Below are 288,358 nucleotides of genomic sequence, written 5' to 3' on the forward strand. Positions count from 1 at the left end.
ACTTTCAAGGAGGCAGAACATAACTCCCCTACTTAAGTATGGGCTATACGTTGTGACTCCTTTCCAAAGAGTACGGTGTGGAAAGAGGGAAAAAAGAGCGCTCCCAGCTGACCTCAGTATTATTAAAATGCTCTGAGCTCAAACCTGACCTTGCGTGTAGACTATTACAGGGTAAACAACTAAATTTTATTTACATTTAACTAGGAGATTGAACTGACAAATAATTGCTTTTCTTCCTGTTTGGAGACTTAAACGTTTTCTTTTTTAGTGTGTGAGTGACCCTCCTGTTCCTTAGGAAGAATTTATTTACTTGCATATTATTATTATTGTCTTTAGAAACCTGTTCTTCCCCAGAGCAACTGATTTTGCTTTGGGCACTAGGTAAAGGTCTAGAGAAGGGCAATAAAATGTAAAATTCTTTGGCTTGAAAGTCAATATGATTCAATTCTGTTCAAGCCAATGGACATTTAGAAACTCCCACTATATGCAAGCATGTGCTGGGTCTCAAGCCATCTGCTTTAATCCTGCTTTCTGCCCTTGGAAATCAGCTTGTCTTTACTGGACCCGCATTGGCATGCTAATATCTGACAGTTGGCCTGGACTTTATAAAAAGCATGCAATTTTACAAGGGACTCCTTCCGAACACAGAGTGCCTTTGTCCAAAGGAGTGGATCTGTAATGTTTGAGCCAGAGACACAGGCATAGAGAAGAGTCATTTCTGGGCAGGGAAATCCTTTGCACCACCTGCAAATATAATCACATGGCTGTCTACCTGCCTCGATTGAAGACTGGCTTTGGTAGGCTGCATTGTAGGTCTAACCTGGGATGGCCCCTCATATTCTTCCAATTTCTCTTTGTTCAATGGAGAGTAAAGAGAATCTGACTAGGAAGAAGGAAACTTCTAGAACAGGCTCTACTTCTAGCTGTCTGTGACACTGGGCTCCATTTTTTTTTAAGCTAAGAAAAGAGAGTTTAGAGGAGCTTATCTTGGGTCCTTCTGAGCCTTACATTTTCTGATCATATGAGCTGGATCAGGTAAGTCTTTGCTGAGGTTGGTGTCTGCCTCAGGGAGGGAGCAGTTCTCAAAGTTGTTTAGTGGTTCACTTTTTCCCTTGTTATTTCAATGGTTTTGAAGAAAAATTCCCTGAAGTTGGGACAAGAGTCCTGAGTTGTCTTTCTTATTTTGCCTCTGTGGTTTTTGGCAAGTGACTGATTTCAACCTTGCATATTGGAATGGTTTACATCCCTACATTGTCATCTGCAAGGAAAGCCTGGTATTGTAGGGAAAGGAGTGTGGGCTCTGTGGTCATTCTGACCTGGGATTGAATCCTACCTTTATCACTTAACTAGACGTGTGACCTCAGAAAAGTGACTTAACTCCCCTAAAAAGCCAACTTTCTAATTAATAAAAAATGACAGTAATAATCCTTCTCAAGGAAGATGTGGCAGTTAAACAGAACAACATGTGAAAATGACTGTCACTTAGTAGGTGCTCAATAAGTGATAGTTTCCTCCCTCCCTCCCCCCCTTCCTTCCTTCCTTCCTTTTTTCCATAATGATGGAAGTTTTACATTTTCGTCAGTATTTTTGCAATTGACATTTGGTCTATCTAGCGATTACATGTGCCCTCCTGAGTAGGGCATATTCTTGTCTAAATTAACAGAAGATGATAGTATCCTAATATACGGTAGATGCTCACGGGTGGGAGACCTAGTGTGGAAGTTCTGATTGTTTTCCAGTTAGCAAACACAGAAGACCACTAGTTAGGCTCTTTCCCTTTCTTCTTCACTCCCTGAGAACTGGTTGAGGCTGATAAAGCTTAAGGACTGACAAATCAGAGTTTTAAACTCATAGACCTCAGGGCCAGGTAGGTTGTGAATGAGTGGAATGGGCTGGGTGTGGAAAAAAAGGCAATAGTACTATAAAATCCATAGGAAATGGCACCTTTACTTTGGTGTGAGGTTGCTATAGAGAGTGGTGAGGACTGTGGTGAGGTGGAGAAAGCATCTCCCATTTAAAGGGGGCAGTCACTGCTCAGTATTAGTAATTATGGCTATGAGGGAATATGGGTTCTTTAGCTCCAGATCTTGCCAGTTTTCAAGGGAACGGAAATACAAATATATGAATTCTCTTGATGTTTAATTCTTGGCAATTAAGCCAAATTTTAATATTTGTGGGACAACCATAAAAGACTATGCCAACAGGTTATGGCCTCTGAGTTGAAAGGATCATGGAATTGTGGGGTTAACTGTGAGGGGAAGAAGATATTAGCAATCTCAGAGAGAAAGACTAGAGAGAGGGGGAGAGAAAGTTAGAGAAACAGGACAAAGGAGCTATCTGAATCTCCAGCTTCCTGTGAACTCTGGAACAGATTGGAATGTAGAACCTGAATCCAAAGTAAAGGACTAATTTATGTGTGTATACTTGACCTACTTAAAATAAGACCATCTGAAGCAAGAAGAGCCTCACATAGTGATATATATACTCTTGGGTTTACAAATGTATTTCAGCTATCAAAGTTGTCTCTCTTACTTTTGCAAACAACAGATCACTTAAATTTTGCACGAAAGGTATAATGCATCTATGTAAATAAGAGAGCAAAGGAATTTTCTAAATGTTTTTATTTTTTCAGCACAAATATTTCTGCACCTCTCAGACTCCTTTTGCTGGAAAAAGGAGAGTTAGTGATACATTTGGTAATGACATCTAAAAAATGTACTTTGGTGTATAGAGGTAATGATGTACTTTTTAGGTATGTTAATAATAAATTAAGGCTATAATTGTTGCCATAGTCACGAGAAAATAATGAGTAGATTAGTCTCAGCCAAAAAAAAAAATTGGTTTTGGAAGTGGAAAGCTGGGGATATCAACATTGAAAAAAATTAGCTTCATACATTCTACTATATGCAATTTTTTATTAATAATCTTCAATTATAGAATGTAATAACTTGCACAGTACCTGACATATAGTAGGCATTCAGCAAATGTTTATTAAATTTTACTGCTTTTTAACACAGTAATTTTATTCAGTAATAATTTCTATAACTTGATAAAAATAGAAATTTTTCAGAGATTTTTTTTGGGGGGTGAGAAAAGAATATACTTTCTTTTCCCTAGAAAGTATGTTCTTCTAGAGAAAATAGCAGCAGCAGGAGAGAGAGAGAAAAGTAAGTGTGTATAAGTTCTAAAAAGTGATTCCAACTAGAATTATTCAGAGATGAACACTTTGACCCTGTCTGTATTTACAGTCCCTACTGACAAATGCTGCTAATATCCTCAGCCTTATCCTTTTTCTCTATTTATTTTGGTTTTACAGAGATTAGGTCTCAAGTCACGGGAATCTCCATGTCCTTCAGCTGCTAAACTTTTCCTTCCTTCTTTTTCTCTTGCCTGGCTCAGAAGGACATGCCAGATGGTATAAGTGTTTCCTTTCCAGAGCTGAAGAAAGGATCTGGGCTGTAGAGTCAATCAATAGACAAAGCCTTGATCTCAATGGTTTCTTGGCTCTCAGCTCACCTATTCTCAGGTAGCCTAAAGGCCTCTTGACAAACAGGTTCTGATTAGCTGTTTGAGGTCCAGGTGCTTTGCACAAGCTCCTTTCTCCCACTGGGATATTATTAGCACATAACCAGGCTAGAAAGGTTGTGGGAAGCTTTGGAGGTAGGAGGGTAGGATCCAGAAAGGATTGCAATAAGGAAAAGGGAATTCCCTTTGGTGAACTCCAGAGTCCAAAGGTAGCCCTGAGCTGACTCTAGTTAGGGACCAAGGGTAGACTTGCTTGTTTAGTTCTTTGGACCTTTTATAGGCTCCCCATCTGGGACCAGGATGTGTATCAGGAAGGAAAACAACCTCAGGTGTGTCCTCTTATTTCTTTCAGCTTCCATCTAAACTTCAGCTTCCAGGCATCGCACTGTGGTTTTGGGTTGACTCTTGGGCTCCTCGGGTTTTTTATCCATTTTCTTTGATTCCTCATTAGGGTTGCTATCATCGGCCTTCTCCTCCTTCACTACTTTAGTTTCTATCATTTCCTTCTGCTGGTTCTTGTTTGTAAAAGGGAAGGCCTTCACATACCTGTAGGCATAAACACAAAATTAAAGTGAGAGACTTCTACGTAACACATAGAACAACAGATAATGTTTTGTGATGGCCCATATTGGCATAGTACCTTGGGTACTTTTATTTCAGAGAGATGCTAACACATGCACCCTCAAATACTTTAACCATCCCCACCTGGATGGATTCATTTAGATAGGACGGTAAGTTTGCAGGCAAAACTTTAGGCTGGCCTTAACACCCTCTCGTCAAAAACAAAGAATTGAAAACCAAATAAAGCATATCCGTTTTTCCCTAGATGTCAATCTTTTCTTTTTATTTCTTGATATTCGAAGGGACAGCCATTGACCTGTATCTAAAGGCTGGATAACATACAAGTGCTGAAATAAAGGCAAGGTTGGGCAGTAGGGAGGACAGGTGAGGTGAGGGAAAACATTTACAGTATAAGAGGATTACCATCTCCATCTGGACGAAGGAAATGTCGATAAAAACCCTGGATAAACACAAGATATGGATGTGACAAAGATGACGAGACTAACCATGTGCCAACAATCCCACCTTTTGATGTAGCAAACCGCGAGGCCAGCTGCAGCAGCAAAGAAGAGGAGTGCAAGCACCAGCAGGGTCGTGGGAACACCTGGGGGAGACAGAGACCGCGCCTTGTTCCTCCATGTAGACATTACTGTGCACCGCTCTTCTAATGACTCATCCTTACACGTGATGGAGACCACAGAGCAGAAGAGCCTTCTCTGTGACCACACAGGGGCCACTTACGGCGTTGGGCCCACATGAGCTTCTTTGCTTCCTGCCTATAGAATCCTTGGCCTTGCCTCATGCTCTCCCTACTCTATAAGTTGCAATATGACAGAGTCCATTTCCTCTCTGTGGCCTTGAGGTGACAAGTTTGGAGCAAATCAAGTGTAAGACCCTTTAAATAGGAAAACGAACTTGCTAATCATAGGCATTTAAGGTGTGTATATGTACTTTAAAAACTTCTGCATATGAGTAGATAGTAATTTATTCTGAAAAGTCTTTGCGTTTTAAAAGTGAAGCTATTTTAGACTCATGATTTTTAGTTTAATCATTAAGGTTCTTTAGAGACCTCAAGTTCTAGGACTTTATGAAATTTGAATTTGCATTAAGCTTTTATTTGTATTTGTCAGGTCCTGAGTGCCCAATCTGGATACAGGCTAGTTTCTATGTATTGTCTGCTACACACACACACACACACACACACACACACACACACACACACACACACTCAAACACATACACATAATGCAGACAGAAAGTTTTTACCTCCAAACCCAACAGGTTCATTCTTGAATGCCGCTTTATTTTCAATATACGATTCAGTTTCTGTAGCTATGGTGCTCGTTTCCATAAAAGCTTCCGTTATACAAATGAATTTTCTTTTCCGTGGAATAGAAGTGGAAGCCAGAGCAGGAGCCACAGTGGGTGTAATAGACTCAGGTCCATCAGTAGACAACGCTGAGTGTGTACTCTCACTGACAATCATTTCTGTTGTGTATGTTGCAGTTTCCGTGTTGAATATGGGATCATCGGTGGTGATAATTTCTGGAAAGCATGAGTTAACCCAGGTATCTGTCCGGGGAGGGAAAAGTGAAATAAGAAAGAAGTATTGCAATAGCCTCCTAATGGGTCTGCCTGTCTCTAGTCTTACTCTCCTCTGATCTCTTTATACTGCAGCTGGAATGGTCTTACAAAAATGTAAAGATAATCATATCACTTCCTCCTTTAGAATCCTTCCCTGACTGCCTGTACTGCACAGCCTATAAGGCCTTCCATGATCTGGCCCCTGCTGACACGGCCAGCCTCACCTGATCGGTCTTTCTCTCGTTCCCCCGCCATGCTAGAATTCCTTCAGTTCTTTGACATGCTTTCTCTAACATCCAAAACTTTGACCTGAATGCTTTCTTCACTTGTAAGACTCTTTGCCCCTCTTTATTAACTCCTCCTTGTCCCTCAGGTCTCAGACTGAATATCTCTTTCTTAGGCAGACTTGAAGACCAGATTGGATCCCTAGACATACATTCTTGTACCTCCTTGTACTTCCCTTGTCATGATTCTCACTACACTGCTCCCCACTGGACTGTGAGCTCCCTGGAAGCAGGATTCCTGTCTGTCTTGGTCATCATGGTATGTGCAATGTGGCGGGCACATAGTACATGCTCAATACTTGATGTCTAAAGGAAGGAAGGAAAAGTGAAATGAAGAAAGGAGTAGATGGGGAGACCAAATATACACACATGACACCACTTGAGGACAGAGATCTACTAAAACCAGATTTCTCTGTGCTCATTAAAAAAAAAATTGTTTTTAAAGGAGGTGGGAGACCGGAGGGATGTAGGTTTGCTCTCCGATCTGTTGAATGCGGTAGAGAGGAAACTAATATTTGTTGAACATCTTGCTCTGAGTCAACCATGGCACTTCCTTAAACAATTTTATAAAACCCTCATTTATACAGGAAGAAACTGAAATTCAGAGAAATTGAATAACTTGCCTAAAATCACATAGCCAGTAAATGGCAGAGCCATGCAATATATTACAATATGCATTTGCATCTCTTTTAAATCTCTAGTTATTTGTGATAGTGGGTAGCATCAGCTGGAATGTTAGCCATGAAGAAGAAGTTATTCTATTATTTTTGAAAATTAAGTAAAAGTTACCAACCAAGGCCATGGTAAACATGATAAAACATTTTGACACCACATGCATTCAGTCAATATTTTATACTATTCATTTCATTTTGAAAAGACCTCTATTCAAATAGGCATCATCCTTGAACTCTGCCCTAGACTTTGGAAGGCAGCTATGCTCACCACTATACCACCAATGCCGCACTGGATTTTTAGCTACGTTTCCCGTTCTTAAGCAGGTGCTATATACTTCCTTCAAAAAAATGAACATTTTTTTTTAGTATCAGGGGAAAAGTATACTGAACACGATATACTGTGCTGGGAACTGAGAATACAGAGACAAATAAGGGATGATTCCTGTTTCCAAGAGGACAGAAGTATTTTGATGAGGCTAGGGGGCGATAACTGGGAATTCACAGAGGAGATGGCATAAGCAGTATGTGGAGGGTTAATGCGCTCATTCAACAAATATTTATTGAGCTCCAACTCTGTGCCAGGTGCTGTGCTAGATGCTAGGGATGTGGTGCAAATAAGACCAAGTCCTTGCTCGTAAGGGCTTATGTGTTATTGGAAAGAAGGATAGAGATAATAATAAAAAAAAAAGCCAGAAATTTCAGAGGATGATAAATGTTGAGAAGATAATTAGACAGGATAAGGATCAAACTGGAAGGGGCAGGAATGGGGACAGATACTTTGGATAAGGTGATAAGAGTAAGTCTCTTTGGGGAGGTGATACTTAAGCTGAAACCTGAATGATGGAAAGTAGCAAGTCATTGAAGATCTAGGGCAAAAGCATTCCAAGTAAAGAGAACAGGAAGTTCAAGAGCCTGAATTTGAATAATCTCAGCATGTTTGATGACTAGAAGGCTGGTATGGCTGGAATAGAGCTCCAGGTCATCTAGTATGGAAGAGGGAATAGGATATCCCAGTCAATAAGAACAGCGTGACCCAAGAATCCAGAAGTTTGAAAGTATAGGTATGTCAGAAAATGACAAGGAGCACAATGTGGCTGGCGTGTAGGGTGTACGCATGATGGGGAGCAGGAAAAACTGCAAGTAGGAGATGAGACTGGGAAGATAGGTCAGAGCCAGTATATCAAGAGTCATAATTGCCATGGTAAAGAATTTGGAATTTATTCTGTAGGAGAAGGAATTTTCAACTGGGGGCAGCAGACCTTCCAACTGACATACAGAAGTTCTCATATGTGCCCAGTTTTATGTGCACAAGTCTTCATAGTTCACATCAGATTCTCTGATAGGAAGCCACCCAAGGCTGTGCAGAAGAGGAGGGACGTAATCATCAGAGGAGGTGTGTGGAGGATGAAATAGAGATGGGAGAAAGGGCAACCAGGAGCCAAGAAGGAGACTATTGCACAGAAATGGGAGAACACGGAACTGTCTGGAATTCTAAAACTTATATCTTAGAGATCTTCTAGAGAAAAGTGGTTCTCAACTCTGGCTGCAGGTTAGAATCATCTGGGGAACTTTAAAAAAATACTCGTGTGAAGGACCCACCCTGGGCCTGGTATATTACTGACGTGTGGTCATCACCAGGTGACGTGGAAGTGGCAGGGCCCAAGGTTTAAATCCTGGCTCTGTCCCTTACTGACTGTTGCCACAGCAAATCACCCTCTAAGCATCAGCTACTTCTCTTGGAAAGTGGAAGTGGTACACTTGTATCATTTCACTGAGGATTAACGAGACAGTACATGTGTAGGGCCTAGCAGAATCTATGGCATAATCTGTAATATCTGTAAGAATTAGTTTCCTTTGCCTCTCTGTTCATTAAGTGTAGCCAGGAAGGCCGCCGTGTGAGGGAGCAACGGCAATCTGATCCCGTGGTCCCTTACTGGTCGGGGGCACAATGTGTCTCACCTGGAAGCGTTAGGACCTGGCTCTCCTTCCCTCCAAACTACAAATATAATTTCTCTAGAATGTGCTGAATGCTTTGATAGATATTAAACACACAGTGTGGTTGGTGTCCAAGAGGAAAGATAGGAGTCAGGGGTATAGAAAGGCTGCCTGAAGAAGACGGTACTTGAGACTTGAATAAAGAATACAAGTTAGCTAGGTGATGAAGAGGACGGGCATTGTGGCAGAGGGAACAACATGAAACAGGTGGTGCACGCCGAGCATTAGAAACACTTTGGTCTGATTCCCAAAGCTCACAAAGATAGCAGTAAGAAAGACAATTAGGATAAGGTTTGGGGTCAGGTTTAGGGTTACTGGGATCCTCAGAGCTCACAAGATAGCAATAAGAAAGAAAGTTACAAAAACAAAGAAGCATAGGGTAAGCCTAGGTTAGTGTGACGATGAGGGCTAGGGTAACTCTGTTCCTCACAAAGATGGCAAACAGAAGCAGGTGAACCTGATTTATTTCAAAATGATAACATAACCACACAGGGTAGCAAATTTTCTCAAGTCACTTTTGTACACAATTCTCTGACAGTACATCCTTAGAGGGATGTCTTCTGAGGACTAAAAGAAATGCAAAGGAATTGCAAATTCCATTCAGTAGGTTTATTATTCCTAATAATGCTGTTTTTATAATTTTGAAATTATTGTAGGATAAGAAAATATATTATTTATTGGGAACAAGAATTTTCCATATAAGAGAAAAAACATGCAAGTATAGAACACAGTAAACAAAGAAAAAACTTGAACTGATGAGTTGGAAATATCAATGCAAATGCAATATATGTATGTATATTTTTTCCTAGCTGCCCACTAAAAAGGACTGAGAAGCATTGAAAATGAGAGTAGTAATAAGAACAACTTGCATGCAGATCTTGGTTTCGAATCAACATTCTCTACTAAAAAGAACCAAGGCCCTTTGGAGAAATAAATGGCTGATTCCATGTGTGGGATAAAGAAAGTACAAAGTGAGCCTGGGACATGTTATCATGCCAGAAAGCAATGACTTGCTCAAATACTAATGGGATGAAAACAAAAGTCAACTAGAAGGGGCTCCCACTCGCCAAATTTCGGACAATTTGAGCATCAAAAAGAATAATAATTGTAAAATTGATTATAACATATTGAACACAGAGTAAGTAAAATGCTACATGTCCATGGTAGTATAAAGGGGAGGGAGGACATGTGTGTGTGTGTGCGTGTGTGTGTACGTGTGTGTGTGAGAGAGAGAGAGACAGAGAGACAGAGAGAGAGAGAGATTCTTCTTTACCAAAGAATGCCAGCTAACAAATGTAGAAGGAAGAATAGATGTAGAAAATTATCATTTTGCAGTCCTGCATATAATAATTGATTCCAGCTAGGATCATCAATGTCTGCTTGAACTATCAGGTAAAAGACGATTGGGGGGTCAGACTATTTACATGGTGCCAAAATGTCACACTATAGGTTACCTCCTCATTGCAAAGGGGAAAACACATCTGAGTTCATTAGAGAGGTCTGGCAGTCACCGTCTTATTCAAATGATCAAAGTTAGCATGTAATAGGGGGACATACTTACATTAAGGGCCTTTTGTTGGGATATGATCTAAAGTACACAATATCGTCTATCCAGTATTTTTGCCAAACCTAGCGAACATGAATCTACAGCTAACTTTAAGTATATAGGAAGCGCAGGGAATGGAAATACAAGTGAGATGAAACCACGAGGAAGCATGCAAATCCAAGTCATCTCCCCTGACTCCTTTTCATTTAGTCCATAGGGCTGGGTGTCCTATCATTGCACTGACAGCTGGCAGGAAGGCCAGGAAGTTAAAAGGCCAGGCCATTTGACCGGCATGGACTAGCCGTCAGATGAGCAAGCATGCCAACCACCAATTCCACAGTCAAAAGTGATAGGCGGCAGAGGCAAGGGGAGGAGGATGGTGAAAAAAATATGGGAAGAAGCTTATGTTCCAGTCTTCACTCGGCCTCTAGCTGACTGTAAGACTTTGAATAAGGCAAACCTCCATTCTGAGCTACAGTCATTTCATCCATGAAGTGAGCAAAGTGGACGAAGTCTCTTTCACGGCCCTTCCTGGGCCAAGGCTCCCTGGTTCACAGAACCTCTTGGACCTCATGCTGCCTTTGGGCAACAGAACACTGCGGGTGCACTTTTATCTCTCGGATCTTAGAGAATGACCACTGACCCATCTGACCTTCAGAAGGTCAAATTTATGAGTATGTGTGAAGAGTAATAAATCAGACAGAGGTTCTTATGATAAAGTGAGAACAAGTGTTTAGTCAAAGAAAAACTTTCTGAGAAGTTACTTAGGTAAAGCACTTGGGCTAAGGCCTCCAAGGTCTCCCAAGAAGGTTAAAGGGCTGACTGTGAGCAAATCAGTTCTATTTTCTAGCTTTAATTCCTTCCTTCATAAAATGAAAATTGGGTCTTGTTCTTAAAAACATCTAATATAACATCTGAATTTCCACTCCTGTAAAGGAATGTGGGATAAAGGAAAGAGTTAGATCTATGTGTGAATCTTCATAGTAAGGAGACCTTAGACGAACGTACTTATGTCCTCTGCAAAATAGGGATGATAAAGCACACCTCCTATGGAGATTGTCAAGGTTCAGCGAGATAACTTAGTACCTTGCTTTGTCCATAGTGGATGTTTCCCTCCCTTCGTCCTGTTTAACTTGTAGGATGAAGGCGGGGTGGGTAATGGAGCCTACAGGGATACCCTCTCCCTATGTTGCCAATCTGTCATATTTTCTCTAACTTTTTGCTTTGAGAGGGACACCTCTACCCTGGTCAAAGAGGCAGTCTTGGGAGGATTCAGTGGCCATCACCATGATTGCTTCTGCTACTGCTCAGGGTTACTCTTCTCAGAATGGTTATAGAGCTATTGAAATCCAGACAAAACATGCCACGTGGAGAGGCTGCAGATCTGACTCACCAGATGAGTTGTGACAATAGGCCCTGTGCCGCTGGTTGAGTGAACTTCTCCAAATCAGGACGCCCACTCCGTTCTTCCCACACTTGGGGTTCTGGATAATCCGAGGGATGACCACGAACTGATTTTTAACCCATCCATAGCTGTAACAGAATACACATGACCTGAGTGGATGCATTGATCTCTGTTGCTGAACAAGAGCACAGAGCCAAAAGAGCTCCCACAGTGTTTGTGAATCCAGCTGTTTCTCACCTGCAGGTCTCAAAGCCAGATTTCCATGCTGCTTCAACCTGCTCTTTGCTGGCCAGAGTTAGTCCTACGCGCCTACAGGCCTCCTGGGCTTCTGTGAAATTCAGCTGCGGGTGTGTCCTTTTGTTCACAAGAGTGACCCCCATGATTCTGCATGGTCCTGAGATGGAAAGCTCTGCAAAGGAATCACATAGGCCCTCAATGTACTGCTGTCCTTGCCCCTAGCCCTCAGGCTCTCCTTCCTAGTAGAGCATCATTGCCTCAACGCAGCAGCTGGGATTGAGGTTTAGAAATAATAGGACACAGACCAGACATTTTCCACAAGGACATCCTGCTGGGTTAGGAAGGTGCTTGCCCGGATCCATGCTGTACCTCTCACCAGGTCCGAGTCCATCGTCCCTCACTGCACTCAGGTTCCTTGTTCATTACGTGGAGGCTTTGGCTACCAGTTCCCGGGCTGCAGTCTAGGGGATGCAGCTTCTGCAAACCTTTATGGAGTCTATAAAATGAAGGGTCTGAGACTTTGAGAAAGATAGAATCCAGGGCTCTGGTTAACAGAATAGTGAACAATACTCCAATGTCTGTTGGGGACAGCACTATTTCTGAGATGGGCTGAAAAATGTTGCACTTGGTATAATAGAAAGTGAACCTTCTCTGACCATTGGGGGGCAGGCTTACTCAGAAGTTCCTGGAGGAGTCAGATAGTAAAACTTGCATGGCAGAGAAACTAAATAAAGGAAGTAGACTTTTAAAGTCAGACCTGGATTTGAGTCTAGCCTGTGTCGCTTGCTGGCTCTGTGGATTTAGGCTGGTTACTTCATCTCTTGGAGCCTCAGTTTCCATATTTAGAAAGTTGAAAGAATAACAGTATCTATTGTATAGGGTGGTGAAAGTTAAATGAGTTAATTCAAATAAAAATGCTTAGCATAGTGCCTGCCACATAGTAGGCACTCAATAAATCATAACATAGTATCATTATGTTACCTTCAAAGCACTTTGGTTTTAGTCTGCTAATGACTGATCTCCCTAGGGAAGCTGAGGCAGTTGCAGAGTTAAGATGTAAATAATATCTTACTCAAAATCTAACAAACCTGAGAATTCTTTTGATCCCTTCTCTCTGGGTTCTGGGATTTATAGACCTGTATGAAATTGCAAAGTTGCATTGCATTTTGGTACTTTGTTCCAATTGGGCTTCATCCACAAAAGTCCAAAGGGCATTTCAATCTCCCACGTAATTGCTTGAACACAGATCTGTGCACTGTCAAATGCTTTGACCACTGTCTAAGGTGGTATCTAAATTTAAAGGAAGTTTCTTCTTGCAAACATGGAAGGAGCATTTCTAAGTCCCCCATGTGACCTTGCTGTGGAGCAGGGGGCTGGGGGGAAGGGAAATGTATGGTATTTGTGGATAGCCTTGTTTGCTTCCAGACCCTGCTCTCACCAAAAGAGAGACCAGAGAGCCAACACCCAATATGAGTGTTTGTGACAGAACAGCCTCTTATGACTGTGGGCACTAACACTAATACCTACACCAACGCTGATATTAATACTAATGTCAATGTTAATTCCAACTTCTATCACCTGTAGATGCCACTCTGTGCCAAACCCTGTCTCTTTTGACAGAAAATTGAGGTTCAGGGAGATTAAGTAACTTTCCTGAGCCCAAGGATATACAGCAACTAGGTGGCAGTTTGGGGGCACAAACCCAAATATGATTGATACTAAAACCTCAGTTCTTAACTAGGACGCTGTTCTGCTTCCCACTGTGCAGTGTGGGGGGAAGATGAACACACACACAAACACACATATACACACACACACCACTAGAGCTGAACTCTCAGAATACACCATTTGTCCTGGAATTTGGCCCATTTCACTCATAAGCTTGTTTACGGCTGCTTCTTTGGGAATACCTGTAGAGAAGGTATATTAATTACACTGTAATGTGGTCTTGATACTCTCATCATACATCATTTTTACTCTAAATATTATTGTTAAGAGTAATGATAGACCTATTCTTGGCAATAGACCTAGCTTTGGATATTTCTTCTATTGTTAATTGGCTGTGGGACCTTGGGCAAGTTAGCATTCTCAGCTGTAAAAGGGGGATGGTTATATATTCTTTACAGAATTTTTGTCAGAATTTTAAAATTATATAACTTGTACCTAGTGGAGGCTGGGTCCACAGTAGACAGTCAACAAATATTCATAGATTTTATGCTTTCCTATTTAAGGGCAAAAACAGGGAGCTGGAATCCAAGTGATATTTGAGTAACCCCTTCCTCAAACATTCTTAGGAAACAACAAGCATAGTAGAAACAGTATATGCCTAGGAATCAGAGCTGAATTCAAACCCAAGCTTTATTATTTACTGCCCTCATGACATTAGGCAAGTTGCTTGGCCTCACTGAGCCTGTTCCTTCATCTATAAAGTGTCTTCTTAAGAAATATATGTATATATTTCTTATATATATTTTATATACTATATATAGTACATAAAAATAGGCCCTCAAAAATGCTAGCGCCCATCCTCATCCATCCACCTTCATCAACCACCTTTTCCCTAATCATGGCTCTGTATAACTTTCAGTTGTTTCCAAAATTTCAATTCCCTTAGGAAAATTTTGCCATTATTGAGGATGGTCCAAAGACTGTGCTGAGTCAATGTCAAAGAACAATTTCCATAATAGTTTGAGGATTAATGGCAGTATTTTTGGGGAAAAGTGAATAGTCTCCCCAGGGAGATGTCAAAGAGGGCCAAACTTATTTGAAAGTAACAGTTCTGGTATTTGAAAAAAAAATCAACCATATTAACTCTAACCTCCCTCATAAAATGGAGTATGACAATATCGGAATCAACTCTGGATGCCTGTTCCGGACATATTTTATACCTCAGGGCATCTTCCAACAGAGGAACACATAATTTTCCTTTTAAAGTGCTCATATTTTCATTTGCCCAGAGCTGCAATGAGTGATTTGTGGTTACAATTTTGTTTTGCCTACAGTGCAGAATGAGGTTACCATTTAGGCAGCTCCAAAGCCCAGGAATCATTTCAAGTCATTCCTTTGGTAGGGAGCTGATGACTAATTTTCAAACCTACATTTTCACAGATTTTTTTCAGTTAATTTGCTATTTACTGCATATTAAAAACATAAGCATTCCATGATAGTATAGTAAAATTAAAAATAATGATACTGACACTTCCAAAAATATAAAACAGGCCAATATTCTGTGAAAGTTAACCATTTTCCCCAGGCTAGGTGATTGCTTAAAATTTTTCACAATCACGCTTTGCTTCTTCAATGAAACACTTTTTAAAACAAGTGATTTCTCCTCAATGTTTTGTTTCAAAATATTCTCATTAAAAATATCCCATAACCAAAAATAAAAGTCAAGATAACATAAAGGTAAATGAGAATCACTTTGGTGAAGTTGACAACACGGTGAAAACATTTCTGGCAGAGCAATACTACCAATGAGACCTTCTGTCGACACTGAGTGCCATCCCACCCCAGAAATTCAGTCAAGAACTTAGTAGTCTTAGGACAATCTGCAAGATCTTGCCTTGCCTCAGCTTGGCAATCTGGTAAGAAACCTACCTTCTGTGCGGAGAGAGCCTTGGACCAGGAGCCTTGTGGTCCAGACGGAGGCAAGAAGCAACACCAGGCTGAAGTACTTGGCCATTGCGCCAGCCCCTTCAGAGCCAGAGGAGCACCTCAGATGGGCACCAGCAGTATCAGAGGCAGACGATCACCAGTCTGGATGGAGACTTCTGGAAGTAAGTGGGGGCCCACACGGCTCCACTTCATAACTGAGACATCCGGATTTCCCTGCTTTCAAGCTTCTGACTTGTCAAGGTCACTAGGGGAAATGAGTGACGTCCCTTGAATGCCCAGGCTGTACTTTGTGGATGGCTTTCTGGAAAATTTAGCTAATGCTGACTCAGAAAACACACAAACGAGGAAGGCAGATAGCACAGGGTGAACTGCTGAAGGTTTCCCCAATTCCCATATTCCCTGCCACCACCTCCCTCCCCCGCCAGCTCAGTGCTTACGAGGTGAGGTTCCTTGTTGACCGTGGAGCCCGCTCATTTATATACTCTTAGGAATGCCTCTGTCTCTAAAGGAAACTGAGCATGGATTGTGCTGCCTTTCCTCCCACTATCAGTGGGTTTTTTTTTTTTATTTCCGACTGCATATCCTTGTGATCTGTGGGGGAATGAGGCCGAGGCTCATGAAAATGAATGATTATTTAAATACCAAGGACAGAGTCCTCATGCTTCCCTTCAGGATTTCTTTATATGTTTGAAATTTCTACCCCGCTACAGGTGATTCCTGCTTCAAAGAAACCAGACACTTTAAAATTCATGCAAAACATGACTAGGGGGCCAATTTACAAAATCAGTCATTTAATACTTTACAATGGTGGCCACCACAGGGGTCCTTTATATAATAACTCTCTCTTTGATAACTTCTCATATTCTGATAGGTGAAAATTCAATTTAGACTTCCTCTTTTTTGTTTGATGAATGTGAGATTTATCTGCACTGTGCACAAGCCGTCTGCACTCTCTGTTTCCCCTGCTAGAGTTTCAGTGGTTTATCTTCCATGGCAATTATGGAATTCTGGCTTGAGAGTAATGCCTTGGGCAAAGGGTTATTAGTTTTCTCCAAAAGGAATGTCATTTATAGGAATAGTGTATGGATAACTAGTTCTTTCCCATACAAAAGTTATTGGTCATAAAGTTAGATATTGGTGTGGAAGACAGCAATAATGAGAGGAGAATCTGCTCTGCACAAACATAGAGAGCTTCTAAGGGACCAGGGGAATATTCCTTAAATAGCTGTAGCTTAGACCTCACTACTTGGGCGAGCACAAGACCTAGGCTACGGGGACCTCAGAAATATACATGACTCCTCTATCACCATGGAGCCAGAGAGACAGGAAAGCAGCAATTGTGTTCTCTTCATCATTATCCTTAAAGCTAGCATCACACCTGAAAGACAGTTAGCCTTCAAGCATTTGATAAAGTATTACAAAAAGGAAGAAGGAAGGAAGACAGGAAGGGACAAAAAGAACCAGAAAGGGTCTCCCTACTGAAAGTCAACCACACCATGTAACATGACAGGAGTGATGTCAAAAGTTCCAGGGATTGGGGTAGGGGGTACATCTTGAGGGGAGGCATTTTAGAAATTTTGCCAACCACAGTTACCTACCTTTGATTAGATCATGATTCTGCTTTCTAGGAGAAACTCTCACGTCCCATGTCCACCTTCATTGGATAGAATCTTCCTTGGCCACATTTGTGGTGGGAATTAGGGAGTACGGGCTCCTTGGGGGTAGCACAGCTTGTACAATCTGCTTTCTGCTGATATAAGCTTAGGATCCCAAAAGTTGTTTTCTAACTTAACAATCAAAGGAGTTTTTAGTCCTGGCTTGTATCTCTGTACAATAAATACAATTCCCTCACAAACTTAGGTTTCTGATCTATTTGCTTCCATTTGATTCCATGTACGATAATCACACCCCAAATCCTTTCCCAGTCACAATTCTCAAGATGTATTTCTCTTCCTCAGCCCTATGCTGCCCCCTCTCTAATTTAGTGGCGGCTACCCTGCGTTCATTAGAAACCACAGATGAAAGGGCCATATTCTTAATCTGGCCTTTACCATAGGGCTGCTCTGATCTTAATTCAGCTGAGAAGTTTTATTGCTTCTTTTTCACTCAAGCTCTTTTCAGTCTGGTTGGGGTTTAGAAGGAGTCAGGTTTTCTAAGCCTCAATCTAAGAACTCTATATCCTCTTTCCTTTCTGTTTCCCAATAGCCATTTCTTTCCCAAGTACTTCTTTGTCTTGCAATACCTCTCAGAAGGCAGCCAATAAAGGTTCACACACTCCAACGCTCTGATTCTTTCCAGTCACTTCTCCTAGAGCTATAGGCTGCCCATGGACTGTCTTTCAAGTTACCCTGGGTACGATTTTACCAAATATTTTTGTTTTCTTCACAACATAGGTCACCATATTTCTAGTCCCTGATATCCGTGTTCTGGTTTCCTGCCACTTGACTGATAAGCCAGGGTCTCATATTTTGAAAATTTGTTGTTTAAGTACCCTGTTTCTGGTTCTGTATGCATTAGTTGGGGTAGGCTAATGGTTATAACAAACATTCCTGAATTTCAGTGGCTTAATATACTAAAATTTTATTTCTTGCTCATGTCACAGTTGAATTCTGTGAGCGCCCATTCAAAGACTTGGCTTCCACCTGGTGGTCCCACCAACTTCTCGGGCCTCAGGTCCTCAACTGCATGCTCTGAATTTGGCAGGCAGAAGGGGGAATATAGAGGATATAAAGTACTGGGCAGGAGAGTCTATGTAGGAAATTGGATCTGGAAGGTCTGCATTCCCTTGCCCCTAGCTGCAAGAAAAGACTAAAAAATATAACTAGGGACTTCCCTGGTGGCCCAGCGGTTAAGATTTCACCTTCCAATGCAGGGGGTGCAGGTTCGATCCCTGGTCGGGGAGCTAGGATCCCACGTGCCTTGTAGCCAAAAAACCAAATCATGAAACAGAAACAATATTGTAACAAATTCAACAAAAGACTTTAAAAATGGTCCACATTGAAAAAATCTTAAAAAAAAATAAAATCTAGATGTGGAAATCAGACTGGTGAAAACTTAACAGTCTCTATCACAGCAAAATGTATGAATTAAAACAAAAAAACAAGAAACAAACAAACAAAGAAACGTAGGCCAGGAAGATACAGGAAACTAGGATCAGGAATGAGGATGAGAAGGAGAGGAACTGATCCAGCCCCTGGGAGGGAGCCCATAGTGACCCGAGGGCTGGGGACTTCTGGGAGGCACTGTTATCCAAAAGTAGATTCTAATTCAGGGTTGGGCAAGGTTGTGGCCCAGCTCCACAAAATGAGGAGGCATTCAGCTGCTGCCAAAGGTTTGGAAATGTGCTTTTATTTTCAAACTCAGGTATGTGACACTCTATATTTCAAGGCTAGCACACCTGTGTGAGGTTTAACAACGTTAGGAGCTGACAACCAGTGATACACAAATCCAGCATCTCCCTCTCCACTTATGCGGCCAGGCTGTACACAGGGAGCAATACAGAGAGTCCTAGGGCCAAGCAGAAATGTCAGACCTCAGAGGCATTTTGAAGGGAACTTTTATTTCAGATCAATATCACTGTTGGAAATACAGGGCCTGTTTCTGTCTATTTCACTGCTGCTTTGGCAACAGTTCCAATTGCCTCAGGTCATCTTTGCTTTTCTTGAAGAATTACTGGGAGTCCTGTTTCAGGAATGCCCTTGGAAACGTGGGTACTCTTTTGTTCCTTCTCGTCCTCAACCTCCCTTTACTCACAGAGTCGTTTGGCTGAGGGCCTGGTCTGGAAGCATTCTTGCAGGCCTTTCTGTGGAGCAGCTGGAGGGTCAAGAGCTCACTGCAGCTCCTCTCCTGGCCTTTGTCTCAACAGGAAGCAAAGGTGGGAACCCTGTGACCAAGTGGGTGATGGGCCAGCTCCGCCTCGTCCTTCTTCACGGGAGGCTGAGACTGGATGTTGCCAGCCTAGAGTCCTGCACCACAGCTAGCCTCTCTGGAGCGCCATTTGTATCCTGTCTTTGGCTTTGAGGGCCTCAACGTCCTCCAGTGTATCCAGTCGCCCTGGAAGAGGCAGGGCAAACCATCCATCCATGCGGCCAAAGTCCGTCTGCCATGATCTGCACCTCTTTACCTTAATGGCACATCCTTGGTCAACCCTGGCTTGGGCTTCTCTCACAGTGGTTTTCTAGCCACTGGAAAGGATGCCTCCCTTAGAACAACAGGCTGCTTTCACAGTGGGGCCTAACCTAGGTGGGTCTTTCTGAAAGGAGTGGTTGCATCAAGCCTAGCCCTTGAGCTTGGAAATGTTGTTGCTAATCAGGTCACAGAGGAGACTGAAAAATACTGGAATAAGTCGATGCTAATAAAGGTGTTATTTTTTTCGTTGAGTTGTTGGTGGTGATGATGCTGGTGTTGGGAAGTATGCAAAACGTCGGCTGTTCCCAGACTGCTCTCCACCCCCTTGAATGCTCACTTGTTCTTTTGACCAACATTTAATGATACCCTCCCAAGCATCGGCCACCATGCTAGGCACTTACCCAGAGAATGGGTAAGACATGGTTCTTGTCTTTGAGGAAAAATGCTAGGAAAGGCAGACACATAAATAAGTTATTCTGATACACTATAGTAATGGTCATTAGTAGTAGTAATGAAAATGTTTAAAAAGTGCCAGAAAGCACAGAGAAGGGTGTGACCTATAATGTGGGGCATGGTGGGGAGTTGGAGGGAGGCCATTAAAGGTGTAATGGAGGGGATGATTTTTGCACTTGGTCCTGAGGAGTGACCAGAAGAAAAGAGGAGAGCAGCAGAAGAAAAACTAGTGAGAGAAAACAATTTAGTCTGGGAACCAGAAATGGCTTGGAGTGGCTGAAGGGCCACTCAGGGGAGTGGGACTGGAATGTAAGATGTCCAGTTAGGAGGCCTTTGGAAGAATCAACTTAGTGCAGGGGTTGAGAGCACAGCCCCTGGGGCCAGCCTGGCTGGGTGTGACTTCCAGCCCCATGATTTACTAACTGGGTATCCTTGGCAAGTTACTTTGCATGTTTTGTGCTTCAGTTTCCTTATCTGAAAATGGAAAGAGTCACAGTTTTTTTCTTTTTCTTGAGGACTCATTGAGTGAATCCCTATATAATACCTAATACAGTGTTTGGCTCATAGTAAGTTCTATATGAGTGTCAGAAACAAAAACAAATGTCAACAGCAAAACAAAAACAACAGCAAAGCCACCACCATAAAACCCACACAGAAACCAGCGCCCCCCAGAACTGATGAGGCAAGAAGGCAGGTGGCAGCTGTCAAGGTGGAGTGAGAAGTCCAGCTGGAGGTGGGACGCACTCTCAGTTTTCTGCTAAACAATGGGAATGCTCTGAGACCTACACTTTGGTTGGAAACGCCATTGAAACTGGAACACTGCAGTGGAGATGCACACTCGCATGTGGGCACAGCGAAGCTGAAAGTGCATCGTGTCTCCTCTTTCCCCCTGAGAGGCGGGTTAACTGCTCTCAATCAGAGAGAACAAAGAGGGGATAGACTGTGCTCTACAGCAGCTCAGAATTAGCCCTGGAAATGGAGACCAGCAAGTTCGCCATGGAAGCCATGAGTTTTCAGTGTTTCTCAAACATCTTAAGCCCACGTAGAAAGCTCACTGAACAGGTGCCTGGTGGCTGCCCCACACCTAGTGAAAATCTGTGGGTTGGCTTTAACTCTAACACATACCCAGAGCACACGTTTGGAGGGTAGGTGGCTTCATGCATGCGTGTGCTGTGTGTGTGTGCGCTCTGTGTATGTGTACAGAGGAATATATGTTCATTTACATCTTCCCACTTCATTTCAAGCACTGAGCTAAAAAGCAGCCTAAACGTTTTTCTGATAAACCTTTCTGACTTCTGTAAAGAGAAACTCTGATTGCAAAGGGGAGAAGGGAAGGCTGAAGGAGAGTCAGTAAGAATGAGATGGGAAATGGGAAGATATTCATGTGAGACTCCAAATTCCAGGTCTGATCCTTGGGGGCAGAGTTAGCCTTTAGACACGATCCTTCCTGATTCCCGATCAATGGCAGAGAGGAAAATGGGGAGGGGGAGGGGGCTTCGCACTGTAGCCTATAAAGAAGGTGTTTTGTTTCTCCCCAGCCATCTGAGCTGGTGCAGGCAACTGTCCCTTCCGTCGGAGTTCCCTGGTGAAGGCCACTTCTTTGTCCACTGATGCTTTTTGTTGATCCTCCAAGAACATCAGTTACTGTGTGTGAATAGCTCCCATAGGGGTGCCGAGTGTGAAAGAACCCCTGCTTGTTCCCCTGACGGCAGCAGTGGTGTGCCCGTGCCCAGGCCTGACACATCATGCTTGGGGAAAGGGCAGCAGGCTGTGTGCTGGAGCAGGGCACTGGCCGGGTGTCGGGTTTCCTACTGCTCTGTAGGCTGCTCATGCTGGAGTCCTGAGCTCCACCACGAGTCCCTTTGGGCTGCCGAGCAAGTGGATTTCCCAAGGGGCCCGTCGGCCTGCTCCACACAAGAGTTATAGGAACCGTAGAGCCCCAGCACGACAGTCAAGACCAGCATTGCTGCGGCCATCATCCAGACGACTTGCCAGTGCCGACAGAGTTTGGGATACATGACTTGTAGGAAATGAACCAGTTCTTCAAGTTTGCTGTCAAATGAAAAACATAGGTGGAGGGTTTAGTATATTGGGCACATATACGATGCCCAGAACTTCCATCTGGAATACTCTCCATGTTGTCTTGAGCCGTGGTTCTCAAACTCAGCTGTGCATAGTGTTGTTTGGCAGCAATGATTCAAAATACCCCAGGTCTACTGCATAAGAATCTCCAAAGGTATGGTCTAAGAATCTATAGTTAAAAATTTTTCCCCAGGTGATTTTGATGCCACCAGTCTATAGCCTTTATATTGGGAGAGTCTAGGCTAGAACACGCTACTTATTTGTGTGATCATTCATCCATTCGCACATGCCCTCATCTACTCATGAGATGGTCACTGATATCTGAACTCCCCCAAGCCCCAAGATACCAGGTTGGCTGACCCATTCTCCCATGCAACCAGACAGGACCAACAGCTTTTCTGCACTTAGTGGTACCAGTGATCAGTTCCGAGTTCTAACCTGTCCCCCGCCTCCATGTTCAGATGCCTAATTTGTTGTCCTCAGTTCCACATCTGACTGTATCTAGAGTGGAAGGACTGTGATAAACTCCTAGAAGACTCTCAACGTTGAGTAATAAATTACTGGACAAGTAATTCAAGGAACCAGATCAACCTCAAGAGTTCACTTCAAACTGTCCCGGGGCCTCCAGCAACCTCTGGGTGACTTATTCAAGACGTTTTCTCAGCCCTATTAATCTTCATTCCCAAATAACCCCTCCTCCACTTTCTCTGCTCTCTCCACACTTTTCTCTTCCCTCTCATCTCTCTCTTTTCTCTCTTCCCTCCTTTCCTTTCAACCCTCCCCCTCTGTTGTTTGCCTGCTTCACTCCACTTTTCCCTCTTCCTCTTTTCCCCACTGCCTTTCAATTTTTCCACTCTTTTTTGTGGCCCCTTGAAAAGACATTTGGTCAGATGGTCTGCTTTGAAGAGTCCATTCTTAGAGCTCTCTGGAGAAGCCTTGGACACATTCATTAAGCTAGAATTTCTTCCTGTTTCTAATCCCGGATCTAGTTTAAAAAATAACAGTGAGAATACTGAGGATCACCAAATGAAAGAGGTGAGAAAAGGGACATGAGGTCTTTCTGAAGATCCTGAGGCTCACACAGACACTGAAATATGCAGACCATTTGCTGAGAAGCAGAGAGCTCTAATTCAGAGAGCTAATAGCAGATTAGCTATTCTCTCTCTCTGCTATTCTAATAGCAGAGAGCTAGGTGCCTGACAGTGGTACAGAGACTCAACACATACTCTTCCGTAGAAAGGGATCAGATGCTCAGAGTGCCTGCCTTGGATGCTAAAGCACTGGTTGGTTTCTCTTCCATGTTGGACCCACTGATGATTGTTTCAGGAACAATTAAGCAAAGCAAAACAGTGAGTACATGAGCTGAGGTGAAAATCATTGGCCACTTTCACGACTGCTGGGGAGAAAGAATTTGGAAGTGGAAGCTTAGTTTCTTTCAGCCCCATTTAGTTTCTTTAATTTCTATTCAGATACAACTGGATGCTAAGACACAGTCTCTCTTTTGGGCTGTATTTCTGTGTTCCAAAACAATCTGCTGGAGCAGGGAGAATCCCACTCTCACCCCATCCTTAAGTGGGCTGGCAAAGGAGGAGGGCAAGATCTGGCTTCGTGACCCTTAGCTGGTTACCCATTTCCAGCCTACAAAAGCTGTTAGAAATGGAATTAGATTAGAAATAGAATTCCTTTGGAAATCCATTTTTGGTTGTTCTGAGGTCTACCTACTCCTCCATTGGGAAGGGTGAGGTTGCTGCCCCCTCACCTGGGCCTGAAGAGAGGGGCTTCGGAGATGCTGCTTGGCGAGCTCGATATGTTGTAATTTGGGGGCACAGTGAGTAGACTGTGCGTGACTCCCACCTGAGAGATGTGAAGAGTGAGAATCTTGCTGAACTGCTTGGTGGCATCAGAGCAGGGGGCCACGATACGGAAAACCATCCTCCCACCACTAGTGGGTCAAAGGTGCATATTTCACAGTAACTGGATGTAGTCAGGAGAAGGAAGGCTGGCATGGGATGTCATAGACCCTGCCCGGAAATGCTACCTAGAAGCTGAGCGTGGAGGGTATACTTCCAGCTGCCCAAGGACTGAGAGAGGGATTTTAAGTAGCTGGCCAGAAGAGCTGCATTCGACCTCATAAGGGGACCTGCAGTTGAGAGATCCTCAGAAATGGTGTGAACATGTGTGAGCTGGGGGGTAGGAGGGGTGCTTTTCTCTGAAGGTCCCATAAAACACCACACTGAACAAAATCAGGTCAACCTTAAATGCCTGCTAAGGCCTGGAACCCGCTCACAAGAAGACCAGTCAGGTAATACCTTTCCTACCCTTGATCTCCACCCCCTTTCCCAACGTTAGCTCTGGAGAGGTCAGGCGCTGCATTAGCACAGCTGGGGTGGAGGGTGGGAGTGGCAGAGAGCAAGAAGTCAGCTCTGTCTCCACTATAGGCTTCCTTCCTGAAGCAGAGTGGAGCTGGAGGCCAGGGGGTATGGGGAGAAGTTCAGGCTTTTGACTATTTCAGGGAACTGGCCATTTTCATTACTGAAATGAGGTTATTCTTGGGACTTAAACTTGACCAGAGGACTTCTATTTTCTGAGAGTTATTGGAAGAGTAAAGGAGTCTGCCTAATATCATCTTAACCCCAAAAGGCCAGTGTGAACAGACAGTGGGAGAAAAGACAACAGTTCCCTGTTGCATCTTATGAGCCTCACTTGTTCCATGCATTACCTAAATGTCAGAAGACTGTGTTCTGTGTTTTAATATGGTTAAGATATTGGGTGGATTCACCCAAAGTTCACTTAAGCTGATCCTCCAGAAAGTAATATTGACAACAGATTATATTATTACATATTATTATAATAGAGGAGAGATTCAGATAAAAAGACTCTAGTGTTTGATGCTGAATCTCTTAAATAAGGGGCCAGCTGCTGGGGTTAGCTCAGTGTTTTTAAAATGCACTAAGTAGGACATGGAACTTTTAATAACCTTAGACCTTGCTTGTTAATGAGATGCCAAAATTTCGTGGGGGGAATCATGCTTGAGTACAGGTGCCTATAGGCAACTGTGTATGTAAGGGATTTGCGAATGAATGGATTGCCTGGCGCTGAACACAACAGCTCTCGGGGCTAGTCTGGCTTTGGTGACAGGTGAGGAAGGGACCCTGTAACTGTGGGTGGGCAGTTTCTATGATAGCAGTGTCTGTCGTTATAGAGAAGATGATGCCACACTGCTGGGCCTGAACAGGTGAAGCTACACAATGTGCTGAAGGCTGAGGACCCATCTCAGGGCTGTGCTGATGCCTGGTATCCACCACCTGAGGCACAGGCATGTTCATAAGACCAAGAAGTGAATCTGAGAGGGAGCAGAAGTTGGGAAAGAGAACGAGGCCTTTCAGTATCCTCAGCAGGACCAAGAGGACACTCTTGGATGTTGGATGCAAAGGGCGGCCATTGCCACGTGCTGCTGACCAGGAGCTGGACAGAGGGGAAGCCGGGCACAGGCTCACTTCCTCTGGGATTTCATGAAATGGGAGGGACAATCTCCCAAGATCAAATTAGCTAGATAAGGATTCCAGCCCTGTGCTTTGTAAACCAGACTGTTTATATTCCATGTACTCTCTCTGCTTAGTTCTCTTTTGTTCTTTCCCAGTGTTTGGAAGGGTTAGAAGTCCCAGCCTGTGTTTCTGTTTTGAAGGGAGCCAAAGAAAGGGCTGAAGCCCAGGCCTGGGCTTGACTGCATTAGAGGAGAGAAGACAGTCTGGTGGCCTGGAAAACAAGAGCAGAGGACACCCCGGAGGGACAGAAGACCAAGAAGGATAGGAACAAGCCACTTGGAGTAGGGACTGTGCTTTCATTGTGAAAACTGGGCTTCTCTCCCTAGGGGAGGTGGTGTGCCCTTGCACAGGTTTGTTTCCAATAGTGAAGCCCTTTCTCCAGCTCTCCCCTTGAACACTGGGGTTGACTCATGCAGGCTGACACCTCTCACTCTGGTTGAATCTTCCACCAACTAGGCTCTACTGGTCATTCCTATGTGTTTTGAAGCATGTCCATCTCACTTCTAATCCGCATTTTATTACCTTATTCATTGGGTGCATGTGATTTCCAGAGTCTGCCAGCAATGAGGCACAGACACATACCCTGTCCCAAAGGTAGCAGCTGATTAGGTTAATTGATTAAGATGCAGGATCTACATTACCTTTATCTACTGTTACATATATCTTTCATGATTTAGTGGAAAATGCACTTGAAATATAAAGTATATTAAAAGGAAAAATCCAAGTATTTCCAAACCAAAGTGAAAACAATGTCCAGACGACCAAACTTGTTTGATCACCATGGAAAGAACCTGTTGGACACTTCCTCTGCCACAAAGTTGAGTTCATCCCCTACCTCCCTGTGTTCTCTCTGTCCCAGCTCCCCTCTAGGGCTTCAGGCCAACTTCCTTGAACTCGGCTCTTTCATGGGAATGGTTGGGCAATGAGCTAACTGTGGTCCCTCGCATTTTCTCAGCTCCTGAGAACTGCTGGTTGCTGCCGGTCCAGCCCTTGACAACCCCTGACCCCTCAGCTCTTGCAAACATCCTCTTATTAACTATTTGAGCTCTTTGGGATTTCCTTTGCCTCCTCCTCCAACATGAGTGCCCTCTTGGTTTCTGTTGGCTGCTCACTTGGGACCTAGACCCACAACTGCCCTGGACTGGCACCTCCAGGGATGTGCAATGAAATGAATTGGGACCCATTTCAGCAATGGCGAGGGCTCCAACCTGCTTCTCTGCTCCTTTTCCTCTTCCTCAGTTTCTTCTGCCTCTTCAGCTTCCTCAGGGCTCTCGGTCTTCTGTTCTTCTTCCTCCGTCAGGTCTTGAAGCTCCTTGGTCTTCTTTAGCCCTTCCTGGTATCTGGGAGGCAACAACGAACAATTGAGTCTGGAAAGGCCAGGGGCGGAGCATCCTTTCCTGAGTTGCTAGAGGAGGCACTGAGCATCTCTGATGATTACACACTCACTTCCTGTGGTTCCACACAAGAGGAAAAAGCTGGGAAGCTCCACCGCATCCTATGGTGGCTCCTGTCAGGATGATTTCCCCTCACCCCTCGGCCATTCTTCCTGTTTATGTGAAAGTGTGACAAAAGAGACAGGGAAAAAATATGGGTGCAGAGTCTCCTGGCTGGATTCTTCTGCAAACCATTTGGGAGGGCTAAGGACTGTGTGGCCTTGGAGCCCCAGCTCCTCCCCTGTAAAAAGGAGAGGCCGGCACTCATTGCACGGATGTTGGAACATTTTGAGGAAGTGCCAGGTGTATGGTTTGACCTGGGGAAGGTGACACCTGTCACACAGGCTTGTTGGGAAGCTTTGTGAAAGTGAAAGGCACACAGGTTCACAGTAAATGTTCACAAAGCTGATGGAAGCATTCACTCCCCTGCATTCTAAGTACAGAGGACAGGTGTGGGTGAAAAGACGGGCTTTCCAAGAGAAACCCTCTGACTTCCTTCTCCCAGGTTTAATATTACCTTGAACATAATTTTTGCTTGTCCTACAGCTGAGTGTTTAAGGCTAGCACAGTTGGGTTGGGGCAACCCCACCACGGTGCAGGTGGCCACCACACCGAAGCCCACAGGTCCCACGTCACAGGGAAGCTGTATCTCCCTCAGGAGCTACTGGGAAAGAAGCTCAGGATGTGGTACCTGGACAGAGGTACTTCTCTACCTGGCTTAGCTGGGGCCTTGCTCAGTATTCTGCCTCATCAGTGACTAACAACGAGCCAAAAGTGCTATTGAAGCTCAATTAGAGAAGGGGGCAGCTGAAAGGGGACTCCTTTGACAGGAAGAAGGGATGGCTGGGGCAGTTCCAGGAAGTGGGGCTGCAGCTGCTCCTGGGCACTGCTGGCAGTGGCGTGACTGCTCTGGGCATGTGTCAGGAAGCCTCAGGCACCACCAAGAGGAACCCACCCAGGGCCCCTGATTTCCAGATCATTCTGGTGGCTTTCTGCCTAAAAAAGAGGGCAGCCTAGTTATTATCTACCACACACTCTTGCCTCGTTTCCTCCTGTCTTTCCTGTGGAACAGTACTGCTCTTTCCTATGTAGTTCCTTACTCAGGCAAGGAGGTCCCAGGGCCACGGGTTGCTTCCCTAAATCCTCTAAGAGACAGGAAAGGCCCGTGGGAAGGTATCTTTTGAGCAATGCCAGGTGACCTCAGGGCTGCTGAAGGCTGACTCACCCCTTCTTGTATGCTTCTTCCTCCATCCTGGCCTTGGTCTCCTGGCTAAACCCCTCCAGGCAGCTTGGAGTCGGGACGGAAGCAGAGGCCTCACAATCCAGGTCCCCGTTCGTCTTCCCACTAGCAAGAAGAAGGAAGTACAGGGCGTCCTTTCAGGGACAGATGGGACTTCTGAAAACCAAACCATGTCTTTGTTCTGTTCCTGGCCGGAAGTGAGGAAACTCATTCTGGATTGAATTTATTTCAATCTTTCTACCTTAAGATTTTATAAAGGCCTTAGTCCATGAATCCTCCTTGGGCCCCCAGACATCAAGTACTGCACCAGCTTGCCTTTTTCCTCCTGCTCTCTAATCCACTTTTATTCTTATTCCAGGAGAGGCTCTGAGTGGACAGACAGATATTGGGAGCTCCAGGGCACTAAGAGGAGGAAGATGGAGGTGGACCAAACGTTCAGAGTCATCCCATCCCTGTAGTCCATCTTCTGCTTCATTCATGTAAATATCTACCCAGTGCTAAGTCACAGGCACCTTGTAATGTGCTGGGGATATATTAGAAAACAAAAGAAAAGGTCTTTGCCAACCCGGAGCACAGCAGGAGAGAATGCCCAAAAAAGGAAAGAAAAAATATGAAATTAATTACAAATTGTGATAACTTTTATGAGAGAAACAAACTCTGTGCAATGACAGAAAATAATGAGGAGAGAATCTGCTTAGATTGAGTGGCCAGAAAAGGCCTCTCAGAGATGGAGTAACTGAAGCACAGACCTGAAAGATGAGAAGTCAGCCACATCTATAGCAGAGGGAAGATCCTCCCAGGTAGAGGATCCAGGATGTGTGAACACCTCGGGATACAAAAGATGTGGAGATGTTTGAGGAACTGAAGAGGAGCAATGAGGTAAGAATTAACTTCTGGACAAGATTTTTGATGCCTGTGAGGTATCCAGGTGGAGATGTCAAGTTGGTAGTTGGATATACCAAAGTGAGTGAGAGAAGAGCTCTAGGCTGGAGATATTCAGAATATAGATGGTATTTAAAGCCAGGGGAATGGATAAGACTGTCTGGGGACATAGTATGAGGAAAATTGAGAAGAGGACCCAGGACCAAGCCACAGGCATCTCTGTCCTTAGTTCAGGTGGAGGAGGAGCCTGTGGAGGAGCTGAGAAGTAGCAGCCACAGAGGTAAGAGGAGAACCCGGAGAGCATGGAGTCCTGGGAGCTGAGAGAGTGTAAGCAGCTCTTTGCAGGAAACTGCCCTCAGCAGGAAGCCCATTTTCTTGTCACTTTAGCAAAGCTATATTGTAATTAACTTTTTTTTTCCTGTGACGATTTTTTTTTTTGGAATAACATTTTTTACAATGTTGTGTTCGTTTCCGCTGTAGAGCAAAGTGAATCAGCTATACGTATACAAATATCCCCTCCTTTTTGGATTTCCTTCCCATTTAGGTCACCGCAGAGCACTGAGTAGAGTTCCTTGTGCTATACAGTAGGTTCTCATTAGTTATCTATTTTATACATAGTAGTGTATATATGTCAATCTCAATCTCCCAGTTCATCCCACCACCACCCCTTCCCCCCTTGGTGTCCATATGTTTGTTCTCTCAAATAGGTTCATCTGTACCATTTTTCTAGATTCCACATATGTGCATTAATATATGATATTTGTTTTTCTCTTTCGGACTTACTTCACTCTGTATGACAGTCTCTAGGTCCATCCATGTCTCTGAAAATGACACAGTTTTATTCCTTCTTATGGCTGAGTAATGTTCCATCGTATATATGTACCACATCTTCTTTATCCATTCCTCTGTTGATGGACATTTAGGTTGCTTCCATGTCCTGTGTATTGCAAATAGTGCTGCAATGAACACTGGGGTGCATGTATCTTTTGGAATTATGGTTTTCTCTGAGTATATGCCCAGGAGTGGGATTGCTGGGTCATATGGTAGTTCTAGTTTTAGTTTTTTAAGGAACCTCCAGACTGTTCTCCATAGTGGCTGTATCAATTTACATTCTCACCTAGAATGTAGGAGGGTTCCCTTTTCTTCACATCCTCTCCAGCATTTATTGTTTGTAGACTTTTTGATGATGGCCATCCTGTCTGGTCTGAGGTGATACCTCATTGTAGTTTTGATTTGCATTTCCCTAATAATTAGTGATGTTGAGCATCTTTTCATGTGCCTCTTGGCCATCTGTGTGTCTTCTTTGTAGAAATGTCTATTTAGGTCTTCTGCCCATTTTTTGGTTGGGTTGTTTGTTTTTTGATATTGAGCTGCATGAGCTGCTGGTATATTTTGGAGATTAACCCCTTGCCAGTTGCTTCCTTTGCAAATATTTTCTCCCATTCTGAGGATTGTCTTTTCGTCTTGTTTGTAGTTTCCTTTGCTGTGCAAAAGCTTTTAAGTTTCATTAGGTCCCATTTGTTTATTTTTGATTATTTCCCTTACTCTAGGAGGTGGGTCAAAAAAGATCTTGCTGCGATTTATGTCAAAGAGTGTTTTGCCTATGTTTTCCTCTAAGAGTTTTATAGTGTCCAGCCTTACATTTAGGTCTTTAATCCATTTTGAGTTTATTTTTGTGTATGCTGTTAGGGAGTGCTCTAATTTCATTCTTTTACATGTAGCTGTCCAGTTTTCCCAGTGCCACTTATTGAAGGGACTGTCTTTTCTCCATTGTTTATTCTTGCCTCCTTTGTCATTGATTAGGTGACCATAGGTGCATGGGTTTATCTCTGGACTTTCTATCCTGTTCCATTGGTCTATATTTGTTTTTGTGCCAGTAGCATACTGCCTTGATTACTGTAGCTTTGTAGTATAGTCTGAAGTCCAGGAGCCTGATTCCTCCAGCTTCGTTTTTCTTTCTCAAGATTGTTTTCACTATTCGGGGTCTTTTGTGTTTCCATACAAAAGGTAAAATTTTTTGTTTTAATTCTGTGAAAAATATCCTTGGTAATTTGATAGGGATTGCATTGAATCTGTAGATTGCTTTGGGTAGTATAGTCATTTTCACAATATTGATTCTTCCGATCCAAGAACATGGTATATCTCTCCATCTGTTTGTGTCGTCTTTGATTTCTTTCATCAGTAACTTATAGTTTTCTGAGTACAGGTTTCTTACCCCTTTTAAGTCAGGCACCCCCATGCTCTACTCATCTCCAGCTCACGCACACCTTTCAAATCTTTTAATTACATGATACCTTGCCTAACTTGTTGGTTCTTTCCGTAGATCAAAGAGGTAGAAATGAAGAATAAGTAATTAACAGATGACCAGATCTCTTCCCTAGCTTCCCCTTCAGTAATCTCCCAAACAAACCGTGTGACCAAACTGTGTGAACAAGATAACATCTAGAGTGAACGAGCCTACATGCAGTGGGGGGATGGTGACCACTCTGACCCCCATTCCAATGACTAACTGAGATTACTTCCCTCCTTCCCTTTAAAAGTTTCATGGCTGAGCAGAATCTTTGGAGGTGGTTTTTGGGGACACTGAGTCCACCATCTCCCCAGATTGCCAGCATTCTGATTAAAGGCACCGTTCCTTTCTACTATTTGTGAGTAGTGATTTTGTAAGCAGCGCGCAGTGGGACCCCCATTTGATAACAAAAGGAGAGTGTGTCAAGGAGGGAGCATTAAGTGTGTCACGCACACACTTTTGAGAGCCTGAGTCAGATAAGTACAGAAAAGGCAACTATTGGATTGGAAAACATGGAGGGCAAGAGGAGCTTTGGTTACACAGTAGGAGCAAAGACAGATTGGAACGGACTGAGGGAAGAATGGGAGGTGAGAAAGGGGGAGACGTAGACAGGAATTTGAGAAGGACAGGGAATAGAAGACTGTCAGGGGAACAAGTAGCTGAAAAAGTGGGTCAAGGGATGAAAGCACATTTGAATGTGGATAGAAATGATCCAGTAGAGGAGATGAGAGAAAGGGGAGGACCAAAGGAATAAATTCTTTGAAAAAAGAAAGTAGGGACAGACCTTAGAAAGGTGGAGAAACTTCTCCTTGGTCATAACAAAGGGAGGAAGGAAATGAAGATGGTGAGCTGGGAGTTTGGCAAAGGAAGATGAGAGGGATCCTCCTATCTGATAGCTTAAATTTTCTCTATAAAATGGAAGACAAGGTCATCTGCTACAAGTGAGAGGTAGGGAGGTCTAGGAAGGCTTGAAGAGGGAAGAGAAGGTGTAAGAATCATGGGGTGGAGGTGGGGGGACACACGTGCTAGAAGATCACAGTAGGATGGCTGACGGTGCTGGGAGCCCATTTGAGGTATGAAATCATGAGTTTAAAGGAAGTATACTGGTGGCCATGCCTTCTCTATAAATCCTGCAGCTTACCTAGGTGTCTGGAATCCCAATGGGAGTCTTGTCATGGAGGAGCCCTCGAACGAGGCAGAACAGCGAGCAGAGCTTTTCAGCCAGGACTCTGACAGATCACAGCTGCCACCCTCCCCGACCTCTTAGACAGGCTTTATGAGTCTCCTCATTCTCGGCATCAGTCTCCCATGTCTTGGTTTCCCTCAGACCTTGTAAAATTTACATTTCATCAGGCTGGAAACCAAAACCCATTGTGAACAAGAAAGATAATGCTCTAAAAATATCAGCTATTCATAACATTTCTCCTTTTTAAAATTACATTATCCACTCCCTTCCATGCGATCTTTGCCTAATGTGCCGTTTCCTATTTGTCCTAATGACTGGAACAAGAGCAGAAAAACACAGCTACAGCCAAGGGTAGGGAAAGCAATTATTTTATGAAATATGGTAGGGTGTAAAATGTTTACTGTTATTTCCTGACCCTTAGACTGAGTTTATAGTTCCTTAACTATCTTCTCCAACTATCTGGAATTTTCTCCCTATGCATTTTAAAGACTGTTCAAATACCTTTTCCTTTGTGGAACTGTTGCTAATGTTTTCCTCTGTCTCACACCCTCTGGTTAAAGTTGATCTCTCCCTCTCTTTATACCCTCATTGCACCTCTTTTATAGCATAACTTGGAGCTAGGGCACTTTTATGTTTTATACACATGTCCATCCCTCCATATGACTGTGATTGCAGGGAGACAGTCAGTTTGAATGGTGCTTGGTACATAGTAAGTGCCTTTAATTGTTTGCTGAGTTGTATTGACTTCACCGTGGCTCATCTCATCCCTGTCCGTTAATCTTACAAAATGGGCAGGTCCTCTATGTAAATGACTATTGCCTGAGAACTCAGTGCTTGGGTTGAGCTGAAGGAATCCCTATGCATGCCTATAAACGTGGAGCTGAGCACAGCTTGTGCCCACCTAAGGACTTCTGGGCCAGACACTCATGGATCTTGGCATCTATTCCTAGGCCATAATCTTGCATGCTTTCTTTCGGGGATGATTAATTAGAATAAGGCTCATTGTTCTCTCATGTCCACTGGGTCAAAAACATTTGTCATTGTGCTCAGCTCTCAGTAACATGAGGGGCTGTTTAATCGAAATGTGTTGTGTGACCTGCAGATACAGTAGAGTCTATTTTTTCCACATGGTTAACAATATTTGAAAGTGACTCCAATCCTTTCCAATGGACAGATCTTACCTTCTCGGGCTCATCTAGGTCTCTAAGCCACCCCCACTGCCGAGGCTCCCTCAGACAAGCCCAGCCCGGGGGACCTGGGCTACAGTAGCTTCCTTAATCTCTGTTACTCAATCCCAGGTTTCTGGGGTCCACTACCAGTTGATTGAGGGCTAATCCATTCCAGAATACTATCAGCAAAGGGGAGTTCTTTACTGTATATATTTAATGTCATATAAAACCTTGGAGCAATTTATCCTGAGGGCTCCCAAAGTGTAGCAAATGGTTATTTTACAAATTATAGTGAAAATTTGCTCTGTGATACAGCAGTTTAATGGCCCCCCTTATGAAAGCAGCCCTGTGCACCATCCGCATCTACGCTGGCGCTGATCCCTCAGTGAATGGCTCTGTGTACACCCTCTGCTCCCACCCACTCTGCCCTCCACTCCACACCCAGGCAGTCACCAGCTTCTTTCACAATAGCTCACAGGAGCTTTTTCAAAAATTGCTCTTAAATCCACTCTCTTCTCACCAGTCACACTGAGCTTCTTTCTGTTCTTCCAGTTGAGGGTCTATTAAGTGGTTAAGCACATGAATTCTGCTATCTACTAGCTGTGTAACTTCAGGCAAGTGATGATTTCACTGAGTTTCAGTTTCCTCATCTATAAAATAAAGATATTAATAGTATACCTGCCTCATGGTATTATTGTAAGGATTAAATGAGATCATTAATGTAAAGCAATTAGAACAGCATTTGGCAAAAAGTAAGCATGTAATAAATAATAAGTATTGTAAGCATGGGATAAATCATCAGTAGTGTTCCTTGACTACTCCATACTTTCTTGCCTTAGAGCATGGAATGTTGTTAACCTCCTATTCACCTGGTTAACTATATGACCTTCATGTTTCACTTTTAAAGTAAATTCCTAGAGGAAACATTTTCTAAGCCTCTGTCCCCTGACCCCCCATACCAAAACTGGGTTGCGTGATCATTTTCTTGTGTCTTACTCCCTTGGTAACCTGTACTTCCTTCTGATATCACCCATCACATTGTATTACAATAGGCTGTTTCCCATCTGTCTTTCCCATTATACTGCGAGCTCCTTGGGTGCATTCTAGGTGCCTGGCTCTTGGTTATTAATTGTTGAAGGAATGAAAAATGAAAGACTATGAATACATAGCTTTTTCTACTTATGAAACTGTTCTTGAGCCTTGTTCTATTTTAACCTTTAATACTAATTTTAAATATTACTCTCTCTATTTTTCTCTAAATCTACAGGTTCCTAGACCCTTGTTGAGGTGAAGAACAGGTTACTATGAAGTGACCTGCAAGAACAAGGTTCAGAATTCTCTCAAGTCATATTGGGGGTGCGGTCTGCAGTTAGGTATTTGCTTGTGAAGTATCCACAGGCATTATGATCTTCTCATCATCTTTCATGTGCTTAGCCAATTCCCTACCTGCTTAGTCACTGTATGCTTAGGGAAATGTGAGATCATTTAAATACAGCAATCTAGAAAGCAATGCATATTAACACATAATGCATTATTTCTCTTTAACAGTTTGGAAAAGGTGGCTAGAATCAACTGTATTTCTGTTAGAATGGAAGACACGAATTCATTTTCACTCACAGATTGTCTCATTGTCAGCCTCTTGGCAATCGATATTTCCAGTTCCGTAAATTTAGATGAAAATTACTTAGCATCTTTTAGAAATCCAGAGGGAGAAGCTGTTAGTCTGAATCCCTCCTCCTTTGAACATCCCCTCCCCTTTTTGCAGCCATCTTTATAGGCTGGGTATATTCCCAACAGGCAAGTCAACTACAGCATGGGTAATGTATCATGGTGGTCTCTCTGAATAGCCCATAAGAATGAGCAGCAGACAGCTTCTTGCTTGACTTGCCTGAATCCTCACTGTCCCTATCTCTCCTGGTTCTAACCCCCTGGAATGGTGCTGCCACCTTTGATCCTCATTCGTTGCCACTCCTGATTCAGGGCTGCTGCCTGCTGTCCCCCATTTTGCACCTCGCCTGCTCCTACCAAGGAGAGTTCAGGTTCTTGATGACCTCCACTGCCTCAGATGGAAGCTCTCAGCAGGCCTGAGCATTCATTCTACAGAGTCCAGGTCCTGCCCCATCATGAGAGTCTGCTGGGGAGAGAGGGGACATGGATTTTCTCCCTTAACCTGCTCTGCAGGTCGACAGTTAGAAATGGAGCCTTGCTGGGAAAAAGGGGTTGGTGTGTCCAAAGGCAGGACTGGAAGGGAGAATTTCAGTGCGCTTCTCACTCAGGGTATCAGATGACCATTTCTGGAGAAATTCAGAGACCATGGACTAGACACTATGACTTTAGGGACTTGGTAAAATTCTGTAGCCTCGGTTACTTCCACGTGGTTGTTAGTTTGTCACCCCTTTACAATGTCCCTGTGGTGATCAAGAAAACAAAGAAACAAAGAAACAGACAAAAGCACCCTACACAACATGAAGAACTTGTTAGCTTTCCCCGGGGTGAGGTGGCAAAGAGAGGAATTGTGTCGCAAACGTCAAGATTAATGGGGGGAGAGTCACTGAATGACAGGTTGGTGGTTGCATATTCTGAGAGGTGAGGAAAACAGGCTGAGTCTGGGGGTGGGGAGCTGGGAGTTTGTCTGTACTAAAAAAGGGGCCCAACACAGACATTCCTTGCCAGGCCAAGCCAAACTATTCTAACATCAATGAAAAATGAAGGACTAAAGCTGTCTCAAGGCAAGGAAGAAGGAAGAATAGAGGTGTATGTTTTACCAAATGAGGAGAGACACGTGGGGAAAGTTCTGAGAGGTGGCAGCTGTGATCCAGATGTTTTCCAGCAAGCAAATGAAAGAACTGGAAAAGCAAGTTATAAACTCCTCTGAGTATGTAGAAATAGCCTGCCTTGCTTTGGCTGAGGATAAAAAGACTTGCAAATTGCATAGGTGCCTAGAAGAGGTAAGCATAGCAGACACTGTTTGTTGCAAATTCAATACTCACTCTCCCTCCTACTTCCTAAAAGCAACGTGATTTTGCTCATGAATTTACTCTTCTTCATGGAGCCACTTTGGTCAATGGGAAGCTGACACGCTCTTCCCATCTCTAGGGCATAGTTTAAGCCCATGATGACAATCTCATTCCTAAAGCCTGTGATTGGTTTAGAAAGGGAGCGTGTTCCAAATTTGCTAACAAGATAAGAAGGAAGACTGAAAAAAGATTTCTGAGTTCATTCCTAAGAAAGAAACATGGAAAGAGATGGTTCCTTTCTTCCTGTAGATGTTGTCATGTCTGGATGAAATACCTGTAAGTAGTAGCCATTTGCCACAAACCTGCTGATGAAGTCAACATACAAAGTGGGCAGAGAAAAGGAAATTGCAGAGGTTGAGCTGGGGCCTTGCTGTACCACATCTGGAAAAGCCTCATCTGTGGACCTACTATTTAAATCCCTTTGAGCTGGGGCTTTCTTGTATCTGTAGCCCAAAGGATCCCATTGAATAAAGAAGGCTTCTGCCCCTCTGGGCTCTTCTGGGACAGAGGCACACTTGGACTCAGCTGCAGCATCTTCCTGGTCCAGGAATTTTGCAAACTGGGTCTGAAATCTTTGTGGGTCTCAGAGTCCCATTCATTTCCCCTAGAACTTAATTTGCTTTCCATCGCATTTGGGGAGTGAGGTTGGGAGGAAAGGTGAGTTGGGGAAATTTCCTCAGAGATCCCCAAAGTTAAGAGGAAAAGGGACATACTTACTTTTCCAAAAGTGCAGGCAGTGCTGAGGGGACAGGTGGGTTGCCTTTCCCATTGGGTGATTCTGACTGAATGGAAAACAGGAGACAGAGAATTGAGGATCAGCTAGGAAGGAAGAAGCCCGGGCCGACAGGTTTCCAATGATGCTGGGGAAGAGTTGCTGCTGCTCTTCTTTCCTCTTCCCCCTCCCCAAGCTTTCTAATCTGCATCTGAGCTCAGGCACTGGCCCTTCCTCAGGCCTTCTCTGCCCTCCTTTCCTGGGTGTTCTTTCCCTCTGGGGCACAGACAATGTGCACATTTTCCTTCTCCTCTTCCAAGTTTTCTTGAATAAGGGAAAGAGTTTACATATTGAGGCTCCATTCTGGAGGGGAGCCATCAGTTTCTCTCTATTCCCTGTTTACTTACTTGGACTAAATACCAGGGAGGCTCCTACCAAATGCAGGTCCCAAGGCCCCTGGGATGGATTCACACAAGCCCATCACTGCCCTCGAGATACAGTTCCAAGCACAACTCTCAGGAGATCCCTGCCGTTACTAAAAGCTCAAGGCATCAGAAATTTCTTTATAATAAATTCCCCAGGAACACCACATTGTTTTGCTGCAATGGATTCGGTTTAAACAATGGCTTTCAACTCTGCCTGCATGTTAGAATCGCCTGGGGGATATTTTCTTAAAGTACTGATCCAATCCACAATCTTGGGTTGGGGCCTAGGCATTGAATGTTTTAGAAGTACCCTATGTGATTTTAATGGATAGCCCTGATTGCTAACCCCTAGTCTAAAGGAATATATATATTTGGAAGCCACATTATACATTTAGTATAGAATGGGAAATAGTCCCTGTTAAAACCACTAACTAGCTCTCCTAAGAGTTTTAGGTAGGTTTAACCAGATTTACAAAGTTCTGGAATCTAGAAAATATTTTGTTTATAGGAATAGTCTTTGTTTTAAAAAAAAATTGAAGCAGATTTTTTTTTTCTGATTATAAGTAATACATTCTTACTCTAGAAATATAGCGGCACCAAGAAAATTAAAATCACCTGTGATTTTACCATTGCCCAGAGATAACCATTATTAGTAGTTTTACTTACATTCTTTCAGAATTTTCTGTTTACACACAGAAAAACACTCTTTCTTAAACTGCAAAACACAGTTACGCAGTATATACTGGGGTTTTGCTTTTTGTTAATAATAAATTATGGACTTTTTTCATGTCGATAAATAAAGTTTTATATTTGAATCATATATTTAGCAGCTGCATAGAAACCCCTTATTGAGCTTTTCCTAATTTATTAAACCAATCTCTTATTAATGGGAATTCTGCTTATTTCCAATTTTTCAATGTTGTGAACAATGCTGCAATGAATCAAAGCAGGGTAACATTGGGTTTAAGAACTCAGGCTCTGGAATCAGAGGGCCTAGGGTTCAAAGCTCAGCTTACCAAGTACTCCATAATGCAATCTTCAGCTGCTTAAACCCACTGCAGAGTGGAGGGTTCTGGTTTAAGCATGAAAAGACATACGCTTTGCAAGGAACACTCTCTGAGCTGCCAGCACCTTGCTCAAGGACACTGAGTCTTCTCAGGGCAGTATAAGACCTGGGGCCTGGTCTGTACTGAGGCTTCTGAACCCATAGCCCAGAATCTGTGCTTGGAATTTCCTCTCCTTGTTGACCCTACCCCATCCAGGTCACCCCCACAGTTGTGAGCCTGAGGCCCAGGAGGCAAGCACTATCATACTCACCAGGGCTGGTAAGGAGGGGATGGGAGATGAGCTGGGTGACGGGCCAGGCAGGTTCAGGATATTAAACTTGGGCACCACGGCAACGCTGACCCTCCGGCGGGGCATGTTCTGTGGGAAGAGAAGGGATCAGGCCCACTGTCATGGAGGGGGCAGCACCCAAAATTCAGAAAGGCCTGGGAAATGCCTACTAATTCCAAATGCTGTGTTCAATGGATATCCTGGTTTTAGGGTAGTGATGGTGCTGGGGGTTGGTGTAGAGAGAGTGGCCAAAATTAACAATTTTTTTTTATTAGTGATGAGTGATTTCTCAACATGTTCTGATTTTAATTTCTCAGATCCTGAAGAGATGGAACAGAAATGATGCCCAGTCATTGGACAGTGTATGAAACCCTGGATAGTGTATGAAAATGATCTATGGCAATACCAAAGTTTGTGCATCATTTCATGTTCATTAGAAATGGTGCAGTACTGGAAGCCACGAGCAAGGGAAGGTTGGAGGATGAGCTAGCAAGGTTCGGAAGCTGAATGAGAGACTCTGTCCAGAGGTTCTTTTGCACCTGTGGATCCAAGAATGACTGATTTCCTGGCTGACTGTGGAAACTTCTGTCTTTCTTTCCCCAGTATTCCTTGAACATGCATACCTTTCCCAGCGAGAGGGACATGGACCGTGCTGTGCGAGGGACCCCATCTTCTGCAGCAGGAGGGAACAGAGAAGAACCCAGGTTAGTTCTCAGAGTAGGCTCCAGCAGGAAGCAGATAGCAGAAACTAAGCCAAGGTATCTATGGGCCAGAACTGACCCTCAAGGGATGTCCCAAGGGCCTAGGTGCAGAGGTCACTGAATTTGACACTTGACCTTTTGAAACAATCATCTGCAGAGTGGGTTTTTTTTGGGACACAGCCTTCATCCTAACTCCTCTGGGCACTATGAGAATCCCTAGTCTTGTACCTCTGGTCTCCACCTCACACCACCACACGGTCTCTGGGTTATGCCGTGGAGAGTATGTGAAGATTCCTCGTAGCAATACCAGGGCTTATTGGGTCATTTCTTGCTCATTCAAGGAAGGTACATTCACGGAAATTATGAGCAAGGAAGGTGTGGTGTCAATAAAAAATGGAAACGTGTTGACAACAGTAATTTCAATATGTCATCTACAAAATAATTCAGAACAAAAGAAACTAGCACCCCTGGGTTTTCTTCTCCTTAGTACATATATTAAGTGATATGTAAAATATGTAAAATTCATGTAAAATATTTAGCACCACACCTGGATAATACTACCACTAGAAAACACCAGCATGCGTAGAGAAAGGTTTTTGACAGCTCAATTCAGTTTGATTCAGTTTGACCAGTACCATCTAGTCTGTATAGCTGTCTATTCCTCATATTCATGTACTTTAGGTGTTTCTCTTGAAAAGCACATAACTAACACTTTTTCTTAATCTAATCTGAGGTTTTCTATTAACCAACAAGTCTAAGTTGTTTATATTTCTTGTGATTGATATATTTCTACCATCTCATTTTGTAGTTTATGTTTCCTTCATTAATTGAATTTTTTCTAACCTTCCCTCCCCCCAAAATTGGTTTGGAATTTATATATTTTAGTTGTAATCTTTAGTGTGCCCCCTTAAACTTTTAACATGTTACATGACATTAAATTTTAAATGAATCAAGATCTCTATCCTTTTCCTGAATCAACCTTAAAAAAAGATCACTCCTTTGAACTTAAATTATATTGTTTTTCAGTATTTTTTAAATTAATTAATTAATTAAATTTTGTTTTTGGCTGCCTTGGGTCTTCGTTGCTGCGCATGGGCTTTCTCTAGTAGCGGCGAGTGGGGGGCCATTCTTCATTGCGGTGAGTGGGCTTCTCATTGCGGTGGCTTCTCTTGTCACGGAGCATGGGCTCTAGGTGCACGGGCTTCAGTAGCTGTGGCACATGGGCTCAGTAGTTGTGGCTCACGGGCTCTAGAGCACAGGCTCAGTAGTTGTGGCGCACAGGCTTAGTTACTCCGCAGCATGTGGGATCTTCCCCGACCAGGGCTCATACCCATGTCCCCTGCATTGGCAGGCGGATTCTTAACCACTGTGCCACAAGGGAAGTCCCTGTTTTTCAGTATTTTTATTTTACTTTGTTTTTGAAATCCCAAATTATGATGATTGTTGTTTTACACAGTGAATGCTTATTTAGATTTACCCACATGTTTACAAATGTCTTTGATCACCATCCCTTCTTGCTTCTGACTTTCTTTTGATCTCAATTTTATTTTTCCCTAAGCACATCCTTTAGTTGTTCTTTTAGCAAGGATCTGTGAGAGGTAAACTTTCTCAGTTGTTGCCATAAAATGTTTTTACAAAGCCCTCAAGCTTGTATGATAATTTAGTTGGTAGTATTATCTCCAGGTTGACAGTTATTTTCTCTCAGCTCTTTGGACAATACTTCATTGTCTCCTGGTCCTATTATTGGTCTTGGAAATTGCCATTCCTTTGTGAATAATCCGTCTTCTCTCTGGTTATTTTTTTTTTTTTTTAACATCTTTATTGGGGTATAATTGCTTTACAATGGTGTGTTAGTTTCTGCTTTATAACAAAGTGAATCAGTCATACATAAACATATGTTCCCATATGTCTTCCCTGTTGCGCCTCCCTCCCTCCCACCCTCCCCATCTCTGGTTATTTTTAAGAACTGCACTGTGTCCTTGGGGTTCTAAAGTTTCTCTCTGATGTGTTTTTTTTTTTTTTTTTTTTTGCGGTACACGGGCCTCTCACTGTTGTGGCCTCTCCCGCTGTGGAGCACAGGCTCCGGACGCGCAGGCTCAGCGGCCATGGCTCACGGGCCCAGCCGCTCCGCGGCATGTGGGATCTTCCCGGACCGGGGCATGAACCCGTGTCCCCTGTATCGGCAGGCGGACTCTCAACCACTGCGCCACCAGGGAAGCCCTCTCTGATGTGTTTTTATTTCTTTTGCTTGGGAGTCTCTGTACTTCCTAAATGCAAGGATTCATGTCTTTCTTTAGTTCTGGAAAATTCTCAGATCCTGGGAAATTCCTTTGAATATTTTCTCTCCCTTATTCTCTCATTATGGATCTCCTAATAAAAGTATTTCGAAGTTTCTCATTCTATATCCCGTACCACATTTCTTTCATATTTAAATTAATTTATCCCTCTGAACTAAATTTTGGGTGACTTCTTCAAATCTGTCTTCTAGTTGACAAATTTTTTCCTCAACTGTTCCTAATCTGATGTAAACGTTGTACCAATCAGGATAAGCTAGGCTATGCTACAATAATAAACAACCCCAAAGCCTTAGTGGGTTATAACAACTAAGATTTATTTCTTGCTTTTGCTACGTGTCCATTTGCTTATGAGTTGGCAGCAGGCTCTGCTCTGCATCCCCTCACTCAAGACTCAGGCTGATGGAGCTTCTACTATTTTGGAGCAGTGATGGCTGTCATGTCTGGAGAAAGAAACATAAGGCAAATGGCACACTAGTTCTTACGGACCTCAGCTCAAATGCGACACATGTCCCTCCACTGACATTTAATGCCAAATCACATGGCCTCACCTAACTTCAAGGGGATGGAGAAGAAGTGTGCCCATCTGAATGGGCACATTCAGGAGGAGGAGATCTGAATATTGAGGAATAGCTTCAATTCTAATAACTACCACTCCTAAACAACTGAGTTTTTCATTTCCACGCCTCTATTCCTCATTTCTAGGATTCTATTTTATTCTTTTTTTTGATGGTTGTACTCTTCTATTCTCATATTTCTGATTTGTTCTTTTATGCCTTTAATAATTTTACCCATATCTTTAAAAAATGTATCAGATTGTTTTATTATCTGCTATCTTTAGCATATAATCCTGTGGTTTGGGTGTCTGATGATTCTTGCTTGTGGTAGATTGTTTTCCTATTTTATAATTCTATATTGTAAACTCATCTTCTGTGAAGCTTTACTTAGAGGATCCTGTGTCTCCTGGGCGCAGGGTGTGTCTCTCCAGAGCGACTTATGTTTGTTTCCGCGGTGTTCCTAGCAGCACCATTGTGATGTTCTTTTCAGAATCTCTGCATATTGCATCATCACTTTTGTTATGGCATGTACTTTGTGGGCATGCACTTTTCCTATGAGGAAGGAGAAAGTGTTTTTTTCTTACTAGAGCCCAGGGTGAAACAGACAAACTTCCTTGATTTGTTCCATTGTGAGTTGGTGAGTATTCCACAGACGCAGTCCTTGGAAAGTCTTAACTTTCTATGGGAGGCTCAGAGTCAACTCTCTGCCTTGGGTGTCCGAGGCCTCATCTCAGATTGCATGTGAGTGCAAAAGCCCAGAGCCCAGATAGCTGAGGCTGACTCTTATCCTCAAGGAAAGCTGCAGGGTCAGCTTGGTTTCAGTTCTCTTTTCTTTTCTTGTATCTGAGTATTTCAATTTCTTTTCTTGTGGAGTCAGCTATTCTTTTAGACTAATGTTTGCTTCACTTTATCCAGCAGAAATTTCTAAGTATTTGTAGTCAAAGGATTTTCAAGTTTTCCTGTCAGCCAAAACAGCAGAACCAGAAAATATTCTTTGTGTATGAAGAGTTCATACAGTTAATAAAATACCAATGTCACAAGTGGGCAAAGAATTAGAGAATTTACGCAAGTAGAAATACAAATGCCCAAGAAACATTTGAAAAGGTCAAGAAATACAAATTAAAACTATGGGAAGAGATACGATATTGGCCCATCAAAGTCAAAAATATTTTCAAAAAGAAAAGCCAAGAATGTCCACGGCACAATGAATTGAGCATCACCGTTACCCATTAAATGGAAATATCAATGGGTTATTTGGAAATAATTTGCTTTAAGAGCCTTATATGACATATATACACTAATATGTATAAAATAGATAACTAATAAGAACCTGCTGTATAAAGAAAAAAAAACATTAGTGACATAAACTCTGAATCTGTCTGTCATCAGAATTCCCCGTTAAAATGCAAATCCACCTGATAGAGGGAATGATTGTTCTTTATTAATCACAGAAAACTGAGCATATATTAGTTTGTCACCATTAAATATAGAGAGCAAATATACAAGGAATTGAACACAAAACTGGGGCATTTTTTACAGTAGAACGGACAAAGGTAAGATTTCAGGGATATATTTCAGTCAAGGGACAGCATGAGGGTCTCTAAGTGGGAAAAGATGCCTTGAGAACAAACCTCACTTGTTTCCCATTTTTTAAAGGTAAACCTGGAGTACTATGACTAGAGAGAATCTATGAGATATTTATATTGACTCTTGATTAATTTCTTCTAAAAGCTAGGCATTGCAATGACACTACTTTATTGATGATTCTGGTCACAACTCCTGTCAACTGAAGTTTGTGTTTTTTTCCCTCTCTGGATATTTGGTAAAACTGACTTTTCCCCTAAAGCTCCCCAGTGACTATTCAATTCTCTGTTTCAGTTTGTTTAATAAAGATCTTATTTATACAGAAAAAAAAAGAGCCTTCTACATATTCCTTTCCCCTGAGCTAGTATTTACACTTCTGGAAATCTACCTTAAGGAAATAATCCAAAATGCAGGCAATCAGCATGTTTCATATTCAGAAAAAAAAAAATAGATTTTTTTTTCTTCTGAATGTGTATCATCTTTCTTGAAATCAGAGATTTTTTTTTTCACTGTAGTCTTCAGGCACAGACAAAGACTGCATATATGACAAAGAAGTCATATAAAAGCTTAAAGAACAACCACCATCAGGGAATGGTCACAGAGTATCTGATGGGCACATCTGGCCCCTCTGCACCAGCCCAAGCTGAGGTGTAGCTTGGAAAAACAGTGGAGTGGGAACAGATGTGTGAAAACTACCCATTCACCATTCAACACTCCACTACCGGCTCCCATCTGATTGTAAGCACTTTCTCAGGCCCCCAGACTGAACGTGGGACTCTGCCATGTGCGCCCATAAAATCTGCTTACATCTATCACAGCACTGCTTACACTGCCTTGCCCTCACCACAGGCTGGGAACTCCTCTGGGTCGGGGGCTGGGTACACTTCACCTCTGTATTCCAGTATCACGTGGGCACACCGGAGATGCTCAATAAACACCTGTAGAATGAATGGATGAGACTCACGGGCAACTGTGCTCTTTCCATAAATCATGGGTAAGGTGGTTCACAGGAGACCCTGCACCTTGCAGGACAATACTGTAAGAGTGCACGTGTTAGGATTTCTTTGGTGGTAGCTTCTCCAACTTCCAACACTGACAGAGAGAGATTTCTTAGAGGCCCAGATGCATGTGGGTCAGGAGCCTTGCTGCCAAGACAAAAGCAGACGGTCTGGAGCATGTGTACGCTGCCTTTGGACCCTGGGAAGCGTCACTGATATTCCCCAGGAAACTTGTGAAACCTCCTGTTTATAAAGGTTTCTCCATCTGTTATACTTTGTGTACTTTCCCTCCTTCTGCTCTTGGTAACACGGATGTTTGCATTCCAACAGGGATTCCTGTTGCTAAAAGGTCTGTCTTCTCCTGCTAACACCACACCTCATCAGCCAGAGCCCAAACCCTGGCAAGCTCCCAAGGAGAGATACTGGTCCACAGCACCGTCCTCCTCCTCCTGGACTGCGGCAGAGCCTCCTAACGCGTCTCTCCATCCCTCAATGTCCACACTCTCCTAATGCATCGTCCACTCTGAAGTCAGCAATCTTCTAAAAATAAAATCTGACTATGTCAGCTGGTGTAAACCCACCGGTGTCTCCTCACTGCCTGGAGGACAAAGACCCAGATTGTTCACAGGGCTTGGCATGTGGCCCTGGTCTAACAAGTCTTACCTTCAACATGTCATTGTCACGCTCCAACACCCCAAACCACAGCAGACTGTTTGTTTCATAGTCTTCTCAGCCCAACCTCCACGCCTTTGTACATGCTATTTCCTCCACTTGGGGTGTATTTCCCCCTTTAGCCTGGAGAACTCCTACTTTTACTTTAAAACACTGCAACTCTCCTACTGTATAGCACAGGGAACTATATTCAATAGTCTGTGATACAATGTTCACTGCAGCACTATTTACAATAGTCAGGACATGGAAGCAACCTAAATGTCCATCGACAGATGAATAGATGAAGAAGATGTGGCACATATATACAATGGAATATTACTCGGCCATAAAAAGGAACGAAATTGAGTTATTTGTAGTGAGGTAGATGGACCTAGAGTCTGTCATACCGAGTGAGCTAAGTCAGAAAGAGAAAAACAAATACCGTATGCTAACACATATATATGGAATCTAAAAAAAAAACAACAAAAACAGGTCAGGAAGAACCTAGGGGCAGGACAGGAATAAAGACGCAGACGTAGAGAATGGACTTGAGGACACGGGTAGGGGGAAGCGTAAGCTGGGAAGAAGTGAGAGAGTGGCATGGACATATATACACTACCAAATGTAAAACCGGTAGCTAGTGGGAAGCAGCTGCATAGCACAGGGAGATCAGCTTGGTGCTTTGTGACCACCTAGAGGGGTGGGATAGGGAAGGTGGGAAGGAGACGCAAGAGGGAAGAGATATGGGGATATATGTATATGTATAGCTGATTCACTTTGTTATAAAGCAGAAACTAACACACCATTGTAAAGCAATTATACTCCAATAAAGATGTTAAAAAAATTATAAATAAATAAATAACAATGATATTCTCCTGAAAAAAAAAAGTCTGTGATAGACCATAACAGAAAAGAATATGAAAAGGAATGTATATATATGTATAACTGAGTCACTTTGCTGTACAGCAGTAATTAACACAACATTGTAAATCAACTATACTTCAATAAAAAACAAAACGAAACAAAACAAAACCACAGCAACTCAATATCAAGTGGAACCAGATGGCCCTTCCTCTGTGCTTCTATAGCAATCTGTATAGAACTTCTTTTAAAAAGAGTATTTCTTTAAAGCATTTGTCTTGCCCACGAGTCTAAAAGTTATCTCAGCAGTATTTCCTTTACCCAGGTTCTCACTCCACCCCTCTGCCCAGACTCCATCTCTCACCTGCATTACTATAATAGTCGCTTTGTGGGTTTCCCTGTCTCTGGCTTTACCCCAGTAATGTAATTGCCACATCACTGCCAGAGGGAATCTTCTAAACTATATATGATCATGTCATTTCCCTGATTAAAATCTTTGGTTGGATCCCTAATGCTTTCCAGAATAAAGTGCAATTTCCTTAGCATGTGCTGCCCAAAGTGGGGACCCCAAAGCACAAAGGTTGTAAGGTTTGGGGTGTGCCACTCTCACAAAGGAGGTTGAATTCTTGCAGCCTATGGGCTTTGCATTAGTGATCAGTTTCTCTGGTTACTTTTATTAGGAGTTGCTTGGGGGCCATTCATGATTTCTGGTTCCAGGCCCCCAAGCTCACAGGAACAGTGACTGTGAGGCCCTGTGGGCAGCATTGGGCCAGGCAGCAAGCTTTGCTCACCCTAACACAGGTCCTGGGGCTGTCCCATAGGTATGATGCTAGCCTGGATCCATCAGGGACCCAATATTACAGGGCCAAGGTCGGGGGTGGGCAGGAACCCAGTTTCTTACCAGAGGGGCCACAGCTGCGGCTTGAATTCTGATTTGCAAGTTTTTTAAACTCCATGAGCTCTGCATGGTCCTTCTCATACGTCCTCTTCAGGTTCTCCACATACTGCATCATCACTTCTGTTGCTTTCGACATGCGCTTTTCCTGCAGGGAAGAAGAGTGTGAACACACAGGGCATTTGGATGAAAAGCTCATCAGCACTGTTTGCTCTGAGCCAAGCTCTGGGCTGGGGGACTTGAAAGGATACAAGGACCAATCAGACGTGACTCTGCCCTCTAAGAGTTTGCTGTCGGTGATGTGAGTTGAGACAGGGGCTCAGGCACCTGCACTCAGGGATAACAAGGACGAGCCCAGCCACAAAGCCTCAGGAGATGAGAGGGAGCAGAGTCATCTCTGCTTGCAGAGAATTGGTCAGGGGAGGCTTCTTGAGACGGAGTGAAGTGCTGTAGCATCTGGGCACATAGCTATGGGCAGGAGAGACAAAGAGCATTAGCCAGGGAACTCCAAGAGCCAAGGTCCAGAGGCAGGACATCACAAGGCTTCTATCGAGGTGAGGATTTCCCCTCCAGACAGGATCCTTTGCAGAGTGAAAGGGGATGCCATCACGAATTATGCTGGGACAATAAACATATACCAGAATTGTCTGGAAAGCCAGGAAAGCACAGGTCATCCTACTCATGTAGGAATCAGCAAATGGCTGGGTTTGTTCGCAAGAAGAAAAGGTGAGTTAGGGCTGGGTTGTGAAGGACCTTGAATGCTAGACTAAGGAATTTGGACTTATTCTGAAGGAAGAGGGGAGCCATCGAATGTCTTAAAGTAAGGGAGTGTCATAATCAGGTCGCCAGTGGAGACTGGACTGAAGGGTGTGAGACTGGTGGCAGCAAGAGCAACAAGAGAAGAGAGGATGAGTGCCTGAACCAGTCCAGTGGAACCAGAGAAGACAGTGAGGACAGAGACACGGAAGCCACTTGGAGAAGGGTGAAGGCTGGAGTGAGCCGTGCGTGGGCTGAGAAACACTTTCACGAGGGCTGTGCAAAATGGGGAAGAGTCTTCTCTACTGACACCCCGTGGATCCCTCAGAGATCCTTGCCCGCGGCCTGCCTGTCCACAGAGGGACATGCTCAGTGACTGTCCCCTGGACAAAGTCCCCACAGCCCTGAGCTGAGACCAGCCACTTCCCTAAAGCCCTCCCTTGTTGCTGCTCCCAGCTGGAGTGGCTTCCTGGGTGCTGCTGCTGAGTTGGGTGCCCTTTCGCCGGAAGCACATGGGTGGGACAGCCCCGTGGCTTGTCCTTCCTTCATTCTATGAGAACTGCCCAGGGCTGGGCCCCAGGAACACCCCTGTCATGCAAACCACGCAGCAGGACATGGGTCCACAGTGACAGCAACAGTGATAACGACACCCAGGTGCTTTACAAGTGGCACAGTGCCCTGTATGGCAGGTACTGTCAGCATCCGCATTTTACGGTTGGAGAAGCTGGAGCACAGAGGCCCAAGGCCACACAGTGAATCCTTGTGGAGCCAGGATGAGAACTCAGGCGGTCTGACCCCACAACACCATGCTGGATCAGGGTGGCACCCTGAGTGCCTCACGACTTCAAAGTGGCTGCGAGGGAGCCAGACTTGGGCCTGCACCCCAGCTTTGCCCCACGCTAGTGCTATTACCTTTCTGAGACTTCACGTCTTCATCAGGGGATAAGATTACTTACTTTACAGAGTTGCTGGGAGGATTAATGAAACAAAGCAGTTTTTCCTAAAGCACATTTTGCCAAATACTAGTTCCCTGGGAGTTGAATAGGTATTTTGTGGGAACAAGAAGGGGGAAGTGATTCTTTACTCAAATACATTTGAGAAATATGTCGGTAATGTTAAACAGACTTTTTCATTACAGGACTTCTCAAAGCCTTGCTTATGCCAACATACATTAGAAATCTCCAAGAAAGGAAGGTAGTATGCAGCAGTTCTCAAATGTGGGTATCCACAGAAAGCTTTTTCTGGGGAGCACCTCAAGAATATGGTGGGCCTTCAAAAATACACGGAGACGACTACGATTATGGACGTAGGATGTCTGGCACAGAGGAAGCCATCCGTAAGCAGTATCTGTAGTTGCCACTGCTTACATCCCTGCTCCAGTTACTGCAGACAGAGCAGAGCTCACCTGGCGGACGGCCCCCACCATCTCGGCACGGCTGGAGAGGCGGGCAGCCAGGCGGTGCAGGACAGCGATGTCCTCCAGCAGCTTCTGGTAGGTCTCCCGGTGCTCACAGTGGTGCCAGAGTGAAGCTGAGGACTGAGGAGGGAGAAGGAACATCACATGGGGTCCTCACAGACAAAGACTTGACCAGGGCTGTCACAAGACGAGCCCTGGCCCCATCCTGGCCGAGAGGAGGGGCCTCGGCAGGGCCCAGGCGATGGCTACTGCTGGGATTGGAGAAGCCCAACGTGGACACTCTGTAGCTGGCTGGCCTGAAGGAAGGGAATCACTTCTGGGTCTCTGGTCCCCAGGGTGCTCCCTTTGCCATCCCAGGTCATCCAGCCCCCTCCTGAGAGGCTGCCAAGGGCTCAGAGGCCTTAACCACAGCCCTGAGGTAACCAAGCCTTTGGGATCTCGGCCTCAGCTCCGCCCAGCTCTGAGGAAGACTGCCTGGCTCAGGGCCTTGGCCCCATTTCTCACTTCAGGAGACTCTACTTGGTGACTGAGAAAAGCAGGAGACCCGGCACAGCCCTTGGGGAAAGTGTCTCCTGCAAGGATTCCCCAATCAGGCTCCACAATTACCGTAATGGAAGCTTTGAAGTGTTCCAGTTCCTTCTCTGTGTTCTCCTCTGTCAGGTTGCGTTCCCTCTCCGCCTGGTTAATTCTAGATTCTAGGGTGTAGCTGTCATTTCTAAAGGCCAAGGACAGTTGTACAAACACGTTCTGTTGGGAACAAGAGTGTTGGAGAGGTGCTAGGAGGAGTTAGTGCTGGGAGCAAGGCTCCTGGTGGAGTTTTTGCTCAAGGATTTTAAATCAGCTCCTGGAACCAGCCCCCAAAGCAGCCAAGAACAAGTGAAACTCTCCCTTAATGAAGTAAACTGCACAAAAGATGGCGAAATAGTAACCTGAGGTCCATGCCAGGTCCTTCCCAGGACCAGAAGACCAAACACATTTTACTGAAAAAGAATAAGAGAATAACACTTTGCTTTTTCCTGAATGTCAAGAAAATAACATCCTGTATATGGGTTTAGATAAACTCGGGCCAACACAGCTGATTGCGTAAGCAGTTTGGATTCATGCTAGGATTTATGGCATGCGGGTTCTGGAGATTTCACATGAAACCACTGTATTTAAAGAAACCCCACTTGAGATGTAGGCCTGTTGACTCAGAGCAAACTTCAACCAGCATCTTATCTGAATATTCCAAATCCTACGCTGAAAGCAGCTTTTACAAGCTGCCAGGAGATTAAACAAAGCCAAGTATGATCCTGTTAGGAGAAGCTTTCTGGGACAAATATTCCATGCCAAAAATGCGGCCTGCATGAATGAACTTTGAAAGGTGGTGTTGATCAGACATGGAATTCCTGGTCTAATAGGAAACTACTGGGGAGGAGAAATAGACAGATGGACTCTACACAGGAAGGAAGCAATGGCCTTCATTTTTACAGCCCTCATTTACCTTGCCTGTGTCAAGTGGTAGATTTACACCCTTAGGGTGAGTTGATTCTGCCTGAGCATCTGAAGTTCATGTAACATGGCCCACGGGGGGCAGACATCTCCAGACGGAGAACTGAAGACCCTGAACTGCTCGATGATGATGATGATGAGGGCCACATTGAAAGCTACTCCCTGTTGAGTATCTGCTATACGCCAGCACTGGCAGGAGTTTTATGCACCTTAGCTTGTTTAATCCCTCAACAATCCTCTGCCATAAGAACTGTTATGTCCACTTTATGGGTAAAGAGACCGAGAGCAGAGAGGTCATTAACTTGTTCAAGGTGTCACAAGGGAGTAGCAGAGCCAGAATTCAGCCTCAGACGATTTTATTCCAAAGCCTGTGCTCCTCTCACCATGCTGAGTACAGATTGTGTCAGCACACACCTGAGGACAGGAGCGCACCCTTAACCAAAGTGCCCGCGGCCATCACCACCAGCGTCAGTGGGTGGGGATTCTCTGTCTTGCCCAAGCCTCAGTCAAGTTTATCAATAATGCTCAATATTTAGTTCTCTATAACTGGGTTATCCCCTTAATGGCAGTGTGATATAAAGAGCCCTGAAGTCAGTCAGAACACTTGACTCCAAATGCTGATTCTGCTAAGCACTGGGTCTGGGATCTCAGATAACTTATTTAATCCCTCAGTTTCCTCCTTTGTTCTGCTACCTGCTCTACCTGTTTCTCAGAGCTGATGGGGGGGTCAGCTGAAAGGATGGATATGTGTGTGCCAAGGACTGTGAGTTCTACGTCTGTGTGCCAGGTAATTGTTACTATCTGTGCCAGATATTTTACGCAGTCCATCTCCCTGTGCTTATGGGGTCCACCGGGTCTCAGTAAGTGTATGTTCGTTTTCTTGTTATCAAGGGTAAACTGTAAAATCTTCCATCCTCCCAACCCGGAGTGAAGTATTCTGGAATCATCCATGTTCTTGCTCCCCTCCTTCTATCAATTCCAATGTAATTGTCATGGAAACAAACTACTGCTGGTGCCGGAGGTCCTCACTGTCTCACCTCCGATGCATTCTCTTTGACCATGTACCCCTTCGACAGAACGAAATGCAAATTCCTCTGAGCTCACTCACCAGCCCCATTGGGACAGCTTCTCTACAGAGACAAGGAGGCCCCGAGGAGAATCATGGGAGAATCAGGGAAGGTGGGAGAGCTGACAGCATAGCCACCACCTTGGCTGAGCTGGCTTCCTTACGTCTGAAACCCTCAGAAGGAAAGCACCTTCTTCCTCCAGATCAAAGTCTGAAACGTGAAATCTGACCATCTTTTAATAATTTTGAAATAAATTTGATTCAGTTCTGCAGCCTCCCAGCTGCTCTGTGTATCTAAGTCATACTTTTAAAGAAAACAAACAACCGTTGAAGAAATGTGGAACTTCCAGCTACCGTCTCATCCCTGACGAAATTTGACAAAATCTTCCATTAACTGGAGTGGTGGTCGGGGGCTTGGTGGCTCAATAGGGCTGATCACGATGCCCATATTCCCCCCATGGCCACTCATTCTCATGTTTGTATAAAAATGTCAGGAGCAGAGGCTGGAGAAGGAAATGTTCTGAATGAACCCACTCAAGCTCAAGTACTCAATTTCATAAAACACTGGAGTTACTTACCTCAACTTCCTTTTCAGTGAGTGGAGGGGCACTGTGAAAAAGAAAAGACATGCAAATGAACTTTATCCAACCTTTGAAATAAACCAAAAGGTGCCTTTGAACAGCACGCAGACCAGGTGTTTCCAGGAATTAGAGTAAGCAGGGCTGGCGAGATGGAAAAGATGCAGGGTACCCTTTGTGTGAGTTCTGTAACCCGTGAGATATTCGCCAAGATAGTGACTCCTGCAGAGGAAGTATGGTGGAAACTATTAGATCCTGGGGTCAGTGCTCCACCAGTGCCTCTACTAAGTGTGACTTTGGATGAGTTATTTAATCTAAGTTATTTAATCTCATCTGTCAATTGGGAATAATATCTACCTTGCAGGAGTCTTATAAGGAATATATATATGTATGTATAAATGTGTATATATATGTGTCTATATTCACCTATATATGACATTCACACGTGTATGTATGTGTATATATATGTACATATGTGTATATTCATATGACATCCACACTCAGCAGGCACTCAGGAGATGTTTATTATTATGACTAACTCACAGGCATGCTGTGAGGACTTAATAAAAGACTATACAAGCTCTATACTTCATAAGTTGTATACATCTGAACAGCCATTATAATTTTTCTGGGACTGCCCAGGTCTGCAAAGCCTGACCCTCCTCCTGCCTCTGAGGGGTGTGACAAGGGTGCATGTGAGCCAGAGGATAGACGGTAGGGAAGAGTGGCCAGAGCTCTTCTCCACAGCAAGAGCCTCTTCTGATGGCTGGAATCAGAGTTTGGCCGAGAGAGCCCCAGCTGGTGCAGAGGGTGCGGTTCCCACAGCAAGCATCCTCCGCTCTGCACCCTTGCTCGGCTGCTGCTCTGGCTGGTGACTAAAGCAAGCCCTGCTCTGAAACCCGGACGACGTAAATAACGCACCGGGCCCTTTCCTGTGCTGGGGTGGGAGAACGGGGAGGAGTCCTACTGGCGTCACAGGACTTGGCAACCAGCATGCCATCGATAAGGTTCTCAGGAAACACAGCTTCCTCCCTTTGACGGGTGTGGAGGGACCCCGAGAGCAAAGGTAGGGGTCAGCAATCTCTGCAAGGGGTTGGTTCTCACCCCTGACTAGGGACTATGAGAACCTTCCTGTCAGGATGAGGCAACAAGACCCCATGGCCATCAAGTCAGCAGAGTACAGAGCACGAGATAAACAAGTGCAAAGCTGTGTGAGGCTTGCAGTTCTGGCCACAGGCCCACCCGTCAGGCCCTTTCCTCTGGGGGCCAGCCAACACAATCTCAGCTGTCATATAGGACATGCACATCTTGCTTAAATGGGTTATCAAACTCACTGAGCTTGCGTTTGATTCCTGGCTTTGTTTGGATATTATGTGAAAATTACGTTTTCATCGATTATTAACCAAACTTACTTTTCTACCTTGATTACTCACGTTCTGCTTTTTTGCTATAGAACGCATTTTTGAAAAATGTACAAGGCCCTGAGGACCCAGGGAGGTGTGGTTTAGGTAAAGAAGCCACATGACAAGGTCAGCTCCTGAAGCAGAGAGCTATGCCTCATGAACTGGCACAGGCAGGGAGGGGCAGAGCCATTACCCTCCAAAAAGGTGGAGGCCTAGCAGGTGACGTACAAGGAGACCACTCTGGATGTGCCTCAGAATTCAAACTGCCTTAATAGGCCTTAGAATAAAATCAAAGGCCTCTGCGAACTGGCCCCTACCGGATTCTTCCCACTCTTCAGCCACATTCGCCATTCTGCTCTTCAAACACACTTACGTTGTTGTGGCCCCAGGGCCTTTGCATTTACTGTTCTTTCCTTTTTTTCATGCTCTTACATTTGCAATTCAGTAGTTTTTAGTATATTCATAAAATTGTACAACCATCATTACAGTCAATCTTAGAACTTTTTAATCCTCCCAAAAAGGGACCCTATACCAATTAGTGGTCACTCCCCCAATCCCCAGCCCTATACAATGACTAATCTACTTTGTCTCTGTGGATTTCCCTATTGTGGGTATTTCATATAAATGGAATCATACAACACATGACTGATTTCTTTCACTTAGCAAAATGTTTTTGAGGTTCATCCATCTGGTAGCATATATAAGTATTTCATTTTTATGGCTGAATAGTATTCCATTTTATGGATATATCTGATTTTATTTATTTATTAGCTGATGGACATTTGGCTTGTCTCCATTTTTAGCTTTTATGAAAAATGCTTGTTATTGAACATTCACATACAAGTTTTTGTGTGGACATATACTTTTCATTTCTCTTTGTTATATACCTAGGAGTGGAATTGCTGGGCCATACGATAACTGTATGTTTAACTTTTTTTTTTTTTTTTGCAGTACGTGGGCCTCTCACTGCCGTGGCCTTTCCCGCCACGGAGCACAGGCTCCAGACGCGCAGGCCCAGCAGCCATGGCTCACAGGTCTAGCCACTCCGCGGCATGTGGGATCTTCCTGGACCGGGGCACGAACCCGCGCCCCCTGCATCGGCAGGCGGACTCCCAACCACTGCGCCACCAGGGAAGCCCTGTTTAACTTTTTGATGAACTGTTATTCCAAAGTGGCTGTACCATTTTACTGAGAATTTCAATTCCTCCATATCCTCACCAACATTTGTTATTTCCCATCTTTTTTATTAAAACAATTCTAGGGATATAAAATTATATCTCATTTTAATCATTTATGATAAATCATTCATTTAATGAATTTTTCATTTATTATTCATGATAAACCACTTGAATTTGCATTTCCCTAATTACTACTGATGCTGAGCATTCTTTCATGTGCTCATTGACCCCCATATATATTCTTTGAAGAAATGTCTATTTAAATCTTCTGCCCACTTAAAAAAATTAGTTGTCAACACTACTCAGCCATAAAAAAGAATTGAAATTTTGCCATTTGCAGCAACATGGATGGACGTGGAGGGTATTATGCTAAGTGAAATAAGTCAGACAGAGAAAGAAAAATACTGTATGATACCACGTATGTGGAATCTAAAAAAATACAACAAACTAGTGAATATAACAAAAGAAGAAGCCAACTCACAGATATAGAGAAGAAACTAGTGGTTACCAGTTGGGGGGGAGGTGGGGAGGGGCAAGATAGGAGTAGGGGATTAAGAGGTACAAACTATTATGTATAAAATAATCTATAAGGATATATTGTACAACACAGGGAATATAGCCAATATTTTATGATAACTATAAATGGAGTATAATCTTTAAAAATTGTGAACACTCTGTTGTATACCTGTAACATATAATACTGTACATCAACCTCACTTCAATTAAAAAAATTTAAAATTAGTTGTTTTTTTTATTGAGTTATAAGAGTTCTTCGAAGATATATTATAGAAACAAGTCGCTTATCATATATGTGCTTTGCAAATATTTCCTCCCATTCTGGGGGTTGTCTTTTCACTTTCTTGATGGCATTGTTCACCTATGAACCCCACCTGCTTCTCTTTGAGTTCGAACCACCTCACCTGGCCCTTTATTATTCTTTTTGTTTTGGGTGTATTAGTCCTGTCTGAACTATTGGACTTTGACCCTTCTGGGGTCAAAAATCAAGTCTGGTGCTCCTGTGTCCTATCTACAATTGAATACAGGGGCCACCCAATATGTGGTCTTGTGCAACCCATGCCCCAATTTTACCTTCCAGGGAGAGACTTGTGGACCCGCAGTTTGCGAAGCAGCACATCAGAAATATTGGGCATGACATCCAGGCCACTCTTTGACTCTTCTTCCTCAATAGCTGGGGAGAGTTCAGAAGGGGGCCCTGAAAAAAAAAAGTGTTTAATTTATAAAATGTAATACTCTTGGCAATTTGCTTCAGGGGGTAAGGAATAGCTTTAACATTAATTGGAACCTGGTTATATGCCAGGGGCTTTATAATTGTTATTTTATCTTCACAATGACCCAATGAGTTAGACCTTAATCATCCCATTTTTCAGGTGGGTAAACTAAGACTCAGCAAGATTAATAACTTGCTTAAGGTCACAGAACTGGTAAATGGCATAGGCTTCAAATAATTCTATCTGCTCTAAGTTCTATGTTCTTCCCATTGCTCTCCATGGTACCAAGCAGGCTCTTGTGTCTGGGGTCTGAGGTTGGTTTCTGGTAACTGGAAAATTGTTGGCTCTTTGGCTATAAAGTTTGGAAAAGTCCCCTCTCTTTGGCAGGCTTCTCAAGAGGCCTGCTGCCCAACTATTCTTCCTCAGATGAATTCAGAAGTTCTATCATCTGTGTCCTACTTAGAAATCAGCATCTGGTTCCACATCCCCATAGACAGGAGTAGAAACAGGGTTTTTCCAGAGTAAAGCTAAGGTCATTAGATCTTTTACAGATCTCAGAAATAGATGCCTCCTCATCAACAGAACCAATAAATAGCCTTTTTTTTTTTTTAATCTCCTAAACCTGTCGTGGGTTTGTGCTCTGAAGGCAGAAAGAACAAACCAAGTACTCTCTTTCCCACTAATTTTTCTCCTGCTTGAAGACAGCTCTTGCACCTCTCCAAAGCTTCCCTTCTCCAGGTTGTAGCCCGATTTTCCCAACTGTTCACTGCGGCCTCTAGATGCCACCCCCTGACTGCACACATTCTGGTTGTTGCTGTCCCAGAGCCCAGATGTGCTCTAACAAGCTCTTAGCTCAGGAGCACTGTGGCAAATGGTCTTGGCATTGACATTAGTTATTCATTTAGCACTGACTTGCTGTGCCCTACACTATGGGCTCACAGCACATTTAGGATTAAAAGCCTTGAATCTCTTTTACTTGAACCAAATCAGGTATCTTCGTCCCATACAATGGTTATTTTCCATTTGCACGCAGGACTTTTAGTTATCCGTGTTTTGCCGTCTTTCATGGGTTTGACCCAACAGATTTCCAGAACTGTAGTCCAGGCCAGAGATCAGGACTACGGGCAAGGTTGCGGTAGCCATCTAAATGGAGCTAAGATTGGGAGTCATGTGAATTAGAAGCCTCCCCAAGGGAGACCATGCAGAGAGAAGAGGAGGTATAGTTTGGCTCCAGGTAAACAATGTTTAAACACTTTGAGCTTCCCGATAACTGAACAGTGTTCATGAGTTTCCTGGTACTCAAGGAATCCAGCAAAGTCCGGAGGACCATCTGTCAGAGTCAGGGCAGTCAGCGATCCTTCTTTGGATATGAGATTCAACTCATATCAGGTAGCTAGTTCTCTTAGTTACCTGTCACCTCTTGGGTTCTGTCCTGACACTTACTGCTGTCTGACGTTTCCATGTGACAGATGGCAAACCTTGTGGTGCCTCTGGTCACCCTCTACCTTTATGTATTCCCCACTGCACCCAGCAGAGAGATAATGAAGCAGTGGGCTCCTGAGAAATCTATGATTGACATAACCGTATGAGGTCTAATAATCACAGGGAAGTCATACGAGGGGATTTTGCCTAGAAAAGTCCGCTAGGTAGAACCCCACTCCCCAAAAAGGGATGGGTTTCTAGCCCTGCTAAAATGGCTGTCTTAAGAGTGATCCCAGAATTTCCCTGGTGGTGCAGTGGTTAAGAATCCGCCTGCCAATGCAGGGGACATTGGTTCGATCCCTGGTCCGGGAAGATCCCACATGCCGTGGAGCAACTAAGCCCATGTGCCACAACTACTGAGCCTGCGCTCTGGAGCCAGTGAACCACAACTACTGAGCCCTCATGCCACAACTACTGAAGCCCACGTGCCTACAGCCCATGCTCTGCAACAAGAGAAGCCACTGCAATGAGAAGCCCGCGCACCACAACGAAGAGTAGCCCCTACTTGCCACAACTAGAGAGAGCCCACTCGCAGCAACGAAGACCCAACGCAGCCAAAAATAAATAAGTAAATAAAAATTATAAATAAATAAATAAATAGAGTGATCCCAGAACCTGCCACCCTCCTGATCTCAACCAAATTAACAACAATAACAACAACAAAAAATTTAAAGTCAACTAAAAATAGACCAGCAACTCTCAAGTACAGGAAAAGGCAATAATCTTTAAAAATAATGGCCAGAGAAAAACAGAACTTACTAGAAATAAATGTAGAGCTCCCACCCTTGATAATCCTTCCTTCCTCCCTCAAAGAATCAGTACTGAGAGGAAGATGTGAGAGGAAACGTTGTGACAAACTTTTGTAGTCACTTTTGTGACTACAGAGCCGGGAGAAGTGGACCGAGGGGTGGGCAGGCAGCTGCAGAGGCGATTCAGAAAGTTTCTCTAGAGTAGAAGGATATCCATCCCACCATAAGAACACCCAACAAGACAAAAAACTGCCTGTGCTGCTATTTGCTTTTCGTACTGAGGAGGAGGGAAGAGGAGAAGCAGAATGACAGCATAGTATTCTACCAGAGCTGATGATCCCAAACAACACAGAGGGACTTACCAGAAAGGAAAGTAAGAGAAAACAAATAAAACAATCCCTTCTGATAGAGTGAGTGACAGGAGACACATAGAAAGCCCCAACTGAAGCTGTCACAACCCCTACCCCCATCCTGCACTTCTGAGAAATAGCAGAGTGGCCAAATTCTTTGGATTTTGTCTATCTTTTCCTTCCTTTATCTGGCAGGGGAGTGAGAGTGGCTGCTGGGAATAGTTGGGTTAAGTGTGGAAAATAAACACCTGGGCAGATTGTCCCTATAATTCTACCCTGAACTGGTGAAATAATCCATGCCCCACTACTGCCCACCCAAGGGAATAAGATATGCCCCCACTTCAGTGGAATAAATTCAAGTGTTAGACTATTAACAGAGTTATAGAAGAAGAGCAGAAACCAACCCACAACACCACTATCCACAGCACCAGCTGAACTTCCTCTTTTCCCCACCACCCAAGCAATGACAACGCAGACACAAAATACCCAGTCCTCAACTAAGAGCTGCCAGGAGGACAGAGATCTCAGAAAAGGTAGGAAAAAGTCGGTGAAAATTGACCTACACAATATATCTAGGTCAAGAGAAAATCCAGGTAGAAATGTCCATATCAAAAAAAAATTAAATGAAAACAAATGGCATGGCAACTACACAAAAATAGTATAGTCAAAAGAGGAAGGAAAGAGGAGAGGAAGGTATAAAGGAAAGAAGAAAAGAAACATGCTGGAGACAGATGTCAGAATAGAAACATAGATGCAAGAAACACATAAAATGCATTTTTTGTGCAAAATGTATACCACAAATGTCTTGACTCAAGGAGAAATTAGAACCTGAAAAAATGAAAATAGGAATCAGAGGTGAGATGAGAGGATCGCACAAAATGGAAGAAGATTACAATTTAAGGAAATAAACTGAAGACCAAAATAACAAAATGAAGCAAAAAATTCTAAAAATATAGAACTAACCAATATGTTGGAAATATGCAGGAGTAAAACAGATAGAGCCTCAAGCCGAATTAGTGGGAGAGATTGAGATGAGCACAAGGAAGTAAAGAAGGAAAGAAAGATTAAAGTATTGAGAGGTAGAGTAATGGACCTACAGTGGAGACACTGAGGAGAAATTTACAGATTACGGTGGCTCTGAAGCAGTGAAAAAACAAAAGGAACAAAGAACACATTCAAAGACATAAGAGAAGAAAAAATTTCCTCCACTGAGAGAAAAGCTGAACTTGCAGACTGAAAAAGCACACCAAGAAAAAAAATATATATATATACATATATATAAAACCTTACTCTTTTCTATGCATGTATATATATCTTATATAGATCCATAGCTATATATGAACATAAAAATGCTTCTCCAACTACCCTCATAGAAAGAGTAAGTAACCTACAGGGAAAGGTAAGGGTTGAGAGGTGCTGGAAATAAGCTGGTCTCAGACTTCTCTACAACACTGAATACAGCGTAACATCTACAAAGCTCTGGGGAAAAGAGTGATCCAGAATTTATAACCATCTAAGCTGTCCTTCAAGAATAAGAACATTTTCAAACATGCTAGAATTCAAGGAAAATGCACTCTAAGCCCTTCTAGGAAAACTATTGGATGATGAAATCCAGCTAAACAAGACATAAATCAAAATCATAAGCTTGGGAATTGTGAGCCACAGTAAAGGGACTGGTGGTGAACATTAAATTCACTTACATATAAGCTTAAAGCTAAACAACTATGGAAATTATGGTTATAGAATGGAATGTAAATGTTACAACCTTGAGAGTATAAAAAGAATAACTTATCATTTGTATAGGTGGAGATGGAAAGGTTAGGAAGAAATATGAAAGTGGGAAGAAATACTGCCGTTCTCATCTTTCCCTGCAATAATCCAAACTTGAAATATGTAATATAAAAACGAACCTCAATGACTCCAAACCCTTAATGCATTTCATAATATCTATTTTAAAACTTTTTAAAACTAACCTCTTTTTTTTTTTTGGAGGAAGCAATTACCAAAATTCAGCAAGCCCTACAGTTTCACTTCACTTTAATTCAAGTTCAATTAAATTTTCATACTTTTTATTAAAAAAAAGTATATGGAGCAATCTATAATCTCCCTCACTCCTTCTGTATTTGTGGGAAAGGGGATGTTTGATGTAAGCGATTTTTACTTTCTTCTTTGTATTTTTCACTGTTAGTTGAATTTTTTGAAAATCGACGAGCTATTTTTAATAAAAACAGTAAAATTATTTTAAAAATATCTGCCTATACCACCTCATTCCAATGAAAGCTTTTGTTTCTGGCAATCTCCAGGACTTGGAAAAGTAACTTTGGGGGCTTCTGGTTAAAGATGTGCTGAGGTCCAGGATGATCCCCCAAAAGGTCAAAGATATTTGACCTGGGGATCAACTCTCTTCTGATCTATTTTCTCAGGGAGGCCTTCTCCTTGCCTGAGACCTGAGGGCCCTGAGCCCCAGACTGGGGTGTCTGGAAGGACTGCCTCAGCCCACACCTCTCCCAACGTCCAGGTCCAGATATCCAGCCACGTCCTAGACATTACCCTCTGGATCAGGATAACAAAAACCACTTCAACAGCCACCATTGATCAAACATAAGCTTGCATTAGATGCACTTTCTCATTTACTCCTTAGAATATTTGCAGAGCAAATATTGCTAAGCTCAGTTTCTGGGGATGCTGCGAACTAGGAAACCGAAGCTCAGCAAAGTTAAGTAGATTCCCCAGGATCGCAGCTAAATACTGGTAGTGCCAGGATGCAAAGCCAGTTCTGTCAGACTGCGACATCCAGTCTTCTTCCCACAGGCATTCAGATGTCCAAACCCAAACGCGTTGTCTTTCTCCTTAAGGGAGCTCCTTCTTCTGTGCTCCCCACCCTGATTAATAGCACCATCACCCCCTTGGCCGTGCAGACGCACACCTGTTGGTCTTTCTGGTCTCCCTCTCCACCCCATCCCCTCATCAAGTCCTGCCAAGCTGACCTCCAAATGGCTCTCAAACCTATCCTCCCCACGTTCCCTCCTGTCCATCTCAGTCTACAGTCCCATCACCTCTCACCAGGCTGCTTCCATACCCTCTTACCTAGTCTTCCCACCTCTAGCCTCAGCTTTCACAAACTGTCCAGAAGAATTATTCTCAGACTCAGCTTTGATCCTCATGCTTCCTTACCTACAGGCTTCTCTGGCTTTGCAAGGGGTGCTAAAGGAAGTTCAAACTCATTAATTAGACCTCAAAGACTTTACCTTCTCTGATTCCCACCTCCACTCCACCCTTGCTGCCCATCTCTTTGGGACACATGGCTCACACTTGATTCACCTGGGATTCCTTATGTTCCTGGAACATGCCAAGTGCTAGAAGATGCCTGAGTGCCTTTGCTCCTGCTATTCCCTCTGCCTGGGATGCCCTTCTCTTCCTCAGCTCAAAGCTGCTTCTCCAAGGATCCTGCCCTGACTCATTCACCCCTACTGAGCTGGCTGCGTATTCCTCTGTGTTCCTAGGTACTTTATGGTCTTAAAGTCTTGACACAATGTATTGTAATGACATTGTCTACCCTTGTATTTCCTCTCCTACAAGGTGAGGGTGAGCTCATTAATTTATTCAATATTTATTTAGTGCTTACTACGCTCCAGGCAATGAGCATGGAGCTAGGCATATAATGCTGAGCAAAACAGATGTGTCACTGTCCTCTGGGAGCTTGTTACCTGGCAGGACAGATTAATTAGAGAAATACCCAAATGTTACTTTTCATGCTGTGATAGATTTTATAAGGGAGAAGCATCTGGAGCGTGCTGGAAAAGTCTTCCCTAGGAAGGTGACATTTGAGAAGATATCTAGAGACTGAATGGGAGTTCATTAGGCAAAGAGGAAGAGAGGAAGAACATTGCAGGTAGAGGGAACAGCATGAGCCAAGCCTAAGAAGGAGGAGGAACGAGTTGCTGAAGGAAGACCAAGACGTTGAGAGGGAGGAGGAGAGTGGTCCTAGAAGATGCTGGGGAGGTGAGCAGGGTTCATCGCACAGGGCCTCTTAAGCTCTACTAAGGATTCTAGTGCTCATTTTGAGAGGAGAATGAAGCCTCTGAAGAGGCTGAACCAGATTTGCATTTCAGAGATTCCTCTCGCTGCCTGCGGATGGTGGATTGAACTGGGTGAGGAGGTCAGGAGTGCAAGCAGAGAGATGGGATAGGAGGTTGTTGAGGGAGCCAAGGGACTGGTAATGATGGCAGGGCCTGAGTCTCCTTCACCTCTGCACCCCCAACATGCAGCCCAGGAACTGGTCCACAGTCAGCCTCATGTCTTTGGCTTGAAATGACCTGCAGATGATCAAGACCCAAACATCCTTCAAAGGGTCCCTGTGAAGAGAACTGGTTGGCTTGTTGGAAAGACCAGATGCAACAGGGAAGAGAGTCTCCAAGTCCTCAGAAACCGAAGGAGAGCCAAAGTTCTTAAGACTCCAGAATGTTCTAGATTTTCCCCATCTCCCAGAGGAGCAGCCAACAATCATCAGGAGATCTGAGTTTTTCCCAATGAGCTCATATGCACTGTTGTATTTAGAACCTGTTAAGGGGGCCAGACTTTCTAGCTCCCGGGAGGAGTTTACAATACCTTTGGTCCCAGGTACAGGCGGGGACGAGGCTCTTTGATGGAGCTTTCAGAATGTAGGAAAAGGAAGTCACAACCCTGCTGATCAAGCACATGTGGTTGCCCGCCACATCTCCAGACTGCCCTCTATACTGTGGAGCACAGAGTACAATGTCCCACTTAGCTGGCAAGAAAGAATTCTACAACCTTGATGACAGGAATTAAAATGTATGACAGGTTCCTGCTGGAATAAAGACCAGTATCGCATAAAAACATTACCTCAGCTCAGTGAGGTAGGTACTATTCTCACCCCCATTTTATAGATGAGCAAACAAGGCATCTAGAGCATAAGAAACTTGCCTGAGGCTATGCAGCTGGTAAGTGGGGAAGCTTGAGCTTTTAACCACTCAGATTCTAGAAATGAGAGAAAAGTGGGAGGGAGGGTACCTTTACTGAACACCTTCCATGGTTAATTTTTTACAGTTTAGTGTTTATAGGAATCAAACTCATTTACCTGGTAATTTTATTTCTAAGATCCATCTTGTTCCCTGTTGGTATTAGATAGTGAGGTGTTGCTGTAGTAGTGGATGTCTACATTGTTATAATTTTTTGTAAGTTAACTTGGCAGTATGCATATATATTTAAATATAAATACCTTTTGATCAAGCAATTCTACTTCTAAGATACTATCCCATGGAAAAACTCATGCATTTCTATAAAAATATATCATGGAGAATGTTCATTATAACATCGTTTATAGTAGAGAAAGAATACAAACAACCTAAATAGTAATCAATAAGAGAAAGGTCAAACAATTTATATAGTTCCTCATACCACAGAATGCTACAAAGCAGTATTAAATTTTATTAAAAAACTCAAAGCTCCATATGCACTAAATGAGAAACTTTCTAATATTGTTATGTAAGAAAGACAATGTGACAGAGACAACTGGTCATCCACCAAAATCTGCCCTCCTCAGCTTCCATGTGAAAGGAGTTTAATATGGACATATGGCCAGCAGCCCAGCTAGTGACAACATTCCCCAGTATCCCTTGCTGCTAGGTATTGCCATGCCACATCATCACCAATGAACTGGGAGCTAAAAAGAGATATGCAACTCCCAGTTTACTTAAAAAAAAAAAAAAGCCTGCTCTGAACTTCCATTGTTTCACCTTCCTACAAACTGGAACACAGATTTACCCATGATCCAGCTTCAACCATGTAGACAAGTGTAATACCTCAGGGGATAGCAAAATGACAACAGAGAAGAAACCAGGGTCTCCGAATGATCACATGGAGCAGAGCCACCTGTAACCCGACAGCTCACCTTAGAATTGTTACTTAAGCATGAAACAATCTTCTCTCTCCTATAGGTTAGCAAACTTTGGGGCCTCATGTCAAAGCAACTTAGATTTTATCTTAATTAAAGCAGGAAGGTTGCAGAATACTTTAAAAGAGTTACTTACATAGAAAATTTGGTAGTAAATATAAAAGAAAGTACATCATGACCACATGCATTTTATTGCAGGACCATAAGGGTTTATTACTATATATGGAAAATTATTAATTAATATATTAAATGATATAATTTATATGATTCTTTAAATAGATATGCAAATTGACAAAATTCAACATGAATCTTAAAACTCGGAAGAGAAGAATATATTTCCTTAAAATAATGAAAAATAAAAATATAAAATAATACATGAAATAATATATTTTTATATTTTATATATTTTCTCTTTCTACATATTATATGTTCTTCTATTTAGTGATAATATAAATATGAAATAATAATAAAAAGTTAAAATAGTGCATCTATTTAATAATTAGGTACAACATGGTCCTTGAAAGAAAAACACACAAAAAATTCAATTAAAAACAGAAAAAAGGCAAGAGTTCTCCTTATCACCATTGTCATATTAGAGAATGTTGCCAAAATAATAAACCATATACAGATATACAAGAGAAAGACACATACACATGCACAAGCACACAACTAAGACAAATAGTGAATTTGATAAAATAAAATAACAGATTGTGAATGTGAAAAAATGAGGTATTTTGCAAAGTGGTCAAGAGCCTTTGGATTTAGACACATCTGGGTTCCAATCCTGGCTTTAGCAGTTAATTACCACCTCCCTGAATCAATTTCCTCATCTGCAAAATGGGTATAATAAGACCCACCCCTCAGGGTTGTTGTAAGCATTAAGCGAAATATTGTCAAATGCTTAGCATGGGTCCTGGTACATAGTAATCACCCTAGTTATAATAATCATGCTACTTAACCACTATTGTAATCACTACCATTTGTTAACAGTAATATTTATTATACAAGAAACATGTATAATACCAAGCAGCATTCATCTATGACACTAATTATCAGTTAGGAAAATCTAATGAAAAAAGTCTTCTTCATAAATAAGCAAAAATATAAATCATGTAGAATTTGTCTCAATAAGAGATATGGAAGACCTTTACAAAGATCCTTAAATCTAGTACAGGAAAAAGAAAGGAATACTTAAATTAATAGAGGGACAAACCACGGGCCTGAATGAGAACTAAATGTTTGCAAACTAAATAACTGAAAAATCTATGAACTGTAAAACAAACAAAACTAGGACAGTTCTGAATCCAGTGTGTAGCCTTAGAGCAATCACAATTAAAATGTTGTACAAGATGACATAAATTTCACTTAAAGAATAGGTAGGTGAGAGGCAAAACTGGAAAAGACCTGGAATCCATAAATCTTAGGTTACAGTTAAGAGCTTTCTGAAGTGTCCTAGTCCAATAGGGAACAGAAGCCCACAGAGGCTGAAGAACATATTTAAAGACACCGGACACCGTTAAGTGGTGTCTGGCCATGAGCTCCAATCTCCTGAATTCTTGTCCAGTTGCTCTATTAATTTGCACTGAATCTTTGTATCTAGAATATAATGAATACTCTGAAAAAGAAGAGCAATGGGGGAGAAGTAACCCACTGTACACTAGAACATATTATAAGGCAGCAGTAATTAAAATGGTACAATACTGATCAGAATAAAACAGAATCAAGGGCCCAGAACCAGTCTTTGCTATACATTAAAAAAAGATGCAGTGTATGATTATCTAAGCCACAATGTAATAAGAAATATAAACACTATTAAAATATTATTGAGGTAACAGAATCTTAAGTCTTCAAATACCTATATCTTAAAACAAATTTCAGAGGTATTAGCAAAATAAATATAAATAAATCAAACTGTAGATAAACTACCAGAAAATAGATTTGCTATCCCAATTAAGGAGAAGTAATATTTTTATAATGATTTAAATAATAGAAGATTTTCAAAGGAAAAGATAGGTTAAAATTACTGTATAAAAACTTTATGATCTCTCTAAAATAATACAAAATTTGTTCAAAGGCAAAGAAAAATGAAAAAGTATTGACAAAAAATACAGCCAAAGAACGGTTACTATCTATAAGGTCTACATGTATGACCAACAAAAAACCCAAGACCCAAATGAACACATGAGTAAAGAAATAAATAGTTAATTCACCCATTAAGAAAAAAATGTTTTAAAATTTTAAGTTTAAGCAAATTAATTGAAGTAATAATGGAACGGTATTTCGCACTACTACTACTAATAGTAGTAATTGTTATTTTGGATCATCTTGTTCTCATTACATTCTGGCCAATAAGGAGCAAAAGCAAAGCAAAGCAAAGTCTAGTGCAGGTAGTGTTTAGTGAGAAGACCCCTCACTCAGTCTACAGGGAGCATCACCCATTGGAGGCAATATGGTAAACGCAAATATTCCTACAAATATTCCTACACTTTGACCCCGTGACTCTCAAGCCTGAGAATTTATCCCGAGAGAGTAACTTAGAGGAAGAAAGAAAAAAAACCTACAAGTACAAAGTTGTTTATAGTAGTGTTGTTAATCATAGTTAAAACAACTGTAAACATCTGAAATACCCAACAATAGATACATCAATACAAAAAAGGAAACTATGCACCCATTAAATGATAAATATGAGGACAAGTCAAACTATAATGGAATTAGTCGTGAAATAAGTATTTTAAAAGTAGAAACAGGGGACTTCCCCGGTGGCACAGTGGATAAGAATTCGCCTGCCAATGGAAGGGACACAGGTTCGATTCTTGGACTGGGAAGACCCCACACATCGCAGAGCAACTAAGCCTGTGCGCCGCAATTACTGAGCCTGCGAGCCACAACTACTGAAGCCCACGCGCCCAGAGCCTGTGCTCCGCAGCCACCGCAGTGAGAAGCCCGTGCACCGCAACAAAGAGTAGCCCCCGCTCACCACAACTAGAAAAAGCCCACGCACAGCAAACGAAAACCCAATGTAGCCAAAAATAAATAAAATTAAATCTTAAAAAAAAAAAAGGTAGAAACAGGGAGTTACATCTACACCACCAAATCAATTGTGAAAAAATTATAAATAAGGGTAAATACTGGAAAGAGTAAAAACTGTTGCTTTTTCAGAATTTATGGGGTTGCGGGTGAAATTTTAAGATAAATCTTTTCCTAGGGTTTTAAATCTGCTTTAAAAACAAGTTCGAAATTAAAAGTAGAGAAGTATATCATATTTTCCCAAAGATTTCATCTAAAGATGAATAATTTTTTTTAATTAGTACTTTAAAAAATTGTTGGAGAGTCAGGCGTGTAAGCCAGCCGGAGCGGCAGCGCCGGTAGCAGCGACCCGGAAGGGAGCGCGAGGCGACGCTGGCTGCGGGGACCCGGTGACAGTGCAAGAAGTACTAGATTTTACAAGTTTGCACCATGCGTGAGTATAAGCTAGTCGTTCTTGGCTCAGGAGGAGCTGGAAAATCTGCTCTGACTGTACAATTTGTTCAAGGAATTTTTGTTGAAAAATATGATCCTACAATAGAAGATTCTTATAGAAAGCAAGTTGAAGTAATGCACAAGAGTGTATGTTTGAAATCTTGGATACTGCAGGAACGGAACAATTTACAGCAATGAGGGATTTGTACGTGAAAAACGGACAAGGCTTTGCGTTAGTTTATTCCATCACAGCACAGTCCATATTTAATGATTTACAAGATCTGAGAGAACAGATTCTTCAAGTTAAAGACACTGATGATGCTCCAATGATTCTGGTTGGTAATAAGTGTGACTTGGAAGATGAAGGAGTTGTAGGAAAGCAACAAGGTCAAAATTTAGCAAGACAATGGAACAACAGTGCATTCTTAGAATCCTCTGTAAAATCAAAAATAAATGTTAATGAGATCTTTTATGACCTAGTGTGGCAAATTAACAGAAAAACTCCAGTGCCTGGGAAGGCCCACAAAAAGTCGTCATGTCAGCTGCTTTAATATACTAAATGCATTGTAGCTCTGAGCCAGGTCTGAAGAACTATTGCCCAATTCAACAGTGCCAGCATTCCAACTTTATTAAACCTGCCAACACCTTAAACGGACTTTCTGTGGTGGTACCCTTTAAGGGGCGGATGAAAGCTACTACATCAGTTTGCACATTCTAATCACTTTCCAGGATCACAAGAGAGATTTTTACTTATATAATAGTCCTAGAGTATGCAGCTGGTAAAACCAGAGGCTACAATCCAGTATTACTGTTAAGAGACATTTTTCATCCACCAATGTTGTACATGTATGAAAATGGTGTACTGTATACTTTAACATGCCCCATACTTTATATTGGAGAGTACAATAATGTAAATCCTAAAAGCACCACTATTATTTTAGCATAATAGAAGAGAGTCCAAAGAGCTCCTACATAGACTACTCCAGATAACTTCACTTCTTTGATACTTGTAGCTTATTGTAATTTTTAAAACATAAATTCAAGGTCATTATCATTGTATTGTACAAATAAGCGCTTTAACACAGCGATACAGTTTTTTAATTTTTAAAAATCTGTGGAGACAGTGATCTTGTCTTTAAGATATAATAGTCCTTTCAGTATAATGTCTTAAAGACGTTGCCTTTAATATCTGTTGGGAAGGAAATGTCCAGACTTTTCAAATCTTTTATTATATGTTTCCGTTTTTGTTTACATAGGGAACAATGTTTATAGTTGTGTGTACAGTGGGGGGGTCTACAACAAAAAGTGTATATTTTCAAACAATCTTTTAATGATTTAACAATTTTTGTAAATCATTTTCAGGCTTCTGCAGCTGTAGATTCTCACTGTGAATCCCCTGCTTGCTCATGCATAAGTGTATTTGCAATACCAAATATACAGGTTTAGTATTTTTGCCTGTTAGTGATTGTTTCACATGTGTAACGTTTTGGTTGCGATGTTAAATGGTGGATGAGTACTGTGGATGTGAATGTGGGAAGTAATTTTAATCATCTGTAATTGGTCACAAGGCCTAAGTTGCAGTAACTATTGCTGTTTTATTTAACGATGCCTTGTTGCTTTGTATGCACTAACATTTGGCTGTAAACACTGTGTGTCTATCCAACAGGGAGCCACAGTATTTAAATTGACCAACCTAATGTTACAACTCCTTTTGAGGTGGCCAAACGTAAACTAAAAGCCTTAATTAAAGTGGTGCAATTTTGCATAACTTAGCATCAGTAGTTCAATAAATTTGGATTGCCAAAAAAAAAATAATTGTTGGATGTTTTACTTCTGGGAATCTTCTTGTCAATGTTGAATAGGTAGGTGTTAGTTACTACATTTCAGACTGGGGGCTTCCAACATGGTTGGTGGCACCCTGGACACAGCCACAGAACAGTCCTTAAGCAGAAGGTTTCTATGCTGAGAATGACCACGAGTAGCGTGAGCCATCGGGAGAAGTGAGTCAGGAGATGGGAGCTGGGGTGGAGGTGAGGCAAGAGACCCCAAGTTGTACTTTCTGAAGGCGAGTCTGGCAAGTGGGTGGGTGGGGCCTTGCAGCCACCAGGAGGGAAGGGCTGGGGTCTGGACTTTGTAGTGACAGCAGATTAGAAAGCAAGAGATGACTCTGATGTCTCAGAAAGAGGAACTGTTCTATCTGGGTGGCTTCCTGGGTGTGAGAGGACAAGGAAAAGGAAGCATCAGAAGTTCAGACCTGGGTCACCCTTCCAGACCCACTAGGTGCTAACAAGGCTCAGGGAGGGCTGGAGGGGTCCAGAAGGGGGGCTGGTTGGAAGAAGACAAGTTTAGAGGTTTTCTGAGTGGGCAGGAAACGCCATCTGATTCACTTATTCAACCATTTGCAAATATTTACTGAGGGCCTGCTCTGCGTCTGGCCCACACTCGCCACTGGGATGGACAAAGGCCCTGACAGGATGTGCAGTGTTTACACGTTCACCTTCTTTGATCTGGAGAAAATGAATCTATCCCCAGCCTGAGGAGAGCATCTCCCCGATCCCACCTACCTTTTTCCTGCTCAGCCGCTTCACTAAGGTCTGGAAGCTTGAGCCCCACTAAGTTCTGATTTCTTAGCAGGATGTGCTCCTTTTTAGGAAAAGAAAGACAACATTTCAGATGGTGACCTCAGGCTGGACTCTTCCCTCGGTTCTATGGCTCTGTGACCCCTCAGTCTCACGGGGCAGCACCCGGGGCGGGGACAGTCACGACATCTGAGGGGCACCAGGAAGACCGCTCCTCTCCCAGCCTGTAAAGGTGCTAGAAACCCCACCATCAGTGCCCCATTCCTTGGGTCAGGAATGGTCCTTCGCATGGCTGGCTTTTTAAATAAGCCTGTGAGCCTCAGGGAGAGGGAGCTGCCAGCCACATGGTGGCTTAAGGCTGGAGGACAAACAGAAGCAGAGCCCAGGGCTCTGGGGATAGGAGGGTCCCCTGGGTGCGTATGGAGCCGCCAAAGATGGAAACAATGTTTGTGATCTCATGGCTGTGCTCTGAGCTGCCTGGAGCTTCCGGCCTTGTTATTCTGGGCAGTGAGTGCCCACTCTCAGGACTTGCAGCCTCTCCTGCCCCCAGTTCCTCAGTGGCCTGTGATAGCACCTCTTGAGTTGTTGTTAAACTCTCCAGACGAATGAGGCCTGCAGATTGCCGTCCCAAGGCTGCAGGCCAATAGCCACTGCTGCCTGGGGCTTCGGCCAGCAGAGCCGAGGAGAGATGGGGATGCTGACGGCAGGTATGTGGCACAGGTAGGCTCACACCTGTTCCAAGTCCAAGACCGGCGCTCCCAAGTGGAAATGCCACAAAGAGCTCCTGGGGCCTGTGACCTGTGCTTCTAAGGGGATTTTCAGTGTCCCGGTAGCAAAGGCCACTTGGACGGTTTTCCTCCCCGGTGAAGGAGAGGAAAGGGCCAGCAGAGGGAGCTCTGGCCCAGATGGAAGTCATGCACCAGGGCCCTTGACCTGTTTCCTTAACCAGAGGCCCACAACCAAGCGGCTCTCAGCACCCTGGCTTGGGCTGGAGGTGTGGTCAGACGCAGGGCAGTGGTTAGTGGGATGGGGCCTCCAGGTTCTCTGTGGTTTTCTTTGCTGCAGAGGGGAACTGGCAGGGGTCTGGGGGTGGTCTGTTGCCTGGCCTGGCCTCTGCTGCCCAGAGGCACGTGAAGGCAAATGCCTGTCTGGCCTCCTTGGCGTCACCTTCCCCAGGGGTCTGGGGCTGCGGCCCACCAGGGGCGGCTCTTGCAGGCCTGTGCTGACCCGCTAGTTAGTGAGGTCTTCCTGGCTGGGTGGGCTTTTCCGTGTATAATGTTTTTAACCTCAGCAGCCAGGCCCCAGCTCCCCTGGAGCCTCCAACGCAGAAGGCTTCTGTGCAAGACAGTGGCCACGGTTGGAACGTGTTCCTGCTAGTGCAGATCCCCAGCCCCGCACTTGCTCTTGACCGCTGTCAAGTGCCTCATTTCCTTCCCTGTCCCACGGCCCCTCTGTAGGGGAGCCAGGAGGGCCTCGTCCAACTCCAGCTGTGCGGGCGCCAGGCCTCACCCCGTGGAGTCCCGGCTGCCTTGGCCTGTGGCCTGGGTTGGCCCTCTGGGGAAGTGGAGCTTGGGTAAGGATTTCTTTGTCCTGTTAAACTCTTCTCTTCCTCACACCCTGGGCTCTCTCCCCCTGCATCTCTGGATGACCCCCAGTCATTCCATGAATAGGGCAGTAGCCCCATGAGAGACAGCTGTGCCTGGTTTGATGGCCAATGACAGTTAGGGACATCAGGGGTGTTAGAAGAAATTCACCACAGGGGGAGCAGCCCCTCACGGCCATGTTTGGATGGGTTTGAGGCCCTTTGTTAACAGGTATCAGGAAGGAAAGCTTGGGGGGCAAGACAGAGGGAAAAGCCATTCCATCCTTGCCCTATCCTAGGCATGACAAGGTGCTCCATCAAAGGCTTCTTGTTCGTGAGCCACCAGCTCCAGTTAGAGAGGAAAACACAGCCCAGGACTCAGGGCCCATGTGTCCTTCCATATACCCACCTTCCCCTTGAAATGTGGCAGCTCTACACCAGCTGACCTCACCCGAGTGAGCAGGGTAGAGGCACGAAAGGTGATATTTATGAAGGACATGCTGCCCAGTGGGCTGGTTTTTGGGGTGGGGAGGTTCAGGGTTCCACAAGGCCCACGTCTGGGCCACAGCTGCCCCACCCCAGGCCCAGGTCAGCCCGGCCCAGAGGCCCTCAGCCCAGGTTGGGGACCTGGACGCACACCCTGCCCAGCAGGACCCCAGGAACCCACCTCACGGAGTTTGGTCAGTTTCTGCATCCGCACTGGCTGCACTTGTATCTGAAAGTCTTTAAGTCCAGGAGCCTTGGCCAGCTTGCTGCCAGCTTTGCCTGACAGACGCTTCTCTTCCTCTGCCAGCGGCACCTTGGCAAGCACTTTCTGAAGCCGGGGGCCGGGTTCTTCGGGACTGCTGTCCCAGGAGACATCCCGCAGCAGGGGCGGCCGGGACACAGGGGGCCACAGCTCAGCTTTGGAGCCAACCTTGGACCCTGTGGGCTCTCCGACTGTACTTTTCCCCTGGGGGGACTGGGGAGCCGCCCCTCCAGAGCCCTGGGTTGGGCTTCTGGGCAGAGGGTTGCCCTCCTTGGCTGTCTTCAGAAGCGGCTTCCCTAGCTCGCTCTCAACAGGGCCAGGCTGGGGGCTGTTCAGGGCCATTTTCCCACCACTGCCTGTGCCAGAAGCTGGGCCCTTGGGTATGGCCTCTGGGCGATGGAGGGGATCAAAGTTTTCCTTTTGTTCTATTGCAATTTCTTTGGACTTCTCAACTGTGGGAGAGCGAGGAGTCAGCCTGCCCTGAGACACTTTCCTCTGGTCATTCTGCTTGCGGTCAGCTAGCCCTTTGAGGACATTCTGAAAGAGACAAGGTAGAGCTGGGACCCCGGGGGCAGGTTGGAGGGGAGAAGGGTGGATTCACCTCTGCTGTGGGGTCTCTAACCCCATGGACCCTGCTAAGGGACCCGCACGTGTGTGTGCGTGCGCACGTGCGCACACGTGTATGTGTGTACGTGTGTGTGTGTGTGTGTGTGTGTGTGTGTAGGGGTGGGGAGGTGTTGGAGAGGTATGGGCTAGGTAGAAAGGGAGGACTTCTCAGTCACATCTGAGCCGGCAAAGGGGACCTACAAACAAGCCTGAGGTTTGTAAAACAGACAGGATAAGGGGACCTGCCATTCAAAACCTGCCAAGAACTTCCCAAGGGCTAGGCGCTGCAGAGGACAGTGGAATGGAGTGCAGCCACAGGTTTTGGCTTTGACTCTGCTGCCCCAGACTCCAGTCCTGGCTCTGCCTGGCAAGGCCCTTAACTCTTAGGGATTCAGATTTCCCATCAGGTCTGTGAACTCCCTGAAATTATATACAAATGTATATGTGTGTTTGTGTGTTGTATGTACTTTTCTGGGAAGAGAGTCCATAGCTTTCAACAATGTCTCAGAGCGTTCTATGATCCAAAAGAGGTTACAGATCACTGAATAAGGGGGTTCTTGCAAAGCTGATAGCTTGCTGTTCAGAAGTTCCAAGATTCTGTGCTCTTCTTTCATTTCCCAAGGGAAAGCTGCTTTGTGAGGTGCAGGTTCGTGTGTCTGTCTGGGTATTTGTGTGGCTGTCTTGTGTGTGTGCTGAAACTCTACCAGAGGACTCTATCCCAGACCCAGTTCTAGATGAGATTATATTCTATGCTGCCCTGACACCACCTTGAGCAGGTGGTTCTAAGCAGGTGTGGGGCTCTTCGTTTGCTCGTCAGCAGAGATGAGGTTTTCCAGGCTGCCCCCAGGTAGAGTCCCAGCTAGGGGCTGGAGCTTTCCTGCAATTTTCACTAGAGCTGACGGGGGCAGCAGTCTTCCCTGGCTGTTGCTGGGCCCAGTGGTCCCCCCGGCCTCTGGCAGCAGCCTGACTGGGAATGTAGGACTATGGGCAGGACCACCATGGAGGTCATCCCCACTGAATCCCGCAGCCTCACCCCCTCCACCTCAGGCTTCCAGTCACCGTAGGGCAGAGGAACCTTCTAGCTTCCTCAGCCTTGACCTTCCACTCACGCACACCCACTGGCAGGCTGCCCAGGGCCAGCCTAGGCTTCTGGGACACCGTGTCTCCCACACTCAAATCATCCAAACTGGGCAGACCTCAAACTCACAGGCTCGCCAAGGGGAGGTGAAGAGACTTCGGCCTCATCCCCCTTCTGCTGGAGAAAGTAAACACGAGTCAGTCAGCAACGTGAAGAGGCCGAGTCTCCTCTTGAAACACCCTCAAGGAGACCCCTACAGTGGTGCCGATGTCTCCCCCACCCAGCACCCTCGCCTCCAGCGGGTCATGGAGGGCCTCTCAGGTGTTACGGGGTTAGAGGAGAGACTAGTTGACATAGAAACCCCAAACGGTGCCCCGTTACCTGTGGTGGTGCTCCGGGCAGAGGGGACCCTGGGCCACTGCACGCATCCAAACCTAAAATGGTCCAGACACTGGCAAGTGATGTCCAGCACCCCAGACCCTCAGCTGTCCCTTTAGCAAAAACGCATCTACCTCCCCAGAGTGTCCTCCCTTGGGTCCCTCGGGCCCAGGAGCCAGTAATGCCCATGCCTGTTGAGTACCTCTCACAATGCCAGGCTCTGTGGGGAGTCCCCATCTAATCATCACAGAAACCACATGAGGCCAGGGCAGGGGGAAATCAAGGCCACACAGCCGGAGTGTCAGCGCTGGGATCTGAACCCGGGCTGCCTGGCCCGAGCCTGAGCTTGCCCCGCAGCTCTGACAAGGGTAGGCTGCTCTCCCTGGCACCCCAGCCCTACCCTGGCTGAGCTGAGGGTGTGGCCCTGAACGCAGCCTAATGAAAGGGAAGCAGTCAAAACACAGAGTGGCCCAAATAGAGGCCTTTGCAAATAAGCTCTGAGGTGACCTCTCTCCAGGTCCTCTCTGGGCAGAGGGCCCCGGCCATAGCCCCCTTCCCTCCATCCTCATCCTGGGCTAGGCCTACCTCCCCACGCTAGCTTGAAACCCCAAAGAAAGCACATCTTCCTCCTCTGAGGCAGCTCAGCCAGGCCCCTGGGGAGGGGACCAAACGGGCATCCTGACTGGGAAGGCTGCAGGACAGGAGTCCTGGGGCCCAGGGGAGGGACTGAGCCACCACCCAAGGTGGGGAGCCAGAGTGGGCAATGCCGTGGGGTTCGGGGGGGAGGTGGACCTCACCAGGCCGCTTGGGGACGGTGAGGGAGTTGCTCTGAGAGGACCCAGGAGAAGTTCCGGGGCTGAGGTTTGGGGAAACAGCTGTGGAGACAGACACAAATTGGCCAGCATTCGTGAAGGTTCAGGACTTCAGCCTAACAAAGACATCCTTTCAGGTATTTCTCGCCTCTGGGGACTGGGTCTGCCTCGTCAGGTTCAGGGGCTGATTCTGGACTCCATATGAGGCTCCTACCACAGCCCAATGCCTCCCTGCTGCCAGCCCAACAGAGGGGGCGCTGGGGTCATTTGGGGGAGAGGGAGGGTGATTGGGGTCACACTCCTCAAGTCTGCCTGGCCTCACCCCAAAGCACCTTCTAGAAACAGAGGACCTGGCATTGCTTGGCAGGTACAGCTCCAAAGGCTATACCTCCTAGACTTGCCAGGATGGCTCTGATTTCAAATGTGCCCCTTCCCTCCTAAGTACATTCAGACTTGTTTAGCTGCCCCCAATTTTTTCCTCAAGAAAAAGAGTGACTTTAGCCAAAGGGATAGCAGGAGAATTTCAGAAAACCTTTCTTCTAATCCAGAAATTCCAGAGAGACACCAAAGACCACACTTCCCTTCCCTAGGATCCTTCCCGGGGCACAGCTGGAGGTCAGGGAGAGGAAGCCCAGGGCCAGCCTCTCCTGACCTTTGCAGAGGAGGTGCCCACAGAGCAGGGCCTCCTGGGGATGGTGGGAGACCACACAGACCCCAGCCCTGCAGGGTGGCCCGGGAGTCTGCGCACTCGGGCATCACACAGTGGGTTTCTCTCCAGGCAGGGTTCAGGGACTGGGGAGCCCAGGTCAAGTTCATGGGTGTCATATGGGCTAGCAATTCTTGGCAAAGCAGGAAGACAAAATGGTCACACATAGACCCCAAAAAATGGAAAGCAGAGTTTTCTGGGCTAGAGTTGGGTCAGTATTTCAGAGCTTCTGCTACGGAGTGCGATGCCCTCTCCCCACAGGATCCTCTCCACGAGCCTCAGTCCTCCCGGGCCCAAGAGGCCTGGGGGCAGGCGCGTCGAGAGCCACCCCTGGGAAGCAGGGCTCCTGCTGCATCTGGGGCTGGGCCCTCCGCAACGCCCGCCCCCGTCGGAGGGGCTCAGGGCGGCCTCCTGTCGTCCTACCTGACGGGCAGTCGCCGGGGCTGCTCCTGGACTTCCTCCCGCGGCGGGTCAGGAACCGCTCACTCACCGACTTGGCTTCCTCCAGCAGCGCCAGGTTTTTCTTCTTGTCCTCCTCTGAGATGCTGATGTCCGGCAGCTGGCCGTTTACCAGGTCAATGATGTGCCCCGTAGGGTCTGCAGAGGAGGGGTGAGCACGGCGTGAGAGCCACGGAATCCTTGGTCCCCAACCTCAGCCCTGCCCCCAGTCCCTACCCCTCAGCCCAGGGACACTGCCCAGAGGGGACTTGGCCAGCCAAATCTCAGCCCATTGCCGGGTCCTGGAGAGGGCTGCGTGGGGACAGCCAGGGCTCCCCCAGCAGGCCTGACCCCTCCAGCTTGTAGCTGGTGGATGTGGCAGGTCCTCTGTCACAAATGGCCGTGAAGCCACCTAGGTTCCCAGTACTGTCCTCCACTCTGCCATGAGGGAAGGCCACCAGGAGACCCACCTGTTCTACCTGCTCCCCTAGTGTTCTTCCTTCGGTCTCTCTTTCTTTAACAAGATAGTGAGCTTAACATATGTGGATAAAGGAAGCACTCCAAAGATCATGGGCCAAAGACACAACCCCATGGCCACCTTCCCTCCTTTTTCCCTCTACTCACATTGTTTACCCCCATCCTTCTCCATAACTGCCCCTTCTCCAGGACGCATTCCCTGGGTGAGTGACACCACCTCTCACCCAGCTGCTCGGAAACGTAGGAGTCACTCCACACTCTTCCCTCCTCCTCAGCTGCCCCCAGGTCCAACCAACTCAGCATCAAGTAAGTATCTCTGGAACCTGTGCCTCATCGCCACTGTTGCTCATCAGCTGTAACTTATGCACAATTACATCAGCCACCTCATAGGCCCTCCACCTCCAGGCTATCTGCTCCGTCCCATCCTCCACTGCCTATCACAGTGACCTTCCTAAGGGCCATATCTGACCATGCGATTCTCCTGCCTCAGCTCATCAGGATTCCTCCTGGTCCCCCGTGTGACGTCCAGATGCCAAACTGCGCCCAGCCACTTTCCCTGATCCCACATACTCCTCTCCTCCAGCCCCTTGGTAGTGAATGGCTCCCGTTGTGCCTCTCCAGCCTCCGTTCCTCCTCCTTCTGGTCATAGCTCCCCGGTTTGCACTGGGTGAAACTCGTCTGAGTCTCAGTCATGTTAGGAAGGAGCTAAACAATACTGCCCATCTCAGCCCAAGTGCCAGTAAGGGGACCACGTACCATCCTCAGCCAGCCAATGAGCTCAATCCCCCTCGGTGACTGGTTCAGGGATGGCCATGGAGGCCAGTGAGAGGCAACTCTGAGAATGGTGGTGGGTATATGGGGAAGAGGAGCTCTCTTTCCACTGAAGGGATATAAGTTGCTGGTAGCCATTTGCCCAGAAGGAAGCCAACACGCAAGAGAGGAAACTTGGGAGATGGGATGGGATGATTGCTAATGACCCAACATGAGCATCTGGGCTCAGCGCTCCCTGAACACACAGACCCTGGCTTTTATTTATTTTTATGTGTTTTGGCATAAGCTAGTTTAATTGAGTTTCTGTCATTTGAAAGAGTCCTGACACACAGCCAAGCAGGCAATTGCTCTGTTATGGCTCCTGCCCAGCAACACAATTGCTTCCTCCACCCAAATGACGTTTCCTCCCTCTTGTCTATCTGTCCGACTCTCTAAGGCACAACTCAGATACTATCCCCTCTGGACTACTAATCTGAGAAGAAGAAGAGGGGAAGGGGCCAAGCCCGGCCAAGCTGCCAGACCTCAGTCTTCTTCCTACTCAAACACACCTTCAGTTGGACCCCTATCTCCGGTGGCAGAAATAAGACAAATCGGTCTAGCCCTTACCCACAGAAGTCAGGGGAGCAGTGGAAACCTTCAGGTGTCGGTGAGAAAGCCTCCTGTGGGGACTGTGAGCTCTGAAAGACCAAACAGAGTCATCTTGTTAGGAAAATTTGTCCACAGCTGGTAAATAGGAGACCAGATGCTTGCATAATCTTTCAGAGTCATCCTAGAGCATCATCTTACAAGCTTGTTATTTTTTCAAGGGCGAAAAAATATGGGAATTTGTTAGAAATGCAAGTTCTCAGGCTTCACCCACCGACAGGATCAGAAACTCTGGGGATGGGGCCCAACCATCTGTGACCGAACAAGCCCCGGCCCCAAACCCAGGTGATCCTGATGCTCTCCAAAGTTTTCGAACCACTGCCCTTTGTAACTTTGACGATTTAGTATTTATTAGGGCTCAGACTCTGAGTGAATATCTAACTTGCAGAAAACTCATAAACTGTGAATAATTGCCTGGTAGAGATGCAGATGATTTCTGTTGGGGAGAAAAGATAAAAATAAGGTTTCATTGCCCTGTGAAACATTAACCTATCTTGTATCTAACTTAGCAATCTTTTTTTTCTCTTTTTAAAGATGTATTTATTTATTTATTTTGGGGGGCTGCGTTGGGTCTTCATCGCTGCGCACAGGCTTTCTCTAGTTACAGCAAGCGGGGGCTACTCTCCATTGCCTTGCGCGGGCTTCTCATTGCGGTGGCTTCTCTTGTTGCAGAGCACGGGCTTTAGGTGCACAGGCTTCAGTAGTTGTGGCACGAGGGCTCAGTAGTTGTGGCTCACGGGCTTACTTGAGCCACAGCATGTGGGATCTTCCCGGACCAGGGATTGAACCCGTGTCCCCTGCATTGGCAGGCAGATTCTGAACCACTGCACCACCAGGGAAGTCTCTAACTTAGCAGTCTTATTCCAGCTTTCTTTTCCTCCTCACTGATTATACTACGTACATCCATTTCTCGTATCCTCCTTTGAGCTGGCTTTGTTATCCTGATGGTCCCCTCGTTAATGAGTTAAGTAAATCTTTGACACATGCTCACTATATATCTGTATTAGAATTATCTTTGTAACTTTTTGGAAATTAAACTTAGAAAATCTCATTCCAGCTAGACCAATGCATGGGCTAGTGCTGTGTAAAACCTAGGCAGGGACATCCCTGTGCATGTGAGCCAGTGTCCCTTCCAAGAGATCATCTTCCACACAGGACCCACTTTGGCCAGAAGCAGGATTCTAGTAAAAAATTCACATCTTTTAGGTCTGTTTGAAAATATCTGAGCAGTTACTGTAGAAAACTCCCCTGCTATGAGCTGTGCTTTTCTTAAAGGTTAACAAGGTGCAAAGAGCCAAATCTAGGAGAGAAGAAATAATTTGTGGGGAAAGATAATGGAAAAATCCCAAGCTCTCTCTCCCATTTTGAAAAACTGCTTGATTGTATTTCATCAATAAAATGATCAAGAACGAAGAAAAGATTTGTAAAAAATAGAGCTGTCTAATCCTCACATGCTAGGAAATACTGCTCTTTACAGCACAGATTAGGCAAATAGGAGGTTACCTGTTGACCAGGTTTTTGTCAGTTTCTTCTTCCGGTGAACTGGCATCCCCAGTCAGGATGATGGTGGGTGGACTGCAAGATATTCCTGCGGTGGGAGGGCCCTGGTTGTTTAGAACAAAAAACACAGATGGAGTTAAGCTCCCAGGAGCTGGAGCCCTTATTCAAGTATCATGACACTCAGAGACTTCTTGACAAGGGTCAAATGCTGTTTATTTGGATTATTCAGGGGGGGGAAAAAAAGGCAGTTTCTCCTTCATTTACCGAGCTTAACTTGGTCTATTTTCATGCACTAAGATTAGGGAACTTCTAAGCCATCCCTGGTTAATTCTCACTAACAATGTAGAAAAAGAATGGTGCAGGGTCCTCAGGCTGCAACCAGCCTGGTTGGGGAAGGATGGAGGCCAGCAGAAAAGGCAGTGACACCACACATTCCCAATACTCAGTGACGCCCTACATTTGGCTAATTGTGACCTTTCAATAAAGGTGATTTGTTCCATGGATAATGGAACACGCTTTGACTTTTGTAACTTTGTAAAAATGTTTATCTACATAAATACACATTTCTGAAATAAGAACAAAAGTTAGGAGCCAATCCTTAGATTTTTGAGATAGTTTGCAACCACTAAACAAAATAGAACAAAACTACTAACCATCAAAATGAAAGAGTTATTACATCCCAGGTTGGAGAAGTTGTAGTGAAATTGGTATACCGTTATGCTGCTAATGGCTGTGTGAGTTGTAAAACCCTATCTGGAGTAGAAAAAATACTTGCTGAGTGAGTAAATGAGTGAATGAAATAAAAGCAATACTGTATAGGATATACAATAAGATCCATGAAGATGCATATCAACCTGTGTTTTCCTACACCTAAGTGTACTGGGGGTAAAAATAGGACCAGTTAACAGTAACACACAGTATCTCTCTGGTTCTTCTGCCACGTGCTATTGCGGTATTTCCATCTCAGAATTATTCCCAGCTATGTCTGGGAGACTCTCCAGAGGTCCTGACTCCTCCAGAGGACCCTTCATCATTTGCCTTCTCCTCTGCCCTGCCCCCTTACTGATGGGTACAGCCCGGGCCCTCTGTGAATGCCCTACTCTCCCTGCCAAAGTCCTGTCTCCCTGGGCTCCCGAGCATGTCACACCACCTGCACTATTGGTGTGGCCTCCTGAATCTTCAGAGCAGCAGGTGCCCATGGCCACTGTCTCTGGAGGTCGTGTCCTTCTGGAGTCCCTGGGCATTAAGTGCTCTTACCTCTACTGGCCCCACTGAAGCCATGGCCTGGGGGCTGCCCTCGCAGAGCCAGGCTGAGTTGTGTTCTTGAGCCCTTGGTATGCAGGTGTTGGTTCCTTGCGAGATGAGGAGGAGGTTCTCTCTCCTTTTCACATCATTCTTTGTTGTCAAGTGGGTGCTGTACAGTACCATGTGGACTTCTCAAATCCCACAACTTCTAATGAAACCAGCTCTTCCCATTGTCATTTGCATCTCTTCCCTCCCTTGGCCTCAAACATGAGGCCGGGTGAGCTGGAGAAGAGTCTCTGAGTCTAGCCAGGGAACGCTGGACCCCTATGTTCCAGGACCTTTCAGCAGGAGGGAGCTGCAGTGATGGGAGGAGGGGGAAGCCCTCAGAATCCTCGAGCACATGGAAGGGCAGGGACTTTGGCTGGGTAGGAGGAACAGGAAGCAGCACTGCCTTTTGGAAGAATCACACTGCACTCAAATTTCTGCTCATTATCTGCTAGCTGTGTGTCCTTGGGCAAGTTATCTAACCACTCTATGCCCCATGATCATAAAATCTAACTCACAAGGTTGATGTGAAGATTAAAAATAATGTTGACACAGCACCTGGCACATGACTGATGTTTTCAATAAATGGTAATATTACTGTCAGATTACCTTTCTCTCTCTCATTCGACAAACACAGTTTAGTTATCCATCATGTGCCAGGGGCAGTTTGAGATACAAAGACCCTCAAGAGCTCACAGCCAAGCAAGGGATACAGAGAAGTAATTAATACTTATAATAAGTATAAGGAATGAAGCACATTCTGTGAAATGATAAGGAATGAAGCACATTCTGTGAAAGCTCAAAGAAAAGGAAAGAAAACTCTCTCAGGAGGGGAGCTGGAGAAGACTCTCAAGAGGAGGGGACATTTGAGCTAGGTCTTGAGGGATGAATAGGAGCTTGCAAGACAAAGATATTAGGGGAGAGGTTTTTGGGCAAAGGGAACAGCATAAGTAAAAGGCATAACTGGGCATTAGGGATTCACAATATAGCTAGAGCATAGACTATAGAGTATGTGAAATAGGAGGGCCCAGGGATGGGGGCGGCCATATTGTGATTTATAAGAAATGTATATATTTGGTCATTCAGATGACAAAAATATATTCCTCATATATATTTGGTCTTCATCCACAGTTCCTGGCTTACAGCTCCCCAAACACTTGGAACTTCCTGAGTGATAAAAGCTTGGGGAAACATCTTTTGTTATAATATTTGGTCTCTTGTCCTCAGTTCCTGAAAATGCTTCAGAGAATTGCTTGACATGTTATAATGAGGTCCAAGAAACTAATTTTGGGGCAAAATATGAAACCAGAATAAGAGGTTGAGCCAGCTTTTGAAAGACCTTGGTTGCTACTCCAGTGAGTTTGGTCTTTGTGGTTTTGGAGATGGGGAACACTGAGGATTAGGCCTGGGAATAACTTGACTGCCCAAAGAGAAAACAGAAATGTTGACAGCAGATCCGTCCATGGATCCCCGTGATTCCCACTGGTTGAGTTGCTGGAGGAGGCCCTGTTACTGAAGCACCATTCTGCCCCATAGGAATTTTGAGGAGCTCCCTAGTAAACTGGAGCCGTGTCACTCTCCAATTGGATATGCACGGTTGGAGAAGGTAGAGCGACAGGGAGTCAGCATGATGCTTGTGGCTGAAGCCAGGACTGGCCAACCTGTCCTCATGACCCCAGAGCTCCAGTCCCTCCAAGAACGCAGATATACATCTTTCTGTCAAAGACTCCTCCTGGAAGAGACACTCAGGAAGGTTCCCCAAAAGCAACAACTCCTTCTGTGGATAGTTTCACCCTGATGGGCTGGTGATGAGCTAGTCACCTGCTTCGTCCTCTTGTTGCACTGTCCCTCAGTTCCCATCACTCTAAAGTAGTCAATGGTCTGCGGTCTCAGAAGATGTTTGTGTGAATAAAATGAAGTGATGAATGTGTATGCCCTTTTATAACTGTCACCTGATCTACAAATACCCATTAATCATGGTTATCACTCAAATGAACAGCAGCTCCACTCAGTTCTCCCCACCTTTTGTCCACCAGGCTTCACTGGTGGGAGACTAGCAAGCAGCAGAGGGGCTGGCGCCTTCCAAGGGGCCAGGAGGGAAGCAGAGGATCTTGGGTCATGGTGTGGGGCCTGAGGACACACAGTGGAACAGCACCCATGGGAGCTGCTGAGGTCAGGAAGGGGAAGCAGAGTGTCAAAATGGCAGGTGATGATGGAGCTGGGGCAGGCAGGGCCCAGGCGGTGCCAAGCTAAATGGGAGAGCCAGTGAAGTGGAAGGAATGTGGTGCAGGGGGAAGGTGTTTCTCCTGGGTAGATTCTCTGGGGAGCAGAAAGGGCTGAAGTTTTCCCAGAGGCTTCTGTTCACCTCACTAAAAGGGTTTCTTGCTAACATGGCCTCTTGGATCTCAGTGAGAGAATTAGCACCCTCTGAATCCTATCCTCTGAGCTCAGAGGTACAAATTGGAGACCTGGGAGCCTGTTTGCTGTGAGTAGCATTTACAAGTTTTTATATTAGTTACCAACATTTCATAATTAGAAGAATTCCCATAAAAGTCTGGATTTCCTGCTTTTCCTAAAAAACCAGGAGATCAAGCCATCTTGGTTCCACAGTTCTGCCGAGTAACCCTTGGTTGGAGTCAGCTCACGCTGGCTTGTTTCAGTCATTCACACTCCCTGCCTGGCCCCAAAAGCATCTGAGTTACTGCTCCTGTGACCCATGATTCTTAGCCTGTCTTGGTTTTCTGGAGCGCAGGAGGTTTGTGCTTAAAGCCTCCTCCACCCACGTCATCTTTTTTTATTCAAACCACTTTATTAAGGTGTGATTGACATATTTCATGTGCACAACTTGATGAGTTTAGAGATAAGTATATACTGTGAAACCCTCACCACAATCCCTATCCATCACTTCCAAAATTTCCTCCTGCCTGAGGATAAGAACACTTATAAGATCTACCCTTGTAGCAAATATTTGGGTATACAATACAGTAGCGTTAATTCTGGGCGCTCTGCTGTACAATAGATCTCTAGAAGTTATTCGTGGCCGTGTAACTTCCACAACATCCTGACGGAACTACTTTCCATATGGCCTCATGGGTGACTGTTACCATGGCAATGCCAGTCAAAACACTGACTATGCCTATAGTATGTGTGAGGTTCCTTCCCTGGGTGGAATTTATTTCTACAGTGAAAATTTGGCCTCTGAAAATCACCTTTTCCATGTTCATCACATTTAGAGAATTTTTTTCTTGTATGAATCCTCTGGTAAACAAGAAGAAATGCACTTTGGCTAAAATATCATTTTCCCATTTGTTCTATCATATGGTTTCTGACATCCCTTGGAGGGGCTTTTACAAATTCCCAGCATGCACTGGTGATGATGGGCTAGGTCTACATAAGGGGGCAGAAGGAGCCAAACATTAATTTCTGCATGTTGTATTCTAGAAATAAAATGGTGGTGGTGGTGCTCGGGTTATACCATATACCCATTTCCAAGAGTCTCATATGTTCCAGCTGCTAAGTAAGTAGAATGCAGTTTATTTATTTTTGTTGACACACTACCTATTTCCCAAAGCAATCTGAAGTCACCAACAATAAACTATAAGACATAAGAAGATGAAACTATAAAAAGGAGGGAACAATTGGATAAATACAGACATCCCTAGCAGATAAAGAAAAATACATGCTTCTTCTAGCATCCATGGTTTGACCCGGAAGTTAAACTATTTGATCTGAAAGCCAATGAAGCTGTGATCCATGTGGGCGAGTCTCTGAGAGAGTCTGCCTTAGAGAATCGTTCAGCAGATAAAAAGCAAATGTTTTCTGGGATAAACTGGGAGATTGGGATAAATTGGGAGATTGGGATTGATATATATACACTACTAAATATAAAAGTTAACGAATAAGGACCTACTCTATAGCACAGGGAACTCTACTCAGTACTCTGTAATGGCCTATATGGGAAAAGAATCTAAAAAAGAGTGGATATATGTATATGTACAACTGACTCACTTTGCTGTACACCAGAAACTAACACAACATTGTAAGTCAACTATACTCCAATAAAAATTATTTTTAAAAAAAGAGAGAGAGAGAGAGAAGTCCACTCTTCATTCTCACCTCTAAGGAGAACAAACCTTAACTCCCACCCTCCCCTCTCCTCTCCCCTTTGACTCTTCACTTGCTTACCCGCGGCCCCAGTCTCCTCTCTCTCTCTTTCTTCCTCCCTCTCTCCCTCTCTCCTTCCCTCCCCACCTTCTTCCCTCCCTCCCCCCTCGGCTTATTCCTCCAGCTTCATTAAATTCTTTCTCGTGCACATTGTCTTACCCTTGCTTTTTATGATTGACACAAAGGTTTTCAAAAGTCTTAGAGTCTAAGAGAGGGGGCCAGCCTGTAACATTTGCACATTACTATGCTTTGTTCTGTCCATTCATACAGCGAACGTTTCTTGAATGCCTAGCGCTTGCTGTGGTCTATGCTAGGGCCTGGAGGCAAAGGTGAACTAGGCAGCCTCTGAAAGGCATCCCAGTTAGCACAGTGTGATGGGGAGTGGGGTGGAAGTACCCTCCTCCTCACCCCTACCCCATCCCAGGTGGCGCCCAGGCCTGATGCCCTTAATGCTGACACTGTGAGGTAATGGTCTGCAAGGCACTGGAGGAGCTGCTTTCTGGTAGGAGTTTTCTCTGCCTCCTGGTGAAAGGTCACTTGCAGCAAAGCTCTCCTGAGGTGACTGTCACGCATGGGGCTGCAGGCACCCTCAGTGAGAGGAAGGTCAGGAGCAGAGGTCCCCACACAGAAAGGCAGACACAAGCCATGGTGGCAAGCGCCAAGCATGTAACCATGGACGCACGCAGTCTGAAGCTGCTTAAAAATCAGGAGACACAAAGCAATCAGGGAGAAATCCTCTAATACACTGATGGAATGTCCTGGAATATCCTCACTCTCTCCTTCCAATGTGTGCAAACTACATGGTAATAAAATCAAATTGTTCTCTCCCTAATCAGCTCACAGAAAGCTCTGGGCAACTTCTAATGTTCTGCAAAACTGATTTTGTGGGGAACATTCAGTCTTGTGCTGGCTGGGTTTCACTTTCGCAGGTACTAGAGAGAGAGTAATCAGGAGAGTGTGGGAAGATTCCAGCGGCCCTCTGGGTGAACTCTGCCAGGTTTCAATGCAGTGTAAATACCCATCCCTGCTCCCACTCTGAACCGCTGAAACAGAAGGCAGGACCTCAAGGAAGCTTGTGGGTCAGCGGGTTCAAACAGAGTTCGCCAGGCAAGTTCCTGGCTTCCGGACTTCAAGGGCGTCAGGCTCCGGAGCCACACTAATTCATCATACAGCTTTTCGCATTAGCTGTGTGACCTTGGGCAAGTGACCTCACCTCTCTGTGCCTCAGTTACCTCATCTGTAAAATGACTATCTCACAGGGTAGTTACAAGAATTCCACAGATTGGTGTAGAAACAGGATTGCCAGACAAAATACAGGATATCCAGTTATATCTGAGCTTCAAATAAACAATAAATAATTTTTCTAGTATAAGTATATCCCAAATAGTGCATGGACATAACTGTATTTTCATTTGCTAAATCTGGCAGCTCCAGATGGAAAGCTCGCGGAAGGGTACCTGGCAGCTAGTAAATGCTCAATGAGTGTCAGATGTTATATTCTGTTATTGGTAACTTTGGGGCTAAATTAATGACTTTGGAATTTGGTTTTGAGGAGATTGTTGTTCTGTGTTTTGTGTCTGAACAACCTTTTGGAGTTAAATTAGGAGGGCCTCACCCTTCTGGTCACAGAGTCACAGAGCATCTTCCCCTGGGGCATCTGGCCACATAAGCCCAAGTAATCAATGACCCAGGGAAGCCCACCTCCAAGGCCACCTTCACCTGGCTCCACTCCCTCTCTCACCATCTGCATCTCAGACAAAGTAGAGATGCCTTTTACATATAGCAGAGGCAAAGACACAAACATGGATAGAAGGAAGTGACATTTACTCAGACCTACTGCATGTGGGGCTCTGTCCCAGACACTTCCCGTGTGTTTTCTCATAATCCTCCTAGCAACTCTGGGAATGAACCTCAGGGCACCCATGAACAGCTTGGGGTGATAATACCTCCTGACCTCACAGAATTGTGCAGAGGAAGTGAGAAGATGAAAGCAAAAGCCCTGAGCATGGAATTAGGGAATTAATACATTTCTTTTCTCTCCCCTCTTTTCCCACTTCAATCCCCACTTTACCAACAAAAAAACAGACATATTATGTCCAGGGCTGCACAGCTGGTAAATAGGGGAAGAGACCAACACCAGGCCTGTTGGCCTTCCTGTTACACACACTGCCCTTACAAGTCGTCTCCAGGTCTTGGGTCTCACTTCCCCTGGTTCCTGGTGTTCTGCAGGCCTCTGACATGCCTCTCTTATTCTTCCCAGCTGCACCCTCCCTCACGAGCCCCTTCCTCCAGGAAGCCCTCCAGGCTGAACACACAGCTAGAGGAAAGACAGCAGGGGTACCCCTCTCACCTTCCAGGGGCCCAGCCTTCCCAGGGATCCATTCCCCTTCCCTGGAGTCAGCCGAGCACTGCGGGAGCTGGGCCATCTCCCGGAAAGCTCACCCTTTAATAAGCCAGCAGGTCACATTTTGTTCTCCTTAAATAAACCTTATAGAAACATTTAGATGTTTATTTCGCTCATAAATTCCCAGGAATGCACAACAGTTTCCTAACTGCCTGGGTGCAGGGATAAATATAGGCCAGTGGTACAGACGGGAATATGAGCTTCCTTTCCCCAATGTCATGTGACTAGGCCTGGCTCGGAAGCTCTGGGCAACAGACCAGCCCCAGTCCAGGCAGGAGTGGGGAGTTTAGCTCCTGCGCTTGGATGCTGGCAGACAGCCTGGAAGAGGACTGTGCAGGAAGGCAGTGTGGGGTGGTGAAGTCGGGAGGTCCACACTGGAGTCTCACCTGGGTGACCTCAGGCAAGTCACTTAACTTCTCTGAGTTTCAAGTTCTCAAACATTATGTGGAGCTAATAATCCCCCTTTTCCAGGCTAGTTTTAAGGGTGAAAATGACAGTGAGGATGGTGACAGAGGGTGGGCACTGTTGCAGCTACATCCCCAGGTCCCTCTCTCACAGCCTGGAGGGCAAACAGGGACTGCCTCTGGATAGGGGGCCCTGGCCGCAAAGAGGACTTAGCACTCTCGTGACAGGATAAAAGGACTCTCTGCGGACTTGTGAAACAAATGATTATTCCAACAGCGAGTGCTAAGAGCACGGGAGAGAGCAGAAGTGGCTCTGCTGAGCTCGGCTGGACCTGGGGCTCCTCCCTGCCAAGTGCTGAGGACCAGATCCCGGTTTCCTGAAGGCTCCCAGCGCCCACTGTGTGGATCCCCCCATGCGCCCATGGCCTGCCCTGCCTCCGTGGACCCTCTTTCCTGCCATTGTCCAGTCTCTTCCTAGCAGTCAGGGGTCAACACCCTCCCCCCGAGATTATCCTGCCTTCTTCATCACTGTTTTTACTCTCGTGTCACAGACTTCAGGAGTGTAACAGTGCTCACAGTGTCTATTATAGCCTTACTCTGTGGGGTAGGGGGGTATCACTCAGCCAGCCAGCCATTCATCCATCATCTTCTATCCTCTCCTCCTCCCTCCTGTCCATCTCCTCCTCCTTTAATTCTAGGCATTTAATCATCCATACAGCCAGTTATCCACACAACCATCCATCCATCCATCCCTCCCTCCATCCATCTCTCCCTCCCTTGCTAAGCTCCTACCACACACTAGAGCTTATGCTGAGGGTTGGAGACACACACATAGCCCCTGACCCTAAGTAGCTGGCATGCAATCTGACAGGGAACTCAGAGAGACAAAAAATGACAAGCTACTCCATTGCTCACGATAGGATCCAAGGACAAATAATTGTAATGTACATTCCTGACCATCTGTAATAACAACCAACATTTCCAAAGCACTTTCTGCTCTGTCCTAGGCACTTCTACAGCTACTATCTCATAGCTCGTACTCTCTGACCAGAACCACTAGAAGCCATCCTGGTGGAACAGTCCTCTTGACCCTTTCCAAGCTTCTTTTCCATAGAGGATGGGACATCAAGCACCTGCCTCCCATACCTGGGGCTTCTGGTGTCCAGGACACTGGTTTTACTGCTGGGTGGAGCCAGGGAAGGAGACAAAGGTGGCGGGAACAGCTCAGCAGAAATGGGTTTGGATCTCCACTCAACCACGACACAACCATATGACCTTCGACAATTATACAACCTCCCAAAGACTCAGTTTCTTCTTCTATAAAATAGAGATAATAATAATATCTACCTTGGGAGATGAGACCACATAGCAGGTGCCCAATAGATGTCTCCAATATTTTGTACATCAGACTCTAATGCTTTACTGATAATTTACTTGAAGATATTTCATTGAAGATCTGAATGGAGGCTGTTTTTGCAAAGGGTGGGATGAGATAAGTATGAATTCAAAATCCTCAAGTGGAGTATTCAAGGTACTGCCCAGTTTCTAGGGATTAGAGTGTACTTCCTTGCCTCAGTTTTCTACCTGGAAAATGGGATAATAATCATACCAACCTCTTAGTGTTGTTGTATGTAAAGTGCTGAGAGCAGTGCCTGTCACATAGGAAGCACGGTATGAGGGCTCTCACTGAGTTAGTCGGGAGGGTGCAGGCTTTTACTGTAACACAGGGGTGTGAAGCCCAGGCCATTTCCACTCTGCCACATAGCTTATATCTCATGTTCCTATGGAATGGAAGCATTTGTTGCACCTTCCGGAACTCCCTGGTTGCTTGGGGAACACTGCTTGGAATGCTTCTTAAAGGACAGCTGTGCAGGATGATGGTGGTAAGACTGAATGGGTCTCTTACTACGCTAAGCAGGAAGAGAGTTCCAGGTTTGTTATGGTGGCAGCTACCATGCTCTCCAGTTCTGGGCCAAAACAAGGGGAGACCCCACAGCTTCATGGTCAGAGCTTCTAAGAGCTCCACAAACGGATCCCTTCCTTTTAGGGCCGCATGCAGAGGGCTGCTTCTCCAAAAAACACTCCAACCTCATTTTTAGTTAACTAACATTTAGGGATAGGGGTTGGGTTGAGAGTAGGGATGCCACTGGTTAGTTGAGTGCTGCAGTGATCTTGTTAACCAGACGCTGCTGTATATGAGGGTTAAGCATCAATTTCTGTCTAGAGGATCTGAAAGTGCAGTACCAAGTAGGTGCTCAGGGAGGCCTGGGGTGAGAGTAACAGGTGTTTGTGGCCTGAAGCAGGAACAGCACAGTGGCCCGGGTTTCTAGGGGTCAGTACCCATCCAACTGGGCTGTTTCATCATCCGACTGAAGGAGAATGAGGAAGGGGGTTGCACACGATGGGGCCGGGGCAGCTTGGGTTTTGGGCAAGACGTGTGACATGGAGCTTCGTCCCCTGGCTGCACAGGCTCACACACCTGAGAGGATGGTAGGCAGAAGGCATTTGGTGAGACCCAGGGCCACAAGCTGTGGTGCTTCGGGGTTTATGTGGTGGTGAGTTCTGCAGGGCCCAGGTTGGCCCTCTCAGACAAGTGGTTTTGGGAGCAGAGGACAGTATTCTCTTGGTCCAGGCACCTCTCACAGAGGCCCCAGAGCAGGGCAGAGACTAAGAGTGTGGGCTCTGGGGCCAGGCTGCTTGGGTTCAAATCCTGGGCCTGTCACTTACGAGCTGTATGACATTGGAGGAAGGTACTTAACTTCTCTGTGCGTCAGTCTCCTCAGCTATGAAATGGGGCTGATGATACCTACCTCATAAGGTGGCTTGGAAGTTAAATGAGTTAATAGTGTAGTACCTGTTGGCACGAGGTTAGCTATTATTAGTGGTTTTGCGGATAATGGAGAACAGGGTGAGGGGATGGTCAGGGAGTGGTGGTCAGAGGGATGCTGGAGCAGATGATGTGAAGGATGTGAGGTCAGCTTATGAGCTAGCACTGACCTGTCCCTGGGGGCTTCCTGAAACCCTTGGAGGAGGATGGGGGGTTTTCCAGGTGGAAGTGAGAGCCAGTGAAAATTGGGCTCTTATAGCTAATAAGAACTTCCCCACACCTTCAGGTTTGTAAGGCCCCTCTGAGGAGGCCATGTGGTCCCAGTGAGTGGAGTTTCTGATATGGCTGCTGGCCACAGGCCTGGAAACAGTTGGTGTCCTGGTCACACTGTCCCTGGGGCCTGGGGCCAAGTTTGGTGCCCCACGGTGAGGCAGAGGCAGGCTGGTATGTGTGCAGGGGAGGGGTGGGAGGACGCTCTGAAGGCTGTCATGGCAGCAAAGTCTGGAGGAACCAGAGGCAGAGAGGCTCTGGGAGGATGCAAAAACTGCCGTCCTGCATCTGTGGGTCTTCACCCCACGACAGGCCATTGTGAGGGCAGAACTGAGGGAGAGTCAGGCTCCAGCTTGACCAGGAAACAGAGCTGCCAACCACAGTATAGACCCACCCCAGGGGACTCTGGTTCAGCCGGTCTAGGTGGGCAGAGGAATCTGGGGTTAACAAGCTCCCAGGTGACTTACACTATGCAGAATTTTGCCTGCCTTTGGAGGAAGGGACTTCCTGTGACCCCTTCTAGCTCTGATGGCCTGTCATTCTGGGGTCCCCTAAGGTCCTAGGCTTCTGTCCTGACAGCTTCTATTCCTGCAAGAACCTCTTGGCTACAAGCTCATCCCGTTAAGCTCCTCCCTGTTCAAGGGCCAACCCAGGAAACACTGCTCAGGATGCAGTCTCACACAGTGCATTGTCAGGAGGCTTTATTTCTTTGTGGGTTTTGATTACAGCTTCTGATTAGGGTCCTAAAGGGTCTGCCTTTCTGTCTGCGTCTGTCTGTGTGAGTCTGTGTGTGTGTGAAAGTGTGTTTAGCATCCATGTGTTTGTGCGTGTGTGTGTATGCAAGTGTACGTGCAGAAAGAAAAACAGGATCTAGGCCTACAGCTTTTGTGTTTTTGTGTGAGAAGGCCTCAGCTAGTGCTCGTGTCAGTGATGGGAAATGAGGGCTGGGGCTTGAGGAACCAGAAGTAGGACTGGACTCCGGGGAGCCGTAAAGTCAGAAGGATGCTCTGTTCTTTGCCTGCTTCACAGAGTGGGAATTCACACAGTACTGGGAGTTCCAGCCAGCCCTCCTGGCCAACCCTGCTTCTATGGCCTCTGCTGCTCCCAGGGACTCAGGCTTCAGCCCTCGGAGGCTCTGGCCCAACTCACAAGGCCTGACCCTCCCCTGAGGCTGTGGCTGCCCGAGAAGCCCAATGTGGGTCATCTGATAGGTGCAGTAGAGGGAGATCCCCTTCACTGATGATGCCCGTGGGCTTCTGGAGAACTCAGGGGGGCCCAGTGCCTGTCAGTCGGGGCAGAGAATAAAATAATACTGAATCTGATGTGGCCTTCAGTCTGGGGTCTAACCTGCCCCAGCTCCATGGTCCCTCAGGCCAAAGAAGGTCCTCAAGGGTTGGGCTGAACAGACAAGAGTCCAGGAGGCAGCCACTAACACCTGCCCGGGGAAGAGATGAGGAACCAGAGGCACAGTAAAGTTAACAGACTCAGCATCACGTCTCTTGACCAGGATGTGGAGGAGCTGTGACTTGAGCCCAGCGTGGTCTCACTCCAGAGTCCACATTCTTAAATCCTGTGCTAATGGCCCTCCCTCATAGGATCTGGGCGTCCTGGCTCCAGCTCACCTGAGTTCCTCGTGGGCCCTTCTCCCGCTGGATGTTGGCAATGCAGAGGCTATTGGGACCTGCAAACAGTCTCTTTATTATCTTGTCTCCCTTGAGCATTTGAAGGACCTTCAGAGACCATGAGGGCCCATGGTCTATAGTATAGAAGTCTGGTCCTGGTTCAAGGTCACAGGGAAAGTGAGCTTGTGGGGGCCCAGAATCTGGAGTTTCTGCTGCTCAGCTAGGGGTCTCTAACCCTCAGCTGTGTGGTGAGCTCATGGGGCCCTCCCCCTGCTTGGCCAGCCCTAGAAACTCACCCTCACCTCTGACCCAGTGAAGCTACACCTACATGTGGTTTGAAGCCATGATGGTCAGAAAGGCCAGCGGGCTTTTGTGCTGTCTCGTTTTGTGTTTCTTGAGGAGAAGGTTTGAAGTGTCTTTTTTTTTTTTGCAGTACGTGGGCCTCTCACTGTTGTGGCCTCTCCCGTTGTGGAGCACAGGCTCTGGACGTGCAGGCTCAGCAGCCATGGCTCACGGGCCCAGCCGCTCTGTAGCATGTGGGATCTTCCCGGACCGGGGCACGAACCCATGTCCCCTGCATCGGCAGGCGGACCCCCAACCACTGCGCCACCAGGGAAGCCCCTGAAGTGCCTTTTAATTAGAGAGGTTTGGAACCAAAAGGAGCTGAACTCATTGTAAAAGGATCTCTTCACTGAGGGTGGAGTTCCATCTTTGCCCATCTTTCATTTATTTATTTTTTAGGAACACTTATATTCTTGGGGAGCAGGCCATGGCAGCTGTTTGGGGGAGTTGCCCAGGATTCGGGAGCTGGATTTTGCATCAGAGTCCGGCTTAAGGGCACCATCGTTGTGAGTAAAGTGGAAGGGGTCAGGGATGACCACAGCAAGAAGTGGTCCAGGGCTGGGAGGTGGGGATGCTAAGGGGACAGAACCTGGGAAAGTTGTGACCTGAGGATAGGGAGCCGTGACGTTTGAATCCGGATCTATTTTACTCTGTGTTGTCCTTCCCTTCTTTAAACTCCAAGCTTTCAGTAGACTAGAAAATTTTTTTGTTGGTTAAACCTTACAGTCCACTGTTGGCAACTCTTTGGGGGAACGGTCCACACGTGGTAAGGAACAGCAGCTGCAGGAAGGGGGCAATAGCAGAGCACACAGTTCGGGGAAGACTAGATGTCACCCGTGGAGGAGCAGAGGAACAGCTCAGAGCCACTGAAAGCAACTGGCAAGCAGCACCTACCGTAGCCCAGGACATTTCTGGGAGCGGGGCTCAATAAAGACCTGAGCTGGTGCCTGCAGCCAAAGGCATGGGGGCTTGGCTCGCTGTCGTTTCGAAATTCAAGGGCTCTCCAAGGCTGCCAAGTTCTGCAACATCTCAATCCCATGAGCTCGGGATGTGGGGATACAAGAGGCCATTCTTTTCTAAGCGTTTATTATCTTAGTTCCCACAGTTATGATGTGTAAAGAAAACAAATGTCATCATAACATGAAACTATTCACTAAGAATCTGCCCACTTGTCAAATTAATGCTCATTCGTACAAGCTTCCCTCACTTAACAAGTGTCTATCCCTCTGGCTCAGGGCAGTTTGGAGAAGTGTCAGATACAACAGGATGATATAAGTTCAGTGCAAACCAACTGCAAAGTTCACGAAGTTCACAAAACCATGTCTGAGAACTTCACGTACAAGGTCTTAGACCAATGAGCAGCAGATGTAGCCGGACCAGTTAACGAATGGAGTCAGAATTGTGAGGATGATGGCAAGATGGGTTCTTCATGAGGGAATGATTTGAATATTGAAGGATTGAAAGAGGTCCTTAGGAAAATGAATGAACCCTTTAAATATTAAACAAACAGAATCTCTTAATGAAGGTGCTATGAAGTAAAATGTGAAGGTTGTGATAACACATGAAGAGCTAATTTTGTTGGCATAAAAAATATACCAATACCAAAGTCAACGCACTTGATTAAGATTCTTTGTTCATTCTAAAAATTAGCGTATAAGCTATATTTTGTAATATGTACAGCTAAAAATAACTTGTCTTCACCATTTCATTTGTACAATACAACCTCAATGAGCCCCTTTAATTCACTTTCATCATTTCCTTTTTTATAATAAAATCTCACTGAAACCCTTTTTCACTATTTACTGAGGAATTTTGACCTTCATTTCAAGTGGATTCACTTTAAGTGACCTGGTGCTTGTGCCCACGACCCTGATACATGAGGCCTTCCATGCTGACGGTCCTCCTCCGAGCCTCTCTCCATCCTAGGAGGGTGGTGTGACTTCCCAGGGGGCCTCAGTCAGACACAGCCTACAAGGTAGCACCCTCAGGATGTGTGGGGACCTTGGTCAATTCAAACGACCTTTGGGTATGTATTCCGCGGCGTGGAAGCCGCACACCTTCCCCAGGCCCACTGCAGCCTGCACAGGCTGTCAGCAAACCATGTGGCCTCAGCCCAGGGCGCTTGGTGTGGCCCGGGCCGGGCGGGCTGCAGGCAGGGGGGAGGCACTTACTTGGCCGGCCGGGCTCTGGGCTGCCTGCGGCTCTCCAGGGGGCTCCTCGTCCTCGGGAATGTGGGGCATGGCAGCCTCCTGGTGGGAGTGGCTGCGCGTGCCCGGAACCTCCGCTGCGTCAGCCCCAAAGATGCTCCAGGAGGCCTGGGCTCCACAGGCTGAGGAGACGCCAAAAGGACAAGTCAAATCCACTCCCATCCCTGACCCATGCTGGGTCCCGTTTCCAGGTGCCACAAGCCGCGGAGAGAGCCTGCTTGAGTTTGCATCAACAAGGGCTAAAGTAGGCGAGCAGAGGGCGTTTGGAATTGCATTTCCTCCTGCTCCCTGGCTCTGTTTACAAAGTCAGAGGTGACCCAGAGATTTTGCATCTAATTTGGGCCATACAGTAAACACAGCGATCCCAGAAGGGAGAAGAGTGCTTCGAACTCCTCAAAGCCATAGCCGATGGAGGACACTCCATTGGGAGCCAGACTTGGATTTGTCAAACATGTGTTGAGCAGCTACTGGGTGCCAGGCACCATCCTAGGAGCATTACCGACATCACCTAAATTAATCCTCACGATGACCTCTGATGCAGGCATTACTATTCACATTTTATAGATGAGAGAACTGCTTCAGAGAGTAGAAGTCACTTGCCCAAATCATACAAAGAACGAAGCATTTGAATCCAGATCTTCCTGATTTGGAGGCCACTATACCACACAGCCTTGCTTGGCCAGGTGGGGGAGGAGGAAAGGATGGTGTCTCCCAACTTCCTGCCCCATGGCTCACCTCATGCCCTTCAGCAGCTCTTCTAACCCTCAGTACAGGGCTCTCTCACTTGAGGACAGCTCTCATTGGACCTGTCAGGCCTGCTAAAGTCATCAGTCTGGAGGCTCAGCCAGGGTGAGTCTCCTGTGCCTTGTGCAGTGCTTGCCCTCAGCAACCTTGGGTTGCTTCCCCAAAGCTACACTTAACCCTCCCCATGGGGTAAGGCCTGGCCGGGGTTGACTCCAGTCAGCATAATCTCATCCATCTTGCCTCAGTGACTGGCTCAGGGATAGACAATGGGTCCAGCCTAAGCCAATGAGCATGTGGCAATGCTCTGGGACCCAGATGCTTTCTCTTGCTCCAGGTGGTGGAGTGTGCAGATGTGAGACCTGGTGCTGCAGACGCCATTTTCCTTCCACGAGGAAGGTCAGACTGAGGAGAAATCTGACACACCCAGAGGAGAGCAGACCCAGGAGATCTGCAGAGAAACGGAGCTGGAGCCCTGATCAAAGCTCACCTGCAGCTGAAACTCTTTTTGAACTAGCCAGTTACAGAAACAATTAAGTCTCTTAGTGTTTAAGTCAGTTTGAACTGGGTTTACTTGTAACTACTAACTTGTAACTACTTGTACTAACTTGTAACTACTAACGACTGTTACTTGTAAGTACTAACTGCGCTTTCACACTTTCATGTTTCTTGCCAGTCAAGAGGTGTAGGACCAAAATCTCTCCAATAAACCTGAGCCAATGGGTCTGGCTCCTCTGCTTCCTCTCAGAAAAGGGGGCCAGTCATGTCAGGTCTCCATCTGGAGAGGCAGGAGAGCAGAAATAGTAGATAGAGCACAGGCTTTGGAACCAGATACCTAGATCTGAGTCTTCACTCTGCCACTCACTGGCTGTGTAGCCTTGAACCTTTGCTTCACCTCTGAGCCTTGGTTTCCTCGTCAGGGGAACAGAGATAAGAATGCCTCCCAGGTGGGACTGTCCCTAGGACGAAAAGAGACAGAGCACCCAGCATGGAGTAGGTGCTCACAGAGGCTACCTGCATGCTGTTCTGCAGCCCAGAAGGTCCAGGGGGCTCTGCCTGGGCTCTTCCCACCCCTAAACTCCTTTAGGTCCCCTGCCCTAGGGGGATGGATGACACCTCCAGGGACCCGAAAAACCAACAACCGGCCTGGTTCTGCAACTTCAGAGGTTCCTTGCAGGAGCTGCTCTGGGAGACAGCAGATGAAAGGCACCAGAGGCAGATGTCGTCCTCAGACCCTGCCCTCGGCTGCAGTCAGGGGGCTGCTGGGACACACACAGGGCAAACGAAGGACATTGCCATTTACTGAGTATCCACTATACCCTGGGTCCTATGCAAGATGCTGTCTGCTGGAGGCTGCAGGAAGAGAAGCCAGGAAGCCCTGCCATCGCCCAGGACACCAAGTGTTCTTCCTGTACCACAGAAATGGCTTGCGAAGGCCCTAGAGCCAGAGTGCTGTGGTGCAGCTCAGATGTGGCATCAGTCACAGCTCTGACAGATGCCCCCAGCTAACACACACCTCTTGACTGAGCTCCCTGAGGCAGGCAAGGGGTCTTATTGATCACGGATACCCAGAAGGTTCATCCAGAAATGCTTGTTGACTTGTATTTAAAGAACTGGAGAACTTTAGCCCCGGAGTTTTAGTCATTGTGACCACCATCTTGGCTTTTGTCATTCTCTGCGGTGGACAGGGAGCCCTATCCAGCTCTGAAACGGTTGGGGTGACCCCTGCTGGTCGGCTCAAGAAATCTCATTTCAAGAAGATGATCTGTGAGCAGAGTCATTCATTCCTTCACCACCAACACTCACACCTACTCTACCATAAGGATGATGAAAATGTGGTCTTGGCCCTCAAGGAACACGGAGTCCAATGGTGGGAGGAAGTTGGAAAACAAGATTAAGAGGTAAACACTTTGGAAGTGAGAAGCTGCAGGGTCCCAGAAAAGGGTCCCTAACTCCAGAAATTGGGACGAGTGGAATACAGTTTTAGGGAAGAGTCCACGCTAGAATGGTGTTTAGACTGAATCATGAACACTGAAATGCTGACTGAATTTCTCTGAACAGAATAGCTGGAGGCCTAGTGGAGGAGGTGGGACAGGAAGGTGGGTCATGGCCAAGAGGACAGATTTAACCTGGCTCTTGGGAATGAGAGCTCTGGGGCCAGGGCATGCTGTGCCTCCCACCTCAGGTTGCTTCTGTATAAGTAAACTCAGCATCGGGTTTGCCCAAAGGTGAGCTCTGGGATTGATTACTATCACCTTGACTTGGATGTCAGCCGCAGTGACAACAGTGGTGCTGGGCAAAGCATATGGTAACAGAGTTTGAGGGTAGCAAAAGAATACCCACAAACCCCAATTCTACCAGAGAAGTGCACTACACATCCAAAGAAAACTCTTAAAATGATGTGTGATGTGTGTGCAGGTCTCCAGGCTGTCTTTTTTTTTTTAATACTGTTTTATTTTATTTTAATTTATTTATTTTATTTATTTACTTTTGGCTGCATTGGGTTTTCGTTGCTGCACGTGGGCTTTCTCCAGTTGCGGCGAGCGGGGACTACTCTTCGTTGTGGTGTGTGTGCTTCTCATTGTGGTGGCTTCTCCTCTTGTGGAGCACGGGCTTTAGATGCACGAGCTTCAGTAGTTGTGGCACGAGGGCTCAATAGTTGTGGCTCGCGGGCTCTAGAGTGCAGGCTCAGTAGTTGTGGCACACGGGCTTAGTTGCTCCACGGCATGTGGGATCTTCCCGGACCAGGGCTCAAACCCATGTCCCCTGCATTGGCAGGTGGATTCTTAACCTCTGCACCACCAGGGAAGTCCATCCAGGCTGTCTTAATAGGAGTATGGTTTCCAAAACAGGGAAGCTGACAGTTCTACTTTTCTTTTATGTCTTAATCTACATGAAGTGTATTGTGCTCTGCATGCTAAGAGGGATTCAGATGATCTGGGGCATGTTCAAAAGAGGGGAAGCAGGGGCTTCCCTGGTGGCGCAGTGGTTGAGAGTCCGCCTGTCGATGCAGGGGACACGGGTTCGTGTCCCAGTCCGGGAAGATCCCACATGCCGTGGAGTGGCTGGGCCCGTGAGCCATAGCCACTGAGCCTGCGTGTCCAGAGCCTGTGCTCCTCAACGGGAGAGGCCACAACAGTGAGAGGCCAGCGTACTGCCAACAAAAAGGGGAAGCAGGACAAGAATTTGTGTTTAAAGAACTAAAGACCTTTAGCCTGGAAAAGAGAAGGTACAGGAAGAAATAAAACCTCTTTGCAGATATTTGAAAGCCATTCATGTAATTCTATTGTCCCCGAAGGGTAGATGCATGGCCAATGACTGAAAGGTGAGATCAAGGCAAGGGAAAACTTTCTAGTGGTTGGAACCAGCGGAAAATGAAATGGGCTACTCTTTAAGGTAATGAGCTCCCCATTCCTGGGAGAGTTTCATCAAAGGCTGGGGCAAGGGTCATAGGATTCCTAACCCACTTCAGGGGCCTTTTCTAACCCTGGGAGTCCCTGAAATCCTGATCTCCTCCTAATCACAAAAAACCACAGATTTGAGGGCCCCATCCCATAGGATTCTAGGACCATGGAATTCCAAAGTCGCATCAGAAATACCTCCACTTCCTTTCCTTCACCTCCTGCTCTTCAAGAAAGACCTTAAGTCAGTCCCTGGGTCAGAAAGCAAAGTAAAACAGAAACGAATTAAGTCAGACAAGCACTAAGAGGTGTCAGCTACTGCAGGATAAAGCAGAGTGGAGGCTGGCTGAGGTCCCACCCTTGACAGGATGGAACCCCAAGCTCCTCAGGGGGAGCCCCAGCAGCCCCATCCTCCCAGGCCATTCCCACGCTGTTCCTGCCCCATCGCTTTCTCTCCCATCCATTATTGTAAACTCGCTGCTTAAAATAGCAAGGTAAAAGCAGAGTCCCTCCCCCAGGGTGACATCTGGGTTCCTCTGGAGCTCGTGGGCACGTGGACCTCGCATCCATCACAGCAAAGTTTAGAATATAGTCTCCAGGAAGTGGTGATCTAGAGCAACGACCCAAAAAAGGAGAAAATATTTAGTGATGTTTGGTCTCTGAGCCGCTCCTTCTTTAACCCATTTTCAGGGCCCTTCTTGCTGCCTCTCCAGCTTGGTCAGCAAAGGGTTAGGTGGGTCATTGCCAAGCGCCATCAGCCCTTTGGACTCTACTCTTTCTGCCCCCAGCCAGTGCTTAACTATACAGCTCGGCCTATTTTACAGGAAGGAAAACTGAGGTGCAGAGAAGTGAAGCAACTTGACTGGTCCAGCTACCTTTGTTCCTGGCACAAATTACCAAAGCCTCTGCTGGAATAACTATCCAATGATTTGTGTCACCGAAAAGGCCAAAAGCCTCTAAACCACATTTAAATATTTTTATCTGCCCCTGGTTATTCAGTAAAGAAAGCAAACTAATATACTTTTATTCCTTTTTATTCATCAGCTATTTCTAGGTCGCCTACTGAATATCGGACACTATGCGAGGTGCATTTCAGATGCTATCTTGTTTATTATTTCCATTTTATATATTAAGGAACTAAGGATCAGAGAGCTGCAACAACTTGCTCAAGACCACACAGCTAATAACTGGCAGGCCAAGGGTTATAACCCAGGCTAGTTTGATTCAAGGCCCCTCATCTCTCCCCTCTTCTACTCTGTCCCCTCCACCAGGAGTTCTGCTAGTGTGTAGCAGCTGAACGCCACATGGGTTCTCGCCGTCCTGCAGGGGAGAGTTGCAGTGTGCATTCCCAGAGGGGATAAGATAGTGGTGGGGCAGGGGAGAGGAAGCAGCAGGTTGTGAGGCTAGGGGTTTTACAGGGACAAAAGAGCGGGCCCACTGTCAGGGTCTGCATGATCCCCACTATGTAGGGTGGCGAGCGCACCCACTCATCCATCCATCAGTCTGTGGGTCCATGTGTTCAACCACTCAACTTCTTAATCTTCTATTTATACAACTGTTCATTAGTTGTCCATCCTACCTTTCACCCCAGAAAGGCCCACACTTGTTAGTGAGTAGCAGAGACTCTGCCCCTGGGAATAGCTGCTGTAGGACCCTGTGGGCTGTGGGGAGAGGGCAGGAGGGGGCTGTTCTGACAGAGCAGCCGTAAAGCACAGGCATGCCCATCCACAACTGGCAGAACACCTCCATCCTGCCCATCTCAGTCATGGGAGGGGGGTGGCTTCCTGTGGGGCTGCCTACGTGCCAGCAGGCACAGGGGCCAACATTAAGAGTCATGATTTCTCAAGGGCCTTTACATCCCCTTTGGTGCTCTCAGCAAGCCTTGAGGTGGATAGTGTAAGTACTATTATTCTTAACGTTATGATTAGTCTCATTTTACAGACGAGGAAACAGAGGCTCAAAGACTTGCCCTAAGTCGCATCACCCATGAGTGGCAGTGCTGGAAGTCAACCACAGGTCAGTCTGACTCCCCAGCTCCCTGCAGGGCCAAGTCCACTAGCTCATGGGTGGCATTCTTGGTAAGCAGTGGCCTCTTACAGTGGCCCCTGGGATGCCTCTCCCAGAGCCTTGTGACCAGTCCAGAAGAGACCAAACCCCGCTCTGAAAACACAGTGTCCCAGGAGCACAGCCTGCAAACTGAGTGGCTCTCACGTTCCCTCTGTTAAGCTTTGGGTGTCGGAAGAGCCAGAGGCCCTTCTGGGAAATAATGAGTTAACCTAGACTCCACTGACCTTTCTGGAGTGACTCCGAATTCTCAGAAGGGAGGGTTTTTTTTTTGTTCTTCCAGCTTTGAATTTTTGCTTTCATTTTAGCAGCACAAAGAATTTGAAAGAGATTAAGTTGCTATTAATACCACTGGTCTATCTCTAGATGAAGAATTCGATGGAGGGAATTGTTTGGGGTGGCTGCACACACATCCCTCTCAGTCCCTCTGCAAACTCAGAGGATGACAAGGAGGCCACTGGAGAAGGGCCAGTCCTACCCCTGCTCCCATCCGACAAGCCCAGACAGGGGCAGGGACTTGACCAAAGTCACACCTGTGAGTGAGGAGCAGCCAGAGAAGGTCCCAGAACCCTGCCCCCCAGCCCCACTACACATGTCAGCCTTCTGGCTTCTTATTTTGAAAGGTTTGCTTTTAGTAAATAATAAGCTGATGTGTCCATGCTGTGAAAGCAGGCATCCCTTGGCAGTGCCTCTGATCTTGGGTGAGTGAAGATGTTCCCAGCTCCCTGTATCCGCCCCAGGCAGCACTGGATACACCTGGAAAATCTCCCTGGGCATCAGAGATCAGCTCAAAGTGCTAAGAGGTGCCTCTGTGGGTTCCTAGACCTGGCCAACTGCGGAGCTGAGTCCTGTACCCCAAGTGAGTCCAAGTTGGGGTCTCCCTCACAATAGCCCTATGTTGCTTCCTAACCTTGAGATGCTGTGAGAGGGCTCTGGACCTTGGCAGACTGGGTTCTAATTCTCCCTCTGCCTCTTTCTTGCTGGATTAGTCTCCTCTTGGCCTCAGTTTCCTCATCTGTAAAATGGAGGCATACATACATAAAATGTATGTACGTGCATTTTAAAGTTGTTGTAAGGATTAAATTAGGAAATACACGCAGGGTGTTGCACAGACTATACCCTCAATGAGTTCCTTTCCTATTCTCTGAATCGGGCAGCTGAGTTCTCTGAGCCACGGCATCACCAAAACGCAACCAAGGCCCAGAGAGTTTGGTGTTCATCCTGGGTGGCAGAGTTCTTGGCTTTGTTTCTGGCAATTTAAGGAGGCAGAGTCCTGGCTTGGCCAGGGCTTCTCCTCTGTACTGACAATCAGATAAAAGACCATCAGACATAATTGGAATTAAACCCACCAGGGGCCATTCACTCTGCTGTCGGGCAACCAGTGGCTGCAGTGGTGGGTTTACAGAAACAGCATGCAGTACTGTGGTCAGCCCCACGTCTGCACTGTGGTCATCCAAGCTCTGTGCAGTGGTCAGTCCTGGGTCTAAGCTCAGTTCTATGATGTGGCCTGTCCCAGATCTGTGCTGTGGTCAGTCCTGAGTCTATCTGGTTCCAAAGACCCTGACCTTTCTGCCACCCCTGTGCTGACTCCCAAAGCACAGAGGCTGTCATTCTGCAAGGGAGAGATGAAACCTAGCTTGAGACCTGGTGCAAGTGCTCAGGCTGCACAGGATAAATGGGAGAATGGATGACTGAAGGGGGCACAGTCCTCGGCATGTCAGTGGGAGCCCCAAGTTTCCATCCTGAAAGCAGATTTGGATTGAAAGGAGGAGTGGGGAGCAAGGGTGGGGTGTAGAAGGGTAGAAGGAAGGGGCCTTGGGGGCAACAGAGAGGGGAGGATGAGGGACCAGAAGGGACCCCCTCAATGACCTCTCCCCGTCACCACAACCCTTCTGGTCCAGGGGCTGGGAGTACAGGGGCTGCAGCCCAGCGGTGCTTCGGCAAGGAGTCCCTGAGCACTCCCGACACTCTGGCCTGGAGTCTGCACACTCTGGCCACGCTCTCCAGTCCCAAGGGTCTCTCACGGGCTCTTTTGGCTGGGGGTGCCTTTCTCCCCTGATTCAGATCCCATTCTAGCCCTGAGGGTGAGCCAGCATCTGCTGAGACCTGTGCCAGGGCCATACGCAAGAGGGGAGGCCGGGTCAGCCCTCAGAGGAAGAGCACAGGAGTGTGCACGATGCTCAGCTGCTGGGGGACGTGCAGGGGCTACTCAAGTAGGTGGCATGTCTGGAATCCTAACAGACTCCTTGCTTCCCCTCACATCTCCTTTCCCCCACTGCCCTTCCCCTCGGGCAAACAGGGAGGCCATTCTGTGCTCACTGCCCAGGAGGGGGGCTGGGGGCAGTTGTAGCAGCAGGAGATAGAGGAAAGGGAGTCTATCTCTGCCTTATATATCACAAAGAACTAGCCCTTAGGGAAACAGGAAGGGCTCAGTGCACAGAAAAAAGGATTTGGGCAAAAACATCCTAAGTAATGGTAAATCTCCCCCCAACCCAAGACTAGTAAAGATTATGGGACAAAGGAAAGACAGGAAAAGTGGAGAGGAAGCAGTGAGAGGGTAGACTCTGGTGAGTCCCTGAGAACGGGGCCTGTGCCCTGCTTCCCTGGGGAAGTGGGAAAAGATCCCCAAATCTGAGAGCAGAGAGGTCTTGGGCCCCATTTCCCAGACAGAACCCAGAGGAGAAGACCCCAGAGAGAGGAAATGGCTATTTGATATGACTTGATAGATGAGGCCTTTAGCCATCCTCACAGCGGGTAGGGTGGGGAGCACAGGGCGGAGAACACAATCATTTCTGTGCACCTAGGAGCAGACAGTTGCTAGACCTGAAGGTGCCTTGAAAAGGCAGGTTCAGAAGTTACCTACTAAGCAAGGACTGACAGAAACAGGAGGATCACCTTGTCAAATGATGGGCGCCCTCCTCACCCCAACTCTCTGGCACTCAGGAAGCCATGCCACTCTGGAAGAAGGGGAGGGTTGGAGAAACCCTGAAATGCCTGGGATCCATGTTCCACACCCCCTGAAAAGTGGTCAAGTCACAGCGAGAGCTCTATCCACCCCCAGCCCCGGCCTCAGCCAGGACAGGAAGTAAGCCAGAACATCTCCCCAGCTTTCCTCTCCAGCTTGTTCACTTTAGCAATTCTTTTTTTAAAAACTAAGTCCAGTTGAAAAAATTTTTTTTTCTTCTTGGAAATATGTGCAATTGCTTAATCGGAGGCAGTTCAAAGGCACAGGGAACAGCAGAAAAGTATCTGAGCCCCCCTTTGAGCTCCCAGGAGAAATAAATCTCTCCCAGTTCTCTTTGTTCCAGGCCACCCAGCAGCCTCTTCCCTGAGTCACTCACTCCAGAGTGACATGAGTCATTGTCCTGGGGTCAAGGACCACATGGTATTCCCGGGTCTGCAAAATTGACCAGGGCACCAAGGGGCCATCAGCAGGGCTTGATGCTGCCTCTAATCAATGCAGGGCCAGAAGCTGCCTCCTAGATTCTGGGCCTGGTCCTACCTTCCCCAGGTGTGTGGCCTCAGTGAGTCACTGAGCCTGTCTTGGGAAGGAGGTGGATTTTTAGGCCCTTCCTTCTTGTACTTTGTGGGAACTTCTCCAGTGGTATGCTGGTGCCTGACTGTGTACCTCTTCCTAACTCCACATTTAGTGATGTTGAGTTAGTAACTTAAAATTGGTCATGATGGGAATATTTATATCGCAGGAGTCAGCAAATGCTATATATCAAAGTCTTTTTTTTCCCAGAGAGCCGGCTGTTGAACATTTACCAGCACACTACCGAGCCCTTCAGGCAGCTCTTCCCATGTGCACTATGGTCCCGTCACACTCACCATGTCCCAAACAGAACCCATCATTTCTTCCTGCCCCCAGCCCTACTCTCCCACAAGCCCACTCCTGTGTACTAGCGAATGCACTCAAGCTAAAAACCCAGCAGTCCTCACTCCCCACATTCAGTTCGCTTCCGAGGCTTGTCAATCCTAGTTCAGGTGTCTTTGATCACTTCGCTTTTTCTCGTAGCCACCATCCCAGCCGTGGCTCTGTGTGACCTGGGTCACTACAACAGTCTCACTGGTCTCCTTACCTGTGGTCTGGTCCCTTCCAACCACCATCCACAAGATGCCAGAGCAGTCTCTCTAAAACATAAATTGGATCACCCTTCCCTTTTTTATAATCTTTGAGATTATAAGAAATCCTCACTTAGAACTGGTCTCTTTTCCCATGTAACCAGTTTTAAGTCAAGATTCCAGCCCCTCTCCCTGGCCTCATCTCTTATTTCAGCCATCATACACCTTATGGTCCAGCCACGATGAACCAATAGCCAACCTTCAAACATGCCCTGCTTCTTTATAACTTTTGCATGATCCTCTTCCTTATGCCTGGGATGCCTTCCATCCCCTTTCTATACCTGATGAACTCCTATTCATCTAATTCAAATATTCTTTCCTTCATTCACCCTAGAAAAAATTTCTCCCTTCCTGTATTAGTTTCCTATGGCTGCTGTGACAAATTACCACAAACTTGGTCTCTGAAAACAACACAGATTTATTATCTTACTGTTCTGGGGGTCAGAAGTCCAAAATCAGTCTCAGTGAGCTAAAATCAGTATCAGCAGGCTGTGTTCCTTCTGCAGGGTCTAGGGGAGAATCCATCTCCTTACTTTTCCAGTTTCTAGAGGCTGCCTACGTTCCTTGGCTGGTGGCCCTTTCTCCATCTTCAAAGCCAGCAGTGTAGCATCTTTTCTCTTCTCTGACCTCTGCTTCCATCCTCACATTTCCTTTTTGTCTGACTTTGTCATGCCTCCTTCTCATAAGGACCCTTGGAATTACACTGGGCCCACACAGCTAATGCAGGATGATCTCCAAATCTAAGGAACCTTAATCTAATCATATCTGCAAAGGTCCTTTTTCCATTTAAGGTAACAGGTTCCAGGGATTAGGACACAGACTTCTTGGCGGGGAGCAGGGGAGGATTATTCAGTTTACCACACTTCTCTGTTCTCCCAGAGCAATTTGCACAGGTCCCATCTCAGCTAGAATTTGAGCACCTCAACAGCAGGGACTATACCTTATTCACATTTTTATGACTGTTTTAAATATTGAATAAATATTCATATTTTTATGACCCACATCCAGTACAGGGTGAAACACATAATGGCCACTCACTAGATGTTGGCTGAATTAATTAATGAATGAAACCATATCACTAATAAACAGATTAAGAAGGCTTTGCTTTAATTGGCAACTAGCTTCTGTAAAAATAGGATTCGTGTAAAGGCGACAAATTCAGATACTTCAGGGGCCAGGCAGGTGAAATGAAGGACAGTCATTATGGGGTGTGGCTGACCACAGAGCACAGGTACCATCTAACCGGGGCAGTTACTATTCAATGGGGGGGGGGGGGTGGCTCATGAAAAAAATACCCATCTTTGTTGGCTAGATCTCCCAATTTTTCAAGAAAAGCCCAAATCCCAGATGTTTAAATATGGAATCTCCCAATTTATAAATGCTAAATGTAATTCAAAAAGTTAGAGAAACACCATGCGGGCCAGACAAAAACATCCCTGGTCAAGATTCGGTCTGCAGCTACCAACTGCCACCTCTGGTTTATACCGTGAGAAAACGTTCTCCTGGGCTTTTCCTGCTCATTAATCTAACCCAAATCAAGGCCAACAAGCAGTGCCAGCTATGAGCACTATCTGAGAAGGCCAGTCAGCTAAGCAGAGACTGGCCCTCTCTACAGGCTGATGAGGCCCCCTCCCACAGGCTCTCTGGGTGATGTGTGATTCTACAGGCCTCTCCTTGCTGTCCAGGCCCTGGAGCTGCTGCCTGAGGAGATGGGTCTTTGCCTGGCCTCAGACCTTTGTGGGAGCCAAGCCCTGCTCCATGCAGAAACATCTCCCCAGTCCAGTGGCCCTGCCCCTGGCAATGATATCAAACCAAACCCAGCCCAGAATTGGCAGCAAGCATGAGACGTGGTACAAGGAGAAAAGCAGGGATTTGGGAGGGAAACAGACCAGGTCCCATCACAGCTCTGGCACTTACAGCTCAGTGGCCCTTGACAAAGCAATGAACTTCTATGGGACCAGTCTGCTGTTTGTAAGAGGGGGTTAAGCTACTTCTCTCAAAGTGTTGCTATGAGATTTAAATAAAATAGGCATGGAAAGTATCCAGAACATAGTAAATACTTAAGAAGTGTTCCTTTACTCACATCTGGGAAAGAAAATACTGATAACACAAATCACCTGTGCCTCATGCAACAGAGGACTTGACTTAAAACCTAGATAATGCTCCTCTCTGGGCTTGGTTTTCTGGTTTTCCAGCCCACAGCAGATTAAAAACAGAAGACACAACTGACCACAAGGAAGGAAGCAGCCACACTCTGAAGAGCAGACGCAAGCACTCTGTGTGGCCCAGACCCTGGGGCCATTGGACAGCCTCTTAGACAGCCTCCCAGGCCCTGCATTCATCCCTGCCGTACAGCCAGCATGTCCACGGTGAGCATGGATGAAGCAGAGTTCCCATGTTGGCTCCTTGGGAAAGACTGGAGAGCAAGTTCCATTTTAGAACGTCTCCATCCAAAATGCTTCAAAGGCGTAAAGGTTTGATGTTTTAGACATAGTCATTTTTGTTCGAATATATTGGCTGGGGGGGGGAACAGCTGGCATGATTCTACTTTCATTTAAAGATCATCTATATTTATATATATATATATATAATATATATATCTTATGTGAAATATGTGTAGATTAATATATGGCTCTATCTGTTCATGAGGGTGGGGGACAGAGGTCAAGATGGTTAAAACCCAAATGTTAAAAATGGTTATCTTCAAATGGAATTATGAATAAATTCAATGTAATATCTTTTGAATATTTATGTCTATATTTTCCCATTTTTTTCTACAATGAGCTTGACTTACTTGCATAATAAATAATGGCATTGTTAAAAGAAAAAAAAAAAGATAGTCTCTTTGGTGTCCTGAGAAATTAAAGGGAGCCACCAGGAGCGGCCAATCTGAAAAGCCAGGAACAGCACCCTACCACCTTGGGAACTTTGTTCCAAACAAAAAGAAAATTTCTTGGGAATTCCCTGGCAGTCCAGTGGTTAGGACTGTGCGTTCACTACCGAGGGCTCAGGTTCGATCCCTGGTGAGGGAACTAAGATCCCACAAGCCACGTAGCACAGCCAAAAAAATGGTAATGATCAAGTAAAATAAAATAAAATTTCTTCCTTGATTTGGCAACACCCCATCCCCAAACAAACAAACAAACAAACAAAAATAACAAATGAATGTCCAATTCCCAGCGTGCCTTTCTTTGCCATTCTTCCCTCCATGACCCCTCCTTCTCCCTCTCCCTTCCCAGCTTTGCTCTGGGGAATAACCATCAGGGTTTACATGCAGGAAGTGGTTTGGGAAAGTCAGAAGGAAAAGATGGTCTGCACAGTGACTAAATCATTCATTCATTCAAGAAACACATGTGAGTGGCTCTCAGTGTCAGTGTCGTGCTGGGCACTGGGGCTCCAAGTGTGTCCCTCAAGGCTGCCTCCCCAGGAAGCCTTCCCTGACCTCTCCGGGATGCTGTGAGCTCTCTGGTCCACGATAGCACCTTGCAGCTGCCTCCATCTGCCACGCAGCAGTTTCCTGTACAAAACCACATCTGCCAAGCCTGAAGGCAGAGAGCTTTCATCTGTGCCCCAGCTGTGGAAACGTAGTGCGGGTCCAGAGCTCAGTACCTGGTGGATCCTCCTTTTGAAAGAAAGAACTCTAGGAATCAAACCACACCTTTCATCTGGCCTACTCCACACACAGCACAGTAGGTATGATATTATTTATTAGCTTTTGAACCCTCTCAGCTCTGTGAGGGAGGTATTATATTTCCATTCCACGGATGAGGAAATCGAGTCTCAGAGGGGTAAAGTGACTTGTGCCAGGTCACACAGTCAGGTAACAGAGTCAGGACTAAGATCTGGGTCTTCTGTGCCTAAAATGGGATCTTTGTTCTTTCTCAAGAGCAGAGTCACTCCTGTTCCTATCTAACCTCCACAGAGACAGAACAAGGGTTATTAGCAGAGGTTTCCGGACAGGGGGTCTGGATTGTTCCACATCACAGCCCTACCTCAGGGCCAGCAAGGGCAACCCTAGCTAAGGTACAGAACTGAAAGTCCTTCTCCCAGCATCCCCCGGGGCAGATAGGAAGCAGCTGCTCAATCTAAGGCAACCAGAGTAGATAGCTCTTCCCTGCTGGGATGGAGCATCCAGCTCAAGCCCCACCCCCTATTTATCTCCACGCTGGGAACCCTAGTTCTCAGAAGCTGTGGAAATAGGCCCGGTAACCTGGGCTGGGCTGCAGGGCAGCCCAATATGTGCTTCAGGAGGCCAAAGGGAGGATTATAATGGGTTGGTGACAGGAGCCTTCTGGGGGAGTGAAGAGCAGACTGTGACATCAGCGGCCTGTGTGGGGATGAGTTCCTTCACCACTCTGCCCTCAGTCTCCCCATCTCAGTACAGGGCTGGCTAAGTTGCCAGACTGTGCCCCACTTCCTGCCCCATGAGTTTGAGGTCCATGGAGCCTACTGAGAGCAGTCATATAATCAGTGGCGAGGGGTCTAACTGGCAACCCCAGGGCTGGAGGCAGTCTGAGGCCATCTTTGTATCACTTCCCCTGTTACAGTGATTGGCTCAAGGGTGAGCATGTGACCAGCCAGAGCCAATGAGATACAGTAAGACTTTGCTGGGCATCCTGGGAATGAGATTCTTCTTCTTCTTCTTTTTTTAATATTTATTTATTTATTTGACTGCACTGGGTCTTTAGTTGTGGCATGTGGGATCTAGTTTCCTGACCAGGGATCAAACCCAGGCCCCCTGCATTGGGACCACCAGGGAAATCCCTGGGAATGAGATTCTTATTCCTAACTGCAGACCTTGAATCTAAGAAGGTGAAAACAGAATCCTTGTTGTGATGATAAAGAATTTGTCTAAGAATGTAATCAGTGTGAAAGAGAACACAGCAAAGAGCCAAAAGAAACTAGGTTCTGAGGCTACCATCTAAGGCCCTGATCAAGCCATGCCTGATATCCCTGGCCTTTTATGTTTCAAGAACCAATAAATACCCCTTTCTGCTTAAACTGGCTTATGTTGGCTTTTTTGGCTCTTGCAATAAAGATTTCCAACTGGGAAAAACAGCTTATCCTTTGTAAAACTGGCTTTCAGGGTCTTTCTCAACACCAAAGCCTTCGCTTCCCTCATCGCTCCGCTGCCTACATGAGAGTTTGATCTGAAAAACTCAGATCTGGAGCAAATGCTCTTGCCCTAAGTTACTCCCTGACTAAACTTATCACCGTGCCCCTGTCCTCAGAACCTGCTCCTCATTCTGCATCCCCTGCACCTGTTGATGGGCTCGGCATCCTCCCAGAAGCCCCGCCCAAACCAACCCCCACAACCATGCCTGTCTCTCACCCTTCCCCCTACTACACACACACTCTTTTTCTTTTTTCTTTTTTTAATTTATTTGCGATACGCGGGCCTCTTACTGTTGTGGCCTCTCCCACTGTGGAGCACAGGCTCCGGACGCGCAGGCTCAGCGGCCATGGCTCACGGGCCTAGCCGCTCCGCGGCACGTGGGATCCTCCCGGATCGGGGCACGAACCCGTGTCCCCTGCATCGGCAGGTGGACTCTCAACCACTGCACCACCAGGGAATCCACACACACACTTTTTTAAACTCAGTCTGCAGAGGCGGAACTAGGTTTGAGCAGCCTGCATGTTCCTGCCTAAAAGATAGCACGGTGAACACAAAGACGTGTTTGTTGAGTTAAATTTCAACCTTTAAATGATTTTCAAATGTCGTTGCCTCCTGAAGATGACCACCAGGGACTCATGCCATCTACCCCTCGGCTCAGAGTCAGATGGCGCCTGTTAACCCTCCCCAGGAGAGCACACCCTGAGACCCTGGCAACGGGAGCCTGTGTGAACATGATCGCCGCCCTCTGCCCTGGACCCCAGCCCCACAGCTTGGGGTGAGGACCTCAGTTTTCAGGACAAGGAGGAAGCTCACACCTCACCCAGCGAGGCCTGTGGAGGGGACAGGAGCAGTTGTGGATCTCGGCCGGGGTCTTTTCTTCACCAAGAGAATCTGAATTGAACTGTATTTGCAGTTTGGTCAATTCAAAAGATGCTCCTTGGATAGAGGTTGTGGCCACAAGAAACCATGTGCTTAAGTAAAATAGAGCAATTCCCTTGGTGTCCAGATTTATGCAAATAGCTGCAGGATTTGAGTCTTTAAGCACAGCTTGAGAGCAGGCTATGGTAAACAGTGATGTGCAATGGCCTGGGAGGCTGGGGGCAGGGAGGGCAAAGGCAGGAGCCTGGGAATGACTGTCCCAACCGCAAATTTTGGTGGCCTGAGGCACATGAATTACAGTATGCTGCTACTTGAACAGGCATGAGCAACTGCAGCTGCTTAATGATCTGAGACAGGAAGGAACCATAGAGGATTTCTCTCCAGGAGAGTTGTCATCTTCCCACAATGAAGATGGTGAGTGCACGGAAACAATTCCAAGGCATCAGCAGAAGAAAACCCATACTTATTGCACTAGGTGCTCTACCTGGCTCTTTACATCCTTTTATCATATTCAGTCCTTACAACAGCCCTGCATGATATTATTATTCCCATTTTACAGATGAGAAGCTCAGAAAGGCTAAGTAATTTGCTCCAGGCATTACAGTTACCAAGCACTGTAAACAGGGTTTGAGCTCAGGGTAGTCTGTCTCCAAGCCCAGGGTTCGGCTCAGCACACCATGATGAGGGCAATACAGAACCCGGCAGCAGAGGTGGCACAAAAGAAACACCAGCACAGGACCAGAAGAGGTTTTTCTGGCTAAGGATTCACCAAGTCATCATGGAGAAGTTATTATCCTTAACATCAGATTCCCGTACATTCTGTCTGTTAAATTGCAGTTTGTTATATGTATAGTACCTGTCCTTATGTTAACTGTTTGGTAAACAGCAGAGTTCAATCCAGGGTTTAAGCTGAGTAATTCTTAAGAAGCTTCTGGAAATGCTGAAGCTTCTGGAAATTTCTCACTTGCACTTCCAGGTGAGACAGGCTGATAACAAACCAGAAAATGGACCCTTAGGAGGGTTGGTTTCCATATTATGATGACATTGCTCAGACAAAGGGTTCAGCAAATTATTTGGCCTCTGAGCCAAATATGACCCACTGACTCTATTTGTAAATAAAATTTTATTGAAACACAGCCACAACCATTCATTTATGTATTGTTTATGGCTGTTTTTACACTCCGAGGGCAGAGTAGAGTAAGTGAGGCATATACTATCTGACTTACGAAGCCTAAAATATTTACTATTTGGCTTTTTACATAAAAAGTTGGCCAAACCTGTTCTAACACAATTCCAATTATTTGTTTTCAGGTTGGTCTTCCCCACTTGGCTGATAGCAACTCAGTGGGCTTCAAGGCAGACTCCTATTCATCCTTCAAAACCCAGTCTTTTCATCTTTGTATCCCCAGCACCAGATACATAATTAGGGTTTGGCAAATGTTGAACTGAATCAAATAACCCAGATTACATGCATATGTCTTCTGAAAACACCTAAGGGGAGAGGGGACAAGACTCCCTGGAGGGTCAGAGATGTTCAACTTGAGGAAACCAGGGCTACCTGGGGAGTAAAATCAGGCATTCTGAGTGTTACCTTGCAGTCCTGCTTGTGAGCCTGATTCTCCCTCCTGGGGCAGGTGAGGCCCGGCTCTCAGGGCACCACAGAGGATCTCACTGACTCCCACCAACTCAAGCACCTTGGGCCTTGCAGTTAGAATATTCTCCGTGGGGTGGGATAGGAAGGGTGGGAGGAAGACGCAAGAGGGAGGGGATATGGGGATATATGTATACGTATAGCTGATTCGCTTTGTTATACAGCAGAAACTAACACAACATTGTATGGCAATTATACTCCAGTAAAGATGTTTTAAAAAAAAAGAATATTCTCCTTGACAGAGAGGAGAGGAAAACCCCCTTCTAGGAAATTCTCTTTTCAAAGATTAGTATGTTCCCCTTACCCAAGAGGGCATAAACGTTTGGTCCAAACTGTTAGATGCCCCTTACAGTAGGCAATTTGATGTACTCCTCTTTAATAAATGAACTAGCTGATTGATGTTTTTTCTCTGGAGACTTACTTTTTTTTAGTTCTGACTACCCATGAATTTGCACTTCCTGAACAAAGTTCCTTTGGGGAAGAAAACTAGGATTTCAAAGCAGTGAGGCCATTTCTTTGTGACCTCACTATGAAACCACTCTGTGACCTTGGGCCAGTCATGCCTTTCTCTGGGCCTAGCTTTCACCTTCTGTACAATAAAGTTCTGACATTTGACCCCTGGAGGGGACGGAAAGCAGTGGCCTGACAACAGACAGCTTGACAGAGCTTCTTTCCTCTTCCATGCCTCTGTGCTACAGTAACTTACTCTGCCACCTTCTCCCTCCCCAGCAAATCCAGCAGTTCATTCCTGCTGCCCCTTCTAGAGGCTTAAAGAAGATACTTTAGCTCTGAAGCAGATTCTTGGAAGATAAGAAAATGCCACTGATGTGGTTGGAAAAATCTGAGCTGGATGAAATGGAAACACAGAGCTTTCCCTGGAGGCCCGATGAGAAAAGCATGGACATAGGCCAAAGTCCATCGCTTCCTTGAGCTTCTGGGAGCTGGCTGCCCACCTCCTGTTTCAGAACACAATGCCCCCCTTACCCTTCACCCTCCTTGCAGATCCCCCCATGGGCATAACTTCTGAGGCTGCAGGATCCTGGTTACCTGGGAGCAAATCAGTATTACTATGAATTGAACTGGTTTTTATTGATTTCCCTATGGGTGATTTACAACGCCTGCTAAAAGGGTTTGTGGCCAGATGTCAATAAAAACACTCAGAAGGCAAGAGAGTTAAAAATAAAAGACTGCAAAAGGGAGCAGAGACTGTGCAGAGGAAAGAGGGAGATAATTTCACCAGCTGAAGTGAGATGTATCCTCAGCTCAGAATACCTGGAGAGAAAGCTTGATTTTTGGTTTCTATAGACGTAACTAATTTTGCTTTTGGCTATTGTAAGAATTAAGGAGCAAAGAACAGTTAGCATCTTGAGCTTCCACAGCTGACCCTTTGCTCAAAAAAGAACAAAATTAGAGTGAGCTTTTGCATTTCAGAACTTTAAAGTTCATTTCACGGGAATCTTTCCATTTAAGAACTTCACACTTCATTTCACAGAAGGACTCCTCGTGCAAGTATGGCACCATACTGTTTACCCAGCAGAATTTGGAATTACTTTCTTTCAAGCAGGCAGTATAAATAGAGGTTCTAGATGTTATATGCATGTCTGAGTCTGATGGCTGGACCCTCTTTGATGTGGCTCTAGGGTAGGTTGACAAAAATGAACTCAAGGAACATGCAAGATCACAAGTGAGGATCCTTTAGCTCAGGACTAGAGACAGTGCCTTTTAATTCTGGCTGCAGGTCACTGTCATTTGGTAGTCTTGTGAATGGGTTACTTAAATAAATTCTGGCTTCACTAGTTGCAACTAACCAGAAATCAGATCTCTCAGAGGAAAACCAATGAGGCTATTGCTATGGGCTGAACTGTGTTCTCCAAGAATTCACATATTGAAGCCCTAGCCCCCAGCACCTCAGAATGCGACTGTATCTGGAGATGGGGTCTTAAAAGAGGTGATTACACTGAAATGAAGCCACTAGGCCTTAATTCAGCATGACACATGTCCTTATAAGAAGAGGAAATTTGAACACACAGAAAGACACCAGGGATGTGTGTGCACAGGGAAAGACCATGTAAGGACACAGCAAGAAAGTGGCCATCTGCAAGCCAAGGAGAGAGACCACAGGAGAAAACAAACTTACTGACACTTTGATCTTGGACTTTCCCAGAAATGTGAGAAAATAAATTTCTGTTATTTAAGCCACCCAGTCTGTGGTATTTTGTTATGGGAACCCTAGCAAACGGATACAGCTACTGACAGAATTTCTTAGCCATATCGGGTTTAAATTCAATTCTTTTTCAAACAGCTAATCTTTGGAATTGGTATCAATGAATTTGGGAGAATAACTGCTTTAGTATTTCTCTAGCCCAGCCACAAAGCTCCTTTCAGGATCCTCTAATGAAATAAAAATGCTCTGGAGTAGGCCCCAAGAATTCTGGTTTTGAAGAAGTAAAACTATCACTATTTGCAGATGACATAATCGTATACAGAGAAAATCCTGAGGAATCCACTGAAAATCTATTAGAACTAATACACAAGTTCAGCAAGGTTGCAGGATACAAGATTGATATACAAAAATCAACTATATTTCTATACACTATCAGTGAAAACTCCAAAAATGAAATTAAGAAAACAGTTCCAGGGACTTGCCTTGTGGCCCAGTGGGTAAGACTCCGCACTCCCAATGCAGGGGGCCCAGATTCGATACCTGGTCGGGGAACTAGACCCCGCATGCATGCTACAACTAAAAGTTTGCATGCACAACTAAGAGTCTGCATGCTGCAACTAAGAAGTCTGCATGCCACAACTAAAGATCCCGCATGCTGCAACGAAGATCCCGTGTGATGCAACTAAGACCTGGTGCAGCCTAAATCAATAAATAAATATTAAAAAAAATAAAAGAAAACAGTTCCATTAATAATAGCATCAAAAAGCATAAAATAATTAGGAATACACTTAATAAAAGAAACAAAAAACTTACACTCTCAAAATAACAAAACATTGTTGAAGGAAATTAAAGAAGACCTAAATAGATAGAATGCCATCCCATGTTCATAGATCAGAAAACTTAATATTAAGATGATATATTCCCCAAATTGATCTATATATTCAACACAATCCCTATCAAAATTCTAGTAGCCTTTTTTCAAAAATTGACAAGCAGATCCTAAATTTTATATGGAAATGCAAGGGACCAAGAATAACCAAAACAAACCTTAAGAAAGAAGGGGAAAAAAGGGTAATTCACAACTCTCAATTTCAAAACTTAATAGATGAAACTACAGTAAGATAACATGATGCTGGGTAGTATGTGAGGATAGACATATAGATCAATGGAACAGAACTGAGAGTCCATAAATAAACCCTTACATTTATAGTCAGTTGATTTCAACAAGGGTGCCAAGATAATTCAATGGAGGAAAGAATAGTCTTTTCAACAAATAGTTCTGAAACAACTGGATATCCACATTCAAAAGAATAAAGTAGGACCCCTTCCTTATACCATATACAAAAATTAACTCCAAATAGATCAAATACCTAAATGCAAGAGCTAAAACTATAAAACTCTTAGATGAAAACACTGGAGTAAACCTTTGTGTCCTTGGGTTAGGCAGTACCTTCTTAGATACAATACCAAAAGCACAGGCAACAAAAGAAAAAATAAATAAATTGGACATCATCAAAATTAAAAACTTCTGAACTGCAAATGGTACAATTGAGAAAGTGAAAATACAACCAATAGGAGAGGAAAAAATATTTGCAAATAATATACCTAATAAGGCACTTGTATCCAGAATGTATAAAAACTCTAACAAATCAGTAATAAAAAGACAAAAAACAATTTTTAAATGGACAAAAGATTTGAAAAGACCTTTCTCCAAAGAAGATACACAAATGGCCAATAAACATGTGAAAAGATGGTCAACGTCATTAGCCATCAGGGAGTACAAATCAAAATGAGATACCACCTCACACCCATTAGGATGGCTAAAAGAAAAATGACAGATAAGAACAAGAAGTGGCAAGGATATGGAGAAATTGGAACCCTTATACATTGCTGGTGGAAATGTAAAATGATACAGCCACTTTGGAAAACACATTAGTAGCTCCTCAGAAGGTTAAACACAGATTTGCCATAGGATCTGCCAATTCCACTCCTAGGTATATACCCAAGAGAAATGAAAACATGTGTCTACACAAACACATGTACCCAATGTTCATAGCAGCATTATTAATAATAGCCAAAAAGTGGACACAAGCCATATGTCCAACTAATTAATAGATTAATAAAATATGGTATATCCATACAATGGAATATTATTCAGCTATAAAGAGGAATGAAGCGCTGACACATGCTGAAATATGGCTGAACCCTGAAAACTCTATGCTCAGTGAAAGAAGCCAGTCACAAATGACCATGTATTGTATAACTGCACTCATACAAAATGTCAAGAATAGAGAGATCTATAGAGACAGAAAGTAGATCAGTGGTTGTTTATGGGGTAGAGGAATGTGGGGGAATGGGATGTAACTATTAATAGATACAGGTTTCTTTTTGGGTGATGAAAATGTTCTGGAATTAAATAGTGGTGATGGCTGCACAGTTCTCTGTACTAAAACCCACTGAATTGTATATTTTTAAATTGTGTATTTTAATTGGGTAAATTATATGGTATATGGATCATATCTTAACAAAGCTGTTAAAAAATGAACCTTTGCCCCCAAAAAAGAGAAAAGAAAAACAAGAAAACAACAAGAAATTTAGGGAGACGGGTTGAGGAAAAGAGATGGAGTATATGTGTGTGTGTGGGGTTATGAGAGGAGAAATGAAGGAGAAAGAGACAACAGAAAGACGAAAAGAAATAGGAAGAGATGAAGGGACCAGGGACATGAGCTCAGAGAGACAGACACATAGAGACGTGGAGACAAGACTACACCCAAAAGAAAGAGAAACTTGCCAAGATGCACGTGCAGATCGCTCGTCTGTTCTTCCATTTAGCAGATATCTACTGAGCATCTTCAAAGCCAAGCTCTGTGTACAGCAGTAAACCAGGCAGAGCAAGCCACTGAGCTCCACAGTAAGAGACAGAGCTCTCATCAGGCACTCAAGGCACGGATGGTGAGAGCTGGGCTGCAGTGCTCGTGCCCACGTACGCACACTGCACATCCACATCCACACACTCACTCCAGACCACACTCAACACATGCAACATTCCCAAAAGTCAAATCATCTTTGCAGGGTACATCATTTCTCACCTGAGGCATTTAGAATTCTGCTAGCAAAGACCTTCAAATATATATTGTTTTTACAGGTATGGGCACAAATAGGAATGACATCTTTTATTCTCACCCTGAAGTCTCTATGAAACGAGGCTCAAGGACAGGATTCATCAGTCTGGAGATCCCCTGTACTCTTCCCCTTCATCAGTAAGGACTAGCTTTGGAAACAGAAAGGAATGTGACCTGTGACAAGCACACCAGCACTGCTCCTCTGGGCTTTCAGCTGGAAAGTTCCCAGAACACATTCTTACATATTCCTTTCGTCCATCCAGAGCTAGCCCAATAAAGGCATCCTGTGTTGCCTGTTCCCCTGTCCTGTGGCCCCTCTACTGCTGACAAGCACGTGAGAGGAAATCTCAGCTCAACAGGAAAAGTGACTCTGTTCCCTGCACAGAATCTGCTCCCTGCCTGATTCAGCCAACTCTGAGAAGGGAAAGCCAGGGAAGTTTCTGGATGTCTCTGGCTCTGATCCCTTTTCTCCTAGGTTAGCCAGAGTCCGAGCTGCACAGTATCCCTGACATAGTCTTGAGTCATATCCTAAGATGGTGGTTGATCCCTTTGTATTAGTGTGTGACGAATTCTCTTTGCAGGAGTTAGTATTGGGTGATTTGGGTGCTGTCTACCAGCATGTAACTACGAAATGCACAAAACCCAGAGCACGGCGGGAGTGGGCACTGGCCTGCAGACTCTGGGCAGGCTGAATCAGAGCTGTGCTGGGAAACAGTGCTCGGGTTCCCTGAAGGCCTCCATGGCTGCCCACCATTTGGAGCAGTAGTGAATCCAAAAATAGTAGTCCAGCAACTAAAATTGCCTTCCACCCTGGGCCAGGCCAGTCCCCTGGGGATGTCAGTATTTCTAGAACGTCCCCATTCACCCAGAGTGCCTTGTGTCAGACCCCAGTGGGGATCTGGGCGACCGTTAAGCTCTGCTGGTTGTGTTCACTCCTGCCCAGGCCCTCTTGACACTGCATCACTTGCCCTGCTTCCCAAACAGGAAATGCTCTAGATTTATGCTGCTTGCTGTTACCAAGTCAAAGGCCTTTAACCTGGCACATGGCTTGGAAGGGCAGAGAGTGACCTGGGTGACTCTCTGTCATTAGTTGTAAATTAATTCCTAAAAATGAAGACTAGGGAAGCAGAATCACCTGGGGAAGCCTGAGCTTCTAGCTTGGTGCTGATGCCACAGGAAGCCATTTCCATGGCAGCCTGTCTCTCCCTGATAAAATTATTCTGGGTTCCCAGGGAATTTTATCATCATGAAGACTTGTCACGCCAAGCATGCCTCAGTGCCTTTGTACATCCTGTGCTCTATGCGTGAATGCCCTTTACTCCCTCTTCCCTGACAAATGCCCCATCACCCTCTTCCGCGATGTCTTGCTAAGGGCAAGGAAGCTATGGTGTTCGTGAAGTTGTCTGCAGTGAATGCTTTTGCATCACCACTGCGTTGTACTCCATGTCTAGAGATGCACCACCACCCCCACTCTCCCACCTCCCGATCAACAGTGATTCCCAGCTGCCTTGCTCACGGGACAGGAGTGATGCAGAGAAGGAGCATCTCCAACAACTGGACTGACCTCCAATCTTCCAACACCTAAGTGGCCAGGATCTCCAACCCCCGCATGAGCTGTCTGACTGAATGCAGTTTTAGTGTCTCTCAGCTTAAAGATCATGCGCTTTAGTTCTCATTTCCTTAGCTGTCACCCTCCTTAGTGGCTGTACTTGGTGTCCCTAAGAGATGCCATGCAGCACAGAAGAGAGAAAGTGCTGGGGCTGGGGTGGGGAGGGAGGACAAGTTAGCTTACGAGTCAGTTTCCTCCTCTGTAAAAGGGAGGTAACTGATTCCATCTCAGGATGGCTGAGACGATGAAATGAGATATGTAAATGGCTTGGCACAGGGTTGATGCTTTGGGGAGACAGCTACAATTTATGCCCCTTTAGCAGAAAGCCCCCCCTCTTCTGGTAACAGCAGCATCTCCTCATCCCCGTGCTTGGGGTGGGTGGGGTCAGGCCTGGCCAATCAGAACACCCCTGGCCCTGGTGATTCACCAAGGGATGAACACAAGACTAAGAATGGGCCAATAAATTCAATTTGGCGACTTTTGTTGGAATGACTGGGGGAGTTCTTGCTGCTGGGGGTTCTGAGAGGAGGCTGTAAGCCAGGACCTGTGTGTGCCACAGTGAGAGGCAAAGGCTGCCTAAGGAGAGATCTGAACCCAAGGACAGTTGAGAGATAGAGGGAACAAGCCCCATGGATCCAGCTATTTCTGGAACTGCCCTAGACCTCTCAGTTATGAGACCCAGAAAATTCTGGTTCTTGCCTAATCTAATTTGAATGAGTTTCTGTTCCATGCAAACAAGAATCTTGGCTAATGCAAAGCTCACCAGGTTTGGTTTACCCTTCCTGCTGTCATTTCTTGGGGCAGGGATGTTGGGGGGAGGAAGGGGGCCTCCTTGAGCCCTGCAGAGATGAGGCCACAGCCCACCTTCCCGTCCTCAGCCTCCTTGTCTTCAGGCCATCTTCCTCCACACTGATCATTCTCGAACACGGGCTTAGTCACGTTACTCCTCACTTAGAGGACTCCTTGGCTCCCCCTGGCCTGGAGAGCAAGTCCCCACTTCCCCAGCTCCATCTTCAAAGCCCTCCACAAGCTGACCTAATTGCCTTTGGAGCGTATCTCTCTCGGGACCCTCTCCCCCATCCCCTGACTCCACAGATACCGCGCCTGATTCACAGCAACGTGTTCCCCACTCAGAAACATCCCCCCACCGCATACCCACCACATGCCTTTCCCTGGAAGCCCTTCCCCTCTTTACCAACCTGCCAAGACTCCACTTCCTCAACTATCTTCTCTTCCGAGAAGCCTGCACAGATAGCCAGGGCAGAATGAATGTCCCACTGCCCTGCACTTAATCCCTTGTCATCTATAGTACTTGTCAGTCTGTCCTTAAGTGAGAATAATGTCTATACATTTTGAGAGCAGGAAGCATGTCGTCCTCAATTCTGGAGCCCCCTGGGGCCCTCACACAAGGATTGCCTGCCACAGGCCCCTGGTAAATTTGCTGACACGAGACCTCAGCTTCCAGCCGACAAGCTCTGAAGCCCCTACCCCTCCCCTCAACTGAACTCTAGGAGAGGGGAATCTAGCCTGGGGGTCACATTTCCTCTTCACCAGGAACTTTTTTTAAATTGTGGTAAAATACACACAGCGTAAATTGTACAGTTTAAACCATGTTAAAGTGTACAGTTCAGTGGCACTAAGTGCCTTCACAATGCTGTGCGCCTATCATCACGACCTAGTTCCAGAGCTTTTTCACCACCCCAAATGGAAACATACCCATCGGGCACTCACTTCCCGTTCCTTCCCTCCTCCCAGGCCCGGTCAAGCACTAATCTGCTTTCTGTCTGTGCGGATTTGCCTATTCTGGGTATCTCACATAAATGGAGTCATACAGTATGTGGCCTTTGTGTCTGGCTTCTTTCACTTAGTCTCATGTCTCCAATATTCATCCAGGTTGTAGCAGGTATTAGTACTTCATTCTTTCTAATGACTGAATAATACTCCATTGCATGGATATATCACATTTTGTTTATCTATTCATCAGTTGATGGATATTAGGTTGTTTCCACCCTTTGGCTATTGTGAACAGTACTGCTATAAACATTATTGCACAAGTTTTTGTTTGAACACCTGTTTTCAAGTCTCTTAGGTATATACCTAGGAGTGAAACTGCTGGGTCAGATAGTAATTCTGCATCTACTGGGAAGCCTCTTACACTTGTTGTCTTTAATCTTCACTAACATCCTAGATCCACTTGGCTGACATCACCTTGGGAGAGTCCATCAGCTTTTTTTTTTTTTTTTTTTTTTGCGGTATGCGGGCCTCTCACTGCTGTGGCCTCTCCCGCTGCGGAGCACAGGCTCCGGACGCCCGGGCTCAGCAGCCATGGCTCACGGGCCCAGCCGCTCCGCGGCACGTGGAATCGTCCTGGACCAGGGCATGAACCCACGCCCCCTGCATCGGCAGGCGGACTCTCAACCACTGCGCCACCAGGGAAGCCCCATCAGCTTTTTAGAAGGAAGCTATTTCATCTTGATTGTTGTCTCCTGATGGCAATCCTTAAAGGGTGTTCCTAGTTTTTAATATTAACCTCTTGCTGTTTAGAGCTTTCTATTGTCTAAGCTACTTAAGATCCATTATTTAATTTGTCCCTCACAGACATACTACAGGGTAGATACTATTATGTCTGTTTTTCAGATGAAGAGGCTGAGTTCCCGTGGGGTGGCATGACTTGACAAGGTCACAGCCATCAGGGGCCCAGCTGAGGTTGACTCCCAGCCCAGCGCCCTTTCCATACAACCACAGTGGCCCTCTCTGTCCAAGGCCTTTTTTAAAATAATCGCCTTCTGAAATGTATTCTCAGGTCCCTCATTGTCTAGACATGCGCCTTGCTAGGTGACTTAGTGCTGGCACAGACTTCACACGCTCTGCCAGTTGGCACCTCATTTAGAATCAGAATGTTTTTCCTGGGGCGGATTCTGCCTGTAGCAGGGAGACCAACTTGTGCCTTTTCTGGATCTTCTGGGACCTGCCGGAGTCCTGGGATAATGCTCCCTTTTGATGTTGATCTGAAGCTAAATCTGAGTGTGTCCCACGGCTCAACCTCAGCTCTTGACATTTCCTGCCTATTCCTTCGTCCAACCCGAGAACATCCCCTTCCCCTTCTCAGGAGGAAACTCTCTCTTGGACTGGGGAGTCCCCTGACCTCTTTGGAGCAGAAAAGAGGCACAACGACCTCCAGCCTGATGGGGTGGAATTGGCCCAGCCTGCTCCTTGGAAGCTGCCAACCCTCATATCCTAGTTCCACGTGGAACCACCTAGAAGACTGTAAAGAATAAGGCAAGCAAAATAGACAACAGAATGACAACATTCACCATTCATCAGAGCGTACCATTGTCGCTGACGCTTTAGGGACATCTGCTCACTCAATCCCCCGACTGCACTAGGAAGAAGATGTTATTTTGCAGATGAGGAGACTGAGACCCAGTGCCCTGTGGCGACTCCTCCAGAGCAACAGAGCTGAGGGTGACCAGGCAGGACTGGAAACCAGTAAGAGCCCGTGCTGTCCCCACTCTGGCCACCGTCTGCCTCCCAGCTTTTGGAGCTGACCTGGCCCCCTTAAAGCCTGCCTCGGCAGTCCTGCAAGGGGTGAGGGCTTTCTAGATGCCGCTCAAGCACAAATGTCCCTAGCCAGCCTCTCCCAAAGTATGTCCTCTGCAACCCTCATTCTGGGTGATGCTATGAGCTCTGAAAATAAGGTTCCACATTTTGATACACTTGCGGATGACAGCATGAGGCAGGTTTCTGTCCTGTAGGCCTTCTCAGCCCTTAAGAAGCAAAGATGCAGGATAAATCTCCGAGAGGGAGAGAAAGTATAGATAGTTTCCCAGACTTATTTGACTACGGAATGTCAAATGGAATGACTATGGAATGACTCCTTTTTCAAGGAGTAGCTCAATGTGTCCTCCTCAAAGTACAGGTCAGAGATGCCCCCAAGCCCTCTAATTAGTGGGTATCCAGAGCTCAGGGAGCATGGTGGTTGTGACGTGGGCTCTGGAGCCAAGCTGCCTGGGATCACATCTCAGCCCTGCTGCGTAGTAGCTGTGTGATCACGGGCAAGTTATTTTAATCTATCTGTGCCTCAGTTTCCTCATTTGTAAAACATGGATGATGATAACAATGTAAATTATATTCTACACATAAGCTTCTTAGAACAATGTTCAGCACATAGTCAGCGTTCACTAGATGTTAGCTGGCATTTTCAATCCTTCTCGAGCCTCGCCCCCAGGCCAACAGTGGCCTCTGATATTATAAAACGTCTTAATGAAGATGGTGCAAAGCCAATTAAAAGACAGCTGTGGCTCCCTAGGAATAACCCTTCCTACCCTTGATGCCTGTGAAAGCCTCCTTTTATTTCTACTTCATTTTTTTCTCCCTCACAGACAGGCATGTAAAGGTCAGAAGACCAAGATTCTGCACTCTCCTTACTTATTTTCCAGTGGGATCTCAAGTTTCCTTCCCTATAACATAGAATGTAGTAAGCCTCTAATCCAGGGGCAAGGCACAGAGCAGGTGGGGTTAGAGCACTAGGCAGGCAGAGGCTGGATGGTCAAGCCACGAGGAGAGGACAGCATGAGTGACAGGTTGTCACTTTCCTTCTGGGGAGATGGGAGAGGGGTCTATGACAAGGGTGCTTGGGTAATGAATTAGGGTAATTTACAGTAGCTGCTGCAACCGACCTAAAATCTTAGCTGCTTTAAGTGTGCATCCTGGGGACTAAGTCTCCAACTTGTAGCAACAAGTTCTAGGAGAGACCATCCTGTATGGAATATATAGCCAGCAGTAAGTGGGTCTACGGACGCCTAGAACTCCTGGATGGCCTTGGCTGCCAAAACCATTCTCTGTTGCCCAGTTGATTCTCCCCTCCCCCTTACTGGAAGAGTAAGACCTTGGGGGAGGGCAGGCATTTGTCTCTGAGTTAATTCTCTCAGCTTTTAAAAGACTTCTCTGCAAACTCTGAGTCTCTAGTTGTTCACATCCTGGTTTCTTAATGTCTTGCCTCTGGGAGGCCTCAGGCCCTGCAGTAGCTGTTACTTGTCTCACTGATTCTCCACTTGGGGCAGAGATGGTTAGTGCTCCCTGAATACTCCTGTGTTCCCCTGCATTTCCCAGCCTCCCTTGCAGTTGACTGGGGCCGTATAACTAGCTCTGCCCAAGAGACTGGGTGTCACCTCTGAGTAGAGGAACTTAGGGCTATGCCTCCTACATCTGCCTCTACCTCTATTGAGATGGCTCTGGAGGCCAGGTGCTTCACAGAAAAACTGGAAGGACCAACTCAGAAGCAAAAGAGGTCAGACCCCTCCGCCTGGGACTGACTTCTCCACTGAGTGTGTGTGTGTGTGTGTGTGTGTGTGTGTGTGTGTGTGTGTGTGTGTGTGTGTGTGTGTGTGTATGGGGGTGGGGGAGGGGAAGAGGAGAGAGAACATCAGTTGGGTAACAGAGGAGGACACCTTTGGCACACAGGGCCGTCCAGGAATTCTTGGCATTTACACAGCCATTTAACGCTAGATGTTATCTTTCACATAGGATTTTCTGTTACTGAACTTCTTGCTGTAATTTGGGGTAACAGTGTGACCTATGATTCAGATATCCCCAGCGGTACCACGGGACAGTGTGGTAGACAGCATGTCTCAGGCTATAATACACACACAAAGTACCTGCGGGTCTTGTTAAGCTGCAGATTCTGGTTCAGTAGTTCTGAGGCGGCACTTGAGAGTCTGCATTTCTAACAAGCTCCCAGCTGATGCTGTTGCTGCTCTTCCCTAGACCATGCTCTGAACAGTAAGGTGAGGGGCCAGGGCTGACTCATCCATTATATCGGGTAGGAACAGCGCCTAGTGCCCATTAAAATGTTTTAATTGCTTTTAAGAGTCAGAAGGAAAAAAAATGAACTTTTAGGTAAAAAAATGTTTTAATAGATAACATTAATATATTTATCTTTACACCAACAGAGTTATAAATTTCATAAGCAAGAAGGGGCTCATGAAGTCAAAAATGCCTAGGGGCCAGGGACTTCCCTGGCAGTCCAGCGGTTGAGACACCGCGCTTCCACTGCAGGGGGTGTGGGTTCGATCCCTAGTCAGGGAACTAAGATCCCGCATGCCGCGTGGCACAGCCAAAAAGTAAAAAAAAAAAAAGAAGCCTAGAGCTCACCAAAATCCTACTGTGGCCCTGGGGGCAGGGGTGGGGGCAATGGAAGGAGCTATGATATCTGTAGTGCATAAGACTGTGAAATCTGAAGAATCCATGAAAGGTGACACAGATCACGTGGCTCCATGGTCCTCTGGGAGGATCACATGAGATACAGAACGAGAATGTGCTACTGGGCAACAGAGAACGGTTTTGTCAGCCAAGGCCATCCAGGAGCTCTTGGCATTCATATACTCACTTAGTGCTGGCTATATATTCCATATAGGATGGTCTCTTCTAGAATTTCTGGCTATAGGATGGAGATGGGCATTTCAACTTGCATTAGACTTAGTCCCCAAGATGTAGTTAGCTGCTTATACCATTTTTCTGAGTCTCCTCAGTTCTCCAGATCTCCACGTAGGGAGCTCTGAGGGGTACCCAATGCCTCTTGGAGGCCCCCAAATTCTGGTGCCCCAAATCCCTTCCAAGGGACTTCCAGTCTTTTTGTCCCCGATCCCCACCCCACAGGACACACTCATGTGCTCCTAGAGATGGAGGGCTGGGAGCAGCTGGCCCCATAGTGTAAGGGAAGAGGGACCAGGCTCCAGAGGCTGCTTTTGTTAGCGACAATGATCAGAGCAGCAACTGTCCAAAGTATGAGTCAAATGCCTTGTTAATAAAAAGAGAATGAATAAGCAGTCCCTTCAGCAGTAAATGTTTTCTTAAAAACACAGCCATCCATTTACTTTGGACCTGACGCCAGTTCTGACTGTTCCCAAAAGCACTGCATGGGCTTTTAGAGAATGGACAATAACAGCTGACCCTTCTAACACATCTGCGATCCTCCTTTGTCACAGATGCAGCATCTGACACAATTATTGCTCTGGGTTGGCCTCAATCATGCAATCACTGGGGTGAACCACTGGGCCTTGGAGGGTGAACTGTTCACAGATGAGGAAACCAAGGTCTCAGAAGGGACCTTTGTGCTCAAGGGCACAAAATGAGTTGGAAGCAGAGCCAAGCCTAGGACCTGGGACCACTGCTTATATGCTGTCTTCATTTCAGCACCAGGGGTGGACATTGGAAGGCTTTTACTGTTTTCAGACCTGGGAGGGTTCATTCTTTTATTCACTCACTATCTACCAAGAACCACCTTAAACCTGCCATGGTTCTAGCCTCCCTTAATACTTCTCAATAAACCCATAATGATCTAACCTTTTGAAAACTCTTACTGGCCCAGCGTCTATCTCCTCCTGGCCTGATATTTCCAAGTGTGAGATTCTATCTGTTGATGGGCTGTGTGTGTTTTGCATCAAGGGCAACCTAGCCTTGACCTTGCCACTTTCCACTGTGTAAACCCGAGTGAACTAGCGAACCTCAGAAAGCCTCGATTTCTCATCAGTAAAATATAGATATTATTATTACCGATCTTACAAGGCATTGCAGAAATATGCGATAATGTATGTAAAGCATTTAACAAACTATGTAGCCGGTGCTCAATAAATGATAGCTGTGATAGAAATAAGTACATTATTATTACTCTTGTTATTGTCAAGTGAAACAAGCTCCTGGGGATTTCAGCAAGTTGAACGTCCCCGTCCAGGACTCTGAAAAGTCAGGCTTTCTTTGTTCCCGTGCCTATGCAACTTCTATGGTTTACAGACTGTAGGAGTCATTAGAGAGGGACAACTTGCAAGCATTTCTGGATCTAAATGTGCCACATCCTTGAGGTAATCACCACACCCATCTTTCTCTGCTGAACCCAGCTAACCAGAGAAATAGTCTGCCCCAACCAGTGTAAGGTCCTGTGAACCCCAGAATTGTTGGGAATGTTGGCTCTACACGGGGACAACAGCAGGGAAACAAGGCTGCCGTCTGAAGTACAGCCATGTGAAAAACCACATGCAAGGGATATGATTAGTCATCTATGGAAGTAACCCAAGAAATTGTCTGTAAATGTGGCTGAAGAGATGGGAGGCTTGACCAGGATCTCCAGAAGGCAGGACAGGAAGACAATTATAAGCATGTGATGAGATCTTTTGAAGAGACTTTTGCTTTCAGCAATTTTCCCTTCTCTAAAAGGAACCCCTATATACAAGGGATGGCTCCCCATGGCCACATCGATACCCCATGTTCCTGTCACCTGACCATGGCTGATTGGTACTGACCCAACCAAGCTGGGCCCATCGGGGTCTCTCCCCCAAGACCTTGGACAGAGACTAGGAACCACTGGAACCTGGTCAAGATAGGAGCTGAGCCCTACTGCAGCGGTCTTCAGGGTGGGGTATGCAAGCCCAGGGAATACGCAAGATGATCCAGTGGAATATGGGAAGACAGTTGGAAACTGTTATTTATTTTTACTTCCTTAGTGTTAAATAAGTAGACTGGCAATGGTGCCTTCATTCAATGTTGAAAGGTCACTGTCACAACCAGTTTGTGAGATGTCCTGAGGGAACAGGGGAAATTCTCCAATGCTAAGGGACTGACATTGCACTCATGTAGTCATTTGCTTTCAGCGAAGTATGATATATCTTGAATGTGCCCAAGTGGATTCATGAAATATATTTATCTAGTTTTAACCAAGCCAACCACCATAAAATGCGCAAGTGCCTTAAAAGCCTCCTGCAAAAAATGAGTGAAGATATTACTACCACTAACACCACAAGCAACTCTCAAAAAAGTTTTTACAAACTGGTGGATCAAATTGAAAATTTCACTTAGAATTCAGTAAGTAAGGATACCCTTCTTCCACATCAGCTATCTGAGCTGGCTATCCTCTGTCTGGCCTCCCTCTCCCTGCCCTGCCCCAGGATCCATTCTCTGCTCCCAGATGACAACTATGGGATGCATCACTTGGGCTTCCATGCTTGCTGGCTGAGTTTGGCCAATGGGCCAGCAGGAGGTGGGGGGAGAGACAGGTTGGGCATTTCCTTCCCTGCCCCCTCCTTTCTTCCATGCTACATCTGTGGCAGTGACTGTATCCTTCCCTAATTACAGCTCATCCTGGATGGTCCCTCTTCCCCGGCTCTTCACTGGCTTCCAATCACATTATTTTCTTCTCTCACCCCTCCTGGGTAGGGCTAGTAACGGCTCCCTGCTGCTGCTAGATTGGGGGCGTACCTGGGCCTCATCCCTTGTGGTTTCCAAACCTCTATAAATAGTCCTTTGTTAAAGTCTCTTGAGCCAGTTGAGTTGAATTTGGTTCCTTACTGGGAGACTGATTGGTACAGTGGCTGGTTTAACCATGAGAGTCATTAAAGCCAGGGGTTCTCCAAAGTACTGAGATCTTAAAATATAATGAGGCACAATTAATCACATTTCTCTTACTAAAGAATACTCTTTTAGGGCTTCCCTGGTGGCACAGTGGTTGAGAGTCCACCTGCCAATGCAGGGGACACGGGTTCGTGCCCCGGTCCGGGAAGATCCCACATGCCGCAGAGCAGCTGGGCCCGTGAGCCATGGCCGCTGAGCCTGTGCGTCTGGAGCCTGTGCTCCGCAACGGGAGAGGCCACAACAGTGAGAGGCCCGCGTACCGAAAAAAAAAAAAAAAAAAACTCTTTTAAGGAAAGCAAAAAAAAAAAAAAAAAGCTGCTGGCACTGTTAAAAACATAAAATTTCTAATTTTACATGTTTTATAAAATAACTCACATTAATACAGTAGCTCATGAATATAATTTAAAATAAATACACATAAAAAAATAAATACACATAAATTAGAGATGCATACTAAAAAATTTTTTTAATTGATGAGATGAACCGTCAAAAACCCTTTGCTTTAGAGAACCCCTCTGCTCTAGAGAAAACACTGGCAAGTTCCTACTGCCAGGTCCCTAGCACTGCCCTGGGGGCTGTCTTCCTGGAGCCTAACGGTCTACTCCTTCCTTTGATTCTCTGAACTACCTTCCAACAAATCCCATCTTTCTACAGAAGACAAAGCAAACTCCAAAGAGAAATGCTTATCTAAAGTTCCCTGGGGAGAGACCTCTCCTGTGCTCTGGGGGAGTCTCTCCGTTGTAGGCAGAGATGGCTATCAGGCCACTTTATGGCCTACATGAAATACCCCTCAGAACTTTCCACCTTCTGAGCAAAATCTCCATCTCCCAGGCATTGTGGTCACTGGAAAGGGTAATCCCTCCCAATACATTAGCACACAGACATTCAGAATTACATACTTCAGTCTCTTGTGAGTTTGATTATCATGAGTCAGTCTCCATGTACATAATCAACTCCAGACCAATGACCAGGCTTAGAGATAGGTCCAGGACCCTGAATATCCCCAAGATCATGCTCCTTAGGGAGTCCTCTTGGCATCCACCATCTAGATTCCTCCTAATAATACTCAGCCTCATCAGCATCACCTTCCATCAGGGACCAGTTTCCTGTTTCAGCTGGGAAACAGGAAACATGTCTTAGCTAAGAAGTCCAGAAGGACATTACAGTCTTTTTACCAGGGAACTAATCCCCAAACAAATTGAAAATATCATGGCAAGACAGCCCTTAGGGAAACATGACCATTTGGAGCCACAAAATAGAGAAGTTACCTGTGCTTGGTGTTAATCTGAGCTTAAATAACGGTTATTATTTATTGAGTACTTATACACATACAAGTACTGTAGATACATCAATCCATTCACCTTCACAACAACTCTTTGATCAAGTTATATCATTATCACCATCAGCCTCATTTTACGGTTAAGAAAAGTAAGACAGAAGTTAGATCATTTCCCCCAAAGTCACACGGTAAGTTGCAGAGCTGGGACTTGAATTCAGGTCATTTGATTTGACAACCTGAGGTCCCAACCTACTCCATGCTGCCTCTGTGGCAGATTGGGTGACCATGGCCATATCTATGAACTTTTCCAACACAAGCCTTGGTGAGTCAGAGAGAGTGACTCAAGGCTCACAATGTAGGACATGGCATTTCCTGCCAATAAAAAGTTCATGGTTCTAGACTTGTATTTTCCAACTAAACAGAAGAAGGGTCTTGTTCATGGACAAGGTTATGAGACCTGATAAAGACAGTCACAGGCTAAAAGGAGACAAAAGAGAGATGCAAAGGAGAGCTGGCCTAGTGGAACAGCTGCCCCAGACTCCTGCCCCCAAAGCTCAGGGCCTCTGCTCTGAGCAGCAGTGTGGGGGCCTCCTGGGCTCAAACTGTAGGAGCAGGGACAAGGGCTGGACATTCTCACTCTGCACTGTGGCCTGGTGTATAAGCCACAGAGTGATGGGAATTGCTACAGATTGGGGATCTGATAGTTTTGGATTTGACATCCCATTCTTCACTTACTGGTTACTAGTTAACAGTCTTAGATAAGTGGCCTAACCTCCTTGAATCTGTTGCTCATAAATATCTCCCTTATATGGCCACAGTACAGACTTAATGAGCTATTATACACAAGATGCCTGGCATGTACAGCATGTCCAAACAAAGGTAGTTTCCTTCCCTCTCTTCTCTTGTCTATATGAAGTATTCCAGAGGAGAGAATGGTCATTTTCTCCCTCACTGGAGCTGCCTAAATGGAACTTGCATTAAAAAAAAGAAAAAGATCACACCAGATACTTCTAGTTGGATGCTTATCTTGTCCAGGGAAGCACTTGTCCTCAAACAGGTGCCTCTCAGGCATCTCAGGAGGAGAAAGGGTGACGTTCCATCAGGCAGAAAGCAGAGGAGCTGGGGTGCCTGCCCTCCTGGGACCACATGGCTGCCCTGCAGCTTAGCAACATGACTTGGGCCAGACCATCACTGCAGTTCTGTTAGAAGCATAACGCTTCTTCTCCATACGTGACTGTTCCTTCCATGTGGAAGGAGCCTCAAAAATGTAAGACTCCTGGCTCTGCCCCCAGGGAATGGCTGTCTGATGGTGAGTTCAAGAAGTGTTAACATGAATAGTCAGCCCTTTCCTCTTCCTTTCCTCTTGGGACACACGTTCTGCTCTGCTCCTCCAGGCTCTAAGATTTAAAGGGGCCTGCCTCCCCTGGAGGGCACTACATAGGGCTGGGGGGTAAGTCTGCTCAATTCAATATTAGAAAGCCTGCTTGCCTTTGGAATGGAATGGAAACCACATTCTCCTATTAACTTTATCAGTCATAAGGGTGATATTAGGCTGACTTCTCGACGAGCATTAGAACTTAAGTGGAGGAAGAAGGTGTTTTTACTGAGCCTCCTTAAAGACCCCACCAGGTACCAATGGCCAGTCATCTAGAGCATAAGTCTGCTACTGCCCTTGGCGCATTAATGGAGGTGAGACTGGGACCCAGAATTACGGTCAGTCAGAGCCTCACAACCAGTCCAGAAGCGTCCTTGATGGAATCTCTGAGGGGGGACGGACAGAGGCCAGAAATAATAATACCTAATGTTTACTGGGTGCTAAGAGCAGACACCAGGCTGAGGGATTTAATCCTACAAAGTGGACACCATCATTATCTCTGTTTTACAGGAGAGGAAACCGAGGCTTGGAGAGGTTAGATGTGGCTCAAGGTATATAGCTGGTCAGTGGTGGAGTTGCATGGTCACTCCAGGGCCTGCGCTCTCCAGCAGGGCAAGATGCTGCCTCAAGCTCCAGGCACCAGCTGCCACTGTGATCACAAGGGAAGAGTTGGTCAAGGCCAAGCCCTCCTCCCAACTTGGAGCCGGTGCTCTTTTGACCACACCTGTTCAAACCTGCACACTAGGTTCAAACCCAGGAGAACAACTTGCCCTGATTTGCCTGGTTTTGCCTGACGTCTGGTTTTAGTACTGAAAGTCCTGCAGCACCTGCACTGCTGGGCTAACTCAGATGGACAGAAAAGAACTTAAAAGGCAATTCCGATGTGAGTCCATGTGTTGCGAGTTGAGTCAGTATCCCACTTAATATCGTCTTGCAGAACAAGCCCACACTCTAGGGTGTACTGCACAAGCCCACCTGGGAGCGCAGAGTTTCCAAACTCCACAAAAGGGACAGAAAAGCCATCATGTGTGTGCCACTGAGACAGGCCCCAAAGAAAAACCACATTTGCAAATGCCCAACGAGAGGAATGATGATTAAATTTTGCACAGCTAAAATTATTTGGTAGGATACAACCCCTTAAAAATCATGTTTTGAAGTATCTTTGATGACATGAGAAAATAATCATGATAGAATGTTCAGTTAAAAAAAAGCAGACTAGGGCTTCCCTGGTGGCGCAGTGGTTGAGAGTCCGCCTGCCGATTCAGGGGACACGGGTTCGTGTCCCAGTCCGGGAAGATCCCACATGCCGCGGAGCAGCTGGGCCCGTGAGCCATGGCCGCTGAGCCTGCGCGTCTGGAGCCTGTGCTCCACAACGGGAGAGCCCACAACAGTGAGAGGCCCACGTACTGCAAAAAAAAAAAAGCAGACTACTACTCAGCCATAAAAAAGAACAAAATTTTGCCATTTGCAGCAACATGGATGGACCTGGAGAGCATTACGCTAAGTGAAATAAGTCAGACAGAGAAAGACAAATACTGCATGATATCACATATATATGAAATCTAAAAAATAAAATGAACTAGTGAATATAACAAAAAAGAAACAGACTCACAGATATAGAAAATAAACTAGTGGTTACCAGCGGAGAGAGGGAAGGGGGAGGAGCAAGATAAGAGTAGGAGATTAAGAGGTACAAACTATTATGTATAAAATAAATACGCTACGAGGATATAACGTACAACATAGGGAATATAGCAATATTTTATAACTATACATGGAGTACAACCTTGAAAAATTGTGAATCACTATGTTGTATACCTGTAACTTACATAATACTACACATCAACTATACGTTGGTGTTTAAAAAATTGAAAAAAAAGACTAAGATGTCCTTCAGTGGGTGAATGGATAAATAAACTGTGGTGCATCTAGATAATGGAATATTATTCAGCACTAAAAAGAAATGAGCTATCAACCCATGAAAAGATATGGAAGAATCTTAAATGCATATTACTAAGTGAAAGAAGCCAGTCTGAAAAGGCTACATAGTGTTTGTCTGCAACTGTATGACATTCCGGAAAAGGCAAAACTACGGAGACAGTAAAAGGATCTGTGATTGTTAGGGGTTGGCGGGGAAGGATGAAGAGCTGGAGCACAGAAGATTTTTTAGGGAAGTGAAAATACTCTGTATGATACTATAATGGTGGATACATGTCATTATGCAATTTGTCCAAACCCATGGAATGTACAGCACCAAGAGTGAACCCTAAGGTAAACCACGGACTTTGGGTGATTATGATGTGTCAGTGTAGGCACATCAGTTGTAATAAATGTGCCACCCTGGTCGGGCTGCTATGTTGGGGGAGGCTCTGCATGTGTGGGAGCCAGGGGGATCTGGGAAATCTCTATGCAGACCTTCCTCTCAACTTTGCTGTGACTTAAAACTGCTCTAAAAAAATAGACTTTAAAAAAAAATTTTTTTTTTTTGGCTGCACCTCGCGGCTTACAGGATCTTAGTTCCCCTACCAGGGATTGAACCCAGGCCACCACAGTGAGAGTGCCGGGTCCTAACTACTGGACTGCCAGGGAATTCCCTTAAAAAAAATTTTTTTTAATCAGACTACAAAACCACACATGGTAAGGCCCTAGTTTTATAAAATATAGAGAAATATAAAGAAAGAAACACACCATAATATTAACAATATTTATCTCTGAGTGATAGGATTCCAGAGGAAACTTTTATTTCTTTATGTTTATTTCTGAATTTCTTACTTATACTTATTTCTATATTTTCCTAGAAAGTTTAGCAAAGAATACACATTACTTTTATTACCAGGGAAAAACTCTGAATAAGAATTATAAATTTAAAAGTACTGGGAAGAAAGTAATGAGAGGTGATTAAGCCCAGCTTTCTCTAACTCTTTTTTTACATCTGTAGCCGATTAGCAGAGAGGTTTTCTGTCTGGCTGGCTGACCTGTTTTCCTTCTCCCATGGGGAAGGCCCTCGCAGAGAAGGCAGGGTGTGTCCAAGGTCACGGAGTCGGTGTTGCCTCTGCATCTCAACCAGTGAGGCTGCCCTGGGCTGTCACCTGAATTCAGGGTCTGGCCTCCAAGGTTCATGGGGCAAATGCAATCCTCTTGATTTTCCCATCATTTGGACGGTGATGCTCAATAACTGCCCGAGACCCTGGTTACTAACTAGAGGCAGGGTGGCATCTAACACTGGAAGTGCCCACTTTGGACCAAGCTGGCCTGAGCTGGAATCCCTGCTCATCACCTACAGACTGTGTTCCCTTAAGCATATCGCTTTACCTCTTTCATCCACAATGTCCTCACCTCTACCACAGGGATTAAATTAAATAACAGTTCTAGCACAGACCCTGGCACAAAGTCAATTCACATCCATTTTCTCTCCTGCTTCCTTTTGCTTTTACTACAAGAGAACTGAGTTCTCTATCTCTGTCCCCCTGCCTCAAAGAGCTCAAAGAGCAGAGTCTGGGGGCTCCTAAATCTCTCCTCCCCACCCATCAGGGCCTCTGTTCCTCCTCATCAAACAGTCCCTCTGCTGACTGCCAAGCCACAGAGAGGACGGCTGAGGGGCAGTCCAGAGTCCACCTGTCTCACCAGCACGTCACTGCCCCCTGGTGGGGACAACAGAACCCTTGGCCGGTCTGGCTCCCTAGTGCTCCCAGCCTAACAGCCCTGGGAAGCTGCTTCCTTTTTCCTGTAGGAGATCCGTGGGCTGCTTTACTTCTCCCGAGACCCTCAAAGAGCAGTCTGAAGAGTGAGTGTTAAAAAGGCAGCAGTTGCCAAGCTCTGGGAGGTGGGAGCGCCAGCCAGGGGTCCCAGATCCTGCACTGTATTTACTCAATCCGCAGAGCATCTCCAGCCTTTTACAGCCGTTTACTGGGCAGGAGGGAGCAGGCAACTGGGCCCCTCTCTGGCTTCTGGCTTCCACCGGCCTTTCCTTTGGAGAAAGGCAGTCCGAGTGCCGCTCACTCTAGGAATAGCTCTGACTCCGAGCTCCTGGAGGTGTGCAGGCTAGGGGCACAAGCAAGGCACAGGCAACCCCTTGAGGGTGCAGGGAAGGAGCACGGGGGCAAAGCTGGAGACAGGAGAGATGGGGACAGGGACAAAAATCAGGGGCTGTGACCAGAATACAGGATGGGAAGTGCTGGGACAGAAGCAGGGGCAGGTCAGGGCGGGGAGACAGGGCTGGGCCATCACAAGGTCCAAGGTGGACAGGGGGCGGGTGGCACAGGGTGGGAGTGGGGGGCAGAGAGAGGCATAAGTAAGCACAGAGCAGGGGTGGGGAAGGGGTAGCAGGCGGTGTGGGGAAAGTCCTGACCAGCTGGCATGTAATCTGGGGACCCTCTTTGCTCCACAGGGGCCCACAGGAAATCTGGGGTCGCGGACGCCCAGCCAGACCCACATTTGCACCCTAACCTGTGCATGCTTTACAACAGCAAGCAAAAGGAGCACAATTTAGTTAAGTTAGGACAGGCAAGATTCACTTCTTATTTGAAAATTATGACAGCAACAATAAAAATACTCGGCTGAAATGCCATCCAACCAAGCCAACTCCCCTGGAAAGTTAAAGTCAGGCGCCCCCATCCCAGCACCCTGTACCTTTAAGGAGGAGAAATGCTCCCTTGCTCCCAGCTGAAGAGGCAGGTTATTCTTGGAGATAGCAACGACTTACCTAAAACTGAGTTACTCCCCTTTCCTCCTCCGGCCAGCCTCTCTTCACTCTGGGGAGCTTTTACCATTTAAGGTCAATGTTACATCTGGCTCCAGAGCTCAGAGCTGGGAAGCCTCTGGCTGCCGAGCCCCGCTGCCCGCCTCCTCGGAGAGGGGCTGGGACTTAGAGCCCAGAGCTCCTCAGGGACCCCTCTGGCCTGGCTCAGGGGGCTAACGGCAGGGAAGCTGGCCAGGCCACCCCGGGGCTCAGCGCAGGCTGGGCCTGAGAGGCAGCAGCTGGTCCTGGGCCCCTCCCACGGGCACCGGCACAGCGGAGGGCAGTGCCCACGGGCAGCTCATGCCGCTGGGCATGTCCTGGCCAGACGGGGACCAGGGGAACTCGGCAGATCTGTCTCCCAGCCTGGAGTCTCCAGCAAGCATGTGAGCCTGGACAAGACCCTGGCCCAGTGCCAGGGAAACTGGGAACATTTCCTGTCCCAGGGATTCGGAGGTGGAGGCTGCTCCCCACCTTAAGCCCTTGGGATTAACAGAGAGAAGAGCCTGGAAGATGAGCTAATCCCAGACCTGGCACCAGCCCCGGGGCTTCAATTCCTTCTCTTCCACTTGACAGTCCTGTGCTCTTAACCTCATGGAGACTCAGCAGTCTCCTCCTCTCTAAAGTGGAAATCATAGTGATCACACGTGCCTAACTCCTAGGGTTGCAGGAGGATTCAATGAGATAATATTGAAGGGCTTAGCAGAGTGCCAGCACCTCAAACTTGCTGATCAACAGAAATTAGTTTCCTGCCTGGACACAGGTGAGGAAGGGCTGCCTGTCTCCTGGAAGTCCACACCCTGCCCTGACTCACTCCTCACCACCTTGGGTGCAGCACACCCGCGAGAAAGATCATGGCACTGCGGGCCCTGAACCAGTCACATGTGGGCTCCAGCCCCCTTCTGCAGTTAGAGGCAGCTCAGAGAAGCCCTGAGTAGGGTTGTCAGATAAAATACAGGACACTCACTTAAATCTGAATTTCAGATAAACAACACTTATCTTTTAGTATAAGTATGTCCCAGATATTGCACAAGACATACTTATTTTTTTTTATTTACTTATTTTTGGCTGCGTTGGGTCTTCATTGCTGCGCGTGGGCTTTCTCTAGTCGTGGCAAGCAGGGGCTACTCTTCACTGCAGGGCGTGGACTTCTCATTCCGGTGGCTTCTCTTGTTGCAGCGCACGGGCTCTAGGCGTGCAGGCTTCAGTAGTTGTGGCTCGCGGGCTCTAGAGCGCAGGCTCAGTAGTTGTGGCACACGGGCTCAATTGCTCTGTGGCATGTGGGATCTTACCGGACCAGGGCTTGAACCCATGTCCCCTGCATTGGCAGGTGGATTCCCAACCACTGTACCCCCAGGGAAGTCCACGAGACATACTTATATTAAAAAATATGTTTTTTATTTTTATTATTTTTTAACATCTTTATTGGAATATAATTGCTTTACAATGGTGTGTTAGTTTCTGCTTTATAACAAAGTGAATCAGCTATACGTATACATATATCCCCATATCTCCTCCCTCTTGCGTCTCCCTCCCACCCTCCCAATCCCACCCCTCTAGGTGGTCACAAAGCACCGAACTGATCTCCCTGTGCTGTGCGGCTGCTTCCCACTAGCTATCTATTTTACATTTGGTAGTGTATATATGTCCATGTCACTCTCTAATTTTGTCCCAGCTTACCCTTCCCTCTCCCCGTGTCCTCAAGTCCATTCTCTACGTCTGCGTCTTTATTCCTGTCCTGACCTAGTTTCCTCAGAACCTTTTTTTTTTTTAGATTCCATATATGTGTGTTAGCATACGGTATTTGTTTTTCTCTTTCTGACTTACTTCACTCTGTATGACAGTCTCTAGGTCCATCCACCTCACTACAAATAACTCAATTTCATTTCTTTATATGGCTAAGTAATATGCAATTGTATATATGTGCCACATCTTCTTTATCCATTCATCTGTCGTTGGACACTTAGGTTGCTTCCATGTCCTGGCTATTGTAAATAGAGCTGCAATGAACATTGTGGTACATGACTCTTTTTGAATTACAGTTTTCTCAGGGTATATGCCCAGTAGTGGGATTGCTGGGTCATATGGTAGTTCTATTTGTAGTTTTTTAAGGAACCTCCATAGTGTTCTCCACAGTGGCTGTACCAACTTACATTCCCACCAACAGTGCAAGAGGGTTCCCTTTACTCCACACCCTCTCCAGCATTCATTGTTTGTAGATTTTTTGATGATGGCCATTCTGACCGGTGTGAGGTGATACCTCATTGTGGTTTTGATTTGCATTTCTCTAAGATTAGTGATGTGGAACATCCTTTCATGTGTTTGTTGGCAATCTGTATATCTAAAAGAAAATAAGTTTTTTAATCTGAAATTCTAATTTAACTGCTCATCCTGTATTTTTATTTGCTAAATCTGGCAATTCTAGCCGTGGGCCATCACTTGACACTTCAGAAAGCATTCACCTGTCATGCTGAGAGCTCTAGGGGTTGGTACTTCAAGGCTTGTAGTCTCAAGGCCTCCTGGGGACAGCTGCCTGGCTGTACACAGTCCTTATCCCCAGCTCCTGGCCATGGGTCAGTCACCCCAGCCATGGCAGGCTTTCTCTGCCAAACCTGGCCCACTGGGCTTCCATCCCAGCCCCTTCCATGGGCATCCAGTCCTGGACTGTCTCTCCTCCCTGCTTGTTATGAGAGAGATTCCTGATGAGACTGCAGTGCATGCCGTCTGTCACACCCATAAATAACTGTATTTTTGCAGATGGAACCAGAGGCGACTCTCCTGGTTACTAGTCACGCTTTCTCTCAGGTGTCCACCCCTATACATCTGCTGGGAACAGGCCCCCCTGGTAAAGCCACATGGTGGTAACTACTAGAATTGCAGGTGTAGGGAATAGAAGGAATTTACCAAACTCTTTAGTGCTGTGTCTCCAACTTCATTGTGCAACAGAACCCCCAAGTGTGAAGTTCTCTGGACCCCTCTTCCAGAAATTCTAATCCTGTGAATCTAAAGTGGGACCCAGGAATCTATATTTTAATTAAGGCCCTCAGGTGATTCTTAGGTAGTTAGTCCAAAGACCTCACTTTAGGGAATGATGCTCCAAAAGTTGATTTTGTGAATCTAGCAGCAAATACTACAAAGACAACTAGAAACAGGTTGAAATGGAACTGAAGGGACTTCGCTGGTGGCGCAGTGGTTAAGAATCTGCCTGACAATGCAGGGGACACAGGTTCGATCCCTGGCCTGGGAAGATCCCACATGCCACGAAGCAACTAAGCCCGTGCACCACAACTACTGAAGCCTGCGTGCCTAGACCCTGTGCTCCACAACGAGAAGCCACTGCAATGAGAAGCCCGCACACCCCAAGGAAGAGTAGCCCCTGCTCACCGCAACTGGAGAAAGCCCGTGCGCAGCAACGAAGACCCAACACAGCCAAAAAAAACCCCAAAACACAAAGAAATGGAACTGAAGCCTTCGTGTGCATGTGAGGGAGGGTGTGTGTGTATGTCTGTGTCTGTGTGTGTGTTTCTATGTGTCTGTATGTGTGTATACAGACTGTATGTTGAGCACCTACTATATTCCAACCACTATATTAGATGCTCTACATAAAAGCATGTACCCTCATAAATGCCCTATGAAATAGAATTATTATACCATTCTTTTGGAAAGAAAACTGAGACTTGAAGAGGCGAAAAGACTTCTCTGTTGTTCCACAGCCAGTAAGTGGTAGAGCTAAGAGGTGAACTTACGTGGTTTGGCCCTAAAGCTCTCCCCTCTGTACCATACTTCCTCCTCTTCAGCCAGGGCTCCTTAAATTGGGGTTTATGGATAGCCTTCAGGGGTTTCTGAGCCAACTGAAATTGTATGCAAAACACTGTGTGGGGACTTCCCTGGTGGCACAGTGGTTAAGAATCCACCTGCCAATGCAGGGGACACGAGTTCGATCCCTGGTCCAGAAAGATCCCACATGCCATGGAGCAACTAAGTTCGTGCGCCACAACTACTGAGCCTGTGCTCTAGAGCCCGCGAGCCACAACTACAGGAGCCTGCGTGCCTAGAGCCCGTGCTCCACAGCAAGAAAAGCCACCACAATGAGAAGCCCGTGCACCGCAATGAAGAGTAGCCCCTGCTCGCCTCAACCAGAGAAAGCCCACGCACAGCAACGAAGATCCAACGCAGCCAAAAAATTTTTAAAAAAACAAACAAAAAAAACCCCACACTGTGTGATTTCTGTTTTTCTTGGGTACAGTTCCATAGTTTTCACATAGGGGTCACCAAATAACTTTTAAAATCATTGCATTAACACAAGCATTTCATGAAACACATTACTGATAGGCATGTGAAATGGAGCATGCTCTATAGAAGACAATTTAGCATGATCAAAATTATAAGGCTCGTATCCTTTGACCCAATTCCACATCTAGGAATTTATTGTACAAACACACTCCCACACTTGGGAAATGACAAATGAACATGATTATTCATTGCAGCTTTGTCTATAAAAGCAAAAGGATTGGAAACAACATAAATGTCCAGCAGTTGGGGGCCATGAAAGGTGATGGGTATAGCCACAACTAAGGATGAGAAAGCTCGTTGTGTAGTGACATGAAAAGCCCCCAAGATCACATGGTTAAGTGGAAAAAGTAAGATAACGGGACAGTACAGATATATATACATGCACACAAATGTGCTCATATTCACACATACTCACAAGTACATATGTGTGTGTGTGCACACAATCTTGCTAAAATTAGCACAAGAAACAAATAACATTAACATTAGTTGCCTATGGGGAGGGAATCTAAGTGGCTGGGGCAAAGGGTATCCACTGTATATCTTCTTTATACATTTCAAGTTTTGAATCATATGAATAAGTCATGTGTTTGCATTCAAAAATAGTAATGAAAAACAAGCATTGCTGGAAAGGGATTTAATCAATTCATCTTCCAGCACTGCTTCCCCCAAATGTCAGAGTATTGGCATGAGCCTGATTAAAGGTTATTTTTGTTTTTTTACTTTTTATTTTGGAATACTTACAGACACACAGGAAGTTGCAAGAATAGTACAAAGAGTGTCACGCACCTTCCCCCAGCTTCCCCCAGTGGTGAGATTGTACATGGCTGCTGTTTGATACGAAAACCAGGAAGTGGGCATTGGTACGTTATTGTTAACTGGACTACAGATCTTATTCTAAAGCTTATTTTAAAAATATAGCCTTCTCATAGCTCGTATACTCATTTAAAATGTTTATTGAGTGTGCCACACTAGGGTTGGCTGATGAGATGTGATAGGGACACTTTAGAGCCATCCCTGCCATCATGGGGTGTAGGCCAGTGGAGGTGACCCCTTAACTTAAATGGAAACAGCGTTTGGAGGCCTGGGACCCAGCAGTGCACAAGGAGTGCTGACCACAGCTCTAAAAAAGGCACTGAGTCCCTTGCTGTCCTGGTCATGGAGCTTCACAGCTTGCCTGAAAGCTGACTTTTAATCCTTAAAAGAGCATGAGCAATTACTCGGGCTATATTTATCCTCGTTCCTGGAGCCACACAGGGATTTGGCCTCACTCGACCAAAATCTCCAGCTCATCACTCAATCCATCAGAGACAATCGTGTGTCCTCAGCATCAAAGAGGTGGGCCAGCTGAGGCGCACTGGCACACAGCTGGGGGAAGCTCTCCCCACAGGCCCTCTGACTCAAGGCCAGGGAAAAAGTTTAAAAATCCCATGCCAAAAGCACGTCCTGGGGCTGAGGGAGACCAAGCCAGGAGAAGCAGCAGCTTGCCAAGAACACTGCCAGCTCAGGGACTGGCTGTTGGGATAACCGCACTGGCAGTGCTGGCCTCCTCACCCCTCTTATACTTAGGGACTCTGCGCAATACCCAGCACTTAGGAGGCCCCACATGAGTAAGCGAACAGATGAGTGGCCAAATCGGCAGGAATGGCATCCAGGTGTCAATGAAGGTGACAATGACAGGGGTTATTTACTGAACATGGTGCCAGGCACTGTGTTGGCTACTTTCCATATAAGGTCTAGTCAGTCCTCAACAAATCCACGTGATGTAGGGCTTCTCATCCCCAAGTCCTAGATGAGGAATCTGGGACATGGAGAGGTCAAGTAGCCTGCTAGTGCCTCACAATCTGTGAACCCAGATCTTTGTGACTCTAGAGTCCCTGGATGTCAAGTTCAAGAGTGCAGACTGGGAACATAAGGTGTCTCCTCTCCCTCCCAGGATCCCATTAAAATAATAGCAAAGGAAGCCTTAAAAAGGAACAAATCCTTAGCCATAAAGGGGATGGGGTGGGGCATGAGTGCACACACTCCTGGAACTGGCAAGAGGATGGAGGAGGGCTGCCTAATGAAGCTGGGACCCTGGACAACCCCCAGAGAAGGGGGCTCAGCCGCTCTGGTGCCCCTGAGAGGCTCTGGACTTCAAAAGCCAGGTGTGACAAGGACAGAAATGAGATGTAGAGTCAAGGGGGTGATTAAAATCTGTGGGCAGAAAGGGCTGGCAAGGAACTACCTCAAGTAACTTTTGTACAACAGCACTTGGACTAAATGCCTTCTTCCGGCTAAAGGGAAAGAAGAGCTGTAAACAAATACTGAGTAGACTTCTTTTTCATAGACATATGGATTAGCAATTCTCAGAATGCTTTCTGTGCCTTCTAGGATTAACTAAATTAGTAAATACATTGTAAATAATGCAGGTCAAGTTTCTCACTGTCAAAGGAGGGAATGACCAATATGGAAAGGAGAGAAAATAGAATAAACCATGCAGTGCTGTGTTGGAATTATAGTACTGGAATAAACTGGACGGATGGATGGATGGATGAATGGATGGGTAGATATGTATATGGGCATGTACATGTAAACATATTTATTTACATTTATATACATATATACAGATGTGTGTGTTCATGACATATATCTATTTTCTAGCTCTGTCCACTGAGAGGCCTGGAAATAACAATGCTCCAGTAGCAATGAACACACTTTGCACACAAATTTTGGTTTATAAATACCATTCGCCAGTAAAAGGATCCAGGCCTCCTTGGAGAAGTGGGTAATTCTAGGGCTGGGATGGGAAAGTTCAAGATGAGCCTGGAACATCTTACTGTGCCCAAAAGTAAGGAACTGCTTCAAGAATGATGGTGACATGTCAAAAGTACAGAGGACCACTTGAAGGGGCTCTCACTGGCAAAATCTGAGGCAATATGAGCATCAAAGTAACTAATGATAATAAAGGATTATAACCCATGAATAAAGGAAGAATTCACAAGTGGTCCCAGGGTGCGCTGGGGAGAGAAAAGATCTTGGCATCCTGACTGCATTAGGCCAGCCCTGGAGGGAACAACCACTGGAAAAATTGTCCTCCACTTTCTCCACTCTGCCTCCAGAGCATGACTTACCCATTTGCTTCAAGGACATGCACTGTGCACATACCCTGGGCCTGGGCCTCTTCTAGGCAGTGAGGTTGCAGAGGCGAGCAAAACGTGACTGCTGACCTCCAGGAGCTTATGGTATAAGAGTCAAGAAAGTAAGTAACATCTATGACTATGGGGTGTGTAAAAGTGGCTTGCAAACTGTCTGTCGGTATGCTTACAGAAGGTGTTAGAGTAAAACTCTTCTGTAAGGAAGAACGTGGTGAGTACCATGGATGGGCTGGGCTGGGTTCATTGAACTTGAACTAAGGGCTGCAGGCATTCCAAGGAAGATGTGGGGGCATTAAGGAAGGTTCGATTCTAGAGGAGTGGGCATTTGCGGCAGTCATGCACCCACACAGGTCAAGGTTTCAAGATGTGGAGAGTGGGTCTGGGATGGTGTCTCTAGAGAAGTAAGTGGTGTGGGCCTAAATGTGGCAGCAGGAAAGTGCTCAGGGCTGCCATGGCAGGGTTTCTGTCATGGGGCTGGGCTGAGACGGTCAGACTACAAGGGAACCTTGAACCCTAGGCTTGAGTTTGGACTTGACTCCATGTGGGTTGGGAGCCCCAGGAGGTTTCTAAGCAGGACCAGTGCGTAATGAGAGCTAGGCTTTGGGAAGATTCTTCTAGGACAGGGGGACCAGTCAGGAGATTAGTGATAAATGTCCTTTGGAGCCAGATGAATCCCAAGGAACTGTGGGGAAATAAATTAATCTCTCCAGTGTCGTTTCCTCTTCTTCAAAATGGGTAACACTGGGGATTATCTTCAAAAGACCTGTTATGGCCCACAGGCTGGCCAATTAAAATAGGTACCAATGGCTGTCTTGCTGGAATTGCTGGGTCCTAGAGGCCCCCTGCAGTTCCAGGCACGAACTCTTCTCTTGCCAGATCATGGGGAGATCCAGGGAATTCTGGGGGGGAGTCCAGGGCAACTGGGGTGGTGGGAGAGAAGTCAGGGGTCTCGGGGCAGGAGCTGTTTACCAACTGACAGGGAAGTACCTCAATATTTGAACAACACATGGCTATGGTGGGGTGGCTGGGGTAAACATTAATTAGCCTGGGTGCTCCTGAAACACCCCATAAAGATGTGGCTCTCAAGAGAGAAGAAGATGTCTAGGATGACCAGGTTGAGCAAATGGATATATAATAGAGTCATTTATAGAGATGGGAAAGTGAACTGGGGGACAGGAGTAATAGACTCACAAGAGTCCCATTTTGGACATGTGAAGTTTTAGATGACTATGAAACATCCCAGTGGAGATGACACATGGACAGCTGGACGTATGAAGCTCTTCACAGAAGTGGCAACAGCAGTGATGAGGGTGGGCAGAAAGACATAGACTCAATAAATTTGTGACCTAACTGCATGTGAGGCGCTGAAAGAAGAGGTCGGGTGACTCCAGAGTTTTGCCCCTGGACAGGGAGAGAAATGCTAATGCCAAAGGGCAGCCAGGAGCAGGCACTCACTGGTTAAGAAAGATGAGTTCAGTGTGAGATGCTGGTGGGATACCTGGATGCAGACAATCAAGTGGAGATGCCCAGCAGATGGTTAGAAATACGGGGTTGCAAGGATTGTTGCTTGAGAGAGGTCCAGACGGGTGGCCTAGATTTTAGAATATGGATCTCTAGGAGACCTTTAAGTCAAAGGTGAAGATCGTGAACAAGCTACTGGACATTTGGGAGGGCCATGTCAATAAGTGGAATCAGAAGTCAATTTGCAGGGGTTAATTATGGGGTTTGGTGAGGTCTTGGATGTGATGGCGATGAGGCTCATTTCATCATGCACTCAGCAACTATGTGCTGACATGTGTGGGTGGAAAAAGGAAGGAGGATGTGGGTAAGAATGGACTATGATACCAGGGTGATCTTAGATATCCCCAAAGCGGGTAGAGGACTGGGGAGGATTTCAGAGAAGGCGGTACTGCTCTTTGGAGAAGTCTGGATGAATCTGTCTCCTCCTCTGGGCTCCCCTGGACCCTGTGCTCACACACATCCATCAGAGCAGAGCTTTCATGGCTTACATACCTGTACATGGGTGTAAATGGACAAAGTTGTTCATGGCTGTCGGGGGTCATTTGGGGATTATGGTGGCCCCAGACCTCACCAACACACGCAGAGAGCTGAGAGGAATCAGTATCTCAGCCTTACTCTTTCCCATTCATAGCCCATGGGAATGCTGGAGCACACCAAAGAGAAACTCGATATTAGACATCTGTCACTTGTTGTTGGAACTTTTCTGCCTCCCCTACCTAACTGTGAGGTCCTCAAAGACAGGGGCCCTAGTGTAGGACTCTCTAAGTGGCAAAGAACAGAAACCCACTCTGGCTGGCTCAAGTGTAAAGGGGGCTGTGCCAGTGATAACTGAATCCCCCCAAAACCTAAGAAAGCATACCGAGACCTCAAGGGAGCAGAAAGCTGTCGGGACCTGAGGCCCCTACTCTGTCTGTCTGTCTTAATGTCTCTGTCCTTCTGTCTCCCTCAGGCCATGTAACCCTCTCTCTCTGCCTGTCTCTCTCTCCCTCTCACCCCCCTCTCTCCTCTCTCCTCTCCCCTCTCTGTGCATCTGCTCCCTCCTCCTTCTCCTCTCTCTACTCTTGCTTCTTCTGGACTTTTCCCTTGCTGTGGCTCACATGGCCTCTCAGCTCCAGCTGTTTCCTTCCCCCAACCACCTGACAAGTGTCTTGTTTCAGATTTTCAAGAACATCTGACTGGCCTAGCTTGTCTGTTTAAGCCAAGTCTCTTAAGTCATTAGCTACCTTTGGAGGAGGTATCTCTCTCTGGTCTAAGAGTCAGAGCTGGGGCCATGCGTTAAATACAGTGGCCCTTTTTAGAGCCAGATACTGGCGTCAACCAACCAGCAGCCTCTTTATTCAGAGAATTCTCATTTCCTATGGCCAGGACCTCTTTGAATTCAACCTACTATTGCGTTGGCTCTTGGTTGTAACAACCAAGTCATTCTTGGCTCATCGAAAACCCATTGTCCACTGAGGCACCCAGATCTTTATCACAAAAATTGAGCTATCCCTACCTTGCCCTCCCCTAAACTATCCTGAGTAACTCTGCAGTCTCAGCGTGTTCTCCAAACACAGGATTTCTGCGCTGGTGCCATGATACAAAAGATTGTTTATCTCACCAAAGGAAGAGCCAAACTTTCTCAGATTGTCCTTTCTGGCTTCACATAGGGATGGGTTTTGTTTTTTTTTTTTTTATGAAAAAGGGAAAGAGATGTGAAGCATAAAAGGATTTTTGAGGTTTGCAAGTTGACATTGCACCATTGAATTAATTCTAACAAAAGCTCGATTTCACTAATCCTGAGAGGAACTTGATCTCCAGATGCACTGACTTACTGGTTGGGTGCCTGCACCACGAGGCCTCTTCCACAGCCCAGAGTTGGGTGTTTTTCCTTTTTAAAAGACTTTGAAGTTGCGAAGAGCATATATCATTTTTTAAGAGCAAACCCAAAAGACCTCTTGCAAGTAGTTTTGTTCAAGTGAAGGTTAAGTGAATTAAATAGAACAGTCCCCTTTCATAACAACAAAAGAAGAAGAAAGAGGAAGAGGAGAAGGACGGGGAGGTTCTTTTGTTCTTCCTCATCTCCCTGATAGGGAAGGCTGGGCGGCTCCAGGGCTTGGTTCTCAGACCTAGATTCTTTTCTAACTGTACTCACTCCCAAGAGGATCTTATTCGAGCTCAGTGATTTTAAATACCACCTATTTAAACTCTCTGAAGACTCTCAAATGCTCGTGTCCAGTCTGGACCTCGCCCCCAACTCCAAAGTCATATATCCAACTGCCCACTCAACATTCCTCTTGAGTGTCTCATAGTCAGCTCCAACTTAACCCATGCAACCTGCAGGACCTGCTTTGCCCTCAGCTTTCTCCATCTCAGTAAAATGCAAGTCCATCCTTCGAGCTGCTCAAACACAAAACATGACTCATTCATGATTCCCCTTCTTGCTCCCCACACACCCTACAGGAAATCGATCAGAAAATCCTGTTGGCTCTATCTTCAAAATATGTCCAGAATCTGACCATTTCTTGCTACTTCTACCGCTGCTACTCTGGTCTAGGCCTCCATGATTTCTTGCCATGTCATCAACGTAATTGCCTCCTAATTGTTCTTTTGCCCCCACAAAGTAGGCAGAGTGTTTCTTCTCCATCATGAGTTATATCATGACTTACAAGACTTACTTTGTACCAGGTACCATACACGGCAATTTAAATCCATCGCTTATTCTCAAAATGTAATCCCCAAAAATGTTCAGTCTGCATTTTCCGGTTAAGGGAGTGAAATGAAATACCTTATCCAGAATCGCACAGCCATTCTTTGAAAGAGCTGGACCCAAACATCTCAAGGCCCTGGCTCTTTCCTTCAATCCAGTTGCTGACAATGAATCTGATTTTCATCCCCAGGAAATCCCTTTCTCAAAGCTGCCTGCTGAAGTCAGTGCAATCTAAAGCCAAGTTCATAAAAAGAGATTTTAACAAGATCAGGTAGGAAAAAAAAAAATTGAAAAAAAGCGGGAAGAAGAAAAGCGGATTGAAGAAAAGCGGGAAGAACATTTCTGTAGGTCAGTCCTCTTGATGGCAGTTTACCTGCCCAATTTATTCCGTTCAATCAGTAAATCTACCCAACTTATGGTGCGATATATCAGAAAGAGGTTTCTCCACCAGGTACCCTGGGGCCATATGAGGATAATACCAACCAGGGCCATATTTACTCTCCTTCCCCTCCTTGGGATTCTGGGCCCCGTAGCATCATTTATTTATTTTTCACATCATTCTGGGTGCAATGTTCCTCAGGCTCAGTACCTCTTTTATTTCAACAATGACAAAAATTGCACAAACAAATATCTGAGCACACCCTCCAAACATGGAGAAATGTCTATGCTTCAGAATTCACAAATGCCCGATCCAATCCATTTGTTTTTGTAAGCTTGAACTTTCACATTTAAAATAAACCATGTACTAGACAAAAGAATTCACTTTGGATCTGAGCCTTCCTTTGTGATCATCCTTCCTTCTTCTGGATTAAAAGCAAAAGACATCTGCATGTTTTGGATTCTCCAAAAGCTAGTTTTGAGGGGTGTTGGGACCGCCCTCATTTTTGTTGGATGGGGATGCTGCTCAGTTTTTGTTTTTGTTTTTTTTCCTGAATGTTGAAAGCATTCTGGGAATGGAAAACTATACGGCAGGACCCTGAGGGCAGGGCACCTGGGTGACGGGTTCCCTAAGAGCAGTAAGGGACTGAGCGGAGAAGTTACCCCCTGGAAGATGCATAGCTTTGGGCAGCAACCTTGGCTCTGCATGGAGGCTGTCACCCATGACCCACAGGAATCTGCTTGTGCTTCAAATGTGGATATAGGGGGTGGGGTGGAGATTCTGATGGGCTAAAAATATCATGTGAACCAGAAAGGCTCTGAGAAAAGGTATTGTCTGCTATTAAGCAAGACACATCTCAGAACTACGAGAGGTGAAGAAGGAGAGTGTGCCAAAGCACAGAACCAGATTTGATACCAGCTGGCGATCAAGCTCCAGAAACACCAATAGGAGAGCAATAGGGAAGGGTTTTACTCTTCTAGAAGTCTGAAGACCCATCACAGTCCTTAGGGAACATGACACACACTGCAGAGAATGTCCTTTGGCTAGAGTAGGGACTCAAGCCATAGCTTAAAATCCACATCTCAATATTCATTTATTCATTCATTCATCCAATAAACTTGTTTCTTTTCTACTTCCTGCTAATGAGTCTCCTTGTCTTTACTCTTGCCTTTGTCTAATCCAATCCAGTCCCCCCAGAGCAGCCAGAGACACACTTCTAAAATGCTATTTGGTTGCTTACACCCTCTGGCAGAGGGAGAACAGACACCAGTGACTGAAAGGACCCCACTCCCTGTATCAAGAGCTCCTCTCCCTGAGTCCGGCTAAGTCTGCCCTCCTCCTTCCTGCTTAAAAGATCCACTGCTGACCTTGGACCCTTCACATACCTTCACTAGTTGTGTTAATATGAAGACCTGCGTGATCTCTCCTTTCATGTTGCATTAGAGTAATTCTTTGAACTCTCAGAGTTTAATCTTATTTTTTGGAGTTTTTAGAAGGAGAAAAAGGAGAATGGGGTAGGACAAATGATGCTGCCTCATTGTGACGCATTTACGTCTTCCCTCTGCCCCCAGATCCTCTCAATAAGACCTCCATATAACACCTACATATAACAGAGGGACTGTTAATGTAAATTTCAAAAAAAAAACCCTATAGTTTTTGCTATGGTTAGAAGTAGGAATAGCAAACTACACTGGGGTAGATTGTACCTACTGGGGGGAAAAATCAGCTGAGTGACCTCCCCTAACAAATATAAGGCAAATAAGTACTCGTGCACAGGAAAGAGATGTAACAAACTCTTGTAGCCTGACAAAGACTACCTCTCCCAAACATCTGTGATATATCTACTGTGGTAAATCTGCATAGGAGACAAGGGCATTGAGCCCCTGACCCTTTCCTTTTGCAGGAACATTATTACAATCTCACTGACATATTGGGAGGGCACCAATTGGAATCTGTGAGCAGAAAGGGATACCAAGGGCCCCAGAGGGGAACACATCATGAGGGTGATCTAGCTCGTGGTAAGAGCCTAAGTGGTCACGGACGAGGGAAGTGGGGTTTGGTGGAGCATGCAGCTGAGGCTGCAGGTCCCTCTCAACCAAGCCATCCTGATGTGGTGGTGTGCTTTGGGTGTAATGCCTGAGTCAAATGTATGAACTAAAAGAGCTGTAACTTTAGAACCTAAATAAGAGACACTCCTGTGACCCAAGAGGTTATATCAGTCAGCTAGAGAAGGTTACACTACAGTAACAAAAATCTCCAAAGTCTCAGTGGCTTACAACAGTAAATGTTTATGTCTTAGTCATATTACATGCTGGCTATGGTTTGGCTGTAGCTCTGCTCCATAAACTCTTCATTCCAGGACTCAAAGTGAAGGAGCAACCCCACATTGCCATTTTTGTGGCAGAAGAAAAAGAGAGAGAGTGATGGCTCTTGAAGTTTCTGATTAGAAGCAGCACATGTTACTTCCATCTCACTGGCCAATGCAAGTCATAGGGCCAACCTGGAGAGCAGTGGAGTGAGAAATACAATCCTTTTACAAGGAGGGTAGAGACAATCTACCACAGAGAATTCTAGAATAGTGAGGGCATTTTTATGGCAACAATCCACAACTACTTGAGACATGTTTTCAACTATGACACCATATGATGGCAACAAAAACAGGGGCAGCAAAATCATCATTGGACCAATGAGACTCTAGGGTCTTCTCTCTGCCTAGCATTTGGAGGCAGGACTGTCCCTTTGGACTGAGTAAGGCTCTGAGGTTATTAGAAAATTCAAGGGGAAAAAAAAATACCTCCAGTGGAAGATACTGGACTTCCTGCTAAAAGACAGGCATGCGGGTGCTTAAAATTTTTAAGGAAGATGATTTTAGTTGTACTCCAAGCTGGGAAGGCAGTTCATAACAATTATATGCAAAATCAAGAAGGTGGCTTATGGTTGTAACAGTTAGCAGTCAATCAATAGTAACCATAGGCCAGATAAGCTCTGTTAAGCACTTCATATGAATTACTTTAATCCACACAGGAATTTATCAGTAGGTAGTATTATTACCCCTATTTTACAGAAATTAAGATTTATGAAGGTGAAGTATCCTTTCCAAGTGTACAGAGTTAGCAGGTGTAGAGTTCTGATTCAAACCCAAAACTCTCTAACTCCAGAATTTTCTCCCTAAACCACATTTGATTACCTCCCTCTAATACTCATCACTTCAGTCCCTTTTCCTCCTCTAATTTGACCCCATTTTTCTGTCTTTGCCTGTTTTTCTCTTGGACACTCCCTCTGCTACTGTAGCACCAGGAGCCTCTCCAAAGAAAGATTCCCATTCTCTGTCTCCACATCCTGAAAGTCAAAATTTAACCTGCTCAGGTCCAGCCCTAAAGGTCAAGATTGCTCTGCAGTGTCCTGGATTCCATACCCCTTCCTCATCTGCCAAGAATGGTCACCTCCCCTCCTCAAGTCCATCTCTGGCTGCAACTCTCTGCCACCATTCCCACACTGGGAGCGTCCAGCTCTGCTAGAAAAGAGGCAAGAGGGGCAGAGCCCAAAGCACACCCTGCAGCAAATGTACAGCAAGCAGAAGGCTAACTTGTCCTAATTCACAAGGAGAGGTTCCCATTTCTAGAAACAAACCTATCCAGCGAAGAACAACTCAGGAATTTTAAAACACTGAAAATACTCCAAGTGCCAGAGTCTTTCTGTGGCAGGCCCAGACCGTTCAAGGCCTTAAGCAGCCCCACACTTGGCATTTGGAGAGTCAGCAATTACCATTTCATCCGAACAAATGGCATGCTAAAGTTTACCCTTAGAAGGGTGACCATATGCTTTGAACCAAAACTAGGAAAACACTCAGTGAGAGATTTCTTTTCTGATTTGTGAATGTATTTAAAAGAAAAGTCTCCTGATAACCTAAAAATCCTATTGCATTTGGTTTTGCATTCGACGAAATCCCTTGTATAAATAAAAATACAATTCTATGAAATTGGAATTGTATATCCTCTCCTAATTACTCTGTCAAGGCAGGCTTACATCTGGAAGTCTTCTCCTAAAGTAGTGTTTCTCAACATGTGATCACCTTCTGTGCATGCTTTAAATTGATGTTCCTGGATTCTACCCCAGATTGGAGGTAGTAGTACAGGGAAATCTGTCATTTCTAACAAGGTTTCTAAGAAATTCCCACTGAAATTTGAGAACCACTGCCTTAAATAATGAAAGCCCCCCCCCAAAAAAGACTAATGAGTTCATGTGAAATAGAAGTTTTGGAATCCCCCAAATGCCTATAACTTCTCTCAAAAACCAGTCCCTGCCATTACTTGTAAAAGATTGCTGGTATGTGGCCAAGATGGTGGAGTAAGAAGAGCCTGATCCCACCTCCTCCCAAAGGCACACCACAATCACAACTACTTACAGAAGGGAACTCACACAACTCAACATCAAACAAACAAAAAACCCAATTAAAAAATGGGCAGAAGAGAGAGATTGGTTCAAGATGGCGGAGTAGAAGGACATGCGCTCACTCCCTCTTGCGAGAGCACCAGAATCACAACTAACTGCTGAGCAATCATCGACAGGAAGACACTGGAACTCACCAAAAAAGAGACCCCACATCCAAAGACAAAGGAGAAGCTGCAGTGAGTTGGTAAGAGGAGCGCAATCAAAATAAAATCAAATCCCGTAACCACTGGGTGGGTGACTCACAAACTGGAGAACAATTATACCTCAGAAGTCCACCCACTGGAGTGAAGGTTCTGAGCCCCATGTCAGGCTTCCCAACCTGGGGGTCCGGCAATGGGAGAAGGAATTCCCAAAGAATCAGACTTCAAAGGCTAGTGGGATTTGATTGCAGGACTTCAACAGGACTGGGGGAAACAGCGTCTCCACGCTTGGAGGGTACACACAAAGTAGTGTGCACATCAGCACCTGGAGGGAAGGAGCAGTGACCCATAAGAGACCAAACCAGACCTACCTGCTAGTGTTGGAGGGTCTTTTACAGAGGCAGGAGGTGGCTGTGGCTCACTGCGGGGACAAGGAACCTGGCGGCAGAAGTTCTGGGAAGTACTCCTTGGCATGAGCCCTCCTGGAGTCCGCTATTAGCCCCACCAAAGAGCCTGTAGCCTCCAGTGCTGGGTCGCCTCAGGCCAAACAACCAACAGGGAGGAAACTAAGCCCCACCATCAGCAGACAGGTGAATTAAAGTTTTACTGAGCTCTGCCCACCAGAGAAACAGCCAGCTCTACCCACCAACAGGCCCTCCCATCAGGAAGCTTGCACAAGCCTTTGGATAGACTCATCCACCAGAGGGCAGACAGCAGAAGCAAGAAGAACTATAATCCTGCAGCCTGTGGAACAAAAACCACATTCACAGAAAGATAGACAAAATGAAAAGGCAGGGGACTATGTACCAGATGAAGGAACAAGATAAAACCCCAGAAAAACAACTAAAGGAAGTGGAGATAGGCAACCTTCCAGAAAAGAATTCAGAATAATGATAATGAAGATGATCCAGGACCTCGGAAAAAGAATGGAGGCAAAGATTGAGAAGATGCAAGAAATGTTTACCAAAGACCTGGAAGAATTAAAGAACAAACACCTAGAAGAATTAAAGAACAGAGATGAACAATACAATAACTGAAATGAAAAATACACTAGAAGGAATCAATAGCAGAATAACTGAGGTGGAAAAACGGATAAGTGACCTGGAAGACAGAATGTTGGAATTCACTACCACAGAACAGAATAAAGAAAAAAGAATGCAAAGAAATGAAGACAGCTTAAGAGACCTCTGGGACAACATTAAATGCACCAACATTTGCATTATAGGGGTACCAGAAGGACAAGAGAGAGAGAAAGGACTCGATAAAATATTTGAAGAGATTATAGTCAAAAACTTCCCTAACATGGGAAAGGAAATAGCCACCCAAGTCCAGGAAGCGCAGAGAGTCCCAGGCAGGATAAACCCAAGGAGAAACACGCTGAGACACATAGTAATCAAACTAACAAAAATTAAAGACAAAGAAAAATTATTAAAAGCAACAAGGGAAAAATGACAAACAATATACAGGGGAACTCCCATAAGGTTAACAGCTGATTTCTCAGCAGAAACTCTACAAGCCAGAAGGGAGTGGCATGATATATTTAAAGTGATGAAAGGGAAGAAACTACAACCAAGATTACTCTACCTAGCAAAGATCTCATTCAGATTTAACAGAGAAATCCAAAGCTTTACAGAGAAGCAAAAGCTAAGAGAATTCAGCGCCAACAAACCAGCTCTACAACAAATGCTAAAGGAACTTCTCTAGGTGGGAAACACAAGAGGAGAAAAGGACCTACAAAAACAAACTCATAACAATTAAGAAAATGGTTATAGGAACATACATATTGATAATTACCTTAAATGTGAATGGATTAAATGCTCTAACCAAAAGACACAGGCTCGCTGAATTGATAAAAAAAACAAGACCCATATATATGCTGTCTACAAGAGACCCACTTCAGACCTAGGGACACATACAGACTGAAAGTGAGGGGATGGAAAAAGATATTCCATGCAAATGGAAATCAAAAGAAAGCTGGAGTAGCAATACTCATATCAGATAAAATCGACTTTAAAATAAAGAATGTTACAAGAGACAAGGAAGGACACTACATAATGATCAAGGGATCAATCCAAGAAGATGATATAACTATGGTAAATATTTATGCACCCAACATAGGAGCACCTCAATACATAAGGCTAAATGCTAACAGCTCTAAAAGAGGAAATCAACAGTAACACAATAATAGTGGGGGACTTTAACACCTCAGTTACATCAATGGACAGATCATCCAGAGAGAAAATTAATAAGGAAACACAAGCTTTAAAAGACACAATAGACCAGATAGATTTAATTGATATTTATAGAACATTCCATCCAAAAACAGAAAATTACACTTTCTTCTCAAGTGCACATGGAACATTCTCCAGGATAGATCACATCTTGGGTCACAAATCAAGCCTCAGTAAATTTAGGAAAATTGAAATCATATCCAGTATCTTTTCCGACCACAACGCTGTGAGATTAGAAATCAATACAGGGAAAAAACTGTAAAAAACACAAAAACATGGAGGCTTAACAATATACTACTAAATAACCAAGAGATCACTGAAGAAATCAAAGAGGAAATGAAAAATTACCTAGAGACAAATGACAATGAAACCACGATGATCCAAAACCTATGGGATGCAGCAAAAGCAGTTCTAACAGGGAAGTTTATAGCAATAAAATCCTAGCTCAAGAAACAAGAAAAATCTCAAATAAATAGTCTAACTTTACTCCTAAAGGAACTAGAAAAAGAAGAACAAACAAAACCCCAAAGTTAGAAGGAAAGAAATCATAAAGATCAGAGCAGAAATAAATGAAATAGAAACAAAGAAAACAATAGCAAAGATCAATGAAACTAAAAGCTGGTTCTTTGAGAAGATAAACAAAATTGATAAACCTTAGCCAGACTCATCAAGAAAAAGAGGGAGAGGACTCAAATCAATAGAATTAGAAATGAAAAAGGAGAAGTTACAACAGACACTGCTGAAATACAAAGCATCCTAAGAGACTACTACAAGTAACTCTATGCCAATAAAATGGACAACCTGGAAGAAATGGACAAATTCTTAGAAAGGTATAACCTTCCAAGACTGAACCAGAAAGAAACAGAAAATATGGACAGACCAATCACAAGTAAGGAAATTGAAACTGTGATTTAAAATCTTCCAACAAACAAAAGCCCAGGACCAGATAGCTTCACAGGTGAATTCTATCAAACATTTAGAGAAGAGCTAACACCCATTCTTCTCAAACTCTTCCAAAATATAGCAGAGGGAGGAACACTCCCAAACTCATTCTACAAGGCCACCATCACCCTGATACCAAAACCAGACAAAGATACAACAAAAAAAGAAAATTACAGACCAATATCACTGATGAATATAGATGCAAAAATCCTCAACAAAATACTAGCAAACAGAATCCAACAACACATTAAAAGGATCATACGTCATGATCAAGTGAGATTTATCCCAGGGATGCAAGTATTCTTCAATATAGGCAAATCAATCAATGTGATATACCATATTAACAAATTGAAGAATAAAAACCATATGATCATCTCAATGGATACAGAAAAAGCTTTTGACAAAATTCAACACCCATTTATGATAAAAACCCTCCAGAAAGTGGGCATAGAGGGAACTTACCTCAATATAATAAAGGCCATATATGACAAATCCACAGCCAACATCATTCTCAATGGTGAAAAACTGAAACCATTTCCTCTAAGATCAGGAACAAGACAAGGTTGTCCACCCTCACCACTATAATTCAACATAGTTTTGGAAGTCCTAGCCACTGTAATCAGAGAAGGAAAAGAAATAAAAGGAATACAAATTGGAGAACAAGAAGTAAAAATGTCACTGTTTGCAGATGACATGATACTATAGATAGAGAATCCTAAAGAGGTCACCAGGAAACTACTAGAGCTAATCATTGAATTGGGTAAAGTTGCAGGACACAAAATTAATGCACAGAAATCTCTTGCATTCTCATACACTAACAATGAACGATAAGAAAGATAAATTAAGGAAATAATCCCATTCACCTTTGCCACAAAAAAAATAAAATACCTAGGAATAAACTTACTTAAGGAGGTAAATGGCCTTTACTCAGAAAACTATAAGACACTGATGAAAGAAATCAAAGATGACACAAACAGGGGCTTCCCTTGTGGCGCAGTCGTTGAGAGTCCGCCTGCTGATGCAGGGGACACGGGTCCGTGCCCCAGTCCAGGAAGATCCCACATGCCGCGGAGCGGCTAGGCCCGTGAGCCATGGCTGCTGAGCCTGTGCATCCAGAGCCTGTGCTCTGCAACAGGAGAGGCCACAACAGTGAGAGGCCCGCGTACCACAAAAAAAAAAAAAAAAAAAAAAAAAAAATGACACAAACAGATGGAGACATATACCATGCTCTTAGATTGGAAGAATCAGTATTGTGAAAATGACTATACTACCCAAAGCAATCCACAGATTCAATGCAATCCCTAATAAATTACCAAAGGCTTTTATTACAGAAGTAAAACAAAAAATCTTAATATTTATATGGAGACACAAAAGGCCCTGAATAGCCAAAGCAATCTTGAGGGAAAAAATGGAGCTGGAGGAATCAGACTCCCTGACTTCAGACTATACTACAAAGCTACACTAATCAAGACAATATGGTACTGGCACAAAAACAGAAATAGAGGTCAATGGAACTGGATAAAAAGCCCAGACATAAACCTATGCATCTATGGTCAACTAATCTATGACAAAGGATGCAAGAATATACAATGGAGAAAAGACAGTCTCTTCAATAAGTGGTGCTGGGAAAACTGGACAGCTACATGTAAAAGAATGAAATTAGAACACTCCCTAACACCATACACAAAAATAAACTCAAAATGGATTAAAGACCTAAATGTAAGACCAGACACTATAAAACTCTTAGAGGAAAACAGAGGAAGAACACACTTTGACATAAATCACAGCAAGATCTTTTTTGACCCACCTCCTAGAGTAATGGAAATAAAAAATAATAATAAACAAATGGGACATAATGAATCTTCAAAGCCTTTGCATAGTGAAGGAAACTATAAACAAGACAAAAAGACAACCCTCAGAATGGGAGAAAATATTTGCAAACGAATCAACAGACAAAGGATTAATCTCCAAAATATATAAACAGCTCATGCAGCTCAATATTAAAAAACAAGGGCTTCCCTGGTGGCGCAGTGGTTGAGAGTCCGCCTGCCGATGCAGGGGACACGGGTTCATGCCCCGGTCTGGGAAGATCCCACATGCCGCGGAGCAGCTGGGCCCGTGAGCCATGGCCGCTGAGCCTGCACGTCCAGAGCCTGTGCTCCGCAACAGGAGAGGCCACAACAGTGAGAGGCCCGTGTACCGCAAAAACAAACAAACAAACAAACAAACAAGACATACAGATGCCCAAGAGGCACATGAAATGCTGCTCAACATCACTAATTATTAGAGAAATGCAAATCAAAACTACAATGAGGTGACTTCCCTGGTGGCACAGTGGTTAAGAGTCTGCCTGCCAATGCAGGGGACATGGGTTCTAGCCCTGGTCCAGGAAGATCCCACATGCAGCAGAGCAACTAAGCCCGTGAGCCACAACTACTGAAGCCGGTGCGCCTATAGCCCATGCTCTGCAACAAGAGAAGCCACCACAATGAGAAGCCCATGCACCGCAATGAAGAGTAGCCCCTGCTCACCGCAACTAGAGAAAGCCTGCACGCAGCAACGAAGACCCCACGCAGCCAAAAATAAATAAATAAATAAATTAATTAATTAAATTAAAAAAAATATCTACAATGAGGTATCACCTCACACTGGTTAGAGTGGGCATCATAAGAAAATCTACAAACAACAGATGCTGGAGAGGGTGTGGAGAAAAGGGAAGCCTCTTGCACTGTTGATGGGAATGTAAATTGATACAGCCACTATGGAGAACAGTATGGAGGTTCCTTAAAAAACTACAAATAGAACTACCATACGACCCAGCAATCCCACTACTAGGCATATACCCTGAGTAAACCATAATTCAAAAAGAGTCATGTACCACAATGTTCACTGCAGCACTATTTACAATAGCCAGGACACGGAAACAACCTAAGTGTACATCAACAGATGAATGGATAGAGAAGATGTGGTACTTATATACAATGGAATTACTCATCCATAAAAAGGACTGAAATTGGGTCATTTGTAGAGACGTGGATGGACCTAGAGACTGTCATACAGAGTGAAGTAAGTCAGAAAGAGAAAACAAATATCGTATATTAACGCATGTATGTGGAATCTAGAAAAATGGTACAGATGAACCGGTTTGCAAGGCAGAAATAGAGACACAGATGTAGAGAACAAACGTATGGACACCAAGGGGGGAAAGCAGTGTGTGTGGGTGGGGGGGATGAACTGGGAGATTGGAATTGGCATATATGCACTAATATGCATAAAATAGATAACTAATAAGAATTTGCTCTATTAAAAATTATATTAAATTTTAAAAAAAGAAAGGAAAAAACATATCAAAGAAAGGATACATGAAGAATCCAGTTTCAAGGAAAATATGCCCCAAGAAACAAAAAAGTTTCCCACAAGTGCTTCATGCTTTGGAATAAATGAATGAGAGCCAAAGTCTATAAACTGAGCATTCAAATAGTACACATTGATGGGGTTCAGGACACACTACCCCAAAATATGGCATCTTGGTGTACCGTATATTTTAAGAAGAAATTTGAGAAAATGATGGAAGCAAGAAGGTCACTCTGACCTTCCTCTGCCCTTCTCCCTTGAAAGAAGCATTAAAACCCTCAAGTGAGAGGAACATCCTTGTCTCCAAAGACAAAGTGACACCTGGAAGAATCTGAACAAGCAGGCCTTGTTAGATTTCCCCAAGTTTACTATAATTACCTCTTACTTCTTGACCTATCATATTCCTCCACGACTGTGTACTCTTGATCAAACCTAGCATAAAAAGACTCAGGTCTAACTGTCAAAAAAACCCCCCACATTTCAAAAAGACACATGCACCCCAACGTTTATTGCAGCACTATTTACAATAGCCAGGACATGGAAGTAACCTAAATGCCCATAGACAGACGAAAGGATAAAGAAGATGTGGTACATATACACAATGGAATATTACTCAGCCATAAAAAGAAACAAAATTGGGTCATTTGTAGAGATGTGAAGGGACCTAGAGGCTGTCATACAGAGTGAAGTAAGTCAGAAAGAGAAAAACAAATATCATACATTAACGCATATATGTGGAATCTAGAAAAATGGTACAGATAAACTGGTTTGCAAGGCAGAAATAGAGATGCAAATGTAGAGAACAAATGTATGGACACCAAGGTGGGAAAGCAGGGAGGGGCGGGTGGTGGTGGGATGAACTGAGAGATTGACATATATACACTAATATGTATAAAACAGATAACTAATAAGAACCTGCTGTATAAAATTAAAAATAAATAAATAAAAATTTTTTAAATGGGCAGAAGATTTGAATAGATATTTTTCCAAAGAAGACATACAAATGGCCAACAGACATATGAAAAGATGCCCAAAGGGCACAGGACCAGCTGCTATTTTTATATACTTTTTACAACTGAAGCTTGGGTTTTGGAAAACCTGGGAGGCTTTGGGGAAGAAGCTCAGGTTACGGGGATCAGGCCCGAGGATGGAATTCATGACTCTTGGACTCTGGCACCTGAATAAGGACAAACCTGAAAGACAAGGTAGCCCAGACACTTGCTGATCTGACCAAGGGGCCTGAGTATGGAACAGAATGAAGAAAGTGCCCAGTCAAAATGCACAACTAGGCAGGATCCATAACAGAACTGCTGGCTCCAGGCTACTTATCTGGAATTCCAGCTGTTGCCGACTTGGGCTTCCCTGTCCTCAGGTTCACCGCTAGAGATGCATCACCAACTTACTTTAGATCCATGCTGTTGAGGGACAATGAAACAATTGCTGCTTACCCCTTGGTCACTACACATGCCAATCAGAATCCACAGTGTGCACCTGCCATTGGGTCACTTCCTCTAGCACCTGCCCAGCTGGGGGCTTTGGGGAAGAAAGCAGGTAATCCTGGCCTCCAGCCCTCCTGCTTATCCTGCTGTAAGTAATCATTCATCCACTCTGACTCCTGACCCACCCAGACGTCTGAGGCCCCACCTCATCTCTCTCCTGGACTACTGCAGCAGCCTCCAGTTTGCCCTCCCTACCCCCAACTCCTACCACACAAATCCACTGCACAGAAAGCTACTCCATCAGTTTTCTTAAGGCGCAGTCAGGATCAGGTGCTCAAGCTGGTCTGAACCTCTTCAGTGTCATCCTCACTGCTTAGAGAATAAAGTCTAAATCCCTCAATGGGACATCAAGATCTTACACAATCCAGGCACAACTTTCCCTTCTCATTTCATTTCCCATTCTAGTCTCACATGGATCCCCACCCTGTGCTTGAGCCATATTTAAATTCTTGTTCTCCTATAATGTTCTGCATGTTCCAACCGTCCTATCTTTTCAGCCTATTCTTTCCCCTCTGAAGCCCTCCTTTGTCTCTGCACTCATTGAAATCCTAGCTATTCTTTACAGCTCATTCTTTTTTTTTAACATCTTTATTGGAGTATGATTGCTTTACAATGGTGTGTTAGTTTCTGCTTTATAACAAAGTGAATCAGCTATACATATACATATATCCCCATATCTCCTCCCTCTTGTGTCTCCCTCCCACCCTCCCTATCCCACCCCTCTAGGTGGTCACAGAGCACTGAGCTGATATCCCTGTGCTATGTGGCTGCTTCCCACTAGCTATCCATTTTACACATGGTAGTACATATAAGTCCATGCCACTCTCTCACTTTGCCCCAGCTTACCCTTCCCCCTCCCTGTGTCCTCAAATCCATTCTGCGTCTTCATTCCTGTCCTGTCCCTAGGTTCCTCATAACCACATATTTTATTTATTTTTTTATTGTTATTTTTTAAAATAAATTTATTTCTTTTATGTATTTATTTATGGCTGTGTTGGGTCTTCCTTGCTGCACGTGGGCTTTCTCTAGTTGTGGTGAGCGGGGACTACTCTTTGTTGTGGTGAGCAGGCTTCTAATTGCAGTGGCTTCTCGTGTTGTGGAGCACAGGCCCTAGGCACACGGACTTCAGGAGTTATGGCACACGGGCTCAGTAGTTGTGGCTCGCGGGCTCTAGAGCACAGGCTCAGCAGTTGTGGCACACAGGCTTAGTTGCTTCGTGGCATGTGGGATCCTCCCAGACCAGGGCTCGAACCCATGTCCCCTGCACCGGCAGGCGGATTCCTAACCACTGCGCCACCAGGGAAGCCCCATAACCACATATTTTAGATTCCACTTCCTCCATAAAGCCTTCTTAGTTGGAAGTAACTTCTCATTTCTCTCTGCCTCTAAGTACTTGTCATCATCTAAGTAGCCATCCTTGTCGCTCTCTGCCTGTGTTTTCAGTTTAACCCTTATTTGAATGTCAACTCTTTGAGGGCAGTGCCATGTATTAAATTGCTAGCATGGTGTGTATATTCAATAAATATTTGCTGAAGCTGAACTTATCTAGAGGATGAAATTAGACAGGGAGTTCTGGGGCAGTTAATAGAAGAAAGAAAGAATAGAGATCCTGGCCCTGTGTCCTCACAAAGCCAGCACGCCCTCAAGAATGAGGCTGGGGAGGAAGTCTCAGTGCCCCTAGGCGTGGCCACATCCCAAGGGCTCACTACTGTCTCCAGCCACATAAATCCTGCCGCAGTGTTCAGAGACAGAGCCTTGACCTGGTGAGAAGCAGACACAACAACTGTCCGAACCCAGGTCACCTGGGTGTTAAGATGCTGAGACGTTAATGCCAGAAGCATGCAGCCCAGACTCAAGCACCCACGTTCGTGTGTCCTTCTCAGGGCATGATATGGCTCTCTTGGAGGAGGGGCAGGGAGAGTCAGCCATGACATTACATTGCGCTCCCATGAACAGCATCAAGATGGCTTGAGGTGTGCAGAAGTGATAGAGGTCATGAAAAGGCTTCTGTTTCGCTCTGCACAAGCCCTGACGTCTTTGGCTTTCAGCTTCCCCATTTCCTCTGGTCTGGCATAAAGAAGGCCCAGTTGTCAGCTCTGGGCACTGCTTGCACTCCTGCCCTCCCTTAGGAACCCAGGTTTCCTACAGAACAGAGGGAGTCGTGAGCTGTCATCCCCTGAACTTCTCAGGGAACGAATTCCCGGAGATGTGGGAATTTGCCATGAGGCAGGAAGCTTCTTCCTAGTGACTTGGGTTGGAGGTAGGAGGAAAAGGAGGTGAACAGAGGATCTGGCCTTGGCCCTAGCCCTAGGGTTCCAGCATGCACAGCAGGCTCGGGGATAGCCTGTGTGACAATTGGGAGTCCACCACCCGACCACCACTGCCACCGCTGCTCAGGGAAAAGGGAAAAATAAAAACCTCTGTAAGATGAGCTCCTACACACAAACCTGGAGGCTTATGGGGCCCCACAAACCTGCCACTACCAGTGAGTGACTGATACAATAGGTATCTCAGTAGAACGCAGTTCACTTAGAAGGTTGAATGGTTACCATTGAATTCCACTAAAATCCCATCAGTTATCAGAGCTTTATAAGAGCTCCTGACAAATAATGATAACTTACTGTTATGGGTTGAAGTCCTAACCCCCAGTACCTCATAATGTGACCATATTAGAAATAGGATTGTTGCAGATGTAATTAGTTAAGATGAGGTCACTAGGGTGGGCCAGATTCAATGACTGGTGTCTTATAATGAGGGAAATATGGACAGATACACACACACACACACACACACACACACACAAAGGAGAGCACCATGTGAACAGGCACAGAAGATGGCCATCTACAACCAAGGAGAGAGGCCTGGAATAGATTCTTGCCAAACAGCACTCAGTAGGAACCAACACTGCAGACATCTTGATTCACACTTCTAGCCTCCAGATCTGTGAGACAACATATTTCTGTTGTTTAATCCACTCAGTTCATGGTACTTTGTTATGACATTCCTAACAAATGAACACTCTTACCATTGAAAAATTCTCACTATAAGTCATGATCACTTATTTCAGTTAGCCCTAAAACAACCCAATGAGTCAGGTACTTTTATTTATCCTCATTTTTCCAAACGAGGGCTCTGAGGCTATGAAACGTTAAGAAATTTGCCCAAAGTATTAAGTTGTGGAGCCAAGATTTGAACTCTGCTGCCTGACTCTGAAATCCGTGTTCTTTTCTGCACCACCCACCACTGCCTCAGAAAGAAGGGAAGTCCTGATGAATAATTCTGTCATGGAAACCAGGCCCACGTGAGCTCTGCCTGGTAGTCGTGCTCCCCATGTGGACACATTCAATTCATTGTTGTCAACACAATGGGCTTCCTGACATGCCACCGGGGTAGACAACACCTGGCAGCTCCCAGATGGCCACACAGGAGCCAGGGTGGATGACAGGCCAGCAAGGGCCAACAGGTGAGGCCCAGCTGACAGGATTTGGCAAGAGGGTGAGGCCAGTATTCATGGACCTGACAGGTTCAGTCATGGTTCTACAGGGTGGGTGGCACTGGGCACTAAGAGAAGCCAGTGAGAATTCTGTGAAGGCAGGAAACAGACGGGCAGTTATTAGGAATTGAGCCTGAAAAGGAATAAGGACAAGACAGGGGCAGAAATGCAGGATCTGGGACCCACAGAGACCAAAGAGGCTGAAATTCAAGGCCAGAAGGTGGAGAGAGACTACAGGAGCCCCTCAAGGAAGATGCTGTCCAAGGTCAGAAGTAACTGGTCTCTGAGGATGATGCCTGTAGGTTTGACTTTGGTGAGAACAAGGTAGAGTTGAGAAGAGGCTTCTTGTCTAACTACTGGAGAAATAACTTATCTTGTGCAAATGAAGCAAATGGGGGAAATCCCGTGTAAGGCAGTTGCCCCAACTGCAGGCTTAGAGCCATCCTGGCTTTCATTTGGGGTTTCTCCACCCTACTCTGCCTGGTTCAAGTCCAAGGGTCATGAAAGGCCTTTAACAGCTCTGGACAGAACACGCCTTCCTCGTTTCTCTCCTGATTCTGAGCCCTGACTTCCTACGAGATAGGGTCCTAACACTCCCAGCAGATGTGCCCCAGCCACTTCCCAAGTGTTTCCTAGCCACTATCAGCAAGCAACCATCGCTTCCCTGAGTGTCTGGGGTCTCAGATATGAGCTTATGGGCTTCGCCAGTTGGGACCAAGGCCAGCCTTCAGGAAGTTGGTGGCAGGGGACTTGCTTCCCTTCTGAGCTCTATTTACCCATCTTCACACCATTGCAGGACTTCCTCACCCTACCTTCTGTGGGACATGGATAAGCATTTTAAATGTCATTATTTGTATATTCTAATCTAATGTACATTTTGAAAAGGTAAAATTTTATAAGTAGCAGCATAATTCTTACAGCGCTTTGGGATAAGTTTAACAAACGATGTCACAAGAATCATAGAGAAATTCTGCTTTTTGACCCAGTAATAGCACCCTTGCAATGTCATTCTAAGGAAACATTCAAGAGATGAGGAATATACTCATTCATGAATTTAGTAAGCTTGCTAAAGATGTGAGGGCATGTGAGGGATCACTATGCAGGGCACTCTATTCCATCTTGCCAGCAACCTCTGACTTCCTGCATTCCCCTCACCCCTTTTCATTTGTCCACCCAGATGACCTCTGAGGCTGCAAATCCCGCCCCCCCCCCCCATTCTAAAGAGCAACTCAGCTCTCCATAACACCTTCCCCAACACTCCCCCACCCAAACCCCCCCAAATGCTCCATTCAACACTCTCACTCCCCACTCCAGAGAAGGCAGTAAAAAGTGGTTATTCTTAGCATAGTTTTCCTCTTCCTCTCACATATACTATGGAAATTAAAAAGCTATTAGAAAAGAGAGAGGGTTAGCTCTGTATGTGCTGACATGAACAAAAGATGTTGATGATTTATCATCAAATGAAACAAACAGACAAGTTGCAGGGCCATATATACAGTGTGATACCTTTGTATCCATGAGGTCTGGCAGGCTCTGTGTCAATCTGTTAGCTGTAGTTTCTTTCCTGTGGGGAGGAAATGGGATTGAGGTTATAATGGAGAGCATTCACTTTCTTACTCCATATAAATATATTATTTGAACTTTGTTTATTTTACAATGAAAATGTATTGATTGTGCAAGTAAGAAAGAAAAGACGATGCAGGATTTCAGCATGGGGAAAGCAGGTCAAGGATTGCCAAGGCCCTGCCCTCTTGGAGAAGCAAATTTTTACCCTCAGCTAGTTTGCTCATTTTTCCCCAACTGCCTCAGGAAGCTGAGAGAGAGTGGGCTCTCCCGTTGGAGGCATTGCTCAGAAAGCCAGGCTTAATGCTCTTCTATTACTGCTGGCTAACAACCCTTCTCCCTCAGCCTTTCCAGACCACTCACCCGCACGCAGTGTACCAGGGCTGTATGGGGCCCGGAAGACCACTCCTTGATAGGTTCTCCTTCCTCTGGTGAGAGCCATGCCAAAAAACCTGGGGTTCACCAGGACCACAAGCTCCTCTTCGACAAAGAGAGGTGAGGGGATTCTGAGTTGTTGATATCTCTTCTCACCCTTCTCGGCAGGATTAATCAGGCTTGGCCAAAACCAACCAGTAACACTGAATGAAAACAGAGAAGACAGAGAGCCTCAGTTCTATCTTGTCCACTGTGCCTCAACTCATAGGAAACAAAGGTAAGTCAACAAGCTGTGGTTTGTAACCACTTTAATGGATCAGGGGAAGTAAGAGCCTTGAATGTCCTCCCAGGTTAGATGGAAGTTTCCCTCCTGGGAGAAGAAAATTCCTGGCAAGTTAGTGCTGGTTGTTGGCAGGCCACCTCAGGTCCTTGCCCTGTGGCCCTCTCCATAGGGCTGCCTGAGTGTCCTCACAACATGGCAGCTGGATTCCCCAAGAGCCGGTGATCCAGGGGTGATCAGGCCACATGTTTTATGACCTAGACTCAGAAGTCACACATCATTTCTGCCACATTCTATTCATTAGAAACAAATTAGTAAGCCTAGCCCAGACTTAAGAGGAGGGGAATGAGCCTCCACTTTTTGAAGCAAGAAGAAAGAATTTGTGGGCATATTCTAAAACACCACAGTCATTACCTATCAGCCCTTGTATAGCTTCAAGAGACACAAAAATGAGTCACACAAAATCCCTACCATCAACCGCAAATCAATCAATGTGATACACCACATTAACAAATTGAAGAACAAAAACCATATGATCATTGCAATAGATTCAGGAAAGCTTTTGACAAAATGCAATATCCAGTTATGATAAAAACTCTCCACAAAGTGGGTGTAGACAGAACATACCTCAACATAACAACATAACATATGATAAGCCCACAGTTAACATCATATTCAATGGTGAAAAGCTGAAAGCATTTCCACTAAGATCAGGAACCAGACAAGGATGCCCAGTCTCGCCACTTTTTTTTTTTAAATAAATCTATTTATTTATTCTTGGCTGTGTTGGGTCTTCATTTCTGTGCGAGGGCCTTCTCTAGTTGCAGCGAGCGGGGGCCACTCTTCATCACAGTGTGCAGGCCTCTCACTGTCGCGGCCTCTGTTGTTGCGGAGCACAGGCTCCAGACACGCAGGCTCAGTAGTTGTGGCTCACGGGCCTAGTTGCTCCACGGCATGTGGGACTCTCCCAGACCAGGGCTCAAACCTGTGTCCCCTGCATTGGCAGGCAGACTCTCAACCACTACGCCGCCATGGAAGCCCTCGTCACTTTTATTCAACAAAGTATTGGAAGTCCTAGCCACAGCAATCAGACAAGAAAAAGAAATTTAAAAATCCAAATTGGAAAGGAAGAAGTAAAAGTGTCATTGTTTGCAGATTACATGATACTATACTTAGAAAATCCTAAAGATGACACAAAAAAACTACTAGAGCTCATCAATGAATTCAGTAAGCTGGAGGATATAAAATTAATGTACAGAAATCTGCCACATTTACATACAGTAACAATGAACTATCAGAAGGAGAAATTAAGGAAACAATTCCATTTACAATTGCATTAAAAAGAATTAAATACCTAGGAATAGATCTAACAAAGGAGGTAAAAGACCTGTACTCAGAAAACTATAAGACACTGATGAAAGAAACTGAAGACTAACAAAAACAGATAGAAAGATATACTGTGTTCATGGATTGACAGAATTAATAGTGTTAAAATGACCATACTACCCTAGGCAATCTACAGATTCAGTGCAATACCTATCAAAATACCAATGGCATTTTTCACAGAACTAGAATAAATAACTTTAAAATTTGTATGAAAACACAAAAGAGCAAAAGCAGCCAAAACAATCTCGAGAAAGAAGAACAGAGCTGGAGATATCCCTCCAGCTCAACACTGCTAATCATCAGGGAAATGCAAATCAAAACCACAGTGAGATATCACCTCACACCTGTCAGAATGGCCATCAGCAAAAAGACCACAAATAACAAATGTTGGCCAGGATGTGGTGAAAAGGGACCCCTTGTACACTGTTGGTGGGGATGTAAATTGGTACAGCCACTGTGCAAAACAGTATGGAGGTATGGAGGTTCCTCAAAAAACTAAAAATAGAACTACCATATCATCCAGCAATTCTACTCCTGGGTATATCTCTGAAGAAAACGAAAACACTAATTCGAAAAGATGCATGCCCCCAATGTTCACAGCAGCATTATCTACAGCAGCCAAGATATGGAAGCAACCTAAGTGCCCATCAACAGATGACTGGATAGAGAAGATGTGGTATAAATATACATACAATGGAATATTATGCAGCCATAACAAAGAATAAAATTTTGACATTTGCCACAACATGGGTGGACCTGGAGCCTATGCTAAGTGAAATAAGTCACACAGAGAAAGACAAATACTCTATTTTCTCTCTTATACATGGAATCTAGAAAATAAAATGAATATAACAAAACAGAAGCTGAGGGCTTCCCTGGTGGCGCAGTGGTTGAGAGTCCGCCTGCCGATGCAGGGGACACGGGTTCGTGCCCTGGTCCAGGAGGATCCCACATGCCCTGGAGCGGCTGGGCCCATGAGCCATGGCCGCTGAGCCTGCACGTCCGGAGCCTGTGCTCCGCAATGGGAGAGGCCACAACAGTGAGAGGTCCACGTACTGCAAAAAAAAAAAAAAAAAAAGCTTTACACAAAAATTTATAAAAAAAAAAACAGAGGCTGACTCACAGATATAGAGAACAAACTAGTGATTACAAATGTGGAGAGGGGAGGGAGGGGCAAGACAGGGGTAGTGGATTAAGAGGTACAAACCACTCTGTATAAAATAAATGTTACAAGGATATATTGTACAGCACAAGTAATATAGCCAATATTTTACAATAACCTTAAATGGAGTATAATCTATAAAAATTTTGAATCACTATGTTGTACATCTGAAACTAATATAAGATTGTAAATCAACTACACCACAATTTTAAAAAAAAATTCTCTGCCCTCAAAAAACTTTTCGGCTTGACTTCCCTGGTGGTTCAGTGGGTAAGACTCCGTGCTCCCAATGCAGGGGGCCCAGGTTCGATCCCTAGCTGGGGAACTAGATCCCAAATGCATGCTGCAACTAAAGATCCCGCGTGCCACAACGAAGATCCAGAGAAGCAAAAATAAATAAATATTTTTGAAAAAAAAAAGAAAGAAAGAAAAACCTTTTGGCTTAACAAAGGAGACTGACAAGTCATACTGGATTATATAAACTGTGGGAACACAAAGGACAAAGTTTTCTCCTGGGGAAGGGAGGACAGTGGGAGAGGAGTCTCTGAAAGGAGGTAGAATCTGATATGGGCCTTGAAGTGTGAGTAGGAATGTGTTAGATCAGGTGAACTGATGCTCAGCCCCCATTCCAACCTCCTTCTGGTGTTCCCTGCTCTGCAGGAGCTGCTAAGATAAAACTACATTTCCCAGACTTCTGTGCAGGTGACGCTCTGGAAAGGATTTAGGTTCCACTCTGTAAAACACACAAAAGCAAGATTTGGAGGGCAGGAATCAGGTGTGAGCCAAGCTCCCATCCCTTCTGCTATTTCTGCTGACGAGTCTGCCGTGGAGGTGTTTGCTTTTCCTACAGCACAGGTGGCAGCAGCCCCAGACACTGGCTCACGGGGATATCCTTTTGCTGTTGAGACTGTGGCTAGTGTGGCATAGTTCTGGAGTGGCAGCTATGTGCTTCCTGAGGGTAGAAAATGCTCAGGCCTTCCAGAACCTCGTCTAGAGTTGGAGTGGAAGGGCTCAGAGCACAGGGACAGCTTGCCTCAAACTCTCCCTCCTATGTCTACTCCTCCTGGCCCCCTTGACTTCAACTCTTTCATATCCTTAAATGAGTGAGAGGCCACCCCTTTGCAAGGACTCAGAGGTGATCTTACTTTGGCAAGTGGCAGGATCTTGGAGCCTTAACTACAACTGGGAGTGAAGCCATTTCATTTTAACAACCAGTCGCTCCAAGTTAAAAACCATAAAATGCCAACAGAAACTTAAGCTGGCCCTCTACAGTCTTTTACTGTCTCCTTCACTGAACCCATCCACACATGCAAAGTTGTCAGCCAAATGGAAGTGTCGCTGGACTCATTTAAGGGATAAATGTGGGACCTTTAGAAAGTCTATAAGCCCAGCAGATGTCAGGAAGCCAGCAACTGATGTTTGCCTGTGGTTTCTGGGCTGTGTACCTGGGATGTGCAGGTTAGAACAGAGCTCACCTCCCCCCAGTCCTGGGCTGCAGAGACACTGACTTGTGATGGGGGTTTTATTGCTCTTGTTTTCAATCATTAATGTACCAACATCACGTGCCAGCTTCCACAGGGCTCTCATTCTCCAGCAGGCTCCCCATCCCTGCGCCCACATACACATACACATACACAGTGCTTCAGATACTTGGGAGACTGACCTTCTCGCATTCATTTGATAAATATTTATAGCTTAAGAAACAACAGGCTGGAAAGCCCACAACAGCCATCAATCCCACCCACAGTGGGACTTGCCTGGTGTCAGCCTGGCTTGTAAACCTCTCTGAGTGCAGGGCAAGGCGTCCTGAGCAAGAGGCAATAAATACACACTGCTTGGTTGAGCCCCTAATTGACAGAATCTTGAAACCAGAAACCAAGTCTAGGGTTCCTGCGTAGCCCGTGAGCCTTAGATGGGAAACAAGCATGAGGACGAGATGGATTTGACTTCTGAATGATGACTCTTTTTTGAATTGCAGTAAAGAGTCAGTGTCCAGATGTCCCCCCAAAGGCCTCCTTATGCAGCTTCTAAACATTTTCTAGATCCTGGACCCCTTTCAGAATGTGATTAAAGTTCTGGGTATTCTCCCCAGAAAAATACACACAGGCACATACACACAACACTGTGCATGTAATAACTTCAGAGACAGGCCTTCCAGAAGCTAAGAGTCTCACAGAGAAGGTAAACAAACAAACAAAAATGCACATGAATATGGAGGACAACATGACGGGCACTCTGAAGGATTGTGGCTAAAGTATTTTGAGAGTTCATGGGGTACAGAGGTCAAGTTGTAAGGTAAAGAGTCAAGCACAACAAGAAGGAACCAATCCTGAATGCATTCCCACGTCCTCCAGACGTCCACCGAGGGCTTCTGTACCTTGATGTCCAAGTGAGGTGGCCTGGACTTCTGAATCCCGTGGACCAGAGAGTTCCACGTGCTCTCGAGCATTTCTGCTGGCTCCCTGTGGGGCCTCAGTCTCCTGGCCCTTCTACCTCTTGAAATTCTAGCTTCCTCACACACCACTTCTGTCCCCATATGACATCCCCCAACCCCAACACAAAATTCAGCCACTCCTTTGGCTTCCACGATAGAAAAATTCAATCCCACCAAGCATTTATACATACAGGTTTTACAAAATATGGGAGAATGGGTCCTGGGAAAGGGTCATATTATACAGCACCTGGACTTCTGCCACCACTGAGTCCCTCTGCCTTCTCTCCACACTTTTGTCTCTTTCCCCCTTTTTTTCAGAAGCAGCTTAAAGAGTTCCTGAGCCTTAGTGCCCGCTGACACCTAGGTCCGGGGTGAGGGTGGGGTGAGGGTTGGTGGGGAAGGAGAAGAACCCTCTCTCCAAGGACGGATCAAGGCATCCTTCCAAAGCACACACGCAGTGACTTCTCTAAGAGGAATTCAGCAATAAAAGTCTCTCCATCCCATTTGTATGGGTGAGTTGAAGAGAACAAAATCCACTCCAGCTAGGTTAGGTAAGAAGGGATTTATGACAGGATATTAAGTGTCTTACAGAACTACTAGGAGAAATGTAGAAAAGACTTTAGGTTGAGCTTTCAGAAAAGCCTCCCAAAGAAGATCTGGGCCACCAGGGAAGCTGCTCGCTCCAAAACCACCAGTGCTCCTGCCACAAGGTCACCAGCAAAATGCATGATCCTGGCCTCCCAACATCCGTGAGGCTAGAGACAGGACACCGGGATGCCTGCTCACGCCACCAGAGAGAGCTCAGTCAGTCCCTCAACTGCAATGCCAGCAGAAAGAACAGGGGCAGCAGAAGTATGGCCTCTGCCTGGCGTCCACCCAGATCTCTTCTGCCTCATACCTTGAGGTCTGATCATCCATCCAAGGAAAGACATCCGAGAGTCCATTACAGTCAGGATCCACTGGGCCTGCCCAACAGGTGGTCTGATCCGAGCACTCATCCTTGTAATGTGGGTCACACACACTTGTGTGCCCTTATCCTTGCCCCCAGGCAGAGCCAGGACTGGAATGAGGCAACGGGGCTCCAGGGGCACAAAGTAGAAGGAGGTACTCCCTCTATGGCTGATGCAAGTGCAAGGTCAGCACCTGGAGTGAGTGTCTCCTTAAATATTTGTGCACTTGGTCTCTTGCCTGCCTCATCTTAGCTCCAGCCAGCTCCCAGGGGATACTAACCTGCACTCCTTCCCCAGCCTTGACAATCTGGAAACAGGTCCTGGCTGGACATCGTGGTGAGATTTCCTGCCACCTCCAGCTTGATTCCTAGGCCAGATGTCAGAGGGGGCACCAGGCTGTCTGAAAGCCAACATTTCTAGGCCCAGCTTCCCGAATCCAGGAGTCTTCAATAAACTGATTTATTTTGTACCTCTTAACCCCCACCCTTATCTTGCCCTTCCTACATATAACATAAATAAACTATAATGACATATTGTACAACACAAGGAATATAGCCAACATTTTACAATAACTATAAATGGAATATAACCTTTAAAAAGTGTGAATCAGGGACTTCCCTGGTGGCACAGTGGTTAAGACTGCAAGCTCCCAATGCAGGGGGCCCAGTTTCGATCCCTGGTCTGGGAACTAGATCCCACATGCATGCCGCAACTAAGAAGTCCTCATGCCACAACTAAGAAGTCCACCTGCCACAACTAAGAGTCCGCATGCTGCAACTAAGGAGCTCGCTTGCCACAACGAAGATCCTGTGTGCTGCAACTAAGACCCGGCTCAGCCAAAATAAATTAAATAAATAAATAAATATTTTTTAAAATTGTGAATCACTATGTTTTATACCTGAAACTTGCATAATATTGTACATCAACTATACCTCGGGACTTCCCTGGTGGCGCAGTGGTTAAGAATCTGCCTGCCAATGCAGGGGACATAGGTTCAATCCCTGGTCCGGGAAGATCCTACCTGCCGCAGAGCAACTAAGCCCATGCACCACAACTACTGAGCCCATGTGCCACAACTACTGAAACCCAAGCGCCTAGAGCCTGTGCTCCTCAACAACAGAAGCCACTGCAATGAGAAGCCCGTGCACCACAACAAAGAGTAGCCCCTGCTCACCGCAACTAGAGAAAGCCTGCGCGCAGCAATGAAGACCCAACACAGCCAAAAATACATAAATAAATAAATGTATTAAAAAAACTATACCTCAATTTTTAAAAAACTAAGTAGAAAATAAACAGCTGTATTTAAATCCCTCTGTGCTGAAGTCTCATGAGGGATGCTGCTCTTTTGTCTTATGGAGTAAGGAGTTCCTTCTCCTTTTTCACACCAATAGGCAATGAAAGAGGTAGAATATGGCTAAGCTCACCCCACTTTCCACCAACATACTCCCAAAGGGAGAAAAAGGAAGAAAAGCATTGTGGTAAGAATGAATAAATTAGACTATATTAAAATTTAAAACTTCTGTGCATCAAAGGACACAATCAACAGAGTGAAAAAGCAACCCACAGAATGGGAGAAAATATTTATAAATCATATACTATCTAATGAAGAGTTAATAACCAGAATATATAAAGAACTCGTACAACTCAATGACAAAAAAATAAACAACCTGATTTTAAAATGGGCAAAGGACTTGAGTAGATATTTATGCAAAGAAGATACATAAATGGCCAACAATCACATGGAAAGAGGCTCAATATCACTAATCATTAGGGAAATGCAAATCAAAACCACAGTGAGACACCACTTCACACCCATTAGGATGGTTACCTTAAAAAAAACAAATAACAAAAAAGCCACCAGAAAATAACACATGTTGGCAAGGATGTAGAGAAATTGGAAGCCTTGTGCACTGCTGGTAGGAAGGTGAAATGCTGCAGCCACTATGGAAAACAACATCATGGTTTCTCAAAAAATTACAAATAGAATTATTGTATGATCCAGCAACTCCATTTCTGAGTATATACACAAAAGAATTGAAAGCAGGGTCTTGAGGAGATATTTATACTGCCATGTTCATAGCAGCATTACTCACAGTAGCCCAAAGGTGGAAGCAACCCAAGTACCCACTGATGGATAAACAAAATATATACATACAGTGGAATATTATTCAGCCTTTAAAAGGTAGGAAATTCTGAACATGCTGCAACATGGATGAACCTTGAGAACACTAGGCTAAGTGACATATGCCAGTCACAAAAAAACAAATTGTTTGATTCCACTCACCTAATCAAATTCATAAAGACAGGAAGTAGAATGTTGATTCGGGGCTAGGGGATGGGGAGAATGGAGAATTTAATGGGTATAGAGTTTCAGTTTTGCAAGATGAAAAGAATTCTGGAGATTTTTTTATACAACAATATGAATGAACTTACCACTACTGAACTGTACACTTAAAAAGAGTTAAGATGGTAGATTTTATGTCATGTGTATCTTACCACAATTAAAACATTTTTAATTTAAAAAAAAAAGAAAAGCATTGTGCACGAGCTGCCTTTCTCTGCCTTCTCTTTATAACAGTGTTTGAGGATTACCATTTGGATGAGAAGGGGCCTTTAGAATACCTGCCCAAATCTGCACGAGCGCTATGTGTTTAATATAGTATAACATCTGCCATTGGTGGCGGAGGGGGTGGGGCACCAGGCATTGTGCTCAGTATGGTACTTTACTTGTGGTTCCTTTTTCTTTTTTAAAAATTTTTATTTATTTACTTATTTATTTTTGGCTGTGTTCGGTCTTCATTGCTGAGTGCAGGCTTTCTCTAGTTGCGGCGAGCAGGGGCTACTCTTCATTGTGGTGCACGGACTTCTCATTGCGATGGCTTCTCTTGTTGTGGAGCACGGGCCCTAGGCGCGCAGGCTTCAGTAGTTGTGGCACGTGGGCTCAGTAGTTGTGGCTCGTGGGCTCAGTAGCTGTGGCTCGCGGGCTCTAGATCACAGGCTCAGTAGTTGTGGTGTGTGGCACACGGGCTTAGTTGCTCTGAGGCATGTGGGATCTTCCTGGACCAGGGCTTGAACCCATGTCCCCTGCGTTGGCAGGTGGATGCTTAACCACTGTGCCACCAGGGAAGCCCCATGGTTTCTTATTTAATCCACATGAAGACCCTAGGGGGTAGGTCTAATTATTAGGGATGAAACTCAGACTTCAACGGGTTAAAGTCACAGTCTGTGACTTACCAAGTCACAGAGCTAACACATCAGTGACCCTGAGACCTGACCCCAGGTCCAGTAGGGCTCCGAGGCTGGGTGGCCAGCACCACACCACACTGCCTCCCTGGCAGAGGCTGACTTTTCAAGGTCCATTTCAGGCTCCTTCCCAGCACGATCAGAACCCTGGTGTAAGAGGCTCTCTATCTTCCCCATTCCTACCACTGCCCCCATGAAACGTTAAATAAACGTACAAGGATAACTTTCCTCTTACCTCTTTGCAGCCGCCGCCCCAAGAGGCCCACCCAGACCAAATCACACACAGGAGGCGGCCAGCGGTGTGGTAGGTGGTATGCTGCCCTGGAAGGGAGACCGAGAGCTTTCCAGCCAAAGGGCCCTGGGTTGAAAGCCCAGTGCCACCGCTACGTAGCTGTTTGACACTGAGCACGTGACACCCTCTTTGAGCCTGATTCATTATCTGTAAAATGGGATAAATGATCCTCACCTTGTAGGGTGGTTAAAGGGTTTAAATGAGTACGTATACAGTCCTTCCTCAGCATCCGCAGAGAATCAGTTCCAGGAGCTTCCTCGGACGCCAAAATCCACGCATGTTCAAGTCGCTTATATAAAATGGGTACAGTGGGCCCTCCGTATCCGTGGGTTTTTCATCCATGGATTCATCTAACCTAGTACTGAGTGGTTGGTTGAATCAGAAGCTGTGAAACCCATTTAGGTCTTTAATGCATTTTGAGTTTATTTTTGTGTATGGTGTTAGGGAGTGTTCTAATTTCATTCCTTTACATGTAGCTGTCCAGTTTTCCCAGCACCACTTATTGAAGAGACTGTCTTTTCTCCATTGTATATTCTTGCCTCCTTTGTCATAGATTATACCAAAGGTATAAGGCCAGACACTATAAAACTCCTAGAGGAAAACACAGGCAGAACACTCTGACATAAACCACAGCAAGATCTTTTTTGACCCACCTCCTAGAGTAATGAAAATAGAAACAAAAATAAACAAATGGGACCTAATTAAACTTAACAGCTTTCGCACAGCAAAGGAAACCATAAACAAGAAGAAAAGACAACCCTCAGAATGGGAGAAAATATTTGCAAATGAAGCAATTGACAAGGGATTAATCTCCAAAATATACAAACAGCTTATGCAGCTCAATATCAAAAAAACAGACAACTCAACCCAAAAATGGGAGGAAGACCTAAATAGACATTTCTCCAAAGAAGACACAGAGATGGACAAGAGGCACATGAAAAGATGCTCAACATCACTAATTATTAGAGAAATGCAAATCAAAACTACAAAGAGGTGTCACCTCACACTGGTCAGAATGGCTGTCATCAAAAAATCTACAAACAATAAATGCTGGATAGGGTGTGGAGAAGAGGGAACCCTCTTGCACTGTTCGTGGGAATGTAAATTGATAGTCACTATGGAGAACTGTACAGAGGTTCCTTAAAAAACTAAAAATAGAGCTACCATTCAACCCAGCAATCCCACTACTGGGCATACACCCTGAGAAAACCATAATTCAAAAAGAGTCATGTACCACAATGTTCATTGCAGCTCTATTTACAATAGCCAGGATGTGGAAGCAACCTAAATGTCCATCAACAGAGAAGTGGAGAAAGAAGATGTGGTACATATATACAGTGGAATATTAGCCATAAAAAGGAACGAAATTGGGTCATTTGCAGAGATGTGGATGGGCCTAGAGACTGACATACAGAGTGAAGTAAGTCAGAAAGAGAAAAACAAATATCATACATTAACTCATATATGTGGAATCTAGAAAAATGGTAGGTGATCTTATTTGCAAAGCAGAAATAGAGACACAGATGTAGAGAACAAATGTATGGAAGGAAGGGGGAAGGGGTGGGATGAATTGGGAGATTGGGATTGACATGTATACACTATTGATACTATGTATAAAATAGCTAACTAATGAGAAACTACTCATTAGTTATAGTAGTATAGCACAGGGAACTCTACTCAGTGCTCTGTGGTGACCTAAACGGGAAGGAAATCCAAAAAAGAGGGGATATATATATATACATATAGCTGATTCACTTTGCTGTACAGCAGAAACTAACACAACATTGTAAAGCAACTATACTCCAATAAAAAATTCATTTAAAAAAAATAGACGAAGCAGCTGCGAAACCCAGCAGATTCAGAGGGCCAACTGCGTATACAAAATCTGTGTTGTCAGCCAAGGTTGCCTGTCCTTTGAAATTCAAAAACACTGGCTTGAATCTTATTTCAGCCTCTGCCAGGGACAAGATCCATCTAGAGATTTATTTCTGCACAAATCGGAATTGTGTCACTTTCCTTCGAAGCCAAAGAGGCTTGGTTTTAAATACTATTTTCTTCTCTGTTATCCATGAAAATTTCCAAGAACTGTGCCGGGTCCATCATAATCACTTTGAGGACCAAGAGGTCAAAGGAGGGGTAGAAAGGAACAGTCCTCCTTCTTAAAGCAGAGCTGGACCCCTCCACAGATGACTTCCGGGAGGACTTGATCTGTTCTGAGGTTTTCTGATCTAAGAAACAGAAAACCCAACCTGAAGGCATTAAATACCAGGCAACTTATTTGTCCCCAAAGCCTAAAGTTCAGAGGCAGGGTGAGCTTCTAGCACTGGGTTGTTCAGAGGCTCCCAATGTTTAGCAGGCTACACCTGCTTGCCTGAGTCTCTCCCCTCCCCCTCTCACCCCCATCAGCTCTTTCCAAACTGGCCTCTTGGGGTAGCAGGATGGCTCCTGGCAGCTTCCAGGGCGACATGCTTCCTCATTCACAGCTAATGGATCGATGTGGTCACATGCCCACTCCTATGCCAAGGGGGTTGATATTATGTTGATGACTTAGGTCTGTTGGAACCTACCCCAAAACCAAAAGTTGACTTGATCCTTGACTTAAACCACATTGTAGTTATACACGGTGGGATAGCTACTGGTGGGCAACCGTATTATCTGCTACAAAACCCTTTATCAGTGTGCGTGTGTGTCATCCTGTATGTGTGATATGCCAGTGTGTGTAAAGTATGAGTGTGCTATGTGTATGTGATGTGTCTGTGTGAGAATGTGTGTGAGATGTGTGTATATAAGTGTAGGTGTGCTTGGTAATCATTTTGCAATGTACACAGGTCAAATCATTACGCTGTGCACCTTAAACTTATACAGTGCTGGATGTCAATCATATCTCAATAAAACTGGAAAAATTTTAAAACCGTACTATGCTATGTGATTGTGTGTATATGTGTGTATGTGAAATGTGTGTGTGTGCTGAGAAGAACAAGTGTCCAAATTAAGTGTCGCTTCTGTTTGGGGCCTTTCACTCTGATCTCTGCTGCTATCACCTTGATGGCCACTAGGGGGCACTGTGCTCCCCTTTTAACCCTCTGGCCAATGTGTGTACAAAATCCTTTTCCCCTAAGCACAGATGAGAGGTTGGAAATTTTTAAAACAACTATACTAACAAAAACGAACAGAACGGAAATCAATTCAGAGAGCATAAGAAACATTCAAAGTTGTTTCTTACAACGTACATTGCGGAGCCAATAATTACCTCCTGTTTTCCGCAAAGCGCTGTCCGCCTTTGAGTCTTTCCAGCTCCTGGCTGTGACTTAGGGACACCGTCTCACTCCCTGCTTTGCAGAACAGTCTCCAAGAAACATGTTCCCTCGCAGCCAAGGCCAAAACTCCCATCTGTGCTCACCATTTCACCTCAGGGCCCTTCCTCCCCACCCCCTCCTCTCTCCCTCCTCCCATCACTGTTCCAGGAGACTGCCCTTCCCAGCAGCAAGGGGCCCACAGTAAAACAGCTTCATTATACTCTGCAAGCTAAGAAGCAGCACGATCTAAACACAGAAAGGTGGCCTCATGCTCTCCATCAGCGCACTTTAGACTCCGACGAGAGCCCAGAAGGTCACCTGCTCCCCAACCCCTAGTCTGGTGCGGGTTCTAGCTGCCTGGCCTGCTGTCCAGCCCCTCCCCTTCCCCTTTCCCGTCCCTGTCCCCTTCCCTGCCCTCGCCTGGGCCCTGGCCAATCGGGCGGAACCAGTCCTGTGCAGCCCTCTACTGCCCTCTACTGGGGTTTTGCTTACACAGCCCTGGAGTTCACCAGCACCCCGGGACTACGGGACTCTTCCCCAACTCTTTCAGAGTCCCCCTTTGGTCTGGCCGCTGGAACATAACTCACCAATATTTTAACCCACCCATCGCTTCTCAGATGCTTAATTAATCTTTTTAAAGCTGTAAGGGATTTAAAACTCTCATTCCCCAGGGCCAGGGTGAAAATTGAAAGAACTTACTTTTTCATTCATACATGATTCAAATGTTTATTGCATGCTGTTTGCTAGACTCCGTGCTGGCACTAAGGACACAAAAAGGAATAAGAAAGAAACTATCCCAAAAAGGAATAAATAAGATGCTGGGATAAAATATAACAAGGAGAAGCTACTTGGATGAAGAGGAAGCAACTCTCCCTCACTGCAACTTTTGTTCTCCTCCTGCCCATCTCCACATAACAGCCAGAGTGACAATGTTATACACCGAGAAGTTGGAACATGTCACTTTCCTACTTCAAATCCATTAAGTGCTTCCATTTGTATTTAGGACAAAACCAAGCTGTCCCTACAAAATCTGGCCTATCTTTCCACTCCATCTTGTGTCCTTCTCTCCTGTGTTTTCATGTGCTCACCACACTTGTCTTTTTTTAGCTTCTGCAAATAAGGCAAGCTGTTTTCTGTCTCCCAACCTTTGGATATGCAGCTCCCTCTACCTCGAATGCTCCTACCTTCGTCTCCATGAAACTGGTTACTTCTTATTCTTCAAATGTCAGCCTAAATGTCACCCATCAGCAAGACCTTCTCTGTCTTCCCCATCCAAAACATGTCCACTTCTAGTTCTATCTGATATCAAAACATATTTTGAAACTTCAATTAATAAAGCAGTTTGATATGAGAAGAAATTAATGAAACCAAAGAAAAATAAGAAATAGACTCTAACGCACAAGGGAATTTACTGTAAAGGTGGAAAGGTGAGATTTCAAATCATTGGGGAAAAGAGTAAATAAAATACAAGTTAAGTAGTGGTAGCACAACTAGTCAGTACCTACTGAGATAAGAACAAAGCTGGGTTCTTATCTCACTCCTTACACCCAAGTCAATTCCAGATAGATCAAATATGAACTGTAAAAAATAAATCATAAAATATCTCTAAAAAGGGGGTTAACTAAATACTAATCTAAGAAAGAGGCTTTTCTGAGAAGGCTATGAAATCCAGAAGCCAGAAGGGGAAAAGTTAGTCAACTTGTCTAGGTAGCAATGTAACTTTGGTATGAAAAAAAAGGAAAACAACAACAAAAACTGAAACTTAAATGAAAGGCTAGGTTCCAAAACGGGGAAAACAAATTTAAAACATATTTGTCAAAGAGCTCTTTTCCTTAACTTAAATAGAACTGATATAAATGAATATATATATATATATATATTTAAAAGCCCAACAGAAAAGTGTGCAAAGGATAGAAAGAGATCATAGAAAAGCAAATTCAAAGGATGATAAACATGCAGAAAGATGCTCTCACTCATGTATACTTAAAGAAATGCAAATCAAAATGGTAAGAAAACATTTTTTTTTTCACTTATCAAACTGGTACAAGGCTTCTCTGATGCTGGCAGGGATGTGAAGAAATTAATCCTCTCATCCACTTTTGATGGGAGGGGGGTACAAATTGATGCAATTTCTTACTACAGGTAAATCTGATAAATACAAAAATTTAAAAGGCACATGTCTTTTCATATAGCAAAAAATATGGTTATACCTACAAAAATTCAGTCACATATGTACAGTTATCTTTCTGGCAGAATTTTTATAAAAGCAAAACCCAAAGTGTCCATTAAAAGTGAAATAAATTATCCATCATCTATGATTCCATACATAGAAAATCCCAAAGATGCCATGGAAAAACTACTAGAGCTCATAGATGAATTCTGTGAAGTTGCAGGATACAAAATTATTATATATAGAAACTGTTGCATGTCTATACTAACAATACACTATCAGAAAGAGAAATTAAGAAAACAGTCCCCTTTACAAACCCATCAAAAAGAATAAAATACCTAGGAATAAATCTAACCGAGGAGGTAAAAGGACTGTATTCAGAAAGCTATAAGACACTCATGAAAGAAATTGAAGATGACACCAACGGATGGAAAGATACACCATGTTCGTGGATTGGAAGAATTAATATTGTTAAAATAACCACACTACCCAAGGCAATCTACAGATTCAGTGCAATCCACATCAAAATACCAATGGCATTTTTCACAAAACTAGAACAAATAATTTAAAAACTTGTATGGAAACACAAAAGAACCCAAATAGACAACAATCACAATCACCTTCACTTCAGACTATACTACACAGTCACAGTCATCAAAACTGTGTAGTACTGGCACAAAAGCAGACACAGAAATCAATGGAACAGAATAAAAAGTCCAGAAATAAACCCATGCACTTATGGTCAATTAATCTACAACAAAGGAGGCAAGAAGATACAATGAAGAAAAAACAGTCTCTTCAATAAGTGGTGCTGGGAAAACAGGACAGCTACATGGAAAAGAATGAAATTAGAACATTTTCTCACACCATATACAAAAATAAACTCAAAATAGGTTAAAGACCTAGGTGTAAGACTGGATACCATAAAACTCCCAGAGGAAAATATAGGCAGAACATTCTTTGACATAAATCATAGCAAGTTTTTTTGGATCTCTCTCCTAAGGCAAAGGAAACAAAAGCAAAAATAAACAAATGGGACCTAATTAAACTTAAAAGCTTTTGCACAGCAAAGGAAACCATCAACAAAATGAAAAGACAACCTATTGAATGAGAAAATATTTTCAAATAATATGACCAATAAGGAGTTACTATCCAAAGTATATAAATAGCTCATGCAACTCAATATAAAATAAATAAACCTGATTAAAAAATGGGCAGAAGAACTGAATAGACATTTTTCTAAAGAAGACCTACAGATGACCAAAGGCACATGAAAAGACACTCAACATTGCTAATCATCAGGGAAATGCAAATCAAAACCCCAATGAGATATCACTTCACACCTGTCAGAATGGCTATCATCAAAAACATTACAAATAAATGTTGGTGAGGGTGCAGAGGAAAGGAAACCCTCTTGCACTGTTGGTGGGAATACAAATTGGTACAGCCACTGTGGAAAACAGTATGGAGTTTCCTCAAAAAACTAAAAATAGAACTATCATATCATCTAGCAATTCTACTCCTGGGTATATCTCCGAAGCAAATGAAAACACTAATTTGAAAAGATACATGCACCCATATGTTAAAAGCACCATTATTTGCAATAGCCAAGATATGGAAGCAACCTAAGTGCCCATCAACAGATGATTGGATAAAGAAGATGTGATACATATATACACACACACACATATACATACAATGGAATACTACTCAGCCATGAATAATAATGAAATTCTGCCATTTGCAACAACATGGATGGACCTGGAGGGTATTATTCTTAGTGAAATAAGTCACAAAGACAAATACTGTATGTTATCACTTACTTGTGGAATCTAAAAGATACAACAAAGGAATGAATATAACAAAACAGTAACAGATTCACCAATATAGAGAACAAACTAGTGGTTATGAGTTGGGAGAAGGAAGGGGGGATGGGCAAGATAGGTGTAGAAGATTAAGAGGTACAAAATCCTATGTATAAAGTAAGTAAGCGAGAAAGATATATTGTACAGAACAGGAAATGTGGCTAATATTCTATAATAATTGTAAATGGGGTATAATCTATAAAATTTTTGAATCACTATGTTATATACCTGAAACTAATATCAACTGTACCTCAATAAAAAATAAATAACATTTTAAAAAAATACATTATGGTACTGGCACAAAAACAGACACATAGACCGATGTAACAGAGTAAAGAGTCCAGAAATAAACCCACAACTTATGGTCAATTACAACAAAGGAGGCAAGAATATACAACCGGCAAAAGATAGTCTCAATAAATGGTGCTGGGAAAACTGGACAACTACATGCAGAAGAATCAAACTGTGACTACTCTCTCACACCATACACTAAAACAAACTCAAAATGAATTAAAGACTTAAATATAAGCCCTGGAGTCATAAAACTTCTAGAAGAAAACCTAGGCAGTATGCTCTTTGACATTGGTCTTTGTAACTTTTTTGGATACGTCTCCTCAGGCAAGGGAAACAAAAGCAAAAATAAACAAATGGAACTATATCAAACTAAACAGCTTTTGCACAGTGAAGAAAACTATCAACAAAAGGAAAAGGCCACCTACAGAATGGGAGAATATATTTGCAAACTATTTGTCCAATAAGAGGTTAATATCCAAAATAGACAAAGAACTCACATAACTCTACATCAAAAAAACAAACAGCCGGATTTTTTAAAATGGGCAGAAAACCTGAATAGATGTTTTTCCAAGAAAGACATACAGATGGCCAACATGCACATGAAAAGATGCTCAGCATCACTAATCATCAGGGAAATCAAAGCAAAACCACAATGAGATACTACCTCACATCTGTCAGAATGGCTATTATCAAAAAGATTACAAATAACAAATGTTGGTGAGCGTGTGGAGAAAAGTGAACTCTCTTGCACTGTTGGGAATGCAAATTGGTTCAGCTAATATGGAAAAGAATATGGAAAAAAATAGAACTACCATATGACCCAGCAGTTCCACTCCTGAGTATTTATCTGAAGAGAACAAAAACACTAATTCAAAAAAAAATGCACCTGTATGTTCATTGCAGCATTATTTACAATAGCAAAGATATGGAAGCAACCTAAGTGTCCATCAGTAGATGACTGGATAAAGAAGATGTGGCACGTATATAATGGAATACTACTCAGGCATTAAAAGGAATGAAATTTTGCCATTTGCAACAACATGGATGGACATGGAGGGTATTATGCTAAGTGAAATAAGTCAGACAGAGACATATACTGTATGGTTCCACTTATATGTGGAATCTAACAAAATAAAACAAATACACAAATATAACAAAGCAGAAACAGAGTTACAGATACAGAGAACAAACAGGTGGTTGCCAGAGGGGAGGAGTAGGAGAAGGAAAGAAATAGGTGAGAGAGATTAAGAGGTACAAACTTCCAGCTGCAAAATAAATGCCACAAGTATGAAATGTACATTGGCGGGAATATAGTCAATAACTATGTAATATCTTTGTATAGTGACATATTGTAACTAGACTTATTGTGGTGATCAGTGTGGAATATATAGAAATATTAAATCTCTAAGTTGTGTAACAGGAAATAACATAGTGTAGAAGTCAATTATGTATATATATAACTAATTCATTTTGTTATAAAGCAGAAACTAACACACCATTGTAAAGCAATTATACTCCAATAAAGATGTAAAAAAAAATTATACTTCAAAAACAAACAAACAAATTTTAAAACTCATAGAAAAAAAGATCAGATCTGTGGTTACCAGAGGCAAGGGTTGGGCGGAGGGGGAATTGGATGAAGGCAGTCAAAAGGTACAAACCTCCAGTTATAAGGTAAGTAAGTACTAGGGATGTAATGTACAACATCGTAAATATAGTTAACACTGCTGTATGTTTTATATGAAAGTTGTTAAGAGAGTGAATTCTGAGTTCTCATCTCAAGAAAAAAAAGTGTTTTTTTCTATTTCTTTAATTTTGTATCTATATGAGATGATGGATGTTCCCTAAACTTATTGTGATAATCACTTCATGATATATGTAAATCAAATGATTATGCTGTACACCTTAAACTTATATAGCGCTGTATGTCACTTATCTCTATACAACTGGAAGAAAAAAATTATCTGTCATTTACATGATGCAATTATGTGCAGAGATTAGAGAGAATAAGGGTGATCTGGACATGCCAATGGGGAAAGACTTTTAATACATTATTGTTAATAATTTAATTTTAATTAACTTTATTAATTCTCTTTTATTCTTGAAAGCATGCTGTACAGGAAAATGATCCCCTTTGTATAATTTATAGCATTGACACATATATGGGTAAGTGTATTTTTTTTTCCTGGAAGGAATCACAGGTTTTGCTTTTTACCTTTGGAGAGAGAAAATGAGATGGGAAGGGAAGGAGTGAGATTTTCCCTTTTCATTTTGTACTTCTCTGGAGTAAAGTTAAAGGACTTGAAAACTTTTACCTTGGATTTATATTATATTTTAATATTTTTTTTAATTTGCCACTCAACTGTTTGTAATGAAATTATGGTCTCAGCTATGAATGCCCCTTTCAATATATGTTCTGTGATAAACAACAGAATTCCTTTAAGTGTGTCTCCTTTACAGTGAGCGAGATGTGAACACTTTCTTAATCGAATGCACTGGAGGGATGCTGCATTAGCAAGGGGCTTTCATGCCATTTTCCAGGGTTGGAGGGGTGGATGTGAGGACATAGGCTAGAGCCTGCCCCAGCCATGGCCAAGAGCGCTGTCCCTCTGTAACCCTGCTGCCTCGGCCTTCGTAGGATAACCTTTTCACAAAACTCAAAAACTTGAGGGACTTCCCTGGTGGTGCAGTGGTTAAGAATCTGTCTGCCAATGCAGGGGACACGGGTTTGAGCCCTTGTTTGGGAAGATCCCACATGCCACAGAGCGACTAAGCCCATGCGCCACAACTACTGAGTCTGCACTCTAGAGCCCGTGAGCCACAACTACTGAGCCCGTGTGCCACAACTACTGAAGCCCACACGCCTAGAGCCCGTGCTCCACAACGAGAAGCCACCACAATGAAAAGCCCGCACACCACAACGAAGAGTAGCCCCTGCTCACCACAAATAGAGAAAGCCTGCAAGCAGCAATGAAGACCCAACCTAGCCAAAAATATAATTAATTAATTTTAAAAAAACAAAAAAAAAACTTGAGCCTCAGGGCAGCCTACATTCTCTAAAGGGCTCCTGCCCAAGCCAGGGCCCCAGACCACCCACACTGATGGCCTGTGCCCTTTCCTGCATCCCAGAAGCTGGGCTATTGCTTGTCCAGTGACTCCAGAACAGCTCCAGTTTACCCAAATCAGCCAACTTCTCTGCTATCCCATGGTAGAACCACACTGCTATGGACTGACTTGTCTTCCCCCCAGAACTCATATATTAATTAAGTCCTAACCCCCAGTGCAATGGTATGTGGAGATGGGGCCTTTGGGAGGTAAATAGGGTTAGCTAAGGTCATGGGGGTGGGTCCCTTACGGTGCGATTAGTGCCTTGTCAGAAAGCTTGCTTTCCTCTCCCTCAGTGATGTGAGGACACAGCCAGAAGGTGGCAATCTGCAAGCAAGGAAGAAAGCCCTCACCAGGTAACCTAATCAGCAGGCGCCTTGATCTTGGATTTACCAGCCTCCAGAACTGTGAGATAAATTCCTGTTGTTTAAGCCTCCCAGTCTTGGTATTTTGTTATGGCAGCCCAAGCTGACAATTATACACACATTCTCCAATGAAAGCTGAATTCCTCCTAAGGGATTGTCCTTCTTTGGATATGCTCCCTCAGCCCTAGGGTACCAAAGTGTCTTTACATCATAGGGTTACTCATTTATCACAATTAATAATTCTTTATGTTATACTTCCTCTATTTAACCTCCTGTGTGATTTCTGTCTCCTGATTGGACCCGAACTGCTTCACCAATATTTTCTATCTTAGCACTTACTTATTTCATAGCACTTATCCTAATTTGTAATTTTTTTAATTTAATTACTTGTTGCTTGTGTGTCTCCCACTAGACCATACACTCCATGGTGACAAGGACCGTGTCTCTCTTCTGTATCTTTTTCAGTACATAGTCGGTACTTGGTAGACCCTTACTGACTAAGTGGAAAGCAGTAAAGCGTAGTGATTAAGAGTGTGGATTCTGGAGCCATACTCTGTGGGTTAAAATCCTGGCTCAGCCTCTTAAAAACTGTGACCTGGAGCAGAGTACTTAACTATGCTTCAGTTTCCCCATCTGTAAAATGGGGATAATAATGGTACATACCTCATAGGACTTTTGTGAAAATTAAATTGGTTAATATACATAAAACTTCTAGAAGAGTTCCTGACACATAGAAAGTGCTGTATATACTATGTTATGTGAAGAAAGGTCAAAGGACATGAAGGTAGTCTGGTGACTGGTGGAAGGATCATCATCTTCAAATATCTGAAGGACTATCATGTACAAGACCCAATTAGACAAAACTCCAACAGAAATGGAAAAGTATAGAAAAGAAGGTGGGCTAATAACAAAGCATTTGAAATGGCTTTAGCCGTCCTAAAGTGACCAGTCATTCTGGTTTGCCTGGCTCTGTGTGGGTTTTAAAACTGAAAGTCCTACCCTGGGAGACCACTTGGTCCCAGGCAAACCACGTGGCTGATCACTCTAGCTGTCCCCAACAAGACTTTCTTCATGAAGTAGTGAGTGTCCCTTCCTGACAGATTTGAGCAAAAGCCAAAGAGCCATGGTTCAGGGATGTTAGAGAAATTATTCCCATGTGAGGAAGAAACTGGGACTAGAAGAACTTTAATCCAGATAAAAAAGCATATTTTAACAGAGAAGTAACATGCATCTGGAGACAGGAAAACCCTAGTTCAAATTCTGGCTCTGCCACTTACAAGCTGTGTGATCTTGGATAACTTAACTTCCTGAGCCTCAGTTCCTCGATCTATAAAATAGGAATAATCGTCCCTAACTTGTAAGGTTGTCATCTGGATTAGATATAATGGATGTAAAGTGATTTGCACAGTGTCTGACGTAATGTAAGTATTCAGAGGTCCAACTCTAGGATTCTCTAAGCCCAGAGTTTCTCAGCAGCGGTTCTCTAAGTGTGGTCCCTGGACCAAGAACACCAACATCACCAGGAATTCATTAGAAATGCAAATTCTCCATCTCACCCCACACCTACTGAATCAGAAACTGGGATTGGGACCCAGAAATCTGAGTTTTAACTAGCTCTCCAGGTGATGCTTGTTACATTAAAGAGTTTGAAAAGCACTGCTGTAAGCAACAGTCCTGTCTCTGAAACAGAAGAATGGGAAATCTCTCCAAAACTTGAAACGTTTTCCCTTTATCCCACCATAATATAAAATTATTTTAAAATAAGAATAGTGCTGAAATGTTGATCCAAATGCCTTTTAAAATTACATATATATGTAAACAGGCTTCGTAAACAGGCTTCACTGGCAGGAGTCATCTACACTCTGGGGTAAATATTGATATTTCAGTATGACCGGGCCTTGGCATGCCCTCAGCGAAAAAGCACTGATAAATTGGCTTACTTTGGTTACACTGTGTAAACCACTAACTTGACCAATCATAAACTACACAGTTGAGTTGATTTCCCACACTCATAGAGGGGGTAAGTCGGTAGGATAGCTGGAAAAGAATTTCTTAAGTTGTTATAACATACTTCTTTAGGCGGAAAGTCACCCTGAGGGTAAGTAAAAAGAATTCTCACTGGAGTGCACATTAATTTTTTCTCTGCCCTAACAAGTCCCAGAATATAGTGGTATGTTTATCACATACACAAATCTGGACAAAGAATCAGGTAAAAGTATTTTTAAACTGTTCTAAACTCATTTTATAAACAGACATCTTTTAATATACAAAATCTAAGATAACTCAGTCAAAATAATCCATCTTTCCTTGAATCTGAAATGCTTCTCATGATTTTTAGGGATGAATGAGAAGAACAATCTTCACTTTTCAAAGTTCTGAGAATATCTTCAAAATATTTATTTAAACACTCAAGCAGAAAGCGTCATCTACACAAAGCAATGGTATGCAAATTCCTTGTGTACGTTTGCTTTTGGAAGCAATATCCTTTGCTGTGCTTCCAACTGTGGCTTTTATCAAGCAATTCAAAATCTATTTATGTACTGAGAATTCTAGGCTCCTTACACTGTGAGAGGGGAGTATTTGAAAAATATTCTGACCTTGAGGAAAGTCAGAGGGGAGAAAAAACTACATTCAAAACAGGTATTTTAGGAACTTCCCTGGTGGTGCAGTGGTTAAGACTCTGAGCTCCCAATGCAGGGGACCCAGGTTCGATCCTTGGTCAGGGAACTAGATCCCCCATGCATGCCACAACTAAGGAGCAGGAGAGCCTCAACTAAGAAGCCTGCCTGCCACAAGTGAGACCCAGCACAACCAAATAAATAAATAAAATATATTTTTTTAAATAGGTATTTTAGGGCTTCCCTGGTGGTGCAGTGCTTAAGAATCCACCTGCCAATGCAGAAGACACAGGTTCAAGCCCTGGTCCAGGAAAATCCCACATGCCACGGAGCAACTAAGCCCATGCGCCACAACTACTGAGCCTGCACTCTAGAGCCTGCGAGTCACAACTACTGAGCACTCGTGCCACAACTACTGAAGCCTGCGCACCGCAACGAAGAGTAGCCCCTGCTCGCCGCATCTAGAGAAAGCCCGCGCGCAGCAACGAAGTCCCAACGCAGCCAAAAATAAATAATAATTAATAAAATAAATATATTTTTTAAAATCTTTAAAAAAAGAAAAGGTATTTTAGCTTGTTTCCCTGCTGATAGCAGTCTTGCAAACACGGTGAATGTTCCTAAAACCAGCCGGACTTTCTGCAAGAAGTGTGGCAGGCACCAACCCCACAAAGTCACACAGTATGAGAAGGTCAAGGGAAAGCGGCATTATGACAGGAAGCAGAGTGGCTATGGTGGCCAGATTAAGTCGATTTTCCAGAAAAAGGCTAAAACTACAAAGACAATTGTGCTGAGGCTTGCATGCGTTGAGCCCAACTGCAGATCTAAGAGAATGCTGGCTATCAAGAGGTGTAATAAACACTTTGTGCTGGGAGGAGATAAAAAAAGAAAGGGCCAAGTGACCCAGTTCTGAGTTTATTTTGTTTTATTACGAAGAGAATAAAAATTTGAGATTGTTTACTTTTAAAAATAGGTATTTTAAATATACTGTGATATACGGACTTAGAGAACAGACTTGTGGTTGCTAAGGGGGAGGGGGTCGGGGGAGGGATGGAGTGGGAGGCTGGGATTAGCAGATGTAAGCTATTATATATAGAATGGATAAACAACAAGGTCCTACTGTACAGCACAGGGAACTATATTCAATATTCTGTGATAAACCATAATGGAAAAGAATATTTTTAAAAATGTACATATATGTGTAACTGAATCACTTTGCTGTACAGAAGAAATTTTTTTTTACATCTTTATTGGAATATAATTGCTTTACAATGTTGTGTTAGTTTCTTCTGTATAACAAAGTGAATCAGCTATATGTATACATATATCCCCATATCCCCTCCCTCTTGCGCCTCCCTCCCACCCTCCCTATCCCACCCCTCTGGGTGTACAGCAGAAATTAGCACAACATTGTACATCAACTATACTTCAATTTTTTTAAATGTAAAAAAAATAAATAAATAAGTATACTGTGATATATACTGTCTTCCAAACTGAATATAGTTCAATGCCAAGCTATTTTTGGAGACAATAAGACGAACAGGCGACAGATTCTTGAATGATATTAACAAGGAAGGTTTCCTGGAGGAGATGGGACACGATAAAATAAAATTTATATTTTAAAGAAACATAAAATTCTTTCTGTCCATTTGGGCCTCCTCCCTCCCTCCCTAATGTGCAGTGTGCATCTGCATCACACGTTAACCAGAGCTCCTCAAAGATGGGATGCCTACTCGACACTAAACATCAATTTTTTTCTTTCTTCTGATGCGAGCAACATAACTTCTCAGAAGATTCACATTTCTTCCCAACTCTGTAGGTGGTCATAGTGACTTAACAGCTCGATTTGTACATGTTTATCTGGACTATGTATCTTTGGTGAACTTTAGGTAAAATATCAGTGTACCATTTTGATGTATTTGTCTTGCAAACGTATTGCTATATGACTGTGCCTTCGACTTCTAACAGGTGGAACAGTTCTCAGAACTTCTGAGAGTCTGTCTCGTGGGTTATCATCCTCAGTTTGGCTTAAATAAAATCCTCTTTCTTCTTCTTAACTTGATTGCTAATTGAATATTTGTCGACAGACACATGATGGATGTCAAAGAATTGGTAAGTTTTAATGCTGGGATGTATTCATTTGTCACTGGCCTTTAAAGAGTGTAATTCTTGCCATTAAGATTTTGCTTGAAACGCTTCCCACATTCTGCCTACTCAAATCCTACCCATCTTTCAAAGCCACTTCAAAGTCCATCTTCTTTCCTTCCTTCAACAAGGATCAATAATAAAATCCTTAAAATAAGAAGGGATCTTGTGCTTCCTACCTTTGGGGACAAAAAGAAAGAGAGGAAGTGAAGAGTTTGAGAGTGTGTGTCCTATCTGAAGTGAGCAAACTCCAAGGGATAGAGAGTTGGTTGCAGTTTCCAAAGTAAAGTCACATGAGTACTGGCCTATCACTTTACACCTCATCTTATTTCCATAACGGTCCCAGGAGACAGATATGACCACCCACCATGGCCTCGCACCATTGGCAGATTACTGTATCCATGTCATAGGGCTGTTCTGAAGATTAAATGAGTTTTGGCAGGTAAAGTGCTGAAACAAGTAAATATTCAATACCTCTTAGTCACCATTATTTAATTTCCACTAGGGGAAGTAAGGACCAATCAATCAAAAGTATTAAGTAACTTGCCCAAACATGCCAGAGATACCACACACTTAGGGATAATTCCTGTGCTAATTTCTTGTCTTGGGAATTCCCAGACCAAGTGGGAAATGTCCAACACCCAACGTACCTGATATACAGACCCGTGGTTGCAACTTCTCTTTTTTTTGGCCAAGACGGGTGGCATGTGGGATGCTATTCCCCCGACCAGGAATCGAACCCGTTCCCCCTCCCTTGGAAGCGTGGAGTTTTAACCACTGGACCACCAGGGAAGTTCTCCCACCCCTCTCCCACCCAACTCGTCTCCCATCACCAGCTGCAACTTTTATATCCTGAGGCCAGACTGTTACCTGTATTGGTGGGATTTTTTTTTCTTTAGGGATTTTTTTCCTTACCCCCTTTTACGTAGGAAATAGCCTTTTAAGGCTTCTAGCATGAACCCAAAGCCTCTAACTCTGTCCCTGTGAGAGCATTAAAACTCAATGCCCTGCAGTAATAGAAAACAGAATCCTGCTTGTACCCACCACCATCTGGGTAGTCTTAGTACAGGCTTCAATTTCTGTTATTCAGATTAGTAGATCTCTCAGCTATGTATCTACAAGGACATGCTATGCTACGCTGTTCTTGTTGTTTTTTAATTCAGCATATCTAGGTGTTTATAGCAGGAGGATTTTCTGGTTATTCTAATTTGCCAGAACTAAGATTTCTATCATAGTTTTTTTTTACTGACAATCAAATTAGTTCTGTTAATCTTTACATTCCCAGTTCTTACCTAAGGGAGCATTTTATATAGTTTTAAATTCCTGAAAATAAGCTCATGTTTTAAAGATGAAAGTTTATCAAAAACCTAGAGGTGGGGCTTCCCTGGTGGCGCAGTGGTTGAGAGTCCGCCTGCCGATGCAGGGAACACGGGTTCGTGCCCCGGTCCGGGAAGGTCCCACATGCCGCGGAGCGGCTGGGCCCGTGAGCCATGGCCGCTGAGCCTGCGCGTCCGGAGCCTGTGCTCCGCAACGGGAGAGGCCACAACAGTGAGAGGCTCGCGTACCGCAAAAAAAAAAAAAAAAAACCTAGAGGTGGGGAAGGGATAAGGGAAAAAAAAAACACCTAGAAAAAACTATGACATAGATCATAAAACAACTGCCCAGAAAAATATAATGACAAATTATAAGCCTAAAATGTTTTACTAATGATCAGATGTCCTACTACTTCAGAAACAAGCCTTATTTTAATAAATGACAAGGTAAAGCACAATTTAAAAATTCACCTGCAAAGACTTATCCTATTGAAAGGCTCCTCCTAAAGTCGGAGAACCTGAGCCACAGGAGAAACCCTCCCATCGGACAGGCCCTCCCGCGGGGAAAGTTTCCGGGGCAGGGGGCGGGGCTGCCGGAAGTCGCCGGTCGCCGTCTGCTGTTCGTTGTTTGAGCTGCTGACGGGAAGGAGAAGCCCGAGCTTCGGCTGCGCCGCGGGGCGGCAGTCACGACCGGAGCCCGAGCCGCCGCTAGCCTCTGGACGAGCCAGAAGCCAGGAGCATCAGCTGCGGAGCGGCGGGGCCGAACGCCCGCTCGCCTTCTGATCTCGTCATGTCGCGGGGCTCCATTGAGATTCCCCTCCGGGACACTGACGAGGTAAGTGTAGAGAATGGGGGAGGGTGGGGACCTTGAACTTGGAGATCTCCCCCTCCCCCTTTCTCTCGACTTCGTTTCCGAAGCGAGAGCACCCTCTCCCCAGATCCAGCTACCCGGCCGAAGCTCCTATCACGTCTTTCCCCAGCCCCAGCGCCCTCCCAGGCTGGGAACATCAGGTCCGCGCAACCTCGAAGCCACCCCGAGAAGGAGTTCTTGAAAGTTCCCCACCAACCTGTCCGTATTTGACAGTACTCTGCTCTTTTCCTAATTCAGGAGCGCAGGGGTGTGACAGTGCCTGATAAAATGTAAGGCACCTCATAGATCGCAGAGGTGGACGCAGATGTCACTGTGTTCTCTCTGCTACTCAAACTAAGTGTCTCTCCCTGGGAATATATAGGATGTCGCCCTTCCTCCCTTAGAAACTCGAGTATCATGGTGCACCACATCTGCCACACAAGGCTCCATCAACGAAACAGAGACCCCAAGATAATAGCCGCTGCAGTGTGCTGATAGAATTAACCCCATTTCCCTTCCTGTCGCCTCTTTTATGGGTGGCCTGTGGCTTGTCTGAGTAAAGTCCTCAGAATTGATGTTGTCTTATTCGATATCTCATACTCTTACTTTTGATTGAGGTACAATATTGAGATATGTTTCACTTACTGTAAAATCCAGTGGTTTTTAGTAGTGTAACCATCACCACTATCTAATTCCAGAACATTTTCCTACTGTTATTTTTGTGCCACATTCAGGAGTGTGTGTGACACAAATGATGCTTCCATGATTAGTGTGTACGGTGGCACTCAACTTTGCATTGCCTCTAGGACTGTGCTTCTCAAGTTGTCAGACCAGGACTTCCCTGGTGGCACAGTGGTTAAGAATCCGTCTGCCAGTGCAGGGGACACGGGTTCAAGCCCTGGTCCGGGAAGATCCCACATGCTGTGGAGCAACTAAGCCCGTGCGCCACAACTACTGAGCCTGCGCTCTAGAGACCGCGAGCCACAGCTTCTGAAGCCCGCATGCCTAGAGCCTGTGCTCTAGGCACAAGAGAAGCCACCGCAAGGAGAAGCCCACGCACACCGCAATGAAGAGTAGACCCCGTTCCCCACATCTAGGGAAAGGCCGCGTGCAGCAACAAAAGACCCAATGCAGCCAAAAAAAAAAAAGTTGTCAGACCGAGTCTCAGAGTCTGTGGCCTGAGTCTCTGGGGTGTTTATCTGTACTTTACCTGCATTATACGTTACGCAGGGCTTCCTTTTAGTTTTTTCAGTAAGAAAAGCTTTTGTAGCATTTTATAGTTCTAGTGATTTGAGGACAAATATCAGGGTTTGTTTGCTATGCTTTAATATTACCATATAACTTATTTGTCATATGCTCCTTAAACGTTTCTTAACGTATGCTTGTTCAGCCCTATTGAAAGTGAACACAAATCCTATGTATAACCATACTGATGTATCTTTAGGAAAGCAGCAGTCAAAGAAGAAATGTGAATTTTAAAAAGAAAAATAAGAGTTAAAACCTACATTTTGTATTTTAGGTCATTGAACTTGACTTCGATCAGTTACCGGAGGGAGATGAAGTTATCAGTATTCTGAAACAGGAACACACACAATTGCACATATGGATTGCTTTGGCGGTGAGTATTCATGTAACAAATATTTTTTATATGGAAAAAATACGTGGTTCTGTTTTCAGTTACAGTAATAGCCAGCTTGGGTGAATGATAGTACCATGTATATGGAAGTTAATTGTATTAAAGGCAAGTTTACTAAGTGATGTGTTGGCCTCTGGTAAATTAGTATATGTTGGTGAAAGCAGAATTCATTTAAGTTAAAGAGTACTCTATATTGAGCATTTGATTATTTAGTGATTACTCAGTGAAGACTGGCTTATGGTTTGTAGATAAACTGAGAAAAAACGAGGTGCCACAATTTAAACAATCTAACACCCTCTACCCTCCCCAGCACCAGCTGCATAATGATGTTTCTTTTTTGTGGGAACATTATAGTAAATGATTATGAATAAAATACAGTAAATACTTTGATCATTATTCCTAAGCAAGTTTGTCACAGGTCCCTTTCACATAAAGATATACAGGAGGCCTCTGACCTTGAAGAGTCAGAGAAGTAGATCTGGAATCGGGCTTGTGTCCAGTGCTCAAGCCTAAGTCTGTTTTTTTTTTTTTTTTTTTTAAGCCTAACTCTTAAAGAGTTTCTTAAGTATGGATTTACAGAGAGATACTTTCAGTGACAAGCAGTGCCCTCCTGACTTGAAGTGCTAAGTTTTCCTGGTCTTTGGAGAACAAGACATTAATGCTTGTCACATATTTTTTAAAACCAGAAGGGAACTTAGTATTTTTTTAGTACAAATGCCTCCTTTAACAGCACTTACATGAAAATTGAAGTCTTGGAGGGTTAGCATGGAACCTGTAGTAAAATAAATTCATAAAGCATTGTGGGCTGTAGGTTGTTACACTAGAAAGAATGTAGGCTTTGGGATTAGAGAGTCCTTTGTTCAAATTCCAACTCGGCTACTAACTAGACAAATGATCTACCTTCTGAGCCTATTTCCTCATCTAAAATAGGGGGTTGTTAGCACTCACCTTAAGGGTGGTTGTACAGATTAGAGATAATGTATATGAAGCTCCTGGCATTGTTTGTGGCCCACAGTAAGGGGTTAATAAATGGTGGCTATTCCTTTTATTATTAATGAATGAAACAGATACCCAGGGAAGTTATTCAGCAGACCCAAAGTCACAGACAATTTTTGATGGATCTATAACTGGAACCCAAGTTTTCTGTTTGGAATTCTTTATACCCTCTCACTATTGCTTTCTCTCTTGGGCTCTGATTTAGTTTGAAATCAGCTATTGCTAGGTAAGAAGATGGAAGCATTTGTAGTGATTATAATTTTTTAAACAGCTTTATTAGGTATAATTCATCTATAGTAAACTGCATATATTTCATATGTACCATTTGAGAATTTTTAGCATATATGTACACCTGTGAAATCATCACCACAATCAAGATAATGAATATATCTATCACCCCTAAAACTTTCCTCCCACCTCTCCCTTGCCCCTCCACAGTGCCCAGGCAACCCCTGATCTGCTTTTTGTCACTAAAGATTAGTTTGAGATTTATCCATGTTGTAGCATGTACCCAATAGCTCCTTTTTACTGCCGAGCAGTAGCCGTTATACAGATAGACCACAGTTTGTCCATTCACCTTTTGCTCAACAATTTAGTTGTTTCCAGTTCGGGGCTATTACACATAAAGCTGCTATAAACATTTGTGTACAACTTTTTGTATTGACATATCCTCCAGTAATTCTAGTTTGATTCTTTACCTTATAGCTGGAATACTACAAGCAAGGAAAAACAGAAGAGTTTGTAAAGTTGTTGGAAGCAGCGCGTATAGATGGCAATTTGGACTATAGAGACCATGAAAAAGACCAGATGACTTGCTTGGATACATTGGCAGCCTATTATGTACAACAGGCTCGGAAGGAGAAGAATAAGGACAACAAGAAAGATCTTATTACACAGGCAACCCTATTGTATACGATGGCAGATAAAATTATTATGTATGATCAGGTAAATTAAATCAGATATCTTTGAATTTATGAAAGGGAAAAAAATACCGCATGAAAGTAAAATGTGTATAATAGGCAACAGATTTTCTTTCAGTTTTTCTTAAAATAACATAGTTGATAAGAATAGTCAAAAAGAAGGGTTCCTTAATAGAATAGAAATTTCTTTGGTCCTGATACTGCTGAAGTAATATGGGCAAATTTAGCATGTGAAACTTAACCACATGTTGAGTTGGTAATTCCAACATCCTCAGGTGAACTTCAAGCGTATTTTAAGGAGTTTGAACTTTTCTTTTTGTCATCGTTCCTGGCACAGACAACTTGCATTTTGGGATAGTTCCTCAATTTGCAATTAAGAATTGCTTACTGGTAGTTTAAACACATTACAGTGATAAAGGAATTTGTGTGATGATCTGCTTCCTTCCTATATGGTTTTTATTTTCATGTTACACATTTGTGTTAAATTGTGGTTAGTCCTGGATAAAGTCAAGTCTAAGATGATGCATTACTTTTTCAGAACCATTTGTTGGGAAGAGCCTGCTTCTGCCTACTTGAAGGTGACAAAATGGATCAGGCTGATGCACAATTTCATTTCGTACTCAACCAGTCTCCAAATAATATTCCAGCCCTTCTTGGTAAGTCACTTTTGGCAACCATCTTAGGAATCTATATTTTTCATCTGTGCCTAGAATGTATTTCTTTGTTGATGACTCCTTAGTAACTGGGCTGGGCAGCAAAGTAGAAGAGCTTTACCTTATTAAAAATAAAACTATTACAATAGATCATTATTTCTGTTGAAATTACAGAAATAAGATGTATACCAGTTAAGCATAATTTGTTATACACTTCTAAAGCGTCAATAAACAATCTATTTGGACAACTCTAAGCTACTTTAATTATTTTATAACATTTAACATAATATAGTACCGTTCTATTTATAGGCATAGATTAATATACCCTCATGGAAAACAAGTTTAGATATGAAATCATTTTTGCTGTTTTCAAGTGTTTGTTACTGAGAGATATATTTGATTTAGGTGAGTTAGTAGAGAGCATATGAGACTTGTGTTCTTTAATAAGTGCATGTTTATTTTTAAAAATCATTACAGGTAAAGCTTGCATTTCATTCAACAAGAAGGATTACAGAGGAGCTCTCGCTTACTATAAGAAAGCCTTGCGAACTAACCCAGGATGTCCAGGTAAGAGAAAAACTGTAAGTCTAGGCTGTGTATGATCCAACTTAAAATATTGGTATTTGATTCAAAAGCTGCATAGTAGATCATAATATAATCTTTTTGCCCTATACTAGTTTTCTTTCCAAAATCTCATTCATTTAGCAAATTTTGAAGTCAAATGTAAAATGTTTCCAGAAGGAGAGGGTGTCAGTGTCAAATTCTGTTGTTAGGCCAAGTAAAATAGGGAATGAAAGTTGATCATTGGATTTGGCAGCATACAAATCATTAGTGACCTTGATAAAGCAGTTTTACTGGAATGGTGGAGGTGAGATACTCATTAGGGTGGAGTCAAAAGAGAAAAGGGAAGGAAGGGAATTGGGAGGCAGCAAATGTAGATCTCTCAAGGAGTTTTACTATCTAGGGAAGAGTAGGAATGAGTTGACAACTGGAAAGGGAAATGGAATCAAGAGGGGATTTTTTTAAGATGCGAGAATGTATATGGATGAGAATGATCTAGTTGAGAGGGAAAATTTGATGATGTGGGAAAAATAGGGCAGGGTTGCAGGAGCAGTGTCCTTAGATGAGAAGGGGTAGGAACTAGTGAGCAGTGGAGAGGTTATCCTTAGAAACATGGTTGTGTTTTGGCATGGCTTTGGAATTGGGAAGCATTTATAAGCATAGCTCTGCAGATGTGCATGTAGTCAGTCACTATATTTAAGACCTTAATGAAGCTTTTTGTTCTCTGTTTAAAAATTGCTCTTTAAAAATTAGATAATGAAGGTGCAGTGTAGCCAGGAGCATTGGAAGACAAGAAAAATACCACTATTATAGGTGTTCTGTTCTATGGTGAGAAAGGTATCCTTGATGAGGGGGTAAGTGTTGGGAGGTGTAAGGGGAGAGTGGTATGCTCTGACCTCCAGTGAAACCAAGTTTGTGATACACCCGAAGATTTTATAGTGTAGTTATACTGAAGTTAATTCTGCGATTTTGCAACTTGTAAATAGAGAATGTGTAAGCATTTAAAAAAATTTTAATCCTAAAAATGCCCTAGTTTGACAGACTGAATGACTTGATTTTATTTTTGTAGCGGAAGTTCGTTTAGGAATGGGCCATTGCTTTGTGAAACTTAACAAATTGGAGAAGGCTCGTCTGGCATTCAGCAGAGCCCTGGAACTCAATTCCAAATGTGTGGGAGCATTGGTGGGACTGGCTGTTCTAGAACTCAACAATAAAGAGGTATGTGAGTGAAAAAACTGTCTAGTTCCTGACTGATTTGTCAGGTGAGTAGTATTGAATTATATATTGAATTATATCTCAACAGAGCTGTTAAAAAATGCAATCTTTTGGAGTCTTTTCTGTTATTTGCCTTAGCAGTAAATCATTTAGGACAGTGATATCAAGTATATTTACTACATGCACCCAATTTCAAAGGGCAGGAAATGCTTTCCAGTGGCAGTGTTTCTGCAGTTAAGTTTGTTAAGAAAGCTAAATTCTAAAAGTTTACCTCACTATTTGAATTTATTTTTATTATTTTTTCTTTAATTTTTAAAGATTACTTTCCATTTGCAGTTATTACAAAATCTTACCTATATTCCCCATGTTGTACAGTACATCCTTGAGCCTATCTTACACCAGTAGTTTGTACCTCCCACTTTCCCACCCCTGTATTGCCCCTCCCCGCTTCCCCCCACTGGTAACGAGTAGTTTGTTCTCTATATCTGTGAAGCTACTTCTTTTTTGTTATATTCACTAGTTTGTTGTATTTTTTAGATTCCACATATAAGTGATATCATACATTATATATCTTTCTCTGACTTACTTCAGTTAGCGTAATGCCTTCCAGGTCCATCCATGTTGCTGCAAATGGCAAAATTTCATTCTTTTTTATGGCTGAGTAGTATTCCATTATATATATATATATATATATATATATATATATATATATATATATATATACCATATCTTCTTTATCTATTCTTCTGTTAATGGATACTTAGGTTGTTTCCATTATCTTGGCAGTTTCCATATCTTGCTATGAACTTTGGGGTGCATGTATCATTTCGAATTAGTGTTTTTGTTTTTTTCAGATATATACCCAGGAGTGGAATTGCTGGGTCATATGGTAGTTCTGTTTTTAGTTTTTTGAGAAACCTTCATACTGTTTCCCACAGTGGCTATGCCAATTTTCATTCTCACCATCACTGTTGGAAATTTTTTAATCCCTGATGAAAGTTAACTAAAACAAGAGCTATATTTTGCTATCTGAACTTAGATTTGTATAATCTTATTTCTTCAACTATAAAGGAAACTTTGAAAAAGTGCTATTTAAGTAATATTTCACTCAACCCTGCCATCATTGTTTTTCTTTTAGGCTGATTCCATCAAAAATGGTGTCCAACTTCTTTCCAGAGCCTATACTATTGATCCTAGCAACCCTATGGTATTGAACCACTTGGCAAATCACTTTTTCTTCAAAAAGGTAGGAGAAATCATTTATTAAAGTTGTTTAATTTTAAATCCTGATTTTTGTTTTTCTGTACTGCAGGTGATACTTTATCTTTTTAACTTGGAAAGAAATTTGAATCAAGAGTTTTTTTTCAAGTTAGAGTTTGGATTAGTATCTGGGAATACTAATTAGTATCTGGGTATGTTTGTTCATTCATTCATTCATTCATTTAATAATTATTGACCCTGTATACTGTACCCAACATTGCGATAGGGATGTGAAGTTCAGTAAGATGTGGTTTCTGCACTCAAGGAGTCATTTCATAGAAAACACAGATATGGGAACAAATGTAAATGTAAAAATAAAGGTCTCTGCTCTGCTGTGGTAAAGAAATGAAAGAGGAAGTGATTAAGGAGAGTTTTCATCACCAAGAATGAGAGAGCTCTTGAACTATGTTTTTAGAAGAAGGTCACTAGGTAGCTGAAAGAAGACAGGCACAGATCTATGAAATGGTCTTAGTAGTTTAGTAAGAGTGTATCATATGGTGAAATTTTTGCTTGTTTATTTTCACATGTTGATCATGATGTAATTTTTTAAGTTGCCACTAACTCTGTGGAAGCAGTGGCATTCTAGGTTTCTCAAATACTAAAAGAGTTTTTATATAGTTAGTAAGCATGAGTTTAATCAGTCATTTTTAAACCAGGTACTAAATTATACCCAGAACTTTAATTAAATAGCAGTTTAGGTAAGAGTTCACAAAACTGCATCAATCCTTATTAGTAATAGATGCTATGTTGCTGTTATTGTTGCTATTAATATGCATCGTATGCTTGTAAAATGCCAAGTACTGTTAATAGTGCATGCTATGAATTTATATGATATTCAAAATAGTCCTATGTGGTAGGTAATATTTTCCTCATTTTGTGGATGTATGGAAGCAAGAGTTAATAGCCTGAGGTCACACAGCTATTCACCATGATGCTTTACTCTCTCTGGCTGTAGAAGCATACCCCCCTTTCATAATGAATTATTAATTAAGCTTTATGCTATAGCTGTTCTAGTACTAAAAGGCAACTACTTAAGGAGAGGATGGAAATGTATCTCATATGTAAATGAAGTGTTACTGTTTAAGATAAAACAGCTACACAAGTTAGTTTGGTTTTTACTGGAAAAACAGCAACAGCACAAAAACAGAGGATGGATGATTCTAAATATTTGAGGGCATATCTAGTAGTCAGTGCTCACAGCAGTTGGGACAGCTTCCTTGAACCAAATGAGAATAATTCAGTTTTTAATTTTCAATGCTAGTCACCCTTCCACTGCAGAAGATAAAGACTTGCTTCTACTGAGAACAATCAGTATATTCAGAACCTTAAAGATTACATAGGTGATGGACTTCCCTGGTGGCGCAGTGGTTGAGAGTCCGCCTGCCGATCCAGGGGACGCGGGATCGTGCCCCGGTCTGGGAGGATCCCACATGCTGAGCGGCTGGGCCCGTGGGCCATGGCCGCTGAGCCTGCACGTCCGGAGCCTGTGCTCCACGATGGGAGAGGCCACAGCAGTGAGAGGCCCGCGTACCGCAAAAAAAAAAAAAAGAAAAGAAAAGATTACGTAGGTGAAATATGTAAATCAAGCCAGTATATTTGGGTGTTACTGAACACCTGATCTGTGATCAGCACTGTGCCAGGTGTCATGAGGTCATCTTGCACTGGATATATGTCTTTAAGGTTTACAGAGCATGTTTACATATGTTTTCTCAGTTTGTCATTACAACAGCCCTAGAAGGTAGGCAGGGTATTTCCATACGCTCATTCCAGTGAACAGTATATAAGTTAAGCCAGAAGGCTGTGTCATGTAATTAAAAGTGTGGAGTTTGAATCACTTGGTTCAAATTCTGGCATCACCATTGTATATAGTTCTGTTGCTTTGCGCAAATAAACTAATAATTTCCCTAAACTTTAATTGCCTCACTTATAAATAGTAATAATACCTACTGTATAGGATATGAGGGATGGTAGTTAGGATTAAATGTAATATGCATATTAAATACTTATCTAATGTGAAGCACTCAGTTCCTGATAAAAGCTGCAATCCCATTATTATTTCTAATGTTAAAAAAAAAAAATGTCGAAAGTGGTCATTGACCAAACAAAAACTCTACTTCAGACCAGATTTCTAGTCAAATGAATAAAACACATTCCTATTAAAACTGGAAAGTTGTTTCTACCCCTGATGTATGAACTCTGACTTTGAGACACTTGGGAGACTAATCCAAAGGAAAGTCAGGCCTAATAGAAAGGTCATGACCCATGCATTCAAATAGAGCTGAGTACAAGTCCAGGTGCTGGCACTTGCTACCCTCATGTGATAGAACATAGCCTTGGAGTCAGAAAAAAAACAACAACCCACTAAATCGAGATTCTGGCTTTTCACCTTAGATAACAAACTTTACTTCTTTAAGTGTCTATTTTCCCATCAATAAAATGGTAATAATGACACACTTTACAGGGAGGTTGATTAAGCTTAGAACTAATATAAGTATTATACCTAGCAGAGGGCTTTGGATATAATAGTTCTCAATAAATTGTAACTGCTTCCATTACTGTTAATAAAGGACTTAACCTCTCTTGGGTTTTCTCATCACAGAAATAGGGACTAATGCCTCAAAGGATTGTTGTGGGGATTAAATGAAGTAATAGTACTGGGGAAATGTTAAGTACTGTACAACTGTTAGTTCCCATCTTCCCTGAATTTATCAGCAAGGGGAATGAGGAAGATGATTTGTAATTCTGGATACAGTGCTGCTATTGTTCATTCAATGAACAAATTTTAAAAGTGAAATTTGGGGAAGCCTTATGACTGAGACTGGTAGAGTTGTTTGGGTTCACTCAGTTGAGTTTTGGATCTTCCTTGTTCAGGATTACAGTAAAGTCCAGCACTTGGCTCTCCATGCATTCCATAATACAGAAGTGGAGGCCATGCAAGCAGAAAGTTGCTATCAGTTGGCTAGATCATTCCACGTCCAGGTAAGTTAACTTTACACCCTCTCTAAATATCTAATTCTTTAATGGTTTTCCAAATCATTTAAAAACTTTTGTACATATTGTTGGCCTTGTTTTATTTCATTTTTTAGGAAGATTATGACCAAGCTTTCCAGTACTACTATCAAGCCACACAGTTTGCCTCATCCTCTTTTGTGCTGCCTTTTTTTGGTTTGGGACAAATGTACATTTATCGAGGTGACAAAGAGAATGCATCTCAGTGCTTTGAGAAAGTCTTGAAAGCTTATCCTAATAATTATGAGACTATGAAAATTCTTGGCTCTCTATATGCCGCCTCAGAAGACCAAGAAAAACGAGATATCGCCAAGGTATGTTTTAAAAATCTAAAAATTTTATTTTCTGTTAGCTATCTCTAGATGCGCATTCCTCATGTCTTGTTATTGCTGGTAGAAATATGATGGACACAGTTCTGTTAGCTGAGTTTGTTGTAGTCGAACTAACATTTGACTTATCAAACAGGGTAGAGTAGCCACCACGTTTGAATGTCATACCCTAGAGTTGGAATGCTTTAGCTTAATGATCTCTTTCATCCCAGGGCCATTTGAAGAAGGTCACAGAACAGTATCCTGATGACGTTGAAGCTTGGATTGAGTTGGCACAAATCTTAGAACAGACCGATATACAGGTATTTAGCCACGTTTTCTGTCTGCTACCTGATGTGTTTTTGGTAAGCCTAATGCAGTGTTTCTCTTCCTCTCATTTTCACTTACACTGTATTCTGTCCACCATGAAAATACAGGGTGCCCTGTCAGCCTATGGAACAGCGACACGGATCCTTCAGGAGAAAGTGCAGGCCGATGTCCCCCCAGAGATTCTGAATAACGTGGGTGCCCTCCATTTCAGGCTTGGAAATCTGGGAGAGGCAAAGGTAGGAACGTAGAAATATTCCCTTCTTTTATACTATCAAGTTCAATGCACAGTTTTTCCTATGTATCAACCAAGTCTTTTAACAATGTAATTTTCTTTTCTTTCTCCTAGAAATACTTTTTGGCATCATTGGATCGTGCAAAGGCAGAAGCTGAGCATGATGAACATTATTACAATGCCATTTCTGTTACAACATCATACAATTTAGCCAGGCTGTATGAGGCGATGTGTGAATTCCATGAAGCAGAAAAACTATATAAAAACATCTTACGGGAACATCCTAATTATGTTGACTGTAGGAATTTTAAACTTTTTTTGTGTGTATTAAAATGTCCACAACAGCAGCAAAAAATTTAGCCTGAAAAAAATCTTTCTTAGAACCAGTAGTAAACAGTTTTAGGAAATTCCCTTGCGGTCCAGTGGTTAGAACTCCATGCTTCCACTACAGGGAGCCTGGATTCGATCCCTGGTCAGGGAACTAAGATTCTGTAAGCCCCGCAGTGCAGCTGCGGTGCGACCAAAAAAAAAAGTTAAACAGTTTTGAAGGTTATATGCCTGCCCCCTTTTCTTCAAGGCAAATTTGTGGCCTTAAAAAAAAAAAAGAAAAAAAGATGCAACTTCAGTTAAATTTATGCTAGAAACAAAAAGAAACAACTAAAAACCAGTTGGACCATATTTTATAGACTAGGCCATCTTCAGTGGGTCAGCTACCTTTATTAGGCTTTTAACAACTCCTTGGCATATTTGGTGATGGGTTTATCTTTATGATGGGTCCTGCTTTGAATTCATATAAACATTTTACAATGTTTATAATAGAAAGAACAGTGCTTTTCCTGGAAATAATTATTACTAAAAATGTCCTACCTTGAGTTTTTACAACCTAGACAATGTGAAATTTGGTAGGTTTTTAACTAAAAATATTTTATATGCTGTACTTCCCTTAAAAGAACCTAAAGCTATGAGGTTTTGACTCTGGTCAAATTAGGGGCTAGCAATTTGGCCCCTGTCGTACTGTTATGGATGCAAAAGTGATTTAAAATAAATAAGATTTTAGTTGAATGTCAGGCTAAATTTGAACTGAGTTGATAGGCAGTAGTAAGCCATTGTTGTTTCCTGGAGAGAGTGACATTTTTTGGAGAAAATAACAACATTCGTATGGCACTTTTTTTATTTAAGTGGAAGAGCCGCAGTTAGAGCCCAGGTTTTCTAACTAGTAATCCCTAGTAGTCTGTGCTTTCACTGTAGTGCCATATGCCAAGCACAGTGCTGTGCATCAGAGAGAAATTGGAAACAGAACAATGCTAAGCTTTTAAAATAACTTAACTTGAGATGATGACTTGGTCCAGGGTGCTAGCCTGGGGAATAGAGTGGAAGAGATAATCTGAGATTTCAAACAGGAAGACTTGATGGTGGCAGAGTTGCTCTTCAATTTATTAGGTTATTAATTAGCTATATTGATGCTTGATATAGTTTCACCTGTGGGACTTTTCTGTTCATTATTAATGTATTAATGAAAAACAATTGTTTCAAAAGTATGACTTTAAAATTATGATTCTACTTTATAGCTAATATTTTAAACATGAAAACTTGTATATTTTCAGGCTATCTGCGCCTAGGAGCCATGGCTAGAGATAAAGGAAATTTTTATGAGGCTTCAGATTGGTTTAAGGAAGCTCTTCAGATTAATCAGGTTGGTAATATTAACTCTTAAATTTGAAAAATAATTATTTCACCATTTCCCCCCAGTAAATCAATTTTTCCTTCTAATGGCTATCATATTTCTAGACTTGGCATCTCCCTGTTTTTTTCATTTACTTGTTAAAGATACTAAAGGGTATAGAAGTCATCTAAACGTTTTGATTGTGGCCCACGGTAAGAAATAGATTTCACACTACAGCCTAGTACATACACATGTGTGTATACAGACAACTGAAATCAAAGTTTTACAAATCATTTTGTGCTCTTTCCATAGGCAGTACATTGACATTTTTACTGTATTCCATTCTGTTGCATTTCTTATGGTGATAACTAAACACTAAATTGATGTTACAAGTCACTGATCCATCTCAACTCTCAGTTTGAAAAACACTGTTGTAAATGTAGCTGTAAACCTCTCCAGTAATCAGCTGTTGTGGAAAGATGATTGATCTCTCTGAATCCAAATTACAGATTTTGCTTCTTTTTATATGTGTGTTTTTAGGACCATCCAGATGCTTGGTCTTTGATTGGTAATCTTCATTTGGCAAAACAAGAATGGGGTCCAGGCCAGAAGAAATTTGAGAGGATATTAAAACAACCAGCTACTCAGAGTGACACTTATTCTATGCTAGCCCTTGGCAACGTCTGGCTCCAAACTTTGCATCAGCCCACCCGAGACAGAGAAAAGGTAATCTTTTTTCATCTCTTTAAAACAAAATTGATACTTATTTGATTCTTGTTTGAATTTTTTTATAATGTTTGTATCTTTTTATAGGAAAAGCGTCATCAAGATCGTGCTCTGGCCATCTACAAACAAGTACTCAGAAATGATGCAAAGAATCTGTATGCTGCTAATGGCATAGGTAGTTATACAGTTTGGATATCCATAATAATTTGTGAAATGAATGCTTTTGGAGGGATGTTTGCAGATCAGAATTTCTCTCTAGTTGTATTTCTGGCTACAATTAGAAAATTCTAATTCTGTGAACCTTTTTATAACTTTAGGAGCTGTTTTGGCCCACAAAGGATATTTCCGTGAAGCTCGTGATGTATTTGCCCAAGTAAGAGAAGCAACGGCAGATATCAGTGATGTGTGGTTGAACCTAGCACACATCTATGTGGAACAAAAGCAATATATCAGCGCCGTTCAGATGGTAATGTCTTAGTTTTCAAGATATTTTTATTTTGTGTTCATTGTCGAGCACTTGTTTCCTTAACCATTCTGGTCCTGCCTTGGAGCTGGGTGCTATCTCTTACGACACTGTGTCTATTCAGAGGCTTATAATTATATATGGTTAAGGCCAGTCTTTGGTGTCCAGACAGAGATGTGAGTCCTGGTTCCACCTCTAATTGCATGTCTTGGACAAAGGACATCTTCTCTGAGCCAGTTTTCATATCTATAAAACAGAAATAATTGTACCTTAATCTCATAGAATTTTTTGAGCATCCAGAATGAAAAATACTTGGCACCGTACTTGGCACTAGTTTGCCTCGCATAGCAGTAAGTACCCAGAAGTTAGTGGGATTTAATATCCATTTGCTTGTTTTACCCTCTTACTTCTCAGATGAGAGAACTGAGTTTCAGGAGGGTTAAATTACACTTAAAATGAAACTCCATGGGGATAAGTTTTCATGGTTATAGAATTATTTTTTTTAATTTATTTATTTTTGGCTGCATTGGGTCTTTGTTGCTGTGCGCAGGCTTTCTCTAGTTGCGGCAAGCGGAGGCTACTCTTCGTTGCAGTGTGTGGGCTTCTCGTTGCAGTGGCTTCTCTTGTTGCAGAGCACGGGCTCTAGGCGTGTGGGCTTCAGTAGCTGTGGCATGTGGGCTCAGTAGTTGTGGTGCACGGGCTCAGTTGCTCCGTGGCATGTGGAATCTTCCCAGATCCGAGCTCGAACCCGTGTCCCCTGAATTGGCAGGCGGATTCTTAACCACTGCACCACCAGGAGAGCCTATGGCTATAGAATTTTATTATGCTTTTCATATTTGTTGATTACTTGAACTTGAAGTGAAAGAGTCATGCTTAGCATCTTTTGCATAGTAAAAAGTAAAAATGCTCTTATGGGGGAATTATTATGGTCAGAAAAAACAGGTTTCTGACCAAAGTTAGAAGACAGGCTCTGGACTTCCCTGGTGGCGCAGTGGTTAAGAATCTGCCTGCCAATTCAGGGAACACTGGTTCGAGCCCTGGTCTGAGAAGATCCCACACGCCGCGGAGCAACTAAGCCTGTGAGCCACAACTACTGAGCCTGCACCCTAGAGCCCGCGAGCCACAACTACTGAAGCCTGCATGCCTAGAGCCCACGCTCCACAACAAGAGAAGCCACCACAATGAGAAGCCCGCGCACTGCAACCAAGAGTTGCCCCCTCTTGCTACAACTAGAGAAAGCCCACGTGCAGCAAGGAAGACCCAGCGCAGCCAAAAATAAATAAATTTATTTTTTTTAAAAAAAGAAGATAGGTTCTGGGAAGTGGTTAACCATTTTTCTAAAAAGGATGGGTATTATTGTATTCAGAATATTGGAAAGGTTCTGGTCACAGGGACTTACAGAACCCAGATTGCATATGGTAGTCTCAGAGGTTGTGTTTTTGGAGGTGGGCCTTCTTGATCTGCAAATTAATTTCTAGGGATATTCAGGGAAAAACCGTCTAACCATCTTCCACAAAAAAGAACTTACCTATGATAAGATGTGTTCCATGGTCAGAAAGTGATATGTTCACAGCAAAATTAATACCAGTATTGCTATATTGGTTTTACTAAGAAATTAACAGCAAGAACAGTGAGATTTATCATTCTCATTGCCAGTAGTTTCCACCAGTCCTAAAGAAAGGTGGTAGAGCACCTTAGGAGCCAGGTGTATGACTTCTAATAAGTTGTCAGTGAGCCTGTTCTAGATAGTATTGCTGAAGATACAAAAAAAAGACCTTCCAATCTGTTTAACCTTTCAGTGTTGGTCGAAATTTCAAATGGAAAAACTATTTCTAGTATGTAATTTTTCTTGCCAGGTTTTTATGTTGTGAAAAATGTATGCTGGTGAGTGTAAAATATCGTTCTCAAATTAGTCTCTGAAATTAACCATTCAAAAGACAAAATACCTTTTCACATAGCTTTAAAATCGCTTGAAATTTTGTCACAAAATGACAATATCATTTAATCCTTGTTGTGTTTTAATTAACGTTTTCTTTTATTGTAGTATGAAAACTGCCTCAGAAAGTTCTATAAGCACCAGAACACTGAAGTTGTGCTCTATTTGGCCCGGGCTCTCTTCAAGTGTGGCAAGTTACAGGAATGCAAACAGACTCTGCTGAAGGTAAAAAAGAGAACTCAATTCTATGCTGCATTGTATTTTTTATCCTGTTTTACGCATGCTTACACACCTAACACTCTATTTGACTAAAATCCTTTTCATGTCATTATACCATATGAAAGATTTGCTTTGTTTTTGTTTATAGGCTAGACACGTGGCACCCAGTGATACAGTTCTTATGTTTAATGTGGCCTTGGTCCTGCAAAGATTAGCTACCTCTGTCCTGAAAGATGAAAAGAGTAATCTGAAGGAAGTACTCAATGCTGTGAAAGAACTGGAGCTTGCACACAGGTAAGATTTTGTAGGAACAACCTTTGAAATGCTTTGTTTCTTTAAACCCACGTGGCTCAAAAGAGAATCATTCTCTATTAGAATCATTCCAGCGATTTTTAAGCCAAAGCAGACTGCTTCCGCCAGGTGGCACCCAACCGTAGCCAGGATCCTGATAGAATTGGATCATGTAGTCCGACCCCTAGAACTGGCTGGCTGGATTTGCAAACTTGCCCTAGATTTTTCATTGACCTGTCAATAATATGACCCAGCATTTTACACACTAGAAATTTTTAGACTCCACTTACGCTGGTTTTACTTGTTATACTAGTGACTTTTTATGTGATATTAGTTTTACTTAAGCTGAGATTAAGACCTTTCCTCTTAAATATTGAATAAATTTATTCAGCGCAGCTCAAAATTTAAGTAACCTTACAGTACTTATTTAGTAATTCAGTGTATGGTAAAATTAAAACCTGACATCTCTTCAGGTTTTGTCCAGCCTTATTTGAATTCTTGTTTAATTATTCTTTGCCTTGTCTAGTAGATTGTAAGTGCTTTCATGGCTTAAGCCTCCTAACCTCCATGCTGACATATTTAGTAAATTTGGTGTTTAGTAAATATTCATTGCTGGAATTGATTTTTGGTGGTTTGTGAATTTACTGATACCGTTAACTTTATCATCAAGAACTTACTAATATTGAGTGGTATATTGATGAGAGTCTTTTTTTAAGTGAGTTGTATATATATTTTTCCTATTGAGATAACAGCCCTTCATGAATACATTCATTTAAGTATTAAGTATTCATTAAGTTTCAATCAGTATGTAAGCCTCCTCTCAGACTGTTTTTTTAAGAACAGATTAAAAATCTAAAGGGTGTATTTCATTAATTTTTTTTTAAGTAAAGTATTTTATTTTCTCATTCTATTTAGATATTTCAGTTACTTGAGTAAAGTTGGAGATAAAATGAGATTTGATTTGGCCCTTGCTGCTACAGAAGCCAGGTAATGTACTATTTATGGAAGGTGACTCTGGATGAGGCAGTGATAGCAGTGTGGACTGGGAGAGTGACACAGTAGTGAATGGGTTTCTGACCTTCCAGAGGTCAGTCTTTCACACTCCTCTCTGGGACACTCCAACCTGAACCAAGGCTTTTTCCTAAGGGTCCTTTCAGGGAATATGGCAAAGTTCAAGTACTTAAGTTGTATGGGAAAATACTTTTCTATTTCACTAATGTCAGCTATGTAGTCAGAATCAAGACACGATTCCTGAATCTGTCACATGTAAAGATAGTGTCGGGAATCTTTTTAGCTGTGCTTTGGGAGGACGGTTATAATTTGCAAACTTAACATAGTTGACAGTATTGGCTTCTGAGAAACTAAGTTAATTTTCCTAATTAAGACTCCCTGGTGGTGCAGCAGTTAAGAATCCGCCTGCCAGTGCAGGGGACACAGGTTCGATCCCTGGTCTGGGAAGATCCCACATGCCGCGGAGCAACTAAGCCCATGTGCCACAACTACTGAGCCTGTGTGCCACAACTACTGAGCCCACATGCCACAGCTACTGAAGCCCACGTGCCTAGAGCCCATGTTCCACAAGAGAAACCACTGCAATGAGAAACCCGCGCACCACAACGAATAGTAGCCCCTGCTCGCCACAACTAGAGAAAGCCTGCGCACAGCAACGAAGACCCAAAGCAGCCAAAAAAATAAGATAAAATAAAAATTAAAAAAAAGAAAAGGGCTGAAGAATTAAAAAAAAAAAAAAAAAGACTTCCCATAGGTATCACCTAATGATCCTGCTTCAAACTTTTAAATGTGTGTAAGGAATACAGATGCTCTGAGTTTTTTAATAAAAAGTATATTAGCTACATACATATTTCTCTAAATTTGGATTGTTCTAGGCAATGCTCTGACTTACTGAGCCAGGCCCAGTACCACGTGGCCAGGGCGCGCAAACAGGACGAAGAAGAAAGGGAATTGCGGGCCAAACAAGAACAAGAGAAAGAACTGTTAAGGCAGAAACTTCTCAAAGAACAGGTATGTATTGTGTTTGCAGTTATACTAGAATTAAAGGTGTACATACATACACTTTGTATGTTAAAAAAGAAGTTCTTCTGATGGTAGCCATGATTTTTTTCTGTCATAAGAACATTGTGATGAGGTTTTTTCCTACTCTTTTTCCTCATAGGAAGAGAAACGTCTCAGAGAAAAAGAAGAGCAAAAGAAACTTTTGGAACAGCGGGCCCAGTACGTAGAGAAGACCAAAAATATTCTTATGTTTACTGGAGAGACTGAAGCAACAAAAGAAAAGAAAAGAGGTGGCAGTGGTGGACGGGTAAGATATGACTCCAGTTAGAAACGAAGCTAATTGGTTAAATTCACTCAGTCCTTAGTCCTGAGCTTTGGCTTCCTCCTTTGCTAAAAGTTAGTTTTCCAACAGAGACTGCTTTAAATGGTGTCCAGTATTTAGAAATGCATTTCACTGTTAGCTGAGTACAGTTTACCTTGTAGCAACTTTGTAGTTGATGATTTTTGCTATTTGAGGCATTCATCCCAATTAGAAGTTTTTAAAGTATGGGCCTCACCATGCGCTTCTTCCACGTGACTTAGAGCAGCGGTCCCCAACCTTTTTGGCAGCAGGGGCCGGTTTCGTGGAAGACAATTTTTCCATGGATGGTGGCAGTGGGGAGGGGTTGGGGGGAGGTGTTGGTTCAGGCGGTAATGCGAGCGATGGGGAGCAGTGGGGAGCGGCAGATGAAGCTTCGCTCGCTCGCCCGCCGCTCACCTCCTGCTCTGCGGCCCGGTTCCTAACAGGCCACGGACCAGTATCGGGCCATGGCCCAGGGGTCGGAGACCTCTGACTTAGAGGACTGATGGGAAGTGGCCTCTTTCATACCTTAGCATTCCACCCACATTCCACCAGCCAGGAAAGCAATGACTGTGGTCTTGTTTGGGTTTCAGCGGTCCAAGAAGGGAGGAGAGTTTGATGAGTTTGTCAACGATGACACCGATGATGACCTGCCTATATCCAAAAAGAAGAAGAGAAGGAAGGGCAGTGGTAGTGAGCAAGAAGGCGAGGAGGAGGAGGGTGGCGAGAGAAAGAAGAAGAAGAGGAGAAGGTAGTGTCATGGAATAACCTTTTAAATCACCTGGGTTTTAAACCACCTCATGAAAGTGGCAAAAGACCTTTCACCTTCTGAATCTTAGGTTTAGAATCTGTGAACACCTTTTTATCACTTGATCCCCCCAGACAGGGAAGCCTTTCATTCCCCCATTTCCTACTTTAATCCTAAAATGGACCCCACTACCAAATTCCCGGCGTGCTTGGAGTCTCCACACATGTCCACAGCTTTCCTTCTGAGTGCTCTGAGTCAGTCAATAATTGCCTTTCTTATGACTGAAAATTGCAATATTTATTGGAAAATCTATGCAGTTTAGGATGAGAAACGTTAGTGTGTCCACACTGACTGTCCATCTTTGAAATCTTAGAAAAGCCACTGAGCTTCAGTTTCCTCTCTGTAAAGTAGCGATGGCCCACCTCCTGGTTTTACAGGATGTATAAAATGTGAATTTATGTGAAAGAAGGGCCTTTTAATCCTCCTAGTGCCATCCGCTGTTAGGATAAGTGGTGCCCTGCCCCCCTCTCACCTGGAAGTGCCCCTAAGCTGTCTGTTCCTCTCATGGTGCTTCTGTGTCCGGGAACCTCCAGTGTTAGCTAGACCTGTTCTTTCCAACCCGTGTCTGGCTCTGCTTGTGGAATTCATTCAGACCTGTGGAATTGAAGCTGTGGCTGGATATTAGCAGGCCTGGGATGAGTAGTTGGAAGGGAAGAAAGAGGAGGGGAAGGAGGTTGAGTCTGGAGCCTGGGTCTTTTCTCACATCTTCTGTCACTCACCAAGGGCAAGATTCACGCTTATCTTAGATTTGTAAGAGGGCTTAAAAGTGACTCAGTTAGTCAGCAGACATGGCATAAATACAGTTTTTGCAGACTCCCGAGCCATGTGCAGCAAGAGTAAGTTGTGGTCTCTGCCCTTGAGGGGTGTACAGTCTGCTCGAGGCCAGCCCCTGTAAAGAAGGGTGTTCAAAATGACTAATACTGTTTGAATGGCACAGAAGTCTTGGGTTTTATAGGCACGAGTGAACCTTGACAAACTTTCTCTTGGTGTTCACTATTTTAGACCTCCGAAGGGAGATGAAGGATCTGATGATGATGAAACAGAAAATGGCCCCAAATCGAAAAAGCGCCGTCTACCAAAAGCAGAGAAGAAGAAGGCAGTAAGTGTCCAGCTCTGTGGTTTTCATCCCCAGTAGGCATCAAAGACTGCGGTACTCTAGAATACATTCTTCCCCTGCAGTGTCTTCAAGCACAGACACTTGTTTTTGAAGTTTGTTGGTTGCAGTTTGATTGTATCAGTATCACTGCAGTGCAAACCCAATTTAACAAGACATCCTAACATAAAGAGTCTTGACTAATCTATTACGTTTGATCTTCTTTCTTCAGCCCAAGCCAGAACGTCTGCCTCCTTCAATGAAGGGAAAAATAAAATCCAAAGCCATAATATCATCAAGTGACGATTCATCTGATGAAGATAAACTGAAAATTGCTGATGAAGGGTAGGAATTTTTCACTTATGTTCTCCTAGTGAAGGATAACCAAGAGTGGTCACTGTGCCAAAGCGTCATCTCTGCAGCTTCTTAGAATCTTAGAGCAGGAAGAAGCCTGAGCACACATCTCATTCCAGTCTTGTCATTTTGTCCTACTAAATGTTTGTCCCTTAAAGAAGGAAACCTATTTTGAAATCTCATTTCTTCGTGAATATTAGCTGAAATTTTCTATCATTTTGCTACACTGCCATTGACTGGCTTAAAGTATTAAGAGTAGCCTGATCTTGGTCACAGGGAGAAAGGGACTTTCTTGACCATTTCCTCCCTTGTCAGGCAGGGATGACTCAGCACTGCCTGCTCTATGGAGGGCTTATCGTAGACTCCTCTAGCTCACAGCCTACTTGGTGAAACAATATTCTGTTTTACTTGTACTGAACTTGCCCCTCAAGCTCTGCATTTGGATTCCTAGACTAAGGCTCTTAATACCATACTATGCTGGGTTCTTCTGACGGCCGTCATTTCATTCATCCATTCAACAGACATTTGAACATCCATGCTATGAGATAGCAAGCTGAGAGCTGGGGATGCAGAGGATAAAGACATCGACCCTGCCCCCAGGGAATTTGTACTTTCGAGACAGTGGAGAATGACAAATAAACCAAAACTACATTATAGTGGGAAAAGGGTTATCACTTATATTTTGCATTTATTGCTCTTCAGTGACCACATGTAATCTGGAGTTTAGGTAGTGGGGGGAACTACTGAGGTGTTTTTTTGTGGAAGAAAGGCTGTTTAAGTCTTAGAAGAAGAATAGAGAGTCCTAATCAACTGTACTTCAATAAAAAATAAAAATAATAAGAATTTTTTAAAAAATAAAAGGAAGAGAGAGTCTTGGTTGGTTAGAGGTGAGGCGGGGTGAGAGGTTAGCATGTCGAAGGGGCTAAGGGTCCTGGTGCAGGGCTGGTCTGGTAGGGTAAAGCGTCTGTAAAGATCTGCAGTTCCCTTTTTCTCTGAAGGTGCTGGTTGACACAGATTTGGATTGCTTTTCCCTAAAACACTGTTTCACCCTTGCCCACAGTGTTACCCTGGTCCACTGATTACAGAGTGATGGTTAGACCTTCATGAAGTGTTTGCTTATTTGGCCAGATGGAATGGAGTGAATTAGATCCCGGGGCCCACTGGCCCTTAGCGTGTATACAGAATGAGTTATGTGATGTGTGTCTAGGTTTCTTCTTTCAGATGTAAGCACAAAGAGCCTTTCTTCGGTCTACAGGGATGTTTTCATTTCTAGGGAGAGTAGTATGTTTCACCTCCCTCACCCTTCTTAGACTGACCCTGTAGGATTTAATATTCCTTTCTTGGAATATCTGTTATGAAAACCAAAACTAAGGAATATGCCCGAGGAGAAGCATGTGCTCCTCTCCACAGCTCTGGTGGGGGAGCAGTTGTGACAGTGGTGAAGGGAATGTTCTTTCCTCCAAGAAGCCAAAATTCCCTGGGTGCCACTGCACCCCCAAGCATTAGCACAGGTCCCCTGCCCTTAACATCTGATAAGTAGAGGGGGAACTCTGGCAAAAGTACACAAACAAGCTGCAGAACCTTTTTATTTAGCCCCAGCTTCCTATGTTGAGTAGGTCTAGTCGTGGCGGAGGGCACCGGAGCAGAAGCAGATCCTGGGACAGAAAGGGTGACTTTGCTCCTCAGCGATCTTCTAGCACAGATGGCAGTGGCGCAGAGGAGCTTCCCTCCCAGCCAGCCTTGGGACAGAGTGCATTCTTCAGAGTCTCTGCAGCCCAGTGAGGTCCCAGGTTGCACCTCTGCCGCTGTGTATTAGTTTATAAAGATAAATAAATGTATCCCTTCCTTTTCATAATTTTACGTACGAAATTGAGAAATGCTTCATTCTGATGAAGGGTGCCTGGGATGACCAGTGCGGTCACCCTTCACTGTCTATGTTCTGTCTCAGAGCTAAAGTGCCTTATTCTTTTTAACTTTTTAATCCTCTCTTAATAACCCTATCACATTTACAAAAAAGCACACCAAAGGATATCACAAAACGAACACCTGTGTCAACAGCGATCCGGTCAAGACATCAAATGCCCTTCTTTTTTCAAGCGCATCCCCGGTTTGTCGAGGCTCCCTTGGCCAGAACCCTGGTCTAACGAGCGTTTGTCTTTGCCAGACATCCCCGCAACAGCGACAGCGACTCCGACGAGGGCCAGCGGCGGAAGACGGGCGCCTCCTCGGAGGAGAGCGACTCCGACGAGAACCAGAACAAGTCCGGCAGCGAGGCCGGCAGCCCCCGGCGGCCCCGGAGGCAGCACTCAGATGAGGACTCAGACAGCGACCAGCCGACCAGAAATCGCAGGCCCTCGGGCTCCGAACAGTCTGACAACGAATCCCTGCAGTCCGGGCGGAGCCGCTCGGGGGGCTCTGAGATGGACTCTCAGCCCGCGTCCCCCAGCGCCGAGTCGGACCACTACTCCGAGAGAGCATCTGACAACGAGGGGTCCGGCCGAGGCTCCGGCAGAGGCTCCGGCAATGAATCCGAACCCGAGGGATCCAACAACGAGGCCTCGGATCAGGGCTCAGAACGTGGTTCAGATGATAGCGACTAGGCTTTATTTCATGAATAAGCTTCATCTCCGCAGGAAACTTTTTTAATATATGAAAGCTGTGATAAAAACATTTCAGGTGTTTGGTCAAACAGTGGTGGATTTTTCTCAAGGCAATTTTTTTCTCCTATCCATTTGTACGTTACTATGTCCCAAAAGATGTTTCCCTTGCGAGAGTCCAATATTTGAGTCTCTTGAGAAAAAGGTGACTATTCTTTATTATGGTACAGTTCCACCTATCATATGTGAAAACCCCAGGAAGATAAACCCACATGCTGAACCATTCCTCCCGAGATTTGACTGAAACTGTGGCAGATGTCTCATCTTCTTTGTGTGTTAAGCAGCATATTATTAGGACTTTTATTGCAATCTTTTACCAAGTGGTGTGAGGAACTTGGTATTAATGTCTTTGTTCCATTTCAAGTTTAGATCAGGAATATTTTTATTTTCTGGAGGAAGACGTATCTACTGTATAATTGCACCAAAGTACAAATGAAAGGAAGGTTTTCTTCAATAGTGTAATACTGCAGCCATGTAGATAAAACGACAAATATATCATTTGTTAGGTTGAGTAAGATGTGGAAAAATGCTTTTCTGTTAGTAGTATGCAAAGACCTACCTAAGCCACATAATAAAATTCTTTTACCAACTTTTCTGTGTAACTTTGTGTCATTTTTTTTTTGCTCAGTACATCTGTATATGAAAATTTAGCATCTATAAAAATATGCAAATATTTGGAAGAAACTGAGCTAAGCTGGAGGTTGTTTACTCAAAAGTTTTGTAATTCATTTTTTTAACATCTTTATTGGATTATAATTGCTTTACAATGTTGTGTTAGTTTCTGCTTTATAACAAAGTGAATCAGTTCTATGTATATGTATATCCCCATATCCCCTCCCTCCCTCTTATGTCTCCCTCCCACCCTCCCTATCCCACCCCTCTAGGTGGTCACAAAGCACCGAGCTGCTCTCCCTGTGCTATGCAGCTGCTTCCCACTAGCTATCTATTTTACATTTGGTAGTGTATATATGTCCATGCTACTCTCTCACTTCGTCCCAGCTTACCCATCCCCCCTCCCCGTGTCCTCAAGTCCATTCTCTACGTCTGCGTCTTTATTCCTGTCCTGCCCCTAGGTTCTTCAGAACCTTTTTTTTTTTTTTTAGATTCCATATACATGTGTTAGCATACGGTATTTGCTTTTCTCTTTCCGACTTACTTCACTCTGTATGACAGACTCTAGGTCCATCCACCTCACTACAAATAAATCAATTTCATTTCTTTCTATGGCTGAGTAATATTCCATTGTATATATGTGCCACATCTTCTTTATCCATTCTTCTGTCGATGGACACTTAGGTGGCTTCCATGTCCTGGCTATTGTAAACAGAGCTGCAATGAACATTGTGATACATGACTCTTTGAATTATAGTTTTCTCAGGGTATATGCCCAGTAGTGGGGTTGCTAGGTCATATGGTAGTTCTATTTTTAGTTTTTTAAGGAACCTCCATACTGTTCTCCATAGTGGCTGTATCAATTTACATTCCCACCAACAGTGCAAGAGGGTTCCCTTTTCTCCACACCCTCTCCAGAATTTGTTGTTTGTATATTTTTTGATGATGGCCATTCTGATGGGTGTGAAATGATACCTCATTGTAGTTTTGATTTGCATTTCGCTAATGATTTGTGATGTTGAGCATCCTTTCATGTTTTTGTTGGCAATCTGTATATCTTCTTTGGAGAAATGTCTATTTAGGTCTTCTGCCCATTTTTGGATTGGGTTGTTTGTTTTTTTCATATTGAGCAGCTCATATTAAAGGAGATTAAGCCTTCATCAGTTGCTTCATTTACAAATATTTTCTCACATTCTGAGGGTTGTCTTTTCGTCTTGTTTATGTTTTCCTTTGCTGTGCAAAAGCTTTTAAGTTGCATTAGGTCCCATTTATTTTTGTTTCCATTTCTCTAGGAGATGGGTCAAAAAGGATCTTGCTGTGATTTATGTCATAGAGTGTTCTGCCTATGTTTTCCTCTAAGAGTTTGATAGTGTCCGGCCTTACATTTAGGTCTTTAATCCATTTTGAGTTTATCTTTGTGTATGGTGTTAGGGAGTGTTCTAATTTCATTCTTTAACATGTAGCTGTCCAGTTTTCCCAGCACCACTTATTGAAGAGGCTATCTTTTCTCCACTGTATGTTCTTGCCTCCTTTATCAAAGATAAGGTGACCATATGTGCGTGGGTTTATCTCTGGGCTTTCTATCCTGTTCCATTGATCTACATTTCTGTTTTTGTGCCAATACCATACTGTCTTGATTTGTAGTAGCTTTGTAGTACAGTCTGAAGTCAGGGAGCCTGATTCCTCCAGCTCCGTTTTTCTTTCTCAATATTGCTTTGGCTATTCAGGGTCTTTTGTATTTCCATACAAATTGTGAAATTTTTTGTTGTAGTTCTGTGAAAAATGCCATTGGTAGTTTGATAGGGATTGCATTGAATCTGTAGATTGCTTTGGGTAGTATAGTCATGTTCACAATGTTGATTCTTTCAATCCAAGAACATGTTATATCTCTCCATCTATTGGTATCATCTCTTTTTTTTTGGTATCATCTTTAATTTCTTTCATCAATCTCTTATAGTTTTCTGCATACAGGTCTTTTGTCTCCTTTGGTAGGTTTATTCCTAGGTATTTTATTCTTTTTGTTGCAGTGGTAAACGGGAGAGTTTCCTTAATTTCTCTTTCAGATTTTTCATCATTAGTGTATAGGAATGCAAGAGATTTCTGTGCATTAATTTTGTATCCTTCTGCTCTACCAAATTCAATGATTAGTTCCAGTAGTTTTCTGGTAGCATCTTTAGGATTATGTCTGTATAGTATCATGTCACCTGCAAACAGTGACAGCTTTACTTCTTCTTTTCCGATTTGGATTCCTTTTATTTCTTTTTCTTCTCTGATTGCTGCGGCTAAAACTTCCAAAACTATGTTGAAGAATAATGGTGAGAGTGGACAACCTTGTCTTGTTCCTGATCTTAGAGGAAATGGTTTCAGTTTTCCACCATTGAGAACGATATTGGCTGTGGGTTTGTCATATATGGCCTTTATTATGCTGAGGTAAGTTCCCTCTATGCCTACTTTCTGGAGGGTTTTTATCATAAATGGGTGTTGAATTTTGTCAAAAGTTTTTCTGTATCCATTGAGATGATCATATGGTTTTTCTCCTTCAGTTTGTTAATATGGTTTATCACATTGATTGATTTGCATATATTGAAGAATCCTTGCATTCCTGGGATAAACCCCACTTGATCATAGTGTATCGTCCTTTTAATGTGCTGCTGGATTCTGTTTGCTAGTATTTTGTTCAGGATTTTTGCATCTATATTCATCAGTGATATTGGTCTGTAATTTTCTTTTTTTGTGACATCTTTAGTTTTGGTATCAGGGTGATGGTGGCCTCGTAGAATGAGTTTGGGAGTGTTCCTCCCTCGGCTATATTTTGGAAGAGTTTGAGAGGAGAGGTGTTAGCTCTTCTCTAAATGTTTGACAGAATTCACTTGTGAAGCCATCTGGTCCTGGGCTTTTGTTTGTTGGAAGACTTTTAATCACAGTTTCAATTTCAGTGCTTGGGATTGATCTGTTTATATTTTCTCTTTCTTCCTAGTTCAGTCTTGGAAGTTTGTGCTTTTCTAAGAATTTGTCCATTTCTTCCAGGTTGTCCATTTCATTGGCATATAGTTGCTTGTAGTAATCTCTCATGATCTTTTGTATTTCTGCAGTGTCAGTTGTTACTTCTCCTTTTTTCACTTCTAATTCTATTGATTTGAGTCTTCTCCCTTTTTTTCTTGATGAGTCTGGCTAATGGTTTATCAATTTTGTTTATCTTCTCAGCCAGCTTTTAGTTTTATTGATCTTTGCTATCATTTCCTTCATTTCTTTTTCATTTATTTCTGATCTGATCTTTATGATTTCTTTCCTTCTGCTAACTTTGGGGGTCTTTTATTCTTCTTTCTCTAGTTCCTTTAGGTGTAAGGTTAGGTTGATTATTTGAGATTTTTCTTGTTCCTTGAGGTAGGATTGTATTGCTATAAACTTTCCTCTTAGAACTGCTTTTGCTGCATCCCATAGGTTTTGGATCATCCTGTTTTCGTTGTCATTTGTGTCTAGGTATTTTTTTGATTTCCTCTTTGATTTCTTCAGTGATCTCTTATTTAGTATTGTATTGTTTAGCCTCCGTGTGTTTGTAAGATTTTTTCCTGTAATTGATATTTAGTCTCATAGCATTGTGGTTGGAAAAGATATTTGATATGATTTCAATTTTCTTAAATTTACCAAGGCTTGATTTGTGCCCCAAGATATGATCTATCCTGGAGAATATTCCACGAGCACTTGAGAAGAAAGTGTATTCTGTTGTTTTTGGATGGAATGTCCTATAAATATCAATTAAGTCAATCTTGTTTAATGTGTCATTTAAAGCTCGTGTTTCCTTATTTATTTGTATTTTGGATGATCTGTCCATTGGTGAAAGTGGGGTGTTAAAGTCCCCTACTATTATTGTGTTATTGTCAATTTCCCCTTTTATGGCTGTTAGCATTTGCCTTATGTATTGAGGTGCTCCTATGTTGGGTGCATAGATATTTACAATTGTTATATCTTCTTCCTGGATTGATCCTTTGATCATTATGTAGTGTCCTTCTTTGTCTCTTGTAATAGCCTTTATTTTAAAGTCTATTTTGCCTGATATGAGAATTGCTACTCCAGCTTTCTTTTGATTTCCATTTGCATGGAATATCTTTTTCCATCCCCTCACTTTCAGTCTGTATGTGTCCCTAGATCTGAAGTGGGTCTCTTGTAGACAGCATATATACAGGTCTTGTTTTTGTATCCATTCAGCCAGTCTATGTCTTTTGGTTGGAGCATTTAATCCATTTACATTTAAGGTAGTTATTGATATGTATGTTCCTATTACCATTTTCTTAATTGTTTGGGGTTTGTTATTGTAGGTCTTTTCCTTCTCTTGTGTTTCCTACCTAGAGAAATTCCTTTAGCATTTGTTATAGAGCTGGTTTGGTGGTGCTGAATTCTCTTAGCTTTTGCTTGTCTGTAAAGGTTTTAATTTCTCTGTCAAATCTGAATGAGATCCTTGCTGGGTAGAGTAACCTTGGTTGTAGGTTTTTCCCTTTCATCACTTTATATGTCCTGCCACTCCCTTCTGGCTTGCAGAGTTTCTGCTGAAAGATCAGCTGTTAACCTTATGGGGATTCCCTTGTGTGTTATTTGTTGTTTTTCCCTTGCTGCTTTTAATATTTTTTCTTTGTATTTAATTTTTCAGTTTGATTAATACGTGTCTTGGCATGTTTCTCCTTGGGTTTATCCTGTATGGGACTCTCTGTGCTTCCTGGACTTGATTGACTATTTCCTTCCCCGTATTAGGGAAGTTTTCAACTATAATCTCTTTAAATATCTTCTCAGTCCCTTTCTTTTTCTCTTCTTCTTCTGGAACCCCTATAATTCGAATGTCGGTGCATTTATTGTTGTCCCAGAGGTCTCTGAGACTGTCCTCAATTCTTTTCATTCTTTTTTCTTTATTCTGCTCTGCAGTAGTTATTTCCATTATTTTATCTTCCAGGTCACTTATCCGTTCTTCTGCCTCAGTTATTCTGCTATTGATTCCTTCTAGAGAATTTTTAATTTTATTTATTGTGTTATTCATCATTGTTTGTTTGCTCTTTAGCTCTTCTAGGTCCTTGTTAAATGCTTCTTGTATTTTCTCCATTCTATCTCTAAGATTTTAGATCATCTTTACTATCATTACTCTGAATTCTTTTTCAGGTAGACTGCCTATTTCCTATTCATTTGTTTGGTCTGGTGTTTTTTTTTAATCTTGTGCCTTCATCTGCCCTGTGTTTCTCTGTCTTCTCATTTTGCTTAACTTACTGCAGTTGGGGTCTCCTTTTTACAGGCTGCAGGTTCATAGTTCCCATTGTTTTTGGTGTCTGCCCCCAGTGGCTAAGGTTGGCTCAGTGGGTTGTGTAGGCTTCCTGTTGGAGGGGACTGGTGCCTGTGTTCTGGTGGATGAGGCTGGATCTTGTCTTTCTGGTGGGCAGGACCGTGTCCGGTGGTGTGTTTTGGGGGTGTCTGTGACCTTATTATGATTTTAGGCAGCCTCTGCTGATGGGTGGGGTTGCGTTTCTGTCTTGCTAGTTGTTTGGCATAGGTTGTCCTGCACTGTAGCTTGCTGGTCATTGAGTGGAGCTGGATCTTAGTGTTGAGATGGAGATCTCTGGGAGAGCTTTCACCGTTTGATATTACTTGGAGCTGGGAGGTCTCTGGTGGACCAATGTCCTGAACTCGGCTCTCCCACCTCAGAGGCACAGGCCTGACACCCAGCTGGAGCACCAAGACCCTGTTAGCCACACAGCTCAGAAGAAAAGGGAGAAAAAAAAGAAAGAGTGAGAGAGAGAGAGGGAGAGAGAGAGAGGGAGGGAGAGAGGAAGAAAAAATAAAGTTATTAAAATAAAATTTTTTTAAATTATTAAAAATTTTGGGCTTCCCTGGTGGCACAGTGGTTGAGAGTCCACCTGCTGATGCAGGGGACACGGGTTTGTGCCCCAGTCCGGGAAGATCCCACATGCCACAGAGTGGCTGGGCCCGTGAGCCATGGCCACTGAGCCTGCGCGTCCAGAGCCTGTGCTCCGCAACGGGAGAGGCCACAACATTGAGGGGCCCGCGTACCGCAAAAAAAAAAAAAAAGACAGAACCCTAGGACAAATGGTAAAAGCAAAGCTATACAGACAAAATCACACAAAGAAACAAACACATACACACTCACAAAAAGAGAAAAAGGAAATATATATATATATATATAAAGGAAGAGAGCAACCAAATTAATAAATCTATCAATGATAATAAAGTCTAAATACTAAACTAAGATACACATAAAACCAGAAACAAATTAGATGCAGAACGCAAACCCCAAGTCTACAGTTGCTCCCAAAGTTCACCTCCTCCATTTGGGATGATTTGTTGTCTGTTCAGGTATTCCATAGATGCAGGGTACATCATGTTGATTGTGGAGATTTAACCCGTTGCTCCTGAGGCTCCTGGGAGAAATTTCCCTTTCTCTTCTTTGTTCACGCAGCTCCCGGGGTTCAGCTTTGGATTTGGCCCCGCCTCTGCATGTAGGTCGCCGGTGGGCATCTGTTCTTTGCTCAGACAGGACGGCGCAGCTGATTCGGGGGCTCTGGCTCACTCAGGCCAGGGGGAGGGAGGGGTACGGATGCAAGGCGAGCCTGTGGCGGCAGAGGCCGGCGTGACGTTGCACCAGCCTGAGGCCCGCCGTGTGTTCTCCCGGGGGATTTGTCCCTGGATCACAGGACCCTGGCAGTGGCGGGCTGCACAGGCTCCCCGGAAGGGGGGTGTGGATAGTGACCTGTGCTCGCACACAGGCTTTTCGGTGGCGGCAGCAGCCTTAGCGTCTCATGCCCGTCTCTGGGGTCCGTGCTGTTAGCCGCGGCTCACGCCCGTCTCTGGAGCTCCTTTAAGCGGTGCTCTGAATCCTCTCTCCTCGTGCAGCCCGAAACAATGGTCTCTTGCCTCTTAGGCAGGTCCAGACCTTTTCTCGGACTCCCTCCCGGCTAGCTGTGGTGCACTAGCCCCCTTCAGGCTGTGTTCACACAGCCAACCCCAGTCTTATCCCTGGGATCTGACTTCCGAAGGCCGAGCCTCAGATCCCAGCCCCGCCCACCCCGGCGGGTGAGCAGACAAGCCTCTCGGGCTGGTGAGTGCTGGTCGGCACCGATCCTGTGCGGGAATCTCTCCGCTTTGCCCCCCGCACCCCTGTTGCTGTGCTCTCCTCCGCGGCTTCGAAGCTCCCCCCTCCGCCACCCACAGTCTCCGCCCGCGAAGGGGCTTCCTAGTGTGTGGAAACCTTTCCTCCTTCACGGCTCCCTCCCACTGGTGCAGGTCCCGTCCCTATTCTTTTGTCTCTGTTTTTTCTTTTTTCTTTTGCCCTACCCAGGTACCTGGGGAGTTTCTTTCCTTTTGGGAAGTCTGAGGTCTCCTGCCAGCATTCAGTAGGTGTTCTGTAGGAGTTGTTCCACACGTAGATGTGTTTCTGATGTATTTGTGGGGAGGAAGGTGATCTCCACATCTTACTCCTCCACCATCTTGAAGGCCCCTCTCAAGCTTTGTAATTTTTTGTAGTTTTGTGGAGTGTTTTTAAGGATGCAAGAAACTATTCACAATAGCCAAGACATGGAAGCAACCTGAGTATCCATAAACAGATGAATGGATAAAGAAGATGTGGTATGTACATTCCATGGAATACTAGTCAGCCATAAAAAAGAATGAAATATTGCCATTTGCAGCAACACTGATAGACCTAGAGATTATCATACTAAGTGAAGTAAGTCAGACAGAGAAAAACAAATATCACAGGACACCACTTATGTGTGGAATCTAGAAAATAATACAAATGAATTTATTTACAAAACAGAAACAGACTCACAGACATAGAAAACAAACTTATGGTTACCAAAGGGAAAAGACAGGGAGGGATAAATTAAGAGTATGGGATTAACAGATACACACTACTATGTATAAAATAAACAACCAGGATTTACTGTATAGCATGGGGAACTATATTCAATATCTTGTAATAACCTATAGTGGAAAAGAATACATATATATATACACATATATACATAACTGAATCACTTTGCTGTACACCTGAAACTAACACAGTATTGTAAATCAACTATACTTCAATTAAAAAGAAAAACATAATGTTTAAAGATGCAAGAAAACTAAGGCACTACTATCTATTTTTATTTTTAATAACTTTGTGATTAACAACGTAAGGGTAATTATTTTATGTAGCACTGTACTGTTTGTAAAAGAACTGCAATTAGTTTAGTCAACAAGTATGAAATGCATTATATTAGACGTTGAGAACACAGAGGTGAAATGTCTTTCCTGTCCTCAAATGGAGTGATGTTTGCACAGGTTTTGGGAACAAAGGGAGAACAAAATCAAGGCAAGGTTTCCTGAAGGATGGGAGACTTGAGGTGACTCAAAGGACCCACCAAATGGAAAGTTAAAGGAGGGTGTTCTCGGAGGGGAGAGCTGTATGTGCAGCTCCAGGAACTAGAATAACTAAGGAAGGCAGGGCAGATATCCCCCCGGGAAAGGTGAAGAGCCTGAAATTCAGAATCTAGTAAGGGTGAGGTTCAAACTAGAATCCAGGTCTTTTGTCTCCTCTCTCCCTACTTTTTCCAATATGTCACATGTAACTTGGGGTGACTTAGTTAATCCCCAAATGACAAATCCAACGACGTTAGTAATCATTTCTCAAACGGTGACTCACTTCAAGCAATAACTAAACCCAAGTCCATCGGTAGAAGTTCCCTTGGAGAGCTATTTATGGAGGGATTTAACCTAAGGAGGAGAGTGATTTCTCTAATGTTTCACTGCCCGCTTCAGGTTTTGCTATACTGGTGCTTTTGAGTACACATCCTCATCTGGACTTTTGAATCAGTTCCATCTTAATATGGATATTTCTCCCAGGCGAGCCATCAGATCAGCAGAACAGGAACATTCTCTGCCAGCCGCTTTGCTGATATCAGAAGCCACAGTGCAGTTTCTTCAGGTGCAGCTCCTTCTGGCCACATTTTGGAGCCTGGATATAACAGAAAGGACTGAGGAGCAGGGAATGCCTCTGAGGATGGGAAAGGCCCTTCTGACAAAGGACACTTGACTGACCTGTTGCCTTTGCTGTGCTGACACTGTCTTCGGGGACCCAGAGCATTTCCATTACCTGGAGCCTGTGTGTCAGAATCAGCCTTCCTTTTTTTTTTTTTTTTTTTTTTTTTTTTTTTTGCGGTATGCGGGCCTCTCACTGTTGTAGCCTCTCCCGTTGCGGAGCACAGGCTCCTGACGCGCAGGCTCAGCGGCCATGGCTCACGGGCCCAGCCGCTCCGCAGCACGTGAGATCTTCCCGGACCGGGGCATGAACCCGTGTCCCCTGCATCGGCAGGCGGACTCTAAACCACTGCGCCACCAGGGAAGCCCCCTTCCTTTTTTTTTGTTGTTTTTTTTGGAGGTGTAATTGATATATACCATCATACTAGTTTCAGGTGTACAACACAATGATTTGAAATTTGTATATATTGCAAAATGATCACCATATTAATCTAATTAACGTCTGTCATCTTATTTACAAAAATGGAAACAGTATGGACGTTCCTCAAATAATTAAAAATAGAACTTCCGTGTGATCCAGGAATTCCACTTCTGGGTATTTATCAGAAGAAAATGAAAACTAATTTAAAAAGATATATGTCCCCCCTATGTTGTATATTGTAAATGTCCTATATTGTAAACATGCAGCATTATTTACAATAGCCAAAACATGAAAACAACCTAAGTGTTCATCAATAGGTGAATGGATAAAGATGTGATTATACACACACACACACACACACACACACACACACACACACACACACACACACACTGGAATACTACTCAGCCATAAAAAAGAAGAAAATCTTGCTGTTTGCAATGACTTGGATGGACCTTGATGGCATTATGCTAAGTGAAATAAGTCAGAGAAAAATACCATATGATCATTTATACGTAGAATCTAAAAAACAAAACCAAACAAACCTAACCCCATAGACACAGAGAACAGATTGGGGTTGTCAGAGGCAGGGGGTGGTGGAGTGTGGGTGAAAGGGTAAGAGGGGTCAAAAGGTACAAACTTGCAGTTATAAAATAAATAAGACATGGGCTGTAATGTACAGCATGGTGACTATAGTTAATACTGTAATGCATGTTTGAAAGCTGCTGAAAGAGGAGATCTTAAAAGTTCTCATCACAAGAAAAAAAAATTTTTTGTAACGATGTATGGTGACAGATAAACTTTATCGCTTAACCCGGCCCTAGCTCTTGGTTGTCTCTCAAACCGTTGTGCTTGTCCAAGCAGCCTATTTTATTTTTAATAGCTCCTAGTAGCTGAGGGAGTGCTGACACCTGTCAGTGTCCCAGAGGAGAGGATTTCAATCAGCACCTGGATTAAGGCTGATTGGAAGCCAGACTCTCAGGCAGCAGCAATGATGATACACTAATAGGCCTCTTTCACAAAAAGGCTGAATTCCTGGGTCTGTTGGCCGTGAGGGTGGGAGGTATTTCAGATTCAGGTAAGCTGGGCCAAGGCAGAGGGAAAACACAAAGATGGCGTCCACCGGCCTCTGTTCCCTGAGCGGGTCCTCGAAGTGTGTCTGCCCCTCAGGCCACAGCTGCTGGACAAGCAAATAGGCCTCTTTCAACAGAAAGACAGGGTAAGTTTCAATCTGCTGTCTGTGCTGCCTGGGGGTTCGGATGTCTGCCAACAACTGTTTCTCTGATTGTTACAATCCCGTGGGCCCAGGGAACTCAAGGCCCCCCTGGCCTCCAGAGCTAGGCAATGGGGGGGCGTCCCCTGGGCTACAGCTGTAAAAACTGGGTCACCAGATGTAAAACCCGGGGCACCGGCCGAGTGTAGCAGCTCCCCTCCAGGAGATCCCAGCTCTGGAAGGCAGCAGGGGAGGAGAGATGGCGCCCAGCTGGAGCCAGGTAGGGGGGAGTTGCAAGGATGGTGCCCACTGAAAAAATTTTTTTAATTTTTTAAAAAGAAAGATTTTGGGGCTTCCCTGGTGGCGCAGTGGTTGAGAGTCCGCCTGCCGATGCAGGGGACGCGGGTTCGTGCCGCGGTCCGGTAAGATCCCACATGCCGCAGAGCGGCTGGGCCCGTGAGCCATGGCCGCCGAGCCTGCGCGTCCGGAGCCTGTGCTCCGCAACGGGAGAGGCCGCAACAGTAAGAGGCCCGCGTACCGCAAAAAAAAAAAAAAAAAAAAAAGAAAGAAATATTTTTTTAAAGATAAAAGAGATTTAAAAAAAGAAAAAGAAAAAGATAGTGCCTGCTGGCTTTAGCAAGGCAGAAGGAGCGCGGAAGGAAACCACAGGCCTCCGTCCGGACCAGCAGGCCGGGGCCCCTCAGTCCGATGCTTTAAAATTAGCAGATGAACCTCTTTCACCTCAAGGCTGGGCACTTTGCAAAGGCTGCCCTGCCCTGGGTCCTGGGTGCGCGAGTCCGTGTGAGCTCTTCTGGAGACGTTTCTCGGTTTGCCAGGGCCCCACGGGTCTTTGGAGCGTGAGCCGGTGGTTTTCAAAACTAGATGTTTCGGGGGCTCGTCTCGGGAGCAGGTCTTGAAAGGTGGAGTGCACAACGTGGGATTCAAGCCGTCTGCTCCTCAGGGAGCAGCTCTGGCTTTGGGGTCCGTTCCCATTGTGCCCGTTGTGGGTTGGGGGCTTCATAACAAAATGGTGTTTCAGCCTTTCCTACCCACTTTAATGTGGTTTTTTTCTCATGTACCCAGTAGGAAGGAGTTGTTCTGCTAGTTTTTAGGGGTTTTTTTTTCAGAGAAAATTGTTCCCTATGTAGCTGTAGATTCAGCATGTCTGTGGGAGAAGGTGAATTCAGGATCTTTCTGTGTCCCCTCCTTGAACTGGAACCTTCGCCTTCCGTTTCTTAGTGGACTTGGTGTTAGCAGAAGGCAGCAGGGAATAGCTGGTGAAGAGCAGAGATACTGGAGTCCAGGAGTCCTGGAATCTCCCCTTTTGCCACTAACAAGCCGTGGGACCTGAGGCAAGCTACTTACCTAGTTAGGCCACTTTCTAACACGAGCCATTTCTCCTACCCTGTATGTTTTGAAAGCCTCAGTTGGATCTGTCACAATTAGAGAATGCTATTTGCCCTGGCTTTGATGTTAATTCAGAACCAGACCAAGTTCCACAACCATAATTCTAGCTGTTAAGCTTTAAAATAAATTTTGCTTAAATTGTGGCAAGAAAAACCACTTTGTTATTCTGACTTGAAACTCACTTCCTCCACTGGAGTTGCTTATGTTTATAACATGAAGTTTCCTAATTGGGCAACTATTCTAATATAGCAGAAGACTATAGCTAACTCGTCGGATTGTTGGGAGGATTATGAAGGCAGATTCAGTGATGAGCCTGTGATCAATTCCCAGTAACGTCCTCCCTATGAGCAAATTAGTTCCGAATGTCTGACGGTATTCGTCAAACTTACGGATCCTTGTTCAGACCAAGTGGGGCTGGGTCAGTTACCCTTTCATAGGTCATCCTTTTAAAAATGCTTGCTTCTTCCTAGTTCCTGTTGAGAAAAACATTTTTAAGTATCCTTTGTTTTGATTCCACTAATGAATAGTTTCTTCCCTGGGAGAGTAAGTAGCCAATAGAGGCAACAAAGACCATTTAAAAGAGATAAGAGTCAACTCCTAAAACTAGAATCTGGAGCGTAGGGCAGCACAGCCTTTTCCTAAAGGTAGTTTTGATGCTCTGGTCATTTGGGTAAGTTAGAGCAGTGCAGGTCAGTTGTGATGCTCGCAGTATAACATCAGGGGCACAGGAAAGGCTAATCCAGTTCATCTAGATCTCAGTGCGCCCACTGGTTTGGGTGGAGTAGATGAACAGATTGCAGCCTGTCCTCAGAGTCTTACTTTGCACCAAGCGCCGGCGATAGGAAGGCTGCCCTGGCCTCTAGCCTGACTGTCACCCCCACTGGTGTGACAAAATGCTTCACTTTTCAGCCTCAGTATCCCTACCTATAAAATAAGATTGAGATCCTTCTAAGTTATATGTTCCAGGGTCATTGCCGAGAATTTTAAACAGACTGTCTAGTCTCTGTCAACTGCATTAGTAACTTGAGGTCTTTCTGTGTCGAGTGACTGGAAACATTTTTCATCAATACAGATTATATTTTTTGCTTATGAAATATATGTATCTGCTCTTTTTGCTTATTCTGCTTACTACAGCAAAAAAATGTTTTTGTAACATTTTTCATTTTGAAAATATTGAGTTTTGGAAAATATCTTAACTTTTTATTCATCTCCCTTGACATAGCTGATCAATTCTAGATTGCCTGCGGCAACACTCCCGGAGCAAATCCGTATTTGCTTTTTTTTACGTAGTCCACAGCTAAGTAGCAAAGAGGACAATTTTAGGTAAAAGACGTCAGGGCTGGATTTTTCAAGCCTCTTATCCAGAGGTCACTAAATTTGTGAATTCACCTTCTTGTCAATTCTATCTCCTAAGTAGAACTCTAATCCAGTGTGTTCCCCAGAATGTTTTCCATGAAACATCAGCTAGATGTTTGCAATTAGGATGCTTTTAGTGACAAGTCACAGAAAACACTGTTTCAAACCGATTTAACAGTAAGGAAAATTTATTGTATCCTGTGCTGGACATCTGGGATTTGGGGAAAGGAAGGTACAGTTCAATCAGAAGACTCAGTATTGTCAAAGACTCAGCTTCATTCATTACTTTTATCATGAACACAGAAGAATATGTGATGTAATAAAATATGAAAACAATGCAAGACCTATACCCCTACCACAGGCTTCCTGTGTGCCCTTTCTCTGTTGCTGCCCTCTCCATTCCCACATACGATACCTTTGAGTGAGGTATTAACCCTCTTGTGATGATTCAGGGTCATAATTTGAATACTGGTTATTGTTGCGTGTTCCTATAGAAAGTGAGGTGTGTCAGGCTCCTTAGCTCTGCCCTGAATGACCCCAGACTGTTGATTGAAAGGATCTATTCATATGTCCCCACCAGACAGTGAACTCAAGGACCAGGATTATATCTTTTTCATCTCTTTTCCAAGGGCCCAGCATAAGACAACAAGAAGTAGGTGCTCATTTATATTGTGTTCTTAAAATCAAATTTCTTATCTAAAAATGGAGGTTGCAGGAAAAGATTGGACTCTCTGCTCTGAGGTATCCGGTGACTCCATCCTTCTCTCCTACAATGGATTTTGGCAAATTTGTTTTGTTGGAGCCATGTTTACACTTGGACTGTCAATGGCAGCCATTTGGTCCGAGCCCAGATGCCCCTTCCCAGACACGGCAGCCATCAGCAAGTGCACTGCCAGACTCTCCACATGGTTGTAAATTGCAGTTGTAACGTTGCAGTTGTAACGTTGCAGTTTCTTAGAAACCTTTAATACGGCCCACCAGATTTTGGTCTCATTTTGACAATTGTGAAGGCACCAAATATTAGTCAAACTACCGAAAGATGACCCCTCTGAGCATAAGCCTAATAAATGAACCTGTGGGTTGGTTTTTAGTCCCAGACAGACTGGATTCCTCTAAGTGGGGTGGAGTGTCTTTGACAGCATCTTCTCCCGAGAGAGCTCAATGCCAAAACCTTTGTTCTCTCCTGGACTGTTTTGTTCTTTGAAACAATGCTGCTTTGATTTCTCCAGTGGGAGCCAGGGCTCCAATTTCCTTGACTGGAAAGAAGTGGAGACTTCATTTCCTGCCACAGCCCGCTGCCAGGCTGTCCTGACCTGCATGTATGCGCCGTGCCTGCCTGCAGACACGTTCCTTGCTTCTCTCTCTTCCGGCTGCCCCCAGTGTTCGTGGCAGCGAAGCAATGCAAAGGAGCACTCTTGGGCCAAGGAGGTGGGAGAAGGCAGCACCACCATATTCCTTGGTCGTGAGCACTTAAAGGAGGGACGAATGCTGGGACTGGCTTAATGGATGTTCAAACCTTGCTTCAGCACCTGCAACCCTCTTATCGGTCTAGTCTGAACTTTCTGGCATTGGAGCCATCAGCATCCCTCTTTTTCATGGTTCATAGAAATTGCAGAAGTGAGATTTCCACTCTTCTGATTCCAGGAAGACTCAGGGACTCTTCATGCTGCAATCTCACATTGCATAGAGCTGATCTTGTGCAAAACCCCTATTCAAAGCAGCTTTGAAGCTCTCAGTTGTCATATGAGCTGACAGTGTAATCCCAGGGACAGTTGTGCTATGGCCAGTGGCCCTCTGTTCCCTGTGGTGCGGACAGCAAGTGACTTATAGTTATTTAGCCCCAGGGAATGGGGTCTGAGAATGGAGAGAGGGTTTGGCTTTTGGAAAGAGCTGGGATCTTTTTATTTTTTTTAACTATTATTTTATTTTATTTATTATTTATTTTGGTTGTGCCAGGTCTTAGTTGTGGCAGGCAGGCTCCTTAGTTGAGGCTCATGGGCTCCTCAGTTATGGCATGCGAACTCTTATTTACGGCATGCGTGTGGGATCTAGTTCCCTAACCAGGGATCAAACCCAGGCACCCTGCATTGGCAGGCGGATTCTTAACCACTGCGCCACCAGGGAAGTCCCGGAAAGAGCTAGGACCTTTGATCCATAGTAAAAGGAGGAGAGTCACGTGGGGACAATTGTTGGCAAGTCGGTAGTTTCAATGGTAGGAAGAGATGGGGGAATAGAATTGCTTCTCAATGAAGTAGAAGCTGAGTCCCAGGCCACCACAGCTGGGGACACAGTACAATCCTTGGTGGTCAGCAAGGGGGGCTGTATTAGGTTGTATATCAAGGCTCATCAAACTTTAATGGGATTCTGATCCAGTAGGTCCGGAGTAAGACCAGTTATTCTGCGATTCTAATAAGTTCCCAGGTGATACTAGTCCAAAGACTATACTTGGAGTAGCAAGGTTGTATATCATTACAAATGTGCCCTCGCTGGGGGAACACCCACAGTTATTTTTCATTGGGGCTGAAAAGCCTGGCAAGGCAATTTCACCAGCTAGGGCTGGGGTGTGGAGAGACAGGGAGGGGAGAGTCAGATAAGGCTTAGGGAAGGAGGAGAAGCTGTGAGATGGTTATCTTGAAGAACAGGGAAGTCAACATACTGGGGAGGTAGTGACGTCTGATGGCACAAACTTCAAAGGATCTGGGTGTTCGGAAGAAAGGGCAGACGTGGCTGGAAAGCGTTGGTGGGAAGCAAGGTGGACACTGGCCCACCCGAGGCCATTGGCGTGAAAGGAAGGACAGCAGGGGAAGTGACGGCATCAGGGGACAGCTGGGTTTCCTTCAGAACAAGGTGGCAGGAATGTTCAGAGAGAGATTGGGGATACAGGGACATTTGCTGGTGATGGACTGTGGGACCCAGAGGGTATGGAGGAAGGGCTTCAGAGAGCAGGGGCAGGGAATTGGCATAGATTATCAGGTGTATGGAGACGTTCGGGGGCGGGGGGTCCAGGGTGGATGACAGGGGGCGCTTAGCCTTCTGCTGGCCTGAGGAGGGAGGGAGGCCCAGTGGGAAGATATGTAACCAGTTCAGGCTGCAGGGAGTGGGGCCGAGGGGGTAGCGGCTCCGGCAGCTCTGGTAACACATAGGTCCTTTTGGGGGCGGCACGTAAGAACTACAGGAGCAACGTTGCTCCTGGCACCCGAGTTACAAGTGCTCAACTGCATCACATTAGGACATTTGGCCTTTCCATTTGTCCAGTAGGTGGGGTATTTTCCATCTCCATTTAACATATGGATTGTGGGATCTTAGTTCCCCGACAAGGGATCGAACCTCTGCCCCCTGCAGTGGAAGCATGGAGTCTTAACCACTGGACTAGGAAGTCCCTAGCATACAGAATTTTCAAGTGATCCTTAAAATGGCTTGTTTACAACTTCTGCTAACTCTTTAGATTGTGTGATAGTGTCCCCAGGAATAATGATTAAATCTGTGTTAAATTTCTTTGTGCTTTCTGGCACAGCTTCATGACATCTGCGAAGACCTGATTTCCAAATAAGGTCACATTGGCAGCTACCGAGAGTTAGGAAGTCAGCATATCTTTTGAGGGGGACACAACAACCTATTACAGGGGGATCTGGAGGCTGACTCCTCCTCACTTCAGGTCCTGTGACCCTCACATACTCACTAGCTCTGCGCACCCCCAGGAAGGAGGGGCTCACTGTCGCTGGGACGGGTCTCTTTCTTTCTTTCCCCCTCTCTGTCCCCTCAACATGCAGTTGTGCACGTGGTGGTGAGGGCTGGCTCTCGAGATGCAGTGCAGGGTCCAAATCACGATGCTGTGACTTAAAACTTTCGAAAGAGCATGAAGAAAGTTGCTCCTAAACGCTGGCTGAATAAATGAAAGATCTTGGGTGAGGTGCTTAACTTCTCTGAGCCTCAGTTTCCTCATCAATGAAATACAGATGGTAAAGTACCTGCCTCAGGGAGCTTGGGAAGATGAAATGGAATGATTAATGCACCTGGTCCAGCCTGGCATATACTAAATGCCCAAGAAATGTTAGCTAGAATAATCATAGTAATAAGCCACAGCATAGCACTGGATAGTGTTAATGCATTATTAATATCATTAATAAATAATAATAGTAATCCTCCAAAGACAGTCCATTCCACTTAGAAAAAATACCGAAGTTATTACCATGTCCTACTAGTTCCACGTGTCGCCCCTGCCCCTTTCCAGCCTCAGGCCCCTACTCTACTCAGTCACACTGACCCCTGCATTGACCCTCAGGCACTCCACCTGTGTTCCCACCTCAAGGCCATTGGTTTTGCGCCCCCTCTTCCTGCAGATATCTGCAGAGTTCACTCCCTCACTTTATTTAGGTCTTTGCTCAGAGGTCACGTCCTCATAATACCCTATTTCAAGTAGCATTTACATCATTCTTGTTCTGTTTATTTCTCTATGTAGAGCCCTTTTTACTACTGACATTATACATGTTTGTTCTCTTTCTCTCCAATCACCTGGAAAGTTTGCTCCATAAGAAGACTTTGTCTCATTCACTGTTATATCCCCAGCACTGGAATAGTGCCTGGCACATAGCTTGGACTCAATAAATATTTATGAGACGAATGGATTTGGAGAGCAATCCCACACCTGTCCAACGCTGTTTTCCATTACCTATCTGTCTCCTCACAACAACCCTAGAAAGTGGACAAACCAAGGATTATTTCACAGATAAGGCAAATGAAGCCCAGAGAGGTAAAGTGATTGACCTAAGCTCATGGAACTAATTAATGGGGGACCTGGGATGCAGTCTCTGGTATGTGACTCTGTACGTCCCGGGCAGACGTGAACAGCCCTCAAGGATTCACTGCTTATCAGTCACAGCGTTGCATCATTGAGGCCAAAATTTTCACTGCCTCTTCTCCCATTGATGAGCGTGCCCAGTAGGTCTTGGCCTTTCCTGTGGAACAAGGATACAATATCCTGCCAAGGGGGTCTTTCTCCTGGGATCCCAGCAGAGGGCGCTATAGAGACAGCATCCTGATGGGTGGCCTTGCTCTATCCCATCCTCCAGGTGATGTAGGCTCAGAGGACAGCCTGTGGGTCTGGACAGCCTGTGTGACTTCAGTGTCCTGCTTCTGCTCCTCTCTGCTCTGAGTTGAGAAGTTCCCTTGGCGAGAGCCCTGGCTTTCCTTGGAGGATGCTCCTTGGAAGTCTCAGAATATTGCGGTAAATGATTCCCTGGCCTCCTGGCCCCACTGCACCGCTGCTATCCTCCAGCAGAAGATGAAAGATGCCCCCTCATTTGGAAGTGGACTCTGTCCTGGTGTAGAGTGGAAGGGAGATGGGAGCCTTGCAGAGCCAGGAGAAAGGCACCTGTGCCTGGAAAGCCCTCCCTCAAACGTTTGCTGGGAAAGCAACTCTTCCTTGAAGTCTCAACTTCTCCAGGATGTTTCCTCCTCTCCCCTCAGGTGGCCCCTTTCTCCCATCTCAGTGTGTCCACTGCCTGCTCTATGGCCACAAGGGTCTGCTCCTGTCTGCTCCCCCTCTGGACAGTGGGCTCCCTGGGGGGAGAGATGGCATCTTAACTCATGCTGTGTCCCAACCCCTAGCGCCAGGCTGGCACAGATGAGGAACTCACTTATGCATGTACAAATAATGTAATGTGGGGAACTGGGTGCTTTGTAATTAGACTGGAAGCATTGGGAAATGGTAAGGCTGGGCAGCCACTAAGGAGAAAAAGTCAAGTCCCTTCAACAAGGATTTTTTGATAAATACCGTTTTTAGTTTCTGTCTAGTGGGTACAGATAGGTATGAAAATTATTAAAATGTAGTGTATAGACTCTAGTCTCTCACTCAGAGTTACCATGAAGTCAACGAAGCTTATGTTTCAAGGCCATTTTCTTACATAGGACTCCTCTGGGCCCGGAACGCAATTTTGTCTTCTTTTAAGAGCCACAACTTCCCCCCACATCCCCAACTGCATAAAATTTGGGTTTCTCAAAACCTAGATTCATGTCGCATTCAATACCTATTTACTGCTCCCTAATATGTGCCCAGCACTGTGCTAGGCACTGGGAATAGAGCAATGAATGAGACAGTCCCCACCCTCCTCTTGGAGGAGTAGAAAGTGGAAAGACAAGCATTAAGCAGTTGGTCACAATGCAGTATAGTAAGTGCTAGGTGGGGAAGCGGGGTACAGAGTGGACTCACAGTGGACAGTGATCGTTTTCTTCCCTAGCTGTCCACCCAAATCCCTCCCAAAGTTCCTTTTTCCCCCCTACACTATATAGCTGGGAGTCAGGGCCTGCTTGACACAAGAGGGGCCCCAAAACCCAGACGCTTGATCCACTAAAGGAAACCAAGGCAACAAGGGGTGGACACATGATTCAAGCTGTCAACTGTGGGCTTCTGCCCAGGCCTCTGACCTGGACCTGGTGTCACTGGGCAATTTGTTCAGATACTGGCAGGGAACGCTCTGGAGTCTGATGTGGGTGGTTTTATAGCACTGCAGTGAAGAAATAGGAAGTAAATGGCTTGAAGAGCTATAATGGAAGTAAGATGGATAACACATGGTGATTGGCTAAAAAGGGGGTAAAGAATGACTTGGGTTTTTGGCTTGGATGGGGTATCATTCAGAGCCAGAAGAGGAAATGTTGGTTTGAAGGTAAGAGTTCAGCGTTGGACATGTTGAGTTTGAAGTGCTTGTGTTACACTCAGATAAAACGTCCAGAAGCTGGTGGGATGCACAAGTTTGACGTTTTGGAAAGAGGTGTGAACTCAAGATACAGATGTCATCAGCACACAGGTGGTAAGTGGAGCTACAGGAGTGACAGTGTTGAGAGAGGAAAGCAGAACAGTAACATTCATGAACCAGGCAACTAAAGAGGGCTGTAAAAGGAGACCAAGGAGAAGCCTGAGAGGAAAACAAACGAAATAGGAGAGAGAGGAGTCAACTGTTGAATGCTTTTGATAGGTCAAGTAGGAAGACTGAGAAATGCCCACTGGACTGAGCTGGCAATTGGAAGCTCAGGCTGGAAGCAGTTCTCATGGCGAGAAGTCTTGGAAAATCTGCTAAGGTCGTTCACATATACATCGGAGGACTACTGTGTGAGCCTCTCTGCTAGTAACTTTCCACGTACCACCTTATTTAGTTCTCATGGCAACCCTTAAACATTAGCCCCGTTTTCAAAAGAAATCAACTCAGAAATGAAATATCTTGCCTAAGATCACATTGCTAATAAGTGACAGGAATGAACCCTAGATCTACAGCTTAAGTCCAAGTTCTTTCCATTCCTCCTTTCTTCTATGTCCAGATCCTGCCATGTAGGATCATTTGCTAATTTGTGATTTGGTTTAACAAATACTTGAGTGCTTATGCATGCTAGGCACCAAGTTCTGGGGATCCAGCAGTGAATGAGACAGTCAAAAATGTCATGCTCCGCACATTCTGGAGGGAGTCAACTGCAAATACGCAGCACGTCACGTAACAATGGTAGACGTGGAGATACCTACAGCAGGAAAGAGACGAAGGATGTGCTCAGCATTACATTTAAAATATGGTAGACAGGTGTGGCCCTTACTAATAAAGGTGGTATCTGAGCCAAGACTTGACAGGGGAAGAGAGCCAGTCATCCAGTTTTCCAGAGGGCAGCAGGAACAGAAAACCTCCAGTGCTTGGCATGTCCCAGCCCAGGGACCTCAAAGGAGGCCAGGGTGGTGGGAACAGAATGAGCAAGAGCCAGTGGCAGGAAACAACCCGAGAAACAGGGTGCGGGTAGAGGCAGGGAGAAGGGGAGACTAGATCAGACCTAGGGCTGTGTAGATCAATTTTAAGTATTTCCACTTAAAAATCTAGGTTGAAAGTCATTTTGGTGCATTTTGTCCTAAGCGAGTTTTGTTTTGAAGGATTCCTCTTCCTCTGGCTGCTGTGTTGGAGACTAAAAGGAGAGCAAGGGCCAAGCAGAGAATCCAGTTTGGGGTGGTGTGGTATCTAGGTGAGAAATGGGAGCCACAGCTGAAGCGGTGAGTTGTCCAATTTCTAATGTTTTGAAGGAAGAATTAACAAGATTTGATAACTGGACATTGGGTTTGACATCAGGCATTTGCCATTAGAGACTTAAGAAGGAACAGAGAGGAAGAAGGAAAACTAAGAGGTGTCCTGAAAAGAAGTCTCAAGGAGTGATTTATTGTCAAATGCTTCCTAGATGAGCAAAACATACTGGGTAACAGGCAGCACTGGAGTTACTGGTGATCTTAAGTTTTGGTGTAGGAGTGAAGTGCAGCCTGTTTGGGGGGGTGGGGAAAGAGCTGGCAAAATGAAGGCAACCCTGTTTTGCTGTATTTTAAGGAAAAGCCAACGTCGGCGGTAAGATGTGGAATCTTTTTTTTTTTTAATTACTGTATTTACTTATTGGCTGTGTTGGGTCTTTGTTTCTGTGCGAGGGCTTTCTCTAGTTGTGGCAAGCGGGGGTCACTCTTCATCGCGGTGCGCGGGCCTCTCACTATCACGGCCTCTCGTTGCGGAGCACAGGCTCCAGACACACAGGCTCAGTAGTTGTAATGCACAGGCTTAGTTGCTCCGCGGCATGTGGTAACTTCCCAGACCAGGGCTTGAACCCATGTCCCCTGCATTGGCAGGCAGATTCTCAACCACTGCGCCACCAGGGAAGCCCGAAGATGCGGAATCTTATCTTTAAGATACGTCACTGTAGACTTAGTGTAGACAGTGTGCTGATACTAAAAGCATTATGTCCTTCATACAAGGCACATGCCCAGTACATCCAAATATTGTCATTCCATAGTATGGTAGGTTGTAAAACACCCTGTTCAGTGTTTTTTGAACAAGATGGGAGTGGGGAGGTGTTGCTCTTTAAGGGGCATCTGAGTTGTTCTTGAAGCACTGGTTGGGGGGACACAGGTCTGACTTCTGACAAGCCGCCACACACTACGTCGAACTCTGGGACTTCCTTTGGCCCAATTCTCTAGCTGAATTGGGAGAATTCTGGCTGTAAACTGAAGCCAAGGCCCACCTCTCTAACAAAAGAGGCCACACTTGCTGGGTTAAAAATCAGTTTCCCCCTTGCGGAGGGTTGGGCAGAGCGCCAGGAATGCCATTTATTTCTACAGCCTAGTAAAGTCAGCTTGATATTCTATCTAAAGTTAATTTACACAAGTCTCCACTTAGCTTTAATTTCATGGTATTTACAATATCCACCAAAAGCTATGAATCATGTTAGAATGAAGAGGTCTGCTAGGGCACAGGGAGAGCTAGCTTCTGACGCCAAGAGGACACAAATACTGGTTTTACCTACCACCCCTCTCAGAGAATAAGCAGGTGCAACACTGAAGACAAAGGTTCTATTAATCAGATTTAGCAGTATGGTGTATTACTGTCTGCCTAGAGGCTCCCCCCAAACTAAGTACAGGTTGCTCTTAGAAGCTAAGACGAGCAACCAGGACTCCAGCAACACTTTCAAGAGCCCCTACCCAAGCCAAAGCCTGCCTAGGACTGTCACATTCCTAGAGCTGGTTAACAAGGGCAATTTGAGCAAATGCTTATTAAGTGGTTTCTGAAAATGTATTTTAAACCTCCATGCAGGGCTTCAGTTGGATTAAGGAGCCAGTTTTACTGGGCTACTCTGGGGTTTCAAGGGGGAACCTTCCTTGAAACAGAACAATTACAATTACTGAGAATGATGATAGGATTGTTACACTTGTCTTGACCATGAGGGTGATGAACCTCTCAGTTCACCACATAGTTCAGTATGGTGACGAAAAGATAAATGTCACCAAGTTTGTCGTTATGCATTAGCAACGTCCCTTTGAAGTCATAAGACTTGTGATTCTCAGCACTGCCCTTGATTACAGGAATCGTATATTGGTTACTTCCAGTAACATGACCTAAAGAGGAATAACCACCTTGAATTTTCTGTCTAATCAGAAAATTGTGAATTTCTGATTATGAATTAGAAGTTCCCAAGACAGACCTATCTCAAAACAAAACCTATCAGTTCTTCATAAATTTGTAGGTGCTACTTAAAGTCACACAACTATATCAAGTATCACAATGTTTATTGATAGATACAAGTATATAAAATCAGGGCATGAACATGACTTGATAAATTAAGTAGACTTAATTTCAATACTATAATAAGAGGGACCAATTCAAATTCTCACCATTTGTTTCACACCCACAAAGACCACTTCAAGGGCATTTACGATCTCTCAAAACTGATCAGTTTTGTGCAAGTAAACCATGTTTCTTTTAAAAAGACTTGTGCACTTGCCCAGGCTCAAGGATATTAAAATCTAGCACATAAAGCCCATTACTAGAGGTAGAAATACAGGCAATATACTATTACGGCAACAACCATCAATTACAGTTAAGAATTTTTCTGTAACAACCAAATGGATAATCAAATATTGCAACAACTCAAGTATTACTGAGCAAAGTGCATTTCTACAGTATTCAGTGTTGCTATTCAGTTTTCTAACTTAAAACAGCCTATGATAACTGGCAGCAAAGAAGGTCCTTGCAATAGACTGCCTCTGCTTGAGAACTTATGATGTAATTATTGCATGCTGCTAATATACTATCTAAACATTAAAGATACTCCTAAAATATTTGATGGTAGACTATGATTAAGACATTACACTACAAAAAAACCTTATGCAGAAGGAAATCCTAACTGACGTGCTTCTGCTTTAAATATTGTGAAAACATTACAGCGGAATGAATTTTCGCAGTGGTTAGGTCAAATGCAGTTACATCATAGCAACAGTATGTTTTGCACAATTTAAGGCTTTGGCTGGTTCTTTTAGTCAGCTTCTTCCTCTGATTCTTCTTCTTCAGCAGTTTCTAGCCAGGTTAGCCACTGATTCACCTGTAAATTTGTAATTTAATGAAATAAGTAGTACTTACAGACAGAATAGCAGAATTTTTTATTCCAGATCGAACAAACAACCTACCTAAGGACAAAAGTTTTAGACAGTACCACACATTTTGTAATTGCAAACAGTCTTCAGAACCTACATTTGTGTATTAGCTGTAAGTTATTTTAAAGAATGGCTTAAGGACAGGAATAAAGACCCAGACGTAGAGAATGGACTTGAGGACACAGAGAGTGGGAAGGGTAAGCTGGGATGAAGTGAGAGAGTAGAACTGACGTATATACACTACCAAACGTAAAATAGCTAGCTAGTGGGAAGGAGCCGCATAGCACAGGGAGATTGGCTTGGTGCTTTGTGTCCACCTAGAGGAGTGGGATAAGGAGGGTGGGAGGGAGACACAAGAGGGAGGGGATATGGGGATATACGTATACATATAGCTAATTCACTTTGTTATACAGCAGAAACTAACACAACACTGTAAAGCAATTATATTCCAATAAAGATGTTTAAAAAAAATGGCTTATTATTTGGATTTGGGATTACAAGCTGCTTAGGAACCGTCAACTTGGGTGTCGTTCTTTGACACCACTCCATGACACGTCAGGACTGTTTTAATATGGGACAGTGGCTCCTCCCAAACTTAAATACATAAGCAATGCGGTGTGTGTGTGGCGGGGGTGGAAAGGCACACAGGACAACAAAGAAGATTCTGAGCAGTAGATCTCCAGCCCCACCCCGGACCTGTAGGATCAGATTCCCCAAGGACAAGACTGCGGACAAATGCTGTGAGGATAATCCTCATGAAACTAGTTCCTGAACCTTAGGAATAAAGATACCATAGACCAGCATTTCTCAAAGCCTGGCCCCTAGAAAAATAGTATGAGAATCACCTGGGTTGTGTAACACACACAAGCCTACTAAATCAGAATGTCTAGGATCAGACCTGGAACTTCCTTTTAAATTACTTTCCAGATGATTAACGTATGCTGTGGAATCCCCTGACATACAAGTTCTTCCCCATGGCTAGAATTCTACTCCACTAAGTAAGATAAAAAATCATGGTATGAGAAATCAGAAACAATCTCATGTTTACTGACAGTTAAAAAAATGGCTCAGGGGCTTCCCTGGTGGCACAGTGGTTGAGAGTCCGCCTGCTGATGCAGGGGACACGGGTTCATTCCCTGGTCCGGGAAGATCCCACATGCCGCAGAGCAGCTGGGCCCGTGAGCCATGGCCACTGAGCCTGCACGTCCGGAGCCTGTGCTCCGCAACGGGAGAGGCCACAACAGTGAGAGGCCCGCGTACCGCAAAAACAAAAAGTCTCAATCCAATCGTGTACAATCACCCTATCTTTATAAGTAGCTTTACTTCTAAAAAATGTTAGCCACCTCTAATCTAACAGCTTAGACACTACTAGGATTGAAGCCTTTTATTTCATAGCTTTACTTCATTTTGCTTACTGCCTGCTTTACCACAGCTTTTTTTTTTTTTTCTTTGCGGTACGCGGGCCTCTCACTGTTGTGGTCTCTCCCGTTGCGGAGCACAGGCTCCGGACGCGCAGGCCCAGTGGCCATGGCTCACGGGCCCAGCCGCTCCGCGGCATGTGGGATCCTCCCGGACCAGGGCACGAACTCGTGTCCCCTGCATCAGCAGGCAGACTCTCAACCACTGCGCCACCAGGGAAGCCCTACCACAGCTTTTAATAGTGAAGAATCACATGTATGTACAAATTACCAGGACTATTTTGCTTGTATTTCAATTTTAAAAGGCTTATTATAAAACAATACCAACTGGAAAAAGCAAACCAAATTTCTCTCAAGATTTACCTGGAACAAAGCCTTGCCTTTCCCTGGAAACTCTTGGGTTATGTCTTCTTTCCAAGCCAAGAAAGCTTCTTCTTCAATAATCTCCATGTCATAGAAGTGAACAAAAAAGCGGAGTAACATGCCTAAAAGACAAAATGTAACCCCATTATTTAGTGTGCTGTTTAAGAATTGCCCCTCACTCATCATTCTTCTGATGTTGGTCCTCTCACCTTTTGGGAAGTTGCTATTGTAGCAGTGCACCTGAAGAGCATAGAGGGCACTGACTTGTAGATCAACGTGATCATGAAGGAATTTCTGCATTACTGGCTTGAAGGAAAGAAGCAGTTGTTTTTCCTGCTCTAACTGTTCTTTGGAAGGAGCAGAGGAAGAATCTGTTTCATCACTGGGTGGGTTTACTTCACTAGAAATGTACTGTAAGAAGCTGCACAGAAAGAGGTCTTGTTAGAACCTCAAAGTGAATTTTCTAGCTCAAGAAACAGACAATTCTTAGTCCCTTGCCTTGTAGACTTTTTTCTAGGAAACAAAACACAGGTTTACTCTCTACTAAATGTAGAAAACCACAACTCTGTTATCTTACCTAGTCATTAAGATGTTCACAAATCCTTTATCTACATGAAGTTTGGGAGAGATGTTATCTTTAATCCACTTATATATGGTTTGAGGAGATGGATCCAACTTTATTTGCTTTAACAGTTCCTTCTCCAATTTGAGGAGTGGGAATAAGAAACTCAGTCCCTTTCCTTCCAAGATCTCCAACATGCGGTCCTTATTCTGATCAATTTCTGAAGAGACAAAGCCATTCCCATCATCAGGTAGTTCATTTTACCTATGTTGGTCTAGAAAACTGCTCTACAAATGATTTTCCAAATGCCCAAGATTCATGTAAAATAATAAGGAACTAACCTAGCAAAGGAAACCCAGTATTTGGACCAAATGAAAATAGTTAAATCATAATAACCTCTTCTTTTTATAAAGACAAAGTCTGTCTGTGGGAATGCTTATTGTTATCTGGACAGGATAATCACACTGACCTATATAAATTCACTCAGGGTACTAAGGAATCCCCAGATTTAGTATTAAAAATAAACAAAAAAAATCCCCAGCATTCTCTTACCTGGGAGCATTTTCTGCATATTGACCTTGCTTTGTTGGAAAAGCTCTGTTAACCATTCTCGATCTTGTAATTTAGCTAATTGCTGAAGACAAAGTAAGAAGAGAGGAAAATGGGTGCCACTTTCCAGTGGTTGAGCTAGTTCCGAAATGCTCACCAGCTCCGAAATAATAGCACGAGCTGCAAACTGTGCTAAATATGATTTCACCAAGGGGATGTCAACCTCCAGTTTGGGGCACTGGTCCAATACATTCAGGAAAGCCTTAGAAGGAATATATAACAGTCAGTTTTATTAGTTTCCAAATTTGAAAGGCAAGAGTTCTTATGGAATCCGGAAAGTATTCTACCTGCATGAAGTTGTCACTTGTGGCTATCCCCTCCTGTTTGAGTAAACTGATCAAAGAACTTGCTTTTTCTTTATCTTCATCACTTCTGTCTAGTGACAGGATGATTACTTTGCTTAACATCTCGGGGAGAAAGTGTTTAGGAGCCCTCATCTCTCTTACACCATTGACAGCTTCGTTTGCATTTCCACTATTCAGATATTCGGTTACAACAGTTTCCTGAAAAGAACAAAGTCCAAATATCTTTAGAGTTTTCGTATCTCAAATACACTCCATGAACCAGACTATGGGATTATTTGAGACTTACGGTCAATTTAAGCAGTTCTTCCTTTGACGGTGGTGGCTTTTTACTGGTCTTGGCAGGCTTTTCCTGAATAAGTGGTGGATTAGTTTTGAGACCAAGCTGAGGTGTCTAAAAAACAGCAAAATGGTAGATATGAATGTTTAATATTTTTTTATTACTAAAAAGGAGCTTATGAAGTTAAGAGAGAAGACATTAAAAAGCAGCCTTCAGACATCTTCAGAAAGTACTGGAATGACAGAAAACACTGTCATGCTACAGTGCATACCTGTCCCAGAGGTGGTGTTTGAGTGCGCGGTGGTTGTGCACTGGGAGGAATCATAGTTATCTGGGGCTGAAGCTTTGGCACTTGATTTTTATTCATTAGGAAAGACTGAGCAGGCCTCAGGCTAATCTAGAATTGCGAACAAATCAGAACAGATATCCAAGTTAACAAGCAGTTAGCTAACATATTGAATGCAACACTCCAACATCCTAAAGTTAATTCAGCATACACAAGCATGATAGAATCTATGGCAGAAATTTAAGTATCTTAAATAACTAAACAGGTTACTCCATGTTATTAGGTTTAATTTCTGGCAAGAAAACTAAAGATCTGATGCACACAAAAATAAAATACTGTTATAAATCTTATACCAGAATTCTCGAAGGATTAGCATCACTAAAATATTAAAACCCAGAAAATTTAATTAAAAGTTTAGAAAACATTTTACTTTATTCTAAGTCATTCTATTTGCTGGGAAGTCACAATAAAAATCTCATCAACCATTTTCCTTGCTCTAACTGAAGACTTTTAAGACATTTGCCCTCATATCTCATAATCTTCACTCATAGGATGCTGGACATCCAAAGAAAGAAAAAATAGTACAGAAAAGAGAGAAAGAAGGTAAAGGATTCCAGCATTAAGTCCTCTTAATAACGCGTCTTTTTATAATCATCGGGCAATAGATTTCTGAATCGACAAACTATGGTATATAAGTAACATAGGCAAGTGTACCTCATCTGCATTAAGCTGTCCTTTCTTAGAAAACCGAGGTGGCATATCCTTCGACTGTCCTTGCAGCTGGGATAAGAGTCCCTGACTCTGGTTATGGTAGAGCTGGCTTAGCCCCTATTTCAGAAAGAGAGAAAGAAAGTCTAGATAAAAAGGGGTCCACAAATTATGGTAATCAAGTACCAAAGGGATGAGGCCAAGCCACAGAAAAGCTTAACTGAATTTGCCCAGAGAAAGTAAAAGGTGAAACAGGAAGAATAAATATCTAACCTAACTTACATAAAGCGATGTGACTTTACTAATACTTTACTAATCTCAAGGATAAGCATTTTACCCAGTTTGAAATAACTGTCACACATATAATTTTGGTTTAGAAAAACACACATTGTTTTTCGGTTTCCTAGACCTGAAATATCTGTCCTTTTAAAAAAGCAAATCTATTCATATACATTCCAAGATTTAATACCTGTTGCCTAAACATCCTTAAATGTTTTCTTACCTGGCTTTTCATAAACTTGCCTCCCATCTCCCCAAACTGCGATTGTGTGGGAGGCATGATGTGTCCCCCATGGCCATTGAAGAGTTGATTTGAACGATGACGCCCCATGGTGGGTGAAAATCTATCCTGGATAACTCCTGGACCAGTACCAATTCCGCTACCTTAAAATACAGACATGAAGAACTCTTTACTATTAAAATGTTAAAACTCAGTTTTTAATGTAACCAAACCACTATTTTGTTCAAAATCACCTGGCATTTGTCCAAACATATCAGCAAGTCCTCCAAGTGGGTCCCTATCCATTTTCATCCTGGGTGGCATGAACGGTCCCTCCAGAAAGAAGTCACTTCTCATCCCTTGAGCCATAGGAGCAGGAATAAACACTCCTAGATCCTTCAGAAATAAAGTGAATAAACACTTATTTCTGAACACGGTTTTACATAAAACTAAACTTCTTCTATTGGGAAAACTAGAAATACTTCCCTGGACTATAAAGAGTGCTATTTATATAATTTCTATAAACAACTTCTTCTCTCAAAAGGGCATACAAGACACCATAAACATTAAGCTCTACTGGTAAGATGAGACAGTCTCAAAGAGTTTAAGGTCGTCTTAGTGCTATTATAAACTTAAAACCCACTTGATTAAAAACAAAGCAAAACTTACTTTTACTGCATCTTGACGGATTTGATTGATCGTCTTTGGTCCATTGTCAAGAAAAGCCTTGCGAGGAACCCAATGGTGTTCTCTCAACTCTACAGTATCCTTTAATATAAAGAGTTTTATTAAGTATTATTTTAATATTCCTAAACAGAAAGTCAGCATACCTAAAGAAACCAGTTTTACCTGCAGCAGGAAACGAATCCTCGCTGGCAATTCCTTACTTAACATCAAGGAGCACATTCGGGCAAAGTACTGATCCATTAAGGACTGAAAGAAAAAAGAAAAAAACCACTTTTAGAAGAAAACGCTAAAGGCAAATGTATACTATTTAAGGCTTCTAAGTATTATCAAGGTTAATGACTAATAGCTATCTATATCACAAAAATAGGTTTGATTTGAATAATATCAAGACAAGCTTACACTGTTTCTGTCAGCAACACACATACCTTGGCTCGTTCATGGTCTAACCTAGGTCCCACTGTCCTCATTATCTGACAGAGGCACTCCAAATCCTCTCCCATATCTTTGAGTTGGACTCTCTTCTTTTTTTCCAAAAGCTACCAAAAGAAACAAATGTCACATGTTTATAAATCCTTCTTGGGGGGCTTCCCTGGTGGCGCAGTGGTTAAGAATTCGCCTGCCAATGCAGGGGACAAGGGTTCGAGCCCTGGTCTGGGAAGATCCCACATGCCGCGGAGCAACTAAGCCCATGCGCCACAACTACTGAGCCTGTGCTCTAGAACCCTAAAGCCACAACTACTGAAGCCCAAGTGCCTAGAGCGTGTGGTCTGCAACAAGAGAAGCCACCACAATGAAAAGCCTGCACACCTCTATAAAGAGTAGCCCCTGCTCACCCCAACTAGAGAAAGCCCGCACACAGCAACAAAGACCCGACACAGCCAAAAATAAATAAATAAAATAATTTAAAAAATAAAAATAAATCCTTCTTGGTTTAGATGTAGCACTTTCCCTTAAGTTTGCATTGACTCATAGTTCCTACAGTGTCTAGTATAGAACTCTTTATCTGGTTTCTGTTGAAGACATCCCTCCAAACTGAGCAACTTACACATAGGTAGGCAATCAGTTCTACCCCTACCTCGCAAAACATACTGCATATTTACAACATTTAAATAACAATTTTGCTGGCAATCTAAAATATTTAGCCTACCAATACTCTCAAATGGCAAAGTTATAAATTATAATTGACCCATTTCCCCCAAATAACGGTGTACCCAGTGATTAATATAAGCTTACATTCCCACTCATACTTACTGTTTTGATGCACTTATGAAGGATAGATTCATGAATAAGATCAAGCTTTCCAAGTTCTCCAATGAATTTGATGTTCCCCAACATCTTGATCTTAGCAATGGCTCTCTGTTCCTCCTCCTCGGGGAGGAGGGGATTTTCACGCTTATCATAGACTGAAATAAGAAAGAATAAAGTCAACATTCAGAATTAAGTTGAACATATACAGTACTACATAGTACCAAACAAATTCTCACCATCAACATTTCTGGTTCGGTTTTCAAATTCATCTTGTAATTTGGAAATTAGGAGGCGTCTGAATGTCTATTGGAAACAAAAGACGCTTTTGTCAGGGCTTGCTAATGAAACCTTTCAGATCAACTTTAAATAAGCAAGCAAACACTACCACTTACTGTGCTTTGCTTCTGTCCTGGCTGACCCTCTGCTGCTGGGCCATCAAAGTTTGGTGCATCTTCTGCCAATCGCAGACATAGCTGAGCATACAGTGAGCTATACTTTGGCTCTTCTAGGGCTTTGTCCACAATCTGAAATAAATGACTTTTTAAAACTAAATATGACAACTCTTGAAAAAAACCTTTCTTTGTAACTTAATACTTCCTTGTAGTCTTAAGGATCTTGAATCTCACAAATTTCTGACAAATTCTCTATGCCTCATCCGTAACCTGGGAATAAGAACATCTCTCTTGTGTAAGGCTTATTGTGTACACTAAATCAGGTGAGGCATGTAAAGTGCTTTAGTACACAGCCTAGAAAAATATAAGCACTTACATTTTGTAAGCTATTGCAGTGTACCAAAGAAGTCTAATTACACAGATCTCATATTAGCAAAACCCTCCCCCCTCAGGAGTTGAAATTATCTTGGAAAAACTATAAACAGATGCTAGAATCACATCAACTATCATAAAACTCATTTCCAAAACCAAAATATGGCATTTTTCACATAAGGAAAAACAAAGCAAAACCCCCCTTAATAGCCTAATAACCCAATTAACCCTGCAACACAACACATACAATTTAAAATGACCTCTTAAGTCTGATACCATTAAAAGTTAGTGCTTTTCTTAAAAAAAAAAAAAAAAAACCCACCAGTGTGCAGAGATACATACATCTAATGTGTAACTCACACCTCAGTTTTAAGCAATAATGCAAATGTAAAAAACAACAACACACACACACACACCCCAACCTGGGTTAAATCTTTTCCTCTCCCTTTCGGTTATTAAGCCAACTTATTTAACTTACCAGCAGTATGACCCCTTTAAGGATGAGTTTAGACTCTACACCCACATTGAGGAGCTCAAGGCATAGCTTGTCAAACTTCTCAGGAGTAAGCTTATTTAGTATGCTAGGAAAAGAGGATTCAGACTAGGTATCAGCCAACACACAAGGAATTATTTAGTTGAAAATCGCCTTTAAATTATGTTCATTTTTTCCCCCATCACTTTCCCCTTTAATATCAAGACATGTTCTTCTTAACCCATCTAACCAAAGTTGAAATAAACCTGTTATTTAAAATATATCTACCTAACTGGAGGGTCCCCAGCTGTTGGACAAGAAACTCATCCTCAAAACCAAGGCTAGATCCAGGAGCTAAAACCGTTATGTTCTGTGCATCACTAGTTACACAGCAGGCATAGGAAATGTCAGCACAATGGGCTTGTGCATTTTAAATCCAATGACTGAAAGCAACTAACTGAGCCCCAAAACACTGATGTGTCAATTTTCAGCTTAAAACTGTCAACACTGGCATTCATTAAAATAGACTTAGGGCATGAACATTGCCTTCTAAGTAATATAGCACACACACAAAAGAAACACAGTTAATCCATTTCTTCCCTCCTTTTATTTAAAGGACAAAACAGCCCCAATAAACTTACCCTCTTACTTTCCTGAAGATTGCATCATGTCGTTCTTTTTCATTTGCGGAGTTGTTTGCTGCGGAGTTGTCATCTCGTCTAGTGCTTCGTGCAGGAATCCATTTCTGAGCGTTTTGCCCTGGGGTTTTCCCCAGGAACTCGCTAGTAAAAAATTAGGAAAATAAAGATTAAGACAACTTGAAACATAGCATCCACTCACATATCAAATGTCATACAGATCAGAAATCCTTCTAAACAGAAAAAACACTTTAGGTTTTTCTCAACTTCCCTTACAACTAAGCAACTCACAATCAGTGGTTCTCAAACAATATTGCATATCAGAATCACCTGAAGGGCTTGTTAAACGATTCCTAGGCCCACCCCAGTTTCTGCTTTAGTGGGTCTGGGGTAAGGCCCGATAATTTGCATTTCTAAGCTCCCAGGTGATGCCAGTGTTGCTGGTCCAGGAGCCACACCACAAGAACCAACATCTTCTAATGTTTCATGACCATGTTATACGCATACAGATTTACTACCACAATTTAGTAATGGACAATAATGGCTGGCTTCAGAAACAACATCAGTGAAAGTAATCCGAAGTGTAACAGGATAAAATAGCAGTTGAGAATATCAACTCATATTAGATGGTTTGGCTAAGAAATAATTAAGAACTGATATTCTAATTTTAGGACATGTAACAGAAATCATACCCGTTAAGATAGGATTCCTGATGCCTTATTAACTATGCTGTAATGCATTAGAAACATCATTAACCTAAATCTGTTATTTACAGAAGTCATTCTTTTCACATGTTTACTATACCTGTTGCCAGCAGTCTTGGGATAGTGCTGAGGTGCACCCCTACTTCCTCCTCCGCCCGAAGAAGCACTATTTAACAGAAAAACTTTTTTTTAAAAAAAAAAGTATACCCCAAGTATATTTCACTCAAAAAAGATAAAGGATCTCTTTAATTATTCTGCATTTCAGTAATGACACCACAGATGAAGACTGAACTTAGGCCCAATGGAAACCCAAGGAATTAATTACATTTATTCTTCAGATAGTAAATAGAAAACAATGACAATTTTAGGGCTTTAAAAAAAATGTACACTGCACATTATAAATTAAACCTGCAGCACAATTAAATCAGAATTACTTGGTGTGGTTATTCCTTTGGTTTTGTGATTAGTCTTGTCACAATAATTGCCAAAATAAATCTACACATACCTGAAACGAGAAGCACCCCCTTCTGCAATCGCACTCTCCACTTTGGCGGCTTGACAACGAAGAATCTTCAAAAGAATAATATTAATGGATGGGGTGGGGAGGGAAGGGGATGGGAGAAATGAAAAACCTAGAATGAGAAAGAGCACCAAAATTAGACACTATCATACAAATCTGTAAACCCACTTCAATTACAATTTATTTCAGAGCCTGACACTGCAGTTGATTGACCTTACACTGCATTGCAGATCTCATAAGACTAAAATAGAATGTACTCGAAACACAAATGGACAATAAAATTTTATTTTGTTTACCACCTGGAAATTCTCGTGTTCAAGAACGCAAGGAAGTGCCTACATAGAAATGTAAGAACCTCTCAAATGCTAAGAACCAATCCTTAAGAAAGCCACATTCTACCTCCTTTACAGCTGGGCATTGAGATCAGTAACACACAATCTAACTCTTAACAAGACGGGCACGTCCTGGGAAAACAGTTTTAAGTTTTCACTGCCTCAACAACGAACTACACTACACTAAGGGGTAACTGAAGACGGCTTTCCCCACTGTTCACTCTTAACTGGGCGCACAGGGCCCGTCAGAAGACCGGGACCACAACATGGCAGCAGGAACCTCCGCCCCATTTTTTCCTTTCCTGGGAACAAAAGAGCAGTGGATTCCTCCCACCCAGGCCCGAGTTAGGGAAGTGCTTCCGACAGCCTCTCGCGAAGCCGCCGTGGGCAAGCCTCGGGGAGGAGTGGAGGCCGCCCCCGCGGCCCGGCTCTTTGTTCTCAGGCAGGAAGGCGGACGCCTTCCCACCCGCCGCCTCCAGCAGCCCCCTCCCACCCATAAATCCCCGAGGAACTGACAGCCGCCTCGCTGCTCCCTCCCCACCCGACAAAAACTCAAAAACCTTCGCTTCCCTCCCTTCTCCCGTTGCAGGCAGGGCTCGCCAGGCAGGCCCTTCGCTTCTCCACCAAGGGCAGCCCGGCCGCTCCCCGCCGGCCCCGGGCCTCATACACCTCCTCCCCGCCGGGAGGCCGGGCTCCGGGACTCCTCCGCCTCGGCTGGTCCCGCGCCAACGGCCGGGCCCTCCCCGCCGGCCCGCGTCCCTCCCCCCCAGCTCGCACCGCCCCGCCACGCTCTCCCCCTCGGAGCACACCCGCGCCCGGGCTCCGGCTCCGCGGGGGACGGCCACCGACAACCACAAAGACGTCCGGGGGCCGCCAAGTTCCTTCTACTCCGTCAGCAACGGGAAGGGAGAACAAAGGGGAAGAATTTTCAGGTGCCCGAAGCGCGAAGGAAACACTAAAAAGGGGTCGCCCCGCCCGGTTCCGCCTGCGACCGCCATTTTGTACCGCTCGAGAAGAAGCGGGCAGGGGCGGCGGCCATCTTAGAGCGCTTCACTCGGCGGCGGCGCCGGCGGCAGCGGCTCCACTCACCTTCACCGAGAACTCAGCAGCTGCCGCTGCAGCTGCCTCCTCAGGATCCGGTCGTCGGGGACGGGCGGGGAAGGGAGGGGGAAGGGAACGGAAAACAAAAAAGGGGGAGGGAAGGGGGAGGAAGGAGTCGGGACTGGCTTGAAACTCTCAGCTCAAAACAGTCGCTGCTGCAGCCACCGCCCGATTCTCGCCGCCACCTCCATAGAGCTCCGACTCGCTGCTGGCGCTGAGGCGTGTCTGAACCCGAACTTATCACTCTAGGGCAGCCGAACCCACCAGAGCCGCCCCGAATGGCTCCTTTGCCACCCAATCAGCGACCCGGCTTCTGTCTGCCGCCAATCAGCGCAGGGCGGCGGGGAGGAGCCACAGGGCCAAGCTCGGTTGCGGCGCAGCCCCTCCGCAGTGCGCAAAGCCATATTCGCGAAGGCTCTGAGGCCAGGCCAGTGGCGTAAGGGGAACTGAGCATCGTCGGGTTGCTGCCCATTTGCGTAAAGTCCTAGAGCCCTTTGAGTCTGCGTTGGTGTGGCTGCCTTGTCTTCCTCCTGTCTCTTTGTTCCTGGAGCCTGTATCCCATGCTCGAGATATACAGCCCCCCAGCCCCTCTACCTCGTTTTCTCACCGGGAATGTGGGAAGGAAGCTCGCCCTTCCACCCGACCCTGTCCTTGGCGTGTGCGAGCTCTGCTTTTCCTAGCGCCCCCGAGGAGCCGAGATTGCCCCTCGCAGGCTGGGCCTCCCTGGGACGGGCCTGTAGGGCTAAGGCCTGGCGCCCCCGCGGCGCTGCGCCGGGAATCGTTGGTCTCCAGGTGCTCGGCTTCGGCAGCCTTTAGGTCGGGGAGCCGGGAGAGTAGAGTTCAGGAGAAAAGACGATTCATCTCCAAGCGTTAAAAGAGCTTCATTCAGTTCCCTATTGATTCCACCCCCTGCTGAGTGAATGAGAAAGGGATGAAAGGAAGGGGTTTATTGTCTTTGTACCTCACTAAAGAAGCAGCTTTTCCCAAAGGAATGTCCTGCCAGCGGTCACGGAGGAAGACCTAGAATATACCAGAATTCTTTGGAAGAAGTGTTTGCGGAGGGCGGGAGTCTGGAGGATTTCAATTGCCAGCTCCTGATTTGTTTGTTTTTTAAGCACTTTGAAGACTGACAGCCGTATATTTCCATTTTACAGAAGGTCCATCCTAACAAATAGGATTAGGCTTTTCAAAGCCGGCAGGTTGCACTATTTATACTTCTCGGCTAATATTTTAAGGGAGAGTTGCAGTAAAATGAAGTATTCCATCGTATGCGACATTTTAGCTATACAAAAATGGAGTCATATTTCCATATACTTAACAGAAATGTCTCCATCTTCATCTTGAATATAGTTCTTGATATAATGTGTAATCTAAAGGAAGAAACTGTGTGTGTGTGGAGGGGTGTTTTAACGTGGATGACGTTTAAAGAATGTGTCCAACAAAGGGCAGGATTTCCAAGGATTCAAACCTGTTTGACATGTCAACAGCTTTAGGGTTGAAAGTACCTACTCCTCAATACGATTTTCAACCGAGGTGCCAGTTTTTCCTAGGACATTTACACCTGATTGTTGAAGGGTGTGGTGGGCCCTGAAGGTTTCTAACACAATTCCAGGATCTTTAGCTCTTTGCCAGTGTATTAGGCTGATCATTCCCCCTCATTATTATATTTTTCTAAAATTATTGCTATCAAGTCAAGTTCACTTGAACTTTAACAACTGAAAAGATATTCTCACCCTTGGAGTTAGTTACATGTAAAAAAAATTTTTTTAAAAAAGGAAACTATTTTTAGGAAAGGCAAAAATTGTGTTTCAAATACAAGAAGTACAACTTTGTAATTTCAGGACCCTTTTAGCTTCAAAAATAACAGCAGAATAATATTTTAAAATAATTTCTGTAGGGCTTTACAGTTTGCAAAGAAGCTTTCATATATATGTGATATTTTGACATAACTGGCTTACATTCTTCATGATTGATAATACATTAATCTGATAGAAAGAATAGTGTTCAAAAACTATTCTAGGTTAGACTTCAAAGAGAGTATTTACTGAATCATAAAACCTGGATGGTCTTCTAATTGAGGAACTTGAAACTCAATAATTAAAAATAAAAGAGGTTTTATATAATTTTTGCTAATTGTGAACCCCCTATGCTATGGGCTTTGCAGGTATGAGTGTATGTGAGAAATTGGGCTAAGAGCAATAAAGTAGAAATACGGATAAAACGCAATCTTTCAATTACTTTTCAATCAGTGGGCGGCGCAGATATTCACATTTTGAAATATTTCCATCACATCATGGATGTATGAAAATTCAAGTCATCTGGAATTTAGCTTTTAGTTTATAGAAAATTGAATTTTAAATACACCCACTTCAATCTGCTCATTTTAACACTTACATTTTATGTCAGTTTTCTAAGGATTGTGAAGCTCTTAGAGTACTGACTGACTTGTTAACTTATAGATATTTGCATTAGTTTAATTAATAATGTCAAATGCTGGTTATTATCTTCTCTGTGCTTAAGGATTCCCCAGTCATACATCTCCAGCCCAGATCTCTTACTGTCTTCAATTCTGAGTTTCTAACAGCCTATTTATCAGAGATACAAACTTGCAGCCATATTTAGTCTAGGCCATACAGTAGTTTTAAACATTTGAATTAGTTGACATTGAAATTTTAGGAGATTTTACATACAAATCTAGATTTCCATCTTTTCATGAAAAATCTTAAAATATGGCAATACTGGGCCTGAAATTCCAAAAGGGCAACATTCAAGTATAGCTGAGTAGTGACTGCCTCATCTAGATGTTTTCTGTTCATTCCACCATAGTGAAATCTGACTTTATTCACTCATTTATGTTCCTGTGTGGCCTCTATAGCCATTTTTCTTTTTTTGTTGTTATTTATTCAAATTCAACAGACTCAGTATTAACTGACCATCTTCCTATTACAAGGAAAAGGAGCAGACCAGCTAGTTCAAATACCTTCTCTACCACTTACTGTGTGACTTTGGGCAAGTTTAACTACTCTCTCTTCTTAGTTTCTGAATCTATAAAATGGGAATAACTGTATTTACAGAGTTGTTGTAAAGATTAAATGAGATAATATATATAAAGCCCATAGCATAGTCCCTGATGTAGTAATTACTTAATGTCAGTTACTTTATTGTCAATAATATTGATTATCCAACTGCTTCACAACTATTTTAGTTTTGCCAAGGATTCCACTATTCTTCTATACTAGAAACTTTGATCAGGTATAACATTCAATTTATTATTGAGTCCCAGTGTTACTTCCCTCTAAATCATCTTCTTCCTACATACATCTGCTTTCCTACAGTGTCATTGCTTGCATGCTAATGTAGGCCTTAGTAACTGTTCCTCCTGAATTATTGAAAAATTCTGGTTGTTCTATAGTCTTTTCCCTCTATGCTGTATACTCATATTAGTCTTCCTTAAAACACTTTTTTCCCCAGCATATTACTACCATGCTTAAAAGAATCTTAGTGCTTCACTACTTTCTACATCAGTTTGATCTCAACCTCGGCTGCACAGTAGAATCACCTGGGGGAACCTTTTAAAACTCTCCATGCCTTGGCTGCATCCAAGACCAGGTAAGTCCGAATCTCTCAGAGTCGGATCCAGCATCAACAGCTTTTAAAGCTCTCCAAGTAACTCTAATGTGCAGTGAAGTTTTGAGAAACACTGTAGCAGTTCAGAGTATTATAGAAATGATAACATTTACTGCTGGAAAAAAACCTAGGAAAAGAAAACTGGACTCTGGAAACAGTAAAAGACTTTGCCCAAGTAGGGAAACAGGTATTAGAACCCAGGGATCCCATTTCATATGGCTTTGCCTGGCTTTCAGACCCTTCATCTGCTGGCCCTACCCTACCTCTTCTATTGGCCTTGTTTTTCACCACTCCCAGACACCCAGTGGTCTCTCACAGAGCCAGTTAGGCTGGTGTTGCTGCCTCCAAAAATTCATTCCCACTAGCGCTCCATTGCTTGCAATTTTGAGGCCATCCTTATTTATCCCCTTTACTATTTCATTTCTGAAGCACCGATATGAGTATTTAAGTACCCTGCTCAAAAACCTCAGGGGGTCTCCCCTAAGAGAATAACATAGGGATCCCTTAGTTTGGCATAAGAGACCCTTTGTAATCTGGTTTCAGACTACTTCCCTGTTTCTAGACACATCCCTTCTCCATTTTTTGTTATTCATAATCTAGTTCTACAGTACTCAAATTTTGCTCCATTATAACATCCATGTTCTATAACATATGACCAAAATTTGGTGGTCTTTTTCTACTTGGCAGAAAAAAATAAGGCTAATGAGTTAATCTACTAATGGCTAGGCAAGGAGCTTGGGCTTAATCCCTGTTTTCAAAGAGCTCACAATCTAGATGAAGAAAAGATATATACACCAATTACATACAAGGGCAGGAAAGGGTAGAATCAATGCTAAACTGAACAACCAAGAAAAAATGCTGTAAGGTTTCATAAAGGGATAATAGGGGATGAGGCTGGGGCCATCCTTCCTTGAATGCCAGAATGATGATTTAGGACTGACTATATGGGCAAAGAAAGTTCTTGAGCTGATCAGACCTCTAGTTTTGGTTTAAAGTTGATCAGTTGTAATTGATCAGAGTGCTGTTTTAGGGAAATTAACCTTGTGGCTTATGTAGAATGGATTGAAAGGCAAATCTGGAGATAGGGAGGTCAGTTAGAAGGCTATGTACTGCAGTATTTTTATGGGGCTTACTTTTATCTCCCTTCCAAAATTGTAAGGCCATTGAAATGGGGAACACTTCTCTTGCACTTCGAATAGAGTTCTTTGCACATAGCAGGAGCTGAGAAAATATTTGTCCATATTATCTTTTTGACATTTATTCATTCCTTTTTCTCTTGGCTTCCATGACTTTACACTTTCCAGGATTTCCTCCTACCTCATTGGCTCCTTCACCAATTCAGCTGTCTCTGCTGGCTTCTCCTCCTCTGCTTGACCTCTAAATATTAAAGTATCCAAGAATTTATTCTGGGCCTTATCTTCCCTCTGAGTACTTTCTCCCTAGGTAATTCATCTGTCCTATGACTGTAAATACCATTCATATGATGATGATTTCCAAATTCATATCTTCATCTCTGATTCATTCCCACCCCGCCCCATGCAAGCTATAGATATATATCAAATTGCCTACTGAAATTTCCCCTTGGATATATAATAGGCATTTCAAATTTAACATGTTCAGAATAGTTTTCCCCATTGATCACCATCTGCCAGTTGCTAAGGCCCCAAACCTATGAATCATTCTTAATTCCTCTGTCTCTCATCTCCTGTATCTAATTCATCAGAAATTCTATTGGCTATATCTCCAAAATATATCTTAAGTTGGTCCACTTCTCTTGATCTACCTTGCTGTCACTTGAATCTAACCACCTTTATCTCTAGTCTGGATTACTTCAATAGCCCCCTAACTGGTCTCTCAACTTCATCTCTCACTCTCCACTATGTTTTCTACCCACAAGCCTGTCATCTTTTAAAAATGTCAATCAGATAACACCACTTGTGCTTAAAGCCCTTGATCATGGATATACATTACATCCACAGTAAGATCCAAACTCTCATTGTGGCCTGCAAAGCCTTACATGATCCAGCCCTTGACTATCACTCTGACCTTGTCTCCTACCATATTCCTCCTTGACCTCTCTGCTTTAGTCACACTGGCCTTTTTTCTTCTATTCTTCAGACATACCCAGTTCATGCAAAGCTTTGTACTCCTCGAACATGCAAAGGCTATGGCTACTTATTTTTCAACTTCCACTGCTCCCAAATTTCTTATTCCAGTTTTTTACATGGCTGGCTCTTTTTCAAAATTTAGGTCTCAGCTTTATGAGCTTATGGTCACCTTTGTAGAAAAGCCTTCCCTGATTGCCCTATGTAATGTTTCCTCTTCCAGGCACTCTATCACATTACTCCACTTATTTTTTTCATAGTCCTTGTCACTATCTGAAATGATTTTTTCCATTCTTTCTTGTGTATTATCTGCTTACCACATTAGGAGGTAAGCTCAATGACAGCAGGTAACTTGTCTGTCATGTTCCCTGTACTTTAGATACAGTACTTAGAATAGTTCCTGACATATAATAGGCAGAATAGTTCCTGACATATAATAGGCATCAATAAATATTTATTGAATACAAGAATATACATTCTCTCATTTGAGTCTCAGTACAAGTCATGTGGGGTAAGCAGGGAAGTGTCATTTCCCCAATTTTACAGATAGGGAAATTGAAAGAGGTAATAATTACTTTTCCAAAATAATTGTTCGTGTGTGGCAGAATCTCATACTTTCCCAAGTGCACCAAGATCCCTCCTATAGCAACATGAGTAACCATAATGGGGATATTCCTTTTTTTTTTTTTTTTATCACTTTTGCATGCAATGTATAAGGTGCTTGCCTTAGTTTCTTATGGCTACCATAACAAATTGTCCCAAAGTAGGTGGCTTAAAACAACAGAAATTAATTTTCTCACAGTTCTGTAGGTCTGAAGTCCAAAATCAATATGTCGGAAAGGCTGTACTTCCTATGGAGGCTCTAGAGGAGAATCCATCTCTTGCCTCTTCCAGCTTCTTGTGGCTGTTGGCATTCCTTGGCTTAGGACTACATTTCTCTCTGCTCTGTCTTGGCATTACCTTCTTCTCTGTGAGTCACAAAACTCCCTCTGATTCTCTCTTATGAGGATGCGAGTGATTGCACTCAGATAATTCAGGAGGAACTCCTTCTCTTGAGATCCTTAATTATATTTTTGCCATATAAGATAATATTCACAAGTTTCAGGGATTAGGACATGGGCATTTCTTTTGGGGGCTACCATTCAGCCCACTTCAGTGCTCATAACATTTTAGTGCAAAGCTAAATTCTTGGACTTCTATTTCACAGGTCAGTCTTTAGTTGGATCATCATTCATTCATTTAATGAATATTTAGTGAGCACACAATACATGCTTTTACAATACTAGAAGTTGGGTATACATCGATAAACAGTTCTAAGCACTTTATGCTTTGGGTAAGAAAGGATGCCATTAATAATTACATTGGGACAGTGGGCATAAACCAGGACTATACCAGGTAAAGACATGTGATCGTCTTGCTTATGATGCATACTGTTAGGACAACAGAATGAAATAAACCAAGATCCTGCCTGTTAGTATTTTTCCCTTTGCCGTTTTTTTTCCCAAGTCAAACATAGTGTTTATAAAGTTCTTAAATGGATAGATAGCAGCATGACTGCTCTCATTGAACTTCATCAATATGGATACCTCTTATACCTTTGGGTATAGGACTTGTAAGCTGGAAGTGGGAGGCCCATTTCAGGGCAAAATTTTCTTTATCAGATGGGCCAGAGACACACCTGAGCCTTAAGTAGAGGAGGATAACTGATGCTTTCAGTTCACTGCATTTCATAATTTTTTTAGAAAAAATAAATTTAGAGAATGGGTAATGTTCATCTGCAAGAAACACTGCTGGCAGGTGATCAAGATTACTAGCAGTTGGGAATTCCCTGGCGCTCCAGTGGTTAGGACTCGGTGCTTTCACTGTGGTGGCCTGGGTTCAATCCCTGGTCGGGGAGCTAAGATCCCACAAGCCTCGAGGCGCGGCCAAAAAAAAAAAAGATTACTAGTAGTGGCAACTTAGATGATATAGTCTTCATGTGCAATTCCTAGTATTCCTTTCTTTCCAAAGTAAAAAAGCATATGTGAATGCAAGTTACTAAGAAAGCTATTATAGGGATAATATTGCATCCACTCTAATTTATTAAATAAGAAAATAATTTGCAAACTTTGGTACTTTATATAATTTTTATTAGTGACAATACTAATTTCAGTACATCTTACAACTAATGTGACCAAAAAGTGTGCTAAAACAATGCAGTTAAAGAATCATTGTTCTTGAAAATGTAAATTATAGAACTGAAAATAGATACTTCAGTGCCATAAACCAAGTATTTAATCATGTTTTGGAGGGCAGTAAGTACACATGTCCAGAGCATCGATACTTATATACACTTGATAATAATTTGTAAAGTGCTCAGGTTTACTCTTTAAACAATGTTTTCATTGCAGGAGAAATATTCTTATTTCCATTTCACAAATGAGGAAACTGAGATTTGGAGAAGCTAACTGACTTGTGCATGTCTATTTTCTTTAAACTTTTATTCCAGTGGTTTTTCTTTACTTTATGCTTCATCTCTTAATAGAATATATAGTTTTCAGAATTAAAATAATGTATGGTACTTGTTTAATGCCACTAAACCATTTACCTGAGTCTGAATAATATAATCAAATCAGCTGTGATGATTAATTTTTTTACTTTAACTTGCCAAGGCCACAGTGCCCAGATATATGGTTGAACATTCTGGATGTTTCTGTGAAGGTGTTTTTGGATGAGATTAACATTTAAATTGGTGGACTTTGTAAAGCAGATTACTCTCCATAATGTGGGTAGGCCTCACCCAATCAGTTGAAAGTCTTAATAGAACAAAGACTGATCTCCTTGAAACAAGAAATTCTGCCAGTAGATTGCCTTTGGACTCAAACTGCAGCTCTTCCCTGAGTCTCTCCCTCACCCTCTCTCTCTATAATTAGGAAACTATTGTGGTCAGGCTGAGTTGTCTTCTTAAGAGAAGCTGAAATTAATCCCATTCTCTCACTACCTTTGGAAAGTTGATTAATTTTAAAAGCTGGTCAAATTTTTAATTGGAAGTATAGGTATGCAAGACATTTAAACACTCAGTTACTAGGGTGTGAGTTTAAAAATCCAGGGGATGGGTTATTTCTGCTGTTGCTCTGAGAACCGGTATATATATTTATATGTACTGGAGTGAAATTATGGTTCTGGATCATCTACTAACCTGTTCGAAAACTTAAGCTAGTTACTTATTTTGTATATAGGAATTATTGAATTTTCCTAGAGATGTGCTATATGAATACATGTTTCTCTCTTTTTTAAAATAAATTTATTTTATTTATTTATTTTTGGCTGTGTTGAGTCTTCGTTGCTGTGCGTGGGCTTTCTCTAGTTGTGGCGAGTGGGGGCTACTCTTTGTTGCGGTGCGCGAGCTTTTCATTGCGGTGGCTTCTCTTGTTGTGGAGCACGGGCTCCAGGCGTGTGGGCTTCAGTAGTTGTGATACATGGGCTCAGTAGTTGTGGCTTGCAGGCTCTAGAGTGCAGGCACAGTAGTTGTGGCGCACGGCTTAGTTGCTCCGCACCATGTGGGATCTTCCCGGACCAGCGCTTGAACCTGTGTCCCCTGCATCGGCAGGTGGATTCTTAACCACTATGCCACCAGGGAAGCCCCATATGTTTCTCTTTATAAATCTTACTTGAGTTTCTCTGATGAAAGAAGGATCAATAATGATAAGAACCAAGTATGAGGATGATGACAATAATCATAATGATAGTAATAATGTTTCAAAGCTTTGCAGCACCGTTTTTCTGAGAAGTCCAAAGCACTTTCCCATTTCAGATCATGATATCTTTGAGGGGGGATGGTAAAGGGTAGGTAGTAGTATCACAATTCTACAGATGATGTGACTGAAGTACTCCGAGATCTATATTTAGGGTTTTGCCCTTGAAGTTGCACAAAATGGTCTAGAAACCAGGAGACCCAGTTCCCTGCCCAAGTACTTTCCCTTTCCTTCTTTTAAATTTGGTTGCCTCCTATGGTCCCTGAACTGGGAATTAAAATACAAAAGAGTGTTCATTTTTACCCACCAAACTATAAATTCATTATATGTGATTGCTCTGGTTTACATAAAAATTGCCCAAATTGTAGTAGCCATTCTATCAATAATTTTGGTAGGATGATTTGTGTGCTTCTAAAGATGATTGAAATATTGAGACTTCCCTGGTGGTCCAGTGGTTAAGACTCCGTGCTTCCCCTGTAGGGGGCGCGGGTTCAATCCCTGGTTGGGGAAATAAGATCCTGCATGCCACTAGGCGTGGCCAAAACAAAAAAATTATTGAAATATTAATGACTTACTAAAAATAATATATTCGCATTGGTTGAATAATGATTTGCTTTATAGAGAGAAAATAGTAAGCCAATTCTAAAAGGGAAAGAAAGGACTTCCCTAGGGGTCCAGTGGCTAAGACTCTGTGCTCCCAGTGCTGGGGGCCCAGGTTCGATCCCTGGTCAGGAGACTAGTCCCACATGCCGCGACTAAAAGGTCCCGCATGCTGCAATGTAGATCCTGCGTGCCACAACTAAGACCCAGCACAGCCAAATATATAAATATAAATAAATACATAAATAAACATTAAAAAATAGAAAAAATAAAAGGGAAAGAAATTTGAAGATGGTGTGGTAGACCTATACATAACAAAATGAATTTTGGTTGCTATTGCACCAAATACTTACCTTTCCTTGGCCATAAATACACTGTTCTCTGGTTGACAGTTACAATCTATTGTGGCTGATTAGATAAAGGGTGGAGAGAGAGAACATTTGTGAATCACCAAGGAACTCAAAACTGAAAGCAAAGATATCATGGTGAACCAGCGCTGATCCACAGTTACCCAGTACTGTCTCAGGGACTTTAATCTTTGTCCCAGAGCACTGCACATCTCCATTTCACATTCCCACCACTGAGCTCAGAACCTGTCCATGACTCCTCGCCTCCCTTAGAAGAGTCTCTATCAGAGTACACAAATCAACAAAATGTCTTGGTTTTGGGTGAAGAATGATAAACCAGAACAAAGGATTGTTCTTTACTTTTAGTTAATTCACTGTATCTTTTTTTTTTTCTCTCAAGCATCATTCATACTAGAACTTCATATTTTGTTTTAGAAAAGTTCTTGTTATCTTCTGGACAGAACATTTTAAAAGTTTTGTCTCCTTTCTGCATTCTTTCACTATGGTTGCAAGCCAGAGATAAAATTCAGCTGGATTTGGGAAACAATTGCTAAGAAAGAGACTTAGATAAGTATATACTATGTAGTCAAACGTAAATTCACTCATACCTTTCTGATTACAGCTCACCTTTCCACATCTCACTAGAGCCAAAGGACAAACACACATATACTAACAGACAACCAAATCAAAACCAGAGGGGGGAAAAAAGGACCAGAGTCATTTCAAGGTCCAAAGTTATGATTTCTGAAAACCTGGAGAACCAAGAATTGGGAAAAGACATAGAGTATTATTTATTTTTAATTATAGGAAAATAGGAAAAGATATAATTTTGACAGTCCCTGGCAAATTTGAGAGAGACAAGGAAGATCATTATCTATGAACATGATCTATGTTTCCTCAGAGAAAACAGATTGTAGGATAATATTAGAAGTCAAAGGGTAAACATTCTTTCTTGGATTCAAGAGTCAATGGCGACAACCGTGAATGACTATCTATTCCTTTGCCATCATTACCATCTATAGACCAAAAGCAGCTCATGAGAAACAAAGCCAGCATTAGTTTCTGCTCCATCTCTATGTTCTTCCTAGGTCAGTGGCTGGCACACTGTGGTCATTCAAGAAACGTTTGCTGAATTGTTAGTTTGGTAGCAGTAATGTGGACCTCTCCCCAGTAAGGTCATGGGCCAATTTAAAGTAATAATCATCAACAAACACTAAGGGCTTACTCTGTTGCAAAGTATGTTCTAAATGTTTTAAGTGTGCACCCAACTTTAGGAGGTGGTTGATACTATTCTCTCTTTCACAGACAAGGAAGCTGAAGCATACAGAAATGAATATGTGGCAGAACCGGGATTTGAGACTAGGCTGTATGGGTTCTAGAGCCTAAACTATACCATCCCCTAATTCTGCCTCAGGTCGGGACTTCCCTGGTGGTCCAGTGGTTAAGAATCCGACTTCCAATGCAGGGCACTCGGGTTCAATCCCTGGCTGGAGAACTAAGATCCCACATGCCACAGGGTAACTAAGCCCGTGCGCCACAACTAGAGAGAAGCCTGCACGCTGCAATGAAGAGCCCAAGCGCTGCAATGAAAGATTCCGCAACGAATATCCTGCATTCCACAACTAAGACCCAACACAGCCAAATAAATAAATAAATATTAAAAAAAAAATACTGCCTCAGGTCAATGAGGAAAGAGCCCCGGGGTAACTCCATGGTAAATTAAACCAGAGCTGGATACCTTCCTGACCTAAGAACCAAGAAGAGGAAGTGTGCCACTAGGCTGGGGAATTACTCTAGATATCAGGAGTTGGCTGATACTAAGCCCTGGGAATGAGGAAGGACCTCTGCTAGCTTATATAGTGGGACAAACACCCTCACTCATACCAACAGCTTGGTTAGTGTATAGGGGAGCAGTGGATTTCAGAAGATCTTGACTCCTTGTCTGAGCACCTTTGTATTGTGCAGAAATTGCAAAATGAAATCTCTCTCTCTCAAATTGCAAAATCACAAAATGAGAGAGAGAGATATCAAAAGCCAAGGACAAAAACTGGCCCAGGTCAAACTGGAGGGGCAGATGGATCCAGAAGGCCAAGATTCAGAAGTTGATGAATCCAATCCACTACATGCTGTGATGGCAGCATGTTGAATTCAGGGAGTTTTAAAGCTTCCCCTTAACTCCACCCCTCAAATTCTGCTCCCCAAAAGCCTTGTCCCTTTTGATCAGAGGAACAATATAAATACTAACAAGTAACATTGAACATGTTTAAAAAAAATAATCTCTCTCTAACCAATCCTTTATGATAGGAAAATCTAGAAGGGGAGGTGATATATGAAATTTAGCTTGACTTGGAGTTTTTAATTTTATGCAGCATAACAATCTTTCCAAGGGAGACAATTAGGAAGAAATGGCCCTGTGGAAACAAGAATAGTGCATGATTTTTGTTCCTCATTGACTGAAGAGGACTGCCATCACCCTTGATCCAATTGCTGCATGTAGATGCACAGGATCTACAGGTAGATGCACAGATAAACTGCTGATAGGTACCAGGTGAAAAAGAAGGGCAGCACTTCATCCAAAAAAGAGCCCAGTATCAATTCATGTACAATTTTCCCCGGGGCTTACATGTCTAAGACTTCAAGGAAGGAAGGGGACAAAAGAAGTGAATGGCACCTAGGAGTCACTCTAGGTGAGTGGCACCCTCAAGTAGGCTGTGGTACAAATCTCATGAGCCTGGGCATCAATCAACCTGTGTTAGAACAGGAGGCTATACTTTCTAAATTTGAATTTTCCTTTTTGTAGTTTCTTTAGTGAACTTCCTTTTGAAATCCAGTGTGTCTTAATAAAACTCACTTTGAAAACAAAATTGTCAAATGCACTAACAACAAGGGAAATTACCTGCTATGTGTCAGACATTGTGCTAAGCTGCTATGGATATAATAATGAAGGAGGCAGAATTGGTCTCTGTCTTCACGTATCTAAAAGCCTTTTGGTGAAGAAAGACACTAAAAAATTCAAATGTGATATGTTATAAAAGAGGAAGTACAAATTGCTATGGGTATTAGTGAAGGGAACAATTATGCATAAGCAGAAGAGAAATTCTCAGAGGAAAGAAATCAGAGGAAAAGCCAAGATAAAAACCAAGAACTCTCATGAATGGGTGGGAATAGATGGAGATCCATAAAGCCAAGGAGATTTTATTTGCTTAACTTCAAGTAGGTTAAATATTTCAATTAGATAAGGACCCTCTTCTTCTTTCTGGACCTTTGTCCAGAGAGTGGGGTTATTCTGAAAGATTTGGTCTGAATTCAGGCTCTTTAATTTTTTTAATAGATTTATTAAAACTGGGAGATCAGGCTATTGTCCTGAAGAGCTTATAGCCTGTTTGGAGAGACAATGTACAAACACAGAAGAAATAAAAGAAGGCTGTTAGGAGACTGTAAATGAATAAAGCCTTATAGAAGGCAGAGGAAGAAGTTGCTATGGGCAGGAATGATAAGGGATGACATCATGATAAAGATGTCCTATTTCAGAACTTCCTGGTGAGTTATGACACTCCAAGACAAGGTTTAGGGTATAAGACTGGGGACTAAAGTCAGACCAGGATTTATCAACCTTGACACTATTGACATTTTGGGTCAGATAATTCTTTGTTGTAGGAGGCTGTCCTGTGCATTATAGGATGTTTAGCAGCATCCCTGGCCTGTGCCCACTAGATCCAGCAGCAAAATTCCCCCCAGCTATGACAACCAAGAATGTCTTGTGGCATTATCAAATGTCCCCTGGGAGGCAAAAAATCACCCAGTTGAAAACCACTGCATTAGACCCTGCCACCATGTTGAGCCTGGCTGATGGCAAAGGGAGGTTCGGCAATATAGGGGAGATTCACTATCTAAAAATGGGCCGATCTACAGTTATGATGAGATAAAAAGTGGGCATCCAAATTGTACATTCTGGTATCTAGAAGGGAGGTCTTGGACCCCAGAATGCCAGATAAAAGCTTCCCTTTCAGAATGAGACATATGGGGTGAGTTGTCCTTGAGACTCAATGTCCAATGATCAGGACTAGATAGCTATTTCTGGGCCAATTGAACGGGGAAGATAATTCCATACTAAGTCTCACTCAAAGGGAAGATAAAAATCTACTCAAACAAGTATCTGTGAGGGATCTAAGACACAGTTATGTCAATACATAGGAGATGAGCCAGTCAAGCCGTGAAGAGTGGGGTAGGTAGAAACAGATATAAAACTTCACTTCCTTTAGCTTTGGGCTTATCCATGGGTATTAGGAAGATGGACTAGATAACTCTTATGTTCCTTCCAACTCCAGAGTTACATGTAAGAGGTAAGAGAAAACATTTTAATAGTATTACATACTACTTCTGAAGTGTGTACTATATGCCAGGTACTTTATTACATTATCTCACTTAATCCTTATGACAATTCTGTGAGGTAAGTATTACTATTGTCATTGTAAATTCAAACACAAATTTGTCTGATCTCCAAAACCTTGATCCTTCTAATTACCATGCTGTATTCCAAGTGTCATAGGAGAGGAAATGATGTGAAGGAAATTTCAGTTTCAGTAAGGGGTAAAGGTGGAGGAAATGAGTAGACTCTGCCTGAAAGAGGGATTGTGTAAGGACAAGTCTTTACTCAGACATACAAAGCTTCTTAGCAAATATTTCATAAAATTTGTAAAGTACTATTGTATTTAATTGTGAGATTATGTTTAAGGGAGGCACTGATGAAGGCTGGGTATCCGAAATATGAATAACATTTAATCTGTATTCTTAAAGAACTCTCAATCTAATATAGCAGACGCAACTAACAATTCTACAGATTAATAATATTTGATGTACACAATATGCTATGAAGCTGGACAGCTAATAAGTGACATTTCTCAGACTCTTTTTCAGTTAGGATTCCAGATGTGATTCTGTTCGATGCATCTTGTGAGAAATGAATACAGAACTGAGCCATGTGAGGAGAGAGGAAAAATACATCGGGTCTAATTTGCTTGTACAGATTTGGCAGAGGCGATGTGTATGATTCTGGAGCTAGCAATTTCCTAAAACAGCAGCAGCGGCAGCAGCGAAGGTAATACAGTTCTGTGGTGATAATCAATGGCAACTGTCTCCTACAGCAATGATAGTGGGAACATTTCTAACCACAGTAGAAACAGAGCGCTTGTGAGGGCTGGAAGTTGTTCCAAGGAGCTGGACCTAGAGCTTGCCCCTCCAGTCCTTTCAGTGATTTTGTAAGCACTCAATTCCTTGTTTAGACCTCTTTTTGCCTGTACTAGACTGGATTCTGTATTATGCAACTGAACACTGACTGATGCAGTAATAAGAAAAGTTGTAAACAATTGAATTTCAAGAAAATGGGAATGTGAGGAGAGTTATATGAACTGGATGTATCTGAAGGCAGTGAGGATCTGGTTACTATTAGTGGACACTGTTAGTCCATGACACATAATGGAGAAACAGCTATTTAAAGTATCATCTACGGGGACTACCCTGGCGGTGTGGTGGTTTAGACTCCAAGCTTCCATTGCAGGGGGTGCAGGTTCGATCCTGGTCAAGGAACTAAGACCCCACATGCTGCACAGTGCAGCCAAAAAAAAAAAAATTCAACTATAGATTGCTAAGTTACTAAAATGTAAGTCAGAGACCATCTCTGCCATCGCATGGAGAGTCTCTCTGGGAATAAAGACAACAGAGGAAGGCAGAGCCAAGAGATGGCAAGGGATGGATTCTTATTGACATGATTTGAGTCCCTGGATTCAGGTCTATCCATAGACTTTTCAGTTACATGAGAAAATATATTCCATTTTTGCTTAAAAAAAGTTATCATCTTGGGTCATCTGGAATGAAGCGCCTATTAAAGGCAAGGCTTTGGTGGACCATCTGGCTGCTGCGTTAGACCATTATGGAAGATTCAAGGAATACAAGGGCAGGGACAGTGTAGGCTGCTTCTAACTGTGCTAGAAAAGTTATAGAAAATTATAGGCTCAAGATTTCAAATTTTTAGCTCAGGGCATGTTTAGAAAACCAGGGGTTTTCTATGATTGTCCTAAAAACATCCCTTATCTCTTATATAGATACAGGTCTAACACACCAAAAATTAGAAGCAGAATGTTTTTCAGTAAAATGCTGCATTATGACAGAGGTAGAATTAACAACCTCACTTGATCTCTGATGTGGAAGTTAGGGTACTGACTAGAAAAGTGTAGTATTCCAAAAATGGTGTCCTGTGTTGCCAAACTCCGCTGAGTGTCCCTTGCCTGAAGAGGCAGTTCCCTTCTTCCCCTGATGAGGCTGGTCTTACCTTTCTTGAAACCCAATAGAGACCTTATGGTAACCAGTCTCCTCCTACAATGAACAGGCTGACCTTGTAACCTATAGGATATTGCAGAAATGATGGTGTGTGACTTCTGAGACTAGGTCATAAGAGATATTGCATTTTCCTCTTTGTTCTCTCTTAGATATGGGGAAAGCTAGATGCTATGTCGTGAGGACACTCACGCAGCACTATAGAGAAGTCCACATGGTGAGGAACTGAGGTTTCCTGCCAACAACCAGCATTAACTTGCCAGGTAGTGAGTGAGCCATCTTGAGAGAAGATCCTTCAGATAACTGGGGCCTCATCTGACATCTTGACACCAACCTCATGAGAGAACTTGAGACAGAACCATCTGGCTATGCCATTTCCAGTTTCCTAACCTAGAGAAACTGTGTGAAATGCTTGTAATTTTCAGTTGCTAAATTTTAGGAAATTTGTTTACAGTAATAGATAATGTAGACCTCATCTTGCACAGGGATATCAATTCTCCTTCTTTTCTACCCTGTGTCTTCTCACTAACTCCAAACCTATAAACGGAGTCAGAACCTAGCATGCTCTAGGGGACCAATTACAAAGTAAATCTAGGAAGAGAAAGATTACATTCAAGAAGAATGGCAAGATTTTGCTAAGTTGCATTAGCAAAAAGCTGGGGAATATGTGTAGGAATAGATTATAAGGGTTCAGGACCAAGGAAAGAAGAATTTATTGATCTGAGAACACTTACCAGAGATTTTGGAGTCAAAGTACTAGTTTGGGTATCTAGGAGTGGTTCTAGTTATGCTTAGTTGGTTAATTGAAAACTAGACTCGACTGGTGACTGAAACTAAATAAAGTTGGGTTGCCATAAATTTCTTGTTATAATGTTGAAGACAAGCTCCAAAGTTTTGAGAAGAAAGCAACGTTGAAGAGGGTTGTTATTTGTATGAGATCACAGCCCCTGTATCCCCAGAAGAGCTTAGAGCACACATTCTCTTCACCGGAAGTGTCAAGAAATACTTTGTTGAGAACAGCATTAGCATCCCTGAACATTACTGTAATGGCTGTCCTCTAGGGATAAATGTTCCATGTGTTGCCATTGAAATGCCATTGAGGGACTTCCCTCATGGTCCAGTTGGTAAGACTCCGTGCTCCCAATGCAGGGGGCCTGGGTTCGATCCCTGGTTGGGGAACTAGATCCCACATGCATGCCGCAACTAAGAGCCCGCATGCCACAACTAAGATACCACATGCCACATCTAAGACCCGGTGCAGCCAAGATAAATAAATAAATAAATATTAAAAAAAAAAAAAAAGGAGAAATGCCATTTGGGCTTTCTATTTTCAATGATGGTAAGAGATCCTGAGATAGCAGAGGTGAGGTAGCAGAACATAACCACCATAAACACAGTGGGCACACTTACAATACAAAGTAGTAACAGAGTGGTAACTGAAAGCATCAATCTACAGAGATCTTTGGTGATGGTTAACTGATCATAGAATTTCTGGTACCAAAATAGATGAGTAGCTCCCTAAGGACTTAAATATTTGTGTAACTGAAAAACTCTAGGCTGGGAAAATAGAGGCCTGACTAGAGACACCATAAGAGTAACAGCCCTCACCCATCTCCTAGTCCTGGGAAATTCACAGACCCAGAGGCCTCTGAATACAGAGTATGCTAGGTACCCTCTGAGAAAGGACTTTGTCATAACATCAAAAGTATGATGTGTAGGGCTTCCCTGGTGGTGCAGTGGTTGAGAGTCCGCCTGCCGATGCAGGGGACACGGGTTCGTGCCCCGGTCCGGGAGGTTCCCACATGCCGCGGAGCAGCTGGGCCCGTGAACCATGGCCGCTGAGCCTGTGCGTCCGGAGCCTGTGCTCCACAACAGGAGAGGCCACAACAGTGAGAGGCCCACGCACCGCAAAAAAAAAAAAAAAAAAAAAAAAGTATGATGTGTAGATCTTTCTCCTACTCTTCCCCCAAAGGGATATACAGCTATTTGCTAGAGTAAAATTGTGCACGAGGGTTGAGGGAAGGAGAGAACCATCTTACCTTTAAGGGATTATTGAACAATCAATCCCTGGTGATCCAGAATACTATGCACACAGGACTCACTGGTTTTACTGTATATCCCCATCATCCAGTGGCGGCTGGCCTTTAGAACTCTTCAGTGGTCTTTGGAAGACTCAGTTCCAGCACCAAAAGGGAGGGGGACACTTTGCAAAGTTAGGTTGCTGTCCTATAGCAGAGATTAGCAAATTACAGTCGGAGGGCCAAACCGGGCCCACACCCTGTTTTTGTACAGCCTTTAAGAATAGCTTTTATACTTTTTAAGTGTTGTAAACAAAATCAAAGAATATGTGACAGATCCCATAAGTGGCCCTTAAAGCTAAAGCCTGGAATATTTACTATCTGGCCTTTCACAGGAAAAAGTTTGCCAACTCTTGTCCCACAGCATTATGTATTGTGAAGTAGCAACCAACAGAGTGCTATTTCTCCCTTGTCTACAGTACGCGAGCTGGGGAGCCCAGGAGTGAGATAGACAACTCCCACTATTATTACTTGCTAATTCACTCACAAAATGTCTTGTTTTCTATTCCCACGACTTTGAGCTTTGCCCATTTAAAGGCCCAAGGAAGGAACGTTCTCCCGAGAAAACCCAATCATGGTTCCACTTAATTGGAAGTTTATACTACTAATTAATTATTTTGGGCTCTTTTTGACATTGAAATAATGGGGGGGGGAAAAGAGATTACAGCATAGGCTGGGATGATTTATTCTTGCTATAAAGGGGAAATATGATCACTACAACATAATGGGAGCAAGGATGAGAATGTCTCAAACCCAGGGGATGCTTTGGGTCGCTTTCTAGTATTGCCATATACAGTGGTAAAAGTCAATAGGAGACTACAGCAATCCAATTCAAACAGAACCACCAAGGACTCATTCCTCAGGAATGAAGATCACATCATATGAAAATTTCAACCAGCTATGGATGCTGGCAAAATGAATATGGAATAGATGATGATGGAAGGATGTTGTAAACAGAACCTCAAGACCAGTTGTAGAAATGAGAACGTAGTAGTAATCCACCTCCTTTGTTCTGTTTTATATATATCTATTTATGTTAATCATTCCCACTGACTTACTCTCTCTCCTAGTTTATATAAAGTACATTTCTTGTTTAATTGTATTGTACTAATGTTAATTTATTAATTTTTATAATTGTACAATGGTTATTATATAAGATGTTAACATTATAGGAAGCTAAGTGAAAGGCATTTGTACCATTTTTGCAACTTTTCGGTAAGCCTAAATTTATTTCAAAATAAAAAGCTAAATAAAGCAAATTATCACGAAAACATATAGAATATATAACTTAGAAATACATATAATAAAGTGATGAAATTTCAGGTGCAACCTGGCAAAAATAAGACGCACTTACATAATGTTTGATTTCTTTATTTTTTTAATACATTAAGTGGCATTAAACATTTCTTCTAAACTACACCAGTCATACCAGGAATTTTTCGCTATTATTTTTTTAGTTATTGCTGCCCTACAATTTTCTGTTACCTCTTCTTTGGAATTATGAGAGAGATACTGAAATCTCTGTATTTATCTTGCATGTTTCTTAAATCACCTCTCCGGACGCGCAGGCTCAGCGGCCATGGCTCATGGGCCCAGCCGCTCTGCGGCATGTGGGATCTTCCCAGACCGGGGCACGAACCCGTGTCCCCTGCATCGGCAGGCGGACTCTCAACCACTGCGCCACCAGGGAAGCCCTTATATCTTTGTTCTTTTGAAATAATTCTTCAGCTTATTCTTTCATTTTGCTATTCATCAGAGTCTATTTACTGTTTAGACTGTCTTTTAATTTTTCAACCATCTTTAAAACTAGCTCTTTTTCATGAAAGTTAGATGCAATACTCTCTCATATTCTTCTGGGGATACTCCATATAAATATTAAATTTAAAAAAATATATGAGAGGGACTTCCCTGGTGGTCCAGTGGCTAAGACTCCGTGCTCCCAATGCAGGGGGCCCGGGGTCGATCCCTCGTCAAGGAACTAGATCCCACATGCCGCAACTAAGAGTTTGCATGCCGCAACTAAGAATTTGCATGCCACAACTAAGAGTTCGCATGCCACAACTAAAGATCCCGCATGCCACAACGAAGATATCGCACTTGACAATGAAGATCCCGTGTGCTGCAACTAAGACCCGGCACAGACAAATAAATAAATATTAAAAAAAAAATACATGAGAACAATGCTTGATACCACACCTAGTATGCACTAGATAAATATTAACAATTATTGTTTCCAAGATCCTCTGTTTATTCTAATAACTACTTGCTTGGGTGTTAGTTCTTTTGTTTGTTGACTGGTGTCACCCTTTCATGGTATTGGTCTTCCTTGGGTATTTGGTTGTTCTTGATTTTGTTCTCACCTTGGTATTCCTTGTTCTCTGTGCCTGAGGTAGTTTCAGTTTATCACAGTTTGCTCTGATGATTGTGAGGAAGGGATAAAATGTAATCTTGGACGGCGCATACCAGTGGCTGATAATTCTGTTTGTGAAATGAGGTTTCCTTTCCTGGATGTAGCCACCTGAAGTACTGCCTGACTTATCTGCCCCAAGTTTCCAGAGTCACTGTGACAGTCTAGTGTAAAATATCATTTCAGGATAACCTTAGCTTTGAAAAGTGAATGGACTGAGAAGCCAACCCAACCAGAGGTTTCAAATTCCATTCCCCAGTTACCCTTTATGGTTGTTCTAGGACATTGTGCCTTTCCCCCAGCCCACCCCCCAACTCCTTGTATCATTTACCTCTGACATTGAAGTCTTTGACTCTTGCTCTGCCATTCTGATCCCATCTGCCCTCTGACTTTCAGGGAATCCCCCAAGTTCCAAATCTGTTTATAATCCTAGGCCATGGTTTTTTTGTTTTTTGTTTTTTTTTAATAACTCTGTGTCCTGGTCACCTGGTAAACTCAGATTCATGCTTTTCATGTTTCAAGACTCAAACTGTTTTTGACTCTTTGAATCATACTTCTTTAACCATATTTCTTTTCTGAACTTAAGAGCTCCTTGTATACACTTCTGTTGTTATTTACAAATGTCTATGTCCTTTCCCATGACTCTCTGAATAAATTAACAATTGAAAGATACTCTCTCCAAAGGTCTATTAGTAACCCTAGTGTGTCCACAAGATTATTTTCCTTAGATAGTATTGCTGAGAGGTAACTTACACTTTGCAGGTTTTTTTAAATAATGAAAAATCTTATATCACTAATTTGGAGTTTATGGTACCGTGGAGCACGAATGAAAAACAGTTTAACTTGTCCTAGCTATGAAAAAAATGATTAGAATGAAAAATCCTAGGAAGAACAATTAGGATGGAGATGACTTTTTCTATCCTAGAGAACAGATTTTTAACACTTTAGAATCACTTCTAGACTCGTTTATGCTAACCCTATAATTATTCCTATATATTCATTGGGAGAAGAGTAGTAGATGGAAACCCTGTGGGCTCTGTAATCAGGCAGATGTGATTTGGAATCTCAGGTTTGCTACTTATTACCTTTGTGAAACTAGATAAGCAACTTGAACACTCTGAGCCTGTAGAAGGCAGCCTTCTAAAATGGCTCAAGGCGATCTTTCCCTCCTGGTATTCATGCCTTTGTGTAATATTCTCTCCTCTTGAATATGGGCTGGATCTAGTAACTTGCATTTTAAAAATTTTATTTATTTATTTATTTTTAATAATCAACAGAAATTTATTTCTCACAGTTCTGGAGGCTGGGAAGTCCAAGATCAAGGTGCCAGCAGATTCGGTGGCTGGTGAAAGCCTGCATCCTGGTTCACTAGTGACTTGCTTTAATGAACAGAACACAAGAAAAGTGATGGAATAACACTTCCAAAATAGGTTATAAAAGTCTGTGACTGCTGCGTTACTGGCACTCTCTCATTTGCTCACTTCGATGATGCCAGCTAGCATGTTGTAAGCAGCACTATAGAGAGGTCCACGTGTCATGGAGCTGAGGGCAGCCTCCCACTCAGTCCAGCAGCCTGTGAAAAACTGAATCTTGGCAACAGGAGTGAGCTTGGAAGTGGCTCCTTCCCCAGTGGAGCCTTGAAATGACTGTAGCCCTGGCCAATACCTTCATTGCAGCCGTGGGAGACACTGAAGCAGAGTCTGGAGCTAAACTGCGCCTGGATTCCTGACCTACAGAAACTGTGAGGAAATACATGTTTTTTACAGCCAATAAATTGTTATTCAACAGATAATACTGATGTCATACCTCACAGAGATATAATTAAAAAATGAATTAAAAACACCTGGCATCGTGTGTATGTGTGTGTGTGTATATACACACACACACACACAAAATGCCAGATGTAAGGATCTCTACCAGGCAATGTTTTGTTATAGCATTGTTGGTTATAGCATTAGTATAATGGTTTTTAATAATGCTATAGTTTTACAATGACTTTTGATACATATCTTATTTGACTCTCAGAGCAGGGATCTAAGTAAAACTGTGGTGTAATAAGAAATGTATGTGGTCTTAGTCCTGGGTTTCTGGCACAGAGCCATCCAAAGAAAACTCGGAGTTTCCTTAGTGATAGGAGCGCCTTTTGTCTTTCAGTAGGAGTCTCTTTTGAGCACTCTTGAGTTTATGCTAATGAGGTGACTTAGGGTGGGGCTCCTAGATAACCACGGGATGGGGCTGGTCACCAGAAAGACTAAGTGATTGGAGGGTTGGAACTTTCACACCCACCCACTGACATCTGGGAAGGGTAAGGTCGGGGAGGGCTACAGATTAAGCTCTATAGAAACTCTTGAACCACAGGAGTTGAGCTTCTGGGTTGGTGAGCACGTGGGCATGTGGGGAGAGTGGCCTGCTAGGGGGAGAGCGTGCGAGGGTGAGCTTGGAAACTCCGCACTCCCTCCTCTATATACCTTACTTACCCTATGCATCTCTTCCATTTGGCTGTTCCTGAGTTATAGACTTTTATAACAAGCCAGTAAATTTGAGTAAATGTTTCTCTGAGTTCTGTCAGCCACTCTAGTAAACTGAACAGGAAGAGGGGGTCATGGGAACCTCCAATTTAACCTGTACCTGCTATTGGTGTCTGAAGGAGGGTTGGTGGGGACTCTTGTTGGACTGAGCCCTTAACCTGTAGGATCTGACACTATCTCCAGGTAAACAGTGTCAGAATTGAATTAAATTGTAGGACTCCTCAGTCAGTGTCTGCTGAGAATTGGAAAACTGCTTGGTGGTGTTGTAAAAAACACATATTAGAAAAACAGAGACTAAAATATTACTCCTCTTTTACAGAGGAAGAAACTGAGCTTCAAGAGAATTTAAGTGACTTGTCTAAGGTTCTACAACTAGAACGTGTCAGAGCTGAGATTCAAACCTAGCCTTTCCCCATCATTACCATCTCGACATCTAACACTTAACGAACAACTCTTAGGTGTCAGACATTATTCTAGGTCCTGAAAATACAGAGGTAGATAAGAAAGTCAAGGTCTCTGCCCCCATGGAGTTTACATTCTGCTTTATGCAATTGGAAATGAAAATTAAAATGTTTCATTATTTAAATCTTTCCTATGTTTATTTTGGAGTAGTGTGTTTTCAATATTTTATGACTTGGAAATGCAACGTTTCCTTTATCATCAACTTTGTCCTGATTTGAGTAAATTTCACTAGCAGTGATGTAATACAAAGCAGAGGCATGGTTGTGTGTTTCAGTATTTGATTGGCTAAGTACTAGATAAATCCTCCATACCTACACCAAACAATTCTTCACTGATTTTCATAAGTTTGTGTCTTGAACTTCAGGGCTTTGTTTCATAAGCTCTATTCATTTCTCATGTTTTGGCCTAAAGTTTAGTTGATGAAAGTCTGCTTTTTTCCTTGAATACAAAATTAAGCAAAAATAGAATAGGTACAGTTTATTGGTGTTGCACAATTTAAGGAGTGACGGACTTATCTGATGTTTGCAGGAACACTGAGACTATCCTAATTGGTAGTCAATATATTGTGAAATCATTAAGACTCAGAACTTCAAGCCCATAACAAACTATAGCTCTTTATTGTATCTGACTGGACACTGAAGCCTTGAGAGTAGCTTGTTTTCTAGAACAAGTACACAGTTTGACTGTCAGAAAGAAAACTGTTTCCAAAGCCTTCCTGAAAAGGGATGTCATATTGGCTTAGTTCCTGATGACAGCTGTCTGGTTGATTCATGGTGCTTTGATCGACCATATGTATATTTAAAAGCTGGGAGGGCTACGTGAAAAGTGAGTTGCTGTTAAAGTGGATGCATTCTAGAGCGATTCTCACTGCTGCCTCTTGAAATAGGTGCTTCGTTGAGAAAGAAAATGGTGTATGAATGTTTCTGAGTGTATCTGGGAGCCTTTTAAAGACTCCAGAAGTACTTGATGATTGACAGTACAATGTACCATGACTTTTTACTTTACTTTTCATTTATACATGTAGAATAGTAAAAATAACATTTTGCATTTTAAAACCCCTCTCTAAACCCAAAGTACTTCGTGTTAGGCACTTAATTCTTCCATAGCTGTAACACGGTTATATAACCTACCTCAGAATTAACTGCCTAAGACCCACAAAGTGCTCTAGAAATGGATATCCAGAGTGACTTTTAAAATATTGTTTTAGTAGCATGGAGAAAAGCCCTGGACTAAAATCTTACTCTGTCATCCCAGGCCAACCCCAATGCTGTACCATTCAGACCAGAGTTCTCTTTACATTATTTTGGGAAGAGAGGTAGGGGCTACTTTATATGAAGTCTTGAAATCATTAAAAATTAAGTTAACAAATAGTTCCAACAGTGAAATCCTAAGGATGAGTGAGTCTCTTTTGCTTCTCTACCCTCTAAGAATTCTGGGATCCTCTTCCTTGAGGGACAGGGGAAGGATAGGAAAGAGTTACGACACCAACAAGGACATGATTTAGCAGCCAACTTGAAGAGTTACTAGATAAGGCTTGGAGACTCAACATTCATCCCTTCATTCAATAAAAACATAATGAAAGCCAAATCTGGGTATTTTTATACATCATAAGTCTTTGATTAATGCACTATATTTCCTTATAAGAAAAAATAATCAAAAGATAATCACCATTATATTTTGCATGCCCTCAAATTTAGATAGTTGTCAAGTTTGTGCCACAAAACAGTGCCATAAGGAGTATAGCATGGTGCTTTATGGGATAAAAAGAGGCCCAATATATGTTCCCTCCTTTTAAGAGTGGAGATGGAGACTCTTTCAATTAACATGTACATTTTCCAAAGTGGGGTCTCTAAGGTTCTGGGTCTTCTCAGAAGTATATGAAGGTCCCAGTGTCATCCAAACTCTGAGCTCTTCAAAAGAAAGGGTGGATATCATGTACTAATGGATTTAAAATACCCCAGGTATAGTCCTCAATGCCCTCACACATTTACAAATACCCCTTGGAGATGGTATCCTAATCCCCACCCCCTTCTCCCCTGTGAGGACCACAATGCCTTCCCATTGTACTTGAAATAAAATCCAAACTCCTTATATTGGCCTCTAATACTCTAAATAATTTGGTTTCTTCCTACCTCTTTGACAATTTTTACCACACGCACAGTGACATGTGTGCATTACTCCAGATGTTTAATCTTCCTATTCCTCAAACACACCAAGCTCTTTCTGTATACGGGTGTTTGCACTTGCCTTCTCTCCATCTGGAGTATTCTTTCCCCAATCTTCAACTGACTGGCTCCCTCTTATCACTCAGGTTTTGGCTGAAATGTCACTTTCTCAAAGAGACTATCTCAGATTAACTCAGTTAACATTCTCCTTCATTAACCTATTTACTTAATAGTGCTCAATAGTTTGTCTTTCCCACTAGAATGTAAATTCTTGAGAGTAATGACACCTTTACTCCCTTTTCTTAGTGTTGCTGTGGATTCAGTCTAACTTTGATATTTCTTTCAGCATGTCTGTGGACTTTTAGGAAGGTAAGAGTCAAATGTAGGCATTTAGATCATCACCTTACACCTGAAGTCCCAGCTTGTTTGGGGAAGGGTTTATTTTGCTCAAAGGTATTTGTCAAGAAAGCCTTGTGAACTGCGATTTTGCCTTGTCAACACATAACTCTTCTGAGAAGTTAAAACAATCTTGTAGGGAACTTGTTTACAATTTTGACAGAAAACAGCTTTGAAGATAGAGGACCACTCAAATTATTTCTGGCTGATCATTTCCCCTACAAAGCATATGACTTATTAAACATAAAAAATTTTTAAAAATCCCATCACATTTATCAGGGTCTTTGACAAGTTAAAGGAAAAATGAATAGATTTGTTTTCAAGGTTAATTTCTAATTTGAATTACACACCCGATTCATAACTAGGCCAGCCTAAACTAATACGTAAAATCCATTTATTACCAAGTTGTCCCACGAAGAGAAATGGCATTTTTGATAATATCTAATAATGTCAATACATGTGCTGATTTAGTTTCTGGTCTATAAAATATTACCAGTGGCAGAGTTTTGAGTGATAGCACTATGGTAGATGGCAGAATAACCAGAGATCAGACTATTTCAGTTTGGGCTGGGACTCATCATTGCAGCTAAGTTTACCAGTAAATTCTAGTTTTATATTGCTTTCCCTTTAGACCACTATATTAGTTAAGATGATTTTGTCTATGGTAATAGAAAATCCAATGTAAAGGGTCTTAAACGATAGTTTTATTGGCCTGGGCAACAAAAAAATTAAAGGCAGGAATGTGATCAAGTTTGGTTCAGTCAGGGCTCTGGTTTAATTTCTAATTTTTTGGTTGTGCCCGCCCCTATGTATTGGCTTTATCCCCATGCTGGTAGCTAAAGAGTTGCAGCAATTCCAGGCCTCCCAAGTACACAGGATATTTATCTCTTCATTAAGAGTGAGGAAGCAACTTTTGTCAAAGCCCCTGTAATACTGCTCTTGCTTTTCACTTGCCTGTATTGGGTCACATGCTATTCCTGGGCCAGTTACTGTGGCCAGAGCAATACTATGCCTTAACAGGCTTACAGCCAGGTTCCTTGAACAATTTTTGTAAGGGCAATGGCATTACACTCACTGGTGCTTTTCAAACAGTGGATCAGGACCTAAGAATGGGTCATACAATTAATCTTTGAGTTTTCATCATTAAAAAAATTAAATATATTTGGGATTACATTGCACATACAAAGGATTAGTACTGTTCTATGAAACTCTGGTGCTCACACATGCCCACACCTAGATTATATTGTAAAACCTGTTTGCTATGTGAATTGGGGTCAAAAAACTATCTTAGACAAAACAAGTCCACTCCTGAAGCTGGAGACAGATCAGCTTTTACTTAAGTATATGGATTATGTAGGGGAAAAGTGGATACCTGAAAGAAAATCAGGGTACAACTTGGGAGAGGAAAATAGATGCTGGGGATTAGTCAATAATTTCCACTGTAACCTGCCTGACGCTTGAGTTATGCCTTCAACTATACTAGGTTTCAACACAGTCATAAACAAACATATTTTAGTTTTTCCAATGTACATTTCCCTTCCAAAAAAGCACTTCATTCCTTTCATCCAGTAAGTATCCACGATGGGGCAATTTATAAATTTTATCATTTGGTTGTTGGAAAACATTATGGTACAAGACTAATGTAAAAAGCTTGACTTATGGGAATTCCCTGGCGGTCCTGTGGTTAGGACTCTGTGCTTCCATCACAGGGGGCACAGGTTCGATCCCTGGTTGGGGAACTAAGATCCTGCAAGCCACGAGGCACAGCCAAAAAAAAAAAAAAAAAAGCTTGTCTTAACCATGTCCTACTATCTAGCACAAGGAACTATAGTCAAGATCCTGTGATAAACCGTAATAGAAAAGAATTTGGAAAAGAATGTATATATATGTATAACTGAGTCATTTTGCTATACAGCAAAAATTGATACAACATTGTAAATCAACTATATTTCAATAAAGAAAAAAAAAAAGGCTTGGCTTCCAAGGGAAAAATCCACATATTTCAAAAAACTGAGCACATCTTATCATCACCCTAATCTTTATTTAGGTTAAAATTTTTAACTTATTTGACAAGAACGTTAGAGCTCATTCTAGTTCAACCCCTTTCATTTGGTAAGCGAAGAAACTAAGGCCAAGAAAGAAGGATGAACTTATCTAAGGCAATTAATTAGTTGAAGAACACAAGTCTCTTGATAGCTGCTTCAGAAGTCTTTCCATTGTAACTAATTAACAGTGCAGTTATTACCAACTTTAACAAATGAAAGTAAATAACTTGCATAAGCTCCAGAGGCACCTAGATTTACATAGCTGTTGGATTCTTTCAAGAGTTGTAGGTGAATTATATTTTGGAGAGTAAAATTGCATTTTTAAGGAAACAGGGGGCTTATTAATAAATGCTGCTTTGGGCAGTCAAAAAGATATTTGTGACTGTGATACATGTTCACAGCAGTATTATTCACAGTAGCCAAAGACAGATATAACCCAAGTGTCCATTGATGGATGACTGGATAAACAAAACGTGTATACATACACACACACACACACACACACACGAAAACTATTCAGCCTTAGAAAGAGGAAATTCTGGCACATGCTACAACATAGATGAACCTATTTATAGCTGTGTGAAATAAGCCAGACTGAAAAGGATAAATACTGTATGATTCCACTATGAGGTCCCTAGAGTAGCCAAATTCAGAGACAGAAAATGCAAATAATGAGTGCCAGGGACTAGGGGAGGAGAATGGGGGGGTTAATGTTTAATGGGGACAGTTTCAGTATGGGAAGATGAAAAAGTTCTGGGGACGGATGATGGTGATGGTCCTTAATGCCATTGTATACTTAAAAGTGGTTAAAATGGTAAATTTTGTGTAATGTATATTTTCCTACAATTAAAAACAAAAAAGAAAACCTTGTACAGAGAAAAAAAAAAAAAATGCTGCTTCTGAAGTCTTTGAAAGACAAAGAATAGTTACTGCCTTATCTGTTTAAGTTGAAGCCAAGAATTTTAAAGCTAATTTTCATAATGTTATAGTATGAATTATATTTCACCTTAATACCTTACCTTTTAAGTTAGGGAATTCAATTCACTGAGCACTTACAGTATTACTAGAAATTTGCTAAATCTATGAATGATCCCAAAGAAGTCTAAACTACAAGAGATTACAATTTGTGTATTTATATACGTGTGGTACTAGGGCAAGATTTACATAGGAAACAATCCTCATTAAGAAATCAAGACAGGCGGAAGTGGGGTGGGGGAGGGAAGGATTGAGAGTTTGGAATTAGCAGATGCAAACTATTATATATAGGATGGATAAACAACAAGGTCCTATTGTATAGCACATGGAACTATATTCAATATCCGGTGACAAACCATAATGGAAAATATGAAAAGTAATATATATAACGGAATCACTTTGCTGTACAGCACAAATTAACACAACACTGTGAATCAACTATACTTCAATAAAATTTTTTTAAAAAGACAAAAAAAAATCAAGGCAATTTCAATTACACTTGACCCTTGAACAACATGGGGGTCAAGGGTGCTAACCTTCCGCGAAGTTGAAAATCTGCGTATAACTTATAGTCACCCCTCCCTATCTGCGGATTTAACTAACCATGGGCCATGTAAGCACTGTATAATTTACTACTGAAAAAAATCTGGGTATAAGTGGACCCATGCAGTTCAAACCTGTGCTGTTCAAGGATCAATTGTACTTGAATTATAGGGATTAAAAGTGGGATAATGTATATAAAATATTGTACATTGGCTATACCTCAATAAAACAAAAAACCCCCAAAGTGATAAAGAGAGATTCCTGATAATATCATCTAAACAAAGATCCAATCATCCCTGAGGCTACTGCAAACACTGACCAATAAGTAAAACTTTCTGACTTGAGTAAGTTTGATTTGGGTTTCTATAAATTACAACTGAGAGCCTTGACTAATACAAGAAACATTTGTGGTTCGTATTTTTATTCATGGAGAATGGGTTGCCAACTAAATTAATTTCAGAAACAGGCAAAAAAAAAAAAAAAGTGGGAGAGCCCTTTTGGATTGGATACATTACAGGAACTTCACTGTTTCATGCAGGCAAGAAGGGGAGCTGTCATTTGAGGTTGCCATGTTATTTAGCCCCCAAATATCTCTTGCAATATTAAGTAGAACGCCACCCATTTCTTCCTTTAGAGTTTTCTTTTGTGTGACGGTGTTTGTCAGCCTTCCCTCTACTTCTAGATAGAGCCTCTAGTATTTGGAGCCTTAGGGAGTACTGGCAGAATGGTAACCAAAGGTTTTTGGAGGTACAAAATAAAGGGAATCTGAGTGCTCAAGATTTACTTTGCTTTGGTTTTATTTAAGGAAGGTTGATTCTGAAGGGTAGGTAGAGTTTAAATATAAAGGGAAAGAATCTCCTCTTTTGGGATTCAGTCATGGTAACTACAGTGGGTTAGAGTAATAAAGAAGTTGCTGTCTGGAACTAGATTGCCCGTCATCCAGCAGGTACAAGACCTACCTTTAGGTACAAAAGTCTGTTCTCACTAGCTGCACATGGTACCCATAGGTTAGTCCTGATAGGTTATAGAACAGGTCAGTAGTTGACATCAAGAACCAAGTTGGGTAGTGCCGGCATTAAACAGGTCTAGTAGCAGTTAGCAGTGTCTCAGTCAATAGATTTGGGTTTCAATGCAGAAAAGCAGCCTCTCAGAGAAGGTGGTTAGGGGTAAAGGACTAGAAAGCGAGAGGTCTTATATCTCAAGAGGCTTACATCCTGGACAGATGACCTAAGCAGAGGCTCAGGTTCAGCAATCACACAGGGAGTCTGGTTACCACACTTGAGGCACCAGCCAAATGTACACATCATGGCATTGTACATACTTCTTGAAATAGCGTACCTTTAATTCTGGGATCAGCTGACAAAAAGTACTGCATGTATGAGTATCATGAATCTTTCTGGAGAATTAATTTTACTTGATAGCAATTTAATCCCTGTTACATATTTTTATACTAAAACAAGCAGTCATGCTTTGAAGTAGATGGCTATTTTGGATGAATTTAGACAAGAAAGCACAGATTTCAAAGAAATGCCCACATCTTATTAAGGAGTTTTAGCTATACTCCCAAGTCATTTTTTGATGCTCTTAGAAAAGTTTGAAAT

General features: G+C 43.7%; 6 protein-coding genes across 9 annotated transcripts; 3 read left to right on the forward strand and 3 right to left on the reverse strand.

Moving 5' to 3' along the window:
* Positions 1 to 2,613: 2,613 nt before the first annotated feature.
* Positions 2,614 to 15,665, reverse strand: LYVE1 (lymphatic vessel endothelial hyaluronan receptor 1). Its single transcript, XM_082660935.1, has 6 exons — positions 15,409 to 15,665; positions 11,812 to 11,983; positions 11,563 to 11,702; positions 5,353 to 5,658; positions 4,612 to 4,690; positions 2,614 to 4,071 (listed from the first exon to the last, which is right to left on the reverse strand). The coding sequence occupies exons 1-6, from the start codon at positions 15,491 to 15,493 to the stop codon at positions 3,885 to 3,887; spliced, it is 969 nt and encodes a 322-aa protein (XP_082517061.1). The 5' UTR covers positions 15,494 to 15,665; the 3' UTR covers positions 2,614 to 3,884.
* Positions 15,666 to 21,153: 5,488 nt separating this feature from the next.
* IRAG1 (inositol 1,4,5-triphosphate receptor associated 1) lies at positions 21,154 to 138,483 on the reverse strand (the record flags this gene model as incomplete). 3 transcript variants are annotated; one of them, XM_082660482.1, is made up of 21 exons in its annotated part: positions 21,154 to 22,059; positions 26,843 to 26,974; positions 28,293 to 28,412; positions 37,569 to 37,633; positions 39,306 to 39,413; positions 39,947 to 39,996; positions 47,871 to 48,012; positions 50,026 to 50,157; positions 50,644 to 50,784; positions 53,173 to 53,203; positions 56,843 to 56,966; positions 71,501 to 71,579; positions 73,765 to 74,382; positions 75,659 to 75,703; positions 75,911 to 75,963; positions 76,705 to 76,782; positions 77,849 to 78,022; positions 79,718 to 79,788; positions 81,260 to 81,360; positions 96,751 to 96,908; positions 138,417 to 138,483. In XM_082660482.1, the coding sequence occupies 21 exons, from the start codon at positions 138,481 to 138,483 to the stop codon at positions 21,816 to 21,818; spliced, it is 2,733 nt and encodes a 910-aa protein (XP_082516608.1). In that variant the 3' UTR covers positions 21,154 to 21,815. The 3 variants fall into 3 exon arrangements, with proteins under 3 accessions (XP_082516608.1, XP_082516607.1, XP_082516609.1); XM_082660481.1 differs by having other exon boundaries at positions 75,659 to 75,706; XM_082660483.1 differs by lacking the exon at positions 73,765 to 74,382.
* Positions 68,813 to 69,762, forward strand: LOC309826014 (ras-related protein Rap-1b-like). The gene is made up of 2 exons (XM_082659950.1): positions 68,813 to 68,993; positions 69,119 to 69,762. The coding sequence occupies exons 1-2, from the start codon at positions 68,934 to 68,936 to the stop codon at positions 69,485 to 69,487; spliced, it is 429 nt and encodes a 142-aa protein (XP_082516076.1). The 5' UTR covers positions 68,813 to 68,933; the 3' UTR covers positions 69,488 to 69,762.
* Positions 138,484 to 188,474: 49,991 nt separating the features above from the next.
* Positions 188,475 to 192,884, forward strand: LOC309826114 (large ribosomal subunit protein eL42-like; the record flags this gene model as incomplete). The annotated part of the gene is made up of 2 exons (XM_082660093.1): positions 188,475 to 188,497; positions 192,569 to 192,884. The coding sequence occupies 2 exons, from the start codon at positions 188,475 to 188,477 to the stop codon at positions 192,882 to 192,884; spliced, it is 339 nt and encodes a 112-aa protein (XP_082516219.1).
* Positions 192,885 to 196,047: 3,163 nt separating this feature from the next.
* CTR9 (CTR9 homolog, Paf1/RNA polymerase II complex component) lies at positions 196,048 to 220,534 on the forward strand. Of its 2 annotated transcripts, XM_082660811.1 has the most exons (25): positions 196,048 to 196,264; positions 197,799 to 197,897; positions 199,617 to 199,856; positions 200,370 to 200,487; positions 200,962 to 201,051; positions 202,115 to 202,263; positions 203,399 to 203,506; positions 206,392 to 206,499; positions 206,607 to 206,843; positions 207,071 to 207,160; positions 207,275 to 207,403; positions 207,514 to 207,697; positions 209,004 to 209,092; positions 209,603 to 209,788; positions 209,876 to 209,963; positions 210,106 to 210,254; positions 212,296 to 212,412; positions 212,555 to 212,700; positions 213,613 to 213,684; positions 214,584 to 214,719; positions 214,871 to 215,017; positions 215,644 to 215,801; positions 216,861 to 216,957; positions 217,184 to 217,296; positions 219,470 to 220,534. In XM_082660811.1, exons 1-25 carry the CDS (start codon positions 196,220 to 196,222, stop codon positions 219,903 to 219,905), a joined length of 3,531 nt encoding a protein of 1,176 aa, XP_082516937.1. In that variant the 5' UTR covers positions 196,048 to 196,219; the 3' UTR covers positions 219,906 to 220,534. The 2 variants fall into 2 exon arrangements, with proteins under 2 accessions (XP_082516937.1, XP_082516936.1); XM_082660810.1 differs by having other exon boundaries at positions 207,071 to 207,403.
* A 23,504-nt stretch (positions 220,535 to 244,038) lies between these two features.
* Positions 244,039 to 256,884, reverse strand: EIF4G2 (eukaryotic translation initiation factor 4 gamma 2; the record flags this gene model as incomplete). Its single annotated transcript, XM_082660094.1, has 23 exons — positions 244,039 to 244,867; positions 246,701 to 246,822; positions 246,910 to 247,121; positions 247,278 to 247,482; positions 247,815 to 248,073; positions 248,159 to 248,374; positions 248,463 to 248,567; positions 248,725 to 248,850; positions 249,454 to 249,567; positions 249,950 to 250,110; positions 250,201 to 250,342; positions 250,616 to 250,714; positions 250,796 to 250,879; positions 251,059 to 251,169; positions 251,885 to 252,036; positions 252,118 to 252,184; positions 252,274 to 252,405; positions 253,124 to 253,226; positions 253,759 to 253,899; positions 254,560 to 254,625; positions 254,965 to 255,091; positions 256,401 to 256,412; positions 256,719 to 256,884. 23 exons carry the CDS (start codon positions 256,882 to 256,884, stop codon positions 244,802 to 244,804), a joined length of 2,988 nt encoding a protein of 995 aa, XP_082516220.1. The 3' UTR covers positions 244,039 to 244,801.
* Positions 256,885 to 288,358: the final 31,474 nt, after the last annotated feature.

Source organism: Grampus griseus, assembly GCF_964374135.1.
Source record: "Grampus griseus genome assembly, chromosome: 8".
Lineage (NCBI taxonomy): Eukaryota > Metazoa > Chordata > Mammalia > Artiodactyla > Delphinidae > Grampus > Grampus griseus.

Coding starts and splice junctions, on each gene's coding strand:
- LYVE1 (XM_082660935.1), bottom strand. CDS start 15,493: ATGGCCAAGTACTTCAGCCTGGTGTTGCTTCTTGCCTCCGTCTGGACC. Junction 11,703..11,811: donor TCTGGCTTTGAGACCTGCAG/GTGAGAAACAGC, acceptor ATTCTGTTACAG/CTATGGATGGGTTAAAAATC. Junction 5,659..11,562: donor CTATTGTCACAACTCATCTG/GTGAGTCAGATC, acceptor CTCCCCGGACAG/ATACCTGGGTTAACTCATGC.
- LOC309826014 (XM_082659950.1), top strand. CDS start 68,934: ATGCGTGAGTATAAGCTAGTCGTTCTTGGCTCAGGAGGAGCTGGAAAA. Junction 68,994..69,118: donor CTGGAAAATCTGCTCTGACT/GTACAATTTGTT, acceptor GCAGGAACGGAA/CAATTTACAGCAATGAGGGA.
- CTR9 (XM_082660810.1), top strand. CDS start 196,220: ATGTCGCGGGGCTCCATTGAGATTCCCCTCCGGGACACTGACGAG. Junction 200,488..200,961: donor TAATATTCCAGCCCTTCTTG/GTAAGTCACTTT, acceptor AAATCATTACAG/GTAAAGCTTGCATTTCATTC. Junction 201,052..202,114: donor AACTAACCCAGGATGTCCAG/GTAAGAGAAAAA, acceptor TTATTTTTGTAG/CGGAAGTTCGTTTAGGAATG.